This window comes from Hylobates moloch, unplaced genomic scaffold (assembly GCF_009828535.3).
Source record: "Hylobates moloch isolate HMO894 unplaced genomic scaffold, HMol_V3 SCAFFOLD_18, whole genome shotgun sequence".
NCBI lineage: Eukaryota > Metazoa > Chordata > Mammalia > Primates > Hylobatidae > Hylobates > Hylobates moloch.
Window position 1 is genome coordinate 48,054,363 of NW_026652293.1, and position 251,998 is coordinate 48,306,360.

At 41.4% G+C, this 251,998-nt stretch overlaps 2 protein-coding genes across 2 annotated transcripts; both read right to left on the reverse strand.

Annotated features, from left to right (window-relative positions):
• Nucleotides 1–5,958: 5,958 nt before the first annotated feature.
• PTPN14 (protein tyrosine phosphatase non-receptor type 14) lies at nucleotides 5,959–209,808 on the reverse strand. The gene is made up of 19 exons (XM_032136421.2): nucleotides 209,331–209,808; nucleotides 122,294–122,621; nucleotides 110,621–110,790; nucleotides 73,569–73,666; nucleotides 70,646–70,713; nucleotides 61,854–61,924; nucleotides 60,610–60,697; nucleotides 56,852–56,940; nucleotides 53,740–53,827; nucleotides 52,524–52,606; nucleotides 49,800–49,857; nucleotides 45,667–45,745; nucleotides 42,211–43,688; nucleotides 36,865–37,008; nucleotides 34,532–34,750; nucleotides 29,631–29,759; nucleotides 26,375–26,609; nucleotides 21,717–21,880; nucleotides 5,959–15,287 (listed from the first exon to the last, which is right to left on the reverse strand). The coding sequence occupies exons 2-19, from the start codon at nucleotides 122,465–122,467 to the stop codon at nucleotides 15,159–15,161; spliced, it is 3,564 nt and encodes a 1,187-aa protein (XP_031992312.1). The 5' UTR covers nucleotides 122,468–122,621; nucleotides 209,331–209,808; the 3' UTR covers nucleotides 5,959–15,158.
• Nucleotides 138,965–139,810, reverse strand: LOC116457303 (AP-3 complex subunit sigma-1-like). The gene is given in 1 exon segment (XM_032753812.2): nucleotides 138,965–139,810. A coding segment is annotated over 1 exon segment (582 nt). The 5' UTR covers nucleotides 139,789–139,810; the 3' UTR covers nucleotides 138,965–139,206.
• Nucleotides 209,809–251,998: the final 42,190 nt, after the last annotated feature.

Here is a 251,998-nt window from a genome sequence, read left to right on the forward strand (position 1 = left end):
CCCATTCATGTACATAAAGCTTTGGGTCCCCAGCAGGGGGTTGAGGCAAAGAACTCTGACCTTTTTGTCAATCTTTGTTTTGGTTAATCTTACTATTGTCCTGTGATTTCAGGTCAGGTTTCTCATTGTAATCTTTGCCTTCTGGCTTTTAAAATTTCTCCAAACTGGAGTAAATAGAGTGGACTTGTTTGGGACCCATTAATGTTGGGTGACTGATAATGTTTTTGCTGTGTCCTCACCCAAATCTCATTTTGAATTGTAGCTCCCATAATTCCCACGTGTTGTGGGAGGGACCTAGTAGGACATAATTGAATCATGGGGGCGGTTTCCCCCATACTGTTCTCGTGGTAGTGAATAAGTCTCACGAGATCTGATGGTTTTATAAGTGGAAACCTCTTTCCCTTTGGCTTTCATTCTCTCTTATCTGCTGCCATGTAAGACATGCCTTTTGCCTTCCACCATGATTGGGAGGCCACCCCAGCCACATGGAAGTGTGAGTCCGTTAAACTTCTTTTTCTTTATACCCAGTCTGATAAAGACATACCCGAGACTGGGTATGTCTTTATCAGCAGTGTGAAAATGGACTAATAACATTATGAGACACTTTGGTCCACCCAAACTTTAATAGTGCTGTATTAAGACCTTTGTTTTAACCCCATTGATGTCTGTCTTATTCATACCTGTTTTTTGTTTGCTTTTTTGAGATGAAGTCTCACTGTGTCGCCCAGGCTGGAGTGCAATGGCATGATCTCAGCTCACTGCAACCTCCGCCTCCCAGGTTCAAGCGATTCTCTTGCCTCAGCCTCCCAAGTAGCTGGGATTACAGGTGTGCACCACCATGCCCAGCTAGTTTTTTTTATTTTTAATAGATATGGGGTTTCACCATGTCGGCCAGGCTAGTCTCAAACTCCTAACCTCAGGTGATCCACCCACCTTGGCCTCCCAAAGTGCTGAGGTTACAGGTGTGAGCCACCGCACCTGGCCTCATCCCATTTTTTAATAACCATTCAAGGTTTTCACCCTGCTGGGACAAGTCTCTTGACTCTTTCCCTTTCTTTTTGCTTTTTGTTTTGCCACTATCAATGTTTTCTTTATTCACTCCATTTCTTAACCATTTAAAAATTTCTACCCTCTTAGAATGAATCCCTGGACTCATCCCTCTACCTTTCACACCTATGCCTAATTCATATTTTCCTGTGAATTAGTCTAGAGTTTTAATTAGCATCAGTAAAAACCATGAGAGGAAGCAGAGACAGCAAATTTGATAGGGCTTCTAAGACTGTTGCTCAATTTTGCAGCAGTAAAGTTATATGCGACACTCATGCAAAAGGTGCCCATGCCTCTTAATCGTAGCATTGACCATGATCTTGGCAATGGGCATATTCAATGGGTGAGTGTCCCAATTACCAAAAAGCCAGTCCCACATGACTTGCAAACACAGTTTATCAGGTACCTCATCAGAGTGTTGCTTTTAACATTTATAGGGGGAGTTGGACAGCCTCACTTCTCAGAGTAAACATACCTCATAGTGCATGTTATCCAGTCCATCAGGATGGTTGTCCCTTCAGGAATAACCTGTGTGTGTCTCTGTCAGATATAGCCATCTGTGATTGTTCCACAGTGAGCAGTGAGTCCTCTGTCAACCCAGACATGCTCTCTTCCATTCTGCAGCATTCAAAACCAAAGATACTGTCTCTGATAAATCAGTTACTCTCAGAATCCACTTAAGTAAGGGTTTTTCAGGAAGCTGATGATATTCATCTACAAATGCGACAACTTTTCCACACTATCCCCCCGGTTTCAATAGTTTATTGGTTGTACCTTCCCCCTACACCCACCACCTTCTTTGTGACCAGAGGTCTTAGAGGTACCCTTTGCTGTTTCCACATAATTCTACCCTTTGAGGGCAGCTTCAAGGCTAGTGGCCAAAGTTCAGACTGACCAAAATCTGAGTTTGGTTTAGCATCAAAGTCCATCCAGCACTCTTTTAATTTCACTTTAGCTATTACAGATATAACAAAAACCAAGGAGTTATATGTTCTGCCCTTTTCCTATTCATTTACATTTCCTTACGCATCCAATGAACCAATTCCTCAGCAGTTAGATCCACTTCCAAATTCCATTTGTAACTTAATTTTAGTCACTGATAACAGCACAGCTGTCATGCTGGTCCATATCATGGGTGACCACATGACCACCCAGGAATCAAAGGTTCTGTATCTCCCACCCTTTCATCCTTTCTCTTCCCAAACCACTTTTCCATTAGCTAGGACCATTCTAGTGAATCCTAAATTTTCTGACACTAAATAATCAGGGTCTTTCTAATCCCACTTCTGACACCAATATGAGCTGTTTTGACTCACAACAGTTCTGAAACGAAATGTGTGGTGTTTTTGTTTTTATGACTCACAGCAACCATTCTCTAACTCTTCAGACACACCAACTGTGTGTCCTACAATTCAATTCAACTCTGACACTAACTACCCAGAGTTAGTGTCAGACTACACTGGTTTAAGGGCTCAGTCCCACAAGACTGCCCTCACTTCAGATGCCAGTCACAAGTTATCAGGTTTCCAGGTTAACCATACTTCTGTCTGACTTGGCTACAAAGTCAAGGGGTTCCCACAACACCTCCTCCCTTATGTTCATTAATTTGCTAGAATGGCTCACAAAACTCTAGAAAACACTTTACTTTCTATTACTGGTTTATTATAAAAAAGACATATGAATAGGCCAATGAAGAGGGTGAACATAGGGTGAAGTCCAGAAGGATCCTGAGAGAAGCTTCTGTTCCCATGGAGTTGTGGTATGCCACACTCCTGGCATGTGGATGTATTCACCAACTCAGCTCTCTGAATGCTATTGGTCAGGGGGTTTTATGGCAGTTCCATTACATAAGCATGATTGATAAATTAACCATTGAAATTGACTCAATCTCCAGGATCTCTTTCTTTCCAGAGGTTGGGGATGGGGCTGAAAGTTCTAAGCTCCTAATCAAGTCTTAGTCTTTCTGAAGACCCGCCCCCATCCTGAAGCTACCTAGGGGACTACTAAGAATTGTCTCACTACGGCCGGGCGCGGTGGCTCACGCCTGTAATGCCAGCACTTTGGGAGGCTGAGGCGGGTGGATCACAAGGTCAGGAGATTGAGACCATCCTGGCTAACATGGTGAAACCCCGTCTCTACGAAAAATACAAAAAATTAGCCAGGCTTGGTGTCAGGCACCTGTAGTCCCAGCTACTCAGGAGGCTGAGGCAGGAGAATGGTGTGAACCCAGGAGGCGAAGCTTTCAGTGAGCCAAGATCGCACCACTTCACTCCAGCCTGGGTGACAGAGCGAGACTGCGTCTCAAAAAAAAAAAAAAAAAAAAAAAAAGTCTCACTAAAACAAAAGAGGCTCCTATCACCCTTGATATGAAATTCCAAAATTTTCTGTGATACCACATGGCCATTGCTTGTTTTGCTATTTGTTAATGTCTTTCATAGTAACTTCTGAGCTCTGTATATATTGGGGTATTAGCTCCTTGTCATATATTAAAAATATTTTTACTCTAGTTGTCCATTAACTTTTTCATGACCCTTGCTGTACAAAAGCAGATTGTTTTCATCTTTAAGTGAAGAAAACTATTACTGGTTTATTGTAAAAAGTAATCTTAATTTTTATTTAAATCTTTGATCTAGCTAGAATTTTTTTTTTTTTTTTTTTTGAGACTGAATCTTGCTCTGTCGCTCAGGCTGGAGTACAACAGCACAATCTTGGCTCACTACAACCTCCGCCTCCCGGGTTCAAGCGATTCTCCTGTCTCAGCCTCCTAAGTAGCTGGGATTACAGGCACGCGCCACCACGCCCAGCTAATTTTTGTATTTTTAGTAGAGACAGGGTTTCACCACGTTGGTCAGGCTGGTCCCAAACTCCTGACCTCGTGATCCACCCGCCTCGGCCTCCCGAAGTGCTGGGATTATAGGCATGAGCCACCACGCCTGGCAGAATTGTTTAATAAGATATACAGGCCAAGCACGGTGGCTCAGGTGTGTAATCCCAGCACTTTGGGAGTCCGAGGTGGACTGATCCCTTGAGCCCAGAAGTTCAGGATGAGCCTGTGCAACATGGCAAAACCCCATCTCTATAATAAATACAAAAATTAGCTGGGCATGGTGGTGCATGCCATAGTCCCAGCTACTCGGGAGGCTGAGGTGGGAGGATCACCTGCACCCAGGAGGCACAGGGTTCAGTAAGCCAAGATCGTGCCACTGCACTCCAGCCTGGGCGACACAGTGAGACCCAGTCTCAAATAAATAAAAATAATAAAATATCCCATGGTATTCCTTAATAAATTTTAATTTTCATTTATTGAATTACTTGTTGAATTATTATTTTCCCACGCTGATTTGGAAGGGTACCATTATCATTTCTCTAAGACTTTGGTTTATTTCTGCAGTATTTCATTCTATTGATCTATTCTTGTGCCAGTAAAATACTCTTTTATATTGTTGCACTGCAAAACTTTTAGTATGTACTAGGGCTAATCCTTCTGGGTTCCCTTGAATTTTTCTGGTGGTGTTGTGATTTTTTTATTGGACTTGCACTAGAGTCAGTGATATACAGAGAACTGGCCTCTTCATGAGTCTTCCTATTCAAGAATGTGGTAAGTTTATCAATTTGTCTAAGTTTTGCCTCAGAAGGAGTTTTGCTGTGTTTATACAAGTCTCATTTATTCTTTTTGTTAGATGTTTGTTTTCTTTAGCTGAGTTTTTTTCCCCCATTATGTTTCTTAACTAGTAAATCTGGCGAATTTTTCCCATTTATTTTCATTAAATAAAATAAGAGGTAAAATCACACAAAATAGCCATATTTGGTTCTGGTATTGTCATCTTAGTGCATATTTGTGTGTGCATGTTGCTGTTTCTTATGTTTATCTTTAGTTTTGTGGGGAATTATTCTGTTTCTCTCTTTTTAAAAATTTTCTTCCCCAGCTCTGCTAACAGTATATTTGGAGACAAATACGTCTACTAGGTTACTGTTTTATCTCTCAATTATATAACGAACCTCTACTTTTTTCTGTTTATCAACCAAAGAAAAGAAACTGGTTCTATTTGCTCAGCTCACAAAAGAGAAAACGAATTAGTGTATCTGTTCTCCTGCCATGCTACCTGATTTATCTCCATTTTCATTGGCCTATTTTGTCTATTATCATCTTTTTTAACATTATGTAGCCTTTCTTTCAATAATTATAATTGCTTTGTTGCCACAGTCACCATACAGAATTAAGTGTATGTTTAATGAGATTTGCTTGCCATATCCTCTCAGCCCAGAGTGGCTTACAGTATTCTCATTTTTTTTATGTGAAACTAGTTGGGATCTCTGGTAGTTCAATGACCGCTTGTATAGTCATGTGGTTGTCAATGCATTACTGGGAGAAGTTGTTAAACTTTTCTGTTACTTACCAAGGATACATAAAGCATCTACCCACATACGAGGGGTTCACCGTGTATGTGCTATGGTGGTTACTGGCTGAAAGTCTGGGACAGGACGGCCACCTTTAAACCTAGAGACAAGTTGAGCTGTTATAAAGCTGAAAGACAAAAGCAAGAATTTAAATTTTCTACAGCAGCCTGGTTGGTGCCTGCCTTTTCCACATCAACAGTTTGGTACCTGAGTAACTGACAGTGAAGGAGGAGTGAGGAGGGGCTTGGAGCTTAATGAGGCTTATTGCTGCATTTGTGAGAAAGACCCATTTCTATGTATTCTTCACTCCACTTGTCTAGTGATCACCCCTTTCAGGTTTCTTCTAACAGTGACAACCTTGGGAATTTCAAACTAAATCTTCAGTATGATAAGGTTATGCAGGACTAAAAAGTGGGTAGCAATAAATGGGCTTTAGAAAATAAAGCATGCAGGTTTTCCCAGGCACTTTCAACTAATGCAAACATACAGTACAGAAAAGAGAAGATGTAACTGTTTTCTCTGAAAAAAAGGTTTATTGCATATGGAAATCAATAGATATCTTTTACAAAAAAAAGGTTAGAATAAAGATCTCACATTTGTAAAGGCACATATGAAACATTTTATAGCAAGCACAAGGGCAGTGAGAACATCAACAAGGTCCAATATCTAAATAAGACTTTATAAAAACAGATAGGAAACAGTGCAAAAAATACTGTCAAAGTCAGTTCTATACACCTCATAACTGTGTATACAACTGGCAAGCATAAGCTTATTTACTGATATAAAATAGCACATAGAATAGCATGCATAGTTTTATTTTAGGCTTTTCATATTATTGATAGGGAGTCTATACCAAAGTACAGTTGACATGAATATTGATAAAAATCACTCCCCAGCGTAGGGAATGTCCTATAAACATCTCATCCCTCCCTCTGCTTACAACTACAGTTTGGTAGTAAGGAGACTGGGCTTCCATCTTGCAAGGTGGCAGGCGGCCACCACAGGGGGAGAATGTGCTCTCAGGATCCCAAGTCCCAACCTGGAATGCATTTCTTATGGCAACAACATCAGAGATGGTGATTAAATGTCTGTGTCAGCCCACAAAAGCCAACCAGATCTGGCTATCACAGCCCTCCATTTGGGCTGTGGTGGAGGTCAGTGGGCTTCTATGGGCTGACCCAAGAACCTTAAGAACAAACCAGTTTCTAAGTTGGGGACTTGTCTGTACATCGTTTCAAAATGAAACCTAATAAAGGTCATTTGTTTTGAATGATACCAAAATTCACAACATTTTGTGAAACAAAGATCAAGGAAAGCATCAAAATACTGAAGTAGGGAGCACAAGCCTAGTCCAGTGAAACAAACTAGATTAGCTTGTTACTTGATGTAACACAAGTTACATAAGGTTGCACGTTTATTAGTAATCTGTATATTTAAACCTTTTTTTCCACTGAAGTATCCTCAAGCACATTAATTAGCTATTGAAGGAACAAAGGACATACATAGGAACTCATCTCTGATGAAGAGTAACTCAGAAAGGAGAAGGCTAATGAATTTTTAAGATTCCAAACAGTGGCAAGAAAGTTCAAAGGAAATTGCAGTAAAATTGTACAATGTTCAAGTTGAAAAAAAAATGGCTCTGAATTACAGCATTCAGTTCTATGCTCAAGGTATGTATTAGCTAACACTGCAGTTGTCAGAGGTGGGAGGCCCCTGAGAAATGCTGAGAACGCCAGGCACCCCAGCTCTGAGAGCCACCCTAGCTAAACTCAAAGCAGCATTCTTGAGATTTTAGCAAAAGGCTCTGCCCCAAGCCACGAAAAGATCCCAATCCAATCTTTTCAGCTTTATCCTCTAAAACCTTTTGTCAGATGAGATAGCATTTGTGTTTCCCAAGAGGAGAAGGTTGGGGAAGAAAATGAAGATAGCTTACATACAGATTTTGGATGACCAGCTAATCTTACCCCTTCCTAGATAAGTGAAAACAGATAAAATGTTTCTGGGCAGCCCAAAGGTTTACCACCTGTTTCACTAGAATGGCCAGTCTGTGTAAAGAGGCTATAATGAAGAAAGCATTCTCCCTGCAGGGAGAAGCTAGAAACAAATGGTTCTTCCTACACATCAGTCTGCCAAATGTAGCCTCTCTCAATCTATATAAGTTCACCTCGAAATAAATATTAAGTACTGCTGTCATCACTATTTTAAACAGAGCGTCTTTCATTTCTTCTAATAGTAAGTGACTGATTCTATCAGCAAGGGAGCAAAAGGGTGAGAAAGGGAGCTTCCTGCTTGCTGAGTTTTCTAGCTATTTTCATTCTGGTTATTTTCATCCGTCAGATCTTTTTTTTTTTTTTTGAGACAAAGTCTCACTCTGTTGCCCAGGCTGGAGTGCAGTGCCATGATCTCGGCTCATTGCAACCTCCACCTCCTGGGTTTAAGCAATTCTCCTGCCTCAGCCTCCTGAGTAGCTGGGATTACAGGCATGTGCCACCATGCCTGGCTATTTTTTTTTTTTATTTTAGTTTTAGTAGAGATGGGATTTCACCATGTTGGCCAGGCTGGTCTTGAACCCCTGACCTCAGGTGATCTGCCTGCCTCAGCCTCCCAAAGTGCTGGTTTGACTACGGGTGTGAGCCACTGCATCTGTCCATTTGCCAGATCCTATTCTTTGAAACTATACAAGCAATTTTAAAAAAATTAAAATTAGATTTCCTAATTACATATTTTGGAGAGGTTTAAGGCAATGATTCTCTGACGAGGTTTAACTCTTTCATCTGGGTTGCACTCATAGGGTAGGTAAAGAAAAAGTGTATGTACTGTTGAGAGTTGATCCATAAAGCAGATGGGGAAATATGAAAAGGCAGCAGAGGCTGGGTGTGATGGCTCACACCTGTAATCCCAGCACTTTGGGAGGCCGAGGCAGGTCATCACGAGGTCGGGAGTTTGAGACCAGTCTGGCCAACATGGCGAAACCCCATCTCTACTAAAAATATAAAAATTAGCCGGGTGTGGTGGTGCACGCCTATAATCCCAGCTACTCGGGAGGCTGCACTCCAGCCTGCGCAACAGGAGTGAGACACGATCTCAAAAATTAAAAAAAAAAAAAAAAAAGAAAAAGAAAAAAAAAAAGGCAGCAGACCCTAAGTGAACAAGGTGCTCATGGAATGAAGAGGGTGACAGCACACAACAGTCCCACCCGTTCCCCTGAACAAGACAAGGAACACCAAAGTCACTGCATGTACATCCCAGTTTTGTGGCCTGAATATAAACATGACTTGCTCTAAAGGGGAATGTGCTCTGCAGCACCTCTGAGATCACAGGGGAGAAGAATCAAGAAATGCAAGAGCCGGGGCTGCTAACTCTGGGAGCCACCTGGGTAAGCAGAATGCTCTGCTAACAAGCAAGGCAAGGAAAGGCTGCCAGCAGCAGGCGAGGGAAGATGGTGCTTTTGATCAGCAAATCCAGGCAAATATGATACACCACACATCATAATCCATGACATTCATCAAGCTCTACCTCAACAGTGAAGACAGTTTAAAACTATGAGCTAGGGTGAAACAGACTCCAACACTGCTGCAGGCTTTCCCTAGCATGCCACTTGGTGGTTTCCATCACTCTGACATTACAGAAAGAGAGGCAGGGAGTAGGAGAGGCATTCCAGAGTTCAGAAAATTATTTGTGAAACAGAGAACTTTTGGATAGCAACTTCAGGACTGATGCAAAAATCCTTCCTCTCCCTCTTCCCATTTATAGAAACTCTTGGGCAAGTTTATGGCACTTCTGGGAAAGAATGATCCTGATGGCCCAAAGTGTGGCAGAAGGAGCAATGACTTTCTACACAAATGTTTGTCATATTCAGGCTGCCCAGTAGCTCCAGCCCTTCTGCCTTGTAACTCAATGTCCTTGAATTTTTAAAATGGGAAGGCTAAACAAAGCTCCAAACGGTAGAAACTGATGCACATCCTCCTCTTTACTGTACCAAACAACAATCATTTTCTAGTCTATGAAATTGATGGATGCCAGACACTCAATGCTAGGCTCATGGACATTTTAATAGGGAATATCTTAGTTTGGCCTTGAGAAAGAAGATGCAGCTATATTAAGCTGGAAAGATAAGAAAGGTAGTCTGCTGAATAAAAATACTTACCTATCTGAGTTTCTAACAGAAACACAAAAGCTGACAGCAGGCTGGATAAAGGCTGAGTGTTGATGGGGCAAGCTGGTGGTCAAGTTTCATAGGGCCCCCTGAATACCACTGACTTCTGGACAACACATTTGAGGTGGCAGAATTTGATGAGATTTCCCCCATGTTTCTCCCTGGCATGTTGCTGTTACTTTCAACAGATGCCATCTGTAAGGTCCTTTGCCCCAAAATGTCTTAGAAGCTTAAGTAAAGACAAGAACTATTTTGCTTCCTTGCTCAGCGTTCAAGAGAAGTATCAAATGCAGTTTAACATCTTACAGCTTTATTTCCACCCCATAGGGCCAACTAGTTTGCCAACCATAAAGCTGTAGGCCATTGGAAAATTTGTGTGGTTTCCATGGAAGACCCAAATTTCTCCATTTGGAAACCATGCTGGATGAGCTGTTGCTCTGCTCATGAAAAGAAATCACTAAATAAGAGCATGATGAGTGTCTCAAAACCATTGGCAATACAATAAAACACAGCAGCAGAATAATTGTTGGTAAAACATGGGAATGCTCCATTCCCTAAAAGGGCTACCCTAAGAGCCCAACAGTAATTATGTGGTGCTTCCGGAAATTTCTTACTCTAGGAGCTCCATAGAGTTATTTCTGACACTGAGTAAGAACACAGGTCTGACCCAATCCCATCCCTTGAATTTGTGCTCCCTGGCACACATCCTAGAATGCCCTGTACCCTCCATCCCCCCAACCCCCCCACCTCAAGGGATTGACAGATCGTCCCCAAATGAAAATCAGTAACAAAACAGTTGTCCTTTACCAAAGGGGGCAATCAAGGACCCTCTGCGAATACCAGAATCCATGGATGTTCAAGTCTTTTATATAAAATAGCATAGTATTTGCATATAACCTATGCACATTTCTTGTATACTTTAAATCATCTCTAGATTATTTACAATACCTAACTCAATGCCTACACATCGCTTCATTTGCGTGAATTCAATGTAGTATTCAGCACGTGGCAAATGCAACTTTTGGTTTTTGGAACTTTGTAGGTTTCCCCTCTTTCCCAAATATTTTTCAATCTGTGCTTGGTCGAATATAGGGATATGGAACCCACAGATAGGGGTGGTCAACTGTACTCATCTTCACCATCGAATACACCATTAGATGAGGAAAGACAGACTAGAAGGCACATTCTGCTTTTTGACAAAGGACACTTTTGGGACCCATACGTCATGTAACAAGTAGGCTGAGGTCAGCTAATACAGACTGCTCATCGGGAAAGGACAGCAGCTAAAAACCCCAAAGTGATATGCCTGATGGCCAATCCGGCTTAAGAGAAGCTGCAGTACACTATCTACCTCTGCGACTTCCATGTCCCAGGAGACGGCCCATTCACCAAGTGATGCAAGGATCACTATGAGCAGGGCAGCAGGTTCACGAAAAGAGCTGGGCCACCCAGGGTACACCTTTTGTGTTCATTAGCACTGCTCTGGAGAAATGACATCTGGTGTTGGGACCCACAGTGTATCAGGGGGAAGATATAGGTGATCCATGCGAATACTGTCTATTTGTAGAAAATATGGTCCATTATTGGAAATTTCATATGGGTCAATCTATATTAAGCTGGAAAAATAATCAGCTGGATGAAAAGGCCAGCCTGCTGTACCCACTGGAGTTTATAACTGAAAAGCACAAGCTGAAAGAAGGCAGGATAAATGTTAAGTAGGTGTAAGCCGTGGTCAAGTCCTACAAGGCCCACCCTCAGCAGTCTACAAAGACCCTCTCTTCAGGCTGATGAAAGAGGGGGCCAGAGATAGCCAAGTGACTCTTAGGAAAACAATGGCAGTTTAGTTATAATTTTAAAAAGTGGTTCCTCTTTTCAATCTACAAAATTAAAAGTAAAATTCTCTCAATTTAAGCTCCTCAAAAGCTTATGATTCAAAATATCCCATATAGGTGTTTTTAACTTCCCTGATCTTATTGTTTAGCTCCGACTGAATAGAGCAGCTCATTCATCTTTACTCCTATGTAATCAATGTTTAACATCCTTTTTTCATGCAACTAAATCCTCCTTGACTTCCTATCTGGGGAAAGAAGTGCATACCAATGTCTATGCTATCTGTAAATGCTACCAGAGACTCTTGCTAAAAGATGGTATATCCAGTATATCCTTAGAACCCAAGGAAACCAAAGAAACCTCAGCAGGACATTCCTCAGCTAAGCCAGCAGGCTCATCTCAAGGATGAAGACATCAAATTCAGCCCCCATGATTCAGGGACCACAGTAAACAAGGATGAATACCTCGGGTCAATGTATTCAAATGAGTGTGGATGAAAGAAACCAAACAGTTCAACTGGAAAACCTCGAAAACAGCGGCTGGAAAATGTTTGATGGCTTTGTTGTGAGATGGTAACCTTTTTTTCCTCCATTTAAAATTTTCTCCCTTCAAATCCAAACTGCAGCAATAGACACTGACAGCTCCAGCTTCAGACTTGATACATCATCAGGAAATCATTCCAAAAGCTCTAACTAGATAACTAATTTAATATACTTTGCTTCAAGGTTTATTCCTTGGCCTGCTTCCCAGATATAAAGCATCTCTGGGCAATTATTATGCAGATGCCACTGAAAGGACTTTAAATGGCTGCTGCTAATTTAACAGGAGATATGTTGGCATTTACTGGAGATGTGAAAAGGAATGCAAAATGTGCTAAGGAACCAAAGGCATTTGTTTTTAAAAGTGAAATATGTGGAACAACTCTTAAATGCTTTCTTTTGGATTTCAATATAAACTTTGGCTAGAAAGTTGAATATTAAACCTACTTCCTGCCTGCATTTTGTACACTAATGAATATTCCCGTAGCATACAGCAGGGACAGTGGATGAATTTCAAGGAAGCCCATGAGCTCTGATGACCTCAATGACACACCAGATCTATATGCTGTTCACATGAGACATTCTAACAGTGCCCACCTTGGGGCTTAGAGATAAAAGATAAATACTGATGTTGTTCATCATGCAATAAACCAGTAACTGAGACCACTTGCTAAAACATCCCTAACAGTAGAATATCCCAAGGATGGAAAAACCTCCAAGGAAACGAAACGAATACCTTTTTGCTTATTGATGAGCTTCTCATAACAAGGGTTTTAAGCTCTGTTCACTGAAAATACATGTAATACTAATGGTTTTCTTTCCAGGACAGACAACAAAACTCCAGAATCTACAAAGATCAGCAGATTACACTCCTTCACTGAGTCTTCAGACCTTGAAGTAGAAGACAGAGGGGAAGCCCTCCATCCCCAGATATTCTGAGTCTAACTTAGAGTACAGCCACCACAACACCTGGCCAGGTTGAAACAGAGGATTCCTATTCTGAAGAACTTAATGGGGAATATGCACCTGTTGGCATGTGGTGATGGGAAAGGTGTACTTTTTCTGGTTGATTTGATGTCACTCCTTCATCTTTTTAGCTCGGGGGGGGGACAAAAGCAGCAATGAAGAAAGGCATATGGAACTCTCACAGCAGTCAATTCTAAGAAAAAAAACTGCAGTTAAATTCTCCTACATCTAGTTTTTCTTGACAACCTTTTTTCCTTTTTTTTTTTTTTGGAGGCAGGGTCTCTCCGTAGCCCAGCCTGGACTGCAGTGGCAAGATCACAGCTCACTGCAGTCTCGAATTCTTATAATCAGGTGATCCTCCCGCCTCAGCCTCCTGAGCAGCTGGGACTACCAGGGCATACCACCACGCCTGGCTAATTTTTGTACTTTTTGTAGAGACGGGGGTTTCATCATGTTGCTCAGGCTGGTCTCGAACTCCTTAGCTCAAGCAATCTGCCCGCCTTGGCCTTTCAAAGTGCTGGGATTACAGGTGTGAACCACTGTGCCTGGCTGACTACAGTTTTTTAATTGCACGTTTGTTCTTTGAACTGACCACTGTGGGCATTCCATGCCTTCCTCCACGGCCGCCTTTTTCCCAAGCTGAAAAGACAAGGAAGATGTGGCATCAAATTAACTAGAAAGAGCACGCCCTGTGACTTCCCATCACCACGTAACAACAGGTGCATATCAAAGCTGTACCCAAGAAAAGGTAGACATACAATGATAAATCCCCCAAAATGCAGTAAGAGGAAAAAAGTACAAAACATGATTTATTGTGTACCAACCTTGGAAATTCAGAAGGACACTGACTGACCAATGAAGCCACAGGAAGAAACTAAGAACTGGGCTTCAAAGTGAAGATAACTGACCAGAGAGTGGATTTTATGAAGAAAAGGAAAGAAGCACAGGGCTTTGCCAATGACAATTCTACCATCGTTCATCAAGTGGCCCCAAGTTTGGACTATGGGGTCCTCAGTGGGATTAATTCTGATCTTGCAGGCCAAAGCCTGAAGATGATACCAGCACAGTGGGGGTCACATTTGATGTGTTTCCTGGCCAGGACCCCTGTTATGTAGCTAAATGCCATACAGCTCCCATAAATCGGCTTCCCCATCTGTTTCCTTGATGACCTTTCCAATGACTTAGTGACCTCAACTTTCAGGTCTCTGTCCAACACACACATCTTATTTAAATAAAAAACAATGATCATCAAGGCCCTGCCTGAAAAACACAATCCTCAAAGGCCCTGCCCAACTCCTTTCTCTTTCTAGGTCTGCTATCCTCTCTCAATCAGGGTAGAGCCTTAACTGCACAGATGGCCTGGTCCAGAGCCTCAATGCCACCAGACAGGGTCCTACTGAGCAGACAGGAGAGGTAGCAACAAATACCCAAGGTACAGTCGCCAGCAGGGAAACACAAGCTCCAGAGCCCAGAATAAGGGGTGGTCAAGAAAAGCACAACACAGAGCTTGTCTTTCGGCCCCAAAGATGGCAATTACTGCACTGTAAAGGCAGCACTGTCTTTAGCTATTCTGTCTTTAACTCAAGCTTGAGGGGGAAGTTGGGGTGGGGTGTGGGGGAGAGGGGACTACTGAGGATGAGGGGCGGAAATGAAGAAGAGAGGAAACTGTCTATCAAGGCTCATGAGCCCCAAAATATGAGATAATCGTGTTTGTTCCTTCAGACCCTTTTCTTTATATTTCAGGACGAATTCATTTTCTTACCGTCTTTGCTTTGGATATAAGCAATGAATGATGAATGAATCAAGCTGATAAATGAATTAAGCTGATGAATTTCAGCTGGTTGGTTACAAATCTGGATGCAACTTCACAAGAGGTGTGCTCCCTCATGCCTCTGTCCCCAAAATGATCCAGCAGGCAACCTTACCTGCTGACATATATTACAATACAGATTAGCCAAGATGTGGTTCAAATGAAAAGTACTATATTACCAGGAAAACTGCATTATAATAATTCACAAAAGTTATTCCAAAGGGGAAAAAAATAAATTATCTCATATAAAATAATACATGGTATTTGTGAATAATCTTGGCTACTGTCTTCAGAGAGCCTGTTTGCTGCCAGCCACCTGCACCCCTGCGGGGGGAGCAGATGTTGTCTGGAGGTGACTCTCCTCCAGCACGATGGGAGCTGGGTCCCTCCTCCAGGAGCTGGATTGGGGGGATTAAATGAGTCTGGAGTTTTGGAGGAACTGGATGAGGACTTGGTAGACAAACTTGTACTGAGCGATGGTCTGGATCATGAACATCCTCTGCTCCCTGAGGAGCCTTAGCATCATGGGCACTTCCACCTTCTGCAAGAAAAGAGAGAAAGCACAAGGTCCTGAGACAGGAGGCTTCCCTTTGAGCATTCCTCATTCCCTCATTCAGGAAGCACTCACCCACTGCCCATGTCCAGGTACAAGAGAAAGCAAGGGACTCTGCCCTGGCTGGGTTTTATACATCAAACAGTTTATACCAGTAACTGGAGAACCTGGTCATCATGTGTCACTGGTGGGATATTTTATTTTTATTTAATTTCAAATTTTCTGAGAGGGTCTTGCTGTGTCACCCAGGCTGGAGTACAGTGGCACAGTCATAGTTCACTGCAGCCTTCAATTCCTGGGCTCAAGCAATCCTCCTACCTGAGTCTCCCAAAGTGCTAGGGTTACAGGCGTGGGCCACCACACCTGTCCTGGTGTATTATTTTAAATACAGACTAATCTGCTGGATAAAACATAAAGGCTGGAGTTGGACCTGAATGGTACTCTCAACTCCCCCACAACCCAATGACAGGATTTAAGACATCTCAGGGTCTTAGTTTCCTCATCTGTAAAATCAGGATAATAATGCTTTCCTCTAACAGCAGTGTGGCCTTGCCCTAGTTAGTTACATTTCCTCAGCAATAACATGGGGTATGAAATAACATTTGCCTCATGGGATCAAATGATGAAACACATATCAAGCATTTAGTGCACAGTGAGTGCTTAATAAATATTACTCATCGTTCCTTTTTTTTTTTTTTTTTTTGAGACAGAGTTTCACTCTTGTTGCCCAGGCTGGAGTGTAGTGGTGTGATCTCGGCTCACTGCAACCTCTGCCTCCCAGGTTCAAGAGATTCTCCTGCCTGAGCCTCTGGAGTAGCTGGGATTACAGGTGCGCACCACCACGCCCGGCTAGTTTTTTGTATTTTTAGTAGAGACAGGGTTTCATCCTGTTGGCCAGGGTGGTCTTGAACTCCTGACCTCTGGTGATAAGCCCACTTCGGCCTCCCAAAGTGCTGGGATTACAGGTGTGAGCCACCACGCCTGGCCTCATTATTCCTTTATTAACATTAATAAATGTTACTAATGCAATTATAATCTCACAGGACTGTGGTCATGATCAAGTGAGATAATTTAAGTGTGAACCTTTAAAATGTCAAAGCGCCATCTCTGAACACCAGTCCTACTTGGAGTAAAAGCCTTTAACTGAGAACACTTTTTTTTTTTTTTGAGATGGAGTCTCCCTCTGTTTCCCAGGCTGGAGTGCAGTGGCTCAATCTCTGCTCACTGTAACCTCCACCTCCCAGGTTCTAGCAATTCTCCTGCCTCAGCCTCCTGAGTAGCTGGGATTATAGGCACGCACCACCATGCCTGGCTAATTTTTTTTTTTTGTATTTTTAGTAGAGACGGGGTTTCAGCATGTTGGTCAGGCTGGTCTCGAACTCCTGACCTAGTGATCTGCCCACCTCGGTCTCCCAAAGTGCTAGGATTACAAGCGTGAGCCACTGCGCCTGGCCGAGAACACCTATTTTGAGACAAGGTCTTGCTCTGTCACCCAGGCTAGAGTGCAGTGGTGCGATCATAACTCATTGCAACATCGACCTCCTAGGCTCAAGCAATCCTCCCACTTCAGCCTCCTGAGTAGCTGGAACTACAGATGCACAACACCACACCCGGCTAACTTTTAAAATTTTGTGTAAAGATGAGGTCTCACTCTGTTGCCCAGGCTGGTCTCAAACTCCTGAGCTCAAGCAATCCTCCAGCCTTGGCCTCTAAAAGTCTTAGCATATGGGCATGAGCCACTGTGCCTAGTCTTGAGTCTTAAATGAGAACATTTTGAGTATTAAATGAGATTGCCTATGTGTGAATTCTTTGAGAATATATATGATGATATATACTATCATTAATGAAGGGAAATTAATACAGTGTCATGGGTACTTGAGCAGACCAGAGGCTGTCACAGTGTCCTCTCCCCTCACCTTCACCATGTCCATCCTTCTGGACTAGTCAGGACACATATGGCTGGAGCACCCCTGAGCTGTGGAGGCCATGGTGGCCTCAGCACATTCACTCTGCTCTGGGAGCTCTTAACCCAGGGCAAATGATGGCACCCAGGAAGTTTTCAAGGGCTAAGCAAGTGTTTAAAAGAAAATAATAAAAACTCAGCTGTATGCCTGACTTTGTAACCTTTGAACCTTAAAAAATAATTTTAGCTATTTCCAAACCGTGTATAGTTATGACATGACACGTGCCATCAGTCACTCTTGTTCAACACCAACTAAGGAATGCACATCACAAACTTGTGATGTTGCCTGGGCTACAGTGCAGTGGTGCAATCACAGTGGTGCAAAGGGACAAAGTCAAGTCCCTGCCTAATAAGAAAAGAAAAAAAAGGCATGTGAATCTTCGAACTATGAATCAAAATACAGAGCCTAGGTTATAAGCTTCTGATGGTAACAAGTAGGTCTCTGCCTAAATTATATTGCAAAGTGACCAGTATCATGAGATGTGACCTAGAGCCACCTAATAATGAACTTAATTTCATGTTTGATGAGGATTACTCTGTGGCACTGAAGATAAAAGAATAGAGAGAATACGGCTGTTCCTCTCCCCTACCCACCAAAGGTTTTAGCCAGGAGGCAGGATCACACTGGTGTTCAGCGCACAGGCTCTGAGTAAGGCTTCATCTGCTGAATTTCAGCTCTACCACTTCTTGGCTGTGGGAAGTGGGCACATTACTTCATTTACCTATGACTCAGTTTCTCTTCTGTTATGTGAGGATACTGATATGGTCTTGGCTCTGTGTCTCCATCCAAATCTCATGTTGAATGGTAATCCCCATTGTTGGGGGAGGGACCTGGTGGGAGGTGATTGGAACATGGGGGCAGATTTCCCTCTTGCTGTTCTTGTGACAGTGAATTCTCATGAGATCTGGTTGTTTAAAAGTATGTTGCACTTCCCCCTTTGCTCTCTCTCTCCTGCTGCCATGTGAAAACGTGCTTAATTCCCCTTTATCCTTCCACCATGATTGTAAGTTTCCTGAGGCCTTCCAGCCATGCTTCCTGTATAGCCTGCAGAATTATGAGTCAACTAAACCTCTTTCCTTCATAAATTACCCAGTCTCAGGTAGTTCTTTATAGCAGTGTGAGAATAGACTAATATAGGTACTAACAGGACTTAGCTCACAGTGTCACTGCAAAGGCTACTTGTGTTAATACTATCAGGCTCTTAGAATAGTGTGTATACATGGTAAACACTAGACACAAGTTAGCTGTTACGATATTATTTTCAATGTTGTCACCATCACCACCTCCTCCACCTCTACCATCATCCCCATCTCAATTACCTGTAGGACTGAGCCTAAATGATAGTATATTGTCTGATATGGACAAGTCTGGGGGCATGACAAAGCAAGTTCTCCTGGTCTTCAATGAAAGGGTCCCAGCTGGCTTAAAGATTCATTCACTCCCACAGGCTGTGCTCTTAACTGCCCCCAAGCCAAGGAAGCACAAAGCAGTTGACACTTGCTCAATCTTGTCTAGAAGACATTTTCTCCTCCTCACTTTATGAAGGAGGTATAACTTAGTCAGAAAAGCGGCAAGATCAAGACATCTGCCCTTTGGCTACTGAGATCCTGACCTTTTGTAATTAGCTGTAGCTGGAGACAGCTACATCCAGGGGACTGAGTGTCCTGCAGACCATAACACGAGTGCTTTCTGAAAAACTCTATGCACCTTAAAAAGTCTCAGCTAACACTCAGTGACCAAAAGCACTGGGCCACAGGGAGGCTTCCCAGAGCAGCCTGGGACAGCCGTCCCCACTCCCCACCGCACAGCTACCAACCTCATTGTAAGTGTCTGCGTTTCATTGTTTCTGCTCAAGTTTTCTATGTTTAGAATGAGATTGAGAGGGACAAGTCCAGGAAAAAGAAAGGCCATTTCATTGACAGAATTAAAACTGCATGAATTACGACTAAAATATAAAGTATGCTAAATCCACAAGCTGTGGAAAGAAGGCAGGGGAGTTTGGACAGGAGAAAAATGGGACCCACAATTTAATATATATTTGTTAAAATCTTTGCTTGAAACACAAAATAAACTAAACATGGTCTACTCTTCTCCTGAAATAGGGGCTTGGATCTTACTAGCCAGGCCTGAAACAGTACCAGAACAAAAAGAGAGCATTTTTGCCCCCTAACCATCTACCAACAACAACCATGGGAAATAGGACAGATAAGACTGGCTATATTTGTGCTAGGGGAAGAGAAGTGAAAAATATGAGTCATCTTGCTATCTTTGAATATCAATGGGAACAGAAGTTCTTTTTGGGTTGACCATGTCCCAGCAAAGAATGTTCTGGCATGCAGTTGGGCACTGAGGAAATCCGCTATGTTTGGACACACCATAGAGCATTTAACCACCCTGAGCCTTCACCAAGTCCACAGGAGGCCACACTGGCCGAATCCCTCACTCCAAACTGTTCCGGATTTGATATGCCTTGTCTGTGTTCTGCCAGACCAATAACATCTGGTGTTCAGTGAGCCCCCATGTCATTGTCTCACTGAGGCTCAGCCTTTGATGGGTCTCCAAAGAGCTCAGAACAGAATAGTCTTTCATGTCAGACAAGACAGAATGGCTTCTTGAGTTGAAAGGGGAAGTGGGGAGCGGAGCACAGGGAGTGGGGAAAGAAGTGGAGTGGCCAGGCTCACGCCTGTAATCCCATCAACTCGGGAGACCGAGGTGGAAGGACTACTTGAGCCCAGGAGTTTGAGACCAGCCTGGGCAACATAGCAAAACCCTGTCTCAAAAAAAAGAAAAAAAAGAAAAGAAAACAAGGGGGGGAATTTGGTGACAAAAGTGATATGAAGAGAAGGAAAGGACAATTAGGTGGGGGAGGTGATGATGAGGCCCTCAAGCCATGCACACACTGATTCTACCTCATCTTATTTTGTCTTCCTAGCAATGGATGGAGACTCAGTGGCAGGTTACTCATTGTTCTAGAGATTTCTAGAGATCTCTAGTAGTGACAGGAATAGAGAGGCAAACAATAAAAAAATCCTATGTGGGACAAAATGGTAAAACCTCAGAGGGCAGTGACATTTCTGTTATGTAGTCTCAACTGATTCCATGATGAGCATTTCTCTCAAGCTTTGTTTTATGTTTTTCTAACATTAGGCTACAGTTGGGATTGCCCCTTTTCCAATTTTTAGCAGCACAAACATTCATTCCCATGGACAGACTAGAAGATTCTCAAAATTATCTTTTCATAGGCAGAGAGTTTAATGTCTAAGCTTAGCATTTGTTGTTTTCCTGGATGATTCAATATGACAAACTTCATGTAGCAATATTTAATCTGATTTTCAAACAATTCATGCTATTGAATAAATAGGTATATTATCATATAAATTCCGCCACAGAGTTGCAACAAATCATTCTGTAATTTAAAAACTACCAAACCACAAGTTTCCTTTAATTTTTCAAGCCATATAGTTTGAAAACTGAGTAAGAACCAAATCTTATTCAGAGTTTGGAGGCAGAGTGAAGACAGGAAATAACTCTGGACCCAGACACAGAAGACCTTGCTTCTGGCTTCAGTACCACTGTGTAAGAGCCACATGGCACTAGACAAATAATGTAATTATTTCTGTGCCTCAGTTTCCTCTTCTGTGAAACTGGAAGAGTGACATGTTCATGGCTCCTCTACTTGGCTGATATGGCAGGCAAAAGCCCCTTAAAACTTCTAGTGTCCCACATAGCTAGAAGGTAGAACTATTCCTTAGCTTTTGACTGCTGTTTGTCCCACCTACACAAAATCAAAAGTCTCTCAGTGTAACTCCCTAATCCTACAGCAGCAAAGGAATGCCACGTACCTTGTGTGCACAGGCTCAGCAGCACCCCCCTTCTGCAGGGAGAAGGGGTAGGGTGACCCGCCGATGCAAAGATGGGGATGTTTGCATGCTCAAAGTATCTACTCTGCTCCGCTACACCACACAACAACCAGACTAGACAAGCAAACAACCCCCCAAACCTCACTCTGAAGAGTGAAAAACATTTTCCAAGTAGACACATTTTCGCCTAGGATTTAGGCCAGAACACATCCTAGAAATGTAAGACGCATCGAAACTCTATGGGGTCAAATAACTCACCATGGAAAATTACCCACAATAAAACCAGGCTATCTACAAAATGCCGAAGACTTCTGGAAGTAGATGCCGACTAAGATCACATTTTCTAAGTGTTTTCTATTGCACACCCTCATTTCTCCTCTTTTATCTAGGTATCTACATGGAGCAGTGGGAGGGCAAAAAGATAAGGAGGGCTGTAAATGTCAGAGTCAAACTAGGAACCAGGAGCCTGGAAAACTCTGGTCGGGAGAGAGGAAATTAACCACTGAAAATGCAAGGGCGCAGGCAAAGGTTTGGCCAGGGTGTAGACTTGTCCCCAAGGTGGAGTATCCGGAGAGAAGCCCAAAATGACTCACTTCGTTATGCTCCAAGCAGTAGATCATCAGCTCAGAAAGAATGAGCACGCCGGTCCTTCCCACCCCAGCACTACAGTGGACCACGATGGGCGGGTGCCGGTTCTTGGTACCTTCCAGCATGCTGTTGGTATGGCGACGGACCGACTGGATCTCCTCCAAGTAGGCTGCAGGACAAAATGCAAATTCTGTCACCAAAGTCCTCCGTGGCTTCGCATATAAGTTGGGGAGGGGGGAGCGGAAGAGAACTGATGGTGAATGTGTGTGTGTGTGTGTGTGTGTGTGTTTAAGTGACAATAATTTACAGTTCTTACAAGACACTAATTATTTGGCTGGTACCCAACATACAGTCCTGGATCCAGAAAGGACCAGCTGGGAGTCAATTAGTTCATGGGAGAATTTGTTCTTTAAATTAAATAGTTCTTTTTTAAAAATTAAATTCTGTTTTCCCCTCTGCAAATCCCTAAGTCCCTCAAGCAGATGATTCTAGACATTACTTACAGCAATTCCTGCTATTAACAGACTGGGATCAGAACAACTGCTAAGTCTCCTTGAAATGCCCGCCTGTCAGAGCCAATTTCTGGTGGGGAGAGAGCATCCATCTGCCCCCTCTTCCTTCCCCTCACTGATGAGTGAATGTCAACTGAGGCTTGACTTCATTTTTGGATTTTAAAGTAGACTTCGGGGAGTCTGCTTTTCAGCATAAATTCCACGGGGCTATGTGAGTAGCCCAAGATGAACCCCCTTTCTGGAGGCAACATGTGTGTGAGGTGGAGGGGGTCATGATACCCCCCATGCCTTCTAGCATCTGCTTGGCTCAGCAGGGCTGTGCAGGGAGGGGTGTGTTCATGACTCCAATTGGACAAAAGAAAAATCACAAGATTCCAAGCCTTAATGACTTTTTTCACAACCATGACAAAAGAGAAAAGTATAGAAATGTAATCCTCAGACACTCCAAAAACCCCCAAAATTTAATTAATAATTTAGATTTTGTAGTAGCTCAGGACAGAAACAGGTTTAAAGGTTCTTGATACTCAGTGAACCTCATCCTAAGGCAAAAGTGTAAACCAGACTATAGGAGAAATGTTTACATTGTTGAAGAGAAAAAAGTAGGTTTGAACCATTCAAATAATTTCAAAGCACCTGTTGACAGACATATATAAATAATCCACAATTTCCTTTATAAACTTACCTAATTACAAAATAATCTGAAGTGGTTTACCAAAAAAGCAAACTATTATTATCACTACTACTACTACTATGATGATGATGACTAGTAGCAGTTATTAGTACTAGTCATAGCAGTACTACTAGTAGTAGTAATGTACAACGAGATAGGATAAAACAAAAAAGAAAGAATGGCCGGGCGCGGTGGCTCATGCCTGTAATCCCAGCACTTTAGGAGGCTGCGGCGGGTGGATCACCTGAGGTCAGGAGTTCAAGACCAGCCTGACCAAGATGATGAAACCCTGTCTCTACTAAAAATACAAAAATCAGTCGGACGTGGTGGCATGAGCCTGTAATCCCAGCTAGTAATTCCAGCTACTCGGGAGGCTGAGACAGGAGAATTGCTTAAAACTGGGAGGCGGAGGTTGCAGTGAGCCAAGATCCCACCATTGCACCCCAGCCTGGGCAACGAGAGCAAAACTCCGTCTCAATTAAAAAAAGAAAAAGAAAAGGAGATGTCGTGAGATGAATAGAGGGAGTAGGTACCAATACAAGCTAGATACTGTGTGTGGAATCTTCTTTACCATTTTTCTGAGAGGGGGAAAAGACGGCAACTGAGTATTCTATCTGACCAAAGGCAATATTTACATACAAGAGACAAAGCTTTACTTGAGCTAAATTTAAGAAGAAAAATAAAAGGAATTTTGGGTAATACAGTAGATGCCACTTTCAAATAGAGCTTTTCATGTAATGGAGAGAAGGTGGATTCAAAGGATGTTTCCTCTATCAGTCATATTAATAAAGTTCCTTATGCTGTAACTCAATAAAGACTTCTGGAGGGCAGTAAACAATTTGGTTCAGGTACTCTGCATCCAGGTAATCCAATTTAAACATGGGCAAAAATCTTTTACAACCTAGGAGAAATACATTCAACATTTCTAATGCCCTGCACAGAATACGTGTATTGACTTTCCTAAAAGTATAATACATACATTTACATTCTTTAAAAATACTATGTATTTTTTGGTAATTTAGACAAGATTTCCTTAATTGGTTCTGATTTAAAAGACTATACTTTAAAGTGCCTTATAAGCTCACTCTTTCATCAGAACTATTGGCCAATCAACAAACTGATCTATTTATATTATTTCCCTCTTCTGCTTCTTGGAGAAAATTTTAATAAGTCAATTAGCATGTGATAGGCTGAAAGAAATACAATGAGCACTGTTAGGAGGAAGGGAAGTTCTACAAAGGTCACTGCCCTTATTTCAAGCTACAGATAACAAGCCATTTGACTTTAGGCAAATCATGAGTCCTCTCTGGATCTTACTCTAGATTCTCTGACTCCAGTCATCCTTCTACTCTCTGCTTTCGGTGCCAAAATCCTCAAGTACCATCGTCACTTTCATGGAAATGAAATGCTTGTATTGCTGGATAAGTACACATCAGAATATTTATTGGAACTTGTAAATCAGTATTTTTAGGTCTTGAGAACCTGTTCTCTCCCTTTCTCATTCCCTTTTCTCCCATTCTAAATGAATACCAAAATAAAATCAAGGTTTTGACATTATCCAACATCTGGATCATGGTCCCTCCGTGGTAGTCACAGGTCTTCCACTAGCTGGAGAGTCAACAACAGAGCAGGCACAAGGCTACAGGGAGCATCTGGGGCTCCTTTCCAGTTGGGTGAGTAAGGAATGGGGTTTCCCAACAAGCACAGGACAGTTAGGCAAGCATGTGGAAAGAAAGAGGGAGAGCTCCAGCCACCACTGAAAAGCAGAAGAGGGTATCAGATCTCATCTTTGGACGATGATGACTAGCCTGTCTTTCCCATTAGGCTCTGAGTACCTTGAAAGCGAAGACTGAACTCAGTGTCATCTCTGCATTCTCAGAGCCCAATCCAGTGCCTGGCATGTAGTGGGTACATGCCCAATTTTGGGCCTTTCAAATAAAAATACTGCACATAATCTGGTGAATTAGTTTCTAATATAACCACATTCTAAAAACACACATACACAGAAATTAATGAATTTGCCATTGAGCAAATTTCAGTTTTAAAAACTACAAGAGGGTTTCAATACTTCTTAGTGTCTTCATAAAAATATGAGAAAGTATGAGAAAGTACTGAGATTTATGACTATAGGAAAATATAGGGCTTGTGAGATGCAAACCTTCATGAAAAAATTAATGTTATTCATTTATTTTTATTTATTTATTTATTTATTTATTTATTTATTTATTTATTTATTTATTTTTTAGATGGAGTTTTGCTCTTGTTGCCCAGGCTAGAGTGCAATGATGCAATCTCGGTTCACTGCAACCTTCGCCTCCCAGGTTCAAGCAATTTTCCTGCCTCAGCCTCCCCAGTAGCTGGGATTACAGACATGCGCCACCACATCTGGCTAATTTTGTATTTTTAGTAGAGATGGGGTTTCACCATGTTGGTCATGCTGGTCTCCTCACCTCGGGTGATCTGCCAACCTCAGCCTCCCAAAGTGCTGGGATTATAGGTGTGAGCCACCATGCCTGGCCTATTTTTAAATTTCATTTCTCCTTTTTTTAAAAATGTGCTAAAGTAGACACAACATAAAATTTACCAGTTTAACCATTTTTAAGTACACAGTTCAGTGGCATTAAGCATATTCATAGTTGTGCAACCATCACCATCATCCATGTCCAGTACTTTTTCACTGTCCCAAACAGAAATGTTGCACCCATTAAATCGTAATTCCTGGCTGGGCACGGTGGCTCGCACCTGTAATCCCTGCAATTTGGGAGGCTGACGCAGGCAGATCACTTGAGGCCAGGAGTTCAAGACTAGCCTGGATACATGGTGAAACCCCATCTCTACTAAAAATACAAACATTAGCTAGACGTGGTGGCTGTGCCTGTAGTCCTAGCTACTTGGGAGGCTGAGGCAGCAGAATTGCTTGAACCTGAGAGGCGGAGGTTGCAGTGAGCTGAGATCGTGCCACTGCACTCCAGCCTGGGTGAAAGAGTGAGACTTCACCTCAAAAAAAAAAAAAAAAAAATTGTAATTTCCCAATCCTCCTTTGCCCCAGCTCCTGGTAACCTCTCACCTACTTTCTGTCTCTGACCTTGCCTATTCTAGGTACCTCATATAAGTGGAATCACACAGTTTTTGTCCTTTTGTGACTGGATTATTTCCACTCAGCATCATTCCTCAAGGTTCATCCTTGTTGTAACATGTGTCAGAATAGTTACTGATTAAATGAGTAGCTAAAGGTCTGAATCAAGGTAGAGCCAATATGTTGATCACAGTCTTAGCTTACATGCATGAAAGGTAAACAGAATAAGTGACATGTATTATTACACTCTGTTCTACATAAGAAAGGAATAAATATTTCAATATTATAATACTTTTGCCACTTAAGAGAAAGCATCCTGTTTTTCCATTCCATCTCCAACGGATGGATTATTGACACAGATCGTAAAAGTCAGTCAGGTAGCAGACTGGGAAGAAAAACACTTACATAAAAATCCTTGGACATCCTCTGGACAGCCGTGATCTGGCCAGTCAGTATATTGTAAATGCCACACTGTCCTTTCTTGCCCAGACAAAAGGTGCTTGACCTTCAAGCCCGTGGTTGCATAGCAAACAGAATCTGTTCGAAACTTCGTGGTGACCTTGAATTTGCCATAGGTGGCTGAGCTGTGCTTGGAACCCAGTTTGGGCCAGTATCGGTGGCTTTTGGTTCGTCCACCCTCCTAAATCACATATAAAAGCAAAATTGGAAATAGGTCAAGGGAAGCTCTCATCCTTTTAATCCTAAGGTATGAAGACAGAAGAAAATGCAAATAGCTTCTAAATCTCTAGTTCAGTAGCACTCTGCAGTGTCTACCACAGGGTAGATCCTATACATGCTCGTTAAGACCAATAACACAATTTACAATGACAGTTACATCAATGGAAAATTTAAAAGATTCACAACCGAGGTGCAGTAGAATGTTAGAGAGAAGTGCAAGTGCAAAGTCTAGAAGCAGGAACAAGCTTGGTGCATTCAAGAAACAAAGGTCGGCCAGGTGAGGTGGCTCATGCTTGTAATCCCAGCACTTTGGGAGGCCGAGTCGCGCAGATCAGAAGGTCAGGAGATCGAGACCATCCTGGCTAACACGGTGAAACCCCATCTCTACTAAAAATACAAAAAAATTAGCCAGGCGCAGTGGCGGGCGCCTCTAGTCCCAGTTGCTGGGGAGGCTGAGGCAAGAGAATGGCGTGAACCTGGAAGGCGGAGCTTGTAGTGAGCCGAGATCGCGCCACTGCACCCCAGCCTGGGCGACAGAGGGAGATTCCATCTCAAAAAATAAAAATAAAAATAAAAATAAAGAAACGAAGGTCTTTGGGGTGGCTGGAGTGTGACATGTGAGGGGGCAGGCGGTTGGAGAGGAGACTGGAAAGGCCTCACAGTCCATGGTGGAAAGTTTGGATTTCACCCCATGGGCACGGGAAGTCATTCACAGGTTTTAAACAAGGCGGGAAGGGGTTCCAACAATCGCTGTAGGTCACGCTACTCCTTTCGGATGTTCAGCGCAGAGCTCTTTCTGTTACAGCACACTGACTGCTGACGCTGTCTTTATCTAGTGTTGATCTCACATTTGTTTCGGCCTGACCAATGCGTTTTAGTTCAGTCTACAACTAGAACTGAGAACAGCTGGTTACATCACCATTCTTTCTCCCTTGATTTTATAATCTTTTCTGAGAATATGTACTCTCAACCATTTACACAAGGTCTACGTTTCAGCTTTGCACAGTTTTAAAATCCCTGGAGAAGGGGCGGAGTGTGGAGGAGGTGGTAGCTGAGGAGATTCAGGGCAAGGAGTAGGTGGTGAGAGAGAAGGAGCACTGAACACATAGAGCTGCAGTGGTGACAGGCTCTGGGAACCCTGATGGCTGTTTAGAGGAACATTAGAGTTCCTCTTGTAAAGCCCACTTGTAAAGCAACACATCTTTGCGGAATATATAAATTACCTTGCCTGGCTTCATTTGGTTTGAGTCTCTCTTAAGTTGGAAGCATACCTTCCTCTTTTATTTACCAATCCTGGGAAAGCAGATTTACCTCGAATTTACATTTCTGCTGAGTGTCTAAATCAGTTATGGATTTTAAAAGACTATAAGTCCCCAGCGGTCCCATGGATTACTAGATGCTACTTTGTCTTGGCAAGGCTGGCCCCTTGTCACTCTGGTCTCACCTCCAATGCCACTTCCTCAGAGGGTCCTTGGCCACCCCCCTGATCTAAAGTAGCCCCCAGTCACTCTCTTTCTTAACCCTTTTTCAATTTTTAAAAATTTTCTCCCTCGAATTTATGCTTCTATTAAGAAGGTTTTTACTTCCAGCCTTCCAGCAAATGTGCAACATGATACAGAGCCTGGACCTCAGGGTTGCACATCGTGAAGCCATCGTTTAGTAGGAGTCCCCTAGCGTGAATGACAGTTTTGCAGCTGAAACCCACACAAAGAGGAGGAGGGATGAGGCAGGAGGACCTGTACTCACCCAGGCCCACTCTGGACTGTAGTTGTCCATTTCTGCCACGGCACTTACTGCTACCTGCACTGATTTTATTTGTTCACTTTTGAATGTCCCTCCCACTAGGACATAAGCTCTATGGGGACAGGGATGGTGCCTGTCTCGTTTACCATGTACTCCTGAAGTTAGCACAGATGGTACGCTGTATTTAGGTGAATGAATGCCTTGCAATGGTGTGATCTGATAAGGTGATAAATCTATTCTAGAAGCTTTAAGGAGGATCCATTCTCTTTGTGGGAAGGTCAAACAGGTCAGCCCAGGGAAGTACAACTGGCTTTAAAGAGCCTGATGTCCCTTTCATTATTTTCTTCTAATGGACTGTGCTGAAAAGCAAATGCTCAACACAGTCAATGAAGGAAAATATGACTTTTTCCTCCCCAGTTTTCTTTGTTCCTGACGCCTTTAACATAGCTAGGAAAGGCCACTGCAACACCATGGATATTGGTAAACACACATGAAACTAGTCCCTTGAATGATTTCAAAACATAAAATGGAATTTAATGAAAGAAATAAAAGAAGGTGGTTAAAGAAATTTTGAGAATGTGACAAGAGAAGAAACACAACATTTCTCCCCGCAAAGACAGCAAGCTGAACACCGACTGGATTGACTGGCAGTGTAGGCTGGTTTTTTATAACATCACATAGAGTTCTCTAGTTACAGCAGAAAAACTATGTTTGGCTTGGCAAAAGAAGAAAAAGATATTTTTTCTTCCCCCAAAGAACAGAGGCCTCTCCAGGAACAACAGCTTCTGGTCTCTTTTCAGCTGATAAGCATGATGGCATGTGGAACTGGGTGCCTGGAGTTGGGCATCTATGTCGATTTGCCCAGAGCAGCCTGAGACTCCCAAATTCCAGTGGAAAGATCACTGTTTTCGTTTGGCACAGAAAGTCAGCGGGTTGAACTAAAGTCTGTCATTTTTGGTTTTCTGTTGTTTTATTTTCAGTTTAGTGCATTACAATCCAAGGAAAAGAGTTAAAAGCCAGATGAAAATGGGAGGAGGAAAAGCTACAACAATCAATTATCTCTAGGGGGAAAAATATCTATCTGGAAGTAAGAAAACAGAGGTATACCAAAGAGAAAAGCATGTGCAGAGAAACAGCACTGCAGGAAGAAGGACAGGGTAGCAAAGTTGACAGCACAAAGCCCATCTCTGGGCACCGTTTCCCCTGGGGAAAAGGACGTGGAGTAGGACATTCCCCTTACCTCCTCTGCAGTGACCATGGCAATCACATTCACTCCCTGCTCCCACACCATCTGCCAGAAGTCGTGGCACGTGTGTGGCAGGGGCCCCTGGGTGGCTATGTAGTGCCATTCTGCCCCGCCAACCACCACCTAAAAACCAAGAAAAGTATCAGTAAATAAACTCCAAGTCCAGACAACATTACCTGCTGATCACCTGTCCATCTGTATCCACCTTAAAACCTTGGATATATTTTTGGGGCCAAATGAATTAGTTCAATTAACAAAAACCCTGAGACTACAGAGGCTAGTGTAGTGACACATTCTCACATGAAAATACTTTTTGCCACTCAAGCCTATTAAAATATTTACCTAATCCTGGTTTTTGAGACTGAGTCTCGCTCTGTTGCCCAGGCGGGAGTGCAGTGGCACAATCTTGGCTCACTGCAACCTCCGCCTCCTGGGTTCAAGTAATTCTCCCATCTCAGACTCCCAAGGAGCTGGGATTACAGGCACTTGCCATCATGCCTGGCTAATTTTTGTATTTTTGTAGAGATGGGGTTTCACCATGTTGCCAGGCTGGTCTTGAACTCTTGACTTCAAATCTGCCCATCTCAGCCTCCCAAAATGCTGGGATTACAGGCCTGAGCCACCAGGCTTGGCCTTTACCTGATCTTTGTTTGCAACTCAGAGTATATGCAAACTACTGCCTATTAAAAACCATACACATACACACACACACACACACGTATATATGCATATATATGAACATGTATAACTTAGGATTGACTTGTTACAGAAATAATAGTTAATGCTTACTATGTGCAGTGTACTCTGACACTTTCCATTCTTTTCTCTTCTCTAGCCTATTTCATTAAAACACACACATACACACATACACACACACCTGGTCATGACCACTAAACTGATTTCGCATTCTACCACTGTGTTGTAATCCAGTTTGAAAAACAGTGCTTCATGGCATCCAATTAAACAATTAAAAAAAAAAACAAAAACGACCATGGAACAACATCCGTTTTGGAGCACTGTCTTTCTCCTGTGGATCTGAGATGAGGTGCATCATAAACCTCTGCTGTCAACTGCTGCTCTGTGGTGCCATGCACGGCAGAGATGCTACGAATGCTCTTGTCAACAGCATATAATATTTTATCAATAACTTCACCTTGGTAGTACCACAGCATCCAACTGAACTACAGTCATTACATGACTTCGGATAATAAAATTATTACCCCTGCAGCTCAGGGTGATCAGGGAAGATAATTCTACAGCTATAAATACTAGCTGCAGAGAACCATAAATAAGAAGTTGTACCCAAAGTGTTAAAGGTCATGCTGTCAAGGTGAAATGGTGGCCTTTGGAGGAATTCTTTCTGTTCTCCCTTCCAGCTCTGTGCCTTGATATTGCAAAGTCAGGTCCCTTCTACATCTGTGCAATGCAGATCTCTGGAGAGTTCAAAAAGCAATGAAGTAATCATTGTTTGAAACTTTTTTCCCTCATTTACTTGATAAAACTGTATGTTAACTTGGTTCAAACAAAAACAATGTAAGTTATTGTCTCATTACACAAGACATGTTTAGGTCAAAGCTGGCAAGAAAAATCCATTTTCCAAATACTGGTGGGAGATAACATTCATATATTTGCTGGCTAGGAGTTTGTTTTACCCGTGGAATTGTGATTTTAAACATTAGCCTCTCTGGCACCCAACGTATAGGAAACATAAATACTTCCAGAGAATGCTGCTGCTGCCTGGGGCCTTTCAGTACATTCCAAGTATTGACAGGAGGGTATTAAAAACTGCATTAAAAACACAACAAGCAGTGCTGCTGAGGTAGATTTCACAGATGTGATTCCACCTCTGGAGCAAATAAATTTCTGTTCTGTGTTAACGGCTGCTTGGAACCCAGGGGGGAAAACATTGGCAAAATATACACCTCTATTCCAAAACACAGGGGCAAGTTGTTGCAAGCTCCATGGGTCTATTAAATGCACCCATGTCTAACCCGCATCCACAGGATGAAATGTGGGCCACAGAGAATACCAAGGAAGGGAATGCTTCTCGGTTAACAATGCCCGATGGGCACAGTTTATACAAAGTGACAGCTTTTTTCAGACAGCAGATGGAAAATAGTGGAAGAGATCTGGCCAAAAGAAGAAGATAATATAATATTGCTATGTGAGATTTTCATAGACACTCTATCAAGAAGCAGCTGTGTGATCTGCATCTTTGTTTGAATACATTACTTTGGTCATTGTTTCATAATCTAAACTAAGCCCATGAAACCCACCACTGACAGTTTATTTAAGAGTTTCCTAGAGTTCATTTTTTACTTCTCACTCTCAAAAATCCAAGTTAAAACTAGTAATATGATCTATGATAGTTACTCTTTTATATTTCTTTTGACAGTACTTTCTAATTATTAAAAACTATGGTTATCTGTGTATATTAATAAAAATAGTATATACCCAACCATACTATACTTTTCCCATTCTGTATCAAAATTAGTTATAATTGATACACAAACTAGATATCTAACTAGCCTTTTACAGCCTCAAAAAAACCTGTTATTAATTCTGCTACAGTTGAAAAGTCCAATGAAGAAAGCAAATAATTCTAGACAAGGCCGAAAACAGGTTTCTAAGGCTATTGATCACAGTGGACTATTAATTGAACCTTGTGTTATTTAACAACATCCTATAACAATGACTTTAACATTAATAGATGAACAAATCTCCCACTTCAGAGTTCAGAGCAAATGGTGACATTCTAAATAAGTGTCCTCTGTTAACAAGGACTCTGAGGAAGGTAAGCTATTTAAAAAACATTTAACTACAGGTACACGTGTATCCATAAGTCAAAGTTTTAACTGCAGAAGTGCTAAACTATGTAATACTGACATATAAAGGTCTGAAGTATTTGAAATAAATTTAGTAACACAAATTCATTGACTAATGTGGCAAATCTTTCAAGATTCAATATTAACCACACTTTTATAGTGTAGGTGAAAATTACTCCCCTCTTCTAAATACCATGCAATAATAGTGTGTCCGGAATTGGTGGGTTCTTGGTCTCACTGACTTCAAGAATGAAGCCGTGGACCCTCGCGGTGAGTGTTACAGCTCTTAAGGTGGAGCGTCTGGAGTTGTTCGTTCCTTCTGATGTTCGGATGTGTTCGGAGTTTCTTCCTTCTGGTGGGTTCGTGGTCTCGCTGGCTCAGGAGTGAAGCTGCAGACCTTCGCGGTAAGTGTTACAGCTCTTAAGGCGGCGCGTCTGGAGTTGTGCCTTCCTCCCGGTGGGCTCGTGGTCTCGCTGGCTTCAGGGGCGAAGCTGCAGACCTTCGCGGTGAGTGTTACAGCTCATAAAAGCAGCATGGACCCAAAGAGTGAGCAGTAGCAAGATTTATTGCAAAGGGCGAAAGAACAAAGCTTCCACAGTGTGGAAAGGGACCCGAGCAGGTTGCCACTGCTGGCTCGGGCAGCCTGCTTTTATTCTCTTATCTGGCCCCACCCACATCCTGCTGATTGGTAGAGCCAAGTGGTCTGTTTTGACAGGGCACTGATTGGTGCGTTTACCATCCGCGAGCTAGACATAAAAGTCCTCCACGTCCCCATCAGATCAGTTAGATACAGAGTATAGACACAAAGGTTCTCCAAGGCCCCACCAGAGCAGCCAGGCACAGAGTGTGGATTGGTGCATCCACAAACCTCGAGCCAGACACAGGGTGCTGACTGGTGTGCTCACAATCCCTGAGCTAGACATAAACGTTCTCCACATCTCCACCAGACTCAGGAGCCCAGCTGGCTTCACCCAGTCGATCCCGCACCGGGGCTGCAGGTGGAGCTGCCCGCCAATCCGGCGCCATGCGCTCGCACTCCTCAGCCCTTGGGTGGTTGATGGGACTGGGCGCTGTGGAGCAGGGGGTGGCACTCGTAGGGGAGGCTCGGGCCGCACAGGAGCCCATGGAGGGGGTGGGAGGCTCAGGCATGGCAGGCTACAGGTCCCGAGCCCTGCCCCGTGGGAAGGCAGCTAAGGTCCGGTGAGAAATCGAGCACAGTGCCGGTGGGTCGGCACTGCTGGGGGACCCAGTACACCCTCTGCAGCCGCTGGCCCGGGTGCTAAGTCCCTCATTGCCCGGGGCCGGCAGGGCCGGCCGGCTGCTCTGAGTGAGGGGCCAGCCAAGCCAACGCCCACCCGGAACTCCAGCTGGCCCGCAAGTGCCGTGCGCAGCCCCAGTTCCCGCTTACGCCTCTCCCTCCACACCTCCCTGCAAGCTGAGGGAGCCGGCTCCCGCCTTGGCCAGCCCAGAAAGGGGCTCCCACAGTGCAGCGGTGGGCTGAAGGGCTCCTCAAGTGCCGCCAAAGTGGGAGCCCAGGCAGAGGAGGCGCCGAGAGCAAGCGAGGGCTGTGAGGACTGCCAGCACACTGTCACCTCTCAATAGGGCCTGCGCTTTTATAAATTGCATAACCTGCAGTATTATAAGGGAGAAACAGTAGTTTCTATTGTTATTGAACATACACTTTAATGTCAGTAATGCAATACCTGTAACTTCCAAAGTTTCCATCACCTGCTAATTACAAACTGAAAAGGATAATCTTCAGTTTTTCCTGTGAGTATAGAGAGAGTTATAGGCCACAGAGAGAAGGAAAAGTTAAAGCCTCTGTAATGAGCAAGCTTCAGAAATCGCTGACCTGAGGTTCTTCCTGAGGCTACTAGACTTCCTTCTCTCTGCAGTGATAGACATGCCCTTCCACTTGACTAAGAAAAGCACAGGAGTTCAAAAACAATCCCTGAGGGTCTGGGGACAAGCCAAAAGGTACAGTTGCAGCCCACACATTTTCTTCTCCCCGCATTTTTACCTTTAACCCAGCCATCTTTAACAAACCTTCTAACAGGCTTGCCTTCTTACCTTGATGTGGGAGGCGTTAATGTATCCTGTGTTATTTTCTTTGGTTGGTATCAGCTCTACTCGATTCTCCTCATAGGGGACAACTTCACGGATTCGGCTGCGCTCGGCGTTTTCTGGCAGAGCTGCTGTGCTGAAAATACCATTCGCCTTTTTCTTTGGAATTTGCTCATATTCTGTGAACACCATTCCCTCTTCTAGTTTCTTCTTCAGGGTTCTGAACTGCAACAGAAATTGATCTTCAGCTCTCTAAATTATCTGATCCAAAAACTCAATGCAACAACCAAATTTCTTTAAATATTTAGCGATTGTGTTAATAAGAGATTTCAACGTGTACAATCAATACTTGGTTTGTCTCATTATCAACCATATTGATATTTTCCCTTGTCTAATAACCATTTTCCTTCTTACTCATATTATAAGTAGAACAAATCTGCAAGAACTAGCAAGAGTTGAAATTCAAAAATCAATATTTTTGCTATTAACAACTCTGTTTAAAGTCCTAATGATAGCCGGGCGCGGTAGCTCAAGCCTGTAATCCCAGCACTTTGGGAGGCCGAGGCGGGCGGATCACGAGCTCAGGAGATCGAGACCATCCTGGCTAACACGGTGAAACCCTGTCTCTACTAAAAATACAAAAAATTAGCCGGACGTGTTGGCGGGCGCCTGTAGTCCCAGCTACTCGGGAGGCTGAGGCAGGAGAATGGCGTGAACCCGGGAGGCGGAGCTTGCAGTGAGCTGAGATCGCACCACTGCACCCCAGCCTGGGGGACAGAGCAAGACTCCGTCTCAAAAAATAAAATAAAATAAAATAAAGTCCTAACGATAAAGAGACTGTTAATCTTAATTATCCAAACATCCTTTTCTCCACCTATATAGCTGTTTTTAAGATGATACTGGTCCACAGTTCCATAGCTCTGAGGACTAAATCTCTCTCTTTTTTCCTCCTCCCTGGCCAAACTACTAATTACAATAACATGGTATTAATTGGGTTAAATGATTCCTGTGAAGTCCCTTCTGGCTTTAAAAACATTCTAATTCTGGATACATACTAGCAGAAATCGAACACCCTGGTGTTATTAGTACTCTATTACATTTATACAACCTGTTTCTTAACCTTCTGACAGCAATTTCGGGAACTAAGGATACATTTTTCTTTACTTCTGAAACACAACCATGCAGCTGCTTTCTGCTTTTCAAAACCCATGTTCTCACAATGCATTATCCAGACAATTATAAATCAGCCTCATTTTATGGTCATAAGAGGGGACAGCATTTTTTTTGTTGTTGTTGTTGCCCAGGCTGGAGTGCAGTGGCGCAATCTTGGCTCACTGCAAGCTCCGCCTCCCGAGTTCATGCCATTCTCCTGCCTCAGCCTCTCCGAGTAGTTGGGACTACAGGCACCCACCACCACGCCTGGCTAATTTTTTTGTATTTTTAGTAGAGACGGGGTTTCACCATGGTCTCGATCTCCTGACCTCGTGATCCGCCCGCCTTGGCCTCCCAAAGTGCTGTGATTACAAGCATGAGCCACCGCGCCCAGCCGGGACAGCATTTTTAAAGAACTCCATAAATGCTTGGATACGAGGTCATGTCTTTTGCAGGAAACATGGATGGAGCTGGAGGCTATTATCCTTAGCAAACTAACGCAGAAACAGAAAACCAAATACTGTATGTTCTCACTTATAAGTGGGAGCTAAATGATAAGAATTTATGAACACAAAGAAGGAAACAACAGACACTGGGGCCTACTTGAGGGTGGAGGGTGGAAGGAGGGAGAGGAACAGAAATGATAACCATGGGGTACTGGGCTTAATACCTGGGTGACGAAATAATACGTACAACAAACCCCTGTGACATGTGTTTACCTATGTAATAAACCTTCACATGTGCCCCCAAAACTAAAAGTTTAAAAAAATTAAAAATAAAAATAAATGCTTGGATAAAATAATCAGTTCCTAAGAAGTGGCAATTGCTCACAAAAATCATAGAAATTCAGAGCTACCGCAAGTGTTTAACTTGTGCATTTTACAAAACAGGAAGTGGGCCCAAAGAAATTGAGTGACTTGACCAAGTCATACAGTATGTTAGGGGCTGATGGTTTTAGTCAACCAATGATCCGCCAACCGGACAAAGCAGGAAGACCGGAACAGAGAAACATGAGATGCTGGAAGGGACTGATTTAATGCAACACAGTTATACCTGATCTTCCTAATCTCAGATTGAAGAAAGAATACATCACACAAATCTCAGTGCTGGCATATTCGGGCAAGGAGGGTGTTTTGGGATCCTAAGACTACAGAGAATGAATCACATTTGACAAGCTTGCCACTTACCCTCTCGTCCATGGGAACCCGGGTGGCATCAACTCGATTATCTTCCCGCCCTGAGACTCGAGCCACCGAGAGCCCGTTCAACGCTGCCAACATCAGCGGCCTCTTCTGTGCCTCCAGGCCTGCCATCTTCTGCTTCTCTAGATTCTTGCGGCAAGAAAAGGCATGTGCTCATTGTTTATAATACTAGTAGAATGTTGGAATGTGTTTTAATCTCCTCAAATCTGTAACTCCCCAGCCAAGGAATGCAGACAATCACCATCAGTAGGGCAAATTCAAACACAGCCTTCCCACTATTCCCACTGGGCCCCTGGAAGCCAGTTCCTACAGGACTCCTGAGCTTTTATTCTTAATTAACTCCTTAGCTAGACAGACCAATAAGTAAGAAAAAAGACTCCCTACAAATACACCCTGCCATAGGGCAAAACAAAACACAAAACAAAAACAAAATAGGGTACATGCGATACACTTTAGAAAGATAAGGATGACAGGACAAGGAAAAGAGAAACAGGATTATATGAATCATCTAATCCAATCACAGTGACAGACCTTTTGCACAGATGGAATGGAGCAAAACTTGTAAAACAGTTTGTTGTTGTTGATTGAGAGATCCAAACCCATAAACTGTAGAGAAAAATCTTCCTAAGTTTCCATCCTGAGGGGCTAATGCTGAGGACGTTAATTCTATAATTAATCTCTGATCCTTGGAATACCTAAGGGTGGTGTCATCCCCAGAATTGAGAGCTGATGTGGTTTAGCGAACTCACTAACACCAAAGCCTGGCTGGGGTCATCTAAGATGATCCACAGGCATTACCCTTCAGGCTTCAACCAGAGGGCCCACAATAACAGAGACTGTGCCTCCCAACACAGATGCCACTGAGCTATGGGGGAACACGGACTCCGGAACTGAGCAGACCACTTAGGGAAAGGCTTTGATGTTTACACCTGGTCCTGGTTTGTGGCTTTTTGATTTCCATCCTCTCTGCCCTCACTTCTAAATTGAAATTGGACTGGGCAGGGCTGGTTTTTAGCCTCCTGCTGTGCTTCCTCAGGTCCTTGAAACTGACTGAGTATGAAAAAGCTCTCTTTATGCTCACTTCAAGCAAGCCACGAAGGGCCTTTCCTAAAATTAAGTGTGTCTTGGAAGTTAAGGGAAGAACACAGGCATTCCTCATAGAAGCAGATGAGTTTTGCAGGGTTTAGGATTTTGATTCACACTGAAGGGCAACCAATTTGCAGATTCATTTGACTGCCACAGATGAAGAGCCATTGAATCCTTGGTTTCTTTTCAAGCCTTGAGAGACTTTTTTCCTTATTCTATGATGTATAAATTCACTCCCCAGGAAGAGGTCTTGACGGAGCCATCCCACAGGGTTATGAATTATTCTAATTGCGGGTGGGAGGACTGCATGACGCCCTTCCATGTGTCTCCACAATGTCACCTACAATCAGAATGAAGCCTGTGTGAGTGACACTGACAACAGGATGCCTGTCCTGGTGGCAGCCGACTCATCAGACAAACCAAAGGAGTATCTCAGAGGAGGTTACTGGGAGAAAGTGAGAAAAGCACTGTGAAAGGAAAATATATTGGGCTCCAAATCACTAGGCTGAAAGGAAAAGTCAAGCTGGGAACTGCTTGGGCAAACCTGCCTCCCATTCTATTCAAAGTCACCCCTCTGCTCACTGAGATAAATGCATATCTGATTGCCTCCTTTGGAGAGGCTAATCAGAAACAAAAGAATGCAACCATTTGCCTCTCACCTACCTGTGACGTGGAAGCCCCCTCCCTACTTCAAGTCTTCCTGCCTTTGCTTCAAGTTGTCCCGCCTTTCCAGACAGAACCAATATTGACTGATGTCTCACGTCTCCCTAAAATGTATAAAACCAAGCCATGCCCCGACCACCTTGGGCACATGTCATCAGGACCTCCTGAGGCTGTGTCACAGGTGTGTACCCTCAACCTTGGCAGAATAAACTTTCTACATTAACTGAGATCTGCCTCAGATTTTCTGGGTTTACAGTACCCAAGGACTTACCACCGAAAGATCTAATATTCTTACAAACGGCCCTGGTCTCTTAATTCTCGGGAACCCCCTGGGGGAAGATTCTGGATTAAAATTTTTAGGTCTTTGTTTGCTTGCTGCTAGTTTTGGGGAGAAAGAGTTTTTCTTTTTTCATTTCTGTCACCTCTTTCACTTGGGAATCTGTTTCCACTGCTCTCCAAAGTTTTGAGAAGGCAATAGTTCTGGAAAATGGGTTCTGAGCTCCTCTCAGCAGTCCTGCTTTCTTTCCACCTGCACTGTAAGGCGACCCTAACTGGGTCTAAGACAAAAAGTAATTAACTTTTCTTTCTTGGGAAAGGATTATTACTCAGTGATAAATCAAAGTATGTCTCTTTGATCCTTCTCACTCACCCTATCAGCTGGTTACCAGAGATAAATAATAATAATAATAATAATAATTCACAAGCTCTGATCTGTGATCAGAGGGCCTTTTCTTCTCAGTGCATCAACTTCTGGCTAGGGGACTACAAGCAGGGAAGTATCTTCAAGGAAGCAGCAGGAGCCAGAATGAGGAGCTACAAAAGCGGCTGAACTATCCATCAAATAGACAAGCAGCTCCAGGAGAGCTGCCCAGAGGGCAAATTCTCACCATACCTGCACACCCCGCCAACCCCTGAGTTTTCTTTTGCTAAAAGTTTCTCATTGTGTTCTGATCAAGAGGGCCCTTAGAATGGCCATCACCTCTCATGAATTCCCATCAAGCTGGCAAAAGCTGCCCATAGTGAGGAGAGCAGAGAAGTATCTGACCTGTGGGGATGCTGCTTAGGCTATGGGGTGAGTTTTTGCATTAAAAACAAAACAGATGGAGACTCATCGTGGGCTCAAAGCCACTGGCATTGTCACCACCTTGCCTGGCCTCCTGGCTCAGTGAAGAAGCTCCTAATCCACCTCTAAGGTCTGCTGGTGTCCTTGAGCTCCTGAGTGTAGCAGATTTGGGGAAAAAAAAAATCAACAGGGAAAATGAAGTAGAAATGGGGTAATTATTTTCTTGAACTAAAGGTTAATGGCTAAAATTTGCTAGTCATTATTACCCACATGAATGGAATGGAAAAGCATCTGGAGAAAAAATAATAGTGAAAATCTCCTTGTTCCTTTGTGATAATGCAAGGAGCTCTAAGGAGGAGACCCGTGCCAAGATTTTGGCTACAGGCTATTTGTTTAATATGAGTAACAACAGAAGAGGATGAATACAACCAAAATGAGGTTATAGGACCATGTGGACATCATTAAGTATCAAGTTGGCAGGGGAAATAGCTAAATTAAATCCTTAGACTGATAGGTTCTTGATGCTAATGTTGCTTTTAAGTGGTCTGGAAGAAGTATTGAAAAATCATTTTCTACCAATAAATTGCTTTCTTCCATGCTGGGAAAGCTCTCTCCCAATAGCACCCACCCACACATTTCTTCCATTCCAAGCCAAAGGTTTTCTTTGCTAGAGGCAAAGGTACACCTTGCACAATTTCCTTCTAGGTTTGCAAAAAGTCATGTCTGTATAAAAATCTCTTAGCACTACTCTAGTGGGGCTGGCCAGAACTGTGACGTTGAGAATGTTCTTAAGGTTTTCCAAAAGTAACAAGGTTGCTACAGATTCAATTTCCGACCCCAGGAACTTGGCTTCCTTAAATCTTTGGGCCTTGATTGTTCTTTTCAGGTTGAATCCCAGTGATGGGTTAGGAAGACCTGGAAATGAAGGTGGCCTAATGGAATCCATCAAAGCAAATTTTAAGTTACAACTGTTTCGGAGTTCCTAAAATTAGGCTTGGCTACCTTATGGTGCAGCCATGGTGAATGAAGAGAAGTCAATCTGGCTTTGATTAGTTCTAGTTAATAGGTTTTTTTTTTTAAGAAGTGAAAATGTTCATGGCAAGCAGCAATGGAGATTTTTTTTGTTTTTCTGAGACGAGGTCTTTCTCTGTCATCCAGGCTGGAGTGCAGTGGCGCCATCTTGGCTCACAGCAACCTCCGCCTCGTGGGTTCAAGTGATTCTCCTGCCTCCCTCCTGAGTAACTGGGATTACAGGTGCACGCCACCATACCCAGCTAATTTTTGTATTTTTAGTAGAGATGGGGTTTCACCATGTTGATCAGGCTGGTCTTGAACTCCTGACCTGGTGATCTGCCCGCCTCGGCCTCCCAAAGTGCTGGGATTACAGGCGTGAGCCATAGCGCCCGGCCGAGATTTTTTAAAGTAGCTATAATCCAGACATTTTCTCATTAGTAAGAGCAGATTCACTTTGTTGTTCTACATGCACCTGCATAGTCCTGTTCTGACAACTTAACTGTCTCCCCAAATTGTACAATATTTTTTTTTAAAGCGATGAGATCTAGTCCTGTCATCCAGCTGGAGTGCAGTGGCAAAATCATAGGTCACTAAAGCCTTGAATTCCTGGGCTCAAGCAATCCTGCCACCTCAGCCTCCTGATTAGCTAGGACTACAGGCTCCTGCCATCATGTCTGGCTGGTTCTTTTTTTTAAATTATTTTATTTTAGAGATGAGATCTCATTATACTGCCCAGGCTGGCTTCATACTCCCGGCTTCAAGTGATCTTCCTACCTCAGCCTCCCAAGTAGCTGGGACTACAGGTGTCCCCCACCATACCTGGTTCTGTACATATTATGAAGAAGAGCTATTCATGTCTAATACTAGGATGGATCTTCAAGTGGTAATATGTATGTATATACATGTATGTGTGTATTCACATATGTGTGTGAATTTTTGATAGAATAAGTTCAATGGAGAATTATTTATCCAATTACTGAGTTATATATCCAATTACTATAATTTTCTTGAATCTGTGTGAAACATCTATTGAAAGAAAATCTGAATATAAAGCTAGACATATCATAGTCCAGACAATATTGGTGAGTCTTGACTTATGGATCTATACAGAAAGCGGTATAGGGATGTTGCTCTTTAATTTCTAACTGGATGTGGGGGACAGCTTTCCTTCAAGAAAACAAAACACTAAAAGACACAGCAAGGTGAGCTTCCCCAATACCAGCTTACCCAATTGGAAGTCGAGCCTTGAATAAACAGCAAAATGCTGGCTGAGGCACTGGCCTCAATAACGTACCAAGTACACCTGTTAGAAGCCACAAATGAGAATGGAAGATTTATCTGAAAGGGCAAAAACTCAACATTTTGTGTAATAAAGTACTACCTTTTAAATGCTCAATGATTCCTTAAAAACCTACCACGTTCCCTGCATAAGCCCTGCCCCTTGCTCAGTGCCTGAAGCATGTGCTTTCACACTGGAAAATGCCCCGGGAGAGGAGGACACTCACCCTGATCATCATCTCTCTCTCTATAATGCTGTCCTCCAGGGAAAACATTTCAGACACAGGTCTCTCCTTCACGGGCTCTTTTTTGACCCGCTCCTTCACACTAGTCAGGTCGGGTTCCGAGATGGATGGGCCAAGAGAGGCCCCGTTGACAGCTGGCGGGTCAGTCCGAGACACGCTGATGGCCTTGGCCGGCCCATGCCTCAGCACCCTGGCTCTGGCCATGGCGGAAGGAAGGCTGGCTTGGTCCTGCCTCAGAGCCCCATTGCTCACACTCTTCCTTGGGCCGGGGTACTCAGGCGGGGGCTTGTTGGGGATGCGGGCCAGGGCCGCCTGCAGCTGGGCACTGTACTCCATCTTCTCCCGGAGCATGGGGATCTGGGGCACCGATTCTGGAGCCTCCTCCTCCTCCTCCTCGCTCTCGCTGCTGTGGATCAGCATGGTGGCATCAGAGAAGGTCTTCTTGTGGTGATACTGAGGGAGCTGGGGGACCTCGTGGCTGCCTGACCCCTCCTCGGGCGGTCCCTGCTCCCGGAGCGTGTTGCGGCGAGCCATGGGGAGGTGGAGTGACTTGAGCGTCATGGCCTCCATGCCCCGCACCATGCTGTTCATCACCTCCAGGCTATGGCGCTTGTTCACCGTGCCGTGGTGCTTGGTGGCCGTGAGGGGCTCGCTCACCTCCTGGAGAGACTGATGAACGACCGGAGAGCTGTCCTCTTGGAAGGTCTTCACCGAAAGCTGCACCTTACGGGTCACCAGGTCTGGGCTGCTGCCGCTGACATACTTGTGGCGGTGGCTGGCCAGGTCTGGGGTGCTGGTGGCAGGTCGTGGCCGTGGGTAGGGGGGCGGTGGCCTGAAGAGATAGTTCTTAAGCATGTGGGCCGTGCTGTAGTTATGGCTGCCCTGCAGCTGCATGTTGGCCAGCTCTGGGGTGCTCACTGTGTGCGAGATGGCGCTTGCCCCCGGCTTGCTTGGTACCACATTATTCTTTGGGTTCCTCTGGTCAGATGGACTGACAAGTTTGTTGCTGTAGACCCCCTGTGGCCCATAAGGGACAGTGTAGGGGTGCCTCTCCCGCATCTCTGGTTGGCTGTACACCAGATCCTCTGGCTGGTTGTAGGCATGGGTGTTGATGATGTTAAGGTTTCTCAGAGACTGGCTCTGGCTGTCTGTATGCAGGATCCCCCTCTTCATCTGGCGCATGACTGTCTCATAATCTGGGGTTGGCCTGTACGAGGGCACGATGATCGCGCTGTGCCGGTGGCTCGGGATGTAGTCGGCCCGCATGATGTCACTCCCAGGGATACTGAGGTTGGAGGATACAGGGGAGGCCTGGATGAAACTTTGCGAGCAGTTGAGGGAGTTGACGCTGTGAACGCTACACACGCTGCCATTGGTGACAGTGCCATTTAAATAATTTAAGTCCAGGCTGTTGTGAGAGTTGCAATACAAGGCTTCTTCATTCCCATGAAAAATGCTATCTACAAGAAGTCAAACAAAGGCACGTGAACCTCCAAGCCATCCTGCCACAAAAAAGTACATCCTCACACTCATGAGGTGACTTCTAATTTAAATAAGTCATAAAAAGTGAAATCCCATGGTCTCCACCCACATGTTCTATAGAATAACCGATACTATCTTGGATGAAATGCCAACATACAGAAAGAACACCTTAAGACATACTGAAAAGAAAAAGGGAACCTAATGGAAGAAGGCATGCACACATTTGGAGTAAGTGTCGCTTGAGGAAGTTCTCAATTTTGCCATAAGCTTTGAAATCAGGCACCAACAACGGCCCTCCAGTTGGGGAGACCTGTCCTCTTGCGCAGGGCTCAGCAATAGGACAGAATATTTAGACAAGACAGTCAAGAACTTTAATAGGGCAATAGATTTCAATTACTAAGTACTCAGAGCTGCTCTTCCTGACGGCAATGGAAAAAGCCCCTTCACCCAGGGGACTGCTGGGCATTCTAAAGACACAAAACAAATGATGTAGCCAGGGTGTCAGCACAGCTAGTTCATCCTGAGCAGCAATAAAGGGCAAAATTAGAATCAAGAGTTCTTTTCGGTAATTCCCCAAATCCCCTCTAGATCTGGTTTCATCACTTAGGTCAATTCAAGTAAAAATTAATTATAGTTTAAAGAGGTACCTAAAGAGAGAAAAAGTAGATTTCTAAAATCAGGCCCATTCTAGGTGTCTGGTGTTCTCTTACACACACACCCCAAGGAAGGCAACCTCTTGCCTTTCTGTGGCCAAAATATATTCATTTTTTACACTACAGATTTAAACATGAGCAAAACAGAGAAACAAAATCAGAGAAGGTGAAAAACAGAAAAGGTGACTGAAGACATTCAACTGTCTGAAGAGGAGGAATGTGGAAAGAAATCTGATCGGACAAGACAGGCACAAAAAACAGGGGGAACACAAGAGACAAATGTGCCGCAATTTATCCGCCTCCCATGGGGTTTGGCGCCTTCCCATAGAAATGTGGTAACTTTGCCAGTCTCTTTATAAAAAGTACTATTTTTATTAAGTCAAATGGTCTTGATTGTCTTGGTTTTCATGCTCACACTTTCAGACAGCAGAGGATTCAAAATAGCCAGGAGTTGATAACGTAGAAACTGTATTATCCATTTACTACATTTCTAACTTCCAAGGTTTTCTACAATCTCTCTTTTTGAAATGCAGTTAGCATAATGATTACAAGTTACCGATTTTCATATATAAGTTCCATCCTTAATCTCTCTGTATTCCAATTTCTATAACTGCAAAATAGAAATGATAATAGTACCTATAGGTTTATTTTAAGGATAACATAAGACAATATATAACAAGTACTTACAGCAATACCACAATTGCTCTATGAATGTTAGTTGTTATCATGAAGTCATTACTAGTAGAAGAAGCTTTTTCACACATTTTGCATGGCAGATGTTTTGGGAGAAAGAGAGGAATAAAACAGATTTACCTTACTCAGAGAAGAAAAAAGCAAGTGTACCAAGAAAGGGGCTGGAGAAAGAGATGAGAAAAACAGCTAAAAGAAAAGGCTGACTTTGTTTATTTCTTCCAATTATTCTGCATGCCCGTGTTCTATGTCACCATGAAAAGCTGAGTGACTGCCACGAGCTTTCTGATACTGGCAATGAAGGTGAAGTGCATTCACTTGGGCTGAGCTGTCACACTCTCTTCTCTAAGCTCCCTTAGGAAAGGGAGAAGAAAAGGACTTGCTGGCTGCCTTGGCCCCGACTCCCTGAGCAGCCAATACTGGGGAAATTTTTTGATCAGAGGTAACTGATAGTCTAGGCCTTCCACAAATTGAAGCTGTTAGCTACCGTCATTCAGACGATGACAAAGTTGAAAAGAAAGCATCCCTGTCATCTTTTTTTTAAAGCCTTCTTTACTGCTTACTGCTATTCAACTTTTTGTCTTAAGAAGGGAGAACGGCAAGCCAGAGTTACCTTGCGAGGTGTGTGTTTCCGAGTAGTGCTCACCACACTGGACATGAACGGGAGGCAGGATGTACGGCTGCTGCCTGGGCTGAAACAGAGAACACAGAGGAGGTGGGGAGGCCTGGGCAGACACGGCTGGTGACTCACACAGCCGGCCCCGGCACACGGCAGTCCCGCCACGTCGTCAGGGAGGCTCGTGGCAGCCGCTGTCCCTGCCACCCCTTTGACTCAACCTTCTTCTACCCATCTGCACTCCCAGCTCATCACTAAGTTTGGAACTGGAGAAACGGTAAGGGAGAAATGAAGTTGGTTCAAGATCAGAAAGAGAAAGAGGTTACCATCAAAGACTAAATGTAACCATTTACTATCTATGTTCTAATATACTTGCAAAGTTCTCTATGCCTTCTTTCAAAATAATAACTTTTAGAAAAGATAAATTATTCAAGGCAGGCAGATTGACTGAGCTCAGGAGTTCAAGACCAGCCTGGGCAACACATTGAAACACCATTTCTATTAAAAATACAAAAATTAGCCAGGCATGGTGGCGCATGCCTGTAGTCCGAGCTACTCGCGAGCTGAGGCAGGAGAATCACTTGAACCTGGGAGGTGGAGGTTGCAGTGAGCCGCGATCGCGCCACTGCACTTCAGGTTGGGCAACAGATTGAGACTTCGTCTCTAAGAAAAAAAAAAAAATTATCTGGGCGTGGCGACGTGCACCTGTAGTCCCAGCTACTTGGGAGGCCGAGGCATGAGAGTTGTTGAACCTGGGTGGCGGAGGTTGCAGTAAGCCAAGATCATACTACTGCACTCCGGCCTGGTGACAGAGCAAGACTCGTCAAGACAGACAGACAGACAGACAGACAGAAAAGAAAGAAAGAAAGAGAAAGTAAATTATTATAACCCATCTCAGAAATGAGAATAAGGGGGACACCTGTTTTGTTCTCAAAATTACATTCACAAGCTCCTACACATCAGCATCGCTGTGCCTGAGACCCCAGTTCACAGCTCCACATCAACCTTAAATAGGAACAGGGTTAGTGTTAAGCTGAGCCCAGGTTGAATCTATTTAAATATCTAAAATGTGGCCCACAACAATGAGTGTGTAGCTCTCAAGACCACTTGCTGACCTTCCCCATTGCAGAACCAAGTGTCAAAGGGCCCTGTCTACCCACCACCGCAGTGCAGAATCTTTTCCACAGTCTCTTAAAGATGGCTATTTAGACTGAACCTGAATAACTTCATGCTGCGGAAGAGGGACAAGTTTTCAGAGAAAAAAAACAAAACAAAACAAAACAAAAAAACTTCAGTGGATTAAATATTTGGTGAACCAACAAAGGAAAGACAGTTATGCACTAACGTAATCTAGAGCAAGCCATTTAACCTCAGTCGGTCTCAGTTTCCTGTCAGTCAAATCAAGCTCCTCTCTCCCACTACCTCAAGCAATATCCACTTTATTTACGTATTGAGCTTCCAGGTAAGAATTTGTTTGAAATAAGAGTTTTGATTTGTGGGGGAAAAAACCCTCAAAACCCTTACGTTTGTAAGCCACCAAACAGGATAATCTCTCATATTTTTCTTTTTTCTTCTTTTTTTTTATTTTCTGAGACATTGTCTCACTCTATTGCCCAGGCTGGAGTGCAGTGGCACAATCTCGGCTCACTGCAACCTCTGCCTCCCGGGTTCAAGAGATTCTCATGCCTCAGCCTCCCTAGTAGCTGGGATTACAGGCGCTGTGCCACCATGCCCTTCTAGTTTTTGTATTTTTAGTAGAGACAGGGTTTCACCATGTTGGGCAGGCTGGTCTTGAACTCTTGACCTCAAGTGATCCACCCGCCTTGGCCTCCCAAAGTGCTGGGATTACAGGTGTGAGCTACCGTGCCCAGCCAATCTCTTATATTTCTATTAGCCTTATAGATTTTAAAGGTTACTATTTTGAGAGAAGAATCTGAGATCAAACCAAGAAACCCAAATCCAGCAGGGGTCACACTTTCTCAGCATCCCTCAATGGAAGAAACACACTGACCAAGAGCTTGAAGCTGGGTGAATAACTCACCTATCATTTTCTCTGCCACAAACAATGCTTCATCTTCAAAGGGGTAATAAAAAAAGGGATCCAAGAATTAAAAGGAATCAAGACAGAAGAAACGAAGAACTGAAATCAATCTAAGAAAGCAGTTCGGGCCTACCAAAGAAAAGGTGCTATATTCCCAAGTCTCTCTTTGGCTGATTTTTGAGTTGCAATTTAAAAATATTTTTCCTTTTCTTGGCAATACGTAATTCAACTAAATTTTTCCATGGTAGCACAACCATTTTAAGGCTTTAAAGAAAAACACAGTGGAGAGGGATTTGTACAAGGGAATAGAAATACACGGCAAGGCAAAATTGGTTTACTGTCTTTTCTTGCCTTATTTAAAAAAATCCAATAAGTAAGTTACGGTTTATGAACTGACATAAATGAGCAGACTTACGCCAGTTCACAAACAGCATGGTCAAAGGACAATAATAGCTAATCCCTCAAACAACATTTCAGGATTGTATTATTTATTTCATCTCTTTATATATTCTAATACATTATTCCATTTCTTCCCAGACCTGCTAATAGAGAAACAAAGTTGACGCCAAAATATAGACAGAAGAGGGCAGGTGAAAAACAGCAATGAGAAGTCCTGGTTATCAGCAAGGAAGCCAAGAGACAATGTTATTTGGTCTTACTCATTGTAAGAAACTCTTGGTGAAATGGCTTAAACCTAAAGGACAGGAGAAAGGGGGAAGCCATGAATTGGATCAGACTTCCTATAAACTGTCTTCATCCGAATAAAATAGGTAAGCCTCTGCATCCTCTCTGGATAATAAGGACAAGATAAGATCACAAGAGAGCTTTAAAACACTTTGCCTCCCATAGGGTTTCAAGGGTGTAAATGAAAAATTATTTTGCTAATAAAGACATCTATACTCTAAAGAAGGGAAAAGGAAGATAACATTCATAAAGGAGAAGAATAAATAAATCAGTGCCATGAACAAATCTATTGGTACTCGGGGGAAAGCCCAAGGTATCTCTTAGATCTCCAGGGCCCGGGACCACATGTGAGATATTGTGCATAATACTGAGAGAAATAATATTCACACAGGCACTCAGGAATTACTGCGATGATATAATGGCTCAACTCAAGAATTCAGAGTCCACATCTAAGCATTTACCAGGAAATAAATTTTTCTCAAAACGTTCCCTTCAAAAGACAAGTTAAAGACATGCTATAGTGTATACATTGAATATGAAGAAAAATTCAATTGCATTCTATCAACTTGAAAGAATTGTTGATCTAGAGAAGTTAAAAGGTCATATGTTTATTTTGATTTTGTGTAAATCATAACCTAAAGTAAAATAATTGTGAGTTAAAACAAGTGGAAAACATTACAGGAAACCAATTCTTAACATCTGTTATCCTTGAGTAATCCTCAAAATAAAACATAGCCTAAGACAGAACACATGCATTGAAATTAATTGTGTTTCCTTATTCACACGATGAGGAGAGCAGCTTAAAACAAACAAACAAAAAAACAGCAGCTAAAGCTAGGTCAATTCAAACTCTGCTGGCTAATTAAAGCCTAAAATTATGGAAGTGCTTTGGAAATCTGATTTTTTTTTAAAAGGCCTAAAATTAGGAAATATGCAATCAATTTTCCCCATCAGATACTCTGCCTGAGACCATCAACTAGATCCGTTCAATTTTTGCTCATTTAGAAGGCATTTTCTCACTAGTTTATTAAGCTCTCTGTACAGCAGTGAACACAAAGGAATTTGTGGAGCTCGTAACTGAAGATGTATCTTCACACAACAACCAGAACAGATGAGCAAGGGAATGAAAACACACCATGGGCTGTATGCTGATGGAACATGGTCCCATGGGCCTGGAGTAAGACCTACTCTCAGGTAAACCCTCAGCCTCAGCCACACTTAGAGTAGTGGTGGGCATGGATGGGTCCAAGGGGGACAAAATGGGTTGCATCGCACTTGCTTGACAGAATGACACCTCTGTGTTCTCACAAAATTTCACCTCCCCTCATCATCCCCCCCACCTCAAATTAATAACAAAGAATGCTCAACAGTCAGATCACTTGATCACTGCAGCTTCTATACATACCAGAGAGGACCGGCTCCAGGTGGGCTGGCGTCTGATGGGGGGTGGAGAATTTGACTGTCTACATGAAGAGGTGAAAAAATGAAAGTGGTTATTATTACTGATATAAAAAGACCAGATAGACAAGGGAGGGAGAGGAAGAGAATTGGTAATCCTTACATCAAAACATAAACGTGGCTTATTTCTGGGTGGTAACACTAAGAACAATCTTGATTTCCTTTGTTTTTCTTTATTTTCAAAATGTTCGGATAGGATACTTTTAGAATAAATTTTACAAAGTAATATTAAACAAATGGAGGCTTATTTTTATAGAAAGACTGAGGGAAATAAGCCAGACTGAAAAATATCACCATTATTACATGGATTTTAAAAAATTGTACTCTTTCTACTGTTGTATATATGTAAAATCTTTCACAGCTTTTAAAAAAATGCAAGAAAAAATATTTTTAAAATACTTCCAGTCAAATGAAAATACAAAATAGATACAATATTTTTAGTGTGACCATATAAAGATACTTTTTATTAAGATGATACATTTTACAAACATTGATCAGATATTTTCCAGACTAAGAACCAACATATTTTTAAATGTAGAGATTAAAAAATGAATTGGAAGTATTAGCAAATTCTTGAGAGTTGAAATCAAAGACGCCTTCAAGCAACGGGTCCCAAATGCTATAGTATTTTCCCTCGTTCTCAGTGTTAACATAAAAACAAAAACAAAAACAAAACAAAACAAAAAAAAAACAGGACATGTACAGTTTTTTAATAAGGTAAGTTCTTCAATTTAAGGACTCTCCTTATTCTGAGATTTCATCCTTCCTACTTTTTTGGTGAAAATATCTTTTATGAAATGATAGAGGTAATATAGCAATGGTGGATTTTTAAATGACTGGCTAAATAATACAATATTATCAGACCTATGTTATATATACTGCCCCCTAATTTTTCTCCCTATATCAAGAAATTGAGGAGCCACTCAATTGAGCTATACCTCCAGATGACAAGCAGCAGCTCTGCAGGAGCAGAAAAATCAATAACGATCTTTTAGAGGTCAGAGAGTATCGCCCTCTGGAGAAGGATGCTGCTGTGCATGCGTGGAGAAGGATGCTGTTAAGATTATGCCAGTTCACAAAACTCCAGAGGGATGCCCCAGGCCATAACATCGTGCTGGGACGCTGAACTGCATATGGAATTTAATGGAAGAGACAGAGAGAGAGGGGAGAGAGAGAGAGAGTGTGTGTGTGTGTGTATAATTTTGAGAGTGTGCCCCAGGTTTTAATCAGGTAAGAGGTTAGGAAACTCTTATACTTGGTTAGGAAGAAAAAAGGAATGGTTATTACAGAAGCAGAATTGAGAAACAGAATTTATTCTTGGTTTTCAGACTAATATGTGATGTTCACTAATACTGGAGGAAAAGACCACAAAAGAAAAATAAACCCTCCGTAAATTTTGTAGTAAAACCATTTGCTGAGCTGTGGTTAAATCAGAAGACAAGAGTAAAATCCAGTTCTCAGTTTTTAAATTCACCCTACAGAAGTCAAGCATAGCATTCTTGTTCATGTCAAAGACACCCCCAGAAGTCAAAGGCAACAGCAGAGTAGAAATACACAGAAGTGACCTACCAGGAACCTGCTCAAGAGAATGGTGTGGTGGGGCACATGCAAGAATGTGTCTAGAAGAAACTTACAGCCGCTTCACTTGCCACTCCCCGATAAGGCCTTCTTCTGATTTACATTTGCAAACCAAGCGAGTAGGCCTAATACTATCAGACATACTTTCAGACCCCGACAGTGACCAATTGCAGCGACTGGCTTGAAAGAGCCTCCACAGTGTGGAGAAAAAAGTCTGCCATGACCTGGCGCTCCAGCTATAAAGCAGCCGCGTTCTTCAGCAGGAACTGCTCTAGGACAATACTCTACATACTCTCGGATGTGTCCACTGTGGAAGTGGAAAAGCAGTTCTTCTCTTGCATTTATAACCCTGACACTCTTTGAAACAAAATTAAACACATTGGGCGCCCAAACCGCTGAATGTATTCGGCTGAGGAACGTCTTTTGAAGGTAACCAAGAAAAAGACAACGATAGAGTGAGCCCCAGCACGCTCCATCTGAGGTCAGGCCACATTTAAGTGCCCTCATCACACGCCTCTTTATCATCTTTATTTCCAAATTAAATTAAAAAAATACACACGGATTTGTGACACCTATGAGTGTCTTCCACATCTTCCTCTAATTACCCTGGCCTCTCATTTACAGTCAGATGACATGACCCAGGAGCACACGCAGGGTTAGCCAACTGTGTAAGCGACACGGGGCTGAGGATGACAGGAGCGTCTTCTCTTTCAAGCTAGCTCGTCACTCTGTTACCCACTTCTGAACACACTCCGCGTCTGACACGAAGGGGCACCCTGGCAAATTGGGAACTGCTCCGCTTCTCCAAACTCCTAGCAGAGGGTTGGAAAGGCGCTAATGTGGGCCAACCCATCCAGGCAGCCAAGCATTCACAGTCAATTTGTGAATTATTCTCTCTCTGGGCATATGCACGACACTAGACAGTCTTCATCATTAAAGTTTTCATTCCTGCCCTGGTTTTAGCTTACTTCTTTAGCTTCTACAAGGAACAAGGAAAAAGAGTGACTAGGAAAAGAGATCTACAGCACCCCAAAAGGACATTAATTTAATCTGACAAAGCCATCCAGTCGGGGGGGACTAAATGTTTACTTACTCAGTGCAGATTTTGTTTTGTTTGTAAAACTTGTGTCGTGTGGCAAACAACCGAGAAATATACTTGGCATTTTCGATATCATCCTTGGAAAAGAAGAGACAGAGAAAAAAATAAACATTTGTTGAATTAGTTATACATTTCATTAAGATTCTTCTGAGGAAGGACACATCCCTTCCAACCTTCATCTCAAGCACAAAATAATACATGGGCCAGCAAAGTAAACCAGCCTGCTGAATTTCAGCAGCAGCTATGCCTACAAAGCCTGCCAAAGAGTGGCAGAACCTGCTGTCTGCTAAGGAATCCCTATGTCCAAAGTGCTGGGGTTACACTGATGAACCGGCATGTCTTTATGTAATTCCTGACCAAGTGCTTTCAAAATAAATAACTGAATCAAGGCACAGCATAGAATAAACACCAGACTTCATTAAATTGGAGGCAGTGAGATGCCTTGGCTCTCGAGGAGGCACTCAACAGAAGGTCAGTCCCTCAGCTACTTCAGATTAAGCTAAGGCTATGATGGGAAAGAAAACTCAGGTCCTCCAGCAAAAGCAAATGGAATGCAATAGAATCAGGGGTCACTAGATGAGGGCTGTAACTAGAGTGCTGAGGAAGGCAGCACGCCAGATAATGTGATCCATCACACATGAGGCAGTTGGAGGGACCAGAGTCCTAGAGCCAAAAGTCAGCTTGGAAACCTGGTATTTTATTTTATTTTATTATTTTATTTTGTGAGACGGAGTCTAGCTCTGTTGTCCAGGCCGGAGTGCAGTGGTGCGATCTCGGCTCATTGCAACCTCTGCCTCCTGGGTTCAAGCGATTCTCCTGCCTCAGCCTCCCGAGTAGCTGGGACTACAGGTGCCCGCCACCATGCTTGGGTAATTTTTGTATTTTTAGTAGAGATGGAGTTTTGCCATATTGGCCAGGCTAGTCTCAAACTCCTGACCTCAAGTGATCCACCAGCCTCGGCCTCCCAAAGTGCTGGGATTACAGGCATGAGCCACTGCACCTGGCCAGAAACCTGGTATTTTAAACACGGGTATTTCATCACCACTATCCTGGAATAAGTAATGATAGCATTGACCAAGTATTATAAAGCATCTCTTCAAGGGAGTATTTATTATCTCAAGATAGGGACAGCAAGGAAAAGACAGTAGGAGTTGGAAAGTCCAAAAGCCAGTGTCTTGTCAGACCCTGTCTGTTTGTCTGTTTTGCTTACCGTGTGAAAGAGGGCAGTCTCTTCTTTGTTGATGAGCTCCACTAGAATGGTCGACTTGTTATGAGTGATATTCCCCATGTCATTCCACCTGGTCAAAAGAAATGTCACTGTGTTTACCCAAAGATGTTCCAGGCATTTATGATACAGCAGAGGAGGGCTGTTTGCTGCTATCGAGTGTCATTTTACAAACTATGATTTAACTATTTCTTAAGTGAAATGTTCTTTCAAAAGAGAAAAGAAAATGCAACACATATCCGTTCGAATCGCTAAAAATTCTACATAAAATATGTCTAGACATCACTATTTATAAACTATAGTTTTCTTTGTGACTAGCAATGAGGAAAATCTGCAAGGGACTTTTGCTTCTCCCTCTCCCATTTTTTCACATTTCCAAAGTGACAAAACATTTCCCATGACCACCCCTTTTTAATGATGGAGGAGCACATATTACTAAAAAGTCATGTGTTTCCAGGAACCTAAACAGAAGAATCCACATATTCTATATTGCAATATGCACTACAGATTCATGCTGCCACTAAGAAAAAAAGCCTGTTGAAGCAGGAATGACAAGAGAGATCTTTCAGGCTATAAACTTTTTGACTTTTGGACTTAGTGTCAGCTCCATACGTCTGCCACTAAGTATAAATTAATTGACTGGTTAATGCCGACACTTTTGGGAACACACACACACACACAGTTTCCTTTGACTTTTCGACTTAGTGTCAGCTCCATATGCCTGCCACTAAGTATAAATTAATTGACTCTTTAATGTGCCTACACTTTGGGACCCAACACACACACACACACACACACACACACACACACACACACAGTTTCCTTCCCTGTCTTCATGGAGACCTTATCTAAAAGGAGATACACCAAAATAAGCACCAGGTGAGGAAAGATAAGCTACTGCTTCCCATCCTACTTGGAACCAATTTCTAACCATCTTTTACCCTTCACCTGGTGCCCCAACCTATAATTCCCTGCCACCGCTTTTTCACTCATATGATGCATCTGCTCATTAATACTTCTACCATCCTCTGTTTGGATAATAATTTTGAGACTCAGCTCCGGGAGTCACCTTCTCTAGAAATCCCTTCATCATATCCCCCTACCCACACGTGAGGAGAAGAGCCTGCTGCAGTCCCTTACCGGTCACCACATTGCATTATAATTTTTACTTCTGTGACGAGATCTCTAATGAGACCAAGTAGACCACAGGCCCCATACCGGGTGCAGGGATTCTGCCTTCTTCGTTTATGTGTTCCAAGCACTGAATCAAGTACCTGGCACAGATCACTCAATAAATGTTTGCTAGAAGAATAAAAAGCAATAATGTTGCCTCTCAGCTGCATAGAGTCCGATCCTTACATCAACTCTTTATGGCAGCTATTTTTGCTCCCACTTTAAAAATGAGGCAATATAGACACAAAGAAGTACCTGACTTAGCACGTTTACTCTCTATGTCAAGGATGGATGAGTTCTTTACCTGAGGTTTCCAGCCTTTCCTCCAGTCATCATTCCCTTATACCAGTACTAAATGTTTTTAGGTACCTCTGCTGGGGCAATACTCTCTAATAGTGCTGCACACAGCTTGCTTCGCAACCTACAGTTCTATCAGATTACATCTATGTGGACTCATAGCTACATGTTCCTTAGTGAAGGTCTCTAGAGATAAGAGATATTTGGTTTCCTCTGGCTTCATTCCTTCAAATCAACTGCTGAAATCCTAGATATACTCGGAGCCCCACCACGTGACTTCATCTAGTGGTATAATTAACATGACACTACAGTAGATGTGAATTTTCATCTTGTAGTGGTTTCAAGATAAATGAAAAGGTCTGGAAGCAGTTTCTAAGGAAACTAAGCAAAACCTGTGAGTGGCTTATGCTCATGAAATTTCCAAATTGCAATTTTCTTCTATTTCACTTCAATAGCTGGTGTGCAAGACTTGCTTACTTCTCTGCTGTGCTGTAGGTTCAAAGAGAAACTGAAACATTGATTTAACTATGAAGAACTGGTAGGACACAATGCCTGGATAGCTTTGAATGGGTATAAAAATTTATAGTTACAACTCTGCACATATTTATATATTTTCCTCAATTAATTTATACTTTGTGGCAGATATATGGAGCTGACACTAAGTCCAAAAGTCAAAAAGTTTATTCTATAGCCTGAAAGATCTCTCATGTCACTCCTGCTTCAATAATGTCTCTATTCAGAGAGCAAGAGAATATCATAAAAACAATGACAGACTGGGGATCTAGGAAAATAAAAGCCTACCAGGAAGCTTTTGGTTAGAAAACTGTCTCAAAATGACCTACTGTAGTTACTAATCCAGAGAGTACATGGCCAATTAAGAGTCACTTCCAGAAGGTGGGCTATGCTTGCCTCCAAGAGCTATCTTTGATAGTGTGCCCTGATACACAGATCTGCCTATCAGACACACATACAAGAAAGCTGTTCTTCCAATCATGGGCCATGTTGCCCTTGTAAATGAAAGCTAGAACACAGTTTTTCAGATTGTTGGCATTATGATAAAATCTATGGGCACCAATACAAAGCAAGCATACTGACATGAAATGCAGGGGGGAGATGGCTGCATCTCTACACTGGTGCCATTCCTGATAAATGGAAAAGAGGACTGAAGTGTCAAAATAATTAAAAGTACCAAAGCCCCCTAATTCATCATAATAAATAGACTGCTTTTTTAAAACACACTTTTAAAAATAATCACCTTTTGTTCACATAAAAATCAGTTTGCATTCTTGTGGCACAGGTGGTTCAGAACAATGGAAAGAAGTGTTTAGATTTAATGACTGACTGGAGAGCCAGTTTTCAACCAGACTCATGAAGTTTAGTTTCACCCTTCTAACTTAATAGGGTTCAACAATGTAGTTCCTGGAATCAGGTGGGAAGGGTTTCTATGAAAAGTGAGATGAATTTAACTGCTTAAATCCTGCAGAGGGCTCACCTTATATGAGCTGAGAGAAGTCAAATCTTATCCACAGTTTGGCTCTTAACTCATTTGGATGTTAATGTAACATTAACATTACAGTCCCTCAAAGTGAAAAAGAAAAAAGAAAAACAAACAAACAAATAAGACTACCTGTATATTACTGCTTGTCTTCCAATTCTGTTCCTCACGAAAATCCCCATAAAGAAAATGCCAAGGTGTACACAGTTTCCATGATTGTCCTGGGTAAGACCAACAAAAGATACTTGTGATGACCCATGTTCACTGCAACATTATTCACAATAGCTAAGATATGGAATCAACCTGAGTGTCCATCCACAGATGAATGGATAAAGAAAATGTGGTACATGTGTACAAGGGAGTACCATTCAGCCTTAAAACAGAACAAAATTGGCATTTGCCACAATACAGATGAAACTGGAGAACACAATGCTAAATGAAATAAGCCAGTTACAGAAAGACAATAACACATGTTCTCACTTAAACATGGAATCTAAAAAACTGAACTCATAGAAGCATAGAGTATAATGGTGGTTACCAGAGGCTAGAGAATGGGAGGAATGGGGAGACGATGGTCAAAGGAAATCAAGCCTTGTTAGACAGGAGGAGTAAGTTCAAGATATCATTGTGACCATAGCATAGTTAGTAACAGTATATTGGTGTTTGTTGTTTGTTTGTTTGTTTCAAAACAAGGTCTCACTGTTGCCCAGGGTGAAGAGCAGTGGCACGATTTTGGCTCACTGCAGCCTTGACCTCCCGGGCTCAGACAATCCTCCTACCTTAGTCTCCCAAGCAGCTGGGACTACAAGCATGCACCACCATGCCCTGCTAATTTTTTTTTTTTTTTACAGACAGGGTCTTGCTATGCTGCCCAGGCTAGTGATCCTCCATCCTTGGCCTCCCAAAGTGTTGGGATTACAGGCATGAGCCACTGTGCCCAGCAACAATGTATTGTATTCTTGAAATCACTAAAAGAGTAATTTTTTTTCTTTTTTTTTTTTTGTTGAGACGGACTCTTACTCTGTTACCAGGCTGGGGTGCAGTGGCGTGATCTTGGCTAACTGCAACCTCCACCTCCCAGCAGTTCAAGCGATTCTCCTGCCTCAGCCTCCTGAGTGGCTGGGACTACAGGTGCATGCCACCACACCTGGCTAATTTTTGTATTTTTAGTAGAGACAGGGTTTCACCATGTTGGCCAGGATGGTCTCCATCTCTTGACCTTGTGATCCGCCCACCTCGGCCTCCCAAAGTGCTGGGATTACAGGCGTAAGCCACCGTACCCAGCCTAAAAGAGTAAATTTTAAGTGTTCTAACCACAAAGAAATATGTGAGATAATGCATATGTTAACTGGTTTGATTTAGCCACTCCACAATATACACATATTTCAAAACCCACAGGAATCACACCCCATTTCTCACCCATGAGTAGAATAAATCATAGACAACATCATAGCAATAAGGTGACCAGCTGTGTCGGCGGGGTCAGGTCCTACAGGAACTCACCCACCACACATCCTAGTGGACTATATATATAGATTTTTTTTTTCCTTTTTTCTCAATTTGTCACAACACATGTCCAGTTTAAGAGAGAATCTCTAGATTTTCTCAGATTCATTGGTATTTGGATTTTCTCTTTCATGAACATCTATTAATGTCTTTTATTTTTTAATCTTACCAAAGTTTTTGTTTTTTAAATCGTTATACATGCAATAGTTTGAAGAGGTGAATATTCTTCAGGGCTTGTTTAAAGGAAGCCAAGAGGAGACCTGGCCCTACCACTTCCTCTACCCAGAGGCCAAAACTTTCACCTCTTAAAGCTCTCGATGTGTCTCTTTGCAGCTACCATCTCTGGCCCTTTCAGTGCAGAACCTCCCATTCCTCAGTGCAGGGATATTTTCTCGAATAATTACCTTTTGTTTCCCTTGTTCACTCTTCTTAGAACTCCCAATATTCAAATATTGGACATCCTAGACAGGTCCTCTTATTCTTTTATCTCCTGTCCCCGACTTACCATTACTTTGTTTTTCGGTGAGACTTTCTCAGTTTTATCTTCTAACCTGTCTATTAAGTTGTACACTTCTGATATCACATTTTAAATTTCAGAGTTCATTTTTGTTTTCTAGATGAATCTTTTTAGTATCTTATTCCTTCAAGGAGGCAAAATTAAAAAAAAATATATCCTGAGGCTCACTAGATAGTATTTTGAGCAGGGGGTTCTTCTTCCTGTACAACATCTGCATCTGCCAGTCCACTGCTGTTCTACTCTTGAAAATTTTTGAAGAACCACTCACGGAAAAGTCCATGCTAAATTCAAGTATTTTTCCTAGGATATATCATGACATGCTTTTTATTTTGTCAATAAGAACCTGTGCCAATCAAAAGAGACTCCAGTCCTACTCACAGTCTTTCCCTGCATATTTTCTGGTCTGCTTTTTCACTTATTGCAGAGCTGACCACATCACCACCCCCATTGGTACTGCTGCTCCCACCCTCATCCTTGGGTCACCAGGAATCATGCGGTCTATAGGTGGTCACCTTAGATATGCACACATATGTGGGGGGAAAGAGAGGAAAAAGAGGCAGTGCAGCTCAGTTACCCGAGCTTGGCAATGAGTCAGAAGCACCTATCTTCCAACTCAGAGGAAGGTATTATAACCCTGTTGGTCCCACTAAAGAAAGAACATACTAGAAAGCACATCAGAACCAACCACAGCAGATTTCAACATGACCTCAACTGCCCCTGTTTCCCGCAGTCCACATTAAAAAACAACACAAGCAAATTGACACCACAAAACCTCTAACTTCCAGGGATTGAGAAGTCAGTTTTCTAGAAGCAGAGAAAAGTTTACTCTGATTTTTCAATGACCCAAAATATGACTATATATGGGCTGCAGAAATGTAAGTGGGATGCAGATGGCTTCATAAGGCATTATTGCAAGGAAAATGGATTACAGCCCTATGAAGGGCAGCTATTAGAGAAGCAAAAGAAAATTAAACAAATCTAAAAAAGAGCCATTTAGCCCTTTCTGAAAGCTGCGGCCACCCTGCTTGATTCTACTTGATGCACATGGGCAGTTCTCATTAAGGCAAATTGCAAACGTGCAACAGAGGGGGAACTGAACACTTATAAAACAGCCAGTGGAGCCAGTCTGGAGTGAAATGTTTGTGCTGAAATTGCAGGCATCTCCCAAATTGCTGAAATGTGCCAGTTGCTTTAGTTTTCTGATAAATCTCCATTTTTTGTAAAGTTGGTCAGCAGAGAGCAGAAAATGAGTGGATGTTAGGCTCAGCTCTATAAATGACTATGCTCCATGACCCCCCCAACCACACCCACTTCAGGAGGTGGATGTGCTGCAAAGGATGTGATGTGCCATAGAAGTTTCCTAGGCATAGTTTCCATAAAACACCAAAGGGGCTGGGAACCCACAATGGAGGGCCCCATAAAGCTGGAGAAATAAAGCATGATTGTATACAAGAAACGTTTCATTCTACCTCACAATCATCCCTGTATTGGCTCAATGAAGTGAAAAAGAGAATAAGAAAACTACTGACTAGAGTCTTCATTAATGTTACACATGACATTGGCTACTTGTCCTGTTATAGGGCTAGATATCAGCCTTGATACCTCCAAGGTGCCGGATTGGCTGACGCTTGGTACTCACTTAGATGGACTGTCTTATTGAACTATTCTGCTGAGGACCATGACAAACTTCAAAATGTCTTGGTTAAGAAAAAGCATTTGTTTATCTATAATACATTGGACTTGCCAACTAATGCTGCATAGCAAAAAGAAGGCCAAGCCATTCTGGCCCACTGCTATCAACACTGATTTTCCAAATGCCAGTACCAGTCTGAGAAGGTTAAAGCCAGCACAGGGCACAGCATATTACCTTTACAGGGAAGATTTCCTGTCCAAATCCATCCAAACGTTCAACTTCATTGATGTACATCAGTTCAGCTTCTGCTGGCAGGATTCCACTAAAATCAAAATAGCATCGAAGGAAGAAATGGTTAAGGGCAGCCAGTGGAAGATCCCACTCTCCTGATGGCAAATTCCAGAGCTGTGGTTTAGCTCTAGTTTCTGGGAAGAGCAATCATTACCCAGCTGTGAGGGTAGGGTGCATTACTAAGTAATTCATTAACATCTTTCCCAGTAGCCTTTTACTCAACAGGGAATAATAAGAGGAAGGTGAAGTATTTCATTAAGAACCACAGCCCTATAAACATGAAATCATTATTCCAGACATCCCTTCGAATATGTTGCCTACTTTAAAAAGAAGTTATTTTTCTCCCATCTGGGAGAAATCTTCATTATTAAAAAAAAAAAAAAAAGAAAAAAAGGAAAAAGTTTATCACGAGGATAATATTTTGGGAGTCAAATGGCCATGGCTCGTGCCTATAATCCCAGCACTTTGGGAGGCCGAGGAAGGCGGATCACTTGAGGTCAGGCATTCGAGATCAGCCTGGCCCACATGGTGAAACCCCATCTCCACTAAAAATACAAAAATTAGCTGGGTGTGGTGGTGCATGTGCCTGTAATCCCAGCTACTGGAGAGTCTGAGGCAGGAGAATTGCTTGAACGCTGGAGGTGGAGGTTGCAGTGGACTGAGATAGCACCACTGCACTCCAGTCTAGGTGACAGAGCGAGACTCTGTCAAAAAAAAAAAAAAAAAAAAAAAGCCATGATGAGAGAACTTAGAATCACTGCACAGGCCTTGATATCAAACTCTTGGTGCTTCCTTGAATTAAAGTTTTTCTGTTTTTGTTTCCTTCACCTGCCTACCACCCAACACAGCACTTTAGGTCTTCACTCTCTCAGCACAGGTTGTCTCAGGCTTCCCAGATTCTCTGAGGAAGAAAGGAAGGGAGCGAGGAAAGGAAGAAAGGAAGGGAGGGAGGGAGGGAAGAAAGGAAGAAAGGAAGGGAGGGAGGGAAGGAAGGAAGGACCGGAGCACAGTTTTCAAGTCGACATTCACCTTTGCAGAACGGAAGTACAGAGCTGAGTCATGTGGTGGAAGAAATAGAAGTGTGTTGGCTCAAGCCCAGAGTTGCTGATAGGGAGATGGATGCCTCCTGCCCCATGGGCAGTAAACATCTGTTGTGCAGGCAGCCCCTTACCCTCTGCCTGCCTTACCTGTGGGCTTTGTGCTCTTGGGCTACCTTCTGGGTCAGCTCCTCCAGAACAGCCTCTTCCAGGGCCAAATCCTGTAAGAATAGAAAGTGCTTAAGGTCACACAAGGGTGTGGGCATTTGCTATTTTGCTTGCAAATCTTAAAGCTCCCTTCCTCAGATGTTCCTGATTAGTCACATTTCCTCAATATCTCCTTTACTGCTGTAGAATTAAAGGTCGTAATTTTTAGAACTGAGTTATTATTTCTACTGTTATAACATGGCTCTACATTATAACAGGTTATTTCCAGGTATATTTTGGGTTGCCGCGTAAGTTCTGTGGTGCCAGGGAATAGCTCTTTTCATTCATTCTTCCCTATCCGCCTGCCTCTCAGATGTACGTTTATAAAAAATGCTTTGCATGTGCTTACATATTTCTAACGATTGGGGTATAGGCCAATGAGTTTCTAGGCCATCATCCCTTCAAAAGTTGAGCCTAGGAAGGGACTGTGCCAGGCCTTTCTGTATACCAGGAAACGAACTCAAAACCACTGAAGGCAGAGTAGGCGCATTCTGATATTACTTGATGGTCACGGTGGCAGAGGAAGCCGTGATGGCCAAAACATCTCCAGAGAGCTCTGTAAGGCAACAGGTGTGTAGCTAACTAGTCAGCATCCCTACCAGCTGAACCCCAGGTCCCTGGAACCTGTGATGTGCTGACTACTGTGGGCTCAGAAGAACCGATTATACACATCTTTTCCCAACTCCCTTTCTGTAACACCATGGTGGGAGGATTTACATCATGGAAATGGGCTTGCTAAACGCTGGCCAGGGAAGCACCGCTTAGGATGGTGAGATAGAATCAAGAAGAATAATCTTAAATGAGCAGACCAAAGCAATACATTCTTGAGAATTTGATAGAGGTAGAAATTCTAGAGTTTGTCTCATGCCTGTGGTGGCCTGGGGCTCAAGCCTGAAGCCAGCTGCCTCTAGCTTTCCCAGGCAGCAGATCCCACATATTGCAGGCTAGTAAGCACCAAGAGGGGCACAGATGGGCACCATTTTTCTGTGAGATCCAGAGGGGATGTCAGAAGGAACTCTGAGCTACACTCTGATGCTTACCTGATGCTCATCCTACTAGGATGGGAGGTAGGGACTGATGTTTTGGCAGAAATCATACCAAATGCCCCATTCCCTTGATTCTAAAATACCATTTATATAAAGATTCATCTCCAACCTAACTTTTCATGGATGAAACACTACCACTAAAAATGTACACCTGAAAACTGAAAAACATCCCATCTCAAATCATTAAAATGGGAAAAATCAATATATTTTAAAACTGGAAAGCAAAGACATAATTATATGCTAAAAATTCTATAGCTCTGCACGTCCTGCTAATTCTAGAGTTCACGAGAGACTTTAGAGCAGACAGGGAATTATGGCAGCTCTTACTTTTCATGTAACTGATTAATTTGTGGTTTCCTGTTTAGCCATCCATTGAAATGACTCAAGTCCATGATAGGAAATAAGCTCAACATTTTCAGTTTCATGTTGTGGAGTAACAGAGATATCATAAGGCTTAGAAAGTTAGCTATGTATGCGCATCTAGGTATTGAGTAAAAACCCCATTAATTTTGAAAAGCTAATGAAGGGCATGTGGCAACAGAATATAAAATAAAGTGAAGATCAAAAAGTGTTCCATTAAATCTACGTTTCCTACTTTTAAAAAAGAAGCCCAAAGGTACCCCCTCTGCTATTGTTCTCAACTTAACCGCCTCCATCTGCACCTGGGGCCTCCCTGAGGTATGCGCCCCGCCAGGGAGAGTGCGAGCATGGCCCTGTGGGAATGAAAAATGGCAGAATGCATGCCTGTACACAGCCACACACCTGTGGAGCGCCCTGTGTACTTGACTTTGTTCTTTTCTCTGCTGAAGAAATGCCATTTAACAAATTCAGTTACTTTATAAGATCAAACACAGCCATTCATCCTATCTTCCCTCCCCCACCAAAGGAATGCATTCTCTTTGAAAACTCCAGTGGAACCAAGGAGAAAGTTTACACCCTTCTAAGACTACCCCCGGCCTACTCAGCAAGGTCAACACCTGGGCCTGGCATGCAGACCATTCTTCAATGTGACTCAGCTTCCCCTTTCAGACCTCCTTACCCAAGAGGTCAAGCCCCAGGCCAATGCCTCTTCTAACACACACTGCTTTTACATTTCCATTCGGAAAGGATGGGCCTTTACATTTCCATCCCCCCTGGGAGAACCATCCCATCACATCATGCAGTGTGAAATGTCACATCATCCTTACATCCTGTCTCAGTTAGCACTGCCCTCAATAGGGCTCTCCTCTCTCCCGAGCTGGACATAAGCATTTTCGCCTTTTGACCTACCTCTTCCCCTTGTGCGTGTCTCTTCTCGTATTCTGCCTACTGCATTTCTTACACAGTTATGTGTATACTCGTCTTATCCTTGATCCTTGTCTCCCACCCTCTATGAGAGTACAGGCTCCTCGAGGGCAGCAATTCTTCTTCGTATCACTTAAGGGGCCTATCATAGGGCTTTTGTGCAATGACAGCTTATAAGGGCTAAATATATACTAAGTGATCAATACATGCTTCTTGAACTGAACTCACTATTCGACATGTAAATTTCATATTGTCAAACAAAAGTTTAATTACACAGAGTTGTTTAACAATCACTTGTAGCTTCTGCCTATGCTCTGTCTGCTCACATAACAAAATCCAAAAAAAAAAAAAAAAAAAAAAAAGCTTAGAGTGATGTTACCTGGAAAACACACTCTTCAACGGCCTTATATTTGCAAGACATAGAGACAGAATAATAGTGCTAATAACAATAATAATATGACAACTAAATAAACAGTTAACTGAGAATTTACCATGTGAAAACTTGTATTATGTATTTCATACTAGGTATTTCACATGTATTATGTCTTTTAATGCTCACGACGAAATTAGGCTTGTTATTCTCATTTTTAAATGAGAAAACTGAGGGTTGGAAAGGTTTAATAACTTGCCCAAAGTCATATAGCCAATAAGGGGCACAGCTAGGATAGGGTCACAGCACTGCCTAGCAAAGGTGCCATGAAATTGCCAACCACAGGTCACAGTGCACCCAGGATACAATGGGGCAGGGGCAGGGGCTGAAAGTGGACAGCTGATAACTAAAGCCTAGGAATATTCACAACTCAGATAAGCCTTCTGCCACATCATCTTCAGCGTCCAACAGGACTTTTTGGGATGACGAAAGTGTTCCATATCTGAGCTTTCCAATACAGTAGCCTCTAGACACATGCGGCTATGGTGCACTAAAAATGTAGCCAAGGCCGTTGCAGTGGCTCAGCCTGTAATACCAGCACTTTGGGAGGCCAAGGAGGGCGGATCACTTGAGGCCAGGAGTTCAAGACCAGCCTAGCCAACATGGCGAAACCCCATCTCTACTAAAAATACAAAAATTAGCCAGGCGTGGTGGCACATGCCTGTTGTCACAGGAGGGACTTAAGGAGGCTGAGGCAGGAGAATCATTTGAACCCAGGAGGCGGAGGTTGCAGTGAGCTGAGATTGCGCCACTGTACTCCAGCCTGGGTGACAGAGCGAGATTGTCTTAAAAAAAAGTAGCCAATGCAATCAAGCAACTAAATTTTTAATTTTATTTAACTTGCATTAATTTAAATTTGAATGTAAATATCCACACACGGCTAGTGGCTACCACCCTGAAGAGAGCCATTTTAGATCCAAGAATAACAATGTCAATATTTGTCTGTCCGATGATGAGATTTATGAAGTTTATGTTGTTTACATATCTGATTTGCCTAGAGTTTAGTGGAAACACAGTCTCATTCTGAAAGAGGTATGATGCACAAAATAACTCCTTTACTACTTCATAGCACTTTAACCTGTCGGAGCATTTTACCATCTACAAACTCATAAATATCATGCTGGTAATCACCTTTGAAAACTCTGAGAAGCACCTAAACCTGGTCTCTTCCTAAAGGCAACGTAATAAAGGCCTTTAATGAGAGTAAGGCGAATAAAATGTAGGAAGTTATCAATCCTCCAATACCAACTACCCCATTTGACACAAACATGTACACACTCTAAAATTCTAAGGTTTAAGCCTCACTTTCCTCCCACCAAGCACATTGGGAAACACCCTGACTTTTGGGATGAGCTTCTGAGACATTAGAAATGTTGACTCAAGCATATTGACATTAAGCCCTGTGAAGAACTTCTCTGTTAAGTAATATGTTAATCTCCTTGGAGTTTCATTTAATGAGTAGAATTAATAAGCAGGCACAGCAGATAATACCATTGTTTACTTGGAGGGAACTAAAATAAGAATGGAGGCTGGACACGGTGGCTCACGCCTGTAATCCCAGCACTTTGGGAGGCTAAGGCAGGTGGATCACCTGAGGTTAGGAGTTCAAGACCAGCCTGGCCAACATGGTGAAACCCCGTTTCTACTAAAAATACAAAAAATTAGCTGGGCATGGTGGCGGGCACCTGTAATCCCAGCTACTTGGGAGAATGAGGCAGGAGGCGGAGGTTGTAGTGAGCTGAGATGGTGCCATTGCACTCTAGCCTGGGCAACAAGAGTGGAACTCCGTCTCAAAAAAAAAAAAAAAAAAAATGGAGTTATTCATGAAAAGTTAGAGATGTGCAATATTCCCTAACCATTAAGACCAAGATTAGCTTTGGACCAATTTAGACTGACCTCATGCACTAATATGGATAATTCCAGACTTACCTATCCCAGTCTCTCAAAACCTAAAACCTTTGTCACCAGACACTCTACTTTCTCCCATATGCCATCACTGATAAGTTGCCAGATTTTGCCTATTTTACTTCAAAATATCCCTTGCTTTGCTTTCTTGTTTTTCTTTCACTAACACCTAAATTATATCCTTTGCCCAGAACACAACAACAGATTCCCAGCTGACCAGCTTGAATCCAGCAGTTCTCAAAGTGTGGGGTCTGCAGAACTCGAAGGAGCCCATGCATTCTAACTCCTCAGAAGTTTCCAGTCTCATCTGCCACTACTCCCCACCAGTAGCTACAGTCAAACCAGCCAGTGGATGCTTTCTGAACACCCAGGCCACACTGCCCCTCTCCTTCTCTCTCTGTCTAAATCATTCCTTGCTCCCTATCTCTTTGCCTAATAGCTCACATGCCACTAGTCTTTCAGCCTTCCCTAATCCCCCAAAGGCATGTGACCTCTCCCCATATAAAATTTTGATCACACTTTATCACACTTGGCTTTTTATTCTGATTTCACAAACTTCCTATTTAACCAACCACACTGTAGTCTCCTTGAAAACAAGCACCATTTCTTATATAATTTCATCCCCTGGGTGTTAGTCCCCCAGGTCAGTGCTTGGTGTGAAAGAGTTGACCGAAAAAATAAGTAGTGAATGATCATGATTTCTGAAACCAGAGCCAGAATGTTGATTGGTTATAGCTGTTCCCTAAAATGGCTTTCAAAAATTTTTAATCCCTCCTCATTAACACTCTTCTCTTTTACTCTGAAGCTACCCACCAACCAACCAACCAACCAACAAAAATTCCCCAGGGGTTAAAACCTAGTCTTTTCTGTACTTCAACCTAGGAATGGGCATTTTACTTTATTGATTCATTCTAAAATGTTTGTGAGCACAGGCTGTGTGCCAGATGACAGTGAACAAGACAGGGTCCTGTTTAAAGACCACAGAACTGACCATCTACCTAACAATAATAAATACATACATATGTACATACATAAGAAGGAATAACGCCAGACACAGAAGTACACATACGAAAACTGATTTAACAGGAAGGATGGTGAGGGTGTATGAGACAGGTGGTCAAGGAAAGGAAGAGCTCTCTGGGAGGTAATATTTGAATTGAGACCTGAGTGTCATAAAGATCTGCAGCAGGGCATTCCAGGCAGAGGAAACCCACCTACAAAGGCTCTGGGGTGAGAAGAAGCTCAGTACGTTCAGAAAAAAAAAAAGAGCCAGCGTGCCACAGGGTAGAGAGTAAATGAGAGAGAGGGAAGCAAAGCAGGGAAATGTCTTTTTTGTTAAAACAAAACAAAACTTTAATTCTATTGACAAATAATAATTGCATCTATTTATGGTACAATGTGATGTTGTGACACATGTATATATTGTGGAATTGGCAAGTTAGTCTAATTAACATATCCATCATCTCTTATAATTATCATTTCTTTGTGGTGAGAACATTTAAAAGCTACTCTTTTGGCAATTTTGAAATACACATTATTATCAATGATAGTCACCTTGCTGTGCAACAGATCACCAGAACTTATTCCTAACTTTGTACCCTTTGATCAACATTTCCTCCTTCCACCCAACACTCAGCTTTGGTAACCACCATTCACTCTAAATCTGTAAGTTCAACCTCTTTTGATTCCACATACAAGTGAGATTGGGCAGTATTTGTCTTTCTGTGCCTGGATTTTTCACTTAGCATAATGTACTCTACATTCATCCATCTTATGGCAAATGACAAAATTCTGTTCTAAGGCCAAATAGTATTCCATTGTGTGTATACACCATTTTTACCCATTGATCTGCTGGTGAGAACTTAGGTTGTTTCCATATCTTGGCAATTATGAATAATGTGGCAATGATCATGGGAGTGTAGACATCTCTTTGACATACCATTTCATTTTCTTTAGCTATATACCCAGAAGTGAGACTGCTGGATTATATGGTAGTTCTATTTTTAATTTTTCAAGGAACCTCTAAACTGTTTTCCAAAATGGCTGGAAGTTATACCTCCTTTACTCCTCGTGCTCAATAACACTTGTTATCTTTTACTCCTCACGCTCAATACTCCTCATGCTCAGTAAGACTTTACTCCTCACGCTCAATACTCCTCATGCTCAGTAAGACTTTACTCCTCATACTCAATAACACTTGTTATTGTTCATCTTTTTGATAACAGCCAATCTAACAGGTGTGAGGTGGTATTTTATTGTGGTTTCAATTTGCATTTCCCGGATGATTAGTGATGCTGGGCATTTTTCATATGTCTGTTGGCCTTCTGTATATTTCTTTTGAGAAATGTCTATTCAGGTCCCTTGACCACTTTTTTTAATAGGGCTATTTGTTTTCTTGTTGAGTAGTTTGAGTTCCTTATATATTTTGAGCCCCCTATCTGATGTATAATTTCCAAATATTTTCTTTCAATGTGTGGGTTGTCTCTTTATCTCTGTTGTTTCCTTTGTTGTACAGAAGCTTTTTAGTTTGATGCAATCTCATTTATTTATTTTTACTTTTGTTGCCTATGTTTTTGGGGTCATATGCAAGAAATCGCTGCCCAGACCAACGTCATGTAGCTTTTCCCCCATGTTTTCTTCTAGTGTTTTATACTTTCAGGTCTTACATTTAAGTCTTTTTTTTTTTTTTTTTTTTTTTTTGAGACAAAGTCTTGCTTTGTCACCAGGCTGGAGGGCAGTGGCACAATCTTGGCTCACTGCAACCTCCGCCAGGGGTTCAAGCAATTCTCCTGCCTCAGCCTCCTAAGTAGCTGGGACTAGAGGTGTGCGCCACCAAGCCCAGATAATTTTTGTATTTTTAGTAGAGACGGGGTTTCACCATATTGTCCAGGATGGTCTCCATCTTTTGACCTTGTGATCCGGCTGCCTAGGCCTCCCAAAGTGCTGGGATTATGGGCATGAGCCACTGCGCCTGGCCACATTTAAGTCTTTAATACATTTTGAATTTATTTTTGTATAAAGGGTGAGATAAGGATCCAAATTCAGTCCTCTGCATGTAGATGGCCAGTTTTCCCAGCACCAATTGCTGAAGATATTGCCGTTTCACCGGTGTGTTCTTGGCCCCTCTGTTGAAAAATCTATTGGTTTTAGATGTGTGTGATTTAATTCTGGGCATTCTATTCTTTTCCATTGGTCACTGTGTCTATTTTTTTGCTAGTCCCATATTGTTTTAATTACTATAGCTTTGAAATATAGTTTGAAATAAGGTAGTGTGGTATCTCCTGCTTAGTTCTTTTGCTCAAAATTACTTGGGCTATTTGGGGTCTTTGGTGATTCCATATGAATTTTAGGATTGTTTTCTATTTCCACAAAGAATGATGTTGGAATTTTGATAGGGATTGCATTAATTTGTAGATTACTTTTGGCAGACATTTTAACAATATTGATTCTTCCGATCCACGAAGATGGGGTATCTTTCCATTTGTGTCACCTTAAATTTCTTTCTTCAATGTTTTATAGTTTCCAGCATACAGGATTTTCACCTCCTCAGTTAAATTTACTCCTAGGTATTTTTTTTTAATGCCACTGTAAATGGGATTGTTTTCTGCCAACTCTCACTACTTCTATTAAACATAGTACTGGAAGTCCTAGCCAGAGAAATTAGGCAAGAGAAGTAAAAAGCAGCCAAATGGGAAAGGAAGAAGTAAAATTGTGCTTGATGATGACATGGTCTTATATGTAGAAAACCCTAAAGATTCCACAAAAAAACTGACAGAACTGAGAAACAAATTTAGTAAAGTTTCAGGTTACAAAATCAGCATAGAAAAATCAGTAGCATTTTTATATACTAATAAGAAACTATCTGAAAAAGAAATTAGGGAAGTGTCTTGAGGCAGAAGGAGGCATTTTTACCTTCTCAGTGTGTTTTATAAAACTTGCCCCTACTTTATAAACCCATCGACTTTTTCTCCAGAGAATATGCATATGTAAAATCCTGAAATTTTCAAAGGAAAGAACTAAATGTCCAAAGAAGGTAGAAAACTAATTAAGAGAAATGAAATTACACTTACCATAGGAAATAGCACATACTCTCTGAGGAAATCTTGAGAATCAAACTGATTATAGTCTCCAAAATCAGCTGAGAAGAAAAGAAGATGGAAGGGCAGAATTTATTATATGAAATTAAAGATGGAATAAAATAGGGCAAACTCATCACCACATTATTCTTCACATTTCATCCTATTTCTCACTATTATTAAATAAAAATAGTGCCAAGATATGTTTGACATAGTTATTTTTATCTAACAATATGGTAAATATCAGCATGTAAGCACCACTACATGAATTTTTAGAAATAATGAAGAAATTTGAAAACAATTCCTAAAGGCCATTTAAAAAAATTTAAACAAACCTATATCTATCTGTTTGTTAAATATGCATCAACACATATCTTAAGAATATCTGCCAAGAGGACTTTTTAACTCAAGGTTAATCTGGAGAACTGAAGAGCCAAACCCATCTGCATCTTTTCATATATATGCAGCTGGAAATTCCCACTGTAAATCACCCTTGGCAAGCAACCTCAAACATCTTTACACCTTCTAAATAACTTCACATGTTACAAGATGCCAAAAATTCTGTTTTCCCTGTTTTCATGTCACCGTGGTACAGTTTGAGCACATGCAAAATGAAATATATAAAGTCTTGCTTCTTATCTTGCTTGCTCTCCTAAAAACTAAACCTGCATGAAATTTTAATTTCATGTAAAATATTTAGCATCGGATAGAAATGGATCCAGGTATCTTTAAGGTAACAAGAGATATAGGATGAGAGAATACACATACCATGCACCAATGTTGGAAGTTGCTAGAAGGTAAAAAATAAACATCAACCTACAAACTCAGCACGTAACAAACTACCAATTAGGTGCAGCATTCAAGAATGGCAAACATCACTCGCTCTGCCTATTTCCAAGTTCAATAACTGGTTATCACATTCCACCACAACTTATATTTCTGTTGATGTATCTTTCTAAAAATGCAATAAGCATTCTCAAAAAAAAGTTATTTGAAAAGGATTAGAGGAGGTTTCATCAGACTGAACAGCTAGCTTCAGGGACCCAACAAAAAGGGAATCCGGAGTAAGTTCACCAAATTCCTCAAGGATCCTCCAATATCCAGGATGCCCACAATAAGCCTAATGATTGCGTAGTGAGAGGAAAGAGTACATGCAGTAAACAAAGCTTTTTATTTATTTATTTATTTATTTTTAGAGACAGGGTCTTGCTTTGTCATCTGGGCTGGGGTGCAGTGAATTGATCATAGCCCACTGCAGCCTCAAACTCCCGGACTCAGGTGATCCTCCCACCTCAGTCTCCTGAGTAGCTGGGACTACAGGTGCACACCACCATGGTGGGCTAATTTTTTATTTTTACTTTTTTTCGTACAGACAGGATCTCGTTTTGTTGCCCAGGGTGGTCTCAAACTCCTGGTTTCAAGTAATCCTCTTGCCTTGGTCTCCCAAAGTGCTGGGATTATAGGCATGAGCCACCACACCCAGCCCAACGAAAGCTTTTTAAAAGAAGAAAGACCCAATTTGACAATGAGGGACATATTGATCTTCCCCATTATTTCAACAATGCTACCTCTGATTTCTCTATCATAACCGGCCATTGTTTCTTCCCCTCCAGTCTTTAAGCAGACAGAGGTGATACATCAGATTTTGCCTGTTTCCATCCACAGAATTACAACAGAAGCTAACTGTATAGAAACTGTACTTCTAACAGAAATTGTTAAATTGTTAATACTTCAGAAGGAAAGAGGTCAGGAGAAGGGCTGCCTCTTCAGACACTTAGATCTGAGATGATTCAATTCAGTTCAATGTTTGGGATGGGAAGTCAGTTCCCACCTTCTAAAACAATAGTCCATGCAGGAAGAACCCAGCTGCTGGCTGGCTCACACTTGCAGAGAAGCTGGTTTTCAAGAAAATGACTAAAAGGAAAAGTTTCTTTTCAAAAACTATATTACCATCTTCTTGCTTTTTTAAAAAAATGTTTTTAATTTTTACTTTTTGAGACAGAGTCTAGCTTTGTCACCCAGGCTGGAGTGTGGTGGTGTGATCTCAGCTCACTGTAACCTCCACCTCCCAGGTTCAAGCGATTCTCGTGCTCCAGCCTCCTGAGTAGCTGGAATTACAGGCATGCACCACCATGCTTGGCTAATTTTTGTATTTTTATTAGAGACAAGGTTTTACCATGTTGGCCAGGCTGGTCTCGAACTCCTGACCTCCAGTGATTCACCCGCCTCAACCTCCCAAAGTGCTGGGATTACAGGCGTGAGCCACCGCGCTGGCCTATCTTGCTTTCAATATAACTGAAGGCATTTAAGCCACCACTCAATAAACCATAATGTATAAAATATACATATAAAGTCTCACACATAACAACTTAGAGAAGGCAAAAAACAGCTATGTAATATAAACCTATAAAGGATGGGTTGAAAGATAAATTCAGTCCAATACACATTTGTTGTTTCATGTTACAATCATGGATTTTAAATGTACCTCTTTAACTGCATTAGAACACATTATACTATAATGTTTAAAGCTATCACACTCAAAGAAGTTGTGATAGTAACACCTTTGCAGCATCAAGCCACAGAATATGACCACATTGTGCCTTGGAATAATTCTGCGAAAATGTTCCACAAACCCTGAAATGTAGCCTTAATTAAAGGCAGAATAAAAGCTGCTATTTCCTCAAATAAAACTGTAATTATACAAGCATGAGCAGTTTGCAAACAGCTTTGAGAAATCTACCACCCAGCCACCAAAAATCACCAACTTTGCATTTTTTCACGTAAGATAACTTGAAATAAAAAGGGAGCATTACTAAGGGATCATTTAAGTAAATCTAACTTCTCACTCTGAGAGGCTGACAACACCATGATCAAACAGAAAATGGAATTTCACATGCTGCTCATAACTATGTCTTACCTTGCACAGCTAGGCCGGCTAGCCGAATCACCTGGTCCAATGTACATCGTAATCGCCCTTCAAGCACATCTTTTTTGACTTGCAGGTAATACTGGTATCTGTTCATGGGAATAGAGGAACAAACAACCTTAAAAACACATACTTGGAATATATTCCCACAACATAGATGCCTCTAGATGTAAAACCTTGTGTACGCAGCAGGACATGCCTGTGATGCTGATAAAGGTCATTTCTATAAAAGATGGAAAGTGACCTCTGCCTGTGTTTATCTTTGTTTGATGTAGCAGGTGCCACATCCTGTTCATTCTGAGCTTAAGAGGATTCTCATCACATCACTTATTTGTAGGCCAGCAGGATAAACTACTGATAAGGACCAGGTCCTCATAACAGAGTCTGAGAATGAAAATACTTTTGCACACCTGGAGACCCACAACAACACGACTGCCAAAGCTACATTCAACAGTGTGTATTCCTGAATGCATTCTAGAAACACATCACCTTTCAGACTCAAAAGTTTGGTAAGGCAGATCACAAACAGGCCAAATAATTTGTAATTCCACTAAAAAATCAGATACAGTTTTCACTTTACACATCTGTGAATCAGAAAAATCTAATCTGATGCACCTTTCCAAACTGAAGTAAATTCTCAAACCAGCAAAGTACAGATGGACAGAATCGTGCCCAAACACATCAAGTCTCAGACTAGACAACTGCCCTCAGGAGCTAATACAGTGTACTGTTTCCCTACCAATAAAATAGCACTCTTAGAATTACCTAAAACATTTAGAAAACTTCTCACTCAAGACGTTTATTTCCCAGGACTCCACTTCCTTTGACCATACTCTCAATACATAGTCACAACTACAACAATCACACTCCTCTAGCATTAATTCCTGGTAAATGCTAACAATCCTTTTGCTCCTGGTAACTGTAACTCTGTATTTCAACTTCACTTTGGCATCTCAATCAAGGGAACCCATAAGTGAACCAAAGCCCAACTTTCCTGGAGAGAGGCAATCGGCGCTGAGAGGTAATTACTGCTGGCTCTACCATGTTGATGTCACAGGCATCATTACACATCAGTCAATCCAATGCCTGTTTGAGGGAAGGAACTGGGCTCCGTGCATGCTCCAGTAGAGTCCTTCTCTCCTCTTGGGTGTACTAAACAGGATAAAGACAGCCATGCCACTCTTTGGTGGGAAAAACCTATACTCAAATCAGAAGGGCAAACACCGGGAGTTACTTAAAAATCCTTTCTAGTTAAACCTAATATGGGCTAGAAAAAAATCACAAAGCAAAACAAAAAGCAAAATCTCAAGGTAGGAAAGAATGGTAAATTTCACCGATTCCTACTAATTATAAAACGTTTGAATCTCATCTACATGTCATTCATTCCTTCTCATCTTTCTGGAGTGGTTTTGACTTATTTGCTGCTCTCCAAGCCAGAAAGACAAACAGATATTTTAACCCATAGCTATCATGCATGCATTTTCTATGGGTGTAAGTCTGCTAGATGCTGAGTAGTATCTTGGAGAGTGCTAAAACAGTCTCCACCTTACAAGGATGCATATATCTTTTTGATCACTGTGATCATGTTTTTGTCTACTGTACTATCTAAGGGTTCAGTGATTAAGAACCAAGGAGTAAAACATCTGAAAAGGTGTTAACCTGGCATCATCTGCCAGAGGTAGAGCTTTGTTACCTGCTACCTTGGAGATGAAAATGATCAGCTAAGATTATTTATTAGAGAATACCTTTGGGAGTAGACCAGTAACCAATTAATCTGCCACCAAAACAATAGCTCTAGTTTTTAAAACTCTGCTGCTTCCAACTTTCATCTACAGCTATCATTTCTATAATGTGTCAGCAAGTTCTATTACAGATCCATTCTAGGAAACAGTGACTCACAATCCACTAGCAAGGAATACCAAGAATGTTCCTAATCATGTAGGTTGGGTGTAGGATTTTGCTGGAATATAAAAATAAGGAGCTGAAGCAAGCAGGGCTCTCTCCTGGAAGCCATCCAAACTAGGAGAGAATCTAAACAGCAGCAATGATATGGTGCTATTACCACGAGATTGTGGGTACTATTGTGTAAGACTGCAGAAATGAGAATGAAATTCAAACCACTTTGGAAATTGTTTGGCTGGTACAATTTTGCACAAAAGGCAGTTTTATAAAATATTATAATTCTATCGAATATGATGACTAAATTTGACAACAGGAGTTGAAATTCTATTTCTAGAATGCTTGCTCTTTGCTTATTTCTCATTAGCGATTCAATTATAACAGTAGTAAAATATAACAGTGAATTCTATTTTGGAAGCATGCAATTTCATGGAAGTATACTCCACCCTGTCATAGCTTTGGGTGGAGGGGAAAAGGAAAAAAAAAAAAAAAAAAAACAATTTTCATGCCAGGAAAGTAAGTATTTGCCAACTTTCCAAAGAGATCCTCTTTGAAAATCCAAGCTCACAAGGAAAACTTTTTAATATTTTTCATATTCAAAGACTTAGAAATAGTCCATCTGACTCTTGAGGCCCAATGAATGGTTTTAGGTTAGGATTCTGCTCTTCCTCTAAGAATTGGTGAACATAATTATGCTTCTTGAATAAAGGTAAAATTTTGTATTTTCAAATTTTTAAATTTTGTTTTTAAAGATAAACTTTTTATTAAATACAGATTTCTCGGGGTGAAACGAAAAAGGCATCCTAATAATCGGTGTTATCTATTGGGAACTAACATGCTATGACCTAGTCTCTGGGGGCCTCATCTATCTGGAATCTCCTCATCCGATGGTAAGAAAATAAGTGACTTTTCCAAGTCACTTCCTCCCGTAGGAGTTTGAAAAATCAAGTTTGAAAAACTGCCCTATTGGGCCAAATCAACAGAGCCTTCAGTAATTTTGACAGAGGTATCAAAGGATCCCTTCAAAATTACAGCCCATAACAATATCTTCAACATTTAGAGATGAATTGCTAAGATCGTTATGCTCTCTTTTAAATCCATGTATGAGGAATTTATCTCAGCACGTCTGCAACTGTGTTTTACTTGCAGTTCTGTTCATTCTTCTCAGAGTGAGCAGGTCCGTGTGGTGTTCTGAAAGGCATGGGTTGTATTACCACAGAACTACAAATAAGGCACCAGGAACTCAGAGGCCGGGTATGTGTTGCTTTTAAAATATTTCACCTACCCCTCCCCACAAGTGAAATCTTCATTCTAAGTCCAGTTCAGCAGATGTGCCCAAAACAGGAGACAGCCATGTAAAATGGTTAAAGCCTTGGCATCTGATTTTGGTCATACTACCACCCTAGGATGCAACATGCTCAGCATAAGTCACAGGATGGTGAAGACAGGAGGAGCAGGGCCCTTGCCATGGTTCCAAATGTCTGCTGCCTTCCCAACAGGGTCATGCCTGCCTACCTCGTTACTCCTGGGACTAGCTTTGGGGCCAGTGAAATGGGAATGGAAGCGGGAAGTGATTGTTGCTCCCAAGCAAAAGTGTCTAGAGCCAGTTACCGGTTCTCCACCTCTGCTTCCCTTTGCTCTGAGACCTGCAGTGAGCAGGGAGGGCAGGCTGCTCAGTGAGCCTGAGCCCTGGGCAAAGACAGCTGGGAGCAGAGCCTCAGACGACCCACAGTGGAACTGTCAGGTGGGCAGCAAATAAACCTTTGTTTGTGAAAGCCACAGAGGCTTGGGGGCCATACATCACTGCAGCATGATGGAGCCTAAGCTATTTAATAAGGGAAGGATTTTTAAATTCCCAGTCCAATCCTTTCATTTTTTAGAGAAGGCAACTGTGTTGAGGGAGGAGAATGTCTTGTCCAAGGTAATACTGCTTCCTTAAAGACATGGCCAGAACCAGATCTGAGCATGAACAACCAAAGTCATGAAGGCAGGATCTGATCCCTGCCCATTCTGGGCAAACTACCAATTTCACTGAAGTCTAAAAATAAAAGTGAAAATAAAACACCACTACCCGGTGATTTTTATGATGCTTCTAAAGAAGGGCTTCAATCACCAAGCTTTTCCCCACCCCTACTTAGTCTGTGCTACAGCATACGACGCAAATGTTGAAATGAGAAACTTTTCCATAAAAATCCTATTCCAGGACATGTTTCATACTGTGGCCAGTGGTTATTCAGATCTGTTTTTTCTCCTGGCAGCAGCCTCTGAGATATTTCACTTTTCTGCCCCAGAGATAGAAGGAAGGGAAAGAAGACTGAGTTACACATTTTAACTACATGTTAATTTTCGAAGAAGGATGGAGGGATAGAAGTAAAATCTACAGACCAGAGTTTGTGACTGTAGGCTCCCACCTGGAAGGAGTGGCTGTGTCCAACAGCAGGTACAAACTGGGCCCTTATGTGTATATATTTCTAAATGCAGATTTTTAAAAAGTAAAATGCAATTCATCGGCAGTATCACACACAGATCTTTACTTGTTTGCACTGAGCAGCTTCTATATTATCGATCATAAAAAATGTTATCCAAATTTAATAGCACATATCAACTATTCATTACTCCTTCACCCCCTACTGCTCAAGGAGGTCTGAGTAAGAAAGAAAACTTTCTTTCCTAGTTTGAAAAACAAGTTAGTGAAAGCACTCTGTAAGCTGTAACTACCAACCTGCAGAATCATTATCATCACACACGGCTCCTGGTCTGCTCTTCCCTCCTCTACAGTTCAAATTTAGTTAAACCAACTTATCTCTCCCCATAGGCACGGTCAGTAGGGATGTGACAATTTGGAGACAGGGGCCATCCTTAAGTTCCTCACTTTTTGAAGCCTTTCCAGAAAACTACTGGAGTGGAGGACCAGACTGGGACCCGGAAGGACAAATTGTCCTGTCACTGTTATTAAGAGCAGGGTAAGTCTTAAAATGTGCTTTCCTCACTAGAAAACTTCCTTCATAACAGGCAGTATCAGAGAAATCTTGCTAGAATGTACTGGAACCCAGTTCTCCCAAGTGCAGCATGTACCAAAGTGCCAGACAGCATTGGTTTCTGGCTGATGTTATATTCTGCAAATGGAAACAAATGGAAACGTTTCTGTACTATAAAAGACAAAAAAAAGGGAAACGAGGACAGGTAGTCCTAGAGTCCTGCTGTACAGGAGAGCAAAGGGGAATAATTTAAAATCTTAGATTGACAGAGATACCCATAGGAGGGAACCAGCACATTCCATCCATTCCAGTGGGTGTTCACAGCTGTAAATCCAGATAAAGGACAGGGTGGCCCATGCTGTTCTCGGTCTGCCAGGACCAGATAAATACTATGTATGCAGGCATGCAACCAGATAAACCTGAATGCCTCCCTCCCTCCATCCCTCAATCCTCAAAACTCTTGAGAAGAATTTCAGTTTATGACTATTAAAGTCTAACAATGCGTTGGGTACCTGACCCATGAACTATCTAAAAGCTTTTACATTTAATGACTGTTCAAGTTGACAGTCAATTAAAAGTCTGCACTGTCTAACAAACTACAAAGCGAATACTCCTGCAACTATGCAAAACTGAAATAACCCCACAGGGAGGGGGGAAAACACCGACAAACAAAAGGAAAAGCTGAAACTAAAACTCTAGCAAAGATACCCTTAAAAGGGAAAGTTTTTCTTCTAGGCTTTTTCATACTATAAGCTAATACGTGTACATGCATGAGAAGAAAAGCATGTGCATATACCCAAACACAGACAAGATTTTCTTGGCAAACGTTCAAGTCTAGAAGTTTTCAACATTCACTGATCAATAAATACCCTATTTTGCCAGAGACACCCAACTTCTTAATAGTTTCAATGAGCCAAAGGATTGCAATTATTTCCTAAAAAGGATAATATTTGTTTAAATGCATACAAAGACACACACAGGCCTTAACTAGTGAAAAAAGGCCAATGATAGCAAGGTGTTGCAAAAGAGAAAGACATGCCACGACCTGATTCTTGCTTTCTGCTCTTGAACTCTTGCATTAATTATAACAAATTACAGGGAATCCAAGTACTGTTTATAAGTATAATAAATTTCCTAATAGTAGCCTATCATCTAATCAGGGGTTCTGTTCAGAAAAGAAAAACTCATTTCTGAAATACATCATAGAGGGAGAGAGAATGTCCTGACACCACTTCTTTCTGTCCTATCCTATGCTATTGGGTACAGATTTCTTTATAGCAATTAATCCATAGGACTTAAAAGAGCCCTCCCTGCTGAGGGCTGTGATGCCCTGAATTAGGAAAACATGCCAACAGAAGTAGAAATAGCCTCAAAAGAAAGTATTGTGCTACAGTGTTTGATGTTAGAATGAAATTAGTCTGTTTTGATCTGTCTTAAAAATCTCCAATGACTTGGGAAAGCTTTGCAGTTCTTTCAAAAGTTAAACACAGAATTATCACATGATTCAGCAATTATGCTCTTTGGTATATAGCCACACAAACTGAGAACACATGTTCACACCAAAACTGATACATGAATGGCAATGTTATTCACAATAGCCAAAAAGAGGAAACAACCCAAAAGTCCAACACCTGATGGATGGATAAACAAAATGTGGTCTCTTCAAACAATGGAATATTATTCAGCCATAAAAAAGAATGATGTATCGATACATGCTGTAACATGGATGAACTTTGAGGCATTATGCTAAGTAAAAGATGCCAGACACAAAGAGTCACATCTTGTGTGATTCCATTCATAAGAAATGTCCAGAATAGGCAAATTCATAGAGACAGAAAATAGACGAATGGTTGCCAGAGGTTGCGGGAAGAGGGGGCTGAGGACTGCCTGCTAACATTTTGAAATTAGACAGTGACAGTGGCTGCACAACTTTGTTAAAACACTAAAAGTCACTCAACTGTATACTTTAAAGTGGTTAAAATGATGGATTTACTCAGCACCATAAGACAGGGTGAGGAGAAAAAAAAAATTTAATGGTGAATTTACATTATGTGGATTTTAGCTCAAAAAAAACCAGAACAAAACACCCAATGATCCTAATCAGGAAAAAATCCAAACTCTTGACACAGCACCCAGGCTCTTCACCATCCAGTCAAAACCATTTTTTTTTTCCAACTTCATGTCTCACCACACACCCCATACCTGAGCTGTCATAAGTGTGTGATGCTCCCCAACAGTTGCATGTTCTTTCCTGCCTCCTCGCCATTTCCTTGGTCTAACCGCCCTTGCTTATCCTCCTCCATTCACCCAATCATCTGTCCATGCTCCAAGGCTCAGAGGAAATGTATCTCCTCTCCAAAAGCTTCCCAAACCCTCTCAACAAGTTAGTGAACCCTTTCACATCCGCCCCCAGGCCTCTCCTGCACTGGCATCAGCGCCTCCCCAACTCTGTTGTGATCAGTACCTGGCACTAAGTAGATGCTCAATAAACATTTCTGAGTAGATGAAATACTGACATAGAGACAAAGACAGAAGAAAGGAGGGAGAAAGGGAGGAAGATTAATCACCTCCTAGTAAAGCTATTAGATGTTATTTCTATAATATGAAAGAGCGCCTAAAAATTCTAGAAATGGAACTCATCACACATCAAGCAGGAAGTCTTGGGAAACTTGTCTTTATGCAAAGAGAAAACTACTCCTTCAGTGTGAAATGTTTATTTATTTTTAAATGACTTAAACTGATCTCTGAGCTACCATGCAGTAAAGAAAGAACTCAAGGATGAATCACAGTCAGGGACCAACAGCATTCAACCAGGTGGGCAAAAGGAGCACAGATCAGAGAACACCAATGCTCCATGCTAATCAGCCAACCAAAACCACTCCTCTAAATTGCAGCTGTCAACTACGGAGCCTCATCCCTCTTACATTAGCAACAAATATGTCTTGACTCATCAGCTCAAAATACACATCTGCCTGCCCTGAAAATCGTGCGTTCTTAATATTACCTACAACTCACTGTGGGAAAAGGGAGCTTAAATTACATCTGGAAGCTGGGTGAGTCAATTGCCCAAAGATTTGTCTTCCTGGTAAACAGCCACATTCCGGGCTAAGGATTCTGCATAACATCCTTGAAGCTTTGGTGAGCTACCAGGCGGAAGTACAGTGCTGTTATTACTGATATGCCTGGTCTGAAGGATAAAATACATAAAAATCAACAAATGAAAGGCAAGAAGATCATCTCCATGAATGGGCTCGAGTTCTTCCCTAGAATCCCGAATTAAAGGTAGTCCCTACCTTTTCACAGGTAAGCAACTGCTAAAAGACGTCAATTCTCTGTTGATGAAGTAATGTCCCAGAAACGAGTAGGAAATACTATGTGCTTAATAAATGTCTGATGAACGAATGAGGCAATGGAAGTAAATACTTAATCCTATGTCCCTCGAGACTATGACAAAAATGGAAAGAATAGAATTTCCTGCCAAAAGCAGAGGCTCACGTCTGTCATCTCAGCACTTTGGGGGGCTGAGGTGAGGAGATCGCTTCAGCCCAGGCCAACCTGGGCAACATGGCGAAACCCAAAAAAACAAAACAAAACAAAAAACCAAAAAGAAAAGGGAAGGGAGGAAGGGAGGGAGGGAAGGAAGGAAGGGAGGGAGGGAAGGGAGGAAGGGAGGGAGGGAGGGAGGGAGGGGAAGGCAAGTCAGCCAAACAGCTGGACGTGGTGGCACGCACCTATAGTCCCAGATACTCAGGAGGTGGAGGTGGGAGAATCAATTGAGCCCAGGAGTTTGGAGGCTGCGGTGAGTTGTGATTGCACCACTGCACTCCAAGCAGAGCAACAGAATGAGACTGTCTTCCCGCAACACCCCCCTCCAAAGAAAGATAAAGAAATTCCCAGCCCATGTTAAGTCATATGGCTAGGCACATTTCCAGTGAGCACAGCCTCTGTATGGATGGGAGTGCCGTCTACATTCCTTATTCCAGCATCTCTGTCATTGTAACCATCAGCCCACTTTCCAAATTTTGTCCCTAAGAGCCAGCCAAGCCTAACTTTAAACTTTGGTTGATGCTTTGTTTACTGGCCAGTCTAAATTTCAAAAATTTCTAATTGCTGGCTTCCAGGCTTTAGTGCTTCATCACTGCAGGTGCCTCTACTCACCCCATGCTCTCTCAATCACTGAAGGCGCATTTTCTCATATTCACAGCTTAAAAATATCTGAGTATCTGCCGGGCGTTGTGGCTCATGCCTGTCATCCCAGCACTTTGGGAGGCCGAGGTGGGTGGATCATTTGAGGTCAGGAGTTCAAGACCAGCTTGGCCAACATGGTGAAACCACGTCTCTACTAAAAATACAAAAATTAGCCAGGCATGGTGGCTCAGGCCTGTAATTCCAGCTACTAGGGAGGCTGAGGCAGAAAAATCGCTTGAACCTTGGAGGTGGAGGTTGCAGTGAGCAGAGATCGCGCCACTGCACTCCAACCTGGGTGACACGGTGAGACTCAGTTTCAAAACAAAACAGTAACAACAAAAAATCAGAGTACTGGCCGGGCACAGTGGCTCATGCCTGTAACCCCAGCACTTTGGGAGGCCGAGGCAAGTGGATCACGAGGTCAGCAGTTCAAGACCAGCCTGGCCAAGATGGTGAAACCCCGTCTCTACGAATAATATAAAAAGTAGCTGGGTGTGGTGGCGGGCACCTGTAATCCCAGCTACTTGGGAGGCTGAGGCAGAGAACTGCTTGAACTTGGGAGGTGGAGGTTGCAGTGAGCCGAGACTGCGCCACTGCACTCCAGCCTGGGCAACAGAGTGAGACTCTATAAAAAAAAAAAAAAAATCAGAGTATCACACAAGTAATCCATATTAAAAGAACATTTGAAAACACAGACACAAAAAACAAACACAAAAGCTGGATGGAATGTTTATCAGAAATAGCAAAATAGGGGCTATCTGCTCAGAAGTCAGCAATATTGAGAGATAATTCAGAGATCCTGCTGGATGACTTTAATTTCCATAGCATGGACCTGTGGTGAGACAATTGAGTGAGACACCCCACTTTCATTTATTTATTTATTTTATTTTATTTTATTTTATTTTATTTTATTTTATTTTATTTTTTTGACAGAGACTTGCTCTGTTGCCCAGGCTGGAGTGCAGTGGTGCAATCCTGGCTCACTGCAACCTCCATCTCCCGGGTTCAAGTGATTCTCCTGCCTCAGCCTCCCAAGTAGCTGGGACTAAAGTTATGTGCCACCACACCTGGCTAATATATATATATATATATTTTTTTTGTATTTTTAGTAGAGATGGAGTTTTGCCATTTTGGCAAGGCTGGTCTTGAACTCCTGACCTCAGACGATCTGCGTGCCTCAGCCTTCCAAAGTGCTGGGATTGCAGGTGTGAGATACCGTGTGCCCAGCCTGCCCACCCTACATTCCATGTGGCCAGTATGATCCATGTTCAGCCTCTCCCCAATCACAGCAATTTAATATTAAAGATTTTATGCATTTGTAATGATAACATGCCTATCCATCTCTGTTTATTTTTTTTTTAGTAGAGACAGGGGTTATGCCATGTTGGCCAGGCTGGTCTCGAATTCCTGGCCTCAAGTGATCCACCTGCCTCGGCCTCCCAAAGTGCTGGGATTACAGGCATGGGCCACCAGGTCCAGCCCATCAATCTCTATTTAGCACCCTACTAGCCCAGAAGTACCTTGAAGGCAGGAACCACCTCTCTCTATTCTATAATTCACAGACTCAGTAGATGATCCTAGACTTGGTAGTTGCACAAAAAGCATTATGATCATTTACTGACTCAGAGACACCCAGTAGGTAAAAAAGAATGCTTTTCTGGAAGTTAGCCACCCAAATAGTTGGCATAAAACAACACTGGACTCAGCAGAAAGAAAAAAACAAAATCACCTATACTCTAGGTATTACATAATATAAAGCCTTTCCCCAGTCAACAAATTGGAATAACTCATTCTGCCCTCTGTGTTCCCATTGATTTTGTAACTCTAACACGGTACTGATCAAACAACTTAATTATGTGCATCTATTTTGCCTCCTTTGCTGTTTTATAAGACTGCCTTGTTCATGTCTGTATTTCCCCCAACAGACCGCCTTACTATGCATTTACATTAAAGCAGGATATTATTATGGCCACATATTTAAAAGACGGTCAATTACATACTGGCTGAAAGAAACTTTATGTTGTTCCTAATGTACTATGAAAAAATAATAAAAACACACCACATGTCTATCAAAGGCTTTGGAAGAATTGAATTCTCCACAATTGGAATTTTTATCAATTTCTCTAGATATTAAGAAATCAGAGACTTCAAATAGTTATTAACAATGATAGCCCTTTGCATTTGTGGAGTTGTTTTCCAAGAATTCTCATGTATAATAGTTCCTGTCATTTAATATTCGCAACAACCCTGCAAGATAGCCACTATGGGTCCCATTTATCCATGGGGAAATGGAGGCTCCCGGGGGTAGGTGACTTGCCAAGTCAAGTGCTGATTTTCTGATTTTACAGTCAAGTGCTCTTTTATTACAACATTGCGCCTGTGTAGTAGGTTAGTCTATAGTTTCTACAAGTCTGGAGCATAACTCTCAAAAAAAAAAGGAAGGAAGAAGAGAAAAAACTATAGAAGGCTATAAACAGATCACAACATGAATCCATTGACAATATAATGAATTTTTAATGTTAGAAATGAATAATTTTCTTTTGCAGAATCTTCAAAGCAGCTGAAGACATCAAATGTGGCAACAACTGCCAGAGATAAAATACCAAACCAGCAAACATCTCACTGCCCAAGAATCTAGTATCTTCCTCTGCTGTGATTTCTGCCAAAATCATGCTTGATATTTTCAAGCATGGAAATGTCTCTCTACAATTCTTCCTTTCAAACCCTTCTTGAGGCTCTAGAATTAAAGGAGGAGATATTTCATTTGTTAAATGCAATTTAAAAATCATTTTGAACATCCTTTCTTCTTTCAGAGTTTTAGTTTTCTAATTGCCTCAGTTTCTACAAGATCATCATTTATAACTCTTGCACATAGTAAACTTTAAGTTAGAAACTGTAACTTCCTAGAGAAAAAAAAATGATGGCCAAAGTGACAAGTGACTACACATAAATATAGGAAACTCTTTGTTTAGGACATGGGTAGAGGGATGGGGGACTGCCAAGCAGAGAACTGTAATTCCCAAATCAGAGAAATTCTTCAATTCTTTCACTTTATGAAAGAAGGCTGCTATAAACACATTCCTCCTTTTCATCCTAGACTTAACTTAAAACTATCTCATTAGAAACCAGAATAGGAGCGCATTAAATGTCTCCTTAGGAACCAAAAATTCAGGGGCATGAAGCTCAGGGAGGATGCCAGTTTGGGGCAGTCAGTGGCTGTATGGGGCATGCCCTGTAGGCATCAGGCCATATTCAAAGGAGAGCACTCTCCAGAAAAGAAGTACTAAGTAGGTATTCAAATTCTCTCTTTAAAAACAAAAATAAAATAAAATCTCAGCAAGCTTTTCCTAAAAAAAATTATGATTACAGGCCAGGCGTGGTGGCTCACGCCTGTAATCCCAGCACTTTGGGGGGCCGAGATGGGCGGACCACAAGGTCAAGAGATCAAGACCATCCTGGCCAACATGGTAAAACCCCATCTCTACTAAAAATACAAAAATTAGCCAGGCGTGGTGTGCGTGCCTATAGTCCCAGCTGCTCGGGAGGCTAAGGCAGGAGAATCGCTTGAACCAGGGAGTTGGAGTTTGCAGTGAGCCAAGATCGTGCCACTGCACTCCAGCTTGGCAACAGAGTCTCCATCTCAAAAAAAAAAAAAAAAAAAAAAAATATGATTGCAGAAAATATAAGGCCTCCTATAATTTGTTAATATGTTCATGAAACCAGCACAAAATGTATTGAATAGAAATCATTATAAAAGCTGTCAGATTCCATTAACATTAGTATAATGATTTCTTATCCTTTTATAGTATTTTAAAAAGTAAACCAACTTAGTCTACTGGTAAAATATTCGAAGTACCTACATACATATATTCCATTATTTATTCATTCATATTTGACAAAAGCTTAATGAGCACCTACTACATGCCAGGAGTTATTCTAGGCACTAGGGATACCACAGTGAACAAAACAAACCCATTCTCTGCTCTTGCTCATGGAGCTCACAGTCTAGTGGGGAAGACAAGCAAAAATCAAGTAAACAAACAATAGGTCCAACGAGAAAAAAGCAGGCAAGAGACACAGAGAGTAACAAGGTAGGAGGTGGTCAAGAAAGGTTTCTCTGATAAAAGCGAACTCTGAGCAAAGATCTGAAAAAAAATGAGGAACTAGCCATGTAGATATTTGGGGGATGGAGGTTTTCACTTCAAACAAAGGGAATGGCAAGTAGAAAGGCTTTCAGGAGAGCTAGTGTCGTGCATTCGTGAATGTTCAAGAGGTCAATGTAGCAAAGAGTGAGCAAGAGGATGAATTGTTGGGCTGACAGAAAAGGCAGGAAGTAGTACAAACCACAAAAGGCCTTGCAGGGCACGGTAAGGGTTCTGACTACGGTAAGATGGCAAACCAGTGGAAGGTACTGAGCAAAGGAGCTGAATAAACGGGCACCCATTTAACAAGATGGTACTGGCTGCTTTGTAGACACTGGACTGTGAGGGGCAAGGGTGGAAGCGGAAATGCCACTCAGAAAAAATGACAGCAGACTGGATTAGAGAGGTAGCAGTGGACGCAGCGGAAGTAGTCAGAATCTAGACATATTTTGAAGGCTGGATGTAGTGTATGGGAGAAAGAATTCAAGGATGACTGCAAGATTTTTGGCCTGAGCAACTAAACTAAACCTTTCAGATAAAGACTTCTCACTTTTTGAAAACTGACAGACAAAACAGATTTGGGGGAAATGGATTTGACTGACTTTTAAAAATTATAACCACATAATCTTTCATTAAAACCTACACGTTCAAAATAGTCATCAAACCACGTCAGTCAAACATTTGATCTAATCATTTTAAAAGAGGAAGTATCTTTGATATAGTAATGGATTCTCCCTTTTTCTTTTTACCATCTTCTTCCGCTTCCTTGTCCCTCAAATCCTCTGCCTATTTTTGTAAAAGAACTATCTTTATAGAATGAAGTCCACACATATTTCCATCTGATTTCTATTATTTGACTTTTGAGTCCAGATTAAGAATGGCAAAGACAGCATGTAGTAAATGTGCAGTGAATAAGTGGACAGGTGGTAGGAATCGGGAAATGAAACACTGCTCTCACCCAGGGTTTCACAAAATCTCTGGAAGGCCCAAATAAAGGGTATTTCCTTTCTTCCCGCTTGAGCCCTATTATCAAATCACTACACTTTAAAAACATCATCATTTCTTGTAACATTAAAAATGGTCTTTGCAGTATAACTTGGTCAAAAGGCATGCACTAAAAAGATTGGGGAGAAAAAACAAGTTTGTGCAATTAATAATATAGTTACTAAGCCATGCATTTCTGCCATTTGAAGTTTCTTGTTTCTATGAAAACTCATCCAGAGCCACCACCGACTTTACATTGGTAAACTAAGTCCAGTACATTTTCCTCACAGAATGAAACCCCAAATATTGCCTCACTTTTTCATGTTAGCCCGTTCCGTATAATTTTCATGGATTCTTAAAGGCATGACCATGCTTATAGACAGGATGATTTCCTCATAAAAGTCATGATCACAGATTTAAGTCTAAAGAAGAATATGATCATAAGTATATGCAAATAAGAATAAACATAATGGACTCCTTTATAGTTTACCACCCAGAAATAGATATGTTCACATGACCATCTTCTATATGTTTATCATCTTCTCAATGAAGGAGATCTGTAATAACATTACATGAAAACAAGCTATTATTTAGGAATTAAAATACATTGTTTCACAATTGTTTGAGAGAATACAATACAATTTGGTAGCTGATTTTGATGATTCAGATAACTAGAGCACTATATGCTTTTATAATTCTTAATTTGAACTCTGTAAAAACATTGAGTCATAAACTACTACAAATATTTGAAAAAAGGTGACCTTCAGGAGATCAAGGACTTCATCTGTTTTGTTCAGTGCTGTATTACCAGTAACCAGAAGTTTCCTTGTATATAACAGATGCTCAGTAAATATTTATTTTTTTATCCCCCAAATGGTTTTCAAGTAAATACTTATTGAATGCATGCACGAACAATGAATGAAAAATCCTTGATATTTTGCCCAAAATGGACTATCCAAGCCAACTAGAATATTAATTATGTAAAATTGTGTTAAGTTACACTACTTACTTCATGCTAAGGATCAATATATGGTATTTGACAAAATAATTTTAGGAAGTACTAAAGGTAGATACATTTTTTCAAAACATACGGTTTTATGAGAAGAAAGAAAAGGAATTTATTTTATAATGAACATATTGGGAATTCTAGATAAAGAAAATATTTTTCCTTAATGACCTCGTCAGATTAAAATTCTAAAGAAGAAATTACATGACTTAGTTTCAAGATACAGAAGGAGATTTCATCCTGTGAACGTGTGACCCAACAGTAATAGGGAAACCTTGAACTTTTAAGAAATTCTTTAGCTGAAATATAAATCCAGGGCTATCTGTGCTACGATTATTTGCTTCCTACCACATTCTAGGTATCCTTGAGGACTGTGCACTGCAATTTTCCTCTCCTCTTACATAATTTCCTTGGCTCGAATGTTCTTCCTTCACGCTTTCCACTCATCCATCAGTGAGCCCTTGATACTGATGGGAGCTACTACTTTGGGTATTTGGGGGAGAAAACAGGCTTATAGCCCCTGGTCCAGGCTGTTTTCCTGCCCAACAATTCTGACTCACCAAAATCCAATGTCTTCTTCAAAGCCCCAATTCCAAGGACATCTCTTGTCATGGTTAATTTTATGTGTCAATTTGGCTAGGCCATGATATCCATATATTTGGTCAAACATTTTTCTAGATGTTTCTGTGAAGGTATTTTTTGATGAGATTAACACATTTAAATCAGTAGACTTTGAGTAAAGCAGAATGCTTGTCACAATATGAATGGGCCTTGTCCAATCAGTTGAAGGTCTTACAGAGAAAAGATGGACCACCCAGAAGGAAGAATTTGTGTTTGGACTTGAACTGCAATCTTCCCTGGGTCTCCAGCCTGCTGGTCTGCCCTGCAGATTTTGCATTTGTCAAGTCTCCCCATTTATGTAAGCCAATTCCTTAAAATAAGTTTCTCTCCCTATTTACATATACATCTCATTAGTTCTGTTTCTCTGGAGATCACTGAATAATATCCGTCTCCAAAGCTCCTCCTTATCATTCCACCCATGAAAGGTACCTTCAGCTGGCATCCAACACATACTAATACGTTGCTCAAATATTTTTATGTGACCATCTAATCTACCCAAATAGATTGAAAACCCCATTCAGGACAGGACTGACATCTTGTGCCACTCTATATCTTGCAGAATGCCTTATACCTTGGAAATAATTAATGTGTTGATGAATGCCCAGAGATGAGTTGGAAGGCAAAGGAGGCTTCTAAAGCAAGAAGGAAAGAGGAAAAGGGAGATACTTCAAGTACTGCAAAGAGGAGACGAAGAAGTGAGAAACCCAGGGTGTCCAGAGACACTGAATGGCACAGACAAGTAAAATAGGGCTATGTAAGGAAGCAGAAGACAAAAAGGAAGATAGAGGCTTGCCATGCTTCAAATGCCTCTGAATGTCTGTCTTTATCTTCTAAGCAATGGTAAGACATTATGTATTTTTGACAAAGGAAGGAAAATGATGAAAGCAATCCTTTAGAAGGATGCTTTAAAGTTGGTATGTATACCACATGATATAAATGGGTGGTACAGATACAAATTAGGAGGTCAAATAATGATGATAGTGTTAGGTACTACAAAGTGTGCTTTTCTGTTTATTAACCAGTGTAATCTTCACAAGAGCTTCTGTTCATGGAGAAACTGAGTCTTAAGAAGGATAAATAACTCACCTGAGGTCATACAAAGAGTGAATGGCAGAGCAGAATTCAAATCCAAGTCTGCCTGACTGTAAAGCCTGTGCTCTTTACCATTTCGTTGTATTTAAGGCTGGAGGTAAGAAGACATAAATTGGGGGCAGAGTGGACTAGAATGGATTTAACTGGAAAGGCACAGCACACAGTGGTAAATGTGTGGATTCTGGAGCTACACTGTGTAGGCTTGGATCACAGCTCTGTCATGTACTCAAACTGTGCGGGCAAGTTACTCAACCTCTCTGTGCCTTAGTTTCCTATTCTGTGAAATCAGAATAATAGTACTAACTCAAAAAGTTGTTACAAGGGCTAAATGGGTTAATATGGATGAAGAGCTTAGAATTATGCTTGGCCATAAACACTCATGAAATGTCAGGAGTCATCACTGTTAATATTAAGAAAGATCAGCCAAGCACAGTGGCTCATGCCTATAATCCCAGCACTTTGGGAGGCCAAGGCAGGATTGCTTGAGCCCAGGAGTTCAAGACCAACCTGAGCAATACGGTGAGACCTTGTATCTACAAAAAAGTTTTTAAAAAATTAGCCAGGCATGGTGGCACATGCCTGTATTCCCAGCTACACTCAGGCTGAGGTAGCAGGATCTCCTGGGCCAGGAACTATGGGCCAGGAGGCTGCAGTGAGCTACGATTGCAACACTGCACTACAGCCTGGATAAAAGAACGAGACCCTGTCTCAAGAAAAAAAAAAAATCAATAGGATTTGCAACTAAATAAATGTCAGGATACTTGCTTTTATGATTACTGATATCCCTCGAGGGCCTCAAACATAAAAGGTACTTAACATTTATTTAATGAATAACAAATTGAATACAGAAAGAAAGAAAAAGGAAACATAAGACCAAGTATTTAAGATTTCTCAGCCTTACAATTTGCTTTTCATTTCGCTGGCAGTAATACAATTTTTGGAAAACTACTGACTTAAACTAGCATACGCATATTCAGCAGAAATAAGTACATTCATCAGAGCCTGTGTGAGACTGTCCATAAGACACGTACTAGAAATGTTCACAGCAACACAGTTCCATTTGTAATAGCTCCCAAATGTAAACAATTCAAATGTCCTTTGTAGAATGGGTAAATTGTAATGTATGTCTTCCTTTGATGGAATATTACGCAGCAATGAAAATGAATGATCTCTATACACAACGATATACATGACTCACAAAATGTTTATCAATGAAGTAAGACATCAAAGAGCATATACTGTATTACTCTACCTAAAAAGTTTTTTTTTTTAAAGAAAAGCAAAACTAATATAAGTATTAGAATTCAGGATCATGGTTATCCTGATCCATAGACACTGAGAGGGAGCACAAAGAAGGATTCTGAGTGGCTAGTGATGCTCTGATTCTTGATCTAGTGACTGACTGCATAGGTGTGTTCACTTTACAAAGATTCATTGAGCTGTACACTTTTCTTAGAGTCTCACTCTGTCGCCCAGGCTGGAGTGCAATGGCGTGATCTCAGTTCACTGCAAGCTCCGCCTCCCAGGTTCACACCATTATTCTGCCTCAGCCTCCTGAGTAGCTGGGACTACAGACGCCCACCACCACGCCCGGCTAATTTTTTTGTATTTTTAGTAGAGACGGGGTTTCACAGTGTTTGCCAAGATGGTCTTGATCTCCTGACCTCATGATCCACCTGCCTCAGCCTCCCAAAGTGCTGGGATTACAGGCATGAGCCACCGCGTCCAGCCTCACTTTTCATTTTTACACTTGTCTGTGCGTATGTTATATTTCACCAAAAAGCCTATCTTAAAAAATGACTACTAGCACAAAGACAACAATTTGACTCCAAGTATGGAAATGTCTACCAAGCAGAGGTGGAGCTTGAAGAAACTGGCAGGGTCTAGTTAACAAATGACATGAGGAAGTGGGGGGCTCTGGTGACAGATTTTCAATTTGTGACAATGAAAGAATCTTGGAGCTACTTATAGAAAAATGGGATATTTAAGGGAGGATTTAAAGTCAAGAGAAGTCAGCAAGTAACTAACAGTTCATCACTGTCTACCTTTCTGGTTCCTACAAGGATTGATTGAGCCAGAGTATTGTGGGTAGAGATGATTGACAAATAGTCATCATCACCACTCTGAGGACACTGAAGCAAGAATGTAACAACAAGCAGAGGGGCCATAAATATATGCTTAAGAAAAATGTTGTATTCTGCTTATATGTCCAGTTCCCAGCACACAGCAGATATTCAATATATAAATGAATGAATGACTGTCTTCTGTCAGCAAGAAATCAAGAATAAGATGTGGGTAAATGGTACAAAGTTAGGCCACATCTGTCAAAAATTACTTCTAAAGCTGGGCGTGGTAGCTCATGCCTGTAGCTCTAGCACTTTGGAAGGCCGAGGCAGGAGGACTGCTTGAGCCGAGGGGTTCTAGACCAGCCTGGGCAACATAGTGAGACATTATTTCCACACACACACACACACACACACACACACACACACACACACTCAAAAAATTTAGCCAGGCGTGGTGGTGCATGCCTGTGTTCCCAGTTACTCGGGAGGCTGAGGTGGGAGGTTCACTTGAGCCCAGGAGTTTAGGGCTACAGTGAGCTGTGATTGTGCCACTGTACTCCAGCCTGGGCGACAGAGTAAGACTCTGTCTCAAGAAAAACCCAAAAAAGTACTTCTAAAGGCTAAAGACAATTGAGCTGTATTGCACAGCAAATATAAAGAGAGAAAAATTTAGAAGAAGGACAGGGTTCCAGTAAATTGGAGATTGCGGGATGAAAATAAGCAGGTCAGAGATGAGATAAGGTGAAGGTCACCAAAAGCCAAGGGAAGAGAGGATTTTGAGGAGTGGACTCTCCATGTCTAACGTTGTCTAAAAGTGAGGAAAGGCCCCTGGCCCCGGGCTGGCAGTGTCCTCTGGTAACCTTCAAGAGGCAAATATAAGCAAAATCAACGATGGACATGCTTTTTCAAGGACTCAAGAAGGAGCAGATAAAAACTGATGAAAGCAATGGGTAAGTTAACAGAAAGCAAATCAAAAGAAAAAAAAAGAAAAGGCATCTAATGGTAGTAGAGATATTAAATAGTAATTAGGAAGTATAAAAGTGTGAAATATTTTGTGGTTAATTTTTAATATAGAAAAAGCAAAGTGTGGTTGGAAATCAAAAGCAGGGAATCTATCAGAAGCAGAGTCGCCCTGGATGAAGTGTTGAGGACCCAGAGAAAAGGTGGAAGAACTGAGAGTGGAACAGGGAGTCGGTCTTTGGGCTGCACACAGGGTGGGAGAGGGATGCCATGGCTAAACATGTTTAGTGGAGGATGTGGCACAGGATGCCATTCCAAAAGCACATGCCTGGGCTTCTTTGCCGTCGTCAATAATCATGTGACTATGAGACTGGTTTCTTGAAAGAGGGATTCAATTTGATGATTTGTAACACCCTTATCCTTACAAAATTATGTTTCTTAAGTGAAAGCCACAAGAGGAGAATCTGTACAATGCCCATGTGAATTTGTATTGGGCTGCATTCAAAGCCATCCTGGGCTGCATGTGGCCCGCGGGCTGCGCGTTGGACAATTATGTTTGGCCAATTGATCTAGACAATTAAAAATATAGGAGTACTTCATTCCCATGATCAAAAGTGAAACTGATTCCCCCTCACCTACTTTAACGCTCTCTAATCAATTATTTATATGTTGGGCCAGGATGAAAAGAAGTAAAATGGTTCAGTCCAGTAGTGTGTCTGTGTGTGTGTGTGTGTGTGTGTGTGTGTGTGTGTATGTGTTGAGATAAAATGCAAGTATCACAGAGCAACAGGCAAGAATATCTGTAATTCAACCCACCATTCTTCTTCAGATGTTCAAAGCTTTAAATGAATTTCTAATCATATTCTAGTTATAATTATGTTACAATTATACAATGTCCTAAATTAGAAAATAATCACTTTAAACCAGAAAGGAAAAATGCCTGCTTTAGAGTATAATGGTTAAATAGTTCATGACACCCTTTTTAAAAAAAGTATTCAGTGAACTGGGTGTAAACAATACAGATTTTCAAATTAACAAGGAAAAAATAAACAATCCCATTAAAAAGCGGGCGAAGGACATGAACAGACACTTTTCAGAAGAACACATATATGTGGCCAACAAGCATAAGAAAAAATGCTCATCACCACTGATTATTACAGAAATGCAAATCAAAACCACCATGAGGTATATACCACCTTACATCAGTCAGAATGGCTATTATTAAAAAGTCAAAAAATACCTGAGAAAAGGGAATGCTTATACACTGCTGGTGGGAATGTAAATCAGCCATGGTAGAAAGCAGTTTGGCGATTTCTCAAAGAACTTAAGGCAGAATTTCCATTTGACCCAGCAATCTCATTATGGGGTATATACCCAAAGGAATATAAATCATTCTATTATAAAGACACACGCACATGTATGTTCACTGCAGCACCATTCACAATAGCAAAGACATGGAATCAACCTAAATATCCATCGGTGGTAGACTGGATAAAGAAAATGTGTTACATATACACCACGGAATACTATGCAGCCATAAAAAATGACAAGATCATGTCCTCTGCAGCAACATGGACGCAGGTGGACGTCATTATCCTAAGTGAGCTAACATAGGAACAGAAAACCAAATACTGCATGTTCTTACTTTTAAGTGGGAGCTAAATATTTAGTACACATGGACACAAAGAAGGGAATAACAAACACCAGGGCCTACCTGAAGATGGAGGGTGAGAGGAGGGTAAGGATTGAAAAACTACTTATCAGGTGCTATGCTTATTACCTGCGTAATGAAATAATCTGTACACTAAACTCCCATGACACACAATTTACCTATATAACAAACCCACACATATACCCCTGTATCTAAAATAAAGTTAAAAAAAAAATACAGTTTTCTTTTACCTGGCATTTTCCAACTTGTGGTGGATAAAATATTTTCAAATCATATTTTTTAAAATAAGTGTGAGATTTTTGGTTAAAGACTGTTAGGGCTGGGTACAGTGGCTCATGCGTACAATCCCAGCACTTTGGGAGGCTGAGGCGGGCAGATCACCTGAGGTCAGGAGTTCGAGACCAGCTGGCCAACATGGTGGAACCCCGTCTCTAAAAAAAATTAGCTGGGCATGGTGGTGGGTGCCTGTAACCCCAGCTACTGGGGAGGCTGAGGCAGGAGAATCACTTGAACCTGGGAGGTGGAGGTTGCAGTGAGCCGAGATCACACCATCGCACTCCAGCCTGGGCGACACAGAGAGACTCCGTCTCAAAAAAAAAAAAAAAAAGTTTGTCAGAATATTAGCTCTCAGGATAATGCTTTCAGCTACTCTTAACAAGAGTCGGCACATCATAAAATCATGGGTGTGTTTGTATGCATGCAAATGCAACACACAAAATCTCTCAATGTATAGTAAGGAAGTAGTCGCGGATGTCTGGAAAATTAAGATAACCGCTATCTAGAACCAAGCCTCTCTGTATTTTTTTTTTAACTTAAATATAGTGTACTTCTAGTTGGTAGTTGAAATCAAGTATTTCATGAACCAGTGCCAGAAATAATATTTTTTCAAAAAACTGATAATGGAAAGAAACAATGTTTTCACAACCTTGAATTTTATTTGGCTGAAATTATTTTATTGTTTTCTTAATTTACCTATCATTTCATCTTACACTTACCTAAATGCAGTAAAAATCAATAAATCAGACAGTGGCAAAAGAATTACTGAAATCCATGTGTAGAATTCTCAGTTTTGCAAAATTCTCACTTTAAAAATTAAAATTCAATCTGTAACTTCAAAGCCTGCAGAAACAGTGGGAAGTTGTGTTTAAGGTTTTAGGGTCCTAGAGTAGTATAATTCAGGCCAGTTATTATTATTCTTATAGGAATAATAAATTTAATAATAAATAAAGGATGCACAAAAGGCTAAATTCTTACGCAATAAATAGTATTTAATATATCCCCTAAACCTATTTAGGAGATGTATTACTCATTATATTATGCATAATCTATTGTGCATTATAGAAGTTTAACTACCTAGAAGGCTAAAATATTCTGAAAGAGAGGAAATACAATCAAACTGTACAAAACTACTGTAGAAGAACCTTGGATTCTCCATTCTGTTCCTTCTAGGATCCCCAGGAAGATGCCCACAATTTTTCTACTACATAAGACCATGCCATCTATTCTCTAAATTCCTCAGCCTGAACCAGATGTTTTAAGCTTTGCCAACTCTTTAATTCCTTCCCAGTTCCCCAAAATCCGCCCCCCACCCTGAGATTCTCCAACATCCATCTACTAACAGAAAAGACCAGCTACAGCTGAAAAGTCATCAGGATACGGTTGTCTTCCATTTAACCAAACTTAAATGATAAGAATCACCCGTGACAATGATCAAAAACAGATTTTGATTCAGGGAGTCAGGACTGGGGTACAATAACCTATATATTTTTTTAAATGCCATAGGCAATACTGATGCATGTAGTGTGAAGACCACACTCAAAGAACCAACAGGCCCCCAATGTCTTATTTTTATTTTTTAAATAACTGTCACTCATCAGGAGTCCATCATCTCTTTAAATAATCTTTCACTGGAATCTGTTTATCTTTTCAGACTACAGTCTCTTCAAGTTACAAGTACTGCGAGATTACCATTGGGTCAGCCTGGCCCGTCCTGTGGCAGCCAACCTGGCTTCCCTGTTCTGAACAGCTGCTCTGACCATCTGGGAAGCTGTGAGGCAAGGCCCGCTTTATCCTGTCTCCTTGCACGGTCCTGATAACCTTGGCCTTCCCACACTCAGCACAGGACACAGGCCCAGCCCGCGTCCTCTGCAGCAGATCTGCTCCCTCATATGGGACTGGGATGAGGGTGGGGAACCTTCCTGGGAATATATGTCTGTGATAACAACACAAAATGTTTGCTTAAATTATTGTTTGCAATTTCACTTTTGGGAATTGCCTGAGGGAATTAGGGACAAATTTGAAGTTATCTTCAATAATATCAAATCATTTGTTTTGGGGGAGTAATTTTGAATTTTGGAACTCGCGAGTCAGTACGAAATTTGTACTCAGTAGAGTTTCTAGTAGGGTATGGTTTACAGTGATTTGGGTTTTACTAATCATTAATAATGTACGAAGCCTCACAGTGGCATTGTAATGTCTCAATCTGACTAGGCTGCACTCCATTTCCCAGAATGTTCTTCCCCTATGTTTCTGGTTAGTGTGGGTCCCAGAGAATCTTCTGCCAGGTGACTGATACCAGCACAGCTCTCTGAGGGATGCAGCAGTTTCCTGCTACCTTCTAGCATATCTTGTTTAAAAAAACAAATATTATTTGAAGACCCACTATATGGTGAGCACAATGGCAAGTGCTTTCTGAACTCATCCTTACAATAGCTATGCTAGCATCATCTCCTGATTCTAAACACAAGAACTTAATTTTAGAGAGTTTACAGAGCCTGACCAAGAAACAAACACCAGAGAGTGAGGTCTTCAAGTCTTTTCTCCTTCTTTTTTCTTTTTTTTTTCCTACTTCCCACATTAATGTATGTTCTCCTTTGTAGTGTTTTTTTTTTTTGTATTGTTTTATTTCCAGCTATTACTTTCCTTGAAGATTAAACCAAAATACTAGTTCTTTGCTGATTCCAACAATCATTCAAAACATACAGAGTTCTAGCAGATACATAACTTGCTTCAAATTTTCCATCAGTATCCTCATCAATAGCTATCTTTTCACAGATGGCCATTTTATTTCAAGCATCCAAATTACTGACCTTTTCATGTTTTCCTTAGACCTATGGGTTTTTCACATTAGTCACTGTCGTAAACATCTTTTCTACCTTCTTCAAAACATTTATGCTGGTCAAAAGCATTTGCTTCCAACATTGCTTCATCTCTGTGATTTTCTACTAAAGGACCATGTGTCTAACTCGCATTTCAGTTAAACTTACGTCAAAGTTGCTGGGATTTGCTCTGAATAACGGTAACTCATTTTTATGCTGGCAGCAAACGTCAGGCGAAATGTCTACTCACTCTCCCCAGCTGCAAGCACAAGATTGACGAGCTGACCTTGAGAGTTAGGAGGCTGTAAACTGAAACATGTTGCAACATGTCCCGCTATGATTACGCCTCCTCTGCTTTTACAAAGTACACCAGAAAGCAGTATCATTATTTGAGTCACACCTGGTAACTTGACACCTGCTGACACCTTTCTACTGTTTACTTGCAATGTCTCAATTTTCCACCCTTCTAAAGGACTTAGTGTCATCTGAAAGCTTGGCACTTTCACTATGTGCCCAGGGCTGGAGATGACTGATAAAGACGTTAAATAAAACCCATTTTAGTTCCACTCTCTACATAATGCTCGCTATTTAAAGGACTCACTCAAAGAAGTGCCTGTTTCCCTCTACCCTTTGTTTCTTCTGTCTAAACTACTTCCTTCTCTTTGACAAAACTCATCCCTTCCAATTCCACAGTGTGTCTTAGCTGTTACAGCTGAGGGGAGGGGAGGGGAGGGGAAGGGAGGGGAGGGGGAGGGGAGGGGGAGGGAGGGGAGGGGAGGGGAGGATTGGCAAAGACTTTTTGAACGTTTAAATAAATCCTATCTATGGACTCTCCCATGTCAGCATGCTTGGTTCACCTAAAACCATTCCAGAACCAGCTTCAGAGCCACTCTTGTCACTAAACAGCTGTATGACTATGGGCAGAATCCCTTTATCTGTCTCTCAGTTTCTTCATCTGTAAAACAAAGCAACTGGTCTCTGTGATCTATTGATAAGCAGTGTTTCATATTTAGATATAAAACTCTATCATTCTGGTCTGTCTTGATATAAGGCAAAGGGCTCTTTCTCAAATAGGCTGTGTTTGTTTAAGATTTGAATGATGTCTTTATTGGCCTATAAGACGCTTGGTACTCTTCCTATGCATGAACCTTTTATGGGTAATCAGAGATGATACAGATATTGTGAGCAATAAAGAGAGGAAATCTGAATAATTTGAGCCATGGCTGTGCAGTAGAAAGTTGACAGGGACATATAATCTAGCTCTCCGGAGTGATCTTTACATAGAAATAAAGTTTTCAAATGAGCACTTAGGGAAGTTATACTCTCACACTCAGCTCAACCACCTACAGTCTCTTATAGGCAGCTAAAGTGTTAATACAGCTGGACACTGAATGACATAAAATCAGCTGGGTCAATGAAAAGATATGGGCTGACCCAAGTACTGAGATGCACTTCAAGTTATACAGAAAGTGCAAGTATCAGCAGTCGGACCTAAATACCTACAAGGCCGGACAGGTCACAAGAATGTGTAAATGCTGCTGACTATTAACTCCCTAGGGAGTGGAGAACTAGGCCCAGTTAGACAGCACATGCCTCTCTGCAAGGAGTCCCAATTCAGTTCTTTCGAAAATGATCCTGGTGAAACAAAACCCACCTGAAGACCAGAATCAGTCCTCGTAGTACTAGTTTATAATCTCTGATCTTACTGGCAGGTCAGCCCTCTGGATTTCTTTGTTGACTTTTTAATAGAACTAAACTCCCTGTTACTCTGATAAAGCCAGTGAAGAAAGGCATGAATGGATGTATTTCTCTGGCAAAGTAATGTAAAAGACTCCATTTATGTGATGACCTAAATCTACTCCACTTGTTAGAGAAAAAACTTCTGTTATTTAAAAAACAAACAGTTCTTTTTCAGGGTGCCCACTTTATAGAGTTCTAGTGAAGACTGAAAAAGATAATAATCTGAGATACTTAGCATAGCATCTTGCACATAAATGTTAGCTGCTACCATGACTACTGTTACATTATATCCAGTGATGGAATGCAACTACATTTTTCCACAGAACCACATAGAACTATAATATCCTCAGGCTGGGGAAGTTTTGAGGTTTTGGATTCTTGTGCTTTCTAGATTCTGCTGCCGCTCAGACACTGTGAGTTTCTTTAACGTGTGGATGTAGCACATCTGTCACTTCCCTCCTCTCTCTCCACCTACTCCACTCCAACTGAATGTCCCAATGCTGATATTCAGGAAAAAGGTAGAGCAAACAATTATAAAACATCTATTCTTTGCACCTCTTCCAACATCAAGATTTTTTTTTAAATCCATTTTTGAAATTAACACACCATTCTCAATCCCACCCATTGTAATGACACCCCTACAATCTTGAGAATCCTTTATGGGGAAGTGGATGTCTCTTAAAAATTCATAAGGCACAGCCTGCATGCTTCAACATGACAAAACACCTCTTCACATAGCTTCTGCTGTTTTTCCCCCTTCTTTTCACACCTTTGTTAAAGGTAAACACTACAATGTGGCATCATCATATTCTACTCAAGCTTTAGAAAAAGTAGACTATTTTAACATTTTAACTCATGCTCTATTACAAACCTTTATTTCATGCGTTGAATTGTTTAATCTTTCTCAGTCCTGCAATGTAACACTAATAAAGAACAATTTGGAATCAGTGAATGAACGAACAAATGAATGAATGTATCTTTGAAAATCAAGGAATTCACAAAGGATAAAAATCAATACCTCTGCTTAAGAACTTATTTTCAAAATAGCTCAATAGAAGCACATTATTTTTGTTTGCTTTTGAGAAAAGTTCCAAATAGACCAAATACTAATAAACACATTAACCATGTCATTTAAAGATGTAATAATAAAATTATCATTTCTTTGAAGTATACTAAACAGGTTGAGTATCCCTTATGCAAAATGTTAGGGACAAGAAGTGTTTGGGATTTCAGATTTTGAAATATTTGCTATGCTTACCCAGTAGAGCATCTCTCATCCAAAAATCAGAAATCCTAAATGCTTCAACGAACATTTCCTTTGAGCATCATGTCGGTACTCAAAAAGTTTTCAATTTTGGTGCATTGTAGATTTTGAATTTTTGAATTAGGGATGATCAACCTATTTTTTTGGTAAACTTTGTTTTTCTAATGGTTAAAACATACATATAAGCATATCTTGCTTTATAAAGCATCTCAATCAAACATCTCAGATGTATTAACGAACACAAACATTACATGAAGACTCCTTTTGAAATACAAATATTGCCTCTGATTTATTTCCTTTTGAAATTCTGAGTTTCCTCTTCATTATAGGACACCTACAATAAATAATAAGTTATGCCAAGTGATATTATAAAAGAACACTGATTTATTTTACTATTTGTTTTCCCTAAAGGGAAAGAATATCAGAGAAACAGCTAGGTTATGTTTACCGCTAAATTAACTTTATCGTATTTGTCTATACTTCACTGTTCTAGTAGCAGTAGGTTGCCTCAATAGCTAACTACCTAACTGCATATCTTTCTTTCTTTTTTTTTTTTTCTCTTTGAGATGGAGTTTCACTCTTGTTGCCCAGACTGGAGTGCTATGGTGTGATCTCGGCTCACCACAACCTCTTGCTCCCTGGTTCAAGCGATTCTCCCGCCTCAGCCTCCCAAGTAGCTGGGATTACAGGTATGCACCACCACACCCAGCTACTTTTGTATTTTTAGTAGAGACAGGGTTTCTCCACATTGGTCAGACTGTCCTGGAACTCCCGACCTCAGGTGATCCACCCGCCTCAGCCTCCCAAAGTGCTGGGATTACAGGTGTGAACCAACGCGCCCAGCCTAACTGCATATCTTTCACACCATCATCTTTTTCTTAAGAGCAAAGAAAGAAACAAGAAGCAACTTCATGTATTTGGACAACTTGTACTATGAAGTCGGCATCTACTGTATAGTCTTGATTTAATTAAGAAAAGTATAAACTTTCTTAAAAGTCATCTTCTTCACAGTAAAACATAAGAAAAACCTAGTTGAGGATCAAGACAAGCTAATCCAATCAGCTTTCCTAAAAGAAATCAAATTGACTTTACACCACCTCCCCAATTCTTGCCAGGATTTCCCAGTGCCTCAGATCCAGAAGCAGAAATGGTTACCAGTGCTACATTTCTATTTTCTTATTTGCAAAGACAGTGAAAATTCTAGTTTTGTTCCCCTGAGGGTTTATTAAATTTACTTTGTCTCTTTGATCACACCCATAACTGTAGATTCAAATCAGTAAATCCACCGATACTTAAGAATAAATCGCAAGATAACAACAAAACAAGCAGAGGGGAATGAACAGAGATGCATGTATGAGGCACAGGAGGCTTGTCCTGGGAAGGGCTGGTTACTTAATCTGCAGAGTCTAGTGCAAAGTGAAAATGCAGGGTCCACTGTTCAAAAACCAAAAACTTCAGGACGGCAACAGCAGAGCACTAAACCGACTACAGGGCACTTCTGAGCATGGGGTACTGTGCAACTAACTGCACAGGTCACAGACCCATGAAGCTGGTCCTGGTCCCAGGAGACATTTGCCCTGGGTTTCACCAAAGCAGTGGCATAGCCTTCTCCTGGAAGTAAATAGGGTCAGCAATGTAGACTTCAAAGACAAATTCAAATAAACGACTAGTAAATCAAATACATGGAAATGAAATAAAAGCTGCTTGGAGATACAGCTCTGTGGTGGGAGTGGGAGTGGGAGTGGGAGGGAGGTAGGGAGGTGGGGAGTTGAGACCTGTTCGTTATTACATTCCCACTAACTAGCAAAGTGTCTAACACAGAATAGGTACTTAATAAAGGTTGAAATAAAAAACAATGCAAATGACAATCAACTTATCTCATTTTGGGAAGGTAATTCTTCTTCCCTCCAAGGTTGCACTGTTTATTACAGACAGCCATCTTCTCTCATCACATTGTACATTACATTAACCACACAGAATGTTTGAGATTAGATCCCAATATCAACTGCACCTTAAAATATCTAAAATATCTGGCAGAAATAATTCCATTCTCTATAACCAACATAAAGAGAACAATTTCCCATTCACTAGCGGGAGCTGGCCAGGAGGAGAATTTGCTATTCTCAGCAAATTATATTATCCACAGGGAATTCATGCTGAATCTTAAGACTTGAAGGGAGTCCCTATATCCCAGCCCACGGGTAGACTTTAAATATCCATTAAAATGACATTTCAAAATAATAAAAGAACTAAAAGAACTGGAGGAACAAAATAAAGGGTGTTGTAAAAGGAAATGGAAATATTACCATAATTAGAGCTTTTAAAACAGACACTTTAAACACTGGTTGAACACTAACTTGTTTACAACAGCACACAAGGCAGATTGCAGGAGTCTAAGGGGGAAAAGTATTGGTATTTATAAGAAAGAAAATGTGAAGAAAGCTACTGTAAGGTCACTTCCTGAAACCTAGTTTAAGCACACACATGCACACACACACGCACAGACACACAGAGACACACACACACACACACACCAAAACACCATTTTAACCCTTATGAAGATAAACAGCTTCACTTAGTCTGGCTTTCCCATCAATATGCCATGGGCCCAAATGTGTAACTGGAAAAAGGGGACCCCCATCATAGTTTAAAAATGCATTAACCTAACTCCCTTGTCACTCACTTCACACACAGAAATGCACTTACCCTCTTTCTGGTACCTAAACAGCACAGCTTTAAATGTGGGCATTTATTCTCAGTTGGTTGAAAGACAACTTGTCCACTTGGTTCTTCCCAGACAGGAACTATCTTTAACATTTAAGAATGCTCCATGCAAGCCCATGCAGAGATTAAGTATTTTAAAAATCCTCCTGGTGATAACTGCTAGGCAGTTTTACCTGGCTGACTAGAATACCCAGGACTTTGGAAGAACTGGGAGATGTACAATAGATCACTGATCCTAAGAGTAGGGGATACCCATAGCTGCTGAGAAGCACCAAAAACAGACATAGCACTCACCAGATAGAGGGTACTTGGAACAGGTCCTGTGGACCTGATGTCTCTGCCAGATGTATGAGAGTGTACTAAAATCTTCCTTGGCAAATAGAATGACTGTGCTGGCTACAGCAGTAGTTGCACTCTGTCAATTCTGTAGAGTGCTCACCATTAACAGGGTGGACAGCCCCACCCAAACAGGCAGGCTACTAAGATGTCCTGGAAAAGTAGGAAATGTTATCTGACCTCATTAGGACAATTAGAAGCTCCTGTGCACTGTGCAACCATAACATTCAACAGTGAGTAATGCAAAGACAAACATGTTTTGGTTAAAAAAAAAAAAAAAACTACACAAAATTAAAAATTTTAGAAACCATGTATGCACTCAGCAACTTAGAAGTTTGTAGCCTAAATTCACTCTTCAAAAATTAAGTTTTCTTTTAAAAGTTTTCTCCTTAGTATTGAAGAAATTGAAGAGGGAAGAAATTAAAGAGGGACTTCCTTGCTTGAGGAAGACTTGGAAAAACCCCAGACCTAAACTAAAAGCAGTGATCTTGGCCAGCAATTTTCTGGCTTCCCCTTGCTATTATTAAGTATCCTTCTGTTTGAGTAAGAATTTATCCACCTCTCAGAAGCCATCTTTTTTCTTTCCGTGTCCAGAAAAATGCGAAAACCATGTGTTTATAATGAGGCTGTTGCTACGCAAATCATTAAAACACATTACAAAAATCTTTCCTTTGAGTCAGGAGAACATGCTGGGGAAGATGAACTGCTCAAGAGTCCCTTTGCTGGACAGAAAAGCTGGCAAAAAGGAATCTGAGAAGCAAAGCAAAATGGAAAAAATTACAGTGGTCCCATCCCTTGAGTCATTTTAACCAACAGGGGAAAACTAACATTTTCAAAGCCCCAAGGTAATAAATCTTACAGTTTGGAGTGGGGTTAACAAACTCGGTGGTTCTTAATCTCTTTAAATCCTATGGTTTCATGACTCATCCCCCATCTGTCTACTAGAGTGTGTCTTTTTTTTCACTATTTTCTTTTAACACTTCTATAACAATATCAAGGGATTTCTTCTTTTTTCCTTTTATTTGTAGCCCTGTGTGTATTTTCCTTTTAATATATTTTGTTTTCTCATTCAATTAACACCTTAAAGTAGGGCCTGAGTTATCCATTTCTTATCCAACACAATCATAGTGTCTTGGCAGGTTTCCGTCACTTATGAAGGGACTTGCCCCTCAAAAGCCATATCTAGCAGATGAGACACAGTATGTCAAATTAATGTCAAAAAATGCAGTGCTTCCGAATTTTCTAATTTAAACCAATTTGGACTTGATAATTTTAATAAAGCCAATCACTTTATTAAACAATTTGCAATCAATGTCATTCTCAAATTTTTGTTGTGTTGTTCTGAATATACTATTGACCTAAAAATATCCATGGGTGTGATTCTCTGGGGACAATAAATTAAATAAACAGCTTTTAAATATACCTTCCTTTGACTCCTATGTGTCTTGATATATATATGGGTTCATACACACAGAAAAAAAAAAATGGAAAAACCAACCAGAGTATTAATCTAGACTCTTTGTCCTTGTTCAGAGAGAAGAGATGCCTGGTAATGACTAATGCTATAGAATCTGTTCTCAGACAGAAGTAGCCAAACCATTGCAAACATGTGTTGGGTGAAAACAAGTTTGGTTGGCTCCAGACAAAGGCTTATTTTTTCAGCACAGATGGTTGAATGGTTGCCTCCTCCAACGGGTTGCCCGCAAATGAAAGACAGATTTCTATTTCTAATCTATGCAAATATCTTACTCTGCAGGGCATCACAAAGACTAACTGTTTTGTGTCAGACACTGCAGATCCCAGGTGCTCTCAGAGATGCCAAAGCCCATCTCCACCTGAGATGCCTGGTAACTGGGATAACAGCGGATGACTGGAGAGTTAGTCATTAACCCGCTCCTAATGAATGTTGTTGGGGCCTTCTGTGAAACATTCCTCTGGAATCCTGCCCCACCACCACTGCTTCCCCTTGGCTGAGCTGCCTGGAAGGCAGTTTCAATATTCAGTTCGGACCTCAGATGCTGCTAAAACCTCCCAAGAAGGCTGAGATTCCCAAAGGCTCTTAAGGACTGTAGCATTTTTCACCTTGTGTTCAGCACATCTGTCCATCTCCAACACCGCACTGAGAAAACTCAAGCATTTAAAAATGTTATTCTGTCCAAACCAGATCTCCTTTATCATAAGCCTACAACCCATGGCATGTCTTGCTGAATCACACCTGATTGTTGTTGGTGGCCCTCAACCTTCCCAAATATATGTAATTCCTTTTTTCTTTTCTTCCTAACAACTTTTCTTTTATTTCTTACATTTTTTTTTCTCATGTTCCTCCATATTCTCAGCTTAAATCTTTTACTCACTCTGACACCCCTTGGCACATTCCAGTTTTAGGGCCCCTTGGAGGCAATAAAAATTTCTGCAATGCTGCAAACATACACACATACTCACGCACAGACAAAATGTTGCACGCTAATCCAACTCCTAACTTTCAACATTCTTTGCCATAAAGAGTTGGTTAGACCTGAAATCTACATAATTTAGTTCCAGTGCTTAAATCTAAAAATATCTTTCAAAGTTTAAAATTTTTTGTTTAGTTTTTCTGATCAAATGTCAGCAACACAGTTTGCTTCAAAATCCTGTGTTGGAAAACACTTCTTTCCCTCCTTATTAACCTTCATCTGAAATAAACCAGGCTAACTAAGCAAAAAGAAATTCTAAAGAAAAAAGAAAAGTCCTTCCTAAATCCCACAGTTAATAACCACCACAACCAAAACTTTTTACTCTATACCTCCCTCTTTGAAATTTAAATACCTTTTGTTTTAGTCTATGAATGCAAATATTGACAGTCAAACAATGCAGCATTAAGTTTACTTCCTTGGAAAATCTAAAACTGTAAAGAGTTTTAGAGGTTAACTGATTCATTGATTCCTGAGGCTGGGTGAGCGTCAGAAACACCAGAGGAGTACTATTCTTTTTTTTTTTTTTTTTTTTTTTTTTTGAGATGGAATCTCGCTCTGTCGCCCAGGCTGGAGTGCAGTGGCTCTATCTCGGCTCACTGCAAGCTCCACCTCCCGGGTTCACGCCATTCTCCTGCCTCAGCCTCCCGAGTATCTGGGACCACAGGCACCCGCCACCACGCCCGGCTAATTTTTTGTATTTTTAGTAGAGACAGGGTTTCACCGTGTTAGCCAGGATGGTCTCGATCTTCTGACCTCGTGATCCACCCGCCTCGGTCTCCCAAAGTGCTGAGATTACAGGCATGAGCCACCGTGTGTCAGACACTGCCCAGCCTGTTCATTTTAAACAATGACATCCTCTGGATTCTCAGCTCTAGACATTACAACCAGACTTCTGGTACAGCTCTAGAATCATATTTATAATAAGTGCTCCAAGTAACTATGATATAGCAGACCCTGGTCTTTTGAGAATCACTGATCTATTCCAACATCCTACCCAATATGGTGGCTCCCTCTACAGGATACCACATGGGCTACCTGGTCCATGTGACAACATTCACAGAGACCAGTGCTCTCACCCTTTTGTAAGTCTTGTTCCATTTTTAGATGGCTTAGTTATTAGAAACTGTATTCCTACATTGAGCCAAATAGTCAAAGTTCTTTGGCTCCTTGGACTTCACTTACTTAGACCCTAATTTTGTGCTCCAGAGCTGACAAAGAATTCCTCCTCCTACAAGAGTCTGTAAATATCTAAAGGCAGCTACTACTGTGCCCTTGTAAGACTTAATTTTTCTAAGCTTAAACAACCTTTTTCTTTTAACTTCATAAAGCATAACTTCTGAGTCCCTCTTTATTTCAACTGCTCTTTCTCACCAATAGGCCTTACAGGATAGGTCTGTCTAGAGTAACAATACTTCATTTTTCTTACAGACAGAACTTTTTTCGACATGCACTAATTTCTAGCCCATGTTTCACCCTCATCACTCATTATCTTGCACTTAATGGCTGAGAGCCAAGAATCAGCAAGTATTTATTAACTTAATGCTGTGTTCCTAGCACCGTGTAAAGTACTCAAGGAGGATTCAAAACCCAACGGAAATCATCACATTTTGAGGAGTTAATAATTTCTTGTACAGGAAGAACCTGGATATGTGAATCAACTTGAAAACAGGGAACAATGGTATGCAACAGAGTGCTTTAAATGTCTATCACATGAAAGACTGAACACTAGGTTTTTTGGATCAGGCTGTAAGCTAACTCATGGCCTCTGTTTGCAATTATGCCATCTATTTACAATAGCTTTTGATTTAAAAATAAAAATATTTAAAAAAAAGGAAAGAACGAAAGTGAAAAAAATAAGCACTTTGGGAGGCCAAGGTAGAAGGATCACCTGAGGTCAGGAGTTCAAGATCAGCCTGGGAAATACAACAAGACTTCATCTCTACAAAATTAGAAGAAAATTTAGCCAGGTTTGGTGGCACATGCCTGTAGTCCCAGCTACTCAGGAGGCTGACGCAGGAGGATTGCGGAAGCCCAGGAGTTTGTGGCTGCAGTGAACTATGATTGTGCCACTGCACTCCAGTGTAAGCGACAGAGCAAGACTCTGTCTCAAAATAAATAAATAAATAAATAAATAAATAAATAAATAAATAAATAAATAATAAATAAATAAATAAATAAATAAATAAATAAATAAATAAATAAATGCAAGCCAAATTAAAGAAAGCAAGCAGAGGCCAGGCACAGTGGCTCACGCCTGTCATCCTAGCACTTTGGAAGGCCAAGGCGGACAGATCATTTGAGGTCAGGAGTTCGAGACCAGCCTGGCCAACATGGTGATACCCCGTCTCTACTATAAATACAAAAATTAGCCAGCCGTGGTGGCAGGTGCCTATAATCCCAGCCACTTGGGAGGCTGATGCACAAGAATCGCTTGAACCTGGGAGGTGGAAGCTACGGTAAGCCAAGATCATGCCACTGCACTCCAGCCTGGGTGACAGAGCAAGACTCCGTTTCAAATTAAAAAAAAAAAAAAAAAAAAAAGCAAGCAAGCAGATTATTGCCTTAAAATATACTTAAAAATTTCAAGAGCATCCTTATATTAGAAATTTAAAATCTAAAAACTACACAAAAGTCAGGTAGAATACTCTTCCTTCTTCAAAGCACGTCCCCGCATTGCTTCCCAAGCATTCAGAATGACAAGGTCTGGGTAAAAGGCAAAAAGTAAAGGGTTTATGTGATTCCTTTTCCTACCAGAAATATCCATTTGATGAGGAGACTTCCTAGGTATTTTAATGGAAAACTCTTACCAATAAATGAACTATACCAACACCAAAAAAATGCACTTATTCCATTCACTGAACGTGCTTTATGAACTTACGCAAATCCCTCACTTTACAGATGAGAGGGGAAAACATCGTTTCAAAGACAGCACACGGTTTCTCCGAGCTGAAGCAGACACTGAGTAGCTGGGTGGGACCAATACCTGTTTCTCCTCTTCTACTGCTGGCTTCTTGTCTCCTCTTATTTAGTAGGGACAATCATCAAAACTCGCAACATTTTCCTCCTTAACTTTACTCCCACTTTTAGTTACCTTTCCAATCTTCAAATTCGAAGTCTGATACTACATTTTGTTTGGGGATATTTTTAGGAAAAGGGTGGACAAAACAGAATTAGGTTTTTGTTTTTGAGACAGGGTCTCAGTCTGTTGCCCAGGCTGGAGTACAGTGGCATGATCACGGCTCACTGCAGTCTTGAACTTCTGGGCTCAAGTGATCTTCCAACCTCAGTGTCCCGAGGAGCTGGAACTAAAAGCACAAGACACCATGCCTAGCTCGTTTTTATATTTTTTTCTTTTTGTAGAGACAGGGTCTTGCTATGCTGCCCAGGCTTGTCTCGAACTCTTGGCCTCAAGCTCTCCTCCCACCTCAGCTTCCCAAAGTGTTGATATTACAGGTATGAGCCACCACGCCTGGCGAGGTCATTAATTTTTTATTAAATTCTTGCATGCCTATTTTACTTACAGTCTCCGATGAATATTTCCATGCTGCTAGAGACGAAATTCTGCCTGGCTCAGGATCCCTACTGCCTTACCGGCATTACAGAAAACTGCTGGGGTTAGCTACATGGATTCAACCAAAACTCTACAGCTGCAAAGCAATGAGTAAACAACCCCCAACTATTTTACCCTCTCCCCCGCCACACACCCGCACCCACACCCACACACCCACACACCCCTAAATCAACCAGCTCATCTACTTCATTGGAAGCTTCACAGTTAGTCAACACCCTTATATGGCACACAGGGGGAAAATGCACCTACCTTGTGGCCTCTTGCTGAAGCCATGACACATTTGGCACATAGAACATGACTCCAAAGAAAAGCAGAGGCTCATTAGCGAATTTGTCCAGATGTTTCTTCAGAGGTTTCTCCAGCTCCACCCATCGTGCTTGCTGGCTCTTGCTGAGAAACCAAAGGCCAAAGTAGTGCGTCTAGATAAAAGGGTAAAATAGGATCAGTTCGTGCTCACCACAAGCATCCCAAGGCCACACAAGAAACGAGACTCCAGCATGCTGCATCCCACCCTGGGTTCCCCAGCCCATATACAAGATCCAGCTTTGACATCTAACTTTGGGACTAATTAAAAGAAACCACAACCACACAGTACTGTAATGTACATAGAGTATCCAGATGCAGTATCCCTACTCATTACTACTGTTTGTGCTTGTAGATACCAATGCGCCCATGTGAGGTAAGTGGAGTCGCGCAGGGAAGGGACAGTGCTGACTTTTCCCCTGATATCTGAAGACTGCCTTTTCTGTGTGCCTTCTGCATGCTTCATGATCTCACATGGAGCACGCTGGCAAAGACCAACACCACTCTTGCACCTGCTGCAACGTAACTTATTACTCAATTCCTAAGACAAAACTGCCTGCCAACTGAAAGCTTCTGCACTGTAGAATATTTTCATACAGTACCAGATTATAACGGAGAATTTATTCACTCTTTTCGTGTGCTTTAAAAAGTATCATCCTCTTCCACTTTATTATACACGAACTGCAGCAAATCTCTCCCCACATCAAGCTTTGAGAGAGGAAGGATCGCCTCTTCACAGCTGCTGCAGGAGCCCCTGGTGGCTGTTCTTGGCAGATTATGGTGGGATTTGTTAGATGAAAGTGAGATTTTCGCCCTTAGACTCGAAGCCTAAACCAGTTTAGTTTTGAACAACATGCTAAATGATTAAAACAGGTACTTTTATGCACCCAATCCCATCTTTTATATTAATTCATGCTAGGATTTCAGGATTAGCACAACAATCACCAAAAAATAGATCATTGCTTTTGAAGATTCTTTTACATTTCAATTATAGCCTAGAATGGTTTACAGCACACCTGGAAATCTGCCTTCAAAAGAATGTTTTCATTACAATGTTTAATTTCCAAAGGCATTCTTATGCCGATGTTCCCACTCCAGCTGGCTGCCCCCCCAACATTACCACATATCAATCCCTGCCACGACCCCACCAAATCTCTCATGAGACTTTGACTCTGACTTTACTAGAAAAGCAGACGTGCCCTTGCCGACATAAAGCTGCAGACCCAGATGCTTTAAATATATTTTACATGGATTTACTTTGAGATGGGGGTAATGATTTGATCAGCTTTCCCCCATGATGTTCCAAAGGACAAGTTCACATCAGAAATCTATGCATTTCTTGAGCAACAAAATGCCAACCAGAGCCAAGGTTATATTCCTATCAACTTAGACAAACTTACTTGGATGAATTCTGACCCTATTATTCATTTCCTATCTCCAATAAGTCCATTAGTTGTTTCAACCTGAGTGATGACATAGAGGAAATGAAATGTGGCTGAATAGAAAGAAAACAGACTTTGAAGTCAGTCCATCTCCCATCTTTTGCACTCACTGTCTCAGTAACTTTACATAAGTCATTGAGCCTTCTAGACGCTCAGAGTTTTCTCCTCTATAAGATGGGGATGATGGTTACAACTTTTGCCCACAGGCTCTGAGAGGTGTAAATGAGATAATGCCTGTCGATCACCTGCATGGCACATGGTAAGTAACTAGTTCATAAGTGGTACCTTCTATTGCTGCTGCGGCTGCACAACTACTACTCCTGTTACCACGTTACCACCACCACCACCATCACCATCATCATCAGTAAATGAAAGCAGGTAAACCTCATGAATGTTTTTCATCAGCACTACTGACATCTCTGTGAACCAGAGAATTAGGAAACAGAGGTTATCTAGGAGTCAATGAGAAAAAGCAGGCAAAGATAGAAGCTGGAACATCTACAAATAACATAAATATTTAAAAGATGTAAGGAAAAAAATCACAAAGCTATACCTCCACTAAGAGTTTGAGGATCTCATGATAGATGATAATGGGACACTGGAGCATCACTCTGATGCTGTCCTCTGAGATCTATGATGTAGGCTTAAGCTAACCTTAACATGAAGTCATTTGGGTATTCAATTTAAGAAATTTATCTGAAAAGGGTTCAAAGTAGTTCTGCATTATACTGAATTCCTGTATGGAACACAGGGCTGCATGAGGGTATTCCACGGTATTTTGGATGCCTAGGAGTGAGGAGTCTCCATATAATAAATAATGTAATGTACGTAATTAACGTGCTATGCAGCAATTATTAAAGTTGGAAAAGAGCCCTTTTATAAGCATGAGTGGAGAAACAGAGGGCAAGCTTCACAATTGCTTAACAGGCTAAGCATGATTTATCATCTTTCACTAAAAGTAGTTTTGACATTTGGGAGATATTTTTATGGTCCACACTTTATTCAAATTAGTAATATTCAAATTATAGAGGGCCACAGTAACTGCATAAATGTTCTACAATCGATTTTAAAAAACGGTTAAAATTTTTATTGCTTATATGCCTTGAAAGCTATTTTAAATTTCCTTTTCTCATTCTCATCCATCCAGATCATTAAACCAGACCTGACCTCCACCCCAGAAAACCCTCAGAGAAAGAATATTCCATGGAGTATACACACACGAACATGTATGTGCACACATACGACACACACAAAATGCACACTACAGCTGCACACACACACACTCATGTGCATACACAAATATGGATATGTTGAGGAGGATGATGAGGTACAAGAGAAATGATAGTAAGGCAATAATCTTGAGCCAGAGCTCTAAATAATAAAGTAAACCACTTCTAATAGAAAAACCTAATTCATGGCATAAATTTATCACTGCTGTTGTACAGCACCTTCCAGAGAACACAATATTTCAGGGTGACTCACCAAGTAATTATCCAGTGAAATAATTACATAACTACTGAAGAAATGGGGTGTCCAGTGCGGGGCAGAATTGGGGGAGGCAGGTAATCTGGAGGACAGAGTTTGTACCTACTCACAGCCAGAATGTCCTCACTTTAGAACTGTCAAATTCAGTTCTCTAGCAGGAAGAAAAGTCCATTTATGAGATCCCCATCCCCACCCTGATTTTTGAAGCTATTCCCAAAGTAACCTTTTCCATTCCCACCCTACTCCTCCCGTTCTTCCTCTAGCTATTTTCCTGCTCTGGAGTAGAAAGACCCCGCCTTGAAAGTACAATACAGCACACGTTTATTCTTCCACGTCTACACAGTGCCTCACAGGAAATGGAATCAGAGCCTAGGCTCTCATTTCAACTAGCATGTGCACCAATCAACTTTCTGTGTATTATCCAAGGAATTACTAATCCTGTCAAGCCCAGCTGAGACCCCACCAGGATGGTTTGTGGTTGACTTGCCAATTTAAACTCTAGCTCAATTTTGAAAGCTGAGCTTAGCTGCTAAACATTGCCACATGGTTGAAGAAAGCATGGTGGATGACTGCAAATAGAAACCACCTTCTCCATGACACCAAGAGGATCCCATCATATTACTTGAGTAAATGCCTGAAATATTTGTTCTGTTTATATCTCAGGCACCAAAAGCAAGCCGGACTCATTTAATCCTCATGATACCTCCTCTGGGTGAGGTATGAATCCCATTTTATTGCTCTAGTTTACTTAAGAAAACTAGAACACACAGCTCTGGTGCCATGAGTTCTGCAATAAGTTTACTGCAATGATGAGAAAAGAAGACAGAAGAGCCAGTCCTCAGAAACAGGAACCACATCTCCGAACCACTTAGAAAAAATGCACTACAATGAAACCAAGTGGGGAAAGCCACACTAAAATGTCATTTTTATCTGAGCAGCTTCCTCATTTATTTGGTTTGGGGTATTGCATTTTAACACAGGAAACATACATTTAAGCATATACTAAAAAATCGGCTAGTTTCTTCAGTGGCAGATTGGTGTGTGGATACTACCGTGTCAAAATGTCCATCTTTTGGTATTATGGAAAGAGTCTAGGGAATAAGGGCCCTTAAACGTAGTTTTGGGGGCAGGGGGCATATGGGAACTCTCTGTACCTCCTGCTCAATCTTGCTGTGCTCTAAAGAAAGAAAATCTATTAAAAAATAGTTTGGTATGGTTTTGATTTGTTTGTTCATTTATTTGTAAAGAGATGGTACAATCCCCTACATTAGCTATTAAAAGGGAAATGTTTTTTGAAGGTTTTGTTTTTCCAGTTTTGTGACAATGGCACAGACTTTAATGCTATTTGTAAGAGGTTTAGATGCAGTCTTGGCAATTACCAAGGATTAAAGCCATAATCTTATCTCAAGCATTTTGAAGAGTTACTCATCCAGAAGCAAAAGTTTAAAATACCTTGCATTAAGTTGTAATAGGTTGCCTATCTTACCCAGTATTTCAGCTGTAAATTAAGAAACAGTGGTGTGCTTCCACGTAAAACATATAAATTACACATTATACAAGCACGAACAGTTTCACTGAGGCATGGAAAATACTTCAAAAGATGACCATAAGCAGACTCTGAAATAGCACTTCATGCAATTACATTCCAACGGCTTTGGAAAATAAGCCACTGTACATCAGTTGGATAACGGTAGAAAAGAACTTGTGTGTAATCAACCTCTACTCTGGGTAGGTCTGAGATTTCTATAACTGACACATCTATAATTAACAACTGCACCCTCTTCATTTTCCTAGCCAATCTCTTTATAAAAGTACAGGAAAGGAAACTGCAGAGTAACACAGACCCAAGAAGCAAGTCCCACAGCCAAGAAAAACCACTCTTCTGAGACTGTCCAACTCACCTAGAATACACAGAAAGATGAAGAGGTACAAGTTAAGACTGGCGAATAGTTCACCTACAATCTCTATACCTAGAAAATGGAGATGCCGGTGCCATTACATTCTAGGACTGATATTAAGCTAATACTGTTCAAGGAACTGAAAGACTTTGCCATTTTAACCCAATATAAGATCACAGTTTCATCTATATCTATATCTATATCTAGAGAGAGAGAGAGAGAGAGAGAGAGAGATTCGCTCTGTCACCCAGGCTGGAGTGCAGTGGTATGTTAATAGCTCACTGCAGCCTTGTTCTCCCGAGCTCAAAGGATCCTCCTGCCTCAGACTCCCAAGTAGCTGGGACTACAGGGCATGCATCACCATGCCTGGCTAATTTTTTATTTTTTTGTAGAGATGGATCTCACTATGTTGCTCAGGCTGGTCTTGAACCCCTGAGCTCATGTGACCCTCCATCTTGGCCTCCCAGTGTTAGGACTATAGTTGTGAGCTACCACGCCTGGCCCCAGTTTCTAATAATTAAAGTCATCTACGAATGGAACAAGCAGACTTACAAGAGGGTGACAGCCCAGTCTCTGGAAGTGTCATGGCAGAGGCCGGATGGCTTGTGTGGTGTCTTGCAAACAAGGCAGCCATATTGAGTGCTTCCTATGCCAGGCAGTGTGATACTGTGGCAACTATGAAAAACTATTTGAATCCTCCCAACAATGTGTAGAGGTGGCTACTATTACCATCTCCATTTTACAGATGAGAAAACTGAGGCACTGGGTACTTCAGTAGCTATTTAAGGTTACATAGCTAGTAAATGGCAGAACCAGGATTCAAACTCAGGCAGTTTGGTCCAAGCTGACATTCCTAGCCACTAAACTCTGCTGTGTTTCCATGTACTTCCTTTTTAAACCATGAGAATTAGTCATAAGGCACCATTGTTTTAGCTCTTTTTCCTTTTTCCCTTAACCTAGGCTAGCTATTTTCAAACTGAGATAGGGCTCCAGATATCCTATCTCCTCTATAAAAGGCCCAGCTCCATTTACACATCCATGTTCCACCAGAGATTTGGAGAAAAGGGTTAAACCCACTGATCCAGACATATTATAATGACATTATCAGAATTCTGATTTTCTGAGCTTCCTATATCTCTGGAATGTCTTTGTTAATAGAGCACCCAAGCAGCAACTTATCCCTGATTTTTTCATCTTTAAAACAACGAAAACACACTTTTCCTAAGCAGTTCATCTCATGACCTCTTGCCAGGTTTACAGTTGTGCCACTGGCATCTCTGTTCCTCCCCTCTGATCCCCACGCTTTTCTTTTTTGTTTTTTTGAAACAGAGTCTCGCTCTGTCACCCAGGCTGCAATGCAGTGGCACGATCTCAATCTCACCTCACTGCAACCTCCACCTCCCAGATTCAAGCAATTCTCCTGCTTCAGCCTCCTGAGTGGCTGGGATTACAGGCATGCACCACCACACCCGGGTAATTTCTGTATTTTTAGTAGAGATGGGGTTTCACTATGTTGGCCAGGCTGGTCTCGAACTCCTGACTTCAGGCGATACGCCCACTTCAGCCTCCCAAAGTGCTGGGATTACAGGCTTGAGCCACTGTGCCCAGCTGATCCCCACTCTTTTCTTTTTTTTTTTTTTTGAGACGGTATCTCACTCTGTCACCAAGCTGGAGTGCAGTGGCGCAATCTTGGTTCACTACAACCTCCAACTCCCCGGTTCAAGCGATTCTCCTGCCTCAGCCTCCCGAATAGCTGGGATTACAGGCATGTGCCACCACACCCAGCTAATTTTTGTATTTTAGTAGGGATGGGGTTTCACCATGTTGGCCAGGATGGACTCGATCTCCTGACCTCGTGATACGCCTGCCTTAGCCTCCCAAAGTGCTGGGATTACAGGCGTGAGCCACCATGCCTGGCCGATCCCCACTCTTTTCTACTACTGAGTTCTTTACCTAACATGCAAGGTAACCATGTCATGCTCCTCCTTGGAGTCCCCTGATGACCTTAAACTTTACAGCAATGTTTTATTCCCCACATAGCTCAAAGGAGTATTTTCTGGAAGGCTAAGATAACTGTGAAACACTTACTGGAACACCGTTTTCTTTCTTTTACTATAGAAGTGAGGAGACAGTGTTTCCCAAAGCATTTTACCATACTCCCTGTTCCCCCACTACACGTCTCTGGGAACTGGAACAGTGGCGTCAGCTGCCAGGGTTTGAACCGGCCTCACAACCTGCCAGCCCAGTGACTGCGGGCAGGTCACCCTATGCTGCAGCCTCCCCATGTGTAAGATAGCAACAGCAAGAGTAGGGACGCATCACAGACTTGTTATGAGAACTACATGAGCCGATACATGGAAACTGCTCAGCAGAGTATATACAATCAAAAGGTGGTAATTATCCTTTGTGACTTATTTTAGAAATACTATCCTACAGATCTAGTTAAAACTCCCTATGCAGACACAGAAAACCCTTCAAAAGCAGACTGCATCCTGCCCCTTCCTCCTCTACCCTCCTTCCCTTCCATGACCCCTTTCATACACACACACACAACACACACACACACATCAGTGCAAACAAACTGAACCTGCCTTTCCCTGAAAATTCCCCTCCACACACACACACACAGATCAGTGCAAGCTGAACTCTGCCTTTCCCTGAAAATTCCCCTCCACACATACAGATCAGTGCAAAGTGAACTCTGCCTTTCCCTGAAAATTCTAACACACACACACACACACACAATCAGTGCAAACTGAACTCTGCCTTTACACACACACACACACACACACACACACACACCAGTGCTAACTGAATTCCGCCTTTCCCTGAAAATTCCATGTTCTTTCCTGTTTCTGTACCGCAGCACAAGCCGTTCCCTTTGCTTTGTTTCTTGTTTGTCCTGTTCTCTAAACTCAAGGAGCAAAGGCCCTATCTGGTTTCTGGGAGCAGGGACCCTATCACATTCAGCTTTCCCAGAGCACGACTGCTGACAATAGGAACCAGGCCTGGATCCTTCTGAATGCCACGTTAAATAGCAGCATATCATACTTGTCCAAACCTATAGAATGTACAACACCAAAAGTAAGCCCTAATGTAAACTTCGGACTCTGGGTGATAATGATGTGTCAATGTAGGTTCAATAATCATAACAAATGTACCACTCGGGGGGTGACGTTGACAGTGGAGGAGGACGTACATGCACAGGGCCAGGAGTGTATGGAAATTCTCTGTACCTTCCTCTCAGTTTTACTGTGAATCTAAAATTGCTCTAAGAAATCAAAGTCTTAAAAATAAAAATAAAGTCTATTAAAAATTATCTAATAAAATTTAGTGGCAAAACAATTAATGTAAATAAAAAATTTAATTAAAAAATTTTAATCTACCATACATCCTTTCCTAATATAAAGCTATTACAAAATTTATGATATACCTAAACTACTTCTAATGGCAAAGCCAAATATCCACCATAATCTAGTTTCCAAGACTTCATAAAGGCTAAACATATTGCCCTGGGCACAGTGTCTCACATCTATAATCCCAGCACTTTGGGAGGCTGAGGTGGGAGGATCGCTTGAGCCCAGGAGTTTGAGACCAGCCTGGGCAATATAGTGAGATCCCATCCGTACAAAAACTTTAAAAATTTGCTGGGCATGGTGGCATGTGCCTGTAGTCTCAGCTACTTGGGAGGCTGAGGTGGGAGGATCACTTGAGCCCAGGAGGTTGAGGCTGTAGTGAGTCATGATCGTACCACTACACTCCAGTCTGGGCAATAGAGCAAGATCCTGTCTCAACTGGAAAAAAAAAAAAAAATTAAATATATTTTGGCTGGGTGTGTGGCTCACACCTATAATCCCAGCACTTTGGGAGACCAAGGCAGGAAGATCACTTGAGCCAGGAGGTGGAGGCTGAATGAGCCATGATCATGCCACTGCCCTCCATCTTGTGCAATAGAGTTAGGCCCCAACACCCCTCCCAAAAAAGACTAACTTTTTTGTTATATCTTAGATTGGTTGTCACCTTCTCCTTTAAAGCAGCATCGGCTCTATTTGAAAAATGACCCAAATACAAATTCAAGGTACGAGGAGCCCAGACCCTGTGTTCACCTCCTCTTACTTCTGCTTTTGGGTGGAGGATGCATTCTTCTTTAAGGTGTGTTTGTGCAAAAGAAGAACAAAGTATCAGATTACTCTATCTGATCCTTTAATTCAGGAGTATCTAGAGGATTGATTCGCAAAAGGGCACAACTTCAATGTTATCTGTCATGGAAGGAAAGCATAAAATTCAAAAAGAAAGTGATTTGGTCGAATGAGGATGCACCCATTAGGACGTGTCAAAATAAAGTCAGTATTAAACGCAAAACCCACCTCAGCAATGGAATGTCAATCACACTACGGCACACACTTGGCAATGCACTGCTTTATTCTTTGTGATAAGGTAGTTGTGGGATGATCCAGGGTTGACTTTTGCCTTCTCACTGAGAAAACCAATAGTCTGTTGAAAGCCATTATTACCATACACATCTCCACACACCCCTCACCATTTGTTATAAACTCTAGCTTGACCTGGTGATTCAGAGGGATGCCTTCTCAGCCCCCAAAATGTTGGCTGCTGTTTCACATCCTTGGATCTTTGATAATCCAGTCCCCCACACTAAAGATGACATGGCCTTCTTTTCTACCTGTTGGACTCATACATATCCTTCAAGTTTTGGTTCAGACTGAAGGCTTTGTTCATCTCCATCAACTCTTTCACTCTCACCAGCAAGACTGCAGTATTCAGTGGGCTAGATTGCACACTGCACAACACTAAGGACAGCCATCGCCTTTTGGGCCTACCCCTGCATTCTATTTTAGCTCGGACCACATTCAATATTAACTGTTTATTTAAAGGCTGGACTCCCCTATTGTTCTGTGCATGCCTTGAAGGTAAAATTGTACCTGATTTATCTTCATTTCACCAAGTTCTAAAAAAGTGCCTGGACGAGATGGTTGTTCAATATTTTCTTTAACAAAAAATGTTTTTTTAGTTGTTTATTAAGACTCTCAAATTTGAACAATTATAAATTATTAAACACAACACTGTACATTTTCCACACAGGAACTCTTTTAATATTTACAACAGCCCTGTGAAGTAAGCATTATTATTCCCATTTTATAGGTAGGAAACCTACGCCTCGAAAGATTCAGTAATTTTTCCATTGTCACCCAGCTAATAAATGACAGAAGAGTAAGCTGAACCCAAGACCAAGATTCCAATGCCTATACTTGTAACCACATGCTACACTGTCCCCCGATGTATATGAGGAATAATTAGTTGCTCTAATTTGAGTGACTGGAAGTACTTAAAAGTAAAAATACTAGTTTTTATAAGAACTTAGACAAGTCTCTTCCCCAACCAGTATTTGTTTTTCCTTTATGCCCATGCATATATGCAAATGTGTGTTTAAATGTGTGTATCCTAATGTGTTACCAACGAGAAAAAGAGAGCCAGCTACCAATCAACAAGATGAGAACACTTCACACATTTATTCTACTGTGGCAGTTACCAAGCTACTAATACGTATATCCATTGTCCAAGACAGTCTCCTGCACAGAAAAATATACCTAAAAGGAATACCTGATCACTGAAACCGAAGTATAAACACCAAGAACAGCAGGAGACAGATGCATTTCAGGTGAAACAGTTTCCCCGAGAAAAACAGCCAGCCTGTGGAAGACGTCTTTAGAAGGGACTTTCAGAGCAGGAAAGGGGAGAGGAAGACCCTCCTGGGCCCCCATTCCTTTGCAAGCAGGTGGAGAAAGGCCACATGCAATCACTTCCAACAGTGATTTCCACCCCTCTTCTGTCATCAAGGTCCTGGGCAATGCTGTCACTTGGACTCTCCAAGAGCCCAGGGACCTAGGACAATTACACACAGCTTCTCCTTGCCCTCAGGAATGTCTCAGCCTCAGGGGCTTGCAGTCATTCAGTACTGGCAACCACTCAACCATACCACCTTCCCCACTGATCAATATGTCACACAGCCCTCAAGACACAGATGCTGAAGTGTGGATTGCTCACAAAAGTCTCTTGTCCTGAATGTCTGTATGACTGAAAAAAGAAGGGCTTGGCTGTCATAAACAATATACTGCTCTGAAAGTCCCTTCTAAAGAGTGATAGCATGACTTTCTAAGTGGTCAGCCCTGCTTTTGCTTAAAAGCCATCTCACAGACAGCGTGAAGGCAACGAGGGCTGTGAGGAATCTTAAAAGGAACAAAACCTCTGTTTTACAGGCTCCCACAAAAAGCCTCACTGGTTATGCTCACTCTAAATGCTTTTTCTCTTTATTTGGTGGGTTGTGTTTTTTTTTAGAGGAAAATATAGAAACAACCAAAAAAAAAAAAAAAGGCAGCTGCATGCATCCGTATGTGGGCGTTTTTTCTCCTTAATGTGCAGCCAGAATGCCAAAATACCAGCTACCCACTCAATTGTTTTAAAGAGAGAAAATGACTTTGGTGGGGAGTCTCTCATTTTCAACTCCCCCAAAACCTCTTCCCCAGCTGAAATAAAAGGAAACCTGCCACGCCACGCAGCTCTAGGCGGTGTTCACATCAGCACAAGTCTCCCCATCCAATGATGGATAAGATCACAGCCGTGCTAAGAATAACAGGATTCTTATAAACACATCGTCGCTTAGGCCAAAAAACATGACAGATGCCAAGAAACAGATGGCTGGTCCCTTTGGTGAGTTCTCCTTCACATACCCAACACGCATGCACGCGCACATGCGCACACAGACACACCCCTCTTACCTCTCGCAGCTCCAGCCTCTGGGCCACAGCCTCCAGGCATTCTTGTCCTGTGCTTTCCACCGACAGTGTGCACTCGATAACATTGCTGTCCAGCAGGCGAATCCGTGTAACAAAGCAGTTCTTGCTCAGGACGTTGTAGCGCCGTGTCCGGCGGAGCTTCAGACCAAAAGGCATGGCTATGTGGTCCTCGGACGCCGCCCTCCTATCCTGGCGCACACGCCCCTGAGATGGCCTTAGCAGTTTCGTGACTGGAAAATTACACTATCACCTGTGCTCCTCCAGGCAGGGAAAAGGGTGTCCATGCCCAGTGTGGCCCTCTGGAAGACAGCTGTAAATGCAAAAGAAACGCCATGGTCATGCTCCAGAAGGGACCTGTCAATGGTACCATATTCCACACACACAGAAGCACACACAGCGCCCCCTCCCGCCAACAGATCAACATTCAAGTTTGATAAGCGGCAAGTTCTGGAGCTCCTAAGTGTCTTGGCAGAGCCCATGCCCTATGCCTTATCTTATAAGGGTGATACAATAAACGCTACTTTACAGTTGAAGAAATGAAGGTTCAAAGAGATTAAAGAATTCATTCACAGGTGCACAGTGTAAATGGCAAAGCCAGAATTTAAACCAATGTCCGTAACTTCAGTTCACATGCTTTTTTCACTATGCAATACTGTCCACTCAAGAAAGTGCTAGGAGGCTGGGCGTGGTGGCTCATGCCTATAATCCCAGCATTTTGGGAGCTTGAGGCGGAAGGGTTACTTAAGCCCAGGAGTCCAAGACCAGCCTGAACAACACAATGAGACCCTGTCTCTACCAAAAAAATAAATAAATAAATAAAAATTAGCCAGGCATGATGGCGTGTGCCTGTAGTCCCAGCTACTTGAGAGGCTGAGATGGGAGGATCTCTTGAGCCTGGGAGGTCAAGGCTGCAGTGACCCATGATCATGGCTGCACTCCAGCTTGGGCAACAGAGTAAGATTCTGTCTCAAATAAAAAAATAAAAATAAATTAAAAAGCCCACTAGGAGTGGAACTTGAACACTGGTGTTTTGTTTTTTAAATTTCTAAATATATTGTCTCATTCCAACTTCATGAACAACCCTATGGTGTCTATTTTACAGATGAAAAAAGTAAGGTTTAATGACTTAAGTGCCTCACTGAATTTAAAATTTGATCTTGTTCCTCCTCACTCTTTGTAACACTGCCTCTTTACATTTATCAACATTATTTACTTTTATTTTCATGTCTTATGTTTTATTATTTACTTAGAATGAATGATAAAGTGGTGGGAATATGCATTTAATATAATCAGCTAGAATATGCATTTAATATAATCAGCTACTTCCTTTTTTTTTTTTTTCGTGAAGACGGAGTCTCACCTTGTTGCCCAGGCTAGAGTGCAGTGGTGCAATCTTGACTCAGTGCAACATCCACCTCCCAGGTTCAAGAGATTCTCCTGCCTCAGCTTCCCAAGTAGCTGGGATTACAGGCACCTGCCACCACACCTGGCTATTTTTTTTTATTTTTATTTCTAGTAGTGACGGGGTTTCACCATATTGGCCAGGCTAGTCTTGAACTCCTGAACTCATGTGATCCACCCGCCTTGGCCTCCCAAAGTACTGGGGTTACAAGCGTGAGCCAACGCACCCGGCCAGCTACTTCCTTTTTTTTTTTTTAATGGAAAGATATGAATTATTCAAAGCACTTAAAAATCACAACTCTTTGTCCTTTTTTTAACAAATATTTAGACAGATGTGTGGAACCGCCCTACCATCATCTTGTTCCTTTACAAAATCTTGATGCAAAAGTCCTGTAACCAAATCACAGATAATTTAATTTACTATTATAGTAACAAGACTGACACCCTGATGTCCCACCAAATGAAAATGATGACATTATTGCCATGGACAACACAAGAATAAAATAACAACAAAAGTGGCCTTATTGCTCCACCCTGAGCCAGCAATCTTGCTGGGAGGCTCATTAAACTTGTCTTTCAAAGAAGCCAGAAATGTCCAGAAAGCTTTTCTGTCCAAATGTTCTGTTCTCCATTAAGCCCAACGGACTATCTCTTGCTCATCTGATTGTTTTGTTAACTTGATTCCCTAACTCAGGCAGATCCACTCAGGATTTACACTCTTCATCCATCTGCCGACATAGGATTACCCCCTGAGCCCCAAGACACTTGGATGTACAAATAGGAATAGCTACTACTTGTAGGAATTCTTAAAGTAATAAATAAAATGGCTTCAATATTTATAAACCACTCCCTGCCGGTACTCATGCCTCATGGAGGTTGTCAGGTTATAACCCTGCAACACAGCAAAACACACTCCTCAGCCTCCCACAGCAGGTCTTTGATACTTGCCGTGGGCACATTCCTTAACATGACAGGTATATGTTTTATGATGGCTTAAAATACATATGCTAGAAACTCTGGCTTGGTAAAATATATTAACATTTCTAAATCACTTTATGTTGGCAGAGTACCATGTTTACCTCTAAGGTAAGCCAATCTGATTTCTTGATAGGTACAGAAAAGAATATGAAATGACCCACCCACCCCCAACCCCAAGAAAAACAGCAGGGGGAAGCCAAAATGCAAATAGACAGCCCTTAGGTGTTTACTACTCATGAATTCCCCTCAACTTATTAAAGCACAGAACACAAGAGGCCAAGATTCAATTCCTGCATTAACCAGAGAGCCTCAAACAGAGAAAAATATTTGCTCTGTGGGTATGAGCCACATTTCTAACTCTGAGCCAGGCACTTTATATTTGGGTGTGTCTCACTGTAAACACCTAGGAAAGAATGTGGCTGGCTTGGTACACATTTATCCCAGCAAAAACAATCTCTACTACATATTCTATGGGACATCATTTGCAATGCATAACTAGTGAAATAAAAAGCAAACTTTAAACAACATGTATAGATGATTGCAATTTTTATGATAAACAAAAACACACAAACAGGAAAGAATGTAAGTTCGGCAAAATTATTATCTCAGAGCTACTTGAAATTAAATAGAATTCTAATCTTACATATTTCTACATTGTTCTAGCATCTTACAGCTACCTTATATTATTTTTGTAAATAAAGATTATTTTAAAGTACATTATCTACTGAAAATGGTGTATCAGGAGCAATGGCTTTATATTCATGGCTAGCAGATAATCTGGTAATATATCTCTTAGAAAATACATATTTTGATTTCTAAAAGACTTTTAAAATCTCCCGTTGACAAAAATACTTGCAAGATACGGTATCAACAACATGTAAGAAAACTGGTCTGATCCTTTTAAAAGTCAATGTCATGAAACAAAAATTGGGCATGGGGAGGGGGAGGCAGTACAAGCTGCTGTAGAATAAAAGAGATTTAGGAATTATGAAAACAAAATGTAGTGTGTGAACCCTGACTAAATCCAGGTGTGAAAAAAAATAGCTGTAAAAGATACAGATAATTAGGGAAGTCTGAAATAGAAAACAGAAATTAAATGATATTAATGTGTTTTTATTAATTTTCTTCAGATTTTGATAGAATTGTGGTTATGTAGGAGAATAGATAGAATTGTGTTAAGAGATGCCAGTGGATATATCAGGGGTAAAAAAGTCATGATGCCTGTAACTTACTTACCAATGGTTTTTTGAAAAACCAACACATGGCCGGGTGCGGTGGCTCACGCTTGTAATCCCAGCACTTTGGGAGGCCGAGGCGGGTGGATCACGAGGTCAGGAGATCGAGACCACGGTGAAACCCTGTCTCTACTAAAAATACAAAAAAATTAGCCGGGCGTGGTGGCGGGCGCCTGTAGTCCCAGCTTCTCGGAGAGTCTGAGGCAAGAGAATGGCGTGAACCCGGGAGGCGGAGCTTGCAGTGAGCCGAGATTGCGCCACTGCACTCCAGTCTGGGCGACAGAGTGACACTCTGTCTCAAAAAAAAAAAAAAAAAAAGAAAGAAAAACCAACACATACGGCTGGGTGCGGTGGCTCACGCCTGTAATCCTAGCACTTTGGGAGGCCAAGGCGGGTGGATCACCTGAGGTCAAGAGTTTGAGACCAGCCTGGCCAACATGGTGAAACCCCGTCTCTACCAAAAATACAAAAATTAGCCAGGCATGGTGGTGTGTGCCTATAATCCCAGCTACTCGGGAGGCTGAGGCAGGAGAATCGCTTGAACCCAGGAGGCAGAGGTTGCAGTGGGCTGAGATGGCGCTATTGCACTCCAGCCTGAGCAACAGAGCAAAAACTCTCAAAAAAAAAAAAAAAAGAAAAGAAAAGAAAAGAAAAACCAACACATACACCATATACACATAAGCACATCTATAAATTCAAAGTTAAAACAAATATACAAAATGTTAACAGTTGTTGAATCTGTGAGTATACAGATACTCTACTGTTCTTTTAGGTTTTCTATATACCTAAAAGTTTTCATAATCAAAAGTTAAAAAGAAGGCAATCCTCAATGCAGGTAGTAAACATGCTCATACTTAGTCACTGCTGAATTTAAATGATGCTGCCTCTTTCTATGGACTTCTCTGATCCTTAATATCACAGGTAATCTTTTCTGTCTGAATTCCCATAGCCATTGATGCTTATTTTAATATACTAATCTAGCTTATGTTAAAAATATCAGCACACTTTGACACTAAACTCCCTCAGAGATAGAAACACATTTTTTTCACCTCTAACACACACATCATTTACCTACATTAAAAGCTCATGACATTTTCACCCAGAATTTGCATAGCCACAGAGCTGCGCTTCTGGAAAGAACTTTCAGGCACTCATTTAAGACATCTCTTACCTTTAGGAAAGGCTACACCTAAATTATACCAGGTAAACAATCTGCTTGACACTAATCTATAATAATAGGATTAGAGAAGGAGATCTCTTAGTCCCTTTCATTCCAACATTTTTATACTCTATGAATTTATCCACTACTTTTAAGCTCTCAAAAAAGCCATTGCACATATGTTAAAATTCCATCTTTTAACCATCCACACAGGCGTGGAGTTCCACTTCAAATATAACTCAGCTCCCTGCTATATTTTATGCCCAATAGGAATACCTCTGCTTTGTCATTAGAGCAGGGAGTAAAATATCCACTATAAAATGAACTTGATGTGAAATCCACTCTAAGCATCTCCTTTCTGTTAAATAGTCTGGCTCCTGGAACCTTTCCAACTTTCCCCATGTGGCTCTCTGGGGCCCCATCACATTCATTTTATCACACATACATTATAAAACCTGGAACTAAATGCCACATGCTCATAGAAAGGTCACAGGTTTAGACACTTTAGATTTTCCTAATAAAAACTGTTTTTCAAGAGATAAAAGTATAGAGCCCTCATTCTATTTACTGTAAGTTTTTTTTTTTTTTTTTTTTTTAAGAGAAAGGTCCATTAAAAATAAAAAGTCAGAGTGAACCCTAATGGAAACTATGGACTTTGGGTGCTAGAGATGTGTAACTTAGGTTCAATAATTGTAACCAAGGAACCACTCTAGTAGGGGATGGTGATAATGGGGGAGCATGGGGAAATGCGGGGGTATGTGGGAAATCTTTAAGACTTCCGTTCAATTTTGCTGTGAACCTAAAAATGCTCCCAAAAATCGAGCCTATTTTTAAAAATAAACAGAAATAAGTCACTTAATATATAGTTTTATTGATCTATTCTCTAAGAACATATCTAATAAATACTATTAAGCTGCAACTCTTGCTGAGACCCATTTATAGAAATTATAGAAACTATACATATATGGGAGGCCAAAGTGGGAGGGTCACCTGAATCCAGGAATTTAAGAAAAGCCTGGGCAAAATAGCAAGACTTTGACCCTACAAAATAAAAATAAAAATAAAAACAATAGCTGGACATGGTTTTGTGCACCTGTAGTCTCAGCTACTCGGGAGGCTGAGGCAGGAGGATCACTTGAGCCCAGGAATTTGAGGCTGCAGTGAGCTATAATCATGCCACTGCACTCCAGCTGGGCAATAAAGCAAGACTCTATTTCTAAGTAAAATATAGATCATAAAGCTAACAATGCTGACTCCTAATTTTTTTCAATATTGTGATTTTTTTCAATACTGTGATTTTTTTCTAATTTCAAAACAATCTTCTAATCCTCTTTTTCCTAGGAGCATCTTATAAAGAAAAGTAGCCTGGGACACTATTGGGGTAATGGTTACACTAAAAGCCCAGACTTCACCATTATGCAATACAGCCATGTAAAAACACCGCACTTGGCCAGGCACGGTGACTCAGGCCTGTTATCCCAACACTTTTGGAGGCCGGGGTGAGTGAATCACTTGAGATCAGGAGTTCACGACCAGCCTGGCCAATATGGTAAAACCCCATCTCTACTAAAAATACAAAAAATTAGCCGGGTGTGGTGGCAGATGCCCGTAATCCCAGCTACTCGGGAGGCTGAGGCAGGAGAGTCACTTGAACCCAGGAAGCAGAGGTTGCAGTGAGCCAAGATCATGCCACTACACTCCAGCCTGGGCAACAAGAGTGAAACTCCATCTCAAAAAAAAAAACTGCACTTGAGTGACCAACCAGGCCAACATGGCGAAACTCGTCTCTACTAAAAAAATACATATATATAAAAATTAGCCGGGCATGGTGGCAGGTGCCTGTAATCCCAGCTACTCGGGAGGCTGAGGCAGGAGAATCACTTGAACCTGGGAGGTGGAGGTTTCAGTGAACCAAGATCACGCCACTGCACTCCAGCCTGGGTGGCAAGAGCAAAATTCCATCTCAAAAAAAAAAAAAAAACTGCACTTGAACCCCCTAAATCTATTTTTTTTAAAGACTTAGATTTTCACCCTTCTGTGATGAAAACAATTTGGAACACAAAGTACAGGGGGAATGACAGGGAAAGTGCAGTAAACTCTGAACTCTTGAGCTTCTAGGGTCTTTGTCTCAGTAAAGCAACGGGAAACTGAAAGCTAAAGACTAAAGAGAGGGAAAAACCCTCACTTGACTGAAGTTGAGCTGAGGGGTTCTAAGAACCAAGGTTTACTATTCAGGAGAGGAACACGCACAAACTTTCGTGCAAGTACTGGCTTTAACCAGAGAGGGGCAGAATGAATGGCAAAGTACTTACCCTCTTTTAGCCTCAGTCTATTCGCTTATGAAGTTAATACATACCCTACCTATTTGTGAGAAGTAAATGAGAAAACAGTTCTAGTGAGCACTCAGGAAGTGTGGACAGGTTCCCTTCCTACTCTTCTCATAGTTTCAGAGTATGCTAGGTTTGCTCGAAGCATGGCCAAGCAGTTGTGCAAAGAGGAAATTGAGTACTTGACCACCTACTGTAGAGAAAGTCTTTTAAAAGGTTAAAAATGAAGGTGGGGGGTGGGACGGCAAAGCATAGAGTTTAACATGAAGCTATGACAATCCCATGGAAAAACTGACCGAGTAGAATGCTGAATCATGCATTCTCTTAGTCCAACCACTGCTACCTGGTTATCCCACAAACTCAGACACCTGAAGCATAAAGGAGAGAATCTTAGACAAAATGTCCTCTGAAGAGCCCACCCTGGGTGGGAAGAAGATTTCTTATTCTAGCCAACAGCATGTGTATATCATCCAGTGTTGCCCATTGTTCTTTTTTTCCTCAGGGGAAATTGATATGAAATTCCCTTGGTCTTATAAAATCCATGACGCCGTGTCTCTACAGCTCCTGGTGTATCACAGAGTCTCTCAGCCTACAATCACTCTCATGTGTGTCTCACCTCTGCAGTCAGAGTCCTGAAGGGAAAGACCTGTGTGGGCATCAGCTTTGTAACCTTCTATAATCATAACATGGAGCTTTATACATGGCAGGAAGTGAAATAAATGTTTGTCATTGATACGGTTTGAATATATGTCCTCACCAAATCACATGTTGAATTGTAATCCCCGATGTCAGAAGTGTTCAAGTCACAGGGGTGGATCCCTTCTGGCTTGGTGCTGTCCTCAGGATACTGAGTTCTCCCGAGATCTAGTTGTTGTAAAGTCTGGCACCTCGCCCGACTCCGCTCGCTCTCTTGCCCCCTCCTCTCCTGCTATATGCGACGCCTGCTCCCCTCCTTCACCTTCCACCATGATTGAAAGCTCCCTGAGGCCCTCACCAGAAGCAGAGCAGATGCTGGTGCCATGCTTCCTATAGAGCTTGCAGAAGCATGAGCCAATTCAACCTCTTTTCCTGTAAGTTACTGAGTCTCAGGTATTTCTTCATAGCCATGCAAGAACAGACTAACACAGTCATTATGAAGAAAGAATGAATCCGGAGATCACTGGCTTTTTGACACTAAGGCAGGGCAGGAGTCTCCAGCATGACCTCAGTGACTCTTCAAATCATTTAAGGAATCTGGAACCTTAGATGGGTCTTAAGAGACCATCTGGCTTCTTAAGAGAGGGTTAAGCTACAGAGAAAAGGGATGAGAGTCAAGTTATTCCACTGACTCATGCTTTTTCAGGGGAAAAAATTGAACTTGGGTTTCCAAAAGAACATTCCCACCACCCAAGTTTTCCTTTTCTAGCCCCTGATCTGTCTTGTACTGGGGGTATTCTCACAGACAGAGATTGCACATCCAGACAAGTTCCTTGCAATAAATACAATGGGACTACTGAGATGATAAAAAGTGTTTTAGTGTGCTCATGCTTGCTGAAAGCAATTTGTTGAGATATTTGCTCTGTAAACATCACATTTTAAAGGTCTTTTATATAGAATAGGCTACATTGCAAGAGAACATACAGAAAACCTTCAGTCACTTCTAAAATTCACTTCTGAGTAGTCAATCAGCTTCCTAAGCTCTAAAGTGTAAGTTTCCATCCTTACCTATTAACTGTGGATTTCCAGTATTTTATTCTCTCATTTTTAATTAAAAAAAATTTTCAAAGTGAAAAACACAAAGCAAAGAAAGACAGCTTTCTCACAATTTAGCAAAGGTCATTCGGCAGAGCAAATAAATCCTTAAATATGATGGGTAAACAGAGGAGAGATCTTTCACAAATATCAACCAAATGCAGCGTATTCCTCTTTATTGAATTACCTGCACAGTCTGTATATTTAGTCTGTTATTGAATTACCTGCACAGGCAAATGAAAGACAGAAGTTCAAATCCAAATCCTAAACATGGTCACTGCACTTTCTTTTTAGTTCCCATGCTATGCTATGTATACTTAACTCTTTTTTTTTTTTCTTAAAGATAAGTTCTGAAATCACCAAAAGAAGCTAACTGCTATTCAGTTGCATCCTATATTTACCAACAGCCTTTGGAATTTCTCCAGCATTCCATATTATTACAACTCCCAAGGACATCTCACAGAACTATGTAATCTTGGTGAGGGTGTAAGAAAGGAAAAACTGATGCAACTCGTCTGTGCTGTGTAGAAACCTGCATAGGGCACAGCTCAGTTTTGATAGTACTAGGTCATTTTCCTAAGGAAAGGCTAAAAAAAGGGATGAGGTGGGAGGGGATGGGAAATAAAAGAATACTAAAAATGTCTACTCTTATTTTCCTTTAAAGGAAGGCAGAAAGGAAATTAGTTTTGTGCAGTGCAAATGAGATTATTAGTTTCTTCTATCAATCAGTTTTATAGCTGTACCGTACCCAAACCATATCCATATATCAAATTATTTTTAGCCAAGTAAAGCTTTTTCTGCAAGGTTTAAAACACAAGCCCCTGACTTTAGTTGCTAATGAAAATAACATCAACAACAAAAACTTTAAAAAGCACATTTTAAGATTCCATTATTTCCCTCCTAACTCACTTTTAGTCAGTGGTGAGATGGAAACTTGTCCTAAAACATATTTTCCATCTTTCTTACGCACTAACCATGTAAATGACCTTTCAAGCCTTTCTAAAGCTGTATGTGAAACTGGAAAAGAAAGATCCCTACTGTGTTATAATTCATTACAGTAATACCTCACCTATACGAAACATGGCTACACAGCAACCTGATCTATGCAGAACACAGCCAAAAACCAAGAAATGGAGCCAAAACATCCTTTGAGCAGTTAAATATCACCAAATCCTTAATTCCAACATCATTACACTTTGCTCAGGAAACAAAAGAACACCCTCAGTTCATTTACTCTGACTTTAAGTACAGTTCTTTACAAGTTCCTTGACCTGACTTCTCAGCCCTTAACAGATTTCAAAGAGACAAGGGGCTGTTATTACAGACAAGCACATTGACATAGGATAAAAAATGGCAACAAGGGAGGTGACACGTAAATGATTAAAATACACACTCCACAGCATACAAATCGGTGTCCAAAACTCCCTGTAGTAAATAGGAACAATTAAATAGTACCCAGCATAATCTGTTTAAGAAGGAAGAAAATAAATACATTTTTAAGTAAGTCCCATTCATGGTGGTTAAAAAGCCTCCATAACCTGGAAGCACTTTCCCCAAAGAGGTGGTTCTCTATCTCGTACATCTCTAACACTTTCTGTGAACTCTTGGAGTAAGGGGGTGGTTTCAGGAGGCAATCTTCTAGGAGGACAAGTTAGTCTGAAAAAGCTCCCCCGGTTATTGTTTAAAAAGATCATTTCTCCACTCCCTGCTTTAAGGATTACTGTCTTGAGATTTCCAGAGAGACATGATTTTCCCACAGGAAGCAACTTAGAACATGCAAGTTTTCATTTTTGACCTTACCAAAACTTTCCTCTGAAGGCATTCTAAGTACATCTTGAATACTTATGGATAAAATAATGATGCCTGGGATTTGCTTAAAAAATCACGGGGGTTTGGGAACTGGGTGGGGGTGCAGATGAGGCACCACTAGGAGTTGACTGTTCTTGAAGGTGGGAGACAGGTATGTCAGGGGTCTCACCATTCTCTACAGCTTTGTATGTGCCTAAAATTTCCACAATAATAAGTTTGTAAAATAAAAAAATTTACTAAATGATACTTTTTAAAGTAACCTGGTAAAACAGATAACAGTGCTCACTAAAAAGGGTCAGAATTTTCCCTCCAAACTAACTCCTTTGTCCTTCCAAAGCAGAACTTGGATTTCACTAGATAAAACCAAAAGCAATAGTTTTTCCCTTCATTATTAAAAGGCAGTAGGAAAAATTCTTTCTGTAAGTAAAATGACAAGTTCTTTAAAATGTAAAGAACCATCAATCGGGCATAAAATAAAGGACTCTTCCTGGTCCAGCTTGCATAATCAATTCCATCAGAAGAATACCTGACTCTGGTTTACTCTCAAATGAGCTTTGTCTAGTCACGCCAGGAATGCTTTGTTGTAAGACACCCCACCCTTCTTTGAGAGACGTGCAATCTGCAGCTCTTCAATTCCAGTTCTTTTTGCTGTCAGTATCTATATCCACAATGATGCATGTCCTGGAATGTCAGAGCTTATTACACCTAAAAATCAGAATGGGAAATTCCCCACAAGTGTCAGAGCACTAAGAAGGTGATATTGAGCACCGCCATTTGTGAAGCAGACACATTGACGGGGGCACTCTGCTGAGCACAATCTCAACAGCCCTACGACGACAGGGCTACTCTTACTATATCACCCCATTTTACACACTAAGGACTGAAGCTAAAGAGAGGAAATAACTTCCCCCACAATCATTCAGTGACTAAAGACAATCAAGTTCAAACCCAGAGCTCCATCTGACCCCATGTTCTTACCCAATGAACCATGCTGATATGACGCAGAAAGAGGGTTATCAGCTATGACCTTATGATATAAAAGTAACAGTGACAATAGCAAGCACCCACATTCTACAAAAAACAACTGTGACATACCATCAGCAGTTTATCTTTGCTCACCCACAGCAGACATTATTCAGATATGCTGGAGGGGGCCCTGAGGCTGGGACCCAATTTCAGCCCAAGGAAGCTCTATCCAGAAGGCATGGTGGAAGAATCAGGGTCCCATCCCAGCCATAGCACCCTGCCAGAGCCTCTTACCTAGACGGCCTATTCTACTGTACCAGTGTTGTGGAGTGAGAGAACCTCAGCATGTCGCATAGAACCTCTTAAAAACCAATTTGAAAAACACAATCACAAAAGCAAATGGAAAGGTTTTCCAGCCAGGGCATATGACTCACTCATCAAATCAAAAGAAACTCGCTGAGGATAAACACACCTTTAGCTTGCTTCACTCTTTTCCGGAGATGTGCGCCCTGCAGGGACAGAAGTAGCCAAGAACGAAGGGCTCTCCTGGAAAGACAGTTGCTTGTGACCTCCCTCAGCAAAGCTTTCCACACCTTCCTTTCCCCCGTTTCCTTCCTCCCATGCCTGAGTGAGTTCCCTCAACTTCTCTCCCATGTCCAGGGTGTCACTTCCTATCCAAACAGCGAGCAGCAGCCAAGCCACTCTGCCGGCTTTCTCCATCCGGGTCTGAGCATCCAGCACTGAGCTTCCCTGGGAATGTCGCCTCATTTACCAGTTTCTCCAGCCCCACCAGCGAGCCTCACCCAGAAGCAGTCATTTCCATGCCTAAGCCACTTACACACTGCATAACCATGGGTCCGAAGCTGGCTTGCTCCCTGCATTTCTAACATGGGGATGAAAACAGTCCCCACCACCTAGAGTTGTTGGGAGGGTTATGAGTTAATAATCTATAAATTCCTGGCACATGGTAAGCATTGTTTATGTGTTTGCTATCACTGCCGTTATTATCCTTGCTACTTCACGGAATACTGCAGGAAGCCCAAGGAAACACACTGACTGCTAAATACCACAGCTGTAAAAATGTTTTCCCAACAAGCCAATTGTTACAGAGCAGAGAATTTTTAAAGTTAAGGCTGTTCATCACAAAGAGAAAAAATATGAAACCAAAACATGCAACTACAGGTCCCACTGACTGGGAACCGTGACAGGGTGCCCAGTGGGTTTCAGATATGTGACCACTCCAGTGAATCAGTACAACCAAGTGGATTCTAGTGTATAACACAATCACTTCTCCAGAGCCAAGAAGCTGAATCAGAGGGGAGAAAGAATGAAAACAGGTATGAACTAGCATCAGCTGTTAAAGAGTTGTATAATCCCAACTGATGTAACCAAACGTTAATTACTAACAGGGAAAAACAAAGCTTCTAAACAGACATGGTCCTGCTGCTCATTAAAGGTATACTGTGGCCACACATGCACGCACATGCAACACAAACCCATTACAATTGTTCTTTCTTCTCTCTGTCCCCTGCCTTGTAAAGACACACACAACACACACATACCCCACACTACTTAAGTGGACACTTGGAACAACTTATGTTGTACTAAGTAGCTCTCAGCGACATTACAAAGAAAAAGAACCTGTCTAATGCTAACACAGTAACTTTACTATTGTAAAAATAATTTGTTAGCATACTATCATTCCTGTCACCATCGGTGACCTCAAAACAAGATTTGTTCAGCTGCTTGCATCAGTGCTGAGCAAGCCTGGGCCTCTAGAGACGAGATACTGCATGTGGGATGGCTCTTCCCCTGTCTGCAACCCTGTAGGGTGTAAGCACATTAAGTAACAAGAGGGCAAAAGTCAGGTGCTTCAGTTTTCAAGTGGGACTCTTAGCTCTTAAAAACTGCAAGACTTAACTATGTACAATTTCTAACAAATTTGTATCTAATAAATACAGCAAATACTATACAGAGTAAACCTAATTCAAGAGATTCCTTTTGCTCTTCTGATTTATGTTTCAGAATGCTAAGGATTTCAAACCTCCCTGGGAATAAACACCATTTACTAAAATTGCTGTACATAAGCAAAGAAATCCACAGAAAAATAAATGCGTACTTCTTCAATTAGATTATAAAAGGGCAGAAACCAACAAAGTTTTATATAGTATTGTACCCCAAATCCCTTTGCACTATAATTAGCACTGACTCTGAACTCAACAGTGTCACTCTGGGGAAACTTTCGTTGGAAATAAAAGCAATGAATCTTAAAAATTCTGTATAAGGATGCTGCATTCGAAGTCATTTGTAGTAGAGGGTGGCAATTCAGAACAACCTGAGTATCCCTAATACATAGTTCAAGTACATTTTGGCACATTTACATTATTTAGACTATTCTGCAGTTATTAAAAATTAGTTCAATCTATATTAGCTCTGAACAATGCTCATGATGTGTTACTAAGTAGGAGAAGTTGCAGAGTAATATATAAGGCAAACCTAAAGCAAATAAACCAGTTACCTTGTGTATGTTTAGGTTTATATGAGCTTGGAGAAAACCATGGAGTATTTCCATACTCAGAGGGATAAAAGGAGGAACATAGAAGAAACATCTACTTTCTCTTACACAATCTTTGGATTATCACCACTGTATTTGGAAAAAAAAGAAAACAAAAAACAAAAAAATCTTAATCACCTAACATATGCCTCTCCTAAATATTATATATAAGAAAACTTGGAAGAAGGGTTCCTTCAGTAGAACACTCATGATTCATTGATCGTTTCAGCTATAATAGCCTTTAAATGATTACTATGTGCTAAGAAGTGTGCTAAAGACTTTAACGTGTATTTTCTCATTTATCTTCACATGCCCAATTTACAGATAAGGAAACTGAGGCTACATAACCTGGCCAAAGTTCTGGAGCTAGCAGGTGGCAAAGGCTGGCTCCACAGCTCAATCTTTCACCATTAGGTTATACCGTAAGATGTACATTCACATAATAAAATAAGTAACAATATTTAATTATTTATTAATAAATAATATGTAGAGCACTCTCCCATTATCACATGGCTTTCAGCACCATATACAATCATACATTGACTAAAAGCAAAATGTACAAAGTAGTACATTTTGTTTAAAAAAACAAGATCAAGCATTCCTTTTTAAAATTAGAATTTTTTGGTCTGGCACAGTGGCTCATGCCTGTAATCCTGGCACTTTGGGAGATCGAGGTGGAATGATCACTAGACCAGCCTGGTCAATACAGCAAGACCTACATCTCTACAAAAAATTTAAAAACTAACTGAATGTGGTGGTACATGCATGTAGTCTCAGCTACTCAGGAGGCTGAGGCAGGAGGATTGCTTGAGCCTAGGAGTTCAAGGCTGCAGTGAGCTATTGCACCACTGCCCTCCAACTGGGGCAACAGAGCAAAACCCTGGGTTTTTTTTGTTTTTTTTTGTTTTTTGAGATGGAGTCTCGCTCTGTCACCCAGGCTGAAGTGCAATGGTGTGATCTCGGCTCACTGCAACCTCTGCCTCCCATGGCTCAAAGAGAAAATAAGAACTTCAAGTAAGATTTTTTTTGAGTAAAGATTATATCCAATCTCACTTTATTTTACATAAATGCAACATTTGAAACAGAAGCAATTGGAGGGTCAAACAAATGCAGCACAAGAATAAAAACTGCCGGGCGTGGTGGCTCACACCTATAATCCCCAGCACTTTGGGAGGCCAAGGTGGGCAGATCATCTGAGGTCAGGAGTTCGAGACCACCCTAGCCAACATGGTGAAACCCCATCTCTACTAAAAATGCAAAAAAAATTTAACTGGGCGTGGTGGCATGCGCCTGTAGTCCCAGCTACTTGGGAGGCTGAGGCAGGAGAATTGCTCGAACCTGGGAGGCTGAGGTTGCAGTGAGCCAAGATCACACCACTGCACTCCAGCCTGGGCAACAAGAGTGAAACTCCAGATCAAAAAAAAAAAAAAAATGAAAATGAAAATGAAAATGAAAATTAAAATATTCTAGTTATCTATTACATGTGATTTTTGAAAACTGTCTCATTTACGCAGACACTGGAGCCTTATGAAGTCATTAGTTTTCTCAAGAGTACTGCTGCTCTGAAGTCAGATTGGTAAACAATGATTCCAATACAGACATTAAAATAGGCAAGAATGAGCTGGGCGCGGTGGCTCATGCCTATAATTCCAACACTTTGGGAGGCCGAGGCGGGTGGATCATGAGGTCAGGAGATCGAGATCATCCTGGCTAACACAGTGAAACCCCATCTCTACTAAAAATACAAAAAAATTAGCTGGGCATGGTGGCGGGCACCTGTAGTCCCAGCTACTTGGGAGGCTGAGGCAGGAGAATGCCGTGAACCCAGGAGGCGGAGCTTGCAGTGAGCCCAGATTACACCACTGCACTCCAGCCTGGGTGACAGAGCAAGACTCCGTCTCAAAAAAAAAAAAAAAAAAAAGGCAAGAATGAAGACTTCTTTCTATTACCTGTGCATGGATACTCTCAAGACACTCAAGACAAAATGAACTGATTTGGACACACAAAAAAAGTAATGGTGCTTAGTCATTTATTAGCTAAATTAGAACCTGTAGGTGATGCTAAACACTATCAAACAAAAATTATTCAAGGTGACCATCTCTTGAGAGCTCATTCCAGTAACAACTTTCTTTTTTGTGTATGTGTGTATGTGTGATAAAATATACTTTTATTTACTTTGTTGAGTCAGCGGGTTGTAAAAAAAATTATTGCTAAAGTAGATATCAGGCAAACAGAAAGGTGCTTTAGAAGTCCAGTTACCTTGGAGTTTATTTAAACTAAGAGAAAAAAGTCATAATGTTTTCATGCAATACATACTTGGTTCTTTAAATAACAATTGTGTGACAAATAGTAGAAGGAATTAAGGAATGCTGCACTTGTGATCCATACAAAACACCAATATTTTAGGTTGTACATAACTAAAGAAATATCTGAAACACTTTTTAAAACACTGTAGTAGCCAATACATAGAGGCATGCCGTAGGTGGACACCCGAATGCAGTTTAGAAAAGAAAAAAAAATCATATAGGAACTACCCAATTTCTTTAAAATCACTGAGCAAGGAAAGCAACATTGAACTTTCATACTGATTTTACACAACTTCTATATGGTACCTTGATTTAAATCCAAGAGCAAAAGTTAAGACTCTCCTCCTCTATTTTTGGTAAACAACTGCATGGTAAACTTAGATGACTCTTCCCCCTGGATTTTACCTGGGAGTGGCCTTTTTACATTTTTTATTTAAAAGAGGGCAGGTTTGGCACTTTTATACTGATGTCACCAATGTTAATATTTCTTGGGATCTCAGGAAGATTCATATTCTTTACAGCTGATACAGCACGGGCTGGAGCTCCCACTAAGCCAGCCTCAGATTTTTCCAGCTTATTTTGTGCATCAATTTGTGTAACAATCTCATTCATGTTTGTCTCCAATACCATTCCCCCCATCACTATTTCTGCAAGAATACTGTGAACCTTGTCTACATGGAAAATCAAATCCAGTTCGCAGACATTTTCAAAACATTTGTCTAATGTTTCCACAAATACTTGAATTAGATCTAAAATGCCAAATTCACTTTCTGAAGAATCTACACAGAAGACAAAATGTATCGTTGCATAATGTCTATAAATCAGTTCGTTGTCAGATCCCCCAATTAATAATCCTCCTTCTAGGAAATTACAAACATTTTCATCTCTCTTAGATACCAAATGGAAAGTCTCCCTGATGATTTGCTGCTATGTATCTTCACTGTAGGGCTGGTAGAACTTGGAGAGCCGTGACTTCCCGTGGTTGTTGAAGATTAGGATCGCCTTGATCATGGCTGTGCCGGGCCGACCGGGTGGGCACTGAGGGCCAGGGTGGGAGCGGGCACACAAGCCTCGCCTAGTAAGCTCGCCAGCGACCCTTCCCCACCTGCCTCCAGTAACAACTTTCACTGTCGAAGTTTCTTCTTTGTAAGATATACTTACTCTACTGCTATTTTTATACTCTGTTATGCTATTTATAGACTCTACTGCTAATTTAATCTACTTCCTCTTGAAGTCTTTCATTTTAAAAGGGCAACTGGGTGCCATCTTCCCTACACTGCACCTTTATATATTTAACTCTCATTATGACAATCACTCCCTCATATTCTCCAATATAAATAATCCTACCTTTCTTACCTTTTCTTTTTAGGTATTATTTCTTCACATTTTAATTATCTCAGTGGTTCTCCATTAACTCTAAATTCTCCTTGTCTTCTTAAGTTATAGTACTAAAATAAAACAAATTACCTTTACCACCTAACTCATAGAGATGGGCTTATTTAACAGAAAACACAGAGCAGGCCAGTTGGATTTTCCCATAAAATCTGCATTTGAAAGAAAAGAGTTCTCACTAGAGAAAGACCCTTTCACCTCCAAAAGATAAGCATGCTATCATTTGTATCCAATAATAAAGCATAGGACAAAAGGAAAAAGAAATCGTAGAATGGGTCTAGAAAATATAGGTGTATTTAGTTCCTTGCCTGGCATGGTTATTTTAATCTAGTCAATCATTAGGAATTTGGTGTTGGATGTGGTGGCTCATGCCTATAATCCCAGCACTTCAGGAAGCCAAGGCATAAGGATCTCTTGAGCCCAGGAGTTCGAGACCAGCCTGATCAACACAGTATCACCTTGTCTCTACAAAAAATTTAAAAATTAGCCAGGCATGGCAGCACACACCTGTGGTTCTAGCTCCTCGGGAAGCTGGAGCAGGAGAATAACTTGTATCTGGGAGATGAAGGCTGCAGTGAGCTATGATCCTATGATTGCATTACTGCACTAAGCCTAGGTGACAGAGTGAGACCCCATCTCTTTAAAAAATAATAAATAAATATGAATTTGGAACTAGAAGTTAGGAGATGGCTGAGTTAAAGTGGTAAAATGCAGGTGTTTCCATTTTTTCCCCAACTGAAAAATCGCTTCAAATCAATGAGAAAACAAGACACAGATGTAAAGAGTTCCATGTTTGATGAAATAAGGGGGTTTCAGAAACCCCCCCAACACAAAATATAAATAGAGAAGGTAAAAACCTGGCAGAGAAAGCTAAACTTGCTGTCTGTACACTTAACTTTAGAGACACAAGGTACCAGGTGTTTTGTTTTGTGAAACAAATGGGTAGGTTATGGGTAGGGAAGGACTTGAAAATAGGAGACTTGTTTGAATGTCTTTATTCCTCTCCATGCAGATGGGAACAGAAAGTCATTAAAGGTCTCCAAGAGGGACGTCTTCAGGGGAAGCAAAAGTGCGAGGTGCTGAGATTATCTAAAAAGATTGGACAATGTGGAAAGTTATACAAGAGGCATTTGTTTCACAAAGCAGTTGGAGGTGTGCAGAAGACTTAGATGTTCAAAGAAAACCAAGCGAATGAAAAGGTTAGGCATTTACTCAAGGAAAAACAAAAATGTGTTCAACAAAGAAAATGCCATCTAAACACCACGCTTGTCTTAGCAGTAAACAATACTCACTTATTCATATGGAATAGAAAGCATTCAGCTGAGTCTAACCAGATTATTAGTGCTGCTAATTATCCTGGAAGGATGGTGGAGGAGAAGATGGAGCATAAATGAGATTAAATCATTTATCACCCACCACCACTACCATCCTAGCTAACGTTATTGAGCACTTACTGTGTTTTGTATTTTTATTCTGAGAACTTATAAGTGAGCCTCGTATCCCTCCCAGGAAGCTGCCACAAGACAAAAAGCACCATGAAGCCTTCTAGACTCAAAACAGAGGAATGCTTCTAGGGGAAGGAAGGATCCCCTTGACTGCCTTGAAGGAAGCTTTGGAATTCTTTCAGAAAGCGGAACAAGAGGAGCATTTCATTCAATTTCGGAATTCTGTGATAACTACCAGGATCAAGTCCTCATTAGATCAATGGTATGAAATTCTCCTTCCTGTAATTGCTGAGAACAGATGAATATGGAAGAGCTAATGGACTCTGAGCTGGCAGAAGTGGACCTACAGATAAATTCAAAGTACGACTGACCTAGACTTCCAACTCCTCACCTCCACCCACCGAGTAATACAGAAGCGAATGTAACCACAGACATGGAGAGTTTCTGTACTGCGCCTAAATGCATGAAGGGGAACCACCACATGGCTGAAGACATCTAGTCTTTTATATTTCTTTTTTTTTTTTTTTTGAGACGGAGTCTTGCTCTGTCGCCCAGGCTGGAGTGCAGTGGCACAATCTCGGCTCACTGCAAGCTCCGCCTCCCGGGTTCACACCATTCTCCTGCCTCAGCCTCCCGAGTAGCTGGGACTACAGGCGCCCGCCGCCACACCCAGCTAATTTTTTGTATTTTTTAGTAAAGACGGGGTTTCACCATGTTAGCCAGGATGGTCTCGATCTCCTGACCTCATGATCCGCCCGCCTTGGCCTCTCAAAGTGTTGGGATTACAGGCGTGAGCCACCGCACCCGGCCTAGTCTTTTATATTTCATTGGTGAGTCCTTATTCACAGATATCCACAGGTGCTGGCACTTACAATGACCAGAATTACTCTGCAGGCAGGGGTAGAGGGAGGGGTGTTAATAAGTTATCATCAATAAATGTTCAGGTCCCAAAACCATACCCTAATTTAACCAAAAACCATAGTTACCATCTATGAAGCACTTCCTCCATACTAAACTGTACGTATGTTATCTCTCATACTCATGTCATCAACTCTGTAGAGGCATTATCCTCAGTCTACAGAACAGTAAATCAAACTTTACAGAGTCTAAGTAACTTACCTGAGATACACTAGCTAGTGGTGGAGCTCATATTGTCTCCATTAGGCTACGTGGTCTCCCATCTTCCAGAATGTCTTAAAGTATGAGCCTTTATTGTGATTCTTCCTTAGATTCTAGTGGGGTACAGGAAAGTAAGTCTCTACCAATGGAAATATAACTTACAGCTCACCACCTGCTGACAATGTTGTATAAAACTACTTATCACATTAGAGAAATAGATTCTTCAGAGTACTTAGGGTTGGGACAATAGGAACAAAGTTGCTAGACCACCTAGGGCCCAGAATAAAAAGGAAAAAGAACTGAGATGAGAGGCAATGGGAGGCTAGAAATCAGGGTCTTTACCCAATGTATGTGTTTGCTGGAGGCACACACCCAGGGGCATTTGCTAAGTATTGTTCCCCTTCTGTTTGAAAAACAAAAACAACCTCCCTGAACCCTCTCCCATTCCCCCTAGTAGTGAACACAGGCCACTCTCAATACTGAAGTGAAAAAAATAAATCAAAACATGCCAAAGTTCTCAGATGTTTACATCACAAACTGGCATATCCCATGTTTTAACTCTGGTACATCTCCGTAAATCTGGAAAAGTTGACCCCATGTCACCCAGATGCATAACCTTCAGCTATTCATATGAATTTACACGCTTTGATCAGACTCTCCAAAGCATCTGTTTTTTTTTTTTCATTCTACCACAAAATAATAAATAACTGGAAAAAATCTATATGCTTTTCTATTTTCACAGGTTAGTGCAGAAGTGAACACAAACCGCATTGCATCCACTTCTTTTAACCCAATTCCTGTACTAAAACAAATTCAAGTAAAATATGCCTATTTTTCAAAGCACAATCCTAACGTCACTAATTCATGGGCAGTTCATATATGACTAGAGAAAGAAAAGGAGAAGGAAAGACAGGAATTAAAGTGAAGGAAGGAGGAGGAGGCAGGGAACACCTTATGAGAGGTCCCCCAAACTTAGCCAGACTAGAATTAAAGAAGGTGCATCAAAGACTATTACATCCAGCTGGGTGCGGTGGCTCATGCCTGTAATCCCAGCACTTTGGGAGGCTGAGGTGGGCAGATCAGCTGAGGTCAGGAGTTCGAGACCAGCCTGGCCAACATGGTGAAACCCCGTCTCTGCTAAGAATACAAAAGTTAGCCAGGCATAGTGGCATGTGCCTGTAATCCCAGCTGCTCAGGAGGCCGAGGCAGGAGAATCACTTGAACCCTTGAACCTGGGAGGCAGAGGTTGCAATGAGCAGAGATCATGCCACTGCACTCCAGCCTGGGAGACAGAGCAAGACTCCGTCTCAAAAAAAAAAACGACTGTTACATCCAATTAGAAGAGCAACAGGGCAAAAAAGCTCCATCAACATACACTTTGCAAATAGTCTGTGAAGAAGGTTTGAAAGCACTTTGTTGAGAGCTAACATGTTAAGCAGTGACCTAAAAGATGAAAGATAAGCTGGCTGGGTTGAAGGGGCCCTTCTCTAACATGCCTGGGAAGAAGAGGTAGATGCTGTCCATATGATCTTGGGCCAATGGCAACATAAATAGCTGTGTTTGAGAGAGAACGAGGACCAAGCATTACAGGATCACTTTCCTAGAGATGCTATGACATTCCTCCAACGTTGCAGTCGTGTTAGCAAGAGCAGACAGATGCAGTGCAGAGTTGGGGCCTAAAGTCGACACCTAAAACACTGTACCCATTCAGCCCAAAGACCTTACCCTATAACAACAGTGAATGACACAAGGGAGAAAGCAAGGGCCCTATACACCATACAACATAGAAGCCAACCTTTTAAACATTAAGAGCATCTCCACCCAAACTTGAATGAAATTTTGTACTGAGCACAGATAATCTTCTACTTCTACTTATCGGCCAAGAAAAGTAAGTTAAATTTGTTAAGATTATGTTTCGGCCGGGCACGGTGGCTCACGCTTGTAATCCCAGCACTTTGGGAGGCCAAGGCGGGTGGATCACGAGGTCAGGAGATCGAGACCACGATGAAACCCCATCTCTACTAAAAATACAAAAAATTAGCCAGGCGTGGTGGCAGGCGCCTGTAGTCCCAGCTACTCGGAGAGGCTGAGGCAGGAGAATGGCGTGAACCCGGGAGGTGGAGCTTGCAGTGAGCTGAGATTGCGCCACTGCACTCCAGCCTGGGCAACAGAGCGAGACTCCATCTCAAAAAAAAAAAAAAAAAAGATTGTGTTTCAGAGTAATTTGACCCACATTTTTAATAGAAATTTATTATTACAAATATTTATCACGTACCTTGTAGGGGCCAGGCACTACACTAGACAATAGGGATAAAACTGTTTAAGACAGACACAGCTGTGCTGCTCTCACAAAGCCCACCTACCATAAAACACTTTAATCATCTCCAAAACAACTCTCTGTACAGGCATACAAAAGAATCAAAATCACTAAAGCATCTAAGCAGGGCAATATCAGAGCTGAGCACATAAAAACCATGTAAAAGGAACCAAATAGCATGCTGTCATAAGTCTTATCTTTTTCTTAACAATATCTGCCCTTTGTAAAATGCCAAATACCAGAACATTGAGGAGCATCATTAACTTTCACCAAGCAACTGAAAGGTGTCTGACACTGTGGATCTAAAGATGAGTACAACCTGGCTTTTGTCTTCAGAAAGCTCATAATCTAGTGGGGATGAATTCTTCAGGATCACAGAGGGCAAATGGCCTTCTCTGGAAAGAGGTTTTTGACAGCTGTGCTTAAGAAGATTTTTGCAAAAGTGACACTGTAATATTATTGCCTTTTCCTCAATACAAATTTTCCCATCACAAGCACAGACATCAGAAAAGGCTCTTGACCTCTCTGCTATGTTGCAATACATTTCATCAAAATGAACTTGTTACCGCTTCTCGAAATAGGAAATTCTGTCTATCCTTCCACCCAGCATTCAAAGACATCAGAATTTCCCCTAGTTCATGGTGTGGCTAAGGCTGCATCGAAAGACAACATAAGGTGGTTTGAGAAAGGCCCTTTAAGATCTGGGCCTTGCCTACCTAAGTAATGAGGAAAACGAAGATAGTAACAATAATAATGGTGATTAGTAACCGCAGCTTCAACGGACTGAGCATTTATGATGTGTCAAGCATGGTGTTAAGCACTTTCAGTCTGTTATATCATTCAGCCCTCATAACAGTCCTGAGGTAAGTATATTATTTATCCTCATGTTATGGGTGACGAAACTGAGGCTTGAGGAGGTTGAGATTTTGCTCAAGGACACAAAGCTAGGAAGTGGCAGAGCCAAACCCAAATCCGTATCCATCTGTACCATGCCCCCTCCCCTTGCCCACCCTTTTCCCATAGCGCGAGTCACCTGCAAAGAGCAGGAACCATGGAACCACCATACTGTTTCTAATCTCCAAGCCTTTGAGTATTATTGCTTCTGAGAGGCCACACTTCCCAATTTTCATCCAGTCGACTCCTATTTGTCTTTCAGAATGCATTTGGAGTCAACTTTCCAGGAAAGTTCTCTAAATTGCCCCTCTCTAAGGTTTGATGCCTCATCTCTGGATTTGCTTAGCCCCTGGACACGGACTCCCTCTCTCCCAGCACTTGTCCTACTGTGTCATGCAGTCATGAGCTGCTCAAGGTCATGGATCATTTTATATTCAACTCTGCAGCTCCAGAGCCTCATAGGGTACTTACTAGCAGCAGGCATCACATCACTGTGTTGGCTGACTGAACAAATGCATGAGAAAGAGAACTGAAGTTAAGGACTTATTCTAGGATGGCCTCTCTGGAGCTAGAGATGCCTGAATTCAAGTCCTGACTCCACCTCTTATCAACTGGCCAATTTATTTAACCTCTCTAAGCCTCAGTGTCTTGTCTATAAAATAAAGGCTAACAGTAGCATCTAGCTCTAAAGTCTCTTCTGAGAGTTTAGATTTTGCCGCTCAGCTCAGTAAGTGACATATATGTTAATAAATGTTAGTTATTAGTAATAAAGTATAGGCCAAAGCCAATCCTCTTATAATAAACAACTTTGCCCTTGGTTCCCAGCTTTCCTTTTTCCTCCAATCCCAAGGCTTTGAGCAAGTAAAAAGTCACTCCTCTTACAATGAGGCAATGGGGTGGTGGAATCACTTCGTCAAACCAACCCAGGTCCCTTCCAGAGCTAGATATTTAAGGATCCTTTAGGTTTTTCCACAAAGTTACAAGGCGGAAATGTTTCACATATAACCTTGAAGTAAATCTTTTCTCCCAAAATAAGCATTTCCCTGGGAATTGATACCCTAGCTGAGAATAAAGCAGCTGTTGCTGTTAACACTTACCTTTGACAGAGCACTATTAATTGTATCATGTTGATCATCAGATCACAGTAAAACTGTATACTTAAAAATCATATTGTTTCATGCCATATTCAACAAAGCATCTTTGGCTATAAATAGGACAAAAGAGTGTCTCCTGTTGTGTATGCATAAATGAGAATACTATGGAAGATGTCAGAATTCACAGTTATATTTGTGTTCCTTTAAGAAACACAAATTGTGGCTCACACCTGTAATCCCAATACTTTGGGAGGCCAAGGCTGGCAGATCATTTGAGGGCAGAAGTTCAGGACCAGCCTAGCCAATATGGTGAAACCATGTCTCTAATAAAAATACAAAAGTTAGCCAGGCATGGTGGTGCACGCCTGTAATCCCAGCTACTTTGGAGGCTACAGCAGAAGAATCACTTGAACCCGGGGGCAGAAGTTCACGACCAGCCTAGCCAACATGGTGAAACCCTGTCTCTAATAAAAATACAAAAGTTAGCCAGGCGTGGTGGTGCACACCTGTAATCCCAGCTACTTCGGAGGCTACAGCAGAAGAATCACTTGAACCCGGGAGGTGGAGGTTGCAGTGAGCTGAGATTGCGCCACTGCACTCCAGCCTGGGTGACAGAGCGAGACCTTGTCTCAAAAAGAAGAAAGAAAAGAAAGAAGGAAGGAAGGAAGGAAGGAAGGAAGGAAGGAAGGAAGGAAGGAAGGGAAAGAAAAGAAAAAAAGAGAGAGAAAGAAAAAGAAAGGAAGGAAGGAAGGAAAGAGAGGAAAGAAAGGAAAGAAAAAGAAAGAAAGAAAAAGAAAAGAAAGAAAGAGAAAAGAAAGAAGAAAGAAAGAAAGAAAGAAAGAAAGAAAGAAAGAAAGAAAGAAAGAAAGAAAGAAAGAAAGAAAGAGAAAGACAGACACATTGCTTAATATGGCATAACCCCCTACCCAGTGGCATGGGCAAGGTTTTTTAAATTGTATTTTCTTTAATATGATTTTTAAATCCATAGATGATAGTAATGATGTAGGACTGAGAATGGTCTGGTAAAACTCTAAAACCAAACTTCATTTTATATGCTCTCACAATGCTGCAATGTAATGTTAGTTCACAGATAAAACTGCTGTGTATGAGCTCTATCTACGGTGGCTGCGGGCTGCCTGTGCTGCCAGGGTATTCCAACTTTTATTCACTGGTCGATAAAGCAGAGGTCCCCAACCTTTTTGACACTAGGGACTGGTTTCAAGGAAGACAATCTTTCCACAAATGGGAGTGAGGAGCGATGGTTTTGGAATAAAACCATTGCACCTCAGATCATCCGGCATGAGTTAAATTCTCATAAGGAGTGTGCAACCTAGATCCCTGGCTTGAGCTGTTCACAATAGGGTTCCTGCTCTTATGAGAATCAACTGCTGCTGTGGATCCAACAGGAGGCGGAGCTCAGGCGGTACTCACCTCCTGCTGTGAGGCCAGTTCCTAACAGGCCACAGACTAGTACTGGTCTGGGACCCCTGTGATAAAGCACAACTGGATGGCCCTCTAGGCTTACAATGAAAAACTTCAGCACTTAGAAAGCTGGATTTGGGGCCAGGCGCGGTGGCTCACGCCTGTAATCCTAGCACTTTGGGAGGCCGAGGCAGGTGGATCACCTGAGGTCAGGAGTTCGAGACCAGCCTGACCAACATGGAGAAACCCCATCTCTACTAAAAAAAAAAATACAAAAAAAATTAGCCGGGCGTGGAGGCGCATGCCTGTAATCCCAGTTACTCGGGAGGCTGAGGCAGGAGAATCGCTTGAACCCAGGAGGCGGAGGTTGTGGTGAGCCAAGATTGCACCATTGCACTCCAGCCTGGGCGACAAGAGCGAAAACTCTGTCTCAAAAAAAAAAGAAAGCTGGATTTGGAAGGAGACTAAAGGACAAGACAGGAACACAAGACAGATTTCCCCAAGTCTAGTTCACCTGGGTCACCTGCCAGAGCAAACATCCACCTGCCTCAGCAAACATCCACCTGCCTCCTTCCATTCTTTTTTTTTCTATCCTCCCCCTCAAAAGCAGTTTAGTTACTACACTCGATCTTGGTTTAAAGACCCAGGTGTCATACCTCACAAATACAGCACTTACAGTCACATCTAGATTACTCAGTCTATTCTTAAACCCTGACTTGTCGCTTCCATTTTCGGGCTGCCCATCCTCATTTCAAATAGAGGATTTTCTTTTTCTACTCCATTCTCTGCTTATTTCCATTTTGGGATGAGATTTTATTTTAAAATATGATATTCATTAATTACTTACTGAAGACACATTTACTAAAGTAACCTATCAAATGCAGGATACTGTGTTAAAAAAAAAAAAAAACTTTGGGAGAATATAATAATGAGTAAAAGATCATCCCTGCCCCCCAAAAGGCAGAAGAAATAAGAAGACATGTCCACACCATGTAGCTATCACTTAGGAGATAGATGGCCCCTAGGAAAATCAATTTGGGCCTCTGGCATCTGCAGATTCAGCATCTGTACATTCAACCCCAAAGGTCCATAACATAATGAGTTACAAACCTGTAGAGACACACATATAACACTGATTTAATTTTAATGGCACAATTCATTTAAATGCCTTTATAAATGATTTTAGCTTTGCGTGACCCTAAGGAGAATCAGATTAAAGTTTTGTGTATATGTTGGGACATTTGATGATGACAGAGTGTAACAATGGTATTATCAAATGAGGCATTCCTTGCTGGTGCCGCATGCCTGGCTACAAAGAATGTGTTGTTGGCCAGGCATAGTGGCTCACACCTGTAATCCAAGCCCTTTGGGAGGCCATGGCAGGTGGATCACTTGAGGCCAGGAGTTTGATACCAGCCTGGCTAACATGGCAAAACCCCGTCTCAATTAAAGATACAAAAATTAGCTGGAGGTGACGGTGCATGCCTGTAATCCTAGCTACTCAGGAGGCTGAGGCACGAGAACTGCAAGGCAGAGGTTGCAGTGAGCCAAGATCACACTACAGCATTCCATCCCGGGCAACAGAGCAAGAATCTGTCTCAAAAAAAAAAAAAAAAAAAGAATGCGGCAGAATTCACAACATGTAGCAGGAGGGTATGAGGGTATGAGAAAGGTGCCATTAAGGAAACTGAGCTAAGGCTTTATTTATGTCTAGCAGGATTCCAACAGGCAGTGGTGGTGACTGTTTTCAGAGGGGGGATGATCATTCCCAGTGTTTCTAATTCCTAAGTGGGAAAGCAAGACATGTTTGGAGGTCAGAAGGCACAAATCGGGCTGGCTGCAGGGCAGAGGGGTGCTGGGTGCGAGGAAGCCTCAGAAGGGACTGCCTACAAGGTTCTGACTGGGGACAGCAGCAAGTGAAGCCAATGGTCAGAGTGATGGCCTGGGCAATGTGTTGGAAACAGGAACTTCTGATCAAGAACCTGCAGGTGGAAGGGCTCAAGAGATGAAAAAGAAGTGAATCAGTTTCTTGGGGAACCTCCAAGCTGTTCCTCCATGGTGGTTGTACTAATTTACATTCCCACCAACCATGTACAAGACAACACAATGGATAAATCCTTGAGGGGATGGGTACCCCATTTTCCATGATGTGATTATTATGTATTATATGCCTGTATCAAAATAGCTCATGTGCTCCATAAGTATATATACTTACTATGTACCTACAAAAATTAAAAATAAAAAAGTATTAAAAAAAGAAATGAATTAGGCAATCAATAAAGAGTCATCACATTCCAATGAATTAGGAGAGATGGCGAGAGAGCAAAACAGGAAATTGATCTTTTATACATAACTGTAATCTATGCAGAGACACAGTGGGATCAGTGACAATGATACATGCTAACATACTGACCCAGGTTAAATATACTTTATATGCAAGACTCGTATATATAATGTCACAAATATATAGTCAAGATTTCAAATGTGAAATGACAGAATGATTACACTAGTAAGATCTTTCACAGAACATATTCTTGTTGGCATCTATCAAAAAAAAGTAAGAACAACTTCTGCACCTGTACCCCAGAACTTAAACTTTAAAAAATTTAAAAATACAAATACAAATAGTTTTTTAAAAAGAACCACTTCTAAAGGTGTAGCACTCAATTTACGTGGACACATCAAAGAAAGAGAACCAAAGAAATCACTGGCAGCACTCCACCAGTGTCCTCTCCCGTCGTTAGTGCCTTCCTTTTCCGCTTCTCTCTTTCTTTTTTTTTTGAGATGGAGTCTCACACTGTTGCCCAGGCTGGAGTGCATAGGCGCTATCTCAGCTCACTGCAAGCTCCGCCTCCCAGGTTCACGCCATTCTCCTGCCTCAGCCTCCCGAGTAGCTGGGACTACAGGCACCCGCCACCACGCCCAGCTAATTTTTTGTGTTTTTAGTAGAGACGGGGTTTCACCATGTTAGCCAGGATGGTCTCTCTCAATCTCCTGACCTCGTGATCCGCCCGCCTTGGCTTCCCAAAGTGCTGGGATTACAGGTGTGAGCCACAGCGCCTGGCCCCTCTTCTCTCTTTCTTACCTTACTCCTTGTACCAGTCATCTTGTTGTCAGCCCTATTACACAGGCTAATGTTCCCCAAGCTTGGAGAGGTTGGCGATTCCTGCCATATAAGCATATACTTTAATGCTTTTTGGTCAAAATAAGAACAAGCCCTGGATGTACTTTTTACCCTGCCAAGTTAGCCAACTTTAACTTTATGCTCTATTGTGTTGCACTGTTATCTAACATTAAGCTTTTTGCAAGGGTAGAAAGAGATGACACTAGGGAATTGGTCATATAAATGAAGCTTTACATGAACAAAGCAGGGAGAACTAAAGCTAACAAAATGTTTGCATGTCTAAAGGAAGAGTGACCTCTCATGCTGTTTCTAAGACTGAGTTACCACTACACTACTGAATGGAAGGGAGGGAAGGGGGAAGGGCAGTTCTGTTCCTTGACAATATTCAAGGAAAAGGAAGACCAAAGTATAATTAGAAACACTGACCATGTGTCATCTTCACCACAAGTGAACCTGACGGAAGGAGATGCCTGAAAGACCTGGAATTCTTCTTGCTTGACTCATGAAACTCAACAGGTCTTAGAGACGACTGCACATTAAAATCACTTTGGACCAAGAAGCAACTCTCTGAGAACTGGGACCAGCATTAGCGGTGAGATGTATTTTCCCTTCTCTCAGCATCATCCCAGAAAGGGACACACAGAGTTACTCATTAAGGTGAAAAAATCTAAAGACACTATACTAGTGAAAAGCTTGGGATCTGAAGAAAGAGCCCTGAATTTCAATGCTATGTTTGAATTTCAGCCAACTGTAAAATCTTTGGCATACTATTTAAACTCTCTGAGCCTCAGTTTCCTCATCTGTAAGATGAAAACAGTAACGACATGTCACAGCGTCAGTGAAAATATTAAATAAGATAATGTATATAAAGCACTATCAGAGTCCCTGGCCCAGATAACAATGCCTAATAATTACCTATTACCGTAGCTATTACAAGTAGGGGGACAGTGGTTTAAAAATCAACATGGAAGAAATAAAAAGGAGATGTGAAAGATGACACCAAAACCAAAATTTAATTCAAATCTTCTGAAGCAAACTAAGTACCACTAAGGAGAGGAATAACAGTTGGTCAGTAAATCTGCAGTAATTCAAGAGTCTAAAAAAATACTGTTCCATTAGTCCACTCCAGGAGAAAAGGTACTTAGACAAGACTGATGTTATCAAATTAAGATGGGGGAAGAAAAGTGCTTTTTAGAATAGTTATCCTGTGCTATTTTATTTTATTTATTTGTTATTTATTTATTTACTTTGTGACGGAAATTCACTCTTGTTGCCCAGGCTGGAGTGCAATCGTGCGATCTCAGCTCACTGCAACCTCCGCCTCCCGGGTTAAAGCGATGCTCCTGCCTCAGCCTCCCGAGTAGCTGGGATTACAGGCACATGCCACCATGCCCAGCTAATTTTGTATTTTTAGTAGAGACGGGGTTTCACCATGTTGATCAGGCTGGTCTCGAACTCCCGACCTCCGGTGATCCGCCCTGCCTCGGCCTCCCAAAGTGCTGGGATTATAGGCATGAGCCACCACACTTGGCCTCATGTGCTATTTTAATACATTTTTCACACCCACAGATAAACAACACTTCATGTTTCTTTTCTAAACAAAAAAAAACTCTCCTGGCATTCTTGGTCCTGAGCTTATAATTTGCTCAGTAATCTTCCATTTCAGTTTTCTGCTCACAGATTTAGAAACGTACTTCATTTCCTAACAAAAATACTTATGCTCTGCCGTATGTATTGCTTCTGCATAACTAGATCCCAGTGAACAGATGAGAGAGGTATCCAAGAGGAAACGTGGAATAATAGTGTGCAAAGTGTTCTAGAGCAGAAGGTCACACTACAGAACATACTTTATAACTGTAACAGGATATGGCTTAGCGCAGTGTTAGGCTTAGCCCAGGATAGGGCTTAGCTCAGCCCTGTCAGGGGAGCTCAGCCAAGGTCCTCAGGGGCAAGGAATTCTAGTTACTGCACACTGACCTCATACATGATCCATACCAACTCACTGAAACCCCTCAGGGAAAATGAGTTACTAGTACCTGCCCTGCTCTCCAAACTTCCAATGGAATAGCAAATTATGGGTTTTCTGTTTCTTGTTTTCAGCAGCACCTTTATTTTCAAATGAAATATTACAGATAAAAGCAGAACTGATTTGACGACACCTGATATTCTTTTTAAACACTCCTTACCCCCTACCCAAGTGCTGGGATCCCTAAGGGACCAGAGAACACTATTAGAAACTAAATGACAGCTGCAGAGAGATTTTTAAAGTCCTAAAGAACAATTTATCCATAATCTGAATTTCTATGATTCAGTTTTAACTTAATATCTAACTTGATCTATATTCCACAGAACTGCTTTGGTAAGTCATAAAAATCCTATATAAAAATATATCAATTTTCATGATTAAACTACAGAGGAAAAGAAATAAAGTTCAATCATTCCTTCATTCTAGCTCAGTCTTTGTAAGAAAACAAAATCATAAAAGTGCTAGAAAAAAAAAAAACATAAGAAAATACATTTTTAAATTGGAGGGTCTTTGTAAATAAGATCCAAAACTGAGAGACCATACAGATTTTATTATATAAATTAAAACTCCTTTATGGCTAACGACAACAAGAAATAAGTTAACAAACAACAACTTGGACTCCAGAAATTGAGCTCTATTGGGGGGTGCGGGGGGGTGGGGGAGAAAGAAAGAAAGAAAACAACAACCTGGAGGAAAATACTTACAATATATGTAACAGACAAAAAGGTTAATATCAAAGAAATCTCAATAATCGATCAGAAACTAGGAAAATGGAAAATTTATAGCTGAAAGACACACAGCTAAGAAGCATATGAAAACATTCAGCCTTACCATCAGGAAAATGTAAATTAAACATGCACAAGAGGCAATGTTTTTAATCTATCAAGTTAAAAGAAACTAAAAGAGATCATTTTCAGAGATGATGAGGATAGTGAGGCTATTTATTGGAATACACACAGGTGAAACATTTTTAAGCAGAAATTTGGCATTATCCATCAAAATTTAAGTGTGTATAGCATTTAACCCAGTCATTCCACTTTTAATCTATGCTACAAGGTTCTACATACATCTATGAAAAAGGATGTCACTTTTCCATTATTTATAATATGGAAACATGATATCACTGGAAGCCTATGGGACCTGGTGCAAAGGTACAAACATTTATAAGAACTAGAATGATCTATACTTACTCCTGAGACAGGCAGCTTACCACATATTACTGAGTAGCAAAAGCAAATGCAGCATTATGCATAGTATAATTTTGTTTCTAATCTCTTTTTTCAAAACTTTCTCTACATTTCATATTATGTATATATACATGCATAGGAAAAGTTCTTTGAGGAAATACCCCAAGCCATCAGCTTAGGGTAAAAAAAAAAAAAAAAAAAGGAAAATATAAAACTATATCAGCATGTTGCTGTCAATTTCATTAGAAACACACATAAGAGAGACAGAAACATACAATGAGAGAGAAAAGGACAAAAGAAATGATGGCCATGAGCACTCATAGCTGATAGGGTTCTGGGTGATTTTTATTTTCTGCTTTATAAAATGTTTTATATTTCTTATATTTTCTATTATGATCATTATTACTTTTATATTCAGAAAAATAATACAAGTTATGCTTAAAATATTATAACAAAGTACTGGGGGAAGTATTTCTTATTTAAAACTAAGAAAATAGTATCTACTGAATGTTATTGTTTCTGCCCCTAGAGCTAGATAAAAATCACAGGGCAAAGCCAAGAGGTAAGCTCCTCCTTGCTCTTTCCCTGCTAATGCTGTGAGTCTCCTAACATGGCACACAAACATGATACTGTACAGATTCACTCTAATAAAAGCATATCACTGAGTACAGGCTCTGCTATCCCAGGTAAATAAGAGCTGGAATAATTGTGGAAGGTTTCATGGAAGAAGGCAAGACTCAGTTGGATCTTAAATAATTCAGAGGGATGTAAGAGAGAAAGGGCAAGAAACTAAAAGTTCCTCAGATTACCTTATTATCCATATTTTTTCAACCTAATAGCTCTCAATATTTGAAAACTGCCACATAAACTTACCTAGCCTCCAAAAAGAGAATCAAATATGATTACTCAATAATGAAATACATGGAAACATATCTAAATATACACATATACTTAACATATTATACATCTAAAGATGCATATTTAAAAATTCTCAATTTCCCATCCACAGGAAAATGTGTTCAAAGCCAATAGTCTACACGGCACCACAATATATTGCTGATAATTTGGTATAATTTCCATGGCAAACACTTTGGCCATATAAATTAAAATTTAAAATGCCCATATGCCCATACCCTTTAAAAACTTTTTTTTTCCTGCGAGATCCTTGTTCTGATTTAAGAGATAGGGTCTCACTCTGTTGCCCAAGCTGGAGTACAATGGTGTGATCATAGCTCATAACAGCTTTGACCTCCTGGACTCAAGTGATCCTCCCACTTCAGCCTCCTGAAAAGCTATGACTACAGGTATGCGCCACCACCCTTGGCTAATTTTTTTATTTTATACGGACAGTCTCACTATGTTGTCCAGGCTGGCCTCAAACTCCTGGACTCAAGTCATCCTCCCACCTCTGCCTCCCAAAGTACTGGGATAACAGATGGTAGCCACCATACCTGGCGGCCCACACCCTTTGACCTAGCATTACACTGACAGGAATTTATTCTAAGACTCATACTTGTGTGAGAAAATTCTTCGTTCACTGCAAAATCTGGAAGCAACCTAGAAACTGCACCACAGAGAGGTTATGTGGACAGTGTGTGCATGTAACAGAAAAAAATGAATGAGGAGGCTTGCTATATACTAGAATTAATGCCTGTCAAAATAAGAGACAATAGTGATACAGAACCCTAGAGAGACTGATCAATAGAATGAGTGTGTGGAAAAAGAGGGTAGGCATATATATATATATAAATATATATATATGCTGGTATACATACAAAGTATCTCTGAAGAATATATTAATAATTATCAACTATTGGCCTCTGGAAGGTGGACCAGGAGGCTGCCGAACAGGAGTGGAATGAAAACTTTTTACTGTATGCCAAAAAGATTTGTAGTTTTAAAATTTGCATCATGTTCATCTTTCAGCCATTCAAACAAAAACAAACATAATTTAATTTTAACGCATTTTATCTCTTCCCTCAAAAGAAAACTTCAAAGCTAACACTTTAAATGGTAAAACTATCCATTTATGTGAATTCAGAAAGTTTGCCAAAGTTCACGTAACTGCAGTTTTTTAAATGGTTAGGCTATCAAATGCCCCATAAATTTGTTGTATTATTTCTAATTTAAGCATCCATTTTTTTTAGATTGCCTATGAGACAACTCTTAAGAAGAAAATAATACTCAGTTTTGTTTTATGTCTCAAATACAAAAAGCCTCTTCACATTACAGGAAACTCAACTTCAAAAGCCATTATATTTCCTACAGGAACTCTTACCCTCCTGACACTTCTGTGCCAGCAGGCTTGAGGAGGGGAAAGGGCAAATGGTTCTACCTTCCAGAGCGTTTCACTAACACTCTTGAAGCAACATCATCTAGAATAGAAAATGTCACACATTGTCCACAAATGTCCACAAATGTGTGACGTTTTCTCATTCTAGATGATGGATCACAATTCCAGTTTATGGCATTTTTGCTTTGTATTTTATTCTAATGTATCAATAAGGATATGCCCAAGAATCAAAGTTTCCAGAAAAATATTCCCCCAAATATGTAAGACATACCCACATGTGTCCATATTCTTGTATATTTGTGGCAATTGAAAGACACTGGAAAAATAATCTTAGCAGCCTGGGACAAAGGGAGACTCTGGACACAAACTCTTAATTAGAAAGAGCCAGAGATCTACCCCCTTCCCTTCCTAAATAAGCTGCAATCTCAACAACATCCCATGTCAACTCAAACTTTGTTTAAACACCCAGATTTTCCTAGTTCTTTGGATTCAACTCTCTACTTGAGAGGCTTCTTATAATCAGATCCATCTTTCCGGCAACAAAGAAAGCCACCAACACCCTCCTCCTTCAACTGGGTGAACTGACAGCTCTTTTATGGTTCCAAATACAAGTGGCTCGAGGCATCGGTTCACTGAGTGAAGTGCTGAGATTTCTCTCAAGGACAACCTCCTAATGTTTCAGAACCACTGAGGGGCAGACAGAAGCAATCAATACACCACAGGTCTCACCAGATTTTAACCAATATAAGGCACCTTGGCTCTTACAGAAGGGGAAAAGGGGATAATCTGTTACAGCCTATCTAAGGTCTTCATTAAAAAAGAAAAAAAAAATTATTGAAAGAAATCTGAAGCCAGCAAATGACTGCCCTGACTACCCTGGAATGACAACATCTGTGGGGCATGTGGAGCCTCAGGTCCCTCATCATTAACATGAAGAAAAGGCAGATTAGCTTGGAAGGATGGCTGTGAGCATTAGAGGAAAGGTTTAAAAACATCTGGTCCTTGGTAATTAATTATTCATTACTGCTAGAAACTATGTAAAACACTAACAATGAAAAGATTCACCATGCCCAAGAGCAGCTTGAGAAAACTAAACATAGCAGAGATAAAAATGTATTCTTCATTGATAAGCTGTACAATTTTAAGGCAACACCAAAGTTCAAGGCATAATGTGACAAATAGTGCAATTCGTCTTGTGGAGCTGAGTAAAATGCCGAATTCGTCTTTTCATATTTTAATAATGTTACAGTGTGACTGTTATTAAGCCATATGAGAGCTGGTTAAACACAGAAAACTTAATCCATGAAAACAGAGTAACAGAGTAAGTATTTTTTTTTTTTTTGGAGACAGAGTTTCGCTCTTTTCACCCAGACTGCAGTCCAGTGGCGCTCTCAGCTCAGTGCAACCTCCGCCTCCCAGGTTCAAGCGATTCTCCTGCCTCAGCCTCCCAAGTAGCTGGGACTACAGGTGCCCACCACCATGCCCAGCTAATTTTTTGTATTTTTTAGTAGAGACGGGGTTTCGCCATGTTGGGCAGGCTGGTCTTGAACTCCTGACCTCAAGTGATCCACCCTCCTCAGCCTCCCAAAGTGCTGGGATTACAGGCGTGAACGACCACGCCCAGCCCAAAACAGAGTAAGTATTCTATGAACAATTAGGCTATAAACTCCTTCAGAGGTAACCCTATGCCTCTCTTTTTCCTGTTGAACTCCCACCTAACACTGTGCCTGGAACAATAAACAATATTTAGTGGCTCAATAAACACTAATTAAGGAAATGAATTGGGATCACCAGGTGTAGTATAGAGAAAAACCAAGTTAAATCCATTTTTCATGGCACATAACTTCAAAAGTTATTTTTTAGGCCTGGCGCGGTGGCTCACGCCTGTAATCCCAGCACTTTGGGAGGCCAAGGTGGGCGGATCACTAGTTCAGGAGATCCAGACCATCCTGGCTAACATGGTGAAACCCCGTCTCTATAAAAAATACAAAAAATAAGCCGGGCGTGGTGGTGGGCGCCTGTAGTCCCAGCTACTCGGGAGGCTGAGGCAGGAGAATGGCGTGAACCTGGAAGGCGGAGCTTGCAGTGAGCCGAGACTGCGCCACTGCCCTCCAACCTGGGCGACAGTGCAAGGCACTGTCTCAAAAAAAAAAAAGTTATTTTTCAAATCACTTTATAAGGTATGATTGACATACAAAAAGTCGCACATATTTAATGCATAGAACTGAATTTGGGGGCTCTCATAAAGCTTTTTCATCCCTGGAGGGTTGTTAAATAGGTGCTTCTATGAGGGGAAGAGGGCTGGACCCCCTATTCCACCATCCTGCTGATGGTGGTAGGGTCATTTTGAAAAAGTTTTACCATGATAATTAAGAGCCTGAGATTAACAGAGAGAGATCTGTGTTCAACCCAACTCTGTTCTTTACTAGCTAAACAATGATGTGCATTTTATAAACCTGTTTTCCTATATGCAAAATAGCTTCATTGTCCTGTAATACAATACAGCTCAGAGTGGTAAACAAGAAAAACATATGCAAATAGTGTCCAATACACAGCAGGTCTTGAAAAATATTTGTAATATTCATTCAACTTATTTTTTATTTATTTATTTTTAGAGACAGGATCTCACTATGTTGCCCAGGCTGGTCTCATACTCTTGGTATCAAGTAACCCTCCCACCTCAGCCTCCCAAAGTGCTGGGCTTGCAGGTAGGAGCCACTGTGCGGGGCCAACTAAACAGTTTTAGCATTTAAACATTAAGAAAAAATGTTGAACACTTGGAACAAATGATCAAAATAAAGACAGAGTGATTTAGTTGTGTAAAAAAGTGTTCCATAATAAAATATAGCACAATGATGTTAAAAATAACAATATCACAGAAAAAAATAGGGAAAACATAACTGAAACTGTGTTATCCTTATGTCAATTATTTGCATAGGATGTATTCAGGCTTCCCTCAGTTTTTACAGAAGATCTTAGAAAAATTAAGTGAAAAGTTGCTCAAATCTGTCATTTTAAAAACCTATTAGTATTGATTATTGAAAATATATATTACCAGCCTAACTCTACAAAAGTTGACAACGTATCTCAAAAGGAAATTCCAACCAAAAGGATAAAATCCAATTAACTGAGAGATTCAGAGTTTTAAATTCACACTGTGAAAATTACATTAGCATATACTTGGAGAAACATGTCACTAAAAGCAAATTTAAATATAATTTTTGTTAAAAATAAGCAATAACAATAATAAAATGGCAAACACTATACAGTGTTTATTATGAAAGGCACTATTCTAAGTACTTTACAGGAACTCATTAAATCTTCAAAACTAATATCTAATGACAAGTAAGAGATAATCTGTCCTAACTATATGTGAGCACTGAAGATGAAGTAGGGAAAGACGTTGACTTCTTTTTTAGATATGGCATCTTTGACACAGCTCAGTAATCAGAAGGACTGAATCTTAGAAGAGACTGCAGCCAGAATTTAACGGCAGCTGCCTCGCTTCCATTTTTATGTCTAATACGTAGACGTATATTTGTAAGACAAAATAAACATTTAAAATAGTTTAAGAAATAGAAAAATCAAAATTGGCATTCTATTTTCACTTCAAATCTCGGTACAGAATTATTACATTTCAGTCAGCTCTCCTCAGGTTCATTCTTCCCTTTCCTCTCTCAAAGCAAAGTGCAGCACTGTCATATGTGGTCTTGTGATCCCACTAGGGTGATGTTGGTCAATGAACAATTAGTCGGTGTAATTCGGTAAAACCCTATGATGTATTTAGCTGCAGGAAGAACACAGACTAATGTCAGCAATGTTGTGAGTCATTTTATTTTATCTGCATATAAAGTGTTTGTATGTGTTCAGCAGCAAACACACCCGACATCACCTACTTCAATAAGGTTTGCCTTATGGCTTTTTGTTTATTTATTTTAGATCAAAGGTGAGTCTCTGAGCTTCCACAGTAAGGACAAGCCTAGAGCAAATGATGCTTCTTGGGACTCTCACCATTTTGTACATAGAGCTTTCTTGTGATAGAGAAGTGTGAGAAATAGTCAGGAAACTTGGGTGCCTTCCTCAAACATACCTCTTCTGTAGAACTAGAGAATGGTCATTAGAATGCTGTGAATAATGTCACCACTTCCCAATTCCTCCCCAATTAGTAGTGAGAATGTGGAAAACTCAGCTTAAAACTAAAGAAAAATCTTTCAATTTACATTATAGAACACTGAACAACTGCCACTAACTCTCCGTTAGCCCTACCTCTGCGAAGACCTTTATACTACACTCGAGGAGTGAGAAATACATAGGAAGGCGACCCACAGTCAATCACCACATAGCCAGATAGGAAACCTTTTAACCATGGTTGCATCCAAGCACATGGCAAGCACCTGGCAATGGGCAGCTGCCTCAAACACACCATTCCTGAGAACAGACTCAGCATCAGGTACTTCTGATGCATTATTCTCTCCCGATCTTAAAGCAAAGCCCTGGAAGCCTGTGCTCTTCCTGTTGCACCAAAACTGCCTTCTGCCCTCAATCATTTTCCCATAGCTGTCATCTCCAACTTGACGCAAGCAAATGGCAGGCACCCAGGAACAGGGCTCTTAGGACCACAATGTCCACAGAGTGATATCCCAGCCCCATCTATGAATGGCAAGAGTAGCACACCCATTAGCCATGGAATCCTACTAAGACACTTCCACTAAATTACATTATTTCCAAGGCACCACCCTGCTAGGCCTTGGGGAAATGATGGTGAATGAGGCAAGGCACCAGCCTGAATGAGCTTAATCGAGGGGAGACCAATCCCAGAATAAGGGCTGGGTACAGAATGCTGGGGAATTTTCCTGCAGGAGGTAAGGTAACATACTGAATCTGCAGACAAGTAGGATTGGCTTGGACTAGGAAAAAGGAACTACCTTAGAGTAACGGCAAAGACTTGGTACTTACTGCATAAAGAGGGTGAAGGAAAATGAGTTTAGGTTGATCCAAACCCCCAGTGTGTTTAACTTCATCAGAGGTGACACCCTCACCAAGGTAGGGAATATAGGAGAAAAGACAGGTTTGAGGAAAAAGCAGATGAATTCTAAGAATTCTCTGTTTAAGATACTTGTGGCCAGTCTCATGGAAAGATCCTGACAAGCAGTTGAAATTTGGGGGCCCCCAAAGAGAGAGGTCTGAGTTACTGATGAGTTCAATGTGGCGGTCATGTGAACAAACCCAGCTGTGCACACCCGCCAGGGAAAAAAAAAAAAAAGTGTGACAGGAGGACATGGGATCCAATGCTAGATGACACCTGACACCTACGTTCAATGGGTGACCAGCAGGAGGAGAACCTTCAACAGACAGTGAAAGGGAACACCCAGGGAAGCAGGAGAAACATCCTAAGCAAGGGACTACTCGAGATGGTAACGCTTCAAGGAGAAGGATCTGATCAATGTCCAATTCCAAAGGGAGGTCAGATAAGGACTGAAAAACATTCACCATGGCCAACAGGAGATGGCTGGTCCCTTTGCGGGGGGGTTGGTCAGTGCCCACACAGTGGTGGAGCTGCCAGCTGCGATGCAAGGAGCTGAGGAGATGGGAGATGCAGCAGCCTCAGAACTTTCTCAAGAGGCTTAGCTACAAAGAAAAGAGCTCAGCCTTTCATTACTTTTTCTTAATAGTTTGCAGCTGAGTGCAGTGTCTCACGCCTGTAACCCCAAAACTTTGAGAGGCCAAAGCTGGAGGATTGCTTGAACTCAGAAATTTGAGACATGCCTGGGCAACGCAGCAAGACCTCACCTCTCCCAAAACTTTTTAAAATTAGCCGATGTGGTGGCATGTATCTGTAGTCCCAGCTACTGGGGAGGCTGAGGCAGGAGGATCACTTGAGTCTGGGAGTTTGAAGCTGCAGTAAGTTATGATTGTGCCACTGGACTCCTGCCTGGACAACACAGTTGGACGTTGTCTCAAAAAAATCGAGCTTGTAATAAGCAAAAAATATTCTAACTCAGAGCGAATAGTCAGTTCAGCACAGATTTACAATGAACTCTCTCAGGGTAAACCTAAGCCCAGACACAGAGACAGAGAGACACTGGCCACGTAACCATGCATCCACTGCTTAGGCAGCAGTGAGATTACTACAAAGATGGGAAGCCAAGGACAATTCCTTCAATTACTAAGGAAAGGAAACTAAGATTCTGACAACAAGTTAGGAATCATCAATAGCATTAATCGAAAGACTTCTCAGAACTGGGAAGAGCCAATTTCCGCTAGCTTTTTTCCTAAATATAAAAACTGGCCAGGCACGGTGGCTCACACCCTGTAACCTCAATGCTATGGGAGGCCATAGTGGGAGGATTGCTTGAGGTCAGGAATTCGAGATTGGGCAACACAGGAGGCCCCGTCTCTTAATTTTTTTTTTTTTTTTTAAATGAGCTCGGTGTTGGTGGCATGTGCCTATAATTCCAGCTACTCCCGAGGCTGAGACGGGAGGACCACCTGAGTTGCAGAGTTCAGGGCTGCAGTAAGTTGTGATGGTGCCACTGCACTCCAACCTGGAAGACAGAGACCCTGTGTCTAAAAGAAGAAAATAAACAAATAAATATAAAATCCATTTCTAATGTTTACAGAATGTTTTTTAAGTAGGCAAGAATGCCAAAACCTTTAATTGGATGTGACAAATGGTGAAAGTGAAACTGCATCTTCGTAGTAGTGGGGTTCTGCCAGGTGGCCAATGCTCATTAACTAGGGATACAGGTGGCTCTCTCCCTGGAGTCAGCCAGCAGAGAACTGACGCTGCACCCAGCCCAAAACAGCCTCTGTGAGGGGAGGGAGACCTTGAATTTTTCTTCGCTCCCTTTATTTTCTTTTAAAAATCTTTTTCCAGTCCAGATGACTGGTCTTCATAAATAAGAATGTCTTGGTGGCATGTGCAGCATAACACACTAACATCTGCTAACAAGAGCTCGGGTTTTTGTTTTTGTTTTTTTTTCATGTTTTGTACTGAGGAAAGGACCACTTTATATTGCCTCTACACAGCTGTGTTCAAGTTAAATGAGAATTCGATAGCAATCATTCTACTAGTCTCTAAAAGATGACAAACTCTTCATGGATATCACCTGCTTTCTTTGCCAGGAATGAGTCATAAAACTTCTGTGATATGTAAATGTTATTTGCAAAAGAAAAAAAACTTCACAGTTCCACATACTTTAAAAAACAAACTATGAAAGGTATATGGTCTTAGTCAAAGGTAAGGAATGGTTAACCATTATTCATTCTGAGCAGTAGGTCTCATCAAAGATTAGGTGTATCTCTGGCATGTTGCAGGGGTTAACCATTAACCCACTGGCTAACAATCTCCACTACCATGCCCCACCCCCATCCTTTTCAGCCCTCCATGTCTGCAAACCAGAAAGGCAGGAATGCCTCCTGTCTCTAAGGCTACAGATACGATTAATCCTGCATCAATGCTCTATCAGTAAAGGACATCTCAGAATTCAAGACACAGCATATATACCTTTTTATAATTAATCCTGAGTCAGTATAGCTCATCCTAGAATAACATTTTCAAGACATATATAGAACACCTTTTAACAATGAAACTACAAATTAGCTGTCACAGAGTTAAATTTATTCTTCTCTAGGATCTGAGGACAGTAGACATGACCACTATTTGCACCAAACTGATGTAATCAACTTTCTTTTGTTCCAGTCAATATCAATTACAGGCATGTCTTGGAGACATTGTGGGTTTGGTTCCATGCCACTGCGATAAAACGAATCTCACAATAAAGCAAGTCACACAAACTTTTTGCTTTCCCAGTGCATATAAAAGTTATGTTTGTTTTACACTATTAGTCTACAAAGTGTGCAACAGCATCGTGTCTAAAAAGCCAATGTACCTTAATTTTAAAATGCTTTATTGTAGTCCCCACTACTCAGGAGGCTGAGACGGAAGGATCCATTGAGCCCAGGAGTTCCAGGCTGCAGTGAGCTATGATTGAACCTGTCAACAGTCACAGCACACCAGCCTGCGCAACATAATGAGACTCTATCTCTAAGAAAAACAAAAAATACTTTATTGCTAAAAAAGGCTAAGGATCGTCTAAGCCCTCAGCAAGTCCTAATGATTTGCTGGTGGAGGGTCTTGCCTTGATGTTGATGGCTGCTGATCAGCATGGCGGCTGCTGGAAGTTGGGTGGCTATGACCATTTCTTAAAATAAGGACAATGAAGTTTGCCACATCAGTTGAGTCTTCCTTTCATGAAAGATTTCTCTGGAGAACCCAATGCTGTTTGACAGCATTTTACCCACAGTAAAATATCTTTCAAAATTGGAGTTAATCCTCTCACACTCTGCCACTGCTTTATCAACTAAGTATATGTTATATTCTAAATCCTTTCTTGTCATTTTAACAATGTTCACAGCATCATCACCAGGAGTAGATTCCATCTCAGGAAACCACTTTTTTTGCTCATCCATAAAAAGTAACTTCTCATCCTTTCAAGTTTTACCATGAGATTGCAACAATTCAGTCCCATATTCAGGTTCCACTTCTAATTCTAATTCTCTTGCTATTTCCACCACCTCTGCAGGTACTTCCTCTGCTAAAGTTTGAACCCCTCAAAATCATTCATGAGAGTTGGAATCAACATCTTCCAAACTCCTGTTATTATTATTTTAACCTCCTCTCATGAATTGGGAATGTTGTTAATGGCACTGAGAATGGTAAATCCGTTCCAGGCTTGCAATTTACTCTGCCCAGATCCATCACAGGAAACACTATCTATGGCAGCTATAGCCTTTAAAAATGTATCTCTTAAATAATAAGAGTTGAAAGTCGAAATTACTCCTTGATCCATGGGCTGCTGAATGGATGCCGTGTTAGCAGGCATGAAAGCAACGTTCATCTTCTTATACATCTCCATCAGAACTTTTGGGTGAGAAGATGCATTGTCAATGAGCAATAATATTTTGAAAGAAATTTTGTTTGAGCTGTAGGTCTCAACAGTGAGCTTAAAATATTCAGTAAACCATGCTGAAAACAGATGTGCTATCGTCCAGGCTTTGTTGTTCCAGTTATAGAGCACAGGTAGAGTAGATTTAGCATAATTCTTAAAGACTCTAGGATTTGGGGAATGATCAATGAGCGCTTACTTCAACTTAAAGTCATCAGCTGCAATAGCCCCGAAGAAGAAAATCAGTCTGTCCCTTGAAGTTTTGAAGCCAGGCACTGACTTCTCCCTAGCTATGAAATTTCTAGAAAAGGCTGTTTCATCCACATTGAAAATCTGTTATTTAGTGTAGCCACCTTCATCAGTGATCTTAGCTAGATCTTCTGGATAACTTGCTGCAGTTTCCACATCAGCACTTGCTGCTTAAACTTGCACTTTCATGTTATGGAAACAGCTTCTTTCCTTAAACTTCATCAATCAACCTCTGCTAGCTCCAGCTTTGCTTCTGCAGCTTCCTCACCTCTCTCAGTCTTCACAGAATTGAAGAGAGTTAGGGCTTAGCTCGGGATTAGGCTTTAGCTTAAGCAAAGTTTGTGGTTGGTTCAATCTACCCAGACCACTCAATTTTTCTCCCTATTAGCAATAAGGCTGTTTTGCTGTCTTATCATTCATGTGGTTCACTGGAGTAGCAATTTTTATTTCTTTCAAGAACTTTTCCTTTCATTCACAACTTGGCAAACTGGTACAAGAGGATTATAAATCATGCTACTATAAAGACACATGCACACATATGTTTATTGCAGCACTATTCACAATAGCAAAGACTTGGAACCAACCCAAATGTCCATCAATGATAAACTGGGTTAAGAAAATGTGGCACATATACACCATGGAATACTATGCAGCCATAAAAAAGGATGAGTTCATGTCCTTTGTAGGGACATGGATGAAGCTGGAAGCCATCATTCTGAGCAAACTATCGCAAGGACAGAAAACCAAACACCGCATGTTCTCACTCATAGATGGGAATTGAACAATGTGAACACTTGGACACAGGGCAGGGAACATCACACACCGGGGCCTTTCAGGTAGCTTTCAGGCTATCTTGGCTTTCAATACGTCTCCCTCACTAAATTTAATCATTCCTAGATGTTGCTGAGGTAACTGTAGGGTTCTTAATTGGCCTAACTTCAATATTGTTGTGTCTCAGGGAATAGGGAGGCGGGAGGAAAGGGAGCGATAAGGGAGGGAGTGGCTGGGCCACAGAACAGTCAAAACACACACAACTTTTATCAATTTAGTTTGCCATCTTATGTGGCACAGTTTGTGACACCCCAAAACAACTACAACATTAACATCAAAGATCCCTGATCACAGATCGCTTTAACAGATATAATGATAATGAAAGCATCTGAAATATTGTGAGAAATGCCAGGATGTGACACAGAGACTTGAAGTAAGCACATGCTATTGGAAAAACAGACTTGCTTAATGCATGGTTGTCACAAAACTTCCATCTATAGAAGAAAACAGCAATATGTGTGAAACACAATAAAATGGTGTATGCCTGTAATGACATTGTAATGAAATATAAAGATCACTTATTTACTTTTCCTGTAGGTCCACTTTAGTTTTTCAATCCTTTCTGAATACACTAAACTCTGCCATTATCAGATGGTTCCGCTTTCTGAAAAAAAAAACTCACACTCAGTTCTACTTCTTCTTCACCTGATTTGCCCTCCCAATCTCACCCCAAAAAGTTTAATCAGCTTCCATAGAGAAGTGCTCTCAGGATGTAAGGCAAACCCTCTACTTTGGACACATAGCTGGAGACCGTCTCCATATGTTTGGACTTGCTCTGGGCAGTTCTATGCCTTGGCTACCACACAGTAGGTCCTCTGTGAATGAATGATCTGTCCTCCAAGTGCTTAAAGCCAGAGGCCAGAGTCCCCAGCTATAGTTACCAATTTTTTTTTTTTTTTAAGAGATGAAGTCTTGCTCTGTCATCCAGGCTGCAGTGCAGTGGCACAATCGCAGCTCACTGCAGCCTCAAACTGCTGGGCTCAAGCAAGTCTCCCACCTCAGCTCCTGAGTATCTGCGACTACCGGCACACATGCCACCAGGCCAAACTTTTTTTTTTTTTTTTTTTAAAAACCACATCTCGCTGTGTTGCCCAAGCTGATCTCAAACTCCTGGCCTCAAGTGATCCTCCTGCTTTCCAAGTCACTAGGATTACAAGGCATAAGCCACTGCTAGTTTCTGATTCTTTAACAGCTTCTGAAGTTAGGCTGAATGGATAACCTTTTGCCTCTCTGTGCAAAAAGGCAATCACCTGAGAAGATGTTCCTGTGCTACGAAAGGTACTAATAAAAAATACGTTTTTATAACTCTTCAAAACTCACACTTAAATTGTGTGACTCAATTTAAAACCACAGACTACCAAATTGTAAAATACAAAAGCATCACTAATAAGCACATGAAAAGATGCTTAGCATCACTAATCATCAGTAGAAATCAAAGCCACAATGAGACAATGAGGTATCACCTCACAGGATGGCCCTTATCAAAAAAAAAAAAAAAGAAAGAAAGTAACAAGTGTTGGCAAGGATGTGTGAAAAATTGGAACTCTTGTGCACTGTTGGTGGGAATACAGAATGGTGCAGCTGCTACAGAAAACAGTTCAGCAGTACCTTTAAAAAATTAAAAACAAAATTCTCTTAGGATCCATGGATTCTCTTTCTGGGTAGAGACCCAAAAGAATTTAAAACAGAGTCTTGAAGAGATATTTGCACACCCATGTCATAGCAGCATTATTCATGGCAGGCAAAAGGTGGAAGCAACCCAAGTGTCCATCAACACATGAATGGATGGATAAACAACTTGTGATCTATACATACAATGGAAGGAAATCCTGATACATGCTACAACATGGATGAACCTTGAGGATATTATGCTGAGTGGATTAAGTGTTCTGTCTTTTTTTAGATTCTATAATTCTCTGTTTGGCATCCATCACAGGGCCAATTGCTATAAACTACATTGTATTATTTTCTGCCTTCTTGATGGTCTTGGATTTGTGGCCTTGCTGACTGGGGAAAGACTGCATCTCCCAGGGCTAGTCAATTCTTAGAGGGCTAGTAAATTCTGAGGCCCCTGCCCCAGCACATCTTCCACAGGCAAACTCACCAACTCAGTGCCCACACCCCCAACCATCTCCTTTATCAAACTCTCACACACCAAGCCAGTGTTCCACCTTGCCTTAAATCCACCCAGGGCCACCCACCAGACTGCTGGACCCCAGAGCCTACCAGATTTACTCAAACTTGCCAGTTCTTAGCTGCTTACCCTGTCCTACCTCACCTGTCCTAAAGAAAACAAAATAAGGGTTTGGCCTAGGCTGTCCCCTCACTCCTTCTGCCTCCTAACCAATCCTGCTGCTTCTCCATGTGGCTCTATAGGGTCTGGCATGCTCCTTCTTCTTGGGAAATTTAATAAAATTAAAATCCCTTGGGTACAACTGACACAATCAGTCAGTCACAAAAAGCCAAATTCTGTATGATTCCATTTATATGAACTATCTAAAGTAGTCAAGTTCATGGAAACAGAGCAGAATGTGGGTTACCAGGGGCTGAGGGCAGGAGAAAATGGAGAGGTGTTGTTTAATGGGTAGAATTTCAGTTTTGCAAGATGAAAATTTCTGGAGATCTGCAGCACAACTAATGAATTGCATACTTAAAAAATTTTATGTGTTTTTCACTACAATGTTTTTAGATGTTAAAAAATATATATCATTTTTTGAGACAGCATCTCGCTCTGTTGCCCAGGCTGGAGTGCAGTAATGCAATCTTGGCTCACTGCAACCTCTGTCTCCAGGCTCAAGCAATCCTCCCATCTCAACCGCTCAAGTAGCTGGGACCACAGGTGCACATCATCATGCCTGGTTAATTTTTGTGTTTTTTTTTTTTGTAGAGATAAGTTTTCGCCATGTTGGCCAGGCTGGTCTTGAACTCCTAGACTCATGCGATCTGCCCACCTCAGCCTCCCAAAATACTGAGATTACAGGCATAAGCTACCGCACCCAGCCAAAAAATAAGTTTTTAAATCAATTTTAAAATCCCCACCAAGAATCCTGGTCCAAACACCAATTCAAACTAGAAGGATTTAACCTTTGAAGTACATATGGTCTACATACTTAGCTGAAAAATGAAAAATGATCCGGTCTGCGATAGGAAGCAGCAGAAAAACCTAAAAGGTAGTTGGGGGAAGCAGTAGAGAAGTTGGAAACTGGCTGCCTGTAAGTGTAACGCAGTCCATAAGTATTCATTCAATCATCTGTTCAACAAACATGTACTTAGTACCTACTATGTGCCAAGCACTGTTCTAGATGCTGTGCAAGTGGCAGTAAACAAAACAGATTTAAGACCCTGCTTACAATCTGATGTTTGGCTCAGTGTTCTTCAAAAATTTGAACATGTTGCCACCATTTAAACATCAAAATATCTCACATAAAAATACTGATTTCCATTAGCTCTTCAAAAAAAAAAAAAAATCTGATAGCACTGGCCTGAATTTCAGCCTAGGCACAATTATCTAGGACTTAACTGACTACCCTCATTGACAGGGCAAGCATTCTCTTCTTGGCCACAGTCCCACCACTCTCTGTGTGCTACGGGTGTGCTTTACTCATTTACTCTTCCTGCCTAGCCCCGTAGGCATTTGGATTTTTAACCTGTATTCCATCGTGTGCCTGGGCTTCCAAGTCAGATTTCACAAAGTTCGAATCCCGCATCTGCTACTACTAGCTATGTCAGTTGAGCTATATTTTTTCTGTCTCAGTTTCTCAATCAGTAAAATGGGGGCAATAATAATAGCACCTATTTCATAGCATCGTCGTAAAGATTAAATGAGATAATGTGTGCAAGGTGTGTAGCACAGTACTTGGCAAAAGTTGATTCTCATTAAATTCCTGATGTTTTTATTATTTTTGGTTGCTGTGTTACTACTCTTGTTCACCATCACCATCATTAGAACCAGCAGCAGCATTTCAAGAAAAATACTCAAAATAGGGACAGAATTTCAGGACCTGCCCAATTGTGAAAGGTCCCCTTCTTGTACCATTCCTCCCCCTTCCCTCAATTTTTCTTTTTTCTCTCCTTGTCTTTTTTTAATCCAGGATAATTTTGAAAGTTGACTCAGTAACTCCAGGGGGTCTTTACCATCTGGATGCTCCCAGGCTACAAATTCCAGAGCAGCGGGCAGTCACCATACAACCTCAGGGGGCAAAATTAACAGTCTGAGGTAGTCCTCAAAAAGGATAAAACACCCTATTTTAAAAGGCAATAAACCTAGTGCTTGAAAGCCCTCAAACGCTCTACAGAGATATCATGAAGCGACGACTATGATTTTAAGACATGCCGCATGTATGGGTCCTACTGATGCATAAGAATTGCTCTGGGCCACTCACCCACTATCCCGTAGATGCAGCATTTGAGGGAAGATTTTCCAAATTTGCCATATAGACTTAGAGCAGTCCTCTAGGAAAGTATGAACCAGTGGTTTTACAACTGAAAAGGCACCAGGGAATTTGTAAAGGTGAAGATTCCCAGCAGATTCCCAGACTCTCTCTACTAGACAGTCTGATTCCCTGAGCCTGGGGTCCCCCTCGATGGTGCTGGTGCCTGAGTTTTAATGTGCTCCCAGGGAGGCAGGCGGGGCTGACTTGGGCAGTCCCCACACTACCGAAAATAATACTGATGATGTGTGCCAACTCCTCCATCATCCGAACAAGCAAGCCTTCACCCCATGACCCCAGCTCAAACCACTTTGTGCAACACCACACATTTAAGGCTGCAAAAGAGACTTGCAGTGTGTCCTCCAGTCCTTCCTCTTTAGAAGGGAAATAAGAACTGTTGAGAGAATTGAACAAAGCAGAGAATCTGAGAGCCCCTAAACCCAGCGTGTGGATCAGAGCAGGCACTGGAGGCATCGGTACAAGTCACATACTAAGCAGAACTTTGTTCGGTCGCCTGGCAGCTCCCCTCCTGTAGCCAATAATAAACAAGCATCCATCTCTCTCCATCATCCACTGCCGTGACTGAGCAGGACTAACAGCAAGAACAGAAATTCTTCCTCCTATTACATCTTCTAAATAAATCAAATGGCAACAGAGCCCAGGGAATGGCACCTTTTCCATGCCTTTTGACCAGTCAACTATCAATAAATCAGGAGAAAAACCCCTCTGTAAGCAGAAAAAAGCCTTATTTCAGTGATTAAAAGACAATGAAAAATTTACACATTAGTTAATGGAGTTTTTAACAACTGAGTTCAGCATTTGGGAGAAAAAATACTCTAAGATGTAAAAGAATCCACTAGTCACTTTTTTTTTTAAATGATAATACGTCTATCTTCCTGCCAGCACCACACTCTTTTGTTTATTGGAGATTTGTAGTGAGTTTTGCGAAATTAGTGTGAGTCTTCGTATTTTTTTTCAAGATTGTTTGACTATTAAGGGTCTATTGTAATTCTATATATATTTTAGGATCAGCTTCTCTATTTAAGAAAAAAAATAAGCCACTAGGGTTTTAGTAAAGATTGCACTGAATCTATATATTGCTTTGTATAGTGCTATCATGTTAATAATAGCTTCCAATTCATAAGTAGGGAATATCTTTCCATTTACTTAAATCTAATATTTCTGTCATTGATGTTTTGTGGTTTTTCAGTGTGCCTCCTTGGAGAAATTTGTTTCTAAATATTTCAACATTTTTAGTGCTATTGCAGCAGGAATTGTTTTCTGAACTTCTTCTTAGCATTCTTTATTGCTAGCATAAAAACAAATGATTCTCAAATGTGAAAAAAAGAAAAAAAAAAACTGAGTTCAGGATACTTACTGAATTTTTAATCCCATAAAAGGGATGTTCCTTTTTACTTCCTTCTCTTGAGAAATATCTTGCTATTTCACTGACCCTGGAAAAGTTACCTTTGGCAAAGTACAATTTTCCTGGAAAAACTGCAATTGGGCTGATATTCTTAGTTAGGCCTCCTATATCTGATAAAGAGCTTTGTACTCAACTTTTCAAAGCTCTTAATACCTAGGTATAATTTCCTGCACTCCTCTTTCAAAAACATAAAAGCAGGAAGTACACCTCCACCTCACCCCAGAGGAGCTAAATTAACCCTGCCACTGCCAGGTTCTCAAGAAAATTTCTCTGTATTGGCACCTGCATAGCTGATGAGCCTAATATTAAAATAATAACAAATTTTTGCTTCTACAGTGTCTTCACCCTTCCTTTTTTCACAGTTGAAGCCACACTATTGAAGGGGTAGGAATAATTTCTCTATGTCTTTTGTGTTTTGGTTTTGTTTTCAATGCCAACGATGCAAGAGGCCAAGGTACCATATACGAATTGAAAAGTAATTCAAAGCCCTTCAGAGTATCCTTTGCAAGGATGGCAGTGACCAGTGAGAGACATTGCTGTCCCCACTGAAATATATTTAAAAGAGTCATCACTGTGCAATGTATGCTGGGCTGATATGACATCTGCCAGAAAGCTAGCATTTCTACAAAAGCGGACAGTTTATTAAGATATGTTGACTTTCCTGCTGGACATCATTCTTGCCAGATTAGCACCAGAGCAAAACAAACACAAAATGTGGTTGGTAAAGTTTGTTTGAAGTTACGTACTACTAAAAGCTTACCGCGGCAATACATAGTACTACCAGTACTGTAAATATTTATTTTCCTTGGGAATAGATTCACAGGAAATAGAAAGGCAGTGTTTGTTTGAAAACACTGGATTAATTTTGATATTAAAAAAAAAAACTCAGAGAGGCAGGCAGGTGCTAAGTGTCCCATCTAGGGAAATTCTAATCTTTACAAACAGAAAAGGCACACACATTCCTTTGTTACTATCATATCCCCACTTGATAGGGATTCCTGTTCCCCACCCCACCCCACCCCACTCCACCCACGCTACCCACCAGGCATACTCCTCCTGGCTTCTGGAATATGCCTTAAACTTTAAGGCATCTGCTCTCCTCTCTCACAGTTCATGTTCCCTCTTTCCTCCTGGAGAAATTCTTTCTCATCTTCCCACCAAATATGTCCTATCCATCCTTCCAGGCCCAGCTATCTCCTCCTCTCCTAAGGCTGTCACCTGCCATCTAGGCAAATGTATCAGTCCCGCCTCTAAGCCTTTACAGTGTCATGTCCACATCCTTCACAGGGCAATCGCCAGCCCTGCACAGCTACCTCCTTCTGCCTCAAGGACACGGTCACCTCCATTTCTGTGAAGACATGGTCAGTGTAGTATAAAATTTTCCCCATAAACAAACTTTAGGTATGTGTGACAAAATGCATGATATTTCTTCCTTTCTGAAATAATTACTGCATCAAAACTTAAGGATCCTAAATGGAGAAGGGAAAAGCCTTCAAGTATGTCTCCTTGGCACACTAACCACCAAGGTTAAGATTAACTCAAGACAAAGTGCACATTGAATCTAAAGAAGCTTGAGACGCTACTGCTAGGTCAACTCACCAAATTTAATGAGCATAATATTAAAAAAAAAAAACCTAAAGTAAGAAATATCCAAAAATCTAATCATAGCACTAGCCAGAGGCCATAAATGAAAATATGCAGAAACACATCAGCAAAGTGAAACTTACCTTTTTGTGAGATGACATGAAAAGAAAAATATAATTGGAGGCAGGGAGAGTAGGGAGGGAAAGGGACCCTTCCCTAGTCCCTTTAGACTATAGAAAGCTTTATATTCGTGATCCGAGGCAGGCGGATTGCTTGAGCTCAGGAGTTTGAGACCAGCCTGGCCAATATAGAGAAACTGTGTCTCTATAAAACATACAAAAATTATCCAGGAGTGGTGGCACGTGCCTGTAATCCCAGCTACTCTAGAGGCTAAGGTGGGAGGATCACTTGAGCCTGGGAGGCGACGGTTGCAGTGAGCCAAGATCGTGCCACTGCACTCCAGCCTGCGTGACAGAGAGAGACTCAATCTCTAAAAACAAAATAAAATACAGAAAGTTGATAATATAAAGACCTCTAAAGAAGGCACTTAAAATATAAAAAACTTATAAAATCGCCCCCAGAAGGAACAATGCGTTGGCATCTTTTCATAACCCCTCAGCTACCATATTTATTTCACCTAGCACATGGTAAACAATAAACGTTTGTCAAAAGATTGAACTGGGTACTGTAACCGAAAATCCATCATGGATGGGATGGATTTCTCTTCCCGAGGATGAAATTATTGTTTTGGAGAGGATGGAAAAACACATCATGTAAAAATGTCAGAGATATTTCTACCCAACTAAAATATGACACCAATATATCCAAACCACTACTCTCTATTCACCACTACTAATAAAAGAAACTCCCTAACCAGATTCAGAAACAGCCCTTTTAGAATCTGATGAATGATATCCCCAGAACGACAATACTTTATTTCACATCTTCATTTCATTAAGGTCATTAAGCATATTAAATATGTTATATTACATAAACTATTCCAAATATAGGCTTTTGTCTTGGATAGTATTATCGTCTGTTATCCACTGTGGTAGATGATCTATTTCACAAAGAATGAAAAACAGTAGATAATGACCAAGGAATTTATTCATACAGAGAGGATGAGTCTTCAAAAATGAACTTCCTCTGGGTTCTCTTGAGCCCAAGGACTGAAACCATCTAAAATCCCACTGGGCAGATGGGTCGGCTGGGTGCAAGTGGGACAGAACAAGGAAGGGGTACAGTTATCCTATTATTTGTGCTACCTGTAAATACAATAGCTATTCACTTTATTTTAGATAAAGTTATATTCAGCTAAACTGAAACAAAAAAAAGAGGTAAAATTAAGTAACTACGCTACCCAAAAAAAAGTCTTTACATTCAGGCAGCAAGATAAATAAATGTTAGTTTGAGGAAAATGTCCTAAGAATATCTGCCTTGTGTTCTGTTTTATATTTCAGGTATGTTGACTTTAAACTAATTTCCTAGATAATTTGATCATTGCCTTTAATTAAAAAGAACAAAACAAAACAGGCCAGGCACAAACGCCTGTAATCCTAGCACTTTGGGAGTCCAAGGCAAGCAGATCACCTGAGGTCAGGAGTTCAAGACCAGCCTGGCCAACATGGTGAAACCCCACCTCTACTAAAAATACAAAAATCAGCCAGGTGTGGTGGTGGGCACCTGTAATCCCAGCTACCTGGGAGGCTGAGGCAGGAGAATCGCTTGAACCTGGGAGGTTGCAATGAGCTGAGATCATGCCACTGCACTCCAGCCTGGGCGACAGAGCAAGACTCTGTCTCAAAAAACAAAACAAAACAAAACAAAACTCAAGAATCAAGAGGGAAGCACCTTTATATAGCATTGCATTCCTGTATTAAAGCCCTCACCACTCCAAAAATGATCTGATTGAGTCTGTTCCCCCACCCCCATCTCCAACTGGAAGCACCTTATTTATTTTCATAGTTCCTGCCCCATACTTGCAACACAGTGAGTTCTCAATAATGCTTGCTGGTCCATAATATACTGAAGTAATTTCCTAATATACATTGATATATTCCAGGGACAGTTTCAGATACTGAAGCACTCTTATTTATATAGCAGGCTAACACTAAATTATTCTTATTTACTTGTTAAACCAATCCTGCCTAGCCTTCTGCTAGGTGATAGAGATAATTGCTTGTATATACTGTTTTTTGAGTAGCATATTACATGAAAGTTCTTTCAAATTAATCTGGATTATTAATATTCACAAAGTTTTAACCCTCCCACCCCATGAAATCTTTTATTCAAAATATAAGCAAGCAGGCTGGGTGCTGTGGCTCATGCTTGTCATCCTAGCACTTTGGGAGGCCAAGGGGGGCGGATGGCTTCAGCACAGGAGTTCGAAACTACCTGGGCAACAAAGAAAGTTCTGTCTCTACAAAAAATAAAAAATTAGCTGGGCATGGTGGCTAGCGCCCATAGTACCAGCTACTTGGGAGGGTGAGGTGGGAGGATCCCTTGAGCCCGCGGGGTTCAAGGCTGCAGTAAGCTATGATGGTGCCACTGCACTCCAGCCTGAGTGACAGAGCAAAACCCGTCTCAAATATGTATATATATATATATATATATGTGCAGAACAGCCAGGTATGAATCAAAGTCTGTCTGCCCATCTGCCCATCATTTGGTAGAGATGCAATGAGAAAATGAACAACAGCTAAGCTGGCAATGACTACTGACCCCAGAGCTTACTATGTGGCAGGCTTTCTTAAGGAGAAAATGTTATGAACGTCTTATCCAAAGAAACTGTCCTCTTTTCTTTCTTTGATTCTCTGTAAACTACATCTAAACCAATAAATATATAGTAACAATAAAAATGACGAAACTGAGAAGGTTTTAGAATGCTTTTGTTTTAAATTAGACTGTGGTAAGCAATGGAATCAAGTCATCAACTCCAGCATAACAGATACAACACTAAGAATGGTGGAACAGAAGTTTTGATTCAAGAAAGTTACACAAAAAGAATGAAGAATTTTCCGCAAAACAGAATTTAAATACTTCAGGATGCCTGGAATCTAAAAGAAAATGTCAAGTAGTTCAGCAGCAGGTGGGAACAGAAAAGGCCTCATTACATTCCTCATCAAACTCACCCATGACCACTGCACTGATGGCCATCTCTCCACGGTGGGAAGAGAGGAGCAGGCTAAATGCAATCTACAGGGCCCCCTCCAGTCCCCGCTTTTACTGTTCTGCATGCCCCATATACTTTCCTCCATCACTCTGACTTGTTGAGTTTATTGGGATCAGTCTTGTGATTAAGTGCCTTGTAAATAAATACAAAACATTTCACCAGTTCACTCAAATGTTTTACTGCCTGACCTCCTGCTTGGAGGTTACACATGGAGCTGATGAAAAGAATGTCACAAGCATTCTTTTCTACCCACCTGGACTAAATTGTTATTTACCCCAGGCCAGTGTCTCTTTAAAGAAGCTAAAATTGCCTGCCTTCTTTCTGTAACACTGGGGTAAATAAAACAGATTGACAATGCCTAACAGTTCCACATGTCATTTCACAGAAGGCATCTGAGGGAAAAAGAGTCATCAGTTTTCCTAAGTAGAAAATGAAATTTATCTTTGGAGAAATAACAGTTTTTTTTAAAGGAAGCTCAATGCAATTTAAAAAATAAAAACATGTTTTCTTGAAAACACATGAATCAGTGAGAGATCCATGGCCCACATGGCATGTTAATCGCTTTATAAAAATATTTCTCATATAAATGCATACACGAGTATGTTGTTTTCATAAAGTACTTGACAGCCCCTTAGTTAATGGGAAAAAGGACTTCTCAGCTACCTGCTCTAGCCAAGGTATAGAAAAGAGCCTTCTGATATAATCATCCAGTTAAAACGGCAGATCCCTTCCTTGAGAGAAAAAGATGTATAAATACTAAATATGACAGTATAAACAAACAGAAACAAGAAAGAACGGCCGGACATGGTGGCTCACACCTGTAATCCCAGTACTTTGGGAGGCCAAAACGGGTGGATCACCTGAGGTTAGGAGTTTGAAACCAGCCTGGCTAACATGGTGAAACCCCATTTCTACTAAAAAATACAAAAAATTAGGTGGGCGTGGTGGCGTGCACCTGTAATCCCAGCTACTCAGGAGGCTGAAGCAGGAGAACCGCTTGAACCCAGGAGGCGGAGGTTGCAGTGAGCCGAGATGGCGCCACTGCACTCCAGCTTGGGCAACAAGAGCGAAGCTCCATCTCAAAACACACACACACACACACACACACACACACACACACACACACACAAACGAAAGAACTAGAAGAGTTCAATAAGAAAAACGACTAAAGGTAGGAAAATAATGCAGTTAGGAAAAGTGTGGGCACAACTGATACAGCACGTCCCCCAGCTGTTTGTCAGAAGGTACCTAAAACCATGTTTCATGAGGTCTTTTTTGTACTTAATCCGCAACAAAATATAAATCTGAAGCTTCTTTTTTTTTGAGATGGAGTCTCACTCTGTTGTCCAGGCTAGAATGCAGTGGCACGATCTCAGCTCACTGCAACCTCTGCCTCCCAGGTTCAAGCAGTTCTCCTGCCTCAGCCGCCCTAGTAGCTGGAATTAGAGGCGTGCACCATCACACCCGGCTAATTTTTGTATTTTTAGTAGAGACAGAGTTTCGCCATGTTGGCTAGGCTGGTCTTGAACTACTGGCCTCAAGTGATCTGTCTGCCTCAGCCTCCGAAAGTGCTGAGATTACAGGTGTGAGCCACTATGCCCGGTCTGAAGCTCCTTATATCATCTTTTCCCCCACAACTATGAGAGATTCCATACCAGTAATGTAGGATCTTAAGGATCAAAAGTAGCTTCAGTGGAATATGGAAACCTACGGCAAGTTTGGAAGTTGGTACAATCACTACCAAAGTAAGCTTCGATTAAATTAATATCTCGTTTTCAAAAGCAGTAACTTGCAAAATGGCCAGTCAACAAATAGCTAATTCAACTCAAATAACTATCTGTGTTCAGAAAAGGAACAAGCAGGATCGAAACATCCAAGCCTGCAGAACGTAACCTCTAAATATATATGCAATACGTGTTTTCTATCAGATTCTGAAACAAATTCACTGTCCTAATTATATTCGGTTTAAACCAGCATAAAAAACAGTTAACATTCATTGAGCCTACATCAAATGGTGGTTAAGTGGAGGAGGCTGCTGAGAAGCGCAGTTAACCAATTCAAGGCCATTTTAAATAAAGGACAAGAAAAGTGAAAATGAAGACCACCATAGGGAAAAAATAAAGACCGCAAGCAGTAAAAGCTTTACTTATAAACAAAAGACAACCAATTGTGAAAATAAATGCCATGGTGTTTTAAATGACTTAATGTGGGCAACTCCTTAAGACTTATAAAATAAAATTGCAGGTGATATCAATTACATTTAAAATGCTGGCAAGATAAGACTGAGGAGAAAGAAGGCAGTCACTTGACCTATTCAGAAGCAGGGAAACAGTAAATCGAGATCTTTTGAAATTGCAGTGGTGATCAGAAGCTGACTACAGACCAAAATAATGAAAATTATTCTCACTCCTAAGACTCAATCATACTTAGTGAGGCACCTAAGGTTATGGGAGATTAATGTGCTTCTTCATCCTTGGACAATTCTTACATTGTCACAATATAGGACCTACAAGGACAGGCCAGATCCATCTTCATAGAGGTAGTGCCCTTGAACCTGGCACCCCAAGGTCAACACAGTCTCTCACAGAAACACATCCACTTCCCCACATATCCCCATATCATCCCATTTTTCTTATACATCTCTTATTGGAAGTCCTTCCTAACCAGGAATGAACCCAGAGCAATCTGTCATGCACTGCATAACAACATCTCAATTAATGACTGATCACATACACGACAGTGGCCCCAGAAGATTATAATACCGTATTTTTACTGTGCCCTTTCTATGTTTTGATACACAGATACTTACCATTATGTTACAACTGTCTACAGTATTCAGTACAGTAACATGCTATACAGGTCTGTAGCCTAGGAGCAATAGGCTACACCATCTAGCCTAGGTGTGTAGTAGGCTCTATCATCTAGGTTTGTGTAAATATATTCTATAATGTTTGCTCAACGACTAAATTGCCTAATGAGTCAATTCTCAGAACATACCCCCTTGTTAAGCAACCACAGATTTGACAACTAGGGGCCCTGGGTGCAGTTTCAGTGACCCCACTTCCAGGGGTATCCGGGCTGCTGGCCCCAGGAGTACTGGCCACCGCCACGAAGCCTGGAGTCCCTCTTCCTCCTCCTGCTGTGGCTGACCAGGATCCTTGAGTTCCTGTCACTGAACACTGGGGCTGGGAATCTATTTTTGCACTGAAATAGTATTTGAGAGTAACCAGATTTTTTTTTTTTTTTTTTTTTTTTTTGAAATAGAGTCTTGCTCTGTCACCCAGGCTGGAGCGCAGTGGTGCAATCTCGGCCCACTGCAACCTCTGCCTCCTGGGTTCAAGTGATTCTCCTGCCTCAGCCTCCCAAGTAGCTGGGATGATAGGCATGCACCAACACGCCTGGCTAATTTTTGTATTTTTAGCAGACACGGGGTTTCACCATGTTGGCCAGGCTGGTCTCAAACTTCTCACCTTGGGCGATCTACCTGCCTCAGCCTCCCAAAGTGCTGGGATTACAGGTGTGAGCCACCATGTCTGGCTGACTAGATTCTATAGTATGCTACATAAGAGGCAAGAAGGCTTTTGCCAGACAGCTGAGAACTAAAGCACCAATTTTCACATCGTTCTATAAGAAAATCAATTCCTCATTGCAAGCTGATTTACAAGTTTTTGAAACCACTTCTATATGAAGTGGGCCTAGAAGAGGAAACAGTATGCATGTATCAAGGCAGTAAAAGTGAAGAGGGCTGGGCGTGGTGGCTCATGCCTGTAATCCCAGCTACTTGGGAGGCTGAGGCAGTAGGATTGCTTGAGTCCAGGAGTTCAAGACTAGCCTGGGCAACAAAACAAAGACTCTGTCTCTAACAAAAATGTAAAAATTAGCTAGGCAGGATGCTGCACACCTGTAGTCCCAGCTCCTTGGAAGGCTGAGGCAAGAGGATCCCTTGAGCCCAGGAGGTCAAGGCTGCAGTGGGCTATGATGGTGCCACTGCATTCCAGCCTAGACAACAAAGAGAGACCCTATCTCTTAAAAAAAGGGGGGAGGGGGCGGGTGGAGAAGGATTCAAAATATAATAGGATCAATGGAAAGACAACATATCTCCTGTGAAATTTATTTTTTCAGACTATGCTCCTCTCCAGCAACCTCTAACATATCAGCTATGGCTTCCTATTTCAAAATCCTTCACCCACCTCCCAATCTTCTCTTTTCTCTCTTGTCTGTCACATCCTGTTCTCTAGAGATTTCCAGCCCAGAATTTGAAACACCCCAAGTGTCTCAAATTATTTCAAAATAAGTTATGAAACTTTCAAAACAAATTAATGTAGTAAGTGTACACTATAAAGGAATCTGCCATGGAGGGTGTCAGGAAACCCAAAACCCTGGAGATCATGTTGCAATTCCCAAAAGGAAGCAAACCACAGCTCAGGAGAGGCCAAGGAGGTATATATGTAACATACAGCAGTCCCACAAACACTTTAAAGAACTACGCAGAATCAGCACTAAATCTCTGCGAAGATTCAGAAGTCGGTGCCAGCACTGTGACAGAAGGCAACGTTTTGCAGAGGGCAGTGGAGGTACAACAGAATATGTATCTTTTTCCACGGTGGAGCAAAACTTCGGCTAAATTCTACTAAACCTCTTACCCCAACCACTTCCAACCTCTGACGGGACACTTTTCTAAAATGATCCCAACAATCCTGGTGAACCTCTGAAAATATATCCAAACAAAATTAATCGTAATGTAAACAAATGTAAAAACAAGTATACTGCATACGTTATAGTCCCATTTCTCATGGGAAGGGTCAGCTGCGAATGCTAAGATCGTTCAAATAACATGAATTATCACTGCAAAACAAAAGTTTAAATTAACTATTTAAATTTGCTACTTAAATCTTTCCTGGACAAAAACAAACCTGGCAACCAGTTTCTTATGAAGAGTAAACAGCACAGAAGTTTCCTCTTTCACTCTGACCGCAAATTCAACCACAGAGTTAAAACAAAAAGTTTTCTAGAATTCATGAATCTGTACGGAGGTGTTCAGCTGGGAACCTTAGGAATCATATTCTACTAGATCAACTAAATCAACAAAGAAAAAGAAACTGAGTCATGAGCGGCTAAGTAACTTGCCTAAAACCAAAATAGCTAATTAGTGACTTGGGACTCAGGTTTCTGAAATTCCACAGGCGTGCACTTTCCACTAGACCACATGGGTGAGGATGGGGGATGGTAGGAGGAGGTGCAAAAATTCAAAATGGACTTGGCCCGTTACACACCTGCCCAGAGTAGTTTCATCTTACATGGCCTAAGGGACTCTCAAGGAACAAGCTAGAGTCAACTTTTTTTTTTTTTTTTTTAAGACGGAGTCTTGCGCTGTCGCCCAGGCTGGAGTGCAGTGGCATGATCTCGGCTCGCTGCAGCCCCTGCCTCCTGGGTTCCAGCGATTCTCCTGCCTCAGCCTCCTGGGTAGCTGGGATTACAGGCGCACACCACCACGCCCAGCTAATTTTTGTATTTTTAGTAGACACAGGTTTTCACCATGTTGGCCAGGCTGGTCTCGAACTCCTGACTTCAGGTGATCCGCCTGCTTCCTCCACCTCCCAAAGTGCTGGGATTACAGGCATGAGCCACCACACCCGGCCAAGCTAGAGTCACTTCTAATGGTGCCTGGGTAGCGTTTTTAGACAATAAAGTGACTAAAATTAATTTGGAGCCAGAGTATACACATACCAACAGTAATTCAAATACCATTCCAAAAGTCACTATTTGAGTTTCTAAAGGACAGATAGGAATTAAAGGAAAAATGCCATTTGCATGTATTCAATTGCCAATAAAATATACACTCCAAGGAGACTGACTACCCTTAGAATCTGTTAAGTAAGGACTCAAGGTCCCCAGATAGTTAAAAGAAAAAAAAAAGTAGAAAAAGAGAGATAGCTCTGGTAGGAAAAAAAAAAAAAAAACAGTTCTTAGAGCACCACAACCACAGCAATGAAAGTGAGAGGTGACAGCATGCTGGCAGTCCTCACAGCGCTCGCTCTCTCTTGGCGCCTCCTCTGCCCGGGCTCCCACTTTGGCGGCACTTGAGGAGCCCTTCAGCCCACCGCTGCACTGTGGGAGTCCCTTTCTGGGCTGGCCAAGGCCAGAGCCGGCTCCCTCAGCTTGCAGGGAGGTGTGGAGGGAGTTGCGCGAGTGGGAACCGGTGCTGCATGCGGCGCTTGCGGGCCAGCTGGAGTGCCGGGTGGGCGTGGGCTTGGCGGGCCCTGCAGTCGGAGCAGCCGGCCGGCCCTGCCGGCCCAGGGCAATGAGGGGCTTAGCACCCAGGCCAGCGGCTGCGGAGGGTGTACTGGGTCCCCCAGCAGTGCCAGCCCACAGGCACTGCGCTCAATTTCTCACCAGGCCTTAGCTGCCTTCCCGCGGGGCAGGGCTCGGGACCTGCAGCCCGCCATGCCTGAGCCGCCCACCCACTCCATGGGCTCCTGTGCGGCCCGAGCCTCCCCGACGAGTGCCACCCCCTGCTCCACGGCGCCCAGTCCCATCGACTACCCTTGGGCCGAGGAGTGCGAGCGCACAGCGCAGGACTGGCAGGCAGCTCCACCTGCAGCCCCCGTGCAGGATCCACTGGGTGAAGTCAGCTGGGCTCCTGAGTCTGGTGGAGATGTGGAGAACCCTTATTTCTAGCTCAGGGATGCTAAACGCACCAATCAGCGCCCTGTCAAAACAGACCACTCGGCTCTACCAATCAGCAGGACGTGGGGTGGGGCCAGATAAGAGAATAAAAGCAGGATGCCCGGCCCAGCAGTGGCAACCCGCTCGGGTCCCCTTCCACACTGTGGAAGCTTTTTCTTTCGCTCTTTGCAATAAATCTTGCTACTGCTCACTCTTTGGGTCCATGCTGCTTTTATGAGCTGTAACACTCACCGCAAAGGTCTGCAGCTTCACTCCTGAAGCCAGCGAGACCACGAGCCCACCGGGAGGAACGAACAACTCCAGACGTGCCTTCTTAAGAGCTGTAACACTCACCGCGAAGGTCTGCAGCTTCAGTCCTCAGCCAGCGAGACCACGAACCCACCAGAAGGAAGAAACTCCCAACACATCGGAACATCAGAAGGAACAAACTCCAGACGCTCCACCTTAAGAGCTGTAACACTCACCACGAGGGTCCACGGCTTCATTCTTGAAGTCAGTGAGACCAAGAACCCACCAATTCCGGACACAAAAGGAACCCAAGATTATATCCAAGTACTGACTGGCCCAAACGCAGCAAAGAGGAGGCATTCTGATTATCATGATAAAGTGTTTGAAAAATCCAGGTTTAGTTTAGGTTTGAGATGTGTGGAAGAAGTGATGAGACAGAAAAGAGGAAAAAATAGAAAACCAGAGGAGAGGAAAGAAAGTCATGAAGTGGTAAAGAGAGCAGGTGGGCCGGGCGCGGTGGCTCATGCCCGTAATCCCAGCACTTTGGGAGGCCAACGCGGGCGGATCACCTGAGGTTGGTAGTTTGAGACCAGCCTGACCAACATTGAGAAACCCTGTCTCTACTAAAAATATAAAATTAGCTGGGCGTGGTGGCACATGCCTGTAATCCCAGCTACTGGGGAGGCTGAGTCAGGAGAATCACCTGAACCCGGGAGACAGAGGTGGGGACGAGCCGAGATCACGTCATTGCACTCCAGCCTGGGCAACAAAAGCAAAACTCCGTCTCCAAAAAAAAAAGAGCAGGTGATAAGGCGAGAAGGTGCAGATCTCAGAGCCTTGGTAGGAAAGCCCCCACGTTCAGCAGAGGAAAGCTCCGGTCAAGGCATACACATTAGACCAGATGGTAAAGGACATTTGTAGGTTTCTGTCTGCGTGCAGGAGAGGTTTCTATAGAATATATTGGGTCTATACCTTTGCTCTCCCTGTTCCAGAACTTGATCTTATGCATTCGATCAGGAGTGACCAATGCCAACTTAGAAATTTATACTGCGAAGCCCTAATTCTCAAGGCGACTCGGCTCATTCTTAACCCAAAACGCCTAGTATCTGGGGAAATCACTTCAGAATTCAAAAATTCTGAATAAAGGGATTTAATCACCCCTAACCATTATAATGGAGGATAGCCTTGAAGCATGCATCAATAATTCCACTGCCATTTCAGAATCTTCTCTAAAAATTAATTATATATTTTTTAACAATTTCTTTTTTAGCATTCCTTTCTATTAACCAAAAACTTCTATTGACATAACAGTATTTCCTCTTACTTCCAAGATTCTGAACAGTCATTTGGCTAAAACATGGACTGGATCTCAGACTAAGGCAGAAATGCATGCTGAGGAACACATGCCTAGTCAAACACAACGAAGTAGAAAAATCTATAAGGTGGTTGGGACAGTAGGTAAGCTGAACTTGCAGACTATCAGCCAAATGCAGTCTGGTGGTTTTAAAATGTTTTTCTCTTCATAGCTTTTTTACTAAAAGTCTGTAAGGAACCTTTAAGCATCAGTAAGATACACAGAAAGAAGAATGGTTACAATATTGAAAATAGTAACACTGATAAGTACTTCTCTCGACAGCTTCTCTCTAAAGTCACTTCTCTCTAAAGGCAAAAGTTACTGAGCACCTACCAAGGATCAATAATGCAATAAGACACTCTAAGTCATCTATGAATATTTAATATTCATGTATAAAACAAAGCAGTGACTAAATACAGCCTTACAAATTATAAAATCTGGCAGTATGTAAACTGGGCAATCCTTGGAAGAGAAGTTTTGGCAAAAAAGAACATAAAAATGTATCTGTTATTTTATTTCATGCATTAAACCTACTCCTGGGAATTCAACCCAAAGGAATAACTGGAAAGAAAAAAAGACACTATATGTACTAAGACGTTAATGGTATTTTATTTATACTAGCCAAACAAACACCTGGAAATAACCCAAATAGTCAACAAATGGAAATTGTTAATTATAATGTACTACTCAATGAGCTATACATCCATTAACATTATAAGTATATTAAGAATACGTAGCAACAGAGAAAAGTGTGACTAAAAAGATAAATGGGAAGAAAAGCAGAAAAAGTATGCTCACAATATATTGCTCTATGTGATTATTATTCTAAATATATGACATGATTACAGTTATATAATAAAAGTTTAGAAATAATATATAAAAACGCAGTGGATATACTTGAGCGGTAGGGTAATTGGTTTTAATATTCTTGAGATACTTTAAGAACTGAGGTATGAGGGCTGGGCGTGGTGGCTCACACCTCTAATGCCAGCACTTTGGGAGGCCGAAGTGGGCGGATCACTGGAGATCAGGAGTTCAAGACCAGCTTGGCCAATATGGTGAAACCCTGTCTCTACTAAAAACACAAAAATTAGCCAGACGTGGTGGTATATGCCTATAATCCTAGCTACTCAAGAGACTGAGGCACAAGAATCACTTAAATCTGGGAGGTGGAGGTTGCAGTGAGCCGAGATCGTGCCACTGCACTCCAGCCTGGGTGACAGAGCAAGACTCCATCTCAAAAAAAAAAAAAAAAAAAAAAAAAAAAAGAATTGAGGTATGGTTGTTTTAAAAAATGGGCTTTAGCTTGATGATACCCACAGCCTACGTAAGTCAAGAAGATGGGGCCGGGTATGGTGCCTCACACCTATAGTTCTAAGACTTTGGGAGGCCAAGGTGGGAAAATTACTTGAAGCCAGGAGTTTGAGACCAGCCTGGGGAATATAGCAAGATCTTCATCTCTACCAAAAAAAAAATTAAAAATTAAAAAATTTAGCTGTGTGTGGTGGCGGATGCCTGTAGCCCCAGCTACACAGGAAGCTGAGGTGGGAGGATCACTTAAGCCCAGGAGTTCGAGGCTGCAGTGAACTATGATCACACCACTATACTCTAGCCTTGGCATGACAGAGTGAGACCCTGTCTCTCTGCCAGAAAAAGTCAAGAAGATGGGTCCTAATCCCTATGGTCACAGATACCTGCCCAATAGTATGTGTTTCAGAGACCAAGGTCTTCAAAGCAGCAGAGTGAAGGAGAAAAGACGATTGGTCACACACAAGTTGGCTATCTATTTGACAACTGAGTACACTCGCAAAATACAGCATGCAGCACAGGTTTTCTTTCTACAGAGACATGGGAGAAATTAACACAGTTTTGGCTACCATCCTCCTTATAAACAACCTCTAACAACTTGTGGACATCAACAAACATGTGCTGGGGACGGTGGCTCATGCCTGTAGTCCCAGCACTTTGGGAGACTGAGGCGGGCAGATCACTTGACGCCAGGAGTTTAAGACCAGCCTGGCCAACATGGCAAAACCCCATCTCTACTAAGAATACAAAAATTAGCCGGGCATGGTGGCACATGCCTGTAGTCTCAACTACTTGGAAGGCTGAAGCATGAGAATCGCTTGAACCTGGGAGGTGGAGATTGCAGTGAGCTGAAGTGGCACCACTGCACTCCAGCCTGGGCAAAAGAGCGTGTCTCACAAAAAAAAACTAACCACTATATGACAGTGGATTCTAAAGAACCACAAATTTGCCATTTGTTTTAAAAAGCTATTCCTTGCATTGAACATTCACTGTTGGTAATGGATAAACCTCTACTTAAGAAAAACAGAGCTGACTGCAGATACCTCATAGATGCAGGTATGTTAAAACAGACTAATAGTCACAGGCCTTCATAGGTCAACAACTACAACGTATTGTCTGTTAATTACCCATCAGGTTAGGCCATAAGCAGATTTCACTGGTAGGCCAATGTTCAGGCTAGGAGGGAAGAAAAAAGGAATGGAAGGAAAATGCAAGAGAAAGGAGAAAGTATTAGGGAGTGAACATGGTAACACTAACTCTTTGGGGGCAACACAGTGCAGGGTCCCATAAGTGATCAACCCCTAACCAAAAAGCTCTATAAATCTATAATACTTTCTTGTTTGTTTTTTTTTTTTTTTTTTTTTTTGAGACAGGGTCTCCTTCAGTCCACCCAGGCTGGTGTTCTCAGCTTACAGCAATCTCTGCCTCCAAGCCTCAAGCAATCCTCCCACCTCAGTCTCCAGAGTAGCTGGGACTACAGGGGTGCACCACCATGCCTGGCTACTTTTTGTATTTTTTGTAGAGACCGGGTTTCACCATGTTGCCCAGGCCGGTCTCGAACTCCTGGGCTCAAGCAATCCACCCACACTGACCTCCCAAAGTGTTGGGATCACAGGCGTGCACCATGAAAACTGGCCCTATAATATATTTTACACCCTTAGCCTCAATTCTTCCAAAATAAATAATTCAGTGAAGGAGAATATATTCCAAAGATAAGCACTCCTTTTGTTGTCAAAACTATTAGCAGTTTACGAAAATATTTACAACGAGCATGATAACCTTTAAAAGTTCAGTAGTAACCTTTTTATAAATTCAGCCAAGATATCTAACAATTCAATACAAACAAGCACCCTATTTTACTGCACTAATTTTTAAAAGCTTTCATTCTGTAATTACTTAACTTCTATATTAATATAAAACATCATCATTCCCATTTACTCTGAACCTCAGTATCAACTTTTCCCCAAATATTTACCTCTTAAAAAATCAAAACTTCATAAACCAACGGGTCCTTACCTTTCAAAAGAAATTTGCAATGAATTCCAGGGAGACTCATATAAAATGAACTGAAATTGAAATAAAATCCATTCCAGGAAAAAAAATCCAAAGACTTTCATAGCAAATCTATTCAAGTTCACATTTCTTCAACACTAATCCAAGTCTTAATAGTCACATCATTAATACTCTTAATACTCACATTTTTAACATTCTGCCGCCAGCAACTACTACTGTTCAAATAAACTCTGGTTCACACACTGATGTCTGCTTCACACATCAGCTTGCTTCTCCCACACTTGCACTTGCTTCCCACAGAGCTGTAATAATTTCTTACACGTTTTACCAGGCTGTGTCCCAAAATAAAGAGAATGGATTCTTCCGTTCTGAGGATTTTTGACATTTCTCCACCAAATGAGGGAGGAGGCATTTGCACTCCAATAGTAGGTTCAAGACCCAACTATCATTTTCAAAACCCATCTCTACAACCCAGCCTAAAACACACACACACACACACACATTCTCTGCCTATTCTGCCAAGGAACTCTGAATTGAGTGGCCTGAAGATTTCTCGTATCTGCCCTGCAAGTCTTCTTGCCCCTGCTGTGAAGTCTCAGAGCCTTAAATGAGGAACTATAACCCAGGATATTTATGGGTCTGTCTAGACACCATTATTTCTGAACAGACGCCAAAGACAAGTGTAACAGCACGCAACATGACACTTGTAAGTTAAACCAAATGAGAGGATACAGTCAGTAATAAAAAGTTTTCATTTATAGTTTGTGGGGGGAAAGCTGTAGGAAAGACCAGTTCTTATGTTTCAGGTGGTATTTTGTATGTAAACCATATGGCAATAGGCAATTCTGAAAACCATGGAATTAAAACCATCCAATATTAGGCAATAAGGCAATAAATAAATTCCATCCTAAGACTTTAAAATATGAAACAAAACTCAGCAATCTGAGCAGGTTTGACCACTTGTTCAATTCTGTAGTGATAATTACTATGATTTGATTGAGATAAAAGTTATAAAACCTTGTATCAAGTATGTTTTGTTTTTACTTTTCCACTGTCTTATTTTAATGTCAGAATAAATATGTATTGAAGTAGTAGTATACTGAGGTCGTCAGCAAAGCATGGGTCCTGTCCTCTCGCTCTCCTCCCCAGACAGCATGAGTTTCACCACTTGCGCCACCTTCTCCACCAATTACTGGTTCCTGGGCTCCATCCAGCCGCCCAGCTGGTCAACAGCCTGGCCAGAGTCTATGCAAGTGCCAGGGGCTCTGGTTTCCAGATCTCCATGTCCTGCTCCACCAGCTTCTGGGATGGCTTGGGGTCCCGGGGCCTGGCCACAGGGATGGCTGGGGGTCTGGCAGGAATAGGAGGCATCCAGAACGAGAAGGAGACCACGCAAAGCCTGAAAGACTGCCTGGCCTCCTACCTGGACAGACTGAGGAGCCTGGAGATCTAGAACCGGAGGCTGGAGAGCAAAATCTGGGAGCACCTGGAGAAGATGGGACCCCAGGTCAGAGACTGGGGGCCATTACTTCAAGACCATCGACGACCTGAGGGCTCGGATCTTAGCAAATACTGTGGACAATGCCTGCATCATTCTGCAGACTGACAACGCCCATCTTGCTGCTGATGACTTTAGAGTCAAGTATGAGACAGACTCTCACGCGCCAGTCTGTGGAGAGCAACATTACGGGCTCTGCAAGGTCACTGATGACACCAATGTCCTTGGCCACAGCTGGAGACAGAGATCGAGGCTCTCAAGGAGGAGCTGCTCTTCATGAAGAACCATGAAGATGAACTAAAAGGCCAACAAGCCCAGATTGCCAGCTCTGGGTTGACCATGGAGGTAGATGCCCCCAAATCTCAGGATCTCACCAAGATCATGGCAGACACCTGAGCCCAATACGACGAGCTGGCTCCGAAGAACCAAGAGGAGCTGGACAAGTGCTGGTCTCAGCGGATTGAGGAGAGCACCACAGTGGTCACCACGCAGTCCGCCAAGGTTGGAGCTGCTGAGATGACGCTCACAGAGCTGAGACGTACAGTCCAGTCCTTCGAGATCGACCTGGACTCCATGAAAAATCTGAAGGCCAGCTTGGAGAACAGCCTGAGGGAGGTGGAGGTCCCCTACACCCTGCAGTTGGAGCAGCTCAACCTGATCCTGCTGCACCTGGCATCGGAGCTGGCCCAGACCCAGGAAGAGGGGCGACACCAGGCCCAGGAGAACATCAAGGTCAAGCTGGAGGCTAGGATCACCACCTACCGCTGCCTGCTGGAAAGACGGTGAGCACTTCCATCTTCAATCTTGGTAATGGACAGCAGCAACTCCATGTAAACCATTCAAAAGACCACCACCTGCCGCAAAGTGAGTGGCAAAGTGGTGTCTCAGACCAACACACTAAAGTTCTGAGACATTAAGCCAGCAGAAGCAAGGTACCCTTTCGGGAGCAGGAGGCCAATAAAAAGTTCAGCGGTTTAAGAAAAAAAAAAAAAAAAGGCTGGGTGCGGTGGCTCACACCTGTAATCCCAGCACTTTGGGAGGCCGAGGCGGGCGGATCACGAGGTCAGGAGATCGAGACCATCCTGGCTAACACGGTGAAACCCCATCTCTACTAAAAATACAAAAACAAAAAATTAGCGGGGTGTGGTGGCGGGCGCCTGTAGTCCCAACTACTCCGGTGACTGAGGCGGGAGAATGGCGTGAACCCGGGAGGCGGAGCTTGCAGTGAGCCGAGATCGCGCCACTGCGCTCCAGCCTGGGAGACAGCGTGAGACTCCGTCTCAAAAAAACAAAAAGAAAAGAAAAAAGAAAAAAGTAGTATACTGAGAAAAATATGGGGCCAAGAAAACAAGGAGGATGATAATGAGTTGTTGTTCTTTTGTATTTTTTAATGACTTTCAAAACAAGGTAAGAAAATTTTAAGTGGCTCTTGTTTTACTCAATGTAATAGATCAATAACAATATAATTAGTTCTAAATATTTTTTTAAATACCATCATTCGTAATTACAAAAATTAAATGGTAAGCAATTATGGAATTAACAAAATGAAAATTTCAAAACCCAGCACTAGCAGGATGTGAGGAAAGTTGTAAACTTAAAGATTGATGATGGTGCTATAAGCTGATAGTTTTTCCAGGGAGCAATCTGGCCATATGTAACAAGATCTACAAGCAATTCATGCCTCTAACCCACAGAACCTACCTTGGAAACTAAACCCTAATGAAATAGTCTCCAAGTAAAATAAATGTAATTTGTTCATCAATGTTTATAGTGATGCTTTTTGTAATAGTTAAAATTGGGGAAAATCTGAGTATCAAGCCACAAGAGAATGGTTAAATAACCAATCATGGTATAATAAAAGACGGAATTGGCCCGGCGCAGTGGCTCAACCCTGTAATCCCAGCACTTTGGGAGGCCGAGGCAGGCGGATCACGAGGTCAGGAGATCAAGACCATCCTGGCTAACACGGTGAAACCCCGTCTCTACTAAAAATACAAAAAATTAGCCGGGCATGGTGGCAGGTGCCTGTGGTCCCTGCTACTTGGGAGGCTGAGGCAGGAGAATGGCGTGAACCTGGGAGGCGGAGCTTGCAGTGAGCCGAGATCGCGCCACTGCACTCCAGCCTGGGCGACAAAGCGAGACTCCGTCTCAAAAAAATAAATAAATAAATAAAAGACGGAATTACTGATCCCGAATCTTTGCTCCCTTCCTATAAGCTACCCCATCTAGTTCCCTGTGACTTGCCTGGGAATCATGTGGGATGAGTGGAAGTCCTCAACCCAGTGATTCTTGGCTTGGTATACTTTGGCCAATGGGATGTGAAGAGACAACCTATTCACCATCCCCTCGCACAACCACTCTTTGATGACAATAACTTGTCATCAAAACATGACAAGTTATATAGTAGCAGATATGGCAAACATATATTTGTAAAAAGCTCATGAAAAAGTAAATAAAAAATAGGTAGACAAAAGATATCGACATAAGGCAAGCCAATGAGTACCAGAAATTAATTGAAAATGATATAATCATTTATAATTATTTTTGTCAATGAAGTATGTGCTTATACTTCATCTGCACCTACATCTATATCGCCACATCTTTTCACTCTCATTTAGATGCTACCTCTTTATAAATATATTTTTCAACAATTCTGTACTTACCATATTCATAACAAAAATATTTCTGTCCAACATGCTTTGTCTGCTTCAATGACATAAAGATTAGTGAACACTTATCGCAAAAGTAAATCTAGTGCAAAGGTTATTATTCAACCTTTCACATGTACGATTTAGGGTTCAACAATTCTTTTGTCAAATTATAAAGAAGGCAACTGTAAAAAACAGACAAAAGCAAGAGTTAGAAGAAAGTATTTGCTGGACTGGGCATGGTGGCTCATGCCTGTAATCCCAGCACTTTGGGAGGCTGAGGAGGGCAGATCACCTGACGTCAGAAATTGGAGACCAGCCTGGCCAATACAGTGAAACCCTATCTCTACTAAAAATTACAAAAACAAGCTGGGCCTGGTGGCACATGCCAGTAATCCCAGCTACTCAGGAGGTTGAGGCAGGAGAATTGCTTGAACCTGGGAAGCGGAGGTTGCAGTGAGCCAAGATCATGCCATTGCACTCCAGCCTGGGCAACAGAGCAAGACTCCATCTGAAAAAAAAAAAAAAAAAAAAAAAAAAAAAGGATTTGCTGGGATAATCCACTTCCTTCTCATCAAACATTGTGTGAAAGCAAGATCTCAAAGACCCTCACCTATCTGAGGGTAAAGCTGTGTTACCACTGAATTTATCTTTATGACCTACGTTAGAAATTCCATTGCATCTGTATGATTCAAGAATCACAAAAATGTTCACTATATCAATCTCATTCATAATTAATCCTAAAATAAATTCAACAGCAAAAAAATTATTAATGTGAATCATTTTCACTATCATCTTCTATGTGATAGCTAGAAATGTAAAATGTGTATACTTTCAATAATAACAACAACAAAAAAAGGCCAGGTACAGTGGCTCACACCTATAATCCCAGCATTTTGGAAGGTCAAGGCGGGGGTGGGGTGGGGGTGGGGGAGATCACTTGGGGCCAGGAGTTCGAGACCAGCCTGGGCAACATGATGAAACCCATCACTACGAAAAATAAAAAAATTTGGCACAGGATGTTGGCATACACCTATGGTCTCAGCTACTCAGGAGGCTGAGGTGGAAGGATTGCTTGAGCCCAGGGATTCAAGGTTGCAGTGAACTATAATCACACTGCTACACTCCAGCCTGGGCAACAGAGCAAGACCTCGTCTTTAAAAAATTAATTAATTCATTTTTTAAAAAATATTAAGAGGATTTATAGTATATCAATTGTAAAGATACTACAAATATTAGTTATTAAGACTACAAGTTAGCTGGGCATAGTGGCTCACACCTATAATCCCAGCATTTGGGGAGGCTGAGGCGGGAGGATCACTTGAGCCCAAGAGTTCGAGACCAGCCTGCATAACCTAGTGATACCCTGTCTCCACAAAAAAATAAAAAATTAGCTGGGCATGGTAGCACATGCCTGTATTCCTAGCTACTCAGGAGGCTGAGGTAGGAGGATCTCAAGATCTTCACTCAAAAAAATAAAAAATACAGAAATTATGCATATATTATGAAGGAGTATATAAAATTACAACTATGAAATTATGTCTACACATGAACATCAGTTTTGCCATTACTTTTAATAGCAAAAACTGTGATTATTTTTGCACTAACCTATAAAAAAACATCAAAAAATTTTTTAATAGCTGGTCATAGGTTTGTGGCTAAGTTTATACCAATTTTTCAAACATGCTGATACACTGAGAGAAAAAATGTCTAATATTTGTATTTACAAAATCTATACTTGCTATGAAATACACTCACGTCTCTCAGTTACAAAAGAATCTGGTATGCTTCAAGTTTCTAAAAACAATTTCTGTTAAATATCTTTCTAATTAGGACAACCTTGAGTTAGTAAATGAAGCACATCCAGTTTGATTTTTATCATTTCCTGATAACTTGAGCTCATTCCTGGAACATCAATGGTTATTACTATATTCCCTGATTTAAAGATGATACCTTTCACTGCTAGGGAAAATAATGGGTACCCCCGGTAGATGCTAATGAGCAGAAGGGCTGCTGCAGATCAGGTCTAGGTAATGTTTTCCTTTTTGCCTTTGAGAAGTGGTGATGAAGAGTGGATACAAGCACAAGCTCTGGATTCATGCCCAGATTTGACAGTAGGCTCCATCATTCACTAGTATTTGCATGCCATGATGTTACATAGTAAACCAGTATTTATTTACTAGCTGTAGGATCTTGTGCAAGTTACTTAGCCTTTCTAAGCCCGAGTTGTCTCATCTATAATAGGCCAATGATAGTGCTTACTTCACAGCGTTGCCATAAGGATCAAGAAAGATAATCCACTTCAAGTGCTGGACAAAACACTTGCACATGGTAAGTACTATACTAACTAAATGCCAATTAATATCAGTCTCTCTCTGCTGGTTATCTAAGGTGTCATCAGGCTTACATCTTACCATCACCTATAACTACTTTTACTTTCTGTCTCTACTTTTCCTCCAGTCCTCTTAGGCATCACTGAAGAACTAGGGCTAGTAAGAGTAGTTTGATAACTATCTATGACGGTGCTGTCCAAAAGAAATATAATGTGATCCATAAATGCAAGCTACCTATGTAATTGTCGATTCCCTTGTAGTCACATATAAAAGTAAATCAAGACAGGTGAAATTAATTTTGACAACAGCTTTATCTCAATATACACAAAATATTATGTCAACATATAATAAATGAAAAATTATGAGATATTTTACTTTTTTTTTTGATAACAAGTCTTCAAGGTCCCATGTGTATTTGACACTGACAGCAATATCCCAACTCAGACTAGCCACATTTCAAATGCTAACCACCACATGGGGCTAAAGGCTATGTTATTAGTTGCTGATTCTTTTCAAGATTATGACCACAGAAAAACACCTCCACTTTTGAAAACATCAAAATACATTTATTAAACAAGCTGACGAATAGACAAAAGGAAAGAATGAATGGAAGGAGGAAGGAACACATCTACTTGACCTACACAGACTTCTGAGCCTAACGTGGTGGTTAAGAACTTGGGCTGTGGAATCAGAGAGAACGGGTTCACATGCCACTTATTCCACTTACTAGCTGTGAGAGCTGAGCAAATAACTTCTTTAATTCTCACATTTCTCAAGGATAAACTATAGATAAAAATAACATCTCTTTCATAATGTTGTTACAAGTTTAAAGGTTATAGCAGAAAAGGGGTTTCTATACATAAAGCTCTGCTGTATAAAAGGCCAAAAGATAGGAGTGGGGAAAACTGATGAAGAGAATACTGAGCAAATTAGCTTGACATAAGTACAGAGGTCATGGTGGAGAAAAGCTGTTCATATTATTTATATTCACAATGCCTGTTACGTGCCCAATTACACAAAACAATTTGAACAGAGGCAGCTATTAATAAAATAATTGCAATGGCATTTCTAAAGTTCTCAGTGGCTTACAACTCTCTAGCCTGCTTGTGTGTTTGCTTCTTGGCAGTATTCTAAGTAAGTGGGGGAGACGGAGGGCTGAAGGCCAGAATTCGCAGAATCAAAATTTTTCCGTAGTGTATATATTAATATTAACCACATTTTCTAGCCTCCATAAGCCAGACAAATGGATGTATCTGAATTTTTCTTTGAAGGATGAGATTCTCATAGTGTCTCAAATTTAAACTGAACATTACTCTTCAATGTACTATAAAGACATAAAATTAAACTAAATGCCTACTGCTCTGTAAACTTTTCTTGAAAATTGGTTTTGTGAATAATTCCTGATGTTTTGCTTTGAATTTGCTCTTGTTATGTGCTACAAAACACAAAAGTCTAGATATTTAAAAAATTAAAGTTAGTTCTGGTCTGCTAACGATGACTTTAAATGTTTAATCATTTTAATGATCCAAGTCACTACATGGTCTAAATTAGATGCTGAGTTTCTTAAAGACCACAAACATGTCTTCTCTATTCCAGGTACCTTCTAAACCAAGATTTCTCTGGTAGGTATTCCATTTACTATCAGTGCCCTTCCATATTACAGGTGTTCCATAACATAGATTTTTTTAAAAAGATTCTTACTAAAATGAATTTAGCTTTGAAACATTTTCATTTACTGCAGGACTTCTCAGAGCCTTTAATGTCAACACACACAGATTTCAAAGTACTGAGCTCAGTCACTATTATAGTTTTATCATCTACAAATGAGAAAAAATGCAAACCAAGAACCAAACAATAAGGAGATAGCCTAATTGCCCCATGGAAATAGGTGGTCTTTGCATTTCTGGCCTGATGTGCTGCTCACTGTGCATTTCTCTGTTTTATCATACCCCAAAAGATATTAATGTTGAATATATATATGGTAATTAATCTATCAGAATCCTCCAAAGTAATTTATTCCAAAGGAATAATTTACTATTATTTGAGCTAATTTATTCCAAAGGAAGGAAGGGAAGAAGGAAGAGGAGGGAGGAGTGAGAAAGGGAATAAAGAAGGGAGGAGGGAAGAGGGGCGGAGGGAGGAAACCAGTTTGAATAACCACTAAATATTAGTGCATATTCATGGGCAAAGCTAAAATTCCTAAACACATTCATAAGGATGAAGGGGCACAAAGTACACACTAACCTGGCACTCAGAAAACATGCCTCATTTTAGGAACAACCAAACAGCTGCTCAGCAGAAGCACTGCACAAATCATCCTCCCCAGCCTTTATTTTTAGACACTTCTTAAGTAAAACAGTAATTTTCTAAAGAATATAATTAAGACTGGTAGATGTCATTTCATTATTTTGGAGTTTTAATTTGTTTCACATCAGTCCCATTTTTCCCTTCATAAATCACATAATTATATAATATTCCATATGAAATTCCTTACCTTTGAATAAAAGAATGTATATGATCTTTTAAAAATGTACTGATTTAAAAAGCACCATCCACCCAGGATGTTAGTCATTATAACACACGGATTTAAACACACAGGGAGTCTAAAAGTCAGCCCCATTTTTCAAGTGACAAATTGAAGACTTGCTTATGTGTCAAAAAATGTGTACCTTCATCATTTAAAGCACATTTTACAAAATGTATAATGCAAAAGAATAGGCCTAATAGATCACAGTATTTCCTGGGCAGAAGAGAATGCTAATTGCCTCCTGGAGTCTTAAATGAAACCTAATTGCTGGCTTGAGCTGTCACCACTGACCCTGGTAACAGATTGGTGCACCCTTCATAAACCTAATACGGCATAATCCTCCTTTATTATGGTTATTACAGTTCTTCAGTGGGACACATCTGCCACAAAAATAAACTCTGCAGCTTCTCCTCTAAATGGAGGTGTCACTTCTCCACCCCAGAGCAAGAAGCGCTGATGGCAGAAATCACTCTGTACAAGTGGTACCACCTCGCAGCCTAGAGCTACTTCCCAACTGGGACTCACACACATCCACAGATACTACTACAGAAACCATGAAGCTACTCCATGGTGACAGGGGAAAAGAGAGGATGAGGAGCGTGAACAGCTATTTATTTATTAAAAAAAAAAAAATCCACCACCATAAAGCAAATGGGAAAAGCAGAAGAAGAGTATCTAATACAGATCATGGGTTTGAGCTAGGAAATCCATGTGTAAATCCATTAGATTTACAAACAAAATTTCAGATATTGAACCCAAGAAATATTCCTTTCAATTTGTTTTGAAGTTTTTTTGGACATACTCTTAAAAAAATTACTTCAATTAAAAACATTTCTCTTACATCTACTACTCATCAATTCCCTAAACATTTATTGAACACGTACTCTGCATCAGATGCCATAAACCCAAGGATAGATAAATTACAAAATATGTCTCCAAAGGTGTGAAAATAAGCAAACAGTACAGTACTATAGGAAGGCAGAGAAGATGACAATGATAATATAACTATTATTAGGGATATTATTATCCCTAATAATAAAAAGGGAACATCAGATAAAACCTCCAAAAAGGACACAAAAATCATACAAACATTAAAGAATCAGAAAGAGATTATCATGTGATCAGATGTAAAAAAGAATTGCAGTGGGGGCAGGAAGTAACAATAACAGCAAAAGTCAAAGCAACAAGGTTGCTGAGACATGTTTGGAGAAGGTTCACAGGGAGCCAAGAGATGTTTAGGGGAGAGGCCAGACAAGGCTAGGAAGTCAGGTGTGATCAAGAGCTATGCAGAGCCCTGACTGTGTTCACACCTGATCTCACCTGCCCTTCCCTCCCACATCCCTGAGTGTGAGAGATTGAGAGTTAAGGGGTTAGTTTCTTGATCTTGTCCAAATTTAGTGAAATGTGGAAGTCAACCAGGCCAGTGATGGAATTAAATGTAAACTCCAAGAGGGCTTTCACAGGCCACAGGGTTCCAGTGACTTGGGTAACAGATGTTATTCTTAGCTCATCTGTTACGCGATGGTGATTTACCTGTCCATTTCCTACCCAAAAGCCCATCAGAAAGCATTATTTAGAGAAAACCACTTTACATTGTTGTTAAACTCCTGATTGCTGCTCTTAAGAATATATACATACGTATTCATGGGAACATTTTTTCCTCAGTATTTGTATGATTCGCTTATTGTATTGTGCTGAGTGAGCTCCTGTGTGCTTCAGACAAAAAAAAAATGAGACTTTCTGTTTACATTTTAAAAAAAGAGCTATGCAGAGCCTTGAGTGCTCTGCTGGAGAGTGTGTACTTTAATCATAAGCAGTTTTTAAAATGAAATATTTTAGAAGGGAGAATGTAATAAACACGTTTCCATCACTCAGCTTAGGAAACAAAACAGTATCACATGTCTGTCCTCACCTCCACCCCTGCTCACCATACCCTGTATTTTGTGTTTATCCTTCTGGTATTTCCTTATACCTTTACTACATACACACACATATATATGTATGTATGTTATATGTACACACACATATATGTATGCATGTATGTTATATATATGTAGTAAAGGTATAAAGAAAATGAGTGTGTGTGTAAACAATATATAGTGGCAAGAAAGATTTTAAGCAGGACAGTGAAAATATCAGACGTATCTTAGAAAAGACTCTAGCATAGAAGGTAGACTGGTGCCCGCACCAAGAGAGCGGACAGCTTACACAAAGTGGTGCCACAGTGGATGTCTGTCATAATGACGCGGGGGGGGCAGCCTCAGCCTCACAGGGCATTCTTGGGCAAGGGGCAGGCAGACCTGCATGGACAGTTACAGGCAGGGATGTGGGGGAGTGAAGCAGTGGCAGTTTCCAGGCAGCTGACAGGCCAATGAGGGGGTGAGGCAGGTTAACCAGGACACAGAGCACAGTGAGGTCAATGCCAAGACCAGAATGGCAAGAGGGTCTGACCCTGAGAGAGATTAGGGAAGGCTGCCCAGAGAAAGTGGTATTGAAGGAGGGCTCGGAGGGATGGTTTTGATAGGCAATGATGAGTGTTAGGATTCTTAGGCAAGGAAACGGCACAACATTAGGTGGAAAATGACCGGGCCTATTCAGGAAACACCTGCAGTTTGGCATAACCCTAGGAATAGTGGGACATAAATCTGCAGAAATCAGACGCCCACCTGGGAATCATTTGTGGAGAACCATAAACATCAAGCTGAAGTATATACGTAATTCATGACAAATTCACTTTCATGACCATGAAATTTGCCTTAATCCCTTTGACTTAGGAACTAAAATAATGGTGAGAGCCAAGCTTGTGATTTGGGGGGGAAATATCAATGCTATCACTCCTGCTTATTATAGTTCTATAAGTAGAACAGGCCGTCTTGGATATGAGGGGGCTGGCAAATCTGCCTTGACATGGTGTCATAGGGTCTCTCCATCTTTCTCTCACTGTAAAAACTAGTAACTTTGAGTTTGAATAATGGAGGATTCTGCCTTTTTCTCTTTTCTATATGAATCAAAAGACAATAATGCATAGGAAGGAGATGAAGCATATTCTAATCAGTAAATCCAAACCTGAAAGGTTTAGATCTTAACCCTGAGATGTTCCTCCTTCCTAACCCTTCAGTGATATTTATTCTCCCATGATCTACAACATTTCCTAGACTTGAAAATGCGAGGAAAAATTACCACGTTTTTAAGTATCCAAGTATAGCAAAACAATATTAAGAACCATAGTATGAGTAACTTCAGAAAATAGCTTAAAAATGGAATTTGTCTCCTCAAATGAACAAAGATAATAAGATATGTATAATACATACTGATATCTGTTTAATTTTTTAAAATCACATATAGTCATTAACAAGATGTAATTTTCCCAGAGCCTAGTAATTATTTATCAAAGAATAAATAATAAATTACGAACTAGGCTGGGCTCTTATCCCTCAGGTCAGCATTTCAGAAATGCATTCATTCACTGATTCTATAACACTTTTATTTTTGAGATGGAGTCTCGCTCTGTCTCCCAGGCTGGAGTGCAGTGGTGCCATCTCGTCTCACTGCAATCTCCGCCTCCTGGGTTCAAGTGATTCTCCTGAGTAGCTGGGACTACAGGCGCACGCCACCATGCCCAGCTAATTTTTGTATTTTTAGTAGAGACGGGGGTTTTACTATGTTGGCGAGGATGGTCTCGATCTCTTGACCTCATGATCCGCTTGCCTCAGCCTCCCAAAATGCTGGGATTACAGGCGTGAGCCACTGTGCCCAGCCACACTTTTTAAAAATAATCAACTCCAATGGATTATCTGCAAAATGGCAACATCATCATCATCATCACGGCTATGGCTACCCAACCTCCACATAAGATGAACTGAATAAGATCCCTATCAGAGAGGCTTGTAACTTAGTAGAGGAGATGGGAAGGTAAACAAGCATAATATGGTAAACTTACTAATGTTGGTAATTTCAAAGTGCTATGGGACTATAAAGAAAGGAATGGGCTGGGCACAAGGGCCCACGCCTGGAATCCCAATACTTTGGGAAGCTGAAGTAGGAAGATCGCTTGAGCCCAGGAGTTCAGGACCAGCCTGGGTTTGAACATAGGGAGACTCCATCTGTACAAAAATTTTTTAAAAATTAGCCAGGCAAGGTGGCTGGCACCTGTGGTCCCAGCTACTTGAGAGGCTGAGGTAGGACGATCACTTAAATCCAGGAGGTCAAGGTACAGTGAGCCATGATCACCCCACTGCACTCTAGCCTTGGTGACAAGGCAAAACCCTGTCAAAAAAGAAAGAAAAGAAGAAAAAGAAAGAGAAAGAAAAGAAAGGCTGGGTTCAGTGGCTCACGCCTGTAATCCCAACCCTTTGGGAGGCCAAGGTGGGAGGATCACCTGAGGTCAGGAGTTCGAGACCAGTCTGGCCAACACAGCAAAACCCCATCTCTCTACTAAAAATAAAAAAAATTAGCCAGGTGTGGTGGCTGTGTGCTTGTAATCCCAGCTACTCAGGAGGCTGAGGTAGGAGAATCGCTTGAACCTGGGAGGTGGAGGTTGCAGTGAGCCGAGATAGCACCACTGCACTCCAGCCTGGGATACAGAGTGAGACTCCATCTCAAAAAGAGAAAGAAAAAAAAGAAAGGAACGGAAGAAAGAGAAAGAGAGACAGAGAGAGAAAAGAGGAGGGAAGGAGAGGTGAGAGAGAAAAAAGAAAGGAAAGGAAAGGAAGGCTTCAGTGGGGAGGAGCAGAGTGAAGGTGGAGCCTTAGCTGACCACAAAGAGGTTAAGCAGGCAGGAAGGGGTAAGACTACTCTGGGTCTGAATGTAACAAAGGAGAAGAGAATTAAACACCACTAAGTGTTAGGGGCGCTAGCACAGATAGAGAGAAAGAGCAGCAGATGGGTATGAGAAGATAGTCAGGAATCCATATCATAAGGGGAAAAACAAGTGAAAGACTTTAAATAGTACTCAAAAAAGTAAAATCTTCAAAAATTTGTGATCAAAAACCCTTTCTGCGGCGCTAAAAGAGTAAAAATAATTTTCTGCTGCTATAATAGAATATCACAGATTAGGTAATTTATAAAGAGCAGAAGTTTATTTGGCTCACAGTTCTGGAGGCTGGAAAAGTCCAAAAGCGTGGTGCTGGTATTTGGCCAGGGTCATCCTATGGTGCAAAGGTGGAAGGCAGAGGCAAGCACAGAACATGGAGAAAGGCACCAGGGGCCAGACTCCCTTTATCACCATCTACTCTTGAGATAACAAATCTGACATTAGTCTCTTCATGAAGTCTCCTCCTAATCACCTCTTAAAGGTCCCACCTTTTAACACTGTTTACAATGGCAATCAAATTTTACCATGAGTTTTGGAGGGGACATTCAAACCACAGCAATGCTCTTGGAACAATCTCAAGAGGCCACTAAGGATGGAGGGCAAGGAGCAAATGGAAAATACTTTTACAGACTCAAACTCAAAGGGACCTAATGACTGATGGGATCTGTTACTGGGGTTTGAGAAAAGGGATTGAGGGTGCTAAGAATGACAGGTTGAAGAAAACTCCAAATGCCTGGCTTGAGCAGCTAACTCAGTAGATAGCAATATCACTGAGATAGGTAATTTGGAAGCAGCACATTTTGTGACAAAAAACTGGAGAGTTCAAGTTGAGACAGGTAGGATTTGGCGTGTATAGCAGACACTCAGATGGATCTAAGCACCAGATAAACCCAACTGTTTGGTAGCAAGCAGAGAGGTCTGGACTGGAGATGACAGCCAAGGAGATCCAGTAACATGGAAACGTCTAATTAGTGCTTTACATGAACCTGGCTAGGGATACGAGGCCATTAACCGAGCCTCTCTGCAGCTCTAAAGCAACTAGGAACGGAATCACTCAAACTGGTGCAGTGAAAAAGTGACCACCATACCAAGCCTGAGGAACAGGGGTGGGTGAACCAAGCAAGACTTCTTAGCTCAGTGCTTCTCAAAATGCAGTTGGTCAGGACCAAGAGCATCACCCAGGAGCTCTCTGGAAATGGAAATTCTCAGGCCTACCTTAAATGTGCTGAATCGAGAAACCGAGGTAGGCATGGGGAACGGCAACCTTTGTTTAACAAGCCCTGCAGGTGATGCTCACTGGAGGTTGACAATCTACTGCCTTGGCTAATGCCCCAATTACTTGAGGAATGTAGTGTGAACAAATTAACCCCCAAGAGATGAATTTCCAAAGACACAAGGAAATTAAGTAGAAGTAAAGTACACATTTCATACGAAAATATGCATTAGGAATTTTGGCTAATTTTCAACTGTAAGTAATTTTTCCCTGTGAACGCAAAACTTGTGAGGCAAAGTAGATCAAGTCAGTGGCCCACATGGTACGGCTTCCTAACTTAGGAATACAGTTCAGCACTAAAATCTCAAACAATCTAAATGTGAAGAGGATATTTTTCTACTTAGAGATGATGCTACATCACCAAAGGATCCCTTTCTCATTTTCTCACCAGACTCCTCCCTATGGACCAACATAAAGCATTTATGGGATGGCCAGCTAGGGTTACGGCTCTCTGGATATGCAGTAGTCCTCTGGGTCAAACTAATTGACCAGGCTCAGGATGAAACTCTTGACCTGGGCCTAATTTAGCCCCTAAGGAAACTAAGCTAAATCAACCACATATCAAATTTTACATGTAAGGTTGATCTAAGAATGGCTATGAAATGTTTTTTCCAATTGCAAGGATCCTGAAGAAAATCAAACAAAAGCTTGAGAGGGGAAGAAAAGTCAAGAAACACAGAACCAACAGGAAAAAGGAAAGGAAAGTAAAACAATGTTAATATGCCATTTATAACCCAACTTAGAGCCAGAACTACCCTTATCACACAAAAAGGCACTTAGTCACTATTACCTTTTACACAGCTACTCTGTGTCCTTCATCCATAAGCATTGCATCATATCCTTTAATTCAGAATTATAAATAATTATAAGATTATTTATTTTCATAATCGGCATGCATGCAATATATGGCAAAGGCACTGCTGGTCTGGGCAAGATACATTTCCTCTCCCCTCCTATTGCAAAAATCCAGATCAGGCCTGCATTTTCCTAGGCTCTCTCCCCCTGATTCCCCAAAGGGGTAGGATACCTTCATATGATCTCCAGGCCTGCACGCAATCCCGCAGAAAAGATTTAACCAATTCTTTGCCATCCTGTTTCAAGAACACATGCTGCATACCTGCCCTTTCTTCTAACATTGTTCTAACATTGTTCATTTCTTCTAACATTCCCTCCCGCTTTGAGGTTGATATGAAGATCAGTGATTTAATGTTTGTCAAATACTCTGGGCTTCTCAGATGAAAGACATCATTAAAGTTCAAATAACCAGTGGCTGGCATTACACTAGAAGTGTTGCAGTTTACTCTTTCTATTTGGGCTTCAAAAAGGGAAATCAAGGCTGCAAAGATACAGCAGCTAGCTTTTGTACTCTTGTTAAAGGCAGACAGAGTTATCCTAACATTCTTTAATTAACTAGATTTCAACAATAGAAATACAAGGATCCTTATATAAAACACTGGACCGTCATTACAGTAAGAAGTATACAAGGAAAAGGATCTTTTTCTCTGCCCTTCTAATCTCTCAGTGGCTTTCCCTCCTCAAACTTCTCTACTGCCTGGTCCCCCACCTCTCAATTTCCTCTTGTAGGAGGAGCCACATGGCAGCTGCCAGACAACATGTTTGTTTTGAGCCAATAGACTGGAAAAAAAAAAAGAAGTCAAAAACAAAGCTTTATGTGTATGTTGGCACACATGTGAATTCAGGCTGCTGAAAAAAATAACACACAAAGAGCACATTCATGGCCACATACAAGTCCTTGAACATATAAATAGCCATCCTTGACCTATTATTCTGTGTGAGGTACTGTTATACAGCATGACACTGAATTCTCCATACATATCCTCACAGGCCAAATGTTACCAGATCCATTTTGCAGATGAAGAAACTGAGTCTCAGAAGGGCTATGACATTCATCCAACATCACACAGCTAAAAAATGGCAGAGCTAGAATTCCAACCTAGCTATATTTCAAACTCCCAAACCTGGACCGCCTGCTCCAGCACACTGACAGCCAGGAAAAGCTACAGAACTTGCCACACATACCCCTTGGACCACTCAATAAGCCCTCCATGGGACGCATACAGAGGACGCGTAAATTAAATCAATTTAAATCCGTAAGGGGAGATCCAAAAGCATATTTTAACATTAACTTGAACCTCCTCCCTACCAAAGCTTTAGTGTTTTTCCCCCATTCCTTAATTGGCTAATTAATTATTTCATCTTCTCTCTTTCTCATGCCTTATCTCTAACAAAGCTCACAGCACTGTTTTGAGGCTTAAAATGAATTTGTTAAACACACAGCATTTGGTGACTAAGTAATGAAGCTCAAATGCAAGAATTTGATGAAATCCTTGTTCAAAAATGACAAGAATATGGAACCCAGGAGGGCTATAATATGCAATCAAAGGGTTGATGTTTGCTTCCCTGGAGCAAATTTAAACCTCTAATAAGGAAAGAAGGCACTGGAAAATAAGAAATCCTCATAGTTCTTGACACTTAGCCCGTCCGTTCAGGGCAAGTAAGAAGTATTCTAAAAATTCTGATTTTTCTCTGAATTCCTTATGGTGCTTCCCTATTAAAAGTCTAACTGTCCTTTCTATTACAGCTACCAGTGTGACACAGTATGCACAAACCTGAATAACTCAAGTGTTAATAATAATTACATGTTTAAGCCAATGATGGAAACTGGGCAAATGCCTGGGATTAGCAGGAATGGGCTTCTCTTCAGCCATTTCTCTCATGCAGGTCCCTACACCTTCAGGAAAACTTCTGTGAAGGGGCTGTTCTTGAGATAAGAAAAGATGCTGGTAGAGGGGCTTTAACTTTGGATAAACACCCAAAGTTGCAGGAAGTCAGTGTGTTCTTCCCACTCTGATGTACTGGCCTGAGGTCACCAAAAGCTGGATGTCTGCCACCTCAGCCAGGACTCAGCCACTATGAACAATACTACAACACCACTTCAGTCCAGTGAAGAGACACCCTTGAAAGGCAAACCACGTACAGAATGCTACTGCATTGTAAGAAACTTTTCTAGGCAGGATTTGCTGAATCCTGGGCCATTAGGCTACAAAAATCTGCAAGAAGATAGTGTTTTCTATTTTCGTAAAGTTTCAGAGAAAAGAACGACTTTAGCACAACTGTGCTAAAGCAGTAGTAATGACTTAAAAGCAGAGAAAAGTATAACAAACTTAGTGACATACAGATGAACTAATTTTGCACCTCATGGCCACCCATTCAGACTGGGCAAAAAGGGCATCATGCCATTCAGCTCCCGCTCATTAAGGCTGTCATTTCTATGGCACAAGCTTCAACCCCATCACCAATCAATTAGGTAACTTTATAATACAAGGTCCGTAATGCTGCTGTATTACCACACCTACAGCTGTCAAACAGCCTTTTTAAAAAAGGAATCATTGCTTGAATGTGGGGGACAGAAAAGAAGAAGAATCAATACCATTTTAATGAAACCCAGCATGGGCCAATTAAAATTTAGATGATCATACAACAGCTGCTTGTGGTAAAACAGCAGCAGGCATGGAGGTATATCCAAAGAGGGCAGCCTTAGCTCCTCTGTAAGCTACTTGTGGTTCCCATAAGTGGTTAACGTGCTTCTAGATTAATTTCTGATATTGGGGGTAGAGAGAATGCTATCCCAGCAACACTGAACCAACATGGCCATAAATGCCCCTCGGGCCCCCAGATGGCTAGGGAAACTTTCTATCCTTCTTGTGTTCACTCTGCACGAGCTGTTTCCTCTGCCTGGAATACACCCTCCAGATGAGCACAATCTCCATCCTCTAAGTGCAGTGCACGCCTCACCAGGACCAAGCTCGCCTCAGACTCTCACAGAACCCCTCTTCCATGCCTTCACCGGCCTTCAAGTTTCCTCCACTAGGCTGCAGACTCCTGCCCTGTAATCTCATTTAGCATCTTTCTATCCTCTGTTCCTAGCAGAGTAGAAGCTGGGTTTGTTGGATGAATGAGTAAACTAATCCATTTCAAGAAGTTTACACATTGGTGGAAACTCTGTAACTGCCCGCACCTGCAGTCTAGAGATTCCTCACCTTCACAAAGAACCTGCGACAGCCAGTTCCTAGACTTAAGCGGAAACCCCACAATCTCTGAAATTGTAGGTGGGGATGAGAAGGTTGGAGAACAGGAACCGAAGGAAGTGAGAGGGAAAGGGAGGTAGGGGAAGCGTTACCTCACTGCTCTCTCCAAACGAAAAGCTGTAAACCCCATTTACAAGTATTCAAACCTGAGATCTGTGGGTCACGTGGGGAAGGAGAGGCTGTTAATACCTACAACTTTGAAAGTTTGAGGTGGAGACCTGATCTGAAATTGTTTGGCCACAGCTTTTTTCTACGAGCCAGCCCGACCACCCAAGTAGGAGCCTCGACGCCCAGGAGTTCGGTGGCACTACTGGGGCCTAGTGAGAGGGCAGGAAAACTCCGCTCCCCTCAAGATTCCTTCCCGGTGGTGGTGAGGGGTGATTGGGGGCGTCGGGCAGCTGCATCCCCCTACCGCTGCAGCGACCGCGACGTCGTTCGTCTTTCATCCTCTAGCCCCCAAGGTCTAGGTATCTCCAGTTGCCCTTCCGAGGCCCTCTCTCGTTCCCAAAACGCAGAAGGGAATGGAGAGAGGGGACCAGGGTGTGGGTTTAACCACAAACTCCCCAGACGGCGCTCACCTTCCAGCTCGCTCCCGAGACAAGCTTTGCGCCTCACCGCGGGCAGCTCCCACCGCGAGATAACACCCCTGCGGCCCGGCCACCCCGCGCCCCCGGCTGCCCTGCCAGGCGTCCCGGGCCGCCAACCGCAAGTTGGCGTTGCCAGCGTCTGCCCAAGTCATCTGCAGGGCGCCCGGAGCGCCGAGGCGGCCTCCAACCTCGGGCCCGACTCCCGGCTTGGACGGGGCTTACCTGTTTACATGGCCCCCGTGGCGCCCAGGAGTCCCGCGCGGAAAGGCTGTCCTTCGCCGCGGCAGAGCCCCGATTCCCCACGGAATTGATTCCAGTGGCTGGCGGAGGAGGGGCGAAGGGAAGGAGCCGCAGGAGGCGAAAGGGGAGGGAGGTTTCCGCCGCGATCCCGGCGCGAGAGTCGGAGCAGAGGCGCACCGGGGTAGAAAAGGAGAAAAACCTAAACACGGGGCTGTCCCACCCGAGGAGGCCGGGGAGGATAGCTCAGCTGGGAGGGGAAGGAGCGCCAGTGGCCACTTGATGTCTGTCTAGGGCTCCCCGAGGACCTCAGCCAGGAGAGCAGGCGGCTGAGCCAGGAGAGCAGGCGGCTGAGTCCGGAGGAGCACAGCAACCTGCCCCCGAGTCTGCGTCCGCTGCGCTCACTCCGCGGAGAAAAAGTTGGAAAGAACTTTGAGGGGCCGGGAGAGCCAGAGCGGCAGGAAATGCGAGCGGCCGGGAGAGGAGGGAGGAAGGGGCCGTGCGAGTGGGAGGGGACGGAGCAGGCGCCGGCGGCCACGGCTCCCCCACCCCAGAGCCGGGCTCGGCGGCGCTGGGGGCCAGGAGGCGGAGGGAGCGCGGGGCGCGCGGCCGGGGGCGGGGAGGAATGCGGCCCGGGAGGGCGCGCGCCGGGGGCGCCGCGGGCGCGCGCCGAAACGTGGAGCCCCAGCTCCCGAGCTCCCGAGCTGGAGGCGCGCGGTCCTTGGGGACGTCACAGCGCTGGAATCCGAGGAATGCCGGGCTGCAGGAGCTCCTTCTGCAGGCCCGGAGAAGTCGCACACTTTTAATGGGGTAGTTTTGGAAAATGTTTTAAAAGGTGGGGGCCGAGGACGGAGGACGGGATGAAACTCCCTGGAGTAAGAGACGTGGAAGTGGAGAGGGCAAGGCGACTTCAGCCACCCCAACCCTGGGCTGCTCCCGCCGTTGGGGAGAAAAAGGCAAGGAAAGGAAGAGCCCACCTAGACTTCCGAGGACCGCAGAGACGGGGCGGCGGCAGGAACTTGCCCACCCCGACCTGCATTCAGGATAGTCCACCTTATATTGGGGAACCCTCCAAGCAGGACGCTTCATGCAGCCACCCCACAGGGGAAAACAGACCAGGAGAGAGTAAGGTGGCTTCACCAAGTAGGCAATCTCAGAGATCTCTCCCTAGAACCTCTGGGTACTGGACCCAGTGTCTTAGCCTTCTCTCCCTGCCCCCTCCTGCCCCGTAGGAATGATAAAAAGCAGCCTGTGTGCTGAGAGTTGGAAAATGTCGTTTTCCCGGTTTGTTCCATGCCACAGAATCGCCCCACCCTGCTTGGGTAGGCATTGGGAGGGAACTTCCTTAGCACTTTCGGAGGTGGAGTTAATGAGACGCAGCTGGTATGATGGAAAAAGCTCGGAGCCAGGCGACTGAACCTGGGTTTTAGGCCCTGCCCGATTGGATAACTGAGGAGTATCCCAGCCCCTGAGATCCTAGGTTTCTGTAGCTGCAAAATTAAAGAATTTGTCTAGATTTCTGTGGTCCTTTGCATTGCTACAAACATGTCTTGAGATTTATCTCTTTAAGATTCCAGTCTTTTGTTGAAAAGGGACCTTGAAGTCGTTGTCACAGAATGTATTGTCCCAAATCACTTCAGTGTCCGGCAACTCATGCAAAAATTCCTGGCCTCTTGGGGAAGAGAACTGGAAACCAAAAAGCGCGGTGGCTCACACCTGTAATCCCAGCACTTTGGAAAGCCAAGGCGGGCGGATTGGCTGAGCTCAGAAGTTCGACGCCAGCCTGGGCAACACGGTGAAACCCCGTCTCTACTAAAATTCAAAAAATTTTTCGGGCGTGGCGGCGTGCGCCTGTGGTCCCAGCTACTCGGGGGCTGAGGCAGGAGAATTGCTTGAACCTGGGAGGCGGAGGTTGCAGTGAGCCGAGATCGCGCCACTGCACTCCAGCCTGGGCTACAGGGCCAGACTCCATCTCAAAAAAATAAAATAAAATAAATAAATCCGTAGTGACTCTGATTTTCTTCGAGCATCTGCCAATCTCTAGAACTATAAAGAATTAGAGAAAACGCCGAGTGCAATGCAAAAGTGATGGAAAGAAAAGGTTGAAGGGAAATCAACTTTCTCACAGTTTAAAGGAAATAGCTGTACAGACATGCTGGGTTTCCAAAGAAAACATTAGGCAGTGCCTGACTGTGTGCCAGAAAGTGTGGAAAGCACTCTCCCATTCCTAGATGAGGAAAGTGAGGCATGAAGAAATTACCTGTCTCACTGAGGGTCATACAATTGGGAAGATATGATCAGGGCCCTAGTCTGTCAGGCCTAAAGTGCATGCTCTTAATCTCTTTGAAATTGGACCCAAACAGGATTAGGATTAAAGATAAGAAAATGCCTTCAGGCTCTCAATGTAAAACTCTGGCTTTTGCTCTTTCCTGGGAGATGGGAGGCCTCTTGCTTGGTGTCTTTTCTAGTGAAAAGACACTAGGAAATATATTCTGTTGCTCTAACATCACTGTGCTACCAAACTGAGCACAGCACCCTGAGGCTGTTGTGGCATAAAAAAGAAGCAAAGGACTTGTTGTCCTTCTTGGGCAGACACAAGGGTTCCAGTTCTGCCTCTGACCAGCCTTGGGACCCTGATCAAGCCACTTCACCTCTAGGCCTGAAATTATTTTCTAAGTGGAGTGTGGCAAAGAGGGCAGAGCTTGGTTGGAATAGTTCACCTCTGAGGTCTTTCCCAGGACTAAACTTGTGTCAAAGTACGCTTCTCCAGACAGATGGCATGCCTGTGGAGGAAGCCAAGCAATAAAGCCAGCGGATAAAGCCAGTGTCTGGGGACAGGACTGTTTTCACACCGCCTTCGGATGAAAATGAATGTTGAGACTCCAATGAATGTGGCTGAGTGTTCAATGATAAGTAAAGCTAAGATTTAGTACTAACCCTGTGGACGCATTTTAAAAATTTAGATAATTTTACTTACAGAAAGACAGTCTGGGCAACATGGCAAAACCCCAACTCTACACAAAATACAAAAATTAGTCAGGCATAGTAGCTTGAGGCTTGTAGTCCCAGCTACTAGAGAGGCTGAGGTGGGAGGATTGCATGAGCCCGGGAGACCGAGGCTGCAGTGAGCTGAGATCACACCACTGCACTCCAGCCTGGGTGACAGAGTGAGATTCTCTCTTGAAAAAGAAAAAAAAAATGCGTTATTAACTTAAAAGCCTATAAAGTGTATCTGACCAGCCATATTTCTTTTTCTTTAGAATAGATCGCAGAAAGGCAATACAAATAAGAATATTTTCTAAGGCCAGGTGTGGTGGCTCGTGCCTATAATCCCAGCACTTTGGGAGGCCGAGGCGGGTTGATCACGACGTCAGGAGATCAAGACCATGGTGAAACCCCGTCTCTACTAAAAATATAAAAATTAGCCAGGCGTGGTGGCAGGTGCCTGTAGTCCCAGCTACTCGGGAGGCTGAGGCAGGGGAATGGCATGAACCCGGGAGGTGGAGCTTGCAGGGAGCCAAGATCACGCCACTGCACTCCAGCCTGGGCAACAGAGCAAGGCTCCATCTCAAAAAAAAAAAAAAAAAAAGAATATTTTCTAAATAGAAAGTACAGCTTGAAATGACAAAAACCTTTCATTCTCAGGATAAATATATAAAAGCTAGTCACAAGCTCCTTTCAAAAAAGAAAAAAGAAACCCATTTCCTAAATCTATGTCACACTCAAGTCTCCTTATACTACATCAGGGTGAAAGGAATTTGACTCATGGAATAGGTCCTGAACACATCACTACATGTTTGCTTTAAAGCTTTGCAATTGTAAGAACTTATCAATATTACATTTCTCAAAGCAATTATCAACTTCTTATAAGCCCAATTCAAACTACAAATACAAAGAAGAATCCTGTGGGCTTCCACGATTTCTCCCCGGCCCAATATGTTCCTCTCATTAATGCATTCATTTTACACCTTCAAAGACGCTGGAGCCACTGAAAGCAGAACAAGTTCCCCAAATCAAAGCCAACTAGAAAGTGAGCCTGCTTTGTTAAGAAAACTCTGATGATCTCCAGGGGCCTTTTACAAATTTTTAAGTTTTATATGTACATGTATGTATATATTCCAGCTTAATTCCAATTCCTAAAAGGATGTTTGGCAACTTGGAGTAATGGAGAGAAGTGGGAAGCTTTTTCAAATATACATCCTCTCTGAATCCTCTGCTTCTGTATCTTATGCCCTGGGTCTAGGGTAGAGATGGGTTATGGTTGGAGTTGGGAGGAGTGTAATATTTTTAGACAGTGTTTTATGAAGATACAATTCACAGTCAATAAAAAGCACAACTCTTAAGTGTAGATGCAGTTTGAAGACCTTTTCATATGTATACATGCATGGGACCACCACCCAGATCAAGATATAGAAAACGTCCATCTCCTCAGGAAATTCCCTTGTGTGACTTTTTACTCAGTATCACCCTTCTACCACCATAGATTTGTTTTGCTGGTTATTAAACTTCATATAAATGGAATCATATTGTGTGTGTGTGTGTGTGTGTGTGTGTGTGTGTGTGTGTGTGTGTAATACATACAAATTTGGAGGAGGAGGAGACACCAGAGCTCCTCCTCTCTGCACATGTGAGGACACAATGAGAAGCCTGCAAGCCAAGGAGAGAGATCTCACCAGAAACCAACCTTGACAGCACCTAATCTTGGACTTTCAGCCTCCAGAAGTGTGAGAAAATGAATTTCTGTTGTGTAAGCTACATAGCCTGTGGTATTTTGTTACTGTTTTGTTATTGCAGCTCAGTCAGACTAATACACCGAGGTAAGTGGTTGGGGTGTGTGTGTGTGTGTGTGTGTGTGTGTGTGTGTGTGTGTGTGTGTTTTAACATGGAAATAAACTTGAGACTTCAAGTGCCCTGTATGTATATGTGTACCAGGCCATGCAGTACCTAAGTACATGATAGAGCCAAGATTTAAACCTGGACCTTTCTCATTCCAGTTTGTGTTCTTTCTATTCCACCTTGTTGCTGTACAGATTATTCAGCACTGCTGTATGTCAGGAATAGCATTAGGAGGTAGCAGAAAGTATATGGTGAAAACAGAAAATAAAAGCATTAGCAGGATAGTGTGTGTGTTTAAAATTCTCCATCACCAAAGTTTACCAGGGGACAACTGGTACTTCGCTGATATCAAATTGGGCTAATGGGAAAAGCTATGTCTGGGGTACGTGTCTCCAGTTGTTTTAAATCCTTCTTTTTTCACGTTCTTCTGAGTGTAGCCATTACAAAGGGGAATGGAAGCTGCTACCGTAAGATCAGAGAACAAGTCCTTTCGAAGGTCTTTGATACCTAGGTACTATTTATTTTGTTAGTTTCCAAGATTCCTATGAGTTAATGTCCTCACCTATTAGCCACGTGGAGTCCAAGAAGTGGCAGGTTGGGTGAAGGGTCCTTCTAGCACACAGGAGGCTGCCTCTGGCTGGCCTGAAGTCACATTTTCCTGACTTTCTCAGAGTGTGGAGTAGTTTTTGTTCGTGACATCAATCTCCAAAAGTCAGAAATACCCTAATTTCTAAGAATAGTTAGTTATTAATTTCTCATTCATGAACTGAGCTAAACTGTTCTTCGTGCTGTTTATATCTCTACCTGGGCCAACTCCTAGGAAGGTACACAGCTATAGAATTCACTGTGACTGGCCAAGGAGCCATCAACACCTTCACGGAGTTGAAGCAGGTAAAAGATATCTGTAATTAGCCCCATTTAGTACTCTCCAAAATATCTACTTGCTGCCATTTTGTGGCATGATAGTGAGAATAGATGTCGGGTGAAATCATTGTTCATAGGAGTTAAAGTGACGATGTTGTAAAAACTCAAGTCAGCCAGGACATTCTGACTTAGTCAACAGATACCTCTCCTCCAATATGTACATTTTTTTAGTCTTTTCCCACCAAACTTGGAAGAAAATTATTTGAAGCTGGGTCTTTCCCTTTTCATAATGATGATGTTTAGATCAAAGGGGTCAGTCCAGATGTATCTCTCTTGCTGACATTGTCTCTGGTAATATTTGTAGCTGCACTGACTTTCTGAAACTGTATCTTATTTGAAGGAAAAGCCTGAGAAAGCTGAATTTAAGTCTTTTTTTTTTTTTTTTTTTTTTGAGACAGAGTCTCACTCTGTCATCAGGCCGGAGTGCAGTGGCGCAATCTCGGCTCACTGCAACCTCTGCCTCCGGGGTTTAAGCAATTCTCCTGCCTCAGCCTCCTGAGTAGCTGGGACTACAGGCACCTGCCACCACGCCAGGCTAATTTTTTGTATTTTTAGTAGAGACGGGGTTTCACCATGTTAGCCAGGATGGTCTCCATCTCCTGACCTCGTGATCCGCCTGCCTCGGCCTCCCAAAGTGCTGAGATTACAGACGTGAGCCACCACAGCCGGCCAGATTTAAGTCTTATGGGCCACTGACTCTTCTCCTTATAGTAGTCCTAGATGCTAAATTTAAATAAAGCCCTAAATAGGTGGCAATTCATTCATTTTTCTTTTATATTCCTAGTTCTGGGCTTTTTAAAAAAATTTTATGTGTGGACTATGAGACTTAATGTTATTTTTTTAATGTACTTCAAACACCTAGATAAAGCTGTCAACAAATAATAATGCAAACCAGATTCATGAAGATGAAAACTGGATAGGCTTCCAGACTGGTTACAAATTCAGAGGAGTCCAGAAAGTCAAATAAGAACAGGGATGCATTTGTTTCTGATATCAGCAGCTGTGACCAGAACACCTCTCTGAGAGGTATGGGACCTGAATGGAACCTTCTGCTGTGATTAGTGACAAGGAACAACCTTCACCAGGGGAGGAAGGATCGAGTTGTGTTTGGGATGCCTTTCTAAAGAACATGGCCACCCCAGCCTGAAGGGGTGAGATAGGGTTACCCACGGGGTATGGGCAGGGTTGTGTAAGAGAATCCAACAGCACTAAATCAAAACCTCCCCCAAGACCGGCTGCTTCCTGGCTGCCTCCCCTAGAATGAGGGGGTGACTCAGAGTGTGACTGACTCTGGTACTTCAAACATGTCTGAGTAACTCCCACAGACTTGGACAAGGGCAATTAGAGGACTGGTTTGGAATGACCACTGAGGATTGAAAGATACTTCCTGTGGCCAGCAGAGAAAAGGCAAATTGTCTGGGAAACTCAGTTTTGAGATGTCTTCTGCCTCAACTGTGAGGCAGATATGTCTTCTAAAATAATACATCTTAGAAGCCAGAAAAAGCAGATTAACATATGAAGGCAAACGCTGGACTTCACTCCATGATGGACACCTCTGATTTCATGTGATGTGCAAGACAAAAATTTTCAAATGGTGAAAGAGGAACTGACTTTTATTTATTTATTTTTTTGAAATGGAGTCTTGCTCTGTTGCCCAGGCTGGAGTGCAGTGGTGCAATCTCGGCTCACTGCAGCCTCTGCTTCCTGGCTTCTAGCAATTCTCCTGCCTCAGCCTCCCAAGTAGCTGGGATTACAGGTGTGCACCACCGCACCTGGCTAATTTTCATAATTTTAGTAGAGACTGGGTTTCACCATGTTGGCCAGGCTGGTCTCAAACTCCTGAGCTCAAGTGATCCACTTGCCTCAGACCCCCAAAATGCTGGGATTGCAGGTGTGTGCCACCACACCCGACCCAACAAATATTTATTAAATGAAAAAATAAAATTTTTATTATTTTTATTAGAGTCTCTTCTCACATAAAAATAACTGCCAGTTATTTTCCTGTGCTCCGAATTCTACATCTATTCTGTTATTTAATCTTTATAACAACCCTAGGAGATAGGTGTTACAATTGCTTCCGTTTATAGATAAGGAAACTCAGGATTGAAGAGATGAAGTAACTTATCTCTTTTTATTGCTATTTTTAGATTGTGGCTTTCCGTATTTTCAGGATTTTGATATTTCTTTGTTTGTTTGTTTAGGATCTCATCACATAGAATTGAGACACCCACACTTTATCCTCATTCCTAACACATTCTCTTACTCACTTCAAGCACTGCCTCTCTTCTGTTTATTTTCTAATTCTTCCCCTTTTATTTCCTATTCCTAACTGAATTCTCCCCCTGCAGCCCGGCTTCTGAGGTAGTGTATCTAAGGCAGTAAATAGCAGTTAATCGTATACAGTATACTCAAGCTAGACTGCCTGGGCTGACCTCCTTGCTTTGCAGTTTACTAGCTATGTGACATTAGGAAGTTCTCTGTCATTATTACTTGAACCATTTGCTTCCCACCATTTTGTTTTTTCTTCCGGTATTTCTAATAGACTTGGACACCTGATTATCAAATTTCTTCATTTTCTCTCTCTCTTTTTTTTTTTTTTTCCATTCTCTATCCTTATCCTTTCCTAATGCATCCCAGGGTAACTCCTTGACCTAATCTTCCAGATCATGTCTTTACTAGATACCTTCAATATTGAAGCAATCCATCAAATTCTTTATTCAATAACTGCAGGATTCATTCTCAATATTTCTAATTCCTTTACTGAACTGCCTATTCTCACTTCATGTTTCTAGTATCTTCTCTCAACTTTTCAAGCATATTTATTCTTTTCTTAAATGTTATTTTTAATTGATACATAATAAATGTACATATTTTCATGGCACTTGTGATAATTTAATATATTCATATAATTTGTAAAGATCAAATCAGTTAAATTGAAATATTCATCACCTTAAATCAATCTTTCTTTCTTTCTTTTTTTTTTTTTTTGAGACAGTCTTGCTCTGTCACCCAGGCTGGAGTGCAGTGGCACAATCTCAGCTCACTGCAACCTCCACCTCCCGAGTTGAAGCAGTTCTCCTGCCTCAGCCTCCTGAGTAGCTGGGACAACAGACACATACCATCACAGCCAGCTAATTTTTTTTTTTTTTTTTTTGATAGAAACAAGGTTTCACCATGTTGGCCAGGCTGGTCTCGAACTCCTGGCCTCAAGTGATCTGCTCGCCTCGGCCTCCCAAAGTGCTGGGCGGGATTACAGGCATGAGTCACTGCACCCAGCCAAATATTTCTTTTCTTTATGCTAGAAATTATTTTCTTCCAGATATTTTGAAATATACGACAGATTATTGTTATTATTTTTGTTTGAAATTCTTTTTCTGTTTTCCACTAGTTCTACTTTCTCTGGCGTAAGCTGTTTCATTGGTTTGTTGTTTCTCAAACTTGTAGTTCTCAGAATTTTCCCTCTGAGCTCATCCTTGTTCCTTTGGGACCATTTGCTGCTTTACTAGTAAAATGCATCCATGGAAAGGGGCACAAGTCTAGCCAAGCGTGTGCTTCTCCAGGTGAATTGGTGTCTATGTTGTTGTGTGTGATTATGTGAGGGGCATAGCATTGTGCTCAACTGGTCTCCAAGCAACCTCTGAATAATCTTTTATTGGACACAGCCACTCTATCATAAGTCGATTCCCACAGGGTAGTGAGAGCAGGGACGTATGTGTGTGTGCGGTGGTGAAGGGGTTAATTCTCAGGGGCTGGTCAAACCAACTACATGCATTGCCATCTGCTCATAAGCACACTAATCTATGGCACTGCCTTGCAGCTATCATGCTGCCACTAGCCTGTACTGCTAATGTCCTGCCTCTGCAGTACCAAGTTGGGGGCGACACAGGGAATCTGCCTAGGGGATGAGGAAAGGGCAAAACTAAAACAAAATTTTTCCCAAACCCGTTCCCTGTTTGTGACCTCAGACCCTCTTCACCTGCTAACCAGTGGACCAAATCAACTTCTATCCACCCCAAGGATTTCTGCGGTTTGTTGCTGAGCACAGCCTGAAGATCCATCATCTCCTCTATCTTCCTGCGGCATCTCCTCCAGGAGATAACTCTCAGTCTGTGCTGCTGTGCTGCTTGTCTTTTCTTCCTTTTTTTTTTTTTCAGATGGAATCTCGCTCTGTTATCAGGCAGGAGTGTGGTGGCACAATCTCGGCTCACTGCAACCTCTGCCTCCTGGGTTCAAGCAATTCTTCTGCCTCAGCCTCCTGAGTAGCTGGGACTATAGGTGCGCGCTATCAGGCCCAGGTAATTTTTGTATTTTTAGTAGAGATGGGGTTTCACCATGTTGGCCAGGATCGTCTTCATCTCCTGACCTTGTGATATGCTCCCCTTGGCCTCCCAAAGTACTGGGATTACAGGCTTGAGCCACTGCGCCCGGGCTGTGCTGCTTTTCCGTCTTGTCCCAAACCAGAAGCCTTGTAAGTTTTCCAAGATCACCAAGCTGGTCAGTGATCAAACTCTAATCTTTCTGACTCTAAACCTTGTGCTTTTAACCCCAGCACTACACTCAGGATTTTCTGAGACTTTAAAGATGATCAGGTCAAATTATCCATTCAGCTAAAAATTTTATTTTACTCTAAATATTTCCTACTAAAGGAAACCTGGGCTCCTTGGAGAAATGGCAAACTCTTGGTCTCAGGGTGAAAAATATACAAGAAAACTTACAAAAGAACATGGGTTTTGGTGTGATTTTTATCCTTCACTGTGTTAATGTGGTATATCACATTACTGGATTGCATATGTTAAACTGTCCCTGCATCCGAGGGATAAATCCCACTTGGTCATGGTGTATGGTCCTTTTACCGTGCTGTTGAATTGGTTTTTTTGCTAGTATTTTGTTGAGTATTTTTATATTTATACTCAAAAGGAATATTGGCCTGTAATTTTCTCTTCTTGTGGCGTCCTTGTCTGGCTTTGGTATCAAGGTTTCAAAATATATTGCAAAGCCATAGTATTTAAAACAGTATGCTACTGGCATAAAGACAGGCATATAGGCCTATGAAATCAAACAGAGGTCCCAGAAAAAAATCCACACATATATGGTCAATTGATCTTCAACAAGGGTGCCAAGAATACATAATGAGGAAAGGACAGTTTCTTCAATAGATTGTGTTGGGAAAACTGGATATCCCCATGCAAAAGAAGGAAATTGGACCCATATCTTACACCGTATGCAAAAATCAACTCAAAACACACTAAATACTGAAATGTAAGTCGTGAAACTATAAAAGTTCTAGAAGAAAACATAGGGGAAAACTTCATGATACTGGTCTTGGCAACGATTTCATGCATATGATCCCAAAAGCACAGGTAACAAAAGCAAAAACAGACTAAATCAAACTAAAAAGCTTCTGCACAGCAAAATAATCAACAGAGTGAAAAGGTAACCTACAAAACTGGAAGAAATATTTGTAAACCATATCTAATAAGGGGTTAATTCCCAAAATATGTAAGGAACTCTTACAACTCAGTTGCAAAAATCTAACAACCTGATTTTAAAAAGAGCTAAAAACCTTAATAGAGGCTGGGTGTGGTGGCTCACACCTATAATTCCAGCATTTTGGAAGGCTGAGGAGGGAGGAATGCTTGAACCTAGGAGTTCAGGACCAGCCTGGGCAACAAAGTGAGATCCCATGTCTATAAAAAATTTAAAAAATCGGACATGGTGCCTGTGTTTGTACTCCCAGCTACACAAGGGCATATCGCTTCAGCCCAGAAGACCGAAGTTGCAGTGATGACCCGTGATCACAGCCCTGTACTCCAGCCTGGACAACAGAGCAAGATCTTGTCTCAAAAAAAAAATAGCACAAAAGTTATACATAACCAAAGGACCAAATGACTCAGAAACTACCTTGAAATACACTTTCAGTGGCTAAAGAAGGGCCAATTTTAGCATCAACAGGAAAATAATGGCAAATAGTTGAAACACTTCAACTGTGTTTAAATCCCTAAGTTCATGATGGTGCAAAAAAAACCCCAACTAATTAGTCACCAATGAAACCAACTTATCATTTTGAAAAATGATAAATGGATAGAAATAAATCACTCATCTTTTTTTCTAAAAAAAAGATACCACTGATTAGTCATGGATAAGAATGGGTTTTCCATTATGGAAATATTCTAGATAATAAATGAAAAAGGATGATAAAATTAAAATACCACCATTTTGTGGCTTTTGAAACAGTAATGGATCCAGGCATGAGTATCAGTGGTTGCTAACATGACAAAAACAGAGATGATCAGACATTAGACTATCACCATTTTGTTCTGAGAAAGATAGCCTCAATCTACCAAATCTGTAGAATAGATTCAGTTACCAATTTACAAAAAATACGTGAACAGAGGAATATGTTCAAACAGACTCAGAGACACAATCAGAGGAATCTAGGCTGTTGAAAACAATAGCAAATTTTTTTTTTTTTTTTTTTTTTGAGACGGAGTCTCACTATTGCCCAGGCTGGAGTGCAATGGCATGATCTCGGCTCACTGAAACCTCCGCCTCCCGGGTTCAAGTAATTCTTCTGCCTCAGACTCCCGAGTAGCTGGGATGCCAGGTGCGCGCCATCAGGCCCGGCTAAATTTTGTATTTTTAGTAGAGATGGGATTTCATCATGGTGGCCAGGCTGGTCTCGAACTCCTGACCTCATGATCTGCCCGCCTCAGTCTCCCAAAGCTGGGATTATAGGCGTGAGCCCCCATGCCTGGCCAGGAAATTTTTTTTTTAACAAATACATTTCAAAAAGAGGGGGAACAAATAGGAGGACTCTATAGATTAAAAAGGACTTAAAAGACATATCAACTATCTCATGTGACCTTATTTGTATCCTAATTCAAATAAACTCTAAAACAAGAAAGCCATTTATGCTCTTTATGAAGAAATTTACACACTGGCTGGATAGATATTAAGGAATTATTGTAAAATATTTTAGATGTGATAGCTGGCATTGAGTTTATGTAACATTAAAGAATCCTTCTCAGCTGGGTGTGGTGGCTCATGCCTGTAATCCCAGCACTTTGGGAGGCTGAGGCGTGTGGATCACCTGAGGTTAGGAGTTCAAGACCAGCTTGACCAACATGGTGAAACTCCGTCTCTACTAAAAATACAAAAAATTAGCCAGGCGTGGTGGCACATGTCTATAATCCCAGCTACTTGGGAGGCTGAGACAGGAGAATTGCTTGAACCCAGGAGTCAGAGGTTGCAGTGAGCCAAGCTCGTGCCACTGCACTCCAGCCTGGGCAACAGAGTGAGACTCTGCCTCAAAAAAAAAAAAAAAAAAAAAGAATCCTTCTCTTTTAGAGTATTATTGAAATATTTATGGTTGAAATGTTCTGGCATCTAGGTTTTGTTTCCAAATAGCACAGAAGTGGGAAAGGGGTATATAGGTAAAGCAAGATTGGGCAATGAGTTGATGACTGATGAAGCTGGGTGACAGCTATGTGGGGGTTCATTATACTATCATGTATTATGTTTAATTTTGAATAAGTATGAAATAATAATAAAGTTAAAAACCTAAAAGTTTTTAAGGTAAATATATATTACAAAATAATATATTTTCTTTTTTTCTCTCTCTTTTTTTTTTTTTTTTTTTTTGAGACAAGGTCTTGTTCTGTCACCCAGGCTGGAGTGCAGTGGCACAATCTTGGTTCACTGCAATCTCTGCTACCCTCCTACCTGCATGGCTCAAGCGTCCATCCTCCATCCTCCCACCTCAGCCTCCTGAGTAGCTGGGACCATTTTTTGTATTTTTAGTAGAGATGGGGTCTCTGCCATGTTGCCCAGGCTAGTCTCGAAATCCTGGGCTCAAGTGATCCACCTGCGTAGGCCTCCCAAAGCAAAATAATACATTTTCATCTCAAACAATGTTGAAGTATATAATTAAAAGACGGGTTGTCTGTTTTGATATCCCATTTCTGTCTTAACATTCCCTGAAGGTAATCACTTTATACTGATGCACACAAAAGTTTTATGTGGTATGCATTATATAAATAATTTTTTATGAATTATATATTTATATATGTAAATATATTTTGGTGCAAGAAAAATCTGAAGTTAAACCTTAGCTACTATAAAATGCTGACTGTGAGTCATTCCACATATTTGGGTGAGACAAGCTTTTTTTTTTTTTTAGTTCTGTATGTGTGTGTGTGTGTGTGTGTATATATATATATATACAAACTGTTAACAATATGGGGAAAAAGTGACATTTTTGTTTGTGTCAAATTTGGGATTTGAACTTGTCAGAGTAAGTTCAAAGGTGTCTCACTTTGGAGAAAGTACAATATAAAACTTTTGAACTTATGAAACAAATTTGTTTTGGATTGGTTAGAAGGAATCTTCACTAAAAACAAGTAGCTGTATATAACCAACGGCTCCCTTAAATTGTGAATGCCACTACTGATTTTGATTTTTACATTTTGTTAAATTTAGGCACAACTTTTCAAACACACCCCATGGTTTATGATCTGGATTTGAAGTCAGGAGACCTGAGTCTTTAGACAGGTAACCTTTGTGTTGGGCATAAAAATAACTGGTCAATCCTATTAATTCAGTTTTTTTAAGCATCTGTTTCAGCTAGAATTGTTCCATTAAAATAGCTGGTTAGTAAATCACAGTAGACTTGTCCAGGAAAGAAAAGGAGAAAATAAAATTCAGCAAGCATAAAAACATAAATAGAAACTAAGTTATCATATCTACATGGACCTTACTTAAAAACACTTAGTGTGTGCATGGATCTTATTATTCTGTCTTCTGACAAGAAGCAGAAAGATGAATTTGTAGGGTCCTTATGCATGCAGGGAACCACCTACTCCCACCCATCTGTTAAAGCAGCTCCATATGTTCTATAAAATCAATGTAATCTTTTTGTTAAAATTTCTCCAATTAGGGAGATAATGTTTCTGTCCAGTTTTCCCACAAACTCCTTATAAACAGTAGAATTTAACCTATTACAAGCTATATGCAGATTAATATTGACTAATGTGAATAATTCTTTTCCATGTACATAAGGTAATGTTAACATGAATTTAAAAAAAAATTTTTTTTGAGCTAGGCTCTCGCTTTGTTAACCAGACTGAAGTGCAATAGTGCAATCACAGCTCACCGCAGCCTTGAGCTCCCAGATTCAAGTGATCTCTTGCCTCAGCCACCTGAGTAGTTGGGACCACAGATGTGTGCCACCACGCCAGGCTAATTTTTTTTTTTTTTTTTTTAGTAGGGATGGGGGTCTCTCTATGTTACCCAGGCTGGTGTCAAATTCCTGAGCTCAAGTGATTTGCCACTTCAGCCTCCCAAAGTGCTGGATTTACAGGCGTGAGCCACCGTGCCTGGCCTCAAAAACATTTAATAAGCCCCTGCTGTTTGCTAAGTGATGATAATACAAGGTTGAGTAAGACATGTTTTGGGCTGAACTTTTAAAACATCTTCCATATTTAGACTGAAGCAGGTCTTTGTCATCATCTTTCTCTCTTCCTATACTTAACAAAGCATTTCGAATAGATACATGAAATTTGATAATGATGAAGAATGTGGTTTTTTAAAATAATAGAATATAGGGAAAATGTTCAATAGCTAATTTTCTTGAAGAATATTACTACCACATTTTTCTGTATTCTTTAAAGAAGAATCATTCAAATTAAATGATACTTGACATAAAACTTCAACAAATATTATGACATCATGAAATGAAAACAGGAATAAGATTCAAGAAAACAATCCTCAGTAGCAACATTGAACATCATTTCTCTAAAATAGCATTTTTCTGTAAGAGCTATAAATGAAACATAGAGAATGTTCTAACTTCATAATTCCTAAAATATGAAAATCATACAAAGGAAGTAAACAATGCTAAAATAAGGACCAAAACATTTCAATATAAATAATAGCTGTTCTGCAAAGTGAGTTACATTCCTCTGTGTGTTCAATATGTGACTGAATACGTGCCTTTATTGATTTGCAGCCAGCAAATGCATTGGTATCAATTTTAGTGTAGAAAGCAGATGTTCCAAAAAAAAAAGTTTGAGAAATTCCCTGTATCTGTGGAGGATTAGTCATTTCTTAAATTCTGTAACCAAGAACATAAATGTTAATATATATTTGTACAAAACTATCAGTTTCTTCAAAAATGTGCAGAAATAAGTGACTTATTAAAAAATTGGCAGGATAGGAATTTATGATTCATGTGTAAGAGACTCTCCATTCCAGCTGTTGGTAGCCATGACTGGGCTCCGGCCTCCCTGTGTGACACATGGTGAGCTCACCGCCATGTCTTAGCAAGAGTTTGTAAGGGGAGAAAGTGACATTTTCACTTGTACTAAAATTGAGATTTCATCACGGAAGTTCAGCGGTGCCTTATTTTGGAGAAAACCTAATATAAAAATTCCAAACTTATGAAATACATATTTTGGGGGTGGCTTCTCATTCAAGGTAAACCACCAGAGCTATCAACATAGGCTTTTTAATATTATGTGCAGCAGCATTGATTATTAAGTATGAATTCAATATCTACACTAATTTTCGTACCCACACCTTTGATTTAGGATCGGGACATGAGGTCAGACATATGTGATTATGACAAGTTGTAACAGCTGGCTGTGTGACTCTGCAGTTCACTTACAGGCCCTTATTTCCCTAAAAATACAACAAGGGGAATTGGCCTGGAGACTTCTTTAATTCTAAAATTTTATGATTCGCTGATTTCTCTAGGATAAACTCTCTGGTACATTTCTGGCCTCAGACGTTCATAGTTTCCTTACATGTTCCTTCCCCCAAATGTCTGATTTTAAAGAGCAGTGGTTTTGGCTAATGCTGTAGGAACTACGCTGGTAGTGGGTTTCCCACAGTTCTAGGACTATGACTGTCTTACATCTGGGTTTTTCAATAATAAATAATAAATAAAAAATAATCGCCTAGTCTCCAAACGCCAGCACAGGATCTGGGTATTGAGGTGCCCTACAGCTAAAATATACTAATGGCTGTCTCTAAAAAAGTTAATACATAAAATTTATTCAATTTCCTGTGTATCTCTCATACAGTTTTTTAAATTTCTAGTGCCTGTTACCACTTGTCTATTAGTGGAAAATAGCAGTGTAAACAAGTAGCAAATTAACATATGTGGGAAAACACAGAAGACCACTGACTTTTAATTCTCTGTTTATGCCTATAAGCTTATGGCTATAATTTTCTATTCCTACACATCCCATCGTCATTTATTAATTCAACAGCTATATCTTGAACTCTTACTATCTACCAGGCCTTGTGCTGGGCTCTAGTTACAAGTGCACACAACTAGACAGGCTCTTTGCCGCATGGAAGCTACAGTCCCACATGGACACAAATGTCAAATAAATTTTTATGCCAGATGTATTCATAATTGAAAATTGAGTTAAATGTCATGAAGGAAAAAAGGAAAAACAATATTAAGGAAGAAAATAAGTCTCCAAACCCAGAACTTGGGATATTTGAATCTTCAAAGCAATTCATCCTTTACATAGGGTGCCTCCTATAGATAATGCGTGGTCTCTGAGGCCAGGCTGGGGAGTGCAGAACAGCCTGTCCTTCTTTTATATCCTCGGGTACCCAGGTATCAACTTTTCTTTTTCCTCCTTCAGGAAAACAACAACAACAACAACAACAACAACAAACAGGCCCTTGTGTACATCAGGTTATGAAAAGCGATACCTAGCAGGTCCAGTGACCACCTAGAATTAGCCGTGACAGTGGGCTCCCTGTTGCACATTGTAAATGGCAAGTGAGAAAGCATTAAGTAGATTACTAGACATCAAGACTCACAGCTAGGCCACGGGGCCAAACTCTGTGTTTGTTTTTCTGTCCTCATTTTGCTCGGCTTCTTGGCAGCATTTCACATGTTGACTTAGACCTCTTTCCTGAAGCACAACTCCTCTTGGAACATTCATTTTTGTTTTGGCTTTCTTCCCCATCCCTCTAGCTGTTCTTTCTCTACCTTATCTCTAAATGTCATTACCTAGGGTTCAGCCCTGAGTACTCTCTGTCTTCTCTCCTTGATTAATCACATCCATTCATATAGCTTCAGATGCCATCTGTATACTATGACTCCCAAATTTATATCTCATTTTGAACCTTCTCTTCTGAGCTCCACTATCAAAACTGAACACTTGGCTGGGCACAGTGGCTTGCACCTATAATCCCAGCACTTTGGGAGGCCAAGGTGGGCAGATGACCTGAGGTCAGTAGTTTGAGACCAGCCTGGCCAACATGGTGAAACCCCGTCTCTACTAAAAATAAAAAAAAAATAAAATAAAATTAGGCAGGCATGGTGGCACTTGCCTGTAATCCCAGCTACTCAGGAGGCTGAGGCAGGAAAATCACTTGAACCCCAGAGGTGGAGGTTGCAGTGAACCGAGATCTCGCCACTACACTCCAGCCTGGGCGACAGAGAGAGACTCCATCTCAAAAAAACAAAAAACAAAAAACAAAACAAAACAAAACCTGAACACATCATTTGCATGCTTTGTGTTCCTCCCTCAGTCTACCCTGTTGCATTAAATAACACTGCTGTCTACCCAGCTGTTCAAGCCAGAACTCTAGGAACATCCTTGATGCCCTTACCTCCCACCACCTTCTTCATCCATCCCATCATGTCATCTCCAATCAGCTCACCTCTTCCTACACTCTGCCAACACACTAGGCCAAGCTACCATCATTTTCCATCTGAACCACTACAGTCACCTTCTAAGTGTTTGTCTGCCTCCATTCTTGGCCCCTCCAATCTCTTTTCCATGATGCAGCCATTTTTCTCCAAGTTAAAAACCTTCGATGGCTTCCTACAGTAGTTTGAAAAATAAGCCCAAATATTTTACTATGAATCCTGCATGATCTAACCTCTGCAAACCTCTCCAACCTCATCCTGAGTCATCACTGTGCACTGTGCCCGACATACTGATTTCTTTTTCATTACCTTATTTATGCCGAAGTTTTTCCTATCTCAGGGCCCTTGGATATGCTCTTCCCTGTGTAAGGGGCATGGTTAATCTTTGCTTTTCACATAGTCGGCTCCTTATCCATTGAAGGCTCAGTTTAAATATCACTTCCTCAGGTCTTCCAGATCAATCTCTGTATCCGGGTTCTCCAGAGAAACAGAACCAGCAGGGTGGATGGATGGATGGATGGATGGATGGATGCACAGACAGATAGACGGATAGGTGGGTAGGTAGATTAGATAGATGATAGATAGATAGATAGATAGATAGATAGATAGATAGATAGATAGATAGACAGACAGACAGACAGACAGACAGACATGCTTTCACATTGTCAGGGCTGGCAGGTCTGAAATTTGTAGCAAAGGCTGGCAGGCTGGAAACTCTTGGGCAGGAGCTGCAGTCATGGGGCAGAATTTCTTCTCTTCCTCAGGGAAATCTTAGTTTTGCTCTTAAGCCCTTTTAACTGATTGTATGAGGCTCATCCACATTATCCAAGATAATCTCCTTTACTTAAAATCAACTGCTTGTAGACGTTAACCAGATCTACAAAATACCTTCACAGCAACACCTAGATTAGTGTTTGATTGAAAACTGGGTACTATAGCCTCACCAAATTGACACGTAAAGCTAGCCAATCACGCTCTGCTAGAAAGATTTGACTCTTTTCCATCTTTATGTAGTTGGCATATGCATCTTATTTCCTCATATCAGTATCTTGATAACAGCCTAGAATATTTTCCTTATTACTGTTTCCAGGGCTGGACTGAGACACTTTTGACATGCAATAGACTTGCTGGGCTAGGGAATTGCTTTTATAAACTCCCCCTCCCCTGTATTTTTCCATTCCAAAATGTTGCCAATTAGAGATAAGGCTTAAGCATCAAACACTGTAAAAATGTAAACTCCACAAGTAGTAGTGATGGTTGTCCTGCTATCGGGAATTCTAAGAAGGTCTTGGTAAAGAAAGGAAAAGGGAAGATGTTTGTCCAGTTCACAGTTTTGAGTCAGGCTCACTCTGACTCACAGAAAAGTACCTCCTGTGACTCCTTTTCCTTCTAGCCTCTACTGTTTATATCTTTGCTTTAATTTCTTCCTCTCTCTTCACCATGGATTTCTATAACTCCAAATAGTCTTTTTTTGCACTCGAAGCTGATTATTTCAGAATACTTAATGTCTGAAGTTCCCCCAAATTGGCATCCAGATGTGTTATTTAGCATTCGTGAATACTGAAATTTTCCTTGCAAGAAAATAATTCTTCTATAAAGAACAATGACGCACTTTCCCTCTTATACAATAATAGGAAGAGTACACATTGTAAAATTGTACACATTGTAAAATTGTACACATTGTAAAATTGTTTGAAAGAGACAGAGCCTCAATCAATTAATAGGCATGTCCTGCAAAAAGCAATGCAAAATTCCCCCCTTGCCAGATAATGGGAGGGAGAGTGGAGATGGAGAAGTTCATTTACTGTAGTCAGGTGACTTCTCTAGCCATAATGATGCTAAGGTTCTTAAACTTGGCAAAATCTGAGGTATTGACACATTGGAAGCAGACAAAGACTAGACATGATTTTCATTAATTCTCATCCATATTAAATAAGTGACATCTACAATCTTTGCACAGTGAAGGGATGAGGGGGAAACTAGTTGGGTTGTCAGTCATGTGAACCACTTGCTTTGCCTCCTTCTTCTGATAATAATCTTCCACCCAACTGATTGAACACTCAGGGCTGGGAGAAGGCAGGAGTGGTGACAGGATATTATCTTCAATTTGGTCTGCTTTTCTTATCTTTAGAAGTACCAACAGAAGGGAACAGAGGTTGAAATTAATGAGGTGGAAATGGGATTCTGAATTATCAGTGCATTTTAATCATCTCTGCTCACCCTTGCAGGTTGACTGCACTCAATTTCCTTTAGACTTCCCTAGGTAGAGAAGTCTACACTCATGAGAAAGAATAATTTCTCCCCTGGAAGCTCTGTTCCCTGTATTATTTTTAAGGGAGATTTTAAAACTTAAGGAGGCCTCAGTAGAAAAACATTTCTACATTTGTTTCTTCGAAAAAGACTTTAAAACATCATTTGCCAATAGAGAAAGGGTTTTCCCTGCTGTTTTTGGAGCACATTTCTGAAAAATCCCTCTCTGTGATTCCTCTGCATATGTCCCTCAGAGAAGAGGAATGTAAATAGCATAATATGCCCTCGATGCACTGATTTCTTCCTTGGTTTGTCTTGTCCTGGTCAGAAAAATAGCTTCCATTCTTTTGGATTGCTTTTAAATTATAATGTCAGAGAACTTCCATAAAAACCAAATATGGGCCTAGGTTGACGTGCAGCAGATTGACAAGCTGAAATAACATATTGCCTGGACGCAACAGCTGTGAAAAGTCCATCAGTTAGATTCTGTGGGTATGGTAAACAATGATAAAAGTCAGACAGAGAGATCATAAAATTATGATTTTTTTTAAAGAAAAAAGTAAAGCCAGGAAAGAAAAGGCCTTTGTCTCTAGTTGACCAGCTAGCCCAAAGCTTCTACCAGAAATAGTGAAAACTGTAGTAACTTGATGTTGGCTTACAGAGAAGAGACTGCCATGTGAGTTGAAGCTTTTTAGAGGACATGGGCTGGGCCTGGAAGGAGGTGAAGGGCTGGGTTCAAGAGAGGTGGGGAAAGAGAATTCCAAGCAGGGTTTGAAAGAAGGCACAAAAGTCAGGATGAGCACAGTGGTGGTGATGGAGAACTGGGGAAGTGTCAGAAGGTTCAGGTAGGGAATGCCCTCCCCAAGGGAGGGGCTGCCTCAGAGGAGACAGCCATAAGCCTCCTCTTCTCTGAAAGAGGGGCAGGAACAGGCCTCAGCGTGCCTGGGTAGTGGCCTGCGCTAGTTCTTTCTGGCAGAAAGCCTTCGTTAAGAACTTTTGAACTGCCAAGGAAATTAGTCCCCAATTCAGCTGAGTTAAAATTCAGCTCCCCCTGTCCCTCCACCTGCCCTATCCCCATTACCTAATTTCAAGATTCTGTCCTTTCACCATAAGATCTTTAAAACTGCTGAAGTGATGGGGCAGAAAAGAAAATGTGAACTGTTTTTCCTAAGCAATTAATTTGAGCCTGCTATTTGAATAACTACTGTTCTGGTATTCTCTCAACTTGTTTTCCACTTAAATTTCAAAGCAGACTCATAGCTACTCCAGACAAGGACCAGTTCTGGAATTCTACCTCCCTCTCTTCCTGTTTCTCTCTCTCTCTCTCTCTGTCTCTCTCTCTGTCTCTCTCTCTCTCTCACACACACACACACACACACACACACACACACGCACAGAGCTGGCATTACAACCTCTCCCCCTCACCCACGGTTTCTAGGAGGTTCTGACCTGGGATCCATTTAATATAGCACTAGCTGGTGAAGGCAGTGAAGGAAATCCTAGCATTTAACTTTCAGCTCATAAAAAACATATGTCCATGTATACAAGCTGCAAAGGAAAGCACAGAATTATCTTCTCACTTGGAAAAACTCTGCCATTTCCCCCATGAAAAAGAAAAACATGTTGGCCCAAGAATCTTGCCATCTTCTTCCTCTTTCTTTTCCTCTCCCCACCCTCCATTCTTCTCATTTTTTCTTAGTTCTTGAAACCTACTAACAAGATTCCAGGTAATGTTTAAAGGTTTCCAGGTTTGGTTCTCAAGTGTTCTGAAACATTCCTTTTTGGGATGTACATGGGTGTGCGGATCTTTATTAGATATGATCTTTGCCCAAATGCCTCAGTCCATGTTCTGTTATCATCAAGTGAAATCCAAATCTCTGCGAAGAACTTTTTTTTTTTTTTTTAATAACACCTGGCCTGGCACACAAAGCCTTAAGGGCTGAAAGCCATGGCAGATTCTCCAACTACAAGAATCAAACCATTCATCATCGTCTAGCCTTCACGTCTGCCAGCCAAGAAGGAACAGGAAGTTCGCTTGTGAGTTGCAGGAGTACGGAATGCGAAACTCCAAGCAGTTACTTGCTGTGGTTTTAAGTTTTTGTCTTGGAAGTTAAGAACAATGTGAATCTCTCTTTTAAATAGCATTCTAGTCAATAAATACCTATCTGGCACCTCAAGCCTTTGAACTTGCTGTAGTCTGTACCTTAGCGCAACATTTTAACACATATTAGTTTTTAAAGCAAATCTAATATGAGTACTAGTGTACAAATTGCCCATATTGCCTGGCTGATTAGGTTGCTATTTAAGACAGAGCAGATTAAATATCCTCTCTAAAAATTCTTAGTAGGCATTTTCAGCCTTTATGTATACCTCAGCAAGCTACCACATAACATTTCTCATGGGTCACACTCGATTTATAGTTTACCAATTTATAGAGGGGTGTGGTGGGGTGGCAGTTTGAGAGGAAGGGTCTGGGCTTATCAGGGTTAACTTATATGTGCATTTCGACTATATGCTTGCTGGCAATCCAATTTAATAGCTCATTTTCAAATCCTTTCTTGGAAAAGGAATTCAGATTACATAATCATGAAAAACAAACCTGTTGCCACCCAGCATGAGCCAACATGCTACAGTACTTTATGGCCTAAGGTTATTAAGCCAGCACCCAGTTTCATGAGCCAGAGAGAAGATTGGGAACATTTAAAATCTATCAGCTTTGTTAAAGTTATGCTGCTTAGTAGAAATGACAACAGGCAATTCACCTTTCTTGAGTTCATAATACCTTAAGACCTTGGATTGATTAAATAGGTGCTTGTTTACTGCTAATGAGGGCTGTATGATCATTAGCAACCTAGAAGCCTACTGAGTAATTCTTTACATTAGCTCCTCTTAATGGAAAGACTACCTTGGCTATTCCTAGCTATCCTCAAGATTCCCATCAACGGTGTCTTTCACTGTGAAGCTTTCTTTTACATTGCACCATGGGCTGAGTGAAGTAATGAACTCTGATCTGGTATAACTGCCCACAAACATAAATTGTCTATTATTTCAACTGAAAAATCTCTGTGTTCTAGGTTTTTAAATTTTTCATTTTGGGTGCACTTGGAGATAAGACTGTGAACTCTACTTTAATCTACATTTCTTGGTTTAAGGGCCATATACAGATATTGTCCTAAAACTCCTGCTTCAAGTTTCCAAAGGAAATCTATTAACATCAGCTGTGGGTCTAGATAGGTGGCGAGACATGAAGAGTGGTTACTTTCTTATTTTAGACAGGTAACCAAAAAAGAATGCTTTTCTGCCTGAAGCAAGACATTGACCTAAATTTCTATTTTCAACACAGAAGTGAAAAAAAGAAAACAATCTGACTCACCAAATTAGGCAACAATCAACTCACCATATAACCTTTCCTGTGGTTAATATATCTTATGAACTTGCTATGAGGTATAAAAATCGCCTCCATTCTTCCAGCAGAAATCACAGTTGATTAGATGACACAGCCTATGCAGAAGAGCAGGAGAGTAACTACCAATAACTATTTTTTGTGTATTCACCATGTAGTGTGGTGCTAAGAGCTTTACACAAATTATTTCACATAACCCTCAGAACAACCCCCTTAGCTGGATAAGGGTGAAGCGAGGTTGAGTAATTTGCCCAACACCTCACAGCTAGCAAGTTATAGTGCTGGGACCTGTTCTTTGGTTTAACGCCTACACTCTAGGCTGTGCTACTTCCTGGTTATCAGACTACATAGGGATCTAGAAGGTAAAAAATCACTCCTCAACTGCTATGGCTAACAGGTCACCTTTACATATCCTGAATATACATTCTGTTTTATTTGACTTTCACTAAATAGCACCTTTTCATTGGTAATTAAAGAGTCGCTGGGCACAGTGGCTCAGGCCTGTAATCCCAGCACTTTGGGAGGCCGAGGAAGGTGGATCACCTGAGGTCAGGAGTTCGAGACCAGCCTGACCAACATGGAGAAACCCCATCTCTACTAAAAATACAAAATTAGCTGGGTGTGGTGGCACATGCCTGTAATCCCAGCTACTTGGGAGGCTGAGGCAGGAGAATTGCTTGAGCCCAGGAGGCAGAGGTTGTGGTGAGCTGAGATCGTGCCATTGCACTCCAGCCTGGGCAACAAGAGTGAAACTCCATCTCAAAACAAACAAACAAACAAACAAAGAGTCATGCTAATCCGAAAAGTGTTGCTTCATTGTTTTTTAAAATACTGAAGTGTTAATGTTTTCTGGTTCTAGAATCTCAGAAGCAATTTCTCCCAGAAGGAACTATAGGGATAATTTTATACCCCTTCTCTCTCTAGTACCAGCCAAGAGAGAAAAGCTGGGTTCCTTCAGCTGCTCCTCCTCCAACTTTCAGCAAGCAAAAGAGAGAGAAATACTGCCTCAGTTTATTTGTGGTTCATTTGCATTTCACCTTGTCCACTGAACTCTAGGGTGGGTGATACAGTTTGGCTCTGTGTCTGCACCCAAATCTCATCTTTAATTGTACTCTCATATTTCTGACATGTTGTGGGAGGGACCTAGCGGGAGATAATTTGAATCATGGGGTGGTTTCCCCATACTGTTCTTGTAGTGAGTAAAACGCACAAGATCTGATGGTTTTATCAGGGGTTTCTGTTTTTGCATCTTCCTCATTTTCTCTTGCTCTTGCCGCCGCCATGTAAGAAGTGCCTTTTGCCTCCTGTCATGACTCTGAGGCCTCCCAGCCATATGAAACTGTAAGTCCAATTAAACCTCTTTTTTCCCCAGTCTCGGATATGTCTTTATCAGCAGTGTGAAAACGGACTAATACAGTAAATTGGTACCAGGAGTGGGGTGTTACTGAAAAGATACCCAAAAACGTGGAAGCAATTTTTGGACCTGGGTAACAGGCAGAGGTTGGAGCAGTTTGGAGGGTTCAGAAGACAGGAACTTCCTAGAGACTTGTTCAATGGCTTTGACAAAAATGCTGATAATGATATGAACAATGAAATCCAGGCTAAGGTGATCTCAGATGGAGATTAGGAACTTGTTGAAAACTGCAGCAAAGGTAACTCTTGTTATGTTTTAGCAAAGAGGCTGGCAGCATTTTGCCCCTGACCTAGAGATTTGCAGAACTTTGAACTTGAGAAAGATGATTTAGGGTAACTGCTGGAAGAAATTTTTAAGCAGCAAATTATTCAAGATGTGACTTGGGTGCTGTTAAAGGCATTCAGTTTTAAAAGGGAAGCAGAGCACAAAAGTTCATAAAATTTGCAGCCTGACAATGCGATAGAAAAGAAAATCTTATTTCCTGAGGAGAAATTTAAGCTAGCTGCTGATATTTGCATAAGTAACAAGGAGCTGAATGTTAATCCTCAAGACAATGGGGAAAATGTCTCCAGGGCATGTCAGAGACCTTTGTGGCAGCCTCTCCCATCACAGACCTGGAGGTCTGGGAGGAGAAAGTGGTTTCATGGGCAGGGCCCAGGGTCCCCAAGCTGTGTGCAGTCTAAGGACTTGGTGCCCTGCATCCCAGCCACTCCAGTTGTGGCTGAAAGAGGTCAACATAGAACTCAGGCTGCAGCTTTAGAGGGTGCAATCCCCAAGCCTTGGCAGCTTCCACATGGTGTGGAGCCTGTGGGTGCACAGAAAGTCAAGAATAGGGATTTGGGAACCTCCATCCAGATTTCAGAAGATGTATGGAGATGCCTGGATGCCCAGACGGAAGTTTGCTGCAGGGTGAGTCTCTCATGGAGACCCTCTGCTAGGGCAATGCAGAAGGAAAATGTGGAATTGGAGTCCCCACACCTAGTGGAACTGTGAGAAGAGGGCTACCACCCTCCAGACCCCAAATGGTAGATCCACCTACAGCTTGCACTGTGTGCCTGGAAAAGCAGCAGATACTCAATGTCAGCCCGTGAAAGCAGCTGGGAGGGAGCCTGTACCCTGCAAAGCCACAGGGGCAGAGCTGCCCAGAGACCATGGGAACCCACTTCTTGTATCAGCATGACCTGGATGTGAGACCTGGAGTCAAAGGAGATCATTTAGGAACTTTAAAATTTGACTGCCCTGCTGGATTTCAGATTTGCATGGGTGCTGTACCCCCTTTTGTCTTGGCCAATTTCTCCCAGTTGGAATGGCTGTATTTACCCGGTACCTGCACCCCCATTGTATCTAGGTAGTAACTAGCTTGCTTTTGATTTTACAGGCTCATAGGTGGAAGGGACTTGCCTTGTCTCAGATGAGACTGAACTGTGGACTTGGGTTAATGCTGAAATGAGTTAAGACTTCAGGGAACTGTTGGGAAGGCATGATTGGTTTTGAAATGTGAGGACATGAGATTTGGAGGGCCAGGGGAGGAATGATATGGTATGTTTCTGTGTCCCCACCCGAATCTTATCTTGAATTTTACTACCATAATTCCCATGTGTTGTGGGAGGGACCCAGTGGGAGAGGCCTCCCAGCCATGTGGAACTGTAAGTCCAATTAAACCTCTTTTTCTTCCCAGTCTCTGGTATGTCTTTATCAGCAGCATGAAAACGGACTAATACAGTGTGAGGCAGAAAGAAAAATGTTTATCCTCCAACTTTTTATTGCTTCTCATTTCCTGACAACTTTCTTTTACCAAATAGCTGAAAGTGTACAGTTAGATGATTTTCAACTATTTGGGAGTTCTTTTATTCATTCACAAATTTCACATATATTTGTTGGAAACTCACTAGGTGCCTGGCATTGAACTAGGTGTTGTTTCAATGCTTAGCTTTTTTTCTTTTTTTTGAGACAGGGTCTCGCTCTGTCACCCAGGCTGAAGTGCAGTGTCATGATCTTGGCTCACTGCAACCTCCACCTCCCAGGTTCAAGCAATTCTCCTGCCTCAGCCTCCTGAGGAGCTGTTATAGGCGCACCCCACCATGCCTGGCTAATTTTTGTATTTTTAATACAGACAGGGTTTCACCATGTTGCCCAGGCTGGTCTTGAACTCCTGAGATCAGGTGATCCGCCTGCCTCAGCTTCCCAAAGTGCTGGGATTACAGGCATGCGTCACCTCACCTGGCCCCTGCTTAGCTTTTATGATGGATGTAGTGGGAACTAGATTCCTGTGAAGTCAGGCAGGCCCCAGATACTGATCAAATATTGCATCTACTCTTAAAATTTCCTAAATTTCTATTTTCAACACAGAAGTGAAAACAAAAACAAAAACAGCCGGGCACGGTGGCTCACGCCTGTAATCCCAGCACTTTGGGAGGCCAAGGCAGGCGGATCACTTGAAGTCAGGGGTTTGAGAGCAGCCTGGCCAATATACCAAAACCCCATCCGTACTAAAAATACAAAAAAAAAAATTAGCCGAGCATAGTGGCGGGCGCTTATAACCCAGCTACTTGGGAGGCTGAGGTGGGATAATTGCTTGAACTTGGGAGGCAGAGGTTGCAGTAAGCCAAGATCTCACCACTGCACTCCAGCCTGGGTGACAAAGTGAGATTCCATCTCAAAAAAAAGAAACCAAAAAACAAACAAACAAAAAAAACCTCAGTGTGTAACCTTTCCTGTGGCTAATAAAAGCTTATAAAGTTACTATAAGCTAAATTTACCTCAGAAGGTAGATTACTATTCAAAAGAGGAAGTAGTTTTAGGATTGGGAGGATAAAGAAACCAGAGTCAGGACTCCCCTGGGGACAAAGAGGAAAGAAGTAAATTGTTGCAAGATATTTGTCTAGGGTTTTTCTGGTTTGAGAAGTACGGACTGGAGTATTAGGAAGTCACAAAAGTTGCTGTCTGTTCATTTGGTGAAACGCTAAAGGTAAGGAGCACCTTTCCTGTAACTACAGCTCAGAGGATCAGTTCTTGTGACATTCCTTCTCCACATGTCAACTGGGCCTCCATCTCAAAAAAAAAATTTTTTTTTTCAAAAATATAAATCTCTCTTAAAAACATATAACTCGTGTACATTAAAGTTTTGAAATGTTTATGGTGATTATCTGAATTTTAAAATAATAGAAACAGAATAATTGTTGGTACATATTCATGTACTGTGTGTGTGTGTGTGTGTGTGTGTGTGTGTGTGTGTGTGTGTTTTGAGATGGAGTCTCACTCTATCGCCCAGGCTGGAGTGCAGTGGCGTGGTCTTGGCTCACTGAAACCTCCGCCTCCCGGGTTCAAACGATTCTCCTGCCTCAGCCTCCCGAGTAGCTGGGATTATAGGCACATGCCACCATGCCTGGCTAATTTTTGTATTTTTAGTAGAGATGGGGTTTTATCATGTTGGCCAGGCTGGTCTCAAACTCCTGACCTAGGGCGATCTACCCGCCTTGGACTCCCAAAGTGCTGGGATTACAGGTGTAAGCCACTGTGCTCGGCACATATTCATGTACTTTAAATAAAGTACTTTGAATAGTTGTGTTTTTTGCCAATACTCTGTTACTGAGATATTTCTACAGAGTGTATTTTCTTTAATGTGGTCTTATCGTTTTAATTTTTTTCATAAAATTGCCTACTTTTTTTTTTGAGACAGAGTCTCACTCTGTCTCCCAGGCTGGAGTGCAGTGGCACAATCACGGCTCACTGCAGCCTTGACCTCCTGGGCTCAAGTGATCCTCATGCCTCAGCCTCCCGAGTAGCTGGTATGACAGTTGCACACCACCATACACAACTAATTTTTATATTTTTTGTACAGTCAAAGTTTTATCAGGTTGCCCAGGCTGGTCTCGAACTCCTGGACTCAAGTGATCAGCTCACTTCGACCTCCCAAAGTGTTGAGATTATGGGCATGAGCCATCACACCTGGCCTGTTATATTCTTTTTCAATTGACTCTACCATCTAGCTTACAATATTTTCAATTGAGAAATTACTCTTTCTTCAGGTGGTGAGGCTTATGGTAAGCTCAGAACAAATTCTGCTAAATGGAGGAAATCCTCAATATTATTCTTTTTATTTGAAATGTGTAAATATTTCAGCATAAGTATTTTCCCAGACACAATACCTCCTGTTTGCCTCCATTCAGAGTAGATTTCTTTAACTAATAGTTTTACAAGACAAAACTTGTTAGTAAGTTGTCTCCATACTTTAAAATATTTTGTATATAGATGCTTCACAATTGTTAGTTTTTGCAGTTTCATTCCATTCTGGCATAGAACATAAATTTATGAAATTGTTTTTACAAGAAGCTTCATCAAAAGATTATTCCACAAATGTAGATATTCAAAGGCACATTATAGAATTTCAAAATTAAGCATTGTAAATGGATTAAGCTTTCCTTATTTATTTACTCAAGTCTTCCCTTGCTTTTATAGGATAAATTTTAATATCTCTTTGCTTCCAAGTTTTTGTTTTGTTTTTAGAGACAGGGTCTCACTATGTTGTCCAGGTTGGACTCGAACTTGTAGGCTCAAGAAATTCTTCTGCTTCAGCCTCCTGAATGCCTGGCACACCCTACCATGTCTGGCTTGGTTCCAAGTTTTGTTTTTAATAATTGCATTTCTCTAAAAGCTTTCTAGAACATTTCTGCTTTATAGATTTCTTATTTATCAATAAACTAATTGACAATAAATATAATGTGTGCATCATCAGAATTCGTATTTATACGATCCTCACAAATTTTGTCACTGAATTTGCAATAGCAGACACAATAAAGTCAGATGAATTTTCAAAAGCTTTGAGTCACTGAATTTCATGAAAATATTGAACAATTATTGGAATTAATTAAATTTTAATTTGAAGCAGCTGGTGACACATAAAACAGAAATCACGAGCTGTTTGCAGAGTTCTGTTAATTAAACCAAATATATTAGCAGCTATTGCTTCATATTTCATGCCTGTCGAAGAAAAGCTTAAAATAACAGCTAAGGTTTGAAGTAAATTCTGGGGCCTCCTTAACATATTTATGTCTTCTAATTTTCATTACTATAGGCCCCAAGGAGGCTGGTAAATGTTGGCAAATATTTTATGCACATTACATTTCATCGTCAACTTTATTTAGAAATGAGAAATCTGCACTTGACATTTCATTAAACATGACTTTTTTGCTTTGTTTTGTTTTTTGAGCTCTTTGTTGCTGAGAGAGTTCATCACAACATTTTTGAAAAGTGTTACCAAATGATAGGGTAAATAAATAGTTGTAGATTTACCCTATCTACTATATGCCAAAACCATTTTAGCAGGATTGCTCACACTACTTTGTGTAAGTTTTATGGTAGGCATGCTTAGCCTCCACTTCCTGCATGTATTTCACATTCACCACGTTTCTAATTTCCCACATTTCACACTGACCCCACTGTCTGGCAGATTGGCAGCCTTGTGCCTTAATCATCTTGCAGGCCCCACCTGGGGCCAAGGCACAACTGACTCATACACCAGATGGGTGCCAGGGACAGCAGCAACAAATATTTCTCCCACATCCTTTGGGATGAAGTTAGTTGTCCTAAGTCACCGTATGCAACCACACTTTGTTTTTTCAAGCCAGCATGAGATATGCCTCTATCCTTAAAATGGAGGAGTTAGTTACCTGTGCCTTAAGAAAGGTTTAAGAAAAGTGAAAGAAGTTATCACTGATAGCTCAGACTTAACCACTTGTTAAGTGTTGAACTCTGTTTACGGCACATGTATCTCACACACTACTAGGGAAGACTATGCTACAATATGGAAGCACAAAGTTGATGCAGGGCAGATGATCCCCAAATTGGAGTTTAGCCAGGGAGGAATTCAAGGGCAAGCCAGCGATAGATATTGAAGTGGCAGAATTATAGCTCCAGCAGTTCTGCAGCTCTGTGACTGCTCCTGCAGAGCAGGGCTACTCCACAGGCAGTGTGCTGAGAGTAGTAGCTGAGGGCAGTTCTGAAGTCAAATTTACACCCACTTTAATTTACATGCAAACTATGAGGCGATTAATGCAGAAATTCCTAGAAAAAGGGTGGTAACTTCTGGGCGTTGCCATGGCAATGGTAAACTGACATGGCACACTGGTGGGCATGTCCTATATGGAAAGGTGTTTCCGCCCCATCCCTGTTTGAACTAGTCCTCAATTAGGTCAGGTGTCTGAGCCCTGCCTCCAGAGTCAAGTCCTACCTCCTATTTCAAAGTTATCCACTAAACCAGTCCTGGCTTATTTTAATGCAGCTAATAATAATAATCTTTTGTTAAAACAACAACAGCAACAACTCTGGGACACATGTTAAACCAGAGAGGTGCCAGGAAAATAGAAGTCAACCAGGAAATATGTATATGTTATCTGTTGACCACACAGATGCTTGCTTCATTCATAAAATGGATTTCTGTAATCTATCCCAATACCTAGGTATGGCCTCAAATTAAACATTAAAAAAATTTTTTTCCATGTTATTCTTAGGGGCACTAAAGCTGTATTCCTGATTTAGGGAATTCCTTCACTTTCATTCCAAGATGTGAAGACACGTGGTCATAGAGGTCAGGAGAATCATACACTTTAGTCCATGGTTAATCTAACATCTGGGTCAAAACTATTATTGAAAATGAGATAGAGACAAATTGATCCTTAACTTAGTCACACGATGATAAAAACTTGCTCCTTGAGCAAACTTGTCTTGCAAGTCGTGAGGTTTATTTTGGCTATAACATTGTCTTTTTGGAAACTTGGTCTCATAAAAGCCACTTTTTTTGAGGATCAAGCTTCCAACCAAGAAAGGGAAAATATAACATACATTGATTTTCACACTTTGGAAGAAATAAGCATTAGATAAGCATTTTTCCTAAGGAGCTACCGAGATTTTAAAAATATATAAATTACTTTAGTTCATTTGTAAAAATGACTATTGCAAGAGTTGTAAGAATGTGTTTTAAATTTCTGTGAAGTAATCGATTCCAGAATGATGATGTTTTCTCTTTTTAAAGTTTTTAAATTTGCTTTTCTTCCCTGATTAACTTGTGTGAATTTTTAGAAATACAGTTGACCCTTGAACAACATGGGTTTGAATGGTGTAGGTCCATTTATATGAGGGTTTTTTTTTCAATAGACATATTTAAAAAATTTCTGGAGATTTTTGACAACTTGAAAAAACTTGCAGACAAACCACATACTCTAAAAATATCAAAACATTAAGAAAAAGATATGTTACAAATGCATAACATATATGTAGCTACTAGTCTATTTTATCATTTACTACTATAAAATATGCCCAAATTTATTATAAAAAGTTAAAATGTATTAAAACTTAAGCCTACGAACACAGATTATGCACGGTACCACTCAGTTAAGAGAAATGTAAACCAACATAAAAATGTAGTATTAAATCATAACTGCATAAAATTAACTGTAGTACATACTGTACTACTGTGATAATTTCATAACCACCTTCTGTTGCTATTGCATTGAGCTCAAGTGTTGTATCAACTTAAAATGCTGTGTGAGGCTATTCATCTCCACGGGAGCAGTTCATCTCTAGTAAATTTCATATCACAATAAAAAGTTACCTTTCATGCTTGTTGTGTATTTTACATCATGTTTAGTGTAATATTGTAAACTTTGAATAACACCATGGAACCCATACAAAGTCCTGCTAATGATACTGGTAGTACTCCCAGGAAACAGAGAAGGTCATGACATTACAAGAAAAAGCTGAATTGCTTGATATAAAAGTTGAATTGCACAATCTGTAGATTGAGGTCGGCAGCTGCAGTTGCCCACCATTTCAGACAGATGATTCATCTTGTAAACCTATGATACTGATAAATACAGTGCAGTACTATAAGTGTATTTTCTCTTCTTTACGATTTTCCTAATAACAATTTTTTTTTTTTTTTGAGACAGAGTCTTGCTCTGTCGCCAGGCTGGAGTGCAGTAGTGTGATCTCAGCTCACTGCAGTCTCTGTCTCCTGGGTTCAAGCAATTCTCCTGCCTCAGCCTCCTGAGTAGCTGGGATTACAGGCACATGCCACCACCCTCAGCTAATTATTATATTTTTAGTACAGACAGGGTTTCACCATGTTGGCCAGGATGGTCTTGATCTCCTGACCTCATGATCCGCCCACCTCAGCCTCCCAAAATGCTGGGATTACAGGTGTGAGCCACCGCGCCCGGCCAAAATTTTTTTCTCTAGCTCATTTTATTACTGTATGAATACAGTATATAATACACATAACATAAAAAATATGTGTTAATCAGCTGCCTATGTTATTGGTAAGGCTTCCAGTCCACAGTAGGATATTAGTGGTTAAGTTTTTGGGGAGTCAAAAGTTTTGCACAGAGTGGGTTTGGCACCCCTAACCACTCCCCCCACCACTGTGTTGTTCAAGCGTTGACTGTATCTCAATCTTGCTGACTTCAGCTGTAAAATGAGGATCTAAACTAGTGGATGTTCAGTGTTCATTCTAGTTTCCCAAACTCATCTTTTATGTCTTTTTTGAATATCTGGAATTTCATATTGTGTGTTATTGTATGATTTTGTTAATAAAGATTATTTAAGCTGGAGGATTATGAGCCTTTTTTCTTTTTTTTTCTCACTTTAAACAACCAAATGTTATTCTAAAGAAAGTGTGAGCAAACACATTAGATACACTGAGGGAAAAGACAGGAAGATAAAGAATGCAGAGAGTCAGAGTGTGTGGGACAACATAGGTTACTTTCAGACTTTCTTAGGTATAGAGAATCACCTAGTGGTAGGAATAGAAAAAGCTTTTTAAAAGTGTAAGGTCCTTTTTCTTGGGCTTCAGTTCGTATCACTGAGTAGTAGTCATATGGTTTGTGATCAGTTTCTTTAAAATGTACCAAGATGTTGAATATTTATCTATTTGTAATTGACTTTATTTAAATTATGGTAATATGTTGAATATTTAATGTTTTTTTCCAAGCCTTTCTTCTCTAAAAGGACTCAGAATCTCCTAATGTCAAGCTTTGAAAATTAATTATTGCTCCAAAGAATGTGTTAAATTCATTGTTTTATCATCAAAAGAAGTCTAGAAATGTACAAAACCAGCATGAAAGCATGATCATTATCTACCAAAGCCCCCTTTTAAATTACCAGTGACAGGCAAATCCCATTATGATTACACTTTTAATTTCACAGGTAAGGTCACTGAGGTTCCATCTACATAATGTAAGTTTTTGTAATATTTGGAGGACCAAGATAGATTTTTCACTAGTCAAAAAGAATACATCAAGTGTATGGCACCTTCCATTTACTTTGGGTTCTTTCAGAAGCAGAGACTAAGATAGATTTGGTGGACATAGTTTATTTGGGTGATGATTCCAGGAAGCAAAATGGTAGAGAGGTGGGGTCAGGGATAATGAGACAGGGAAGAAAGAAAAGTATAAGGATGCAATGTCACCATTTGTAGCAGTAAGTACCTGGGGTTTGATTCTTCTGGATCTCTCGGAATTGCCCAAGTGAAAGATGGAACACTGGGGCATTTGTTCACTGGCTCCTGACCCCATTGGTTGAGAATTGCCCCTGGAAGCTGTAACTGTCTCCACATTTCCAGGCCATGGTTGTGTGGTGGCTGAGCAGGCTCCTTTATCTTCTGAGAAAACTCTGGAGTAGAGACACACCAAGAAACCAGTGACTTGCACTTGAGGTGGAAAGAGTCTGTGCCCACAAACAATTGCCTAGCATATCTGTGGCTGAAATCAGAAATGGGCCAAGTAGGTGACATGAAGGTAATTGTTAGTCCACCTCTTACCCCGTTCAGATCTACTTGTCCCTATATGGTGGCCATAATCTCTAAAAAAGACTTTGTACAGAGAATCAATGGAATGAGCTGTGGTCCCTGCTATTACACCCGGTCCCAAGCTCCAAATGACATTTGTCAGTTCTCTCTTCCACCACCAACTCTCGATTTCCCTATCCTTGATCAGCATTATCTGATCTATTAATAATTTATTTGCCTGATGGGGGAATCCCAGAATTTCATCCCAGAGGGTCTGGCCTTGGGTTGCCTTTCCTTTGTTGGGCTGTGACGGCTGCATTTGCTTGCTCACTGTTTTCACTAGACATAAAAGCATATGGAGGTACCCCAGTGGATGCCCTGAGTTCCATATTCTTCCATGTCCCTTTATGTAGCAGCAAGTCTAGTTTCTCATGATAATCAGGATTGACTAACCTTACCAGTATTATAACTCTTCTCTTTTCCTGCTGGTCCACCCACATAAGGAAAACAAAGAGACGAGTTACAGCATCAGGTTTTGTGGAACCCTTATGTGTCACTAGGAGTAGTGTTCCCCACTCCCCACTTTACCCAGTAGAGCCTAAGCTAGAAGGAAAGGGAAGAACATGTGGATTATTTGTAGTGATAGTGAGAAGAGCCAATTCTTTTTCCATTTCTTGGCTTCTAGACTTGTATATTTTAGCTATTGGGGACATAGCTTGATACACTAGTTCAATGCTGATAGTGCACCATGAAGAATAGTTTTCCCATTCTATGGGGTGAACTCATGCTTTAGTGAAGCCACAAATAGGCCATTCCAATATGGTATCTTATTACTATATTAGTTTCCTAGGGCTGCTGTAACAGAGTATCAAAAACCTGGTGGCTTAGAACGACAGAATTTATTGTCTCACAGTCTGGAGGCCAGAAGTCTGAGATGAAGGTATTGGGAGAGTTGGTTCCTTCTGAGGGCTGGGAAGGAAATTCTGTCTCATGACTCCTTCCTAGCTTCTGGCAGTTTGCCAGCAATCATTGATGTCACTTGGTTTGCGACAGTGTAACGACAGTCTTTATGACAGTATACAGCATTCTCCCTGTGTCTCTGTCTCTGTGTCCAAATGTCTTCTTTTTTAGTTTTTAAAAAGATAGAGTTTCACTCTGCTGCCCAGGTTGAAATGCAGTGGCGCAATCATAGCTCACTGTAGCCGCGAACTCCTGGGCTAAAGTGATCCTCCCACATCAGCCTATCAAGTAGCTGGGACTACAGGCTCATTCCGCCACATGCAGCTAATTTTTAAAAAATTTTGGTAGTGAGGGGGTCTCACTATGTTGCTCAGTCTGGTCTTGAACTCCTGGCCTCAAACAATCCTCCCACCTTGGTCTTCCAAAGTGCTGGGATTATAATAGTGTAATAGTACCCAGTCAAAATGTCCCCTTTTTATAAGGACATAGTCATATTGGATTAAGGTTCACCTTAATGATCTCATCTTAACAAATTACATCTGCAACTAGCCTGTTTCCGATTAAGGTCACATTCTGAAGTACTTGGGGTTAGGATTTCAGAAGCTGAAGAACTCAGAATATGAATTTATTGGGGTCACAACTTAACCCATAGCAGTATCAGACCACTTACTTTCAAGAAATAGGTAGGACGTGGTAGAACCAGTGAATCTCATGATCATGTACATGTTTCTCAGTCAAATGGGTCCCTTGGTCCAAGGCAATCTTATGCAGGATCCTACGGGTGTGAATCAGGTATTCTGTCAACATTCAGAGAGTAGTGCTGGCACAGCTACTGCAGAGAGAGTAGGTATCATTTCCTTCAAGGTGGACGGGATCCAGTGCAATTTACTAGCCACCAAGAAGCTGGTTGTTTTTACTTAGGATCGTTCCATACTGAGAACCTAGTGTCAGTTTTCTACTGACAGGGTGGTTATTTAGCAAAAATGGTGGCTAGACCAGTTTAGAGAGGATGAGAGGTAGTCCATGCTGTTGGACCCATCAATAGCCATCAGCCCTGATAGCATGGCTGCTCTGATGATGAGACCATTGTGCAACCACTTGGGTGATGAAGGACACCCACTGCACAATCCATCAGACAAATTGTCCTGTCCACCTGGTTGTTTCCTGTCTTACCTGTGGTAGATGCTCTCTAGTGGGTATTGACAAAAGATGCCAGGCCCCCACAATTTTTTTTCATTCCCAAAAGGTCTATCCTCTTCTTTAAATCTCTATGTCTACAATAATTTAATCCTGTTCCTATCAGACAAATTATTTGCCCAGCAGTATATTCTAACCTTGGACCACCTTTTCTCCATATGAAGTAGGTGATCTGCTGTTCTGCTCACAGATCTGTCCCTTGAAGTCCCCTGTTAATGGTGTTGTAGGGAGCAGCCACCTATTTTCCAGACATAACAACATATGAAGCCAACCTATCTGTGAACCACAATCAGGTGTTTTTCAGGTGGGCTACTTTTGGGGAACTCACCACAAGGCCATAGATGGGCATTGAGAGAGAAAGACTTTGTGAAACAGAGTAGGTGACTCATGGCCTTCTATTTATGTTAAGTTATTTATGCGTTTTCAACCTGCTTGGGCCTCATCCTAGGATGGTTTGCTGCCACATCCACTAGAACCCATGACTTGGTAGATCTGACAATATTCAGGTAGTGATGGACTGCTCTGGTTATATACCTGATGTTACAAGGTCAGGTGCTCAGTGTCTACTGGCCCAGTAGCACAACAGGAGCTGCTTTTCAAATGATAAGTCATTCTCTAGTGGAGAAAACATGACCTTGTTCCAGAATACTAGGGAGCCTGTGTAATGAATCTCTCATTGAAGCATGCCAGAGGGTCGGCCTTAATTTGCCATGGGTATCTCTAGCATTGTAGATCTGCCAGATGATATGGCCAAGTGCTGGATGCTTGCTTGATTTTGCACTGTAGTTGCTTTCAGCTTTCTGCTGGGCCAATAAGTGAGTTTTTCTTGTTATAGAAATCAAGCAAAACTCAAGTGTGTTAGCCATCTATCTCTTACCTAGAAACATAATAGTCTATTAGTCATAACCACAGATCCCTGGACTCTATTTCTATTCCAGCTGTGCTGTCCATTGCAGCAATTACTTTCACCTTGCCATTGACAAGTTTATTAAGAACTGGCCCTGGCCTAGGCCATTCTAGATTTCTATTGATGCCATTCTATAGCAGCATCTTCTACTGTCACCCCTGGCCTATAGAGGTCAGCCACCACTGGACAGATTAAAGATGTTGGTGTCCCCCTTTCTAGACATTCTTTGTTGTCTTAGTGGAGGCAATAGCCTTTGGTCCCTTCTAGAAATAATAACCTGGTGGTGATCTTAGGTAATAAATCCAGCCTAACTTTCCCACCTCCTAAAGATTGTTTTTTTTTTTTTTTTTTGATGGAATTTTGCTCTTGTCACACAGGCTAGAGCGCAGTGGTGGGATCTCGGCTCACTGCAAACTCAGCCTCCCAGGTTCAAGCCATTCTTCTGCCTCAGCCTCCTAAGTAGCTGGGATTACAGGCATGTACCATCATGCTTGGCTAATTTTGTATTTTTAGTAGAGATGGAGTTTCACCATGTTGGTCATGCTGGTCTCAAGCTCCTGACCTCAGGTGATCCTCCTGCCTTGGCTTCCAAAAGTGCTGAGATTACAGGCATAAGCCACCATGGCCAGCCCCTAAAGACTGCTATTCCTACCCTTAGTATTGGTAACTATGATTTTAGCATATCAACCCTATTTGCTAAAGGTTATCATCACGTTCAGACTTCAAGAAGCCATCCAGAATGGCATATTCAGAATTTAACATTCTCGCCAGAATGTTAAATCCCAAATCATGAGAGTGCTCCCATGTCAGTAAGCCCTAGCCTGTCCAACCTTATATTCTGTACACCCTCTCCTCCCAGCCTCCTCAAGATCTACTTTCAAGCATGTCCTGATTCCTGCTTGTACTTATTACCCAGGTCCTGCAACTCTTTTGGTGAGGAAACTATACCTCCCAGAGTAGGAAGAGGTGTGGAGACAATTAGGGGAGGTGGAAGGTGGGGCAAGAGAGAAGTGACTAGGAAAGTGATCATGCAAGGATACGCCTTAGGTGGACCCACTGACATATTCTCACCTCAGATCTCAGAATTCTATCCCGTGCATATCAAGGCCCTAACTTTAGCGAGGAAAACTCTGCCATGAGACCACCCGGAAGGCTGTTGAGTAATGAAGGCAAGAATTGACAGTAGTCAGGACTAGGTACTGGGCAGTGAGAATGGAGAGCATGGGACAGATGGGGAATATTTGTGGAAGATAGAATTGATAGGATATACAGAAAGGAGTAGGGGGTGATTCTAAAGTTTCAAACTTAGTTAGCTAAGTGAATGAGGATATTATTTACTGAGTAGTAAAAAGAGCAGGTGTGGAGGAATTTTTTTTTTGGAGACAGTCTTACTCTGTCACCCAGGCTAGAGTGCAGTGGTGTGATCCCAGCTTACTGCATCCTTGACCTCCTAGGCTCAAGTAATCCTCCCACCTGGTGGCTGTACAGTGAATTTTTAATTCGTCCATTGTATGTTTTATCTTTAACAATTTTGCTTTTCTTTTATATTTTTTCACCTCTCTTTTCATGTTTTCTGTTAAATTTTCAGCATGTTGAATAGTATTAATAAAAGCTGTTTTAAGATCTGTGTCTGCTAAATTCATCATTACTCTCATTTCACTGGACAGGATTAATAGCAGATTAGATATTACAGAAGAGAGAATCAGTAAACTTGAAGATGAAGCAATGGGTTCTATCCAAAATGAAATACAGAGAGAAAAAAGGCTGGGAAAATGGCCTCTAAAACTACATTAAATCATCTTAAGGCTGGGCGTGGTGGCTCACGCCTGTAATCTCAGCATTTTGGAAGGCCGAGGCTGGTGGATCACCTGAGGTCAGGGGTTCGAGACCAGCCTAGCCAACACGGTGAAACCCCGTCTCCACTAAAAACACAAAAATCAGCTGGGTATGGTGGCACATGCCTATAATCCCAGCTACTCGGGAGGCTGAGGCAGGAGAATCGCTTGAACCCTGGAGGCGAAGGTTGCAGTGAGTCAAGATTGTGCCATTGCACTCCAGCCTGGGTGACAGAGCAAGACTCTGTCTTAAAAAAAAAAATCTTTTAAAAAACATGTAATTGAGTATCAGAAGCAGAAGAGAGTGTCGGAGACAACAAATATGTGAACAAATAATGTTAAAAATTTTTACAAATTTGACAAAAACTAAAAATGTATAGCTTCAAGGAGCTCAACTAACTTCAAGCAGAATAAATACAAATAAAATCATATCAAGTCATAGCGCTAGAAAACCAAAGGGATAAAGAGAAAATCTTATTGTAGCCAGAGTAAAAGGATATGTGGGGAAGAATAAAAATAAGGAAAATACAGACCTCTTATCAGGAACTACACAAACCAGAAGACAATGGATGGCTCCTGGAAAGCACTTTAAGAACAGAACAGGCTGGACACGGTGGCTCACATCTGTAATCCCAGCACTTTGGGAGACTGAGGCGGATGGATCACTTGAGGTCAGGAATTGGAGACCTGCCTGGCTATCGTGGTGAAACCCTGTCTCTACTAAAACTACAAAAATTAGCTGGGCATGGTGGCACGTGCCTGTAATCCCAGCTACTCGAGGTGGAGGCAGGAGAATCGCTTGAACCTGGGAGGCGGAGGTTGCAGTGAGCCGAGATTGCGTCACTGCACTTCAGCCTTGGTGACTGAGCGAGAGTCAAAAAAAAAAAAGAAAAAAAAAGAAAGAAAGAAAAAAACAGAGCAAAACAAAACACCCAACAACACAGAATTCCCAGCAAAAATATCTTCCAAAAATAAGAATAAATCAAAAATGTTCAGACACGTAAAAGCTGAGGAAATTTACTGCCACAAAAAAAGAATTTCTTCAGGCAAAAGGAAAACGATAATAGAAACCCGGAATGAAGTTCATCAGAAATTATAAATAGTTGGGTTAATATAGCACTAATTTCCTGTAGTTTTAAAGGTTTCTTTATAAGATAATTAACGGTTTAAATAAAAAATAATAATATGATAGGATTTATAATATATGAAGTAAAATGTATAACAACAATAGTATACAAGTTGAGAAGGGGAAAATAAAACATATGGTAACATTATATATAAAGTGGTATAATTTTATTTGAAGGTAGACTCTGATAAGTTAAGGATATATATGATCAACCTCAGAGCTACCACTGCAAATAAAAACAAAACCAAAAAGCTATAGCTATAAGCCAATATTGTAGAGAAAAATAAATCATAAAAATTCTCATTACCGTATTCCATAAGAAACCTAGAAAAAAACCTTGAGACCAGCCTGGTCAAAAGGGTGAAACCCCGCCTCTACTAAAAATACAAAAATTAGCTGGGCATGGTGGCACACGCCTGTAATCCCAGCTACTCGGGAGGCTGAGGCAGGAGAATCACTTGAATCTGGGAGGCGGAGGTTGCAGTGAGTTGAGATTGTGCCATTGCACTCCAGCCTGGGTGACAAAGCAAAACTCTATCTCACCAAAAAAAAAAAAAAAAAAAAAGAAAAGAAAACGAAACCTAGAAAAAAACCCAAATAATAGGTAGGAAAACAAAAACAAATAGCAAGATTTAAAAGAACCATATCAAACATTGCTTTAAATATAAATATTCTAAACAGCTCAACTAATATAGCAGAGATCGCAAGACTAAATAAAAAAACTCAACTATGCTGCCTACAAAAATCATACTTCAAATATAGACACAAATGGGTGGCCTCTTCATCTTTGATAAAGCACTGACATCTCCATCCTAATAAGTAGACCTTGAGTTCTAAAAACAAATAAGTAAATAAGTATATAAATAAAAGTAAAGGGATGAAATAAGATACATTATATAAACAATAAACAAAAGAAAGCTGGAGTAGCTATGTCAGTATCAGATAAAGTAAATTTCGCAACAAGGAATATATCTAGAGATCAAAAGGATATTGCATAATAATAAAAGTATAATTCAGTAAGAATAACAATTTGTGTACACTTCTAATAACAGCTCCAAATTATATGAAGCAAAATCTGAATTGGCAGGAATAAATTGGCAGGAATAAATAAACTCACAATTATAGTTGGAAATTTCAATACTCCTCTTTCAGTAATTGATGGAGCAAGTAGATGGAAAATTCTTAATGATAGAGAATACAAGATTGACATAATTGATATTTATAGAACACTTCATACACAAAACGTAAAATACACATTTTCCCAAGGGCATCGGGAATACCCAGTAAGCTTGACAATATACTGAGACTTGGTTAGGTCTCATTAAATTTAAAATGATTGGCACC

What these genes read in the sequence shown, in the direction of transcription:
- PTPN14 (XM_032136421.2), bottom strand. Translation starts at nt 122,467, where the DNA reads ATGCCTTTTGGTCTGAAGCTCCGCCGGACACGGCGCTACAACGTCCTG. An exon ending in AGCCGGCCTAGCTGTGCAAG is followed by an intron (nt 70,714 to 73,568) that starts GTAAGACATAGT and finishes TTTTCTTCTCAG; the next exon opens with CTGATTTTGGAGACTATAAT. An exon ending in ACTGCTTGGAGCATAACGAA is followed by an intron (nt 15,288 to 21,716) that starts GTGAGTCATTTT and finishes CTTTTCTTGCAG; the next exon opens with AAGGTGGAAGTGCCCATGAT.